Source organism: Bos javanicus, chromosome 10, assembly GCF_032452875.1.
Source record: "Bos javanicus breed banteng chromosome 10, ARS-OSU_banteng_1.0, whole genome shotgun sequence".
NCBI classification, from domain to species: Eukaryota; Metazoa; Chordata; class Mammalia; order Artiodactyla; family Bovidae; genus Bos; species Bos javanicus.
Window position 1 is genome coordinate 67,214,829 of NC_083877.1, and position 288,358 is coordinate 67,503,186.

General features: G+C 40.6%; 3 protein-coding genes and 2 non-coding genes across 6 annotated transcripts; 3 read left to right on the plus strand and 2 right to left on the minus strand.

Annotated features, from left to right (window-relative positions):
• Positions 1 to 56,401: 56,401 nt before the first annotated feature.
• Positions 56,402 to 146,374, plus strand: FBXO34 (F-box protein 34). Of its 2 annotated transcripts, none has more exons than XM_061428965.1 (2): positions 56,402 to 57,391; positions 136,052 to 146,374. In XM_061428965.1, exons 1-2 carry the CDS (start codon positions 57,243 to 57,245, stop codon positions 138,201 to 138,203), a joined length of 2,301 nt encoding a protein of 766 aa, XP_061284949.1. In that variant the 5' UTR covers positions 56,402 to 57,242; the 3' UTR covers positions 138,204 to 146,374. The 2 variants fall into 2 exon arrangements, with proteins under 2 accessions (XP_061284949.1, XP_061284950.1); XM_061428966.1 differs by lacking the exon at positions 56,402 to 57,391 and adding an exon at positions 104,316 to 104,402.
• Positions 146,308 to 183,214, minus strand: ATG14 (autophagy related 14). The gene is made up of 10 exons (XM_061428967.1): positions 182,956 to 183,214; positions 171,071 to 171,133; positions 169,691 to 169,733; positions 167,387 to 167,468; positions 162,146 to 162,383; positions 159,136 to 159,365; positions 157,547 to 157,664; positions 156,017 to 156,107; positions 155,849 to 155,934; positions 146,308 to 148,880 (listed from the first exon to the last, which is right to left on the minus strand). The coding sequence occupies exons 1-10, from the start codon at positions 183,174 to 183,176 to the stop codon at positions 148,574 to 148,576; spliced, it is 1,479 nt and encodes a 492-aa protein (XP_061284951.1). The 5' UTR covers positions 183,177 to 183,214; the 3' UTR covers positions 146,308 to 148,573.
• Positions 183,215 to 185,110: 1,896 nt separating this feature from the next.
• TBPL2 (TATA-box binding protein like 2) lies at positions 185,111 to 212,249 on the minus strand. Its single transcript, XM_061429766.1, has 7 exons — positions 211,920 to 212,249; positions 208,524 to 208,981; positions 207,582 to 207,669; positions 205,750 to 205,841; positions 203,422 to 203,589; positions 196,816 to 196,910; positions 185,111 to 185,187 (listed from the first exon to the last, which is right to left on the minus strand). The coding sequence occupies exons 1-7, from the start codon at positions 212,247 to 212,249 to the stop codon at positions 185,111 to 185,113; spliced, it is 1,308 nt and encodes a 435-aa protein (XP_061285750.1).
• Positions 197,584 to 197,656, plus strand: TRNAE-UUC (transfer RNA glutamic acid (anticodon UUC)). The gene has a single exon. It is a non-coding gene; the product is annotated as a tRNA-Glu (tRNA).
• TRNAS-GCU (transfer RNA serine (anticodon GCU)) lies at positions 210,328 to 210,409 on the plus strand. Its single transcript has one exon. It is a non-coding gene; the product is annotated as a tRNA-Ser (tRNA).
• Positions 212,250 to 288,358: the final 76,109 nt, after the last annotated feature.

A 288,358-nucleotide genomic window follows, 5' to 3' on the forward strand; every position in this document is an offset into this window, starting at 1 on the left:
AAGCATAAGAGATGTTTCCCAATCAGTCTTACTTGCTTAAGTGTGGGTACTATGCTGTTGTGTGTGACTCTTTGCAGCCCAATGGACTGGGACCTGGCAGGTTCCTCTGCCCATGGAATTTTCCAAGCAAGAATATTGGAGTGGGATGCCATTTCCTACTCCAGGGGATCTTCCCAAACCAGGGATCCAACTCACATCTCTTGTATCTCCTGCATTGGCAGGTAGATTCTTTACCACTGGCACCACCTGGGTAGCCTGTAAGGGTGGGTAACATTTCACTTTATTCTTTACACTGTAAGCCATTGCTTTAGATCAGTGTTTTCCGCCAGATGCCATTTTGAAATTAAAAACAAAAAAAACCCCATTCAAACTTTTCTTATTCTAGTTATTGCTGTTTTTTTCCCCCACAATCATTAAAATTTATTGATAATTCTTTACTCAGAAACTGTCTGAGAAAATATAACAGAAATGCACTTAATAGGTTGATTGAAAATTTTATCTGTAGATGCTTTATATAAACTGACAAATATTTCATTTTTATGGTGCTGTGAACTCATAAAATATGATTAAAAACACTTTTAAAATAAGCTCTGTAGAATTTAAGCACACATCTCCAAAATCATATCTGAAAATATGTAAATACAGAACTGACAGATTGCAAAGATTTCAAATTTCATTGACAAAGTCTGAAAGGAAATGCAAAATTGTGTGCACTTTTCTTGTATTTTAATTTCTAACTAGTGTTATAATAATAGCTTTTGTACAATAAATAATAGCTTTAAAATCCGTGCAAATAGCTGAATCTATGTCCCTGAGGATCTGATTAAATGTTCAATTTTTTAGTTATTTAAAATAACACATCTTTCTTAAAAAGAAAATGGTTTAATTAATTGCTGCATAACTTATTATGTTTTATACATTACAAATCATTCTATTCTTATTAGCTATTTAAGCTATTTTGTTTCCTGTTATAAATAATCCTTTAAAATTAGCACCTTTTAAAATGTCAATTTTTGGTCAAATTTTTTCATATCACAAAATTGTTTCTTTATTTCCTAGTTTTTATAATGCTAGAGGAGAGTGGTATAATTTTTTTAAAAGCCATTTTTTTAAAACTGAAAGAAGTAAAAATACCTGTCAAATAGTGCAAAATATATACATTTACCCCACCCCCACCCCACCTGTCACTCCCATCACTGCTATCTCCATCTACATGTGACCCTTTCAGTGTATTCAAATTCCTGATCACTTCTTAGGAGAGCATCTCAGATAGGGCATTACTGAGTAATAAAGGATCAAATAACATAGAAATGATAGGAACAGTGATAATATCACATGTTGAATCTTAAAAAATCAAACTAGTGAATATGGCAAAAAAGAAGCAGACTCGAGATACTGCTCTGTTAAAACTAGTGGTTACCTTTGTGAGGGAAGGGGAAACATAAGAGTCGGGGTGTGCGAGATACAAGCTATTGGGTGTAAGATAGATTCAAGCATAGAGCATGGGGAGTGTAGCCAGTATTTTGTAATAACTGTAAATGGAAAGTAATCCTTAAAATTGTCTAAAATTATTTTTAATTTTTAAAGAAATTCAAGAAACAGTAAAGGAAACAATTGGTGGCAAAACAGAAAATTCAAATACTACACATATACAATATATATTCATATATATATACATACATAATAAATAGTTGCACAAAAGGAAACAAATGAAATAGGGTGGTTGTTGTTTAGTCACTAAGTTGTGTCCTACTCTTTTGTGACCCCATGGACTATAGCCCACCAGACTCCTCTGTCCATGGAATTTTCCAGACAAGAACACTGGAATGGGTTGCCATTTCCTTCTCCAGGGGATCTGCCTGACCCAGGGATCGAACTCAAGACTCCTGCTTGGCAGGCAGATGCTTTACCACTGAGCCACCAGGGAAGCCCTGCAATGGGGAAACGCTTGCAATTAATATGTCAGATGAAAGTTTGGTATCTAAGAGAACTGATAATACATTCTTTGGACAGTAGCATTCAGTAGGTAAGAATTTTATAAAGAAGAAAAATGAGAGCTAGACATGAAGGAATTTGCCCTGTTCCTGAAGGAATTTGCCCTGTGACATCTATGCTGACTCTATGTGCTTAACAACTATTGTATCTTATACTTTCTTTTATTCAGGAATTATGTGTATTTGTTATATGAAGTTTAGATTTCGTGACTAAATATATCATGTGATTTATATTGATAGAGAATATATATACGAACTGTGATTTAACAGAGTGCTGGAAAATATTCTCTAAAATCGTTTTACTGGATCAAAGGATGTAATCATTTTTGTGACTTTGATCACGTAAATGAATGATTTGAATGGTTTCCTCCGTTGAAAGACTGCATGCTCCTTCACGTTGCTCTGTTAATAGTAACTCTTGTTATTTTGTGTTAGTGTTCCCTCTAATTGTTTTCCAAGTGTTTCTTTTGGGGTAAATTATTTGTTCATCTGTATAAGGCTAAGATTTATCTCTCAGTGTGGCTATTTTGGCCTGTGTTCATAATATGGGAAGGAATTTAATAGTAAATTTTTAGAGTAAAGTCCTAGTACCCAAGGTATATTTTAGTGTGTGAGTTCTTTATTAAATTTATCTCATAAATATTAGTCAGGTGGTAGTTTAACATAGTCTTATTTATTTATTGTTAGTGAATCTAATTTTTTAGAAAAGAATTACATTACATAAAATTAAAAGTTAAAAGTTAAAATGAAAATAAAGAAGTCTCCTTCCTCTTCCTGGCTATCACTTCTCCTCAGCCCCTAATTTGACTTTCAGAAATCACCTCTGTTAACAGTTTCTGCTTCATATTTCTTCAAATTTTACAGAATCTATTGATATTCTACTATGTAAGGTTAAGAATTTATCATGATCTAGCTACTTTTTCATCTCTGGATTTTATTGCTTATTTTTTATATTTTTATTTTCCAGTGGCTGCCTTATTTACTTTAAATTACATATTTAAATATTTAGGTCTTGATTTACCAAATTTAGTATGGCTTGGGTACCCTCAATGAAAAATGAGACTAATACCCTTGTTTCTACCTTTATCTACCTCTTAGTTTTTCTTAGTTGTATTCATATGTGTCTGAATAATTCTATTTTCCCTTTCCCATTTCTCCATTCAAACAAGTAACAGGCTCTGAATTTTATCACTTCAGGGGAGGTATAAGACAGGGAGAGAAGCAGAATTAGCCTGTAAAATTTGTCCTGGCTGTTGTTAATTCCACAGGCTTACGCTCACTGAAGAGCTTAGGATTTGAGGCAGGCAGCATGTTGACCTGGAAAAGCGGGAGATGGGAGAGGCTTCTCCCCCCTCCAAGAGGGTTGGGTGGTGGTGATAAGCTGTATGAGACTCAAACCTGTTCCATGGTGGAGTGTTGAGGAGCAGGCAAGGCTCAGACGAGGTAGCAGTGTCAGGTATCTGGGGAAGGGAGGACCCTAGCACAGGATCCCAACCTCCGCCAAGAATCCCATGCCACACATGCGACCTCAAAGGAGCAGAGACCGGCTGCATAGGAAACAATCACTTACTGAGGCTCTCAATCACCTGGACGTACAGATGACTAATGACTGGAAGGTCCCCCTTCTCTCTGCTGCTTTGGTAGCTGTGTGCTTTAATGGGACCCAGGAGGTCAGAGAAACCCTAAGAATGTCTGTGTTTACCTTTCCCATCAATCAGAGCTTATGGGGGAGGTGGGAAGAGAAAGGGAGTATTTTCAAGAGGTAACAATTAAAGTGTAGACAATAAAGTGATATTTCATACATACTTGAATGTGTTGCCTGAGATTTATCCCCTGCCACATAATTTTTAAATTGTCATGATTTATGACATGTATTTGTACCTCTGTAATATAATCATTAACTCTTCTGTACTTTGGGCGTTGTTTAATACCCCAAAACTAATAGATAGCACAAATGCTGATGAGCATTATTCATAGTGAACCAAATATTGGGCTTGGGCTGATTTAGAAAGAAACTGAGTCTTGTGACATTAAAAGTGTGCTGCTTAAATCTTTGCTTAATTTTTTCTGTTTCTGCTTAGTTGCCACCATGTTGTACAGCCTGATCCCTTGGATTTCTATTTTTGTGCTGAAGCGCTTCTTCAAGTAATTTTTTTTCATGTATAGAATGTGAATGGTAAATTTTGAATTCCCAGATATATTTATTTTGTCCTCATGCTTATTTAATAAAGTTAAACTTAATAAAATCTTCCCTTAGATCTTGGAAGGCATTATTTACATTTTGTCCAGCCAGAGAGTAAGAGAAGTGAATTAGATCCTCTATTTCTTGTGTGTTTTTATTTCTCCTTGTATCATCTATGATTTTTGCTTTATGAATATTGATACTATGATCTTTGGTGCATAGATTTTATATCTCCATTGTAAATTTCCCCTTTGATACAGTAAAGTATCTTGTTTAATGCTTTTTTGGCCCAAATTCTGAAGTTACTACAAATCCGACTTTGACTTTTCTCTGAGGTCCCAAAAATCTCACTAGAAAGCATCCTTCATGAATTGCCCTGAAGGTTGCTTCACAAACAGCTCCTCTCTTAGAATTCGCTGCTGCTGAGCCTCTTAGAAAGAACCTGGCTTGCTTTTGGTGTCCTAAGATACAATTAATTCCCTTTTGATTTCTTTCACAAAATTCAATACCATTTGCTTTCTATTTTCCAGGTAGTCCTTAAATTTTCTGGTACACTGATGATCCTCTAATCGTTTTTTACTGATATAGTTTTGTGTTTTAAAAAAGTATCTGTCATGGAAAAAAAAATCTGTCTTGAGGTTCCCATGGCAGGTGGATGGGTATGGGGTTAATCATGTGTCACAGTCTACACCTTGACCTGGAATCTTTCCTAGAGATTCTTAATAACCACCACATTTATAAGAATAAAACATTGTTCACTGTCTATCCACTTTCCTCTTCCCTTCTTTATTCTCCAACATGCATTACATATGTACACGAAATCATTTATCGTCTGTATACTTTTCCTTAGTATTCATTAAAATTCTCATTGTTTGAGTTCTTTTATTACCCCACAAATGTAAACTATTAGAAAATGTGAAATAGTGGAAAGAGCTATTTTAATGAGGTATCACTAGTGAGTTTTCAAAAATTTCAGCATGCATTTTAAGACATGTTTCTGTTATATAGCCATTATAGAATGCATAATTCCAAGGGGAATTATAGAATCTATAGTCAGAATATAGTATAGTAATTTTAAAAAGTGAATAAGTTCAAAGGTTTGAGTAAATTACTTGTATATAATTTTATTCTTATACTTTCTGTACATTACCAGTTCTAAGGAACTTTACAACTAGCAGCTGATAGTATTTGCAATAAGTCATTTTTTATTTATAGGCCAAATACACAAGGGCTTCCCAGGTGGCGCAGTGGTAAAGAATCTGCCTGCCAATGCAGAAGACATGGGTTTGATCCCTGGGTCAGGGAGATCCCCTGGAGTAGGAAATGGCAACCCACTCCAGTATTCTTACCTGGAAAACTCAATGGACAGTAGAGCCTGGCAAGCTTACAGACCATGGGGTCACAAAGAGTCGGACACAAATACACAAGCAGAAAGTTATATATTCAATTTAATTATAAATATGTGTGATGTCATTATCTACCTCATCTTAAATCCTCGTTTTGCAAGATAAATTCTTTTTCTTATTTAATAGGAGCATTAGTTCACCTTCTTTGTTAGCTGCATCAGAATCTGTATTATCATTTTTCATTTTGGAAACTAGTAGTTGGGAGTCCTTCTTCAAAGGATCAGTTGCAGTACAGCAGACTTACCATGTGGTGGCACCCCAAAGCCCAGAAATCAGCATCACACAGACATATCAGGCCTGTATCTAAAAATTTAGGCAGACAACTATCTTGTATGTAGCAACAAGAAACAGCTGTGAAACAGTCATATTAAAAGATGTTAAAAATGTTCTGTAGCTTTATCAGAATTGTGGTTACACAGGTATATACATATGTAAAAATTCATCAAGCTATATATCTAAGATTTGTGCATTTTACTATATGTATACTATACCCCGGAGAAGGCAATGGCACCCCACTCCAGTACTCCTGCCTGGAAAATCCCATGGATGGAGGAGCCTGGAAGGCTGCAGTCCATGGGGTCGCTGAGGGTCGGACACAACTGAGCGACTTCACTTTCACTTTTCACTTTCATGCATTGGAGAAGGAAATGGCAACCCACTCCAGTGTTCTTGCCTGAAGAATCGCAGGGACGGGGGAGCCTGGTGGGCTGCCATCTATGGGGTCACACAGAGTCGGACACGACTGAAGCGACTTAGCAGTAATAGCAGTATACTATACCCTGGACTTCCTAGGTGGCACTAGTGATAAAGATCCTGCCTGCCAATGCAAGAGATGTTAGAGACCCGGGTTCCATCCCTGGGTTGAGAAGATCCCCTGGAGGAGGGCATGGCAACCCACTTTAGTATTATTGCCTGGAGAATCCCATAGACAGAGGAGCCTGGCAGGCTACAGTCCATAGGGTTGCAAAGAGTTGGACATGACTGAAGCAATTTAGCTTGCATGAATACTACACCTTGATAAAAAGTTTTAAGTGATAATAAATGAAACACATTTTATATAAACCTTCTTAAAGTTTTCCCTATTACTGAACACAACAACTCATTGGAAAAGACTCTGATCCTGGGAGGGATTGGGGGCAAGGGGAGAAGGAGACGACAGAGGATGAGATGGTTGGATGGCATCACTGACTCGATAGACGTGAGTCTCAGTGAACTCCGGGAGTTGGTGATGGACAGGGAGGCTTGGCATGCTGGGATTCATGGGGTCGCAAAGAGTCGGACACGACTCAGCGACTGATCTGATCTGAACACAACAACAAAAAATTTCAGAGGAAATGCTATGTAATAACAATTTCCCTAAACAGTATGAAACTAATAATAGTTATATTTTAATTTATTGCAATAAATGTAAAACATTATGAAACTTAGAACATTCAGTTAAGTTCAGTTCAGTCACTCAGTCTTGTCCAACTCTTTGCGACCCCATGAACCATAGCACGCCAGGCCTCCCTGTCCATCACCAACTCCCAGAGCCTACCCAAACTCATGTCCATTGACTCGGTGATGCCATCTAACTATCTCATCCTCTGTCATCCCCTTCTCCTCATGCCTTCAATCTTTCCCAGCATCAGGGTCTTTTCAAATGAGTCAGCTCTTCGCATCAGGTGGCCAAAGTATTGGAATTTCGGCTTCAACATCAGACCTTCCAATAAACACCCAGGACTGATCTCCTTTAGAATGGACTGGTTGGATCTCCTTGCAGTCCAAGGGACTCTCAAGAGTCTTCTCCAACACCACAGTTCAAAAGCATCAATTCTTCGTCGCTCAGCTTTCTTTATAGTCCAACTCTCACATCCATACGTGACCACTGGAAAAACCATAGCCTTAACTAGACAGACTTTTGTTGGCAAAGTAATGTATCTGCTTTTTAATATGCTGTCTAGGTTGGTCATAACTTTCCTTCCAAGGAGTAAGTGTCTTTTAATTTCATGGCTGCAGTCACCATCTGCAGTGATTTTGGAGCCCCCCAAAATAAAGCCTACCACTGTTTCCACAGTTTCCCCATCTATTTGCCATGAAGTGATGAGACCAGATGCCATGATCTTTGTTTTCTGAATGTTGAGCTTTAAGCCAACTTTTTCACTCTCCTCTTTCACTTTCATCAAGAGGCTCGTTAGTTCTTCTTCATTTTCTGCCATAGGGTGGTGTCATCTGCATATCTGAGGTTGTTGATATTTCTCCCTGCAATCTTGATTCCAGCTTGTGCTTCTTCCAGCCCAGCATTTCTCATGATGTACTCTGCATATAAGTTAAATAAGCAGGGTGACAATATCCAGCCTTGATATACTCCTTTTCCTATTTGGAACCAGTCTGTTGTTCCATGTCCAGTTCTAACTGTTGCTTCTTGACCTGCATATAGGTTTCTCAAGAGGCAGGTCAGGTGGTCTGGTATTCCCATCTCTTTCAGAATTTTCCACAGTTTATTGTGATCCCCACAGTCAAAGGCTTTGGCATAGTCAATAAAGCAGAAATAGATGTTTTTCTGGAACTCTCTTGTTTTTTCCATGATCCAGCGGATGTTGGCAAGTTGATCTGTGGTTCCTCTGCCTTTTCTAAAATCAGCTGAACATCTGGAAGTTCATGGTTCATGTACTGTTGAAGACTGGCTTGGAGACTTTTGAGCATTACTTTACTAGCATGTGAGATGAGTGCAATTGTGCGGTAGTTTGAGCATTCTTTGGCATTGCCTTTCTTTGGGATTGGAATGAAAACTGACCTTTTCCAGTCTTGTGGCCACTGCTGAGTTTTCCAAATTTGTTGGCATATTGAGGCCAGCACTTTCACAGCATCATCTTATAGGATTTGAAATAGCTCAACTGGAATTCCATTACCTCCACTAGCTTTGTTTGTAGTGATGCTTCCTAAGGCCCACTGAACTTCACATTCCAGGATGTCTGGCTCTAGGTGAGTGATCACACCATCGTGATTAACTGGGTCATGAAGCTCTTTTTTGTACAGATCTTCTGTGTATTCTTGCCACCTCTTCTTAATATCTTCTGCTTCTGTCAGGTCCGTACCATTTCTGTTCTTTATTGAGCCCATCTTTGCATTAAAAACTGTCAGTTGTATTTAAAACTGGATCATCCACAGCCTAACAATACAGTGGATGGACAAATCATGGATATACTCAAATATTGGAACATTATTCAGAAAGGCGAATTAGGGAAGCACAGCTAAATGCATCAACATGGATAACTCACAACACAAAGTTAGGCGAACCAAACAAGTCACAAAGATCACTTAATATATAAACTTTTATATAAAGTTCAAAAATAGTCAAAATAAGCTATATTGTTTATGTATACATAAGTAGCTACATTGTTTATGTATACAAAAGTATACATGCATACTTACACATGCATAAGTAGGTAAACCTAAAGAAGTACCAGCATGATTATAAAATTCAGCATAGTGGTTACTCCTTGAGGGGTAAGAGGAGGATGCCATCTGCAGAGAACAACACAGACAGCTTCAAAGGTCTTGGCATCATTCTGCTAAGTTTCTTCACCTGGGTGGAGGTTCCACGGAGGTTTGCTTTACATTTTCTCTTAAAGTGTAAAAGAGGCAGATATAAAGTAAAAATCCCCAAACCAGGTATTCTATAGTTCAGAAAGCTCAGGGGTTTATCCTCTGGCAAACTGAAAGTATTCACAAACACGTGACATTACATGTAGGGTTGGCAGATTTAGCAAATAAAAATAAGAAACTATAGCAAATAGCTATAGGGAAGCTGGCTGGTGGCTCAGTGGTAAAGAAGCTACCTGCTGATGCAGAAATGCAGGAGACACAGGTTCAATCCCTGGGTCAGGAAGATCCCCTGGAGGAGGAAATGGCAACCCACTCCAGTATTCTTGCCTGGAGAATCCCACGGACAGAGGAGCCTGGTGGGCTACAGTCCATGGGGTCGCAAAGAGGTGGACACAGCTGAGTGACTGGGCATGCAGTATACATAGTAAATAACAATCCAGAAGCTCAAGGTGGATTTCTAGCTGTTGTATAATTGCTAAGTGGTGTCTGACTCTTTTGTGACCCAATGGCCTGTACCCTACCATGCTCCTCTGTCCATGGGACTTCCCAGGCAAGAATACAGGAGTGGGTTGCCATTTTCATCTCCAGGCATCAGACCCTCATCCCCTGCATTGGCAGGCAAATTCTTTACCGCTGAGCCACCTGGGAAGCCCTGAATTTCTAGTAAACATTGACTAATTTTTTAGGATCAGTATATCCCCATGTTGGAGAAGGAAATGGCAACCCACTCCAGTGTTCTTGCCTGGAGAATCCCAGGGACGGGGGAGCCTGGTGGGCTGCTGTCTATGGGGTTGCACAGAGTCAGACACGACTGAAGCTACTTAGCAGCATATCCCCATGTAATATTTGATCCCATGCAGTATTTGGAACACACTCATGTTTAAAGGCAGAAAGCAATGGCAACCCACTCTAGTACTCTTGCCTGGAAAATCCCATGGACGGAGGAGCCTGGTAGGTTGCAGTCCATGGGGTCTCGAAGTCAGACACGACTGAGTGACTTCATTTTCACTTTCATGCATTGGAGAAGGAAATGGCAACCCACTCCAGTGTTCTTGCGTGGAGAATCTCAGGGGCGGAGAAGCCTGGTGGGCTGCCATCTATCGGGTTGCACAGAGTCAGACACAACTGAAGTGACTTAGCAGCAGCAGCAGCATGTTTAAAAATAATTCATTGTTTATCTGAAATTCACATATTATTGAGCATCCTATACTTAATCTGGCAACACTAATTATGTGGTGGCAACACTAATTACATGGCAAGTTACACAGGCAGAAGCAGTTCTCAGTGGCTCACTGAGTGTACCCAGAGGAGGATCAAAGAAAAGGAAAGAGGAGGAAACAAAGTCTTAAAATAAATTAGCCTGATTCTAAACCCCTATGTGGAAAACAGAGTGATTCATTTGCTGAGTTTAACCATTATTGCAACAGTTCGGAAATAATGAAATGACATAAGCTATTGAATGATTTCTACCAAAGAAAAGCAATACCAGCAGCTATTTAAAAGAGCCATCAGTATTTCTGCTAAAACTTGCATATCTCTCACTGCATCATCATCTCTTCTGATGATTTTGGTTAAAGATATCATGGAAGATAATCTCATTGATGCTCATTCTGTGCCTAAAGTTTTTCTAATTCATAGACTATGACTAGTAAGAGTGTGAAATTGCAAGGGAAGTTGTTTTGTTTTTATTCTACAAATATTCTCTGACAGCTCATCATGTGCCAGGAACTCATCTGAGACCCAAAGGACAGGATAATGAATGGCACAGAAAGTGTCTTCCTGCAAAGCTCAGAGTCTAGGCCCTAAAGGACTGTAAGCTGATGATAGATAGACAGACAGACGGATGGATAGATAGATAATTATGTGCACTAGGGAAAACATTATCTAGCAATAGTAGATAATCTGCTGTTTTCTGGCCAGCATTCCTCTTTCTTTTGGGAAATCACCAAACCCAATTCCATGTATTTGAATTGACCCCAAGCCCATGACCACATGCTTTCAAATTGTAGTGCTGGAGAAGACTCTTAAGAGTCCCTTGGACTGCAAGATCAAGCCAGTCAATCCTAAAAGAAATCACCCTTGAATTGGCAGGACTGATACTGAAGCTGAAGCTCCAATACTTTGGTCACCTGATGCAAGGAGCCAACTCATTGGAGAAGACCCTGACACTGAGAAAGATTGTGGGCAGGAGAAATAGGGCACGATAGAGGAAGAGACGGTTAGATAGCATCACTGACTGAATTCTGGGAGACAGTGGAGGACAGAAGAGCTTGGCGTGCTGCAGTCCAGGGGGTTGCAAAGAGTTAGACATGACTTAGTGACTAAAAAACAACAACCATGACCAAAATTGATGATGACTGATTCAAGGATGGGAAAATAATCTAATCAGAATGAATGGATCCCTAAAAGACATTAGTTGAGGTTTCTCAGAAAACTAAGATCATGGCATTCGGTCCCATCACTTCATGGCAAATAGATGGGGAAATAGTGGAAACAGTGGCTGACTTTATTTTTGGGGCTCCAAAATCACTGCAGATGATGACTACAGCCATGAAATTAAAAGACGCTTACTCCTTGGAAGGAAAGTTATGACCAACCTAGATAGCATATTCAAAAGTAGAGACATTATTTTGTCAACAAAGGTCCGTCTAGTCAAGGCTATGGTTTTTCCAGTGGTCATGTATGGATGTGAGAGTTGGACTGTGAAGAAAGCTGAGCGCTGAAGAATTAATACTTTTGAATTGTGGTGTTGGAGAAAACTCTTGAGAGTCCCTTGGACTGCAAGGAGATCCAACCAGTCCATTCTAAAGGAGATCAGCCCTGGATGTTTACTGGAAGGTCTGATGTTGAAGCTGAAACTCCAATACTTTGGCCACCTCATGCGAAGAGTTGACTCATTGGAAAAGACTCTGATGCTGGGAGGGATTGGGGGCAGGAGGAGAAGGGGACGACAGAGGATGAGATGGCTGGGTGGCATCACTGACTCAATGGATATGGGTTTGGGTAGACTCTGGGAGTTGGTGATGGACAGGGAGGCCTGGCGTGCTGCGGTTCATGGGGTTGAAAAGAGCAGGACACAACTGAGCGACGGAACTGAACTGAGAGGCTTCCGGGAAAAGTGAAGCATTCCCTTTTGCCTTTGGTCCCCTCCACTATGTTGCTGGTTTGAGAGAAGCCGTCCGGACCATCAAGAGTATCAGGTATACGCCGCCAGATGGCATCAATTACATATCCAAAAGATGAAGTCAACTCCCAGAAAATCATCCTAGTGATACTGGAGCCGTGATTCAAAATGAACTGAAACTCCTCACAGACATTTTAGTTAAATTGAGCCAGTGTATTTCTTTCTTTTTTCTTTTTCTGCCTCTCCATGCAGCTGTGGGATCTTTGTTTCCTGAGTAGGAATAGAACCCAGGCCCATAGCATTGAAACCTTGAGGCTTAAGCACAAGACCACTGGGAATTCCCTCAATTCATTCATTTTTAAGGACAATTTGAGTTTTGGTTTTCTATCATTTGCAGCCATAGAGTCCTAACTGATACAATAAAAGTCTAAGAGGAAACAAAAGATTTCTCTCCTATTCCCCAACCTCATTTTATCCCCTGAAGATAATCACTGTTACATTTCTTTCAGACATTTGTTTACTTTTCATGTGAATAGGATTGTGTTCCACCATTTGCTTGTTTTAATCTTATGTTGTATTGGGGATATCTTCATTTGTTGATGCAGAATAACCTATAAATATATAATCATCAATTTAATGTCTTCCACTGATAGAAATAAATTTTTCCTCAATTTTTGCTTTGATAAATAATACCTTTATACTTATGTCTTTGTGCATTTATGCAACTATAAAAAATTCTAGAAATGGAAATCTTCTTTCAAAGGGAATGTACATTACAAAATGTATGATTACACTGATTCATAGTCTTCTCAAAAACAGAGTTTCTACTTACCATTGCTAACACTGTGTTTTGTGAAACTGCAGGAAATTTACCAAGATGACAATGAAAATCAGAATTGTTTTCTTGATATACATTTATTTAATACATGTATAACACATACAACACACATGGAGAGACCTACATATACTTAGGCTGTTTTATAAATTCACCATTTTCCTATAAATTTCCCATTCATGTCTTTGGCCAGTTTTTCTCTTGGGTCATGTGTCTTCCTCATTGGTTTGTCAACTAGACCCTTTTCTCACACATGGTTTGAATATATTTTTCCAAGTTTATTTGTCCTTCAGCATTCCTTCCTTCCTTTTTCTTTCTTCATTCTTAAGTATAACATTTCAAACATATAGAAAACATGAGAGAATTATATAATGAGCACTTATATGCTCACCATTTAGCTTTAAAATATTATCATTCTGCAGTTTTGCTTCACTTTTAAAAACAAAAAGAATAAAATGTCACAGATACATCAAAACTTCTTTTTATATTCTCACTGATCCTGTAACTCTCCACCCCTCCCCAGAGGTAATTGTCAGCTTGAAGGTGATGTCCACGTATTTTTGAAGACCCTTTATATACTTGAAAACCCTCTCTTGTGCACCAAAATTTTAAATATTTTCCTATGTCATTTAAATAAAAAAGGGCGGGGGGAAGGACAGCAATAACAAACTGTCAACAGTTGTTCTTAAGTTAGTCACATCAGGGATCTGCAGTATATTTTCTAAGATTAATTTCACAGTATTGCAACAGCAGGGCTTGCAAAGGGCTTCCCAGGTGGCTCAGTGGTAAAGAATCTGCCTGCCAATGCAGGAGACAAGGGTTCGATCCCTGGATCAGGAAGATCCCCTGGAGGAGGAAATGGCAACCCACTTCAGTTTTCTTGCCTGGAGGAGTCGTTGGACAGAGGAGCCTTGTGGACTACAGGCCATGGGGTCACAAAGAGTCGGACATGACTGAGTGACTAAGCAGCATGCAAGACTTGCAAAGTTCCCATGAGAAACCTTTTACAAATAAGCCAGGCTTCTGGTTAATGTTGCTGATAAAGAACAGCAAAGAATCTACCCATCAAACTTGCCTCAAATGAGGTTATGATTGCATATATTTATATAATTCTATTATTTATTTTAACCTCATGAGAGGTCACTTTTCAAATGGCCGTAGTACTCTTCTTGACCACTTTGAAGCATATGTTAATTGGGGTCAAAGCCTACTATATAAATGGTAATGGTTATGGAGGCTGGGGTGTTTAGACTCACTCGGATATATGAAAAGAAGGCATTTCATAAATAGAGTAATGAAACCAATGTATTCATGTCTGAACATTTTTGCAGAAAGAATTAAAAGACAGTTTTAAAAAAACCTGAATAATCTCTAGTCTTTTGAAAATATTCTGAAACTTCTATCTAATTGCTTATTTTTAAAACAACCTGTGGGGAGTTCCCTGGTGGTCCAGGGGTTGGATGCTGCACTTTCACTACCAGGACCAGTTTTGATTCCTGGTCTGGAAAATATGATCCCACAAGCACAGGCAAAAATAAACATATAAATAAGCCCAAATTATGCTTATCATAAACAAGGGAGACACCTGTTATTTTGACAAGCGTCTTAAACATCATACTTCTATACTTTTATTTTTTCACAGATCTCTTTTAAACATATATATATAATTTTATAAAATTGTGAAAAGTTCATATAAATTGCACATACTGTGCATATCCTTCTGCAGCTCATTGTGGTTTTCAGGATGACTTCAAAATTTGTCCGTGTTGATACGTGTATTAATAGATTGAGTTGATTCATTTTACCTATTCAATAGTATTATATTTGTGAGTTTTATTTTCTATCTTAAAATTAATAAACATTTAGATTCTTTTTTCTTCTAGTAAAAACAGTGCTGGATTGAATATATCTTCTTGTGCACATGTCTGGGAATTTCTCTAGTTCATCCGACTCCAAGTGAAACTGCTGCTTTGACTTCCACACCCCTGCAGAACTAGATACTGTCAAACTCTTCTTCCAAATGGTTGTATCATACAACTTCTATTTTCCCTGGCAGTAAATGAAGGTTCCTATTTACCCATATCCTTTCTGTCTCTGGTATTTTTATTTTGGAGTTGTATAATTTTAATAGAAGTATATTTTATCAAGCTACTGTCTTATAGCTGTCTTATAGCTTACTGACTTATAGCTTCTGTGTCTATGTATGAGTTGTCATGTTTAGAGGGTAGTTTTTGTCTTCTGGGCTTCCCTGGTGGCTTAAATGGTAAAGAATTCGCCTGCAATGCAGGACACCTGAGTTTGATCCCTGGGTCAGGAAGAACCCCTGGAGAAGGGAATGGGTAGGCTTTCTTTTTCAAATTAATTTATTTTTAATTGAAGGATAATTGCTTTACAATATTGTGTTGTTTTCCGCCATACATCAACATGAATCAGGCATAGGCATACATATGTCCTCTCCCTCTTGAACGTCCCTCGCACTTCCCACCACATCCCACCCCATCCCACCCCATTCTACTGGTCTAGGGTGTCACAGAGCACCTGATTTGAACTCCTTGCTTTATATAGCAAATTCACATTGGCTGTCTGTTTTACACATGGTAATACATATGTTTAAATGCTACTCTGTCTGTGCGTCTCACCCTCTCCTTCCCTCACTGTGTCCGCAAGTCTGTTCTCTATGTCTGCATCTCCTTCGCTGCCCTGCAAATAGATTTATCCATACCATCTTTCTAGATTCCATAAATATGTGTTAATGTACGATATTTTTCTCTTACTGACTTACTTCACTCCATATAATAGGCTCTAGGTTCATCCATCTCATTAGAATTGATTCAAATGCATTCCTTTTATGGTGAGTAATATTCCATCGTATACATGTACCACAGCTTCTTTTTCTGTTCATCTGTCGATGGCCATCTAGGTTGCTTCCATGTCCTAGCTATTGTAAATAGTGCTGCAGTGAGCTTTGGGATACATGTGTCTTTTTCAATTGTGGTTTCCTCTGGGTATATGCCCAGTAATGGGATTATTGGGTCATTTGGTAGTTTTGTTTCTAGTTTTTTAGGGAATCTCCACACTGTTCTCCATAGTGGCTGTAGCAATTCACATCCCCACCAACAGTGCAAGAGGGTTCCCTTCTCTCCACACCCTCTCCAGAATGTATTATTTCCAGATTTTTTGATGATGGCCATTCTGTGAGTGTGAGTTGATACTTCATTGTAGGTTTGGTTTACATTTCTCTAATAATGAGCAGTGTTGAGCATCTTTTCATATGCTTATTAGCCATCTGTATGTCTTCTTTGGAGAAATATCTACTTAGTTCTTCTGCCCATTTTTTGATTAGGTTGTTCTTTTTTCTGGTATTGAGCTGTATGAGCTGTTGAGTATTTTGGAGATTAATCCTTGCCAGTTGTTTCATTTGCTATTATTTTTTCCCATTCTAAGTGTTGCTTCTTCACCTTGTTTATAGTTTCCTTTTCTGTGCAAAAGCTTTTAAGTTTAATTAGGTCCCATTTGTTTATTTTTGTTCTTATTTCCATTACTCTAGGAGGTGGGTCATAGAGGATCTTGCTGTGATTTATGTCAAGGAATGTACTGCCTATGTCTTTCTCTAAGAGCTTTATAGTTTCTGGCCTAACATTTAAGTCTTTAATATATTTTGGGTTTAATTTTGTGTATGATGTTAGGTAGTATTCTAGTTTCATTCTTTTAGATGTAGCTGTTCAGCTTTCCCAGCAACACTTATTGAAGAGGCAGACTTTTGTCTATTATATATTCTTGCCTTCTTTGTCAAAGATAAGATGCTCATAGGTGCATGGGTTTATCTCTGAGCTTTCTATCTTGTTCCATTGGTCTATACTTCTGTTTTTGTGCCAGTACCATATGTCTTCTGGCTTTTTGTGGGTTTTTTAGTCATGTTTAGTTTTTGTAGCTATTGCAGCTAACTTTCAAATATACTTTTGCTGTTTTTCATTTTGTTTTATATGATGAAATTAAAAAAGAATAGCGCTAATGGTCCAGAAATTTGGTAACCCTGCATCATGATTCTTTCCAGACTGTACAATTCCTTGCCTGACAAATATTAAGGGGCTAACAGTAAAATTAAATTAAATTCAGAGAACTGTGATTTGAAAACTCTGCTAAACATGATATATAATAACGACATTTTTCATGGAAAGGTTTTTGCTCACTGCATAGAACCGGCTTATCTAATGCAATATTAATAACTGTACCAGGTCCATGGTGAATAGCTAATCTGTAGGGTTCCAGAACTGATGTTTCTTTCCCCTCTCTTCCTCATCTTAATTTTTTTGAGTAGTGTTCACTTTCTCTTCCTTTTCAGGTCAGTCATAATGTTTCAGGAAAGTTCTAGATGTCACAAAGTTCAGTTTAAAACTTTTTGCAGTGTAAGCTCATTCAAGGCACTAAACTTTCTTATACCATCCCAGCTAAAAATAAACTAAAACTACAAACCTGTGGGATAACCAGATGTGACATGTGCTGAGCTGTCCTGTATAAATAAGCGATAAATCACAGAGTGAACAAGGACTATATATCAGATGTAGTAAATCAGGAATGGCTTTTTGACACAAACTGATGACATTTTTACTTCTTCTGGAGTAATCAGAGGCATTTTCTTATTTTACACACTCAATCTTTTTTTGTGTGTGAAACATTGTTTCATAACAATATAAAATCTAACAACACTTTATCACATTATCACTAGGAACGGGGGACTGGGGAGGTTGCTTTCTTTCTCTATCTAAATATTCCTAAATGAAGTATTTTTGCCTCAAGATGTTCATTCCTCAAAATTATGCGTGAAGTTTTCTTTGAAGACAGTCTAACTACTTTATAAAAGTTGAAGTCTTGCACAAGGAAAATCCTTTTGCTTTTTACTATTTCATGGTTTTTAGGAGGTGGCAAGGTCTTTAAGCCCATCTGTCCAGACGTGGGTTTTTTCGTCTTTGTTTCTTTAGTGAGAGTTGAAAGAAAACAAATCTTCACTCAGAACACATGGAAAGACATCCCTAGTTTACAAAGTCTTCCCAGACCCTTTCAGTAAGACATTCAGAATCCTATCCTTTCTACAGCAAACTGGAGGGCGCTCTTGGTTACAAGTAGTATTTGTCGTGTCCAACTTTTTGCGTCCCCATGGACTGCAGCATGTTGGTCTTCCCTGTCCTTTACTATCTCCCAGAGTTTGCTCAAACTCATGTCCATTGAGTCAGTGATGCCATCCAACCATCTTGTCCTTTGTCACCCCCTTCTCCACCCGTCCTCAATCTTTCCCAACATCAGGGTCTTTTCCAATGAGTCAGCTCTTCCCATCAGGTGGCCAAAGTATTGGAGCATCAGTCCTTGCTATGTCAGGTCCTACATCAGGACTTATGTATTATCTTTTGAATATTTAAATCTTGGAACTCACTGTTTCATAAATCTATGCTTTTCATTTCATTTTCCTTCTGTCTGATTCCTGACCTTCCGTCGACTTCAGCTCTCAGGTGAAAAGGGGAAACTCATATGTATTAATGTATTTAAGATGTATTTAATGCTTTAAATTGCTTTTACTGTCATCTTCAATGATATATATAGAAAAAATTAATAGATCCTATCTTTCACATTGGGAACTTATAAATCAATCCTGCTTGGTTGCATGCATCTCTCTGTGCTCACTAATAAACTCACAGCAGCTGATGGTTGGTATTAATCTCTTTCTAATTAGAGAAGCACATGCTCACATATCATTCTGAATGAGAGCAGTAGCATTTAATTTGTTTCTCTGATCCTGCTCACTTTATCGTCCATAAATCAATGCATGATGATTATATATCTTGTCATAGAGAGTATGGGGTGGTAGAATAACATGGGGTTTGGAGGAGTTTGCTTGGAGTTGAGTCCAGGCCTCTGATTTAGCTGTGTGACCTCAGGCAAATTGTCTGACTCTCTCTGAGCCTGAGATTCTTCATCAGTTAAACAAAGGCATTTCAGTTATTTTATAATACAGTTATGATGGTTAGATGAGATAAAACATGGGAATAACTCAAAAACCTTAAAAAATTTTTTTGATTATTGAAAATTTCAAACATATTCTAAGACTGAGAGAAGAGGTTCATACCCTGATGTACCCATCACCCTGCTTCAGTACTCAGGCATTTGCTCAGTGATGTTCATCTATGCTCCATTCAGTGCCACCCTCTTTCCCCAATATTATAAAACAAATTCCAGATATTGTATTTCCATCCTTAAACATTTCTCTTTTTTAAAAAAGCATAACTATAAAACCATTATCATATTTTTAAATTTAACAAATATCCAGTCATTGTGCATTACCCCAATTATATCATTTTTCTACAATTATTTTGTTTGACTTAGGATCTAAATAAGGGCTACATAGCATTTGGATGGCCTGTCTTTAATCTACAATTGTTCTATAATCATTCTTTAATCTATAACTGTTCAATGTGGTAGCCCCTAGCCATATGTGACTGTTTAAATTTGAACATAAATTAATTAAAATTAAATAAAAGTAAAAATTCCATTCCTCAGTAGCAATCACCACATTTCAAGTGCCAAATAGCTATATGGATGTATGTGTGTGTGTTAGTCAGTCAAGTTTGACTCTTTGCGATCCCATGGACTATAGCCCACCAGGCTCCTCTGTCCATGGAATTCTCCAGGCAAGGATACTGAAATAGATTGCCATTTCCTTCTCCAGGGGATCTTCCCAACCCAGGGATGGAACCAGGTCTCAGAAATTGCAGGATATTCTTTACCATCTGAGCCACCAGTGCAGATATAGAACTTCTCCATCATTGCATAAGTATTATGGGACAGAGTTGATCTATAAGTCTCTCTTTCCTCTCTGTTCTATGACTGCAAGGAGATCAAACCAGTCCATCCTAAAGGAAATCAGTCCTGAATATGCATTGGAAGGACTGATGTTGAAGCTGAAGCTCTAATACTTTGGCCACCTGATGCGAAGAACTGACTCATTAGAAAAGACCCTGATGGGGGTGAAGATTGAGGGCAGGAGGAGAAGGGGACGACAGAGGATGAGATGGTTGGATGGCTCACTGACTCAATGGACGTGAGTTTGAACAAGCTCTGGGAGATGTTGATGGACGGGGAAGCCTGGCATGCTGCAGTCCACTGGGTCACAAAGAGTCAAACATGACTGAGCGACTGAACTGAACTGAACTGAATAAAATTATTGGAAGAAAACAAATCATTAGTCTTGTAGAATTTCCTATATTCTAGATTTTTCTGATTGAATTCCCTTGGTGTCCTTTAACACAGTCCTTTGTCTTTGGTTTATAATTGGCGATTAGAGGTAGAAAGGAAAACCTGTTCCCCTGTTTTGTAAGCTCATGTACCACCATGTGACCTTAAGCACACAACCTGACCTATGTAAATGTTAGTTTCCTCATTTATAAAATGAGAATAATAACAGTACATGCATGTGTGTGTGCTCAGTCACTTCAGTTATGCCTGGCTCTTTGTGACCCTGTGGACTGTAGCCTGTCTGGCTCTTTGTGGACTGTAGCCTGCCAGGCTCCTTTGTCCATGGGATTCTCCAAGCAAGAATACTGAAGTGGGTTGCCATACCCTCCTCCAGGGGATCTCCCTGACCTGGGGATGGAACCTGCCACTCCTGCGTCTCCTGCATTGCAGGCAGATTCTTTCCCCACTGAGCCACCTGGGAAGCCCTGTAAAGAGTATATGAGAGTATTAATAGAAAGTACTCAACCTGGTACATGGCGCACAGTATGCATTAAATATATGTTAGTTATTACTTGCAATATTATACTGATTATTAGGCAATGATTCACAAATCCCAGTCTATATGGATTGGTTGCATTGAAATCCTCTACACAGGACAAAAGTTTTCTAGAGATTCTCATTCAGTAGATTGGAACATGGTCCTCCCAAATCTGTATTTTGTAATAAGTCCTCGATGATACTGATGCAGTTATGGGTTTGGAAACTGATGACTCTATGATGTGTCAGCTTGACTACTCTGAACTATAATCTCCAGAATTTCTTTTCTAGTATGCTTCCCATTAAAGTGGATGACAGATTTCTTGCAAGTCAGAGGAGAAAAGGGAAGAAGCAGCTATTTTGCAGCATAAATACACCTTCTCCCAGTTATTCAATCAAATGTAACTTAGGTGCTATTGTGAAAAGATTTTGCAATTGTAATTAAAATCCCTAGTTAGTTGACTATAAATTAATGCAGAATGAGATTATCCTGAGTAGCCCTGACTTAATCAATTGTAATACTTTTAAAAGAGAACTTAATCCAGGCCCAGCTAGTTTCACTGGTGAATTTTATGAAACATTTAAAGAATTAATGCCAATGCTTTGCAAACACTTCTAAAATATAGAAGAGGAGGAAACACTTCCCAATTTACTCTATGAGATCAATATTACCATGTTAAAACCAAAAACATCACAAGAGAAGAAAATTAGAGAGCAATATCTCATAGGAATAGAGACATAAAAATCCCCAGCAAAATACTAGCAAACTGAATCCAGGAATATGTAAAAAGAAGTATATACCATAATCAAGAGATTTATTGTTCCAGAAATGCAAAGTTGGTTTAATACCTGAAGTGAATTAATGTAATATACTTTACCAGTAGAATAAAGGACAAAACCATATAATTATTTCACTAGATATAGAAAAAGCATTGGATAAAATCCAATGCCCCTTCATGTTAAAAGCATTCAATAGGGTGGGAGGTGGGAGAGAGGTTAAAGAGGGAGGGAACATTTGTATACCTATGGCTGGTTCATGTTGACCTATGGCAGAAACCAACACAATATTGTAAAGCAATTATCCTCCAATAAAAAACAAATAATTTTTTCTTTAAAAAAAGTAAACAAACCAGGAATAGAAAGGAACTTCCTCAACCTAGTAAAGAACATCTACAAAAAACTCTCTTGGGAGTCCACACCTTCTTTTGTTCTTCTATTCCAAAAATTTTACTCACACCTGATTTTGTGCAGCATCCAGGGATAATCCAATGTCTGGACCTGGGTGAGACTGTATTATAAGAGAGACTGTGAGATTCAGTTATAAGACATTTATTTACCTATGGATAGATGCCATATTATCCACCCTAGTCATTATTAATAATAAAAGTGATATTTAGACTCATCCCAGCCACTAATGCCTTGGACTCTATATTATTCCTCAATTGGCTCAGAATTAAGACAGGGAAGAGGGGGTGGTAGCCTTTAGTCATTTTAAAGACCCCAGCATGACACAGTAGAAGGGATAATTTACAGACAAGTTTTAGACATGCACAATAGTAATCCCCAAAGTAATGACTAGGATCTTAGACTGTTTTTCAGAAATTGGAAAGGATTCCAGAGATCATCTAGCAGCTAGATTCTCACCCACAGGGGTTAAGTAATGTGTACAAGACTACCCAGCCATCTAGTGACATATCACAACTAGAATTCAAAATTTTCGTCCAGCCCACTATAGTTTCCACCACACCCTGCTGCTTCCTTAGTATGCTGAGATAAAAAAATAGCACATTAGCTATTTGTTATCATCTTATCTGCTTCCCTGAAGATCAGAATTTTGTCATGAAGGAATAAATGCGCTTAAGTTAAATAACTTTCCGTTAGTAATAGGGCTTATCAGAGGTAGCACTGGAAATGAAAAATAGTACTCTAATTTTAGTTCAAGGCTGTACTCATGAGATCATTTTTTTTTTTTTCTGTCAAAATGCCAAACTGAAATAAATAGGAGAGTAGAACAGCATGGAAATACAGCAACTGCAGCAGAGTCTGTGGCTGATATGTTAATTCAACTGACGATCTTTGGTTCCTTTTCTAGTATGATGTCAGCGTATGTTGTGGTACTAAAATTTCCTCCTGTAAGAATAGAAGGAAATAAGTAGAATGGGGTGTCACAGCTTAACTCCAAAGCCTGTGATCTTAATTAACTATGATATGTACTGCCTTCTCAGAGGCATAAGGTGCAATGGCAAATGTTAAGACAATAAAATTAAAGTTTAGGTGAATATCTAGAAACAGTTAATTTAAATGTTATTCATAAAAAGACTTAGCATTTGATTATGACAGAGTTCTTTAAATAATCATCTCTGTGAATTTATTGGTGGAAGCAACAGTTATGGGAAAGAAGCACATTAGATCCCTGAGATGACACCAGATCTGTTCATCAGGCCAGAATTCTTAGATTTTCTACAAAATCTACCAATAAATTTGATTTTCTACAAAACAGATCTTTAATCCTATCTGTTTGCCATGTTGAAAAATTATTCATTCTTTCATATGTAGTTTTGAGCACCTATTGAGTGTCAGGCACTGTTTTAGGCACTGGGAAAAGTTATAAATAGAACCAAGTCCCTGATCTCATTGAGAACAGGGTACTATGAAGCAATAAATATAATAAAATTTTTATTTGCTGTTATTAGAGATAGGCATTAATCTATTTAATAAAGTTGCAATATTTGTGTCCTTAGAGAAGAAAAGAAAAGAAACTATGGTAAAATAAGTTTGGGAAATAATGCAACTATAGTTTCTTCTTAATGCTTCAAGTTACACACTGGTTTATTAAACCCCTAAGACATTAGACAATAAAAGAAACCCTTTAACTCCATTTTTCCGGACTTATTTGACCATTTAAGCTTTTTTATTTGGGGAGAGGAAGGATAGCACTTATTAACCTTCTGTGAAATGTACCTTCCAAGGAAGCCAGTTTTAGAAAATACTGAACCGTAAGAGCTCTGTGTATAGTTTTTGTTTTTAAATGTATGTTTTATGATTCTTTTTTAAAAATTATAGTTTATGTACAATATTGTATTAGTTTCAGATGCAGAGCAAAATCATGCAGTTATATATATATATATATATTTCCAGATTATTTTCCATTATAGGTTATTGTAAGATGTTGAATGTAGTTCCCTGTACAGTTCAGTTCAGTCACTCAGTCGTGTCCGACTCTTTGCAACCTCATGAATTGCAGCACGCCAGGCCTCCCTGTCCATCACCAGATCCAGGAGTTCACTCAAACTCACATCCATCGAGTCAGTGATGCCATCCAGCCATCTCATCCTCTGTCGTCCCCTTCTCCTCCTGCCCCCAATCCCTCCCAGAATCAGGGTCTTTTCCAATGAGTCAACTCTTTGCATGAGGTGGCCAAAGTATTGGAGTTTCAGCTTTAGCATCATTCCCTCCAAAGAAATCCCAGGGCTGATCTCCTTCAGGATGGACTGGTTGGATCTCCTTGCAGTCCAAGGGACTCTCAAGAGTCTTCTCCAACACCACAGTTCAAAAGCATCAATTCTTCAACGCTCAGCCTTCTTCACAGTCCAACTCTCACATCCATACATGATCACAGGAAAAACCATAGCCTTGACTAGATGGACCTTTGTTGGCAAAGTAATGTCTCTGCTTTTGAATATGCTATCTAGGTTGGTCCTAATTTTCCTTCCAAGGAGTAAGCATCTTTTAATTTCATGGCTGCAGTCACCATCTGCAGTGATTTTGGAGCCCCCAAAAATAAAGTCTGACACTGTTTCCACTGTTTCCCCATCTATTTCCCATGAAGTGATGGGACCGGATGCCATGATCTTTGTTTTCTGAATGTTGAGCTTTAACCCAACTTTTTCACTCTCCACTTTCACTTTCATCAAGAGGCTTTTTAGTTCCTCTTCACTTTCTGCCATAAGGGTGGTGTCATCTGCATATCTGAGGTTATTGATATTTCTCCCGCCAATCTTGATTCCAGCTTGTGCTTCTTCCATCCCAGTGTTTCTCATGATGTACTCTGCATAGAAGTTAAATAAGCAGGGTGACAATATACAGCCTTGATATACTTCTTTTCCTATTTGGAACCAGTCTGTTGTTCCATGTCCAGTTCTAACTGTTGCTTTCTGACCTGCATATAGGTTTCTCAAGAGGCAGGTCAGGTGGTCTGGTATTCCCATCTCTTTCAGAATTTTCCACAGTTTATTGTGATCCACACAGTCAAAGGCTTTGGCATAGTCAATAAAGCAGAAATAGATGTTTTTCTGGAACTCTCTTATTTTTTCCATGATCCAGCGGATGTTGGCAAGTTGATCTCTGGTTCCTCTGCCTTTTCTAAAACTAGCTTGAACATCAGGAAGTTCACGGTTCACATATTGCTGAAGCCTGGCTTGGAGACTTTTGAGCATTACTTTACTAGCGTGTGAGATGAGTGCAATTGTGCGATAGTTTGAGCATTCTTTGGCGTTGCCTTTCTTTGGGATTGGAATGAAAACTGACCTTTTCCAGTCCTGTGGCCACTGCTGAATTTCCCAAATTTACTGGCATATTGAGGTCAGTACTTTCACAGCATCATCTTTCAGGATTTGAAATAGCTCAAGTGGAATTCCATCACCTCCACTAGCTTTGTTCGTAGTGATGCTTTCTAAGGCCACTTGACTTCACATTCCAGGATGTCTGGCTCTGGGTGAGTGATCACAGCATCGTGATTACCTGGGTCATGAAGATCTTTTTTGTACAGTTCTTGAGTATTCTTCTGTGTAGTTCCCTGTGCTATACAGTAAATCCTTGTTGCTTGTCTATTTTATGTATAGTATTAGCTTGTAAGTTTTCTGATTCTATATCAGTCTTAGTTTTATTTTATATGGTTAAGTTTTGGAAGACAAAAATGGACCTGCACTAGCTCATATGCACAGTGATAATCAATTACATGACAACGAAATCTATTGTACTTACATTTTTTCTTACCTTTTCCAGGTTGGTTCAGCTCTGTAAATCACTATAACTTTTAAAAAGTAGAGCTTAGTGACTATACGATAAACACCTTGTACCCACCATCCAGGTCAAGAAATAGAACTTTTCTGGTCATCTCCTGTGCCACTTGCAATTCACAGTCCCTTCTCTTCCTCCAAAATAACCATTCTTCTGACTTTTATAGTGATCTCTCTCTTGCATTTCCAAAAAATATTTATTTATTTGGCTGTGCTGGGTCTTAGTTGCAGCACTTAGGATCTTCGAACTTCACTGGGGCATGCATGATCTTTCATTGCCCCCTGCATTGGGAGTGCGGACCACTGGACCGCCAGGGAAGTCCCTTTCTTGCATTCCTTTACACAATAGTCTAGTTTTTCTCATTTAAAAAGGGAAAAACCCCACCTTGTTATGTCTTTTTAATCTCTTTTAATCTGCGGGTTCTTCCTCTATCCTTTCTTTTCCTTAATATTTTGTCTGTTATAAACTCAGTCTGTTTGACATATAATGTATGCTCAATCACTAAGTCATGTCTGACTCTTTGTGACCCCATGGACTGTAGCCCACCAGGCTCCTCTGTCTGTGGGATTCTCCGGGCAAGAATACTGGAGCGGGTTGCCACTTCCTCCTCCAGGAGATCTTCCCAACCCAGGAACTGAACCAGCAACTCCGGTGTCTATTGCTTTGTCAGGCGAGTTCTTTACCACTAGCACCACCTGGGAAACCCCACTCAATGTTTAGATTTATTAATTTGTTGAGAGTTGCAAAAAAAAAAAAGATATATTTTTAAAATTTTTATTTATTTTTTAACTGGAATATAGTAGCTTTACAATGTTGTGTTAGTTTCTACTATATAACAAAGTGAATCAGTTATAGATATATACATATCCCCTCCCTCCCCATCCCATCCGATCCCACCCCTCTAGGTCATCACAGAGCACTGGGCTGTGCTCCCTGTGCTATCTAGCAGATTATCTAAAGGCTTGTCTTTCTTTAGTGCTTGGAAATACGCTTCTATTATTTATTTCATTCCATCTATTCTTCCTCTTTTTGGAATTCCGTAAGATGAATGTTGAACTCCTTGTATTAATCCTCCATGTAATCAAAAGGATGATATTCTATTTCTACAATGTTTCTTTCATATATTACTTTAGATACATGATTGTATCATAAGATGCTTTCCTTCATCTTTTGATACTATTTGGTTATCCAATGGAATGGATTTTCCAGAAAAAGGTAGGACAAATGTTTGAGTCTTCCCTTTTACTTCCCCAGTTTTGGGTACAATGAATTGATTCTCTATTATGGTTTTAAATTTTCAATGAGATTTTAAAAATAGTATAATGAACCTAAACCCATTTAAGAGATTTCAGTTTATTGCAACTCTTGCCCATTTAATTTTAAGGCCGCACAGTGTGGCACCTTAGTTCCCCACCAGGGATTCAACCCATGCCCCCTGCATTGGAAGTGTGGAGTCTTAACCACTAAACTACCAAACATTTCTCTCTCTCCTCTCTCTTTCTCTCTTTTTTTAATTTTGGCTGTGCTTCACAGTTTGTAGGATCCTAATTTCCCAGCCAGGGATCAAACCTGTGCCCCATTTAATGAAAGTACCGAGTCCTAACCACTGGATTGTCAGGGAAGTTCCCAACTCTTATCCTCTTTCCAGGGTTTCCCAGGTGGCGCTAGTGTTAAAGAACTCGCCTGCCAAAGCAACAGACACAGGAGTTGCCGGTTGGATCCCCGGGTCGGGAAGATCTCCTGGAGGAGGAAATGGCAACCCACTCCAGTATTCTTGCCTGGAGCATCCCGTAGACAGAGGAGCCTGGCAGGCTATAGTCCATAGGGTCACAAAAGTCGGAGGCGACTTAGCATGCCTCCTTTTTGAAGCTCCAATTGTCTAGTGTTTGACTGTGGAAATCTTCAAATTGGCTCCTTGAACAAGATCCTAATAGTTTTCATTAGTTTTTTTGCTGGCTAGTATGTCAAGATGTTCCATTTTCTGCCCTAGACCTCAAACCCTGGAATCAGCCTTTTTCCTATGGACTCTTAGTTTCTTGAATGGGAAATGTTTCAAGACCACAACGTAGTTGCTATTTCTAAGCCTCATTGGCAAAACATATATTACCTTACATATTTGCATTCATATTTCTATTTTAAATTCAGAACAACGTAGTTTTTGCTTGCTGCTGCTGCTGCTTCTAAGTCGCTTCAGTTGTGTCGGACTCTGTGCAACCCCATAGACGGTATCCAACCAGGCTCCCCCGTCCCTGGGATTCTCCAGGCAAGAACACTGGAGTAGGTTGCTATTTCCTTCTCCAAAGCGTGAAAGTGAAAAGTGAAAGTGAAGTCACTCAGTCGTGTCCGACTCTTAGCGACCCCATGAACTGCAAAACTCTTCTATATTACAACTGTGTCTTCTATCTTCCACACAAAGAACCCTGATTCTCAAGGTAACAGGGGATGATAGAGTTAGAATATTCCATAGTTTTCATTTACTTTTTCCCACCTTGGACTGCAAGGAGATCCAACCAGTCCATCCTAAAGGAAATCAGTCCTGAATATTTATTGGAAGGACTGATGTTGAAGCTGAAACTCCAAGACTTTGGCCACCTGATGCTGAGAACTGACTCATTGGAAAAGACCCTGGTGTTGGGAAAGATTGAAGGCAGGAGGAGAAGAGGATGACAGAGGATGAGATGGTTGGATGGCATAACCAACTCAATGGACAGGAGTTTGAGTAAACTCCAGGAGTTGGAGATGGACAGGGAGGCCTGGTATGCTGCAGTCCATGGTGTCACAAAGAGTTGGACATGACTGAGCAACTGAACTGAACTGAACATAATACCAACAACAGTCCCAGAATAACAATACTAGTTGTCTCAGAATACCAGTAGTAATACTGATTTTAATATTACTAATATTGTCATCAATTACTAAAAAAAAATAGAAAAGCTATTAATATCTAACCTGACAGTGGTGCTTCTTCCTGTGTTTATGTAATGTTTAAAAAATTTGACTGCTTTCTGGGATTTCCTGACCCTGTTCCCCTCAACCATTTTTATCTGGATCTTTTTACTTCATCATCATTGTCACTATCCTGATCAATTTTTATTCCAAAGCCAGAGGTTTCTCCTCAGAGCCACGTCCTGGAAGGGAGGTTTTGTTGGTCAGCACTGAGAATTCATATGGGTGAGACTGTTGCCACCCTTTCAGGTCTTGCCAGGACTTCGTTGCACTCGTCTGTTATTGGAATGGATAAAACCAGTTTCAGTTGCTATTCTCAGATTTCATTTTCCAGCAAAATGCCTGTTTCTTTGGGATTGTCCAGTTCTCTGGTCCATCAAATATCTGACTGATTCCCTTTATTCTCTTGCATAGACTCTAATATTGTGGTCTTGAGTTTTAGGTGATTTGGCCCCACCTGCGTATACTTTGTATTTTGTAGGAATATCTTATTATCTTGTTTTGTTGTAAACATTATCCATGGGTTTTTAATTTTGCTTTCCAATTTCTCTGTTTATATTAGGGTTTTAAGAAGATTCAAAAACTATGCTATTACTTCCTAGAAGCCCAATATAACTTTCCATGAACTGAAATTTAATTATTTTTATATTACACATTTTGTTTTTTCAAAATAACTACTCTAAAATCATTTCAACCTTACAGAAATTTGTTAAGACCAGAACAAAAAATTTTAGTTTGCCCTTTGCCCAGGTTCTCTAGTCAGCTGTTAATATTTTGCTGGTTTGTCTTATTCTCTTTTATCTCTTTCTCTCTCACTTATTTTGTATATATAGTAAATCCAGTAAAAATCAAGAAATTAAAACTGATACAAAACTACCATCCACTCCATGGCCTGCATTCAAAAGTAGTAATGTACCTACTGCTGCTAAGTCACTTCAGTTGTGTCCGACTCTGTGCGACCCCATGGATGGCAGCCCACCAGGCTCCTCTGTCCCTGGGATTCTCCAGGCAAGAACACTGGAGTGGGTTGCCATTTCCTTCTCCAATGCATGAAAGTGAAAAGTGAAACTGAAGTCGCTCAATCATGTCTGACTTTCAGAGACCCCATGGACTGCAGCCTACCAGGCTCCTCCATCCATGGGATTTTCCAGGCAAGAGTACTGGAGAGGGGTGCCATTGCCTTCTCCAAATGTACCTAAAGTGCCCTTCTAATCCCAGATCCCTTCTCATCCATCATCCTGTGTTGTACCCAGTTTTATATGCCTTTAGACTCCTTCTTGGAGGATTTCCTCAGTTTTTCCATGTCTTTCATGATATCAAGTTTTTAAAAGAGAATAGGCCAGTTATTTTGTAGAACATCTCTCAGTTTGAATTTGCCTTTTACTTATTATGATTGGATTCAGATTATTCATCTTTTTGGAGAAGTACCACAGGCATGATGCTACATTCTTCTCAATGCATTATCAGGAGGCAAATGAACACATGTTAATTTGTCCCATTTCTAATAGTGTTGGCTATTATCATTCATTAAGACAATGTCTGCCAAACTTCTTCATTGTAAAATTAACATCTTGTACTTGTTAATTAATGTGTTATTAAGCAGTATTTTATGAAGAGCTACTTTGATATTATGTAAGTATCCTGGTTTTAATGGCCATTGTTGGTTCTTCCCTAAACAAGTGATTACTATAATGACTGACAAATGGTGATATTCTAATTCCATCATTCCTTCTATAGTCATTATTTTGCACTGTTCTACTATAAAATAAAGCTTCTATTCATTCCCATTTATTTATTTATATATGTTTATATCAGGATAGACCCAGGATTCCTATTTTATCCAATGTCATAATCTGTTGCTACCATCATTCATTTTAAGTTTAAATCATCCCAGATTTAGTAACAGGAACTCTGCAGTTTGACTCTTTTCTAATAACTCATCATCATTTTTGAGTACTTCCTTATTTTTATGTTCCACAAGATGTTCCAGGAACATATTGTACTTTGCCTGTCCTAGCCCCGAATTCAACCATTTCTTCAAGGAGTTTTGGATCAATTTAGTGGAGAAAGATATTCAGAAGCTACACTTTGGCTGCTAGAAGTGCTCATTACTTCTAGGGGATCACTTCTTCCAGGCCTAGTTTTCTTCCTTTCCACATTGAGAAGTCTAGCTCCCACTAGTTTGGTCTACTTACGTAACCATCCTGTTTGCCATCAATCTCCTGACCTAATAGCAGACTGACACATCACCCTCCATTGAGGCCACTGTGTAGTAGAAATGAGCCTGTCCCAACGGGCCAGCCCCACTGCTCTTCCCACATAAGTTGTGAATTACATTAAACAAAGCAAATGAGATACTTTTTCTCAACTCATTCCTATTCTGTATGCAAAAGAGAGAATATGTGAAACTTGGGACTCTACTTATATAATTTATTATAATTTGAAAAATTCATTTTATGGTAGAAATCAATGTCATAAATACTGTGGCTCAAATTTTCTTATCTGAAGTTTTTCATTTTGGGCTTTTTATTACATGGTGAGAATATTTGCTCAACGGCTTTCTGGGTATACATCAAACAAGCTGATAGATGAGACTTGACCAGCAGGAAAGAAATACAGTGAAAAATTTTAAAAAATTCAATTAGTCACAAAACTCACTTCTCGAATTGAAAAACTGATCTTAAAAAAGCTAACACAGAGACTTACCCAGCAGTTCAGTGGTTAAGACTCTGCAGGGGGCATAGGTTCTATCTCTGATCAGGGAAACTAGGATCCTGCATGCCCTGTTTCATGGCCAAAAGGAAAAAAAAAAAAAAAGCAAATGCAAACTTAATTCATTCAATTCATTAAATACATTTAATTAATGTATTCCTAAATATAAACAATGCTATTGTAGGCTTTGTCATAAGTAATAGTTATTGTTTGCAGACAAAAACTTTTATCTGTATGAGCATTATTGCTTCAGTTCAGTTCAGTTCAGTCTCTCAGTCATGTCCAACTCTTGGCAACCCCATGAACCATAGCACGCCAGGCCTCCCTGTCCATCACCAACTCCCAGAGTCCATCCAAACCCATGTCCATCGAGTCAGTGATGCCATCCAGCCATCTCATCCTCTGTTGTCCCCTTCTCCTCCTGCCTTCAATCTTTTCCAGCATCAGGGTCTTTTCAAATGAGTCAGCTCTTAGCATCAGGTGGCCAAAGTATTGGAGTTTCAGCTTCAACATCAGTCCTTCCGATGAATATTCAGGACTGATCTCCTTTAGGATGGACTGGTTGGATCTCCTTGCAGTCCAAGGGACTCTCAAGAGTCTTCTCCAACACCACAGTTCAAAAGCATCAATTCTTTGGCTCAGCTTTCTTCACAGTCCAACTCTCACATCCATACATGACCACTGGAAAAACCATAGCCTTGACTAGACGGACCCTTGTGTTACAAAGCCCTTAAAAACTATTATCTCAATCTTTTCCTAGCTCTGTAGAGTAGATGATATTATCTCCATTTTACAGATATGATCACAGGCTTTTAGAGGTTATGCAACCTATTAAGGGTTGCCCAACTATTAGGTGGTAAAAATGGGATGTAAACTCCTTTTCACTATTTCATTCCTCTGACTTGGGAGGAATGACTGTTTCATCCCTCTGAACTGGGATTTTTCTCTCATCTCACTCCTGTCCTGTTTGCCAGATTACAAACAGATAACTAACTTTCCCAAGTAGTTTACTACTTAGCCTGAGATCATTGAGTCAACCCTAGCAGATCTCATTTTTTCAGAGTGGCAGAGGGTGTTTGTCCCCCACATTAATTTCCCCCTCATTCTACAGTACCAGAAAAATGGCTATCTAGAATAAAGTTCATTTCCTAGCCTAGTTGGCACATGGTAGTGGTAGTTTAGTCGCTAAGTTGTGTCTGACTCTTGCGACCCCTTGGACTGTAGCCTGACAGGCTCCTGGTCCTTGGGACAAGGCAAGAATACTGGAGTGGGTTGCCATTTTCTCCTTCAGGGGATCTTCCCCACCCACAGATGGAACCCATGTCTCCTGCACTGCAAGTAGATTCTTTACCACTGATCCACCAAGGGAGCCCAGCTGGCAGGTAGGTATAGTCATGTGATTAAGGTAGCCATGTGTGACAGCTTCTAGAAACCTTCCTTCAAATGTGCCCCTTTGCCCGTTTTTGTTTGTCACTTCCTCTATGCTGCTGCCTGCGGCAGAGATCTTCCCTAGGATAATGAGGATTAAGCCTATACCCTAGGAATGTTATTAGGGTGGTGAGCTCTTTAGCTTGAGACTTCTGGGTCCCAAGGAGATTATGGAGCAGAGCTGCTGACTAAGCTTGTGGTACAAAGTTCCAGACTTTTAGCAGGGAGAGAGAGAAATTCTACCTTGTTTAAGCCAATGATACTTGCCCAATCACATACAAATTCAGTATTCATCTGTGGAATCCTAGTTGTCTTCCTAACATTCATTTAAGCCTTCTGACCTTAGGAACCTGCTCAGCAGTTGAGCAAGATTGACCACACCCCTCATATCCAGAGGGCTCATGACTGATTACCTGTCAATCTGTGTTATTTCAATGTGCAGTGGTAAGTGTGATTGGTTCAGTGATGATCACCTAAGTCAATCAATTTAGGCCTTTCCCCTAGCCCCAGGGGCTGGTTCAGGCATGACACAAATACTGCGATTTTTGGGTGGTGGTGGTTTAGTTGCTAAATTGTGTCTGACTTTTGTGACCCCCTGGGCTGTAGCCTGCCAGGCTTCTCTGTCCATGGAATTTTTCAGAGGAGAATACTGTAGTGGGTTGCCATTTCCTTTTCCAGAGGATCTTCCCGATCCAAGGATGGCACCCCCATCTCCTGCATTGCAAGCCAAAGATTTTACTGCTGAGCCACCAGGAGAGAAGGATGTAATCTTAAATGTAAACACAGAAACAGGTAGATTTTGCTAAACCAGGGTGAGGATATAGCTGGCTTGTGGACTATAGAGTAAACCAAGAGAAATGAAGGAAAATGGTATTTTCCTTCAGTTTGCACCAACCTAAAGCCTGCCCAATTAGTGGTCTTTTCTGGAAACTAACCAACAAGATTTCAGTTATATTAGTTAAGCTAATTTGAATTGGATTTCCTGTTATCTGCTTCCAAAGACATCTTTACTAATATACCTTCCAATGGCTTCAGGATTATATCCTATCCAATTGTGTAAATCAACACTTTCAGGGAAGTATTTTTGACTGGAAGTCCTAATTTAACAAAATTTGTTCATATTGTTGACCTTGTTGTTCTATTTTCAAAACCTGGAAGGAAAAAAACAATCTTGAAGGATCCTTCTGCAAAGGCTGAGATGTCTGTGATACAGTTCAAATGTATCTTTTCTGGAATCATTCCTTGATTTTCTTCTTGTTGTTATTTTTGTTTTTGTGGGGTTTTGTTTGGCCACACCTTGCAGCAGGCAGGATCTTAGTTTCCCGACCAGGGATGGAACCTGTGCCCCCTGCAGTGGAAGAGTGGCGTCTTAACCACTGGACCACCTGGGAAGTTCCATCCATGTTTTTCTTATGCTATTTCATTTCTCCACCTTTTGCTCTGTCCACTTTTCATATTGTTTCTGTACTGACTCCTTTAGTTTATTTTCTCTTCTAACTCCCTAAAGATCAGCATGTCTTACTGTTTAGCCCTGAGGCCCTGATTTAATACGAAGCCTTTCTCAGAAGTGCTGCTTACTTTTATGATTTCAAGTCATCTCTTCAGTTGTCTCTTTTTGTTTCATGCCTCCATTTCCATCTCTACTGGGAGTCACGGCGATACTTAAATGCAATGTATCTAAAACTTAATTAAATTTTCATCTAAAACTAGCTCTCTCTTAGAAGGTTTTCTGTTTTTGCCTCTGCACCATCATACTCTATCTCTCAATTCCACAATTTGTCATCTTTATGTTCTACTTTCCCTTTCCTACCTCCTGTACCCTCTGAATAGGCTTCCCTGGTAGTTCAGCGGTAAAGAATCAATCTGCAATGCAGGAGACATAATTTCAATCCCTGGGCTGGGAAGATCCCCTGGAGAAGGAAATGGCAACCAACTGCAGTGTTTTGGCCTTGGAAATCCCAAGGACAGAGGGGCTTGGTGGGCTATAGTCCATGGGGTCCCAAGAGTAGGACACAACTTATTGACTAAACTACCACTACCTCATAGTCAAAGTGTAGTTTCTTCCTTTGTGATGTTTCAAGGACAACTACCTGGCACAGGCCTTTATAAGCTCACATCTGGATAACTACATTTATTTTCTAACTGGTCATCCTGTCTCTATACCTCCAATCTATTTTATATGTGACTTCTGAAATACTGTCTCTTGCTAAGAAGACTCCTTAAAGCCTTTATCCTGGCATTTGCTGCTGCTGCTGCTAAGTCGCTTCAGTAGTGTCCGGCTCTGTGTGACCCCATAGACGGCAGCCCACCAGGCTCCCCCGTCCCTGGGATTCTCCAGGCAAGAACACTGGAGTGGGTTGCCATTTCCTTCTCCAATGCATGAAAGTGAAAAGTGAAAGTGAAGTCGCTCAGTCGTGTCCTGGCATTTAAGGCCTCCCAAATTGGTACTTCTTTACATCAAACAACAATGTGTGGTGTACTAATTTCTTCCCAATTGCCACATTTATATCTTCTTTGCTCACATCCTTCTCCACTCTCTGAAATACCCTCTTTCTTATCAGTTGTTTAATGTTGTTTCTCCCTTAAAGGTAAGCTCAAGTTCTGCTTCCTCAAAGACATAGTTTTTAGGGTGGTAGGATAGAGATCTCTCTCCAGTTCTTCCCTTTCTCTCCCAGAGTTAGACATGTCAGGCTAACCTTATAGAAGACATCCAGCCCTTTAGTAAACCTTCTAGCAAGTGCAGGAAACACCTACAGGATTTTTAACCATATCCATGGATGATCTGATTATCTTATAGATACCACAACCTGAGTGCAGTCCACTAAGTTCTCTTTTTTCTTTTTCTGTCTTGAGTCTCCAGGGTTGGAAACCCCAAGGAACTTGACTAGGTCAAAAAACTGACATTTGGCACAGAAGCAATGGGTTCCTGAAGTCAGGGAAAGGGAGAATGAAAAACAAAAACTTTGTAGCTATAGGAGAGGAGGCTTCTCTGATAAGGAGGTTGGGGAGGGGAGAGGTTGAGGTCTGGGTCCCATGAAAGAATTTGGGGAGTGGAAACTGATATAAGAAAACAGAGGAGTCACTCTTGTATCTCCAGTACTTTTATTAAAGGCTATTTTGCACATTCTTTCTGTGTGAACTTGACCTGTCTCCAAACAGTAAGACTACTTGGGAACAAGTAGAGTACTATCTCCTCCTTTCTAGAATATGAATATAATGTTGCAGTCAGCATGCTGGCTGGAAAGAAATGGCACATTCAGCAGGTTTAGCCAAAGAGTTTAAGCAAGGACTATTGTCAGAGGCGTGAGCAGAGTAAGGGACACAACAAAATACTGGTGATGCTCCCAGGGATTAGCAACAGCTGAGATCTGTTACCACCATAGGTCTGGAAAGGCAAGGGAAGTGAGCAGTATCACTAGAGACCCAGGGAGGGAACCATGGAGAGAGACCACTTGGCAGTAGTTGCAGCCAGAACATAACATGACCTCTGCTAGAACCCTGCAGTGTTGTGGGCACTACGCTCCCATATCTTCTTCCCTCCCTCCCACTATCAGGAGCAGTGCTTCTCTTGGCAATTCCCAGGGGAAAGCCACAGGATAAGGGAGTACAGGGCATGAGGTCCTTGGAGGTCATCCTTCTAAGGCACAGAAAGTGGGGCAGAGAAGAGCAGATAATGAATCTCTGGTGAGAGGACCAACCCAGAGCACCTCGAACACTGGCCTTTGAAGGGCGATTGCTTTCTATTCTGAATCGTACAGCACTTACAGCTTACACCCTCAGTTCAATTTTCAACAAACATCTCCTGAGCACTTGCCATAAATAGTAGATGCTTTGGGATGAAATTAACCTGACATGGGTCCCTTAGGAGCTCAAATCTAATGGGCAACCATTGGGACACTTGGAATTTGCTCTACCTTGGGGAGGAGGGGTTCAGGAGACTGCACATTTCAGATTGCAGGAGCAGAGAGATGTGTTCAGAGATGTTTTCTCTTGGGATGTGATTATGTCAGGCTCCATTTAGAATTAGAACATTAGTTCAGATATTGTGGCAAATCAGGTAATACCACAATGGCTTCTGCAAAAATCACCTCTGATGCTGGTGGTATGGCTCTCTGTTCCCTGCTCTTCTCTCTCTCTGTTCTTGTAACCTCACTTTTCTCTGTTTGCTAACTGCTCATCTCTTTGTATGTCTTACACAGATTCCCTGAGACAGGGTTATGTTGTATCATGGTGTACCTATTAGAGTCCTATAAACCACTTCAAAGAGCAAATATTTCCCTTATGTTTAGTCTTTAGATGAACTGTTATGTCCTGAATAGCCAGGTCACATGACCCAATATGACAACTGTAATGGGCATCTGTAATTCATGGCTGCCCAAAACCTTCTGATCATTCTGTCTGCATAATCACAATTCTTCACAGTAGAAATCCTGCCTTCTCAGTGTGGAACCATTTTCCTTTCCCCGCTTTCCTCCTTGTTAGGGTGCAGACATGTGGTATAAATTCTGCTAGCCAGACTCAAAACTTTGTTTCTCAATGGAGTTCTATGTGCTAAGAGGAAGAGTTCAGGGTGTGCATTTTGCCGCTGCAGATCCTAGCAATGGTGGTTTTGGAGCTGGTGAAGGGAACTGTAGAAAAAAGAGGAGGTGGGCAACCACAGCTGCTCTTACTGTACATCCCAGTTCCAAACAGTTTCCCTGAGGATGAAGACTTTATGGAAAGAAAAGACCATCAAAACAGTTGTTGCTATCTCACAGCCAGAGGAAACTTCTTAAAATGCAAAGAGTTCTTCTGCCTCTGCTGTTGCCAAGGGAAGATGTGACTGGGCTTTTCTGCCATTCTAGGAGGAAGATGAGGAACAGTAAGAGTAGAGCCCAGTGCACGGCAGGGTCCAGTCTGCATCAGCTTATTCCCAGCTGACTCGGAGATACACTGAGTTAGTCTAGCCCAATGCACCCTCCCTCTGATGACCCCAAGGCACGTGAGCACATCTAGCCAAGGTCGGCAGCACTGCCCAGATCAGCACAGGTCAGCTCATCCCCAGGTAACCTTGAGACATATATCAAGGTCAGCTGGGGTTATCAGACCTATTCATCCCTGCCCAGTTAAAATTGGCCAGTTCCCAGCTGACCCAGAGATTCAACAAGACTGAACTACTCATTGAGCTGGACCATGCCTGTGTCCCCCAGGACTCAAGGAGTAGACTCTGCATTGAGGAGATGCTCATATGGCCCCATACTCCTGCCCCCGAGAGGAGCATCCAGCCAGCTCCCGAAAGCCCCTGAAATGCTCACTGTGAACCAGTAGCACCTGAGTGCCTTCTGTGTCGTCATTCATTTTACTACTCTGTGCAGGAATAGTTTGAAAATCATGCTGTTTTTGATCCCAGTTGGACTACACAGTTTCAAAATGTGAACACTTTGAAAACCCCTCTTGCTTCTTCCTTAGGTTTTTTTTTTTCTAAATATTTATGTATTTATTTGGCTGCATCAGGTCTTAGTTCCTACATGCAGGATCTTCGATCTTTGTTGATGAATCTTTAGTTGCGGCTGGAGAACTCTTAGTTACAGCTTGTGGGATCTAGTTCTCTGACCAGGGATCAAACCCAGGCCCCTGCACTGGGAGCACAGAATCTTAACCCCTGCATCACCAGGGAAGTCCTCCCCTAGTTTTTAAAGATAAAGTTAGTGAAGTAAGTTGAAATTCTGAAACTGCTTCAGCACTTCTTACTTTATTCAAAGGCCAGTCAGACACAAGCCAAAGAAGGGATCTGAGAATAGGGAGATTTCTGTGAGCTTTGTGGGCAGGATAAGGCCTCCAGGACCTCAGAATAAAATATTTACTTAAAAAAGGGAGAGCCATTGGCCAGTGTTTTACTGATTCTTCTTCCTCACCTCCATCAAGGTCTGTGCCTGTTTCTAATCACTAGTTTGGCTTTGGACCGAGTGATCTGGTGTGTTCTCTGCCATTTGAGTTAGCCAGCAGGGTCCTGGGAATGTGATGCTCTGTGTCACACGGGAGCCGTGTGACACTGTACCAGGTGATGGCAGCACAGGTAAGGGAATACAGACCTGGCCCAGATTATCCTGGATTTCTGTGGGAAATGATGTACTTATATCTATAGTCACAGTTTTACTTATTATATGCTACTCTATACGAGACAGAAAAAACTGGCCACTGGAGTCTGTGCCCTTCTAGAGAAAGACATCTAGTTTTTGACAAGTTTAACTTCATTCAGAAAGAATTTAGAAAAGGCTACATGCTGTATGATTCCAACCACATGACATTCGAGAAAAGGCAAAAGTACAGATACAATAAAAAGATCAGTGGTTGCCACGGGTTGTGAAGCTAAAACGGATGAATAGGTAGGAACACAGAGGAATTTTAGGTCTGTGAAACTATTCTCTATGAGACTATAATGAGGGATACCATCTGTCAAAGCCAAATGAAGAGTGAAATGTAAACTATGGACTCTCGGTGATAATAATGTGTCTGAGGAGGTTCATCAGTTGTAAAAAATGGACCACTTCTGTGCGGGATGGTGATAAAGGAGGGATATGTTGCCCATGTGTGAAAGAGAACAGGGGTATATGTGGTAACTTTCTGTACCTTCTGCTCAACATTGCTGTGAACCTACTCTAAAAAATAAAATTTATTAATTAAAAAAGTGATCTGAAATTTACAGGAAAACTAAAAGTACAGTGCAGACAATATTTTATCTTAAACCATTTGGGAGTATTGGAGTAGGAAACTCTAGTTTCTACTCCAGTACTCTTGCCTGAAAAATTCCACGGACAGAGGAGCCTGGTGGGCTACAGTCCATGGGGTTGCAAGAGTCGGACACGACTGAGTGACTTTCATTTTGGGAGTAAGTTGCTAACCTGATGCCCCATTGCCCCCAAATAGTTCAGAGGTTTGTATAGGACATTCTATTTCATAGTCACAATACAATAATCAAAATCAGGAAATTAACATTAATAATAGTAACTAATCCTGAGACCCCATTGAATTTTACCAAATGTCTCAGGAGTATCCTTTAATGCAAAATAAAGGATCCAATTTAGGGGGGGAGTGAAGAATTTAGAAGCCTTGAATCAACTTTAATGGATGCCACATTTGAGGAAAAATGATCAGAAATATAAAAGCTGGAAGTCATTAATAAAGAGCTGGAAATTTTCAACACATTTTATGAGCTTAAAGAAATTGAGAAAAGGACTCAAGGAGAGAAATGTAAACCCTTAAAAGAAGTTGAGCTGGTGATTGACGTTATAAGAGAGATTCAGTTTTTAGAATATGCATCAAAACATAAAATTTAAAGCAACTTCAACCAAAACAGCCTTCAATATACACAGCAAGGGTAAGAAACAATTCCAGAAGCACTAAAAGATGCTTTGATGAGAATTTTTATTTTTAAGGAAACATAAAGCTGTACTCACATGAAAGGGAAGAATAGAAAGGAAGAATGACAGACTGATCCAACAGAAGGAAAAAAAGATGAGGAAATGCTAAAGTGCACATGGAGCAAGGCTCTGGGGAGCATGTGCTAACGATGAGCCACCAGGCTTCTGTTCTTAAAGACAACGTATGTTGTGGGCACTTGGAACTGGATATGAGAAATGCTTTAGAAAATGTTCCGCTCCTAGAAGATGAATAAAAGAGGTTTTGAAGAAATGGATTGATGTGAGTTAAATACTTATTGAAAGCTTTTTGAAGAAAAAAGAAACCAAATGTGCACAAAATTAATGAAAGAAGGTAAGTTAATTGATGCACTTAAAGATCACATTAAAAGAGGACTTCCCTGGTGTTCCAATGGTAAAGAATCCACCTGCCAATGCAGGGGACACAGGTTCAATCCCCGGTCCAGGAAGATTCCACATGCCTTAGGGCAACTAAGCCCATGTGCCACAACTACTGAAGCTCGTGCCTAGAGCCTGTGCTCCGAATCAAGAGAAACCACCGCTATGAGAAGCCCTCACACGGCAACCAGAGAATGCCCTCAGGCATCAATGAAGACCCAGCGCAGCCATAAATAAATAAATACATACATTTTTTAAAGAGCACATTAAAAGTTGGTAAATGTATAAGTGCCTTAAAGTTAGGGGATAAAAAAAGGCAGGGAAACGGTGAGGCTGATGGTCTGACTGAAACTCCAAGTTCTTCCTGAGTTGCATCAAGAAAAAGAAATGAATTTTCACCAAACAAGCAATTTAAAGAGAATTTACCCTTTGAAGATAAAGGAGAATCTTTCCAAAGCAGATGTGAAGATGAACCATGCATGTGAAGGGCTGAACACCTACGAAATAGAAGCCAAAGTTCTTTCAGAAAAATTCAAAAGAGCTGCTCGCTATTATCAACGCTAGTTTATTTTCCACTTAAGAAAGGCTTGTGTAATGGGTTGAGAGCTCTGCTGGCTGAGAGAAACTTGGATAATTTAAGAAGAGAAAATGCATGCTGTAAGATGTTTGGGAAAAGTTCTTTATGTTCCCAATCTTCCAAATAGGATATTTGGCAGACTCAGGTGGATCCAGGTCCTTTATGGACCAAATACCACCCTCAAGGGGTTGTTACTGAACGTAAGTTCCTGTGCCTGATGAACAGTGAAGCCAAACAGAAACATTGGAGTTGGCAGCAGAGAAATGTTTATTGCAGGGCCAGTCAAGGAAAACAAGTGGCTTGTGCTCAAAAACCCTGAACTCCTTCATTGTTTTTGAGGAATTTTTAATAGGTGATATTTGGGGTGAGGGCTACAGGGCGTGTAGAGGGCTGCACTCTCTTCTGACTGGTTGGTGGTGAGGTAACAGGGTGGTGTTCCAGAAACCCAGCGCTCAGCCTTAAGTTACCACCCTCCTCCTGGGTGGGGGCCTTAGCTCCCCAGAAGAACTCAGAGATACTGCTCTGTATATTCCTGGTGGAGGAACCAGGACTCTGCCCCCAGGTTGCACTATTGTTTCCTGACTCCTCCTCCCTAGTTTCTGCGTTCCCTCCCTTTCCTGATTAGCAGATGTTTGAATCTGCCCTTTGGAACTCAGGGAAAGTCCAGGAGGCTGAAAGAAGCCTATTTCCTACAAAAAAGAAACAAATGAGGAGAGGGAGGGGAGGGAAGTGAACACAGAAAGGATTTTTAGTTGGGAGGGTTCCACAGGGTCGTGCTTCATTTCAGGTTCAGGATCCCAGAAAAAGGATCCAACCATCAGGCCAACTTCATCCTGCAATAGATCCTCTTCCAGAAGCAACACAGAGCTTTCCCTCTTTTCCTGGTGCTCCTTATGGTGACAGATGCTTAGGATTTTTTTGGTTACCTTACCACTGAACTGGAAGACACTGACCCAGGCAGTTCCTCTCTCATCCTCCTGTCAGGAGTTAAGATGTTGCAGAGGGGACAGAATGTAATTCCTGAAAATTAGGTCCCCCTCCCTCTTCTTCCCTTGGGGCTTCCCTGGTAGCTCAGCTAGTAAAAAATCTGCCTGCACTGCAGGAGACCCTGGTTCAATTCCTGGGTCGGGAATATCACCCAGAGAAGGGATAGGCTACCCACTCCAGTATTCTAGGGCTTCCCTGGTGGCTCAGACGGTAAAGAACCTGACTGCAATGCGGGAGACCTGGGTTCAATTCCTAGGTTGGGAAGGTCCCCTGGAGGAGGGCATGGCAACCCACTCCAGTATTCTTGCCTGGAGAATTCCCATGGAGAGAGGAGCCTGGTGGGCTACAGTCCATGGGGTCGCAGAGTAGGACATGACTTGAGTGACTAAGTACACACATTCAGGTCCTTCTTCCCTTACTCTGGAAAGTAAGGATGAAGCTCCCCAGGAATCCTTCCCACCCTCCTCTGGGGAAGGTCCCGACTCAGCACATTCTTCACTGGCAACAAGAAAGGACTGCACACCAAGGCTCAGTCTCTAACTACACAGCTGGAAAACAAAGTGTATCATTTTCCAAGGTGATCCCTTGTCAATGAGTCTACTTTTGAAGATCCAAGACCACAGCAGGTAACTTTTGTTCTCTCTGCTAAACTAAATTATATTTTTTCTTTTAGTTTTATTGCTATGAAGCATTTATATCTGCTACCCTGGTGGCTCAGATGGTCTGGGTTTGGATCCCTGGCTTGGGAAGATCCCCTGGGGGAGAGCATGGCAAGCCACTCCAGTATTCTTGCCTGGAGAATCCCATGGACATCAGAGCCTGGCGGGCTGTGGTCCATAGGGTTGCACAGAGTCAGACACAACTGAGCGACTAAGCACACAAGTGAATATACAGTGGTTCTAATGGAAGCTTGGTAATATTATAAATTCTTAGAATAATGTTTTCCAGTGGTTTGTCGTTCTTTGTTGTTCAGTCACTCAGTCATGTCCGTCTCTTTGTGACCCCATGGACTGCAGCACGCCAGGCTTCCCTGTCCTTCACCATCTCCTGGACTTCGTTCAAATTCATGTCCATAATGTTTTACGATGATAGATTTTTAAATTGCCAATCTTAAAAATTAATTGCTTTCATTTTATAATATTTTTGGGTAGAATAATTACAATATTTTTGTTTTTGTTAATAAGTTCATTAAAATAATTTGGAAACAAGTTTTTGTCTTTAAAATAATTTTATTTCTTTTTCTCTTCCTTTTTTTAGCTATGCTGGGTCTTTGAGATGTATATGGGCATCTCATTGTGACTTCTCTCATTACAGAGCACAGGCTCTAGGTGCTTGGGCTTCAATAGTTGCTGCAAGTGGGCTCTGTAGTTATGGCTCTCGGGCACCAGAGCACAGGATCAATAGTTGTGCACAGGTTATTTGCCCCATGACATGTGTAATCTTCTCGAACCAGGGCTCGAACCTGTGTCTCCTGCACTGGCAGGTGGATTTTTAACCATGGTACCACCAGGGAAGTCCTCTCCTGGTTTTACTATTTAACTGATTATACAATTACTGACGTAGAGAATTAATAGGACTATGATTCTTAGATTTTCTAAATGTATACTAAATGAATATGCATCTGATTAGCGAATTGTTTTTATTTTATTTGATTTCTAGATAGTTCATCACAATTTTGTATTATTTAACAAAGCTTTTTTTTTGTTTGTTTGTTTTTTGGTCTCTCTTATAAAGTGGTTTTGAATTTTCTTGCATTTAGTTTCTCTGCTATAGTTGTTATATATTTGCTCAGAAAGGAGCTTGATAGGATATAATTCACAGGATAGTGTTTTTAAATGTAATTTACTTAAAAATGACTTTCACAAGTAAATGGTTTCCTTTTCTTCTATTTCTGGATGGTATAAGGACAACATTTCACTTCTCTTTAACAAGTCTTCCTTCCATAACATGAATTGTTGTAGCAGTCTCATATGAGATATGAGACTTTGGTCTCATAACCAAAGACACTTGAAACTCATAGTTTATGTCCGTATACCGAAGACTAAATTTACTCTCGTTGTGAGACTGAATAATTATTGCAAAAACGACCTAATTTCAAATAATTATTAATAAAGTGGAAAAAGAGAATTCTCTTTATAAGACTGATATTTTAAAATAACTTTTGGTTTAGAAAAGAGTGGAATGAGAAAAAGCTGATGAAATGGTAGATGAGTCTTGGTTTAATATGTTAGTTTGTCCTCATATTCTTTAAATTGATGAAATAAACTCTGACTTGTCTCTGTGCTATTGCTTTCTCACCCTTGACTGTAACTTCATCATCAGAAGCCCCTAAAGGTCATTGCTAGAGCTAGCACTCAGGAGCTTGTGAGGGCCAATTATGCCCATCTGTTTCTAATTCCACTTTGTCTCTCTGAAACTATGTAACCCAGTTTAGGACTTGAACCCACGGTCTTTTAACTAAGATCACACACCTGGATTCAGGAATTAATTAAGCTCAAATTATTGATATCTCATCAGAGAAAGAATTCAGTGAGAAACAAAGTGATAGGTAAATAGTGGATGTATTTAGAAACACTTTCCATAGATAGAATGTGGGCCATTTCAGGTGAGAGGCCTGGAAATGTGGCACGATTAGTTTTTATGTGTTAGGTAATTTCATAGGCTGATGAGTGGGAGGATTATTCCAACTATTTTGGGGGAAGGGGTAGAGATTTCCAGGAATTGGGCCACTGCCCACCTTTTGATCTTTGATGGTGGGCCTTGGAACTGTTATGGCACTGGTGTGTGCGTATCACTTAGCTTGCTGATGTGTTAGAATGAGCGTATACTGAGGCTCAAGGTCTAGTGGAAATCAACTTGTCCATCATCTTGGACCTATTTGGTTCTAACCAGTATTCTATATTCTACGGCTATGTCATTCTTCTAAAGGCTATGCCCTACCCACTTCCCTCCTGTTTCATTCTCACATTAGTAGCTTGAAACTGGTCAAGGTGGGAGTATTTACACCAAGAAATAGGCTCACATTGTATGAATCAGAGCTCACTGGAATAACCCTCCCCCACCCCCAAGAACCAGTTTACCAGCGAATCCCTGGCACTATGGCAGCAATTCTTAACCTTACTGTGCATCAGAATCACAAACGCCACAGCTCCCCCTCCCAGAGATTCTGATTCAGTTGGTCTGGATGGCGCCTTGGCATCCTACTCTTCAGAAACTCCCTGGGTGATTCTAATGAGTACCCAAGGTTCAAAACAACTGCCTATAAATACTTTCAACCAGCCTTTGATCTGTTTATTGTGCAAGAGACCTTTGGATGTTTCCTTAATACTTCTTTACGGAAAAATAAATCTACTTTATCAAGTTCTGAGTTCTCATCTCCTGGGACCTCTCTCTCCTGAGTCAAGTAGACGCAGTACATGAGAAGATTGTAGAATGCCTTGCACAGAGTTACTGGCTTTTCTCTGCTGGAAATTCTTCCTGAGGATGCTTGGGTGTTACTAGCTCTCCTTCCCATCAGCTCTCTAACACCAGAGTGTGGTTGCTTTATGTAGCATGTTACTTTTGATGTAAGTCCTTGGAACTAAGTCATTTTCAGTAAACAGGACCTTTTTCTTTTTTCATAAGAATTTTAAATCTTTCAGATTTAAAGTAAAAGTCTTTAATGATGAATCAGGTTTTTTGTTGTTGTTGTTATTTAGAGCTTATTGAGGCCTCATTAGCCCTAACAATATGTTTGAAATTTATTTTGCATGAAGAATAGAGGTCAAGGGTTTGGGCAGTTGGTGGGGTGACCGTAGACAGTGCCTTTGCCACAGCTCCATAAAGGCTCGTAACAGAATTCTGTGGGTGTCTCCTTACTTGTGTCTCATCCCTCTGCCCTCCATGGTGTTTAGTCATTGAATGATGCTGCTTCGTCATAGGTTAGTCATATATTTGTGTGCTTTGTTTGTGTACAGTTCTGGGGGTTATGGAACCAACCAGAAAAGAAGCTGAGAGGACGACGATATAGGGATGAGAAGAGAACTTTGATACTCTGTCTCACTGTCAATTCTTTGTGTGCTTTTTTTTTCACTTAAAAATTTTTTTTAAATTGCAAGATAATTGCTTTACAATGTTATGTTGGTTTCTGCCATACGTCAACAAGAATCAGCTGCAAATATGCATATGTCCCCTCCCTCCTGAACCTCCCCCTACCACCGAGGTTTTTTTTTTTTTAAAAAAAAAAAAAAACAGCATTACGGAGGCATTTGCTCCTAGAGTTCAAATTCCAGGTGGCTTATAAATGCCTGAGTTTTGTCATTGCCTTCTCACTGGAAAAATAGAGCAGTAATGCCAGGGTAAGTAAAGACAGAAATCTTAACTTCACTTTCTCCACTTAACAAAGAAGTATCATTTTTATACATTAAGACTTCTGCATGTTTCACAGTGTCATAAATACTTTGGTATAAGAGGAGAAAAGAAGAATGAACTGAAGCTTTTTTGCTTTCATCTCTATTACCTATGGGCAGTAAGTTAAATGGTTTTTTTCTCAAGGATATTCTATGCATCACAACCTCTTCTAAAATTTTCAAGTGAAAAGTTTCCATTTACTTGTTACATTTATGAAATACATCTAAGATGCCCAAAAAATCTGAATAATTTTACAAATACTTCTGTAGTCACCATTTTTATTTATTTTATTTTATTGGCTGCACTGCAGGGCATGTGAGATTTTAGTTCCCCTACCAGGGATGGAAACCATGCCCCTAGCACTGGAAATGCAGAGTGTTAACCATTGGACCACCAGAGAAGTCCCTCACCATTTTGATTTTTAAAAAGATTAGCTGTGAACCCAGAGAAGGCAATGGCACCCCACTCCAGTACTCTTGCCTGGAAAATCCCATGAACGGAGGAGCCTCCTAGGCTGCAGTCCATGGGGTCACTAAGAGTCGGACACGACTGAGCGACTTCACTTTCACTTTTCACTTTCATGCATTGGAGAAGGAAATGGCAACCCACTCCAGTGTTCTTGCCTGGAGAATCCCAGGGAGGAGGGAGCTTGGTGGGCTGCCGTCTATGGGTTCGCACAGAGTCGAACATGACTGAAGCGACTTAGCAGCAGCAGCAGCAGCAACAGCAGCTGTGAACCACCCATATTTGGTTCAGATATTTTTTCTTAAATAAATAGAATATTCTATTATGATTGAAGTCCTTCTTTGTGCCTCTTTTAACATTTTCTTCTCTCCTCCTCAGAAATACTTATGATTCTGAAGTTGTTTTGGGCCCTTCTCATCTATATCTTTATACTTTTATTGCAATTATAGCTGTCCACAAACAATAGTTAGCATTGCTGTGTGTTTCATTTGCATGTTTTTAACATTTGTGTAAATGGTAATATATAATGTGTACCATTTGCAACTTGCTTTTATCACTGATATAGTCTATGGGGTCACAGTCAGACATGACTGAACCAATTTCACACTTTCACTTTTTATCATTGAACCCAGTGTTTTCTGAGAATCACCACATTGATACACATAGATCTAAATGATTGAATTCTAATACTGTTTCTTATTCCATTATATGAAGATACTCCCATGTAGTAGTTATCTATCCCCTATTTGTGATCTTTTTTTCTTCATACCTATGAATAGGGACAAATTATATATGCATAAAAATAGTTTACTTTTTCTTAAGTATTTGAAAACAGCTTTCTTCTTCTTCGTCCTCCCATTTCTCCTCTTCCTTTTTCATTAGGTACTAGGTAGTCCTGCTCTGGTTTTAAAGTTGACGGGCAGTTTTGTAAGAATGGTAGGGGATAGAAGGGAAGGGAGAGCTTGATTGGAATAAGATTTAAAATTGGCAGGCTCAGTTACTGCCTAAATGAATATTAAATTGAAAACAAGAAAACACTTATCACAAACTCATTAAAATTTTTAATAATTTTATTATTTAATATGAATAAGTTAGAAGATTCAAATAATTCATCTTTGACAATACAGAATAAAGCTCAACGTTAATTTAATGCATCAGGCTCTCTGAAGGGAACATGTGAATCATTTTACCTTTGAGAAGACACTGGGGGAAAATGTGAGCCTTTTCAAAAGACAACAAGCAGCACTGATCATAAAGACAAGCTGACCACTTAGGAAAGGATCACAAAGCTATGACCATTGGAGAGGGTCATGCTGTTTAATTTTGGGGAGCTTCCCTGGTGGATCAGCAGTAAAAGAATAATCCTGCAATGCAGGAGACATGAGTTTGATCCCTGGGTCAGGAAGATCCCCTGGAGAAGGAAATGGCAACCCACTCCAGTATTCTTGCCTGGGAAATCCCATGGACAGAGGGGCCTGAGGGGCTCCAGTCCGTGGGGTCACAGAGTCCAACATGACTCAGTGACTAAAAACAACAAAAACAACAACAACATGCTCTTTAATTTAGTTCCATTTATGTAAAATCGACAAGTTTGGCAGTTTAAATATCATTGCATTTAATGGAAGGATATTTTTACCTCTGAATATTTATGAATATCTTGATATAGTCAATAAAATTGTTCTCTTAGCTCTTTAATTCATTCACTGATTCAACAGATCAGTTTATGTCTTTAAAGAGCTCACAGAGGAGAAGGGAAGCTCTATACATAATAAAGCACATTGAAATGTTTTCAGTGGAGCAGCACAAGTGGAACAAAGTACCATGAGATCATAGATCGGGAGAATGACTAATGTTGTTTAGGGATTCAGGGAATGAGTCACAGGAGTCGTGATACTGCAGTAGGTGAATAACATGCTTGTATGAGCCACAGTACTTGCATCTTCTCTGGGCACCTGGATTGTAAGAGCAGTCGCAAAAAGGTAAAAAATGAACACCAATTTTATTCATTTTATGCCTCTTAAAGGAAGAGTGGCTTAACCGATTATTTTGGAGCTTGAAAAACAATTTTTTTTTTTCCTGTAATGTTCCAACAGGGCTTTTATCATCAGAGCACAACTTCCTCTGCAAAGCAGGAAATTAAGAATCAGATGTGCCAACGTATAGAATAACACATATGTGGAAATATATTTAGGACATTTTGGAGAAGTAGTTAATGAACTTAAGAACAAGATTCTTACCACAACTATTAAGCACACATTGGTTTATTCAGAGAGTAGAGCCCTAGAGTTTTGCCAATACTGGAAATACAAGAAAGATAATGCCTGCAGTCATGCACAAGTAGGCCCTGAGTAGCAGGAACGAAGGAAATCACTGAGAAAGAGAGAGGATTCAAACCTACACTCAATATGTAGAGACTCGCATGGTATCATGTAGGAGCTAACAGGAATTGTCTTCTCAACTAGTGATTATAAAAGTCAGGTCATTAGGTAAGAAAATCAGGAAATATAGGAGCTATAGTGGGGGCAGAGGCTGGAGAAGTGCAGCAGTGGTCAGAGGAACAGATGGCAAAGCCACAGGAGCAAAGAATGGGGCCTTAAGGAGAATATTATCTGAGTGTGAGAATAGGGGCTCTGAGATAAGAAAACCAGAGTGGTTCTGAATAAAAGGGAGCAGTCAGGTGCCCCCACTCTTTCACAAGGCCATTATGCCACTCTGAAGGCACACTTTGGCTTTGTTGAGAGGAGGGGCATCTAAAGAACCCAGGGATTGAACCTGGGTCTCCTGCATTGCAGGCAGATTCTTTACCGTCTGAGCTACCACGGTAGTTCAAAGAAAGGACAAAACAAGCTCTAATACATATATGTGTTGTTGGCCACATGTGCCTTACTGAATGGAGAAGGCAATGGCACCCTACTCCAGTACTCTTGCCTGGAAAAATCCCACAGACAGAGGAGCCTGGTAGGCTGCAGTCCATGGGGTCGCTGGGAGTCGGACACGACTGAGCGACTTCACTTTCACTTTTCACTTTCATGCATTGGAGAAGGAAATGGCAACCCACTCCAGTGTTCTTGCCTGGAGAATCCCAGGGACTGGGGAGCCTGTTGGGCTGCAGTCTGTGGGGTCGCACAGAGCTGGACATGACTGAAGCGACTTAGCAGCAGCAGCAGCAGCCTTACTAAAGGTATATAAAACATTACACATAGCCCAGCAGTTTTAAGAAGCGGTGAGGATTGAGGTGTGAAAAAATGATGGGATTCTCTATTAGAGTAACAGTAAATTCTAATACAGTAGAGGGATGGGTCCACCCCTTCTGAATGGGTGTGTTCAGAAGAAGCCAACCACCATATACTTTTCCAAGGAAAATATCTAGTTCATTAATGTAATATTAGTATATTACTCCTTGATAAAACAAATGATTTAGCAAGGAAATGCTGGTAATTGAGCTCTGTACCGGAGAAGGCAATGGCACCCCACTCCAGTACTCTTGCCTGGAAAATCCCATGAACGGAGGAGCCTCGTAGGCTGCAGTCCATGGGGTCGCTAAGAGTCGGACACGACTGAGCGACTTCACTTTCACTTTTCACTTTCATGCATTGGAGAAGGAAATGGCAACCCACTCCAGTGTTCTTGCCTGGAGAATCCCAGGGACAGGGGAGTCTGGTGGGCTGCCGTCTCTGGGGTTGCACAGTCAGACACGACTGAAGTGACTTAGCAGCAGCAGCAGCAGCAGAGCTCTGTACTTTTTGCAAAGTATCTTTGGTATTTCAAAGTAAGACTTGGCACTAAGAGCATAGTTATGCCTGGTGGAAAATGTCAGCAAATCCTAAAATTGCAGAATATGTTGGTGGCATTTTTTTTAAAGAGCTCACTTTTGAGCAAAATCAATGCCCTGGACCATTTTAGCAAGCTGATGTAACTAGGTTACCTTAGCCAGGCAGCCTTTCCTTTGCTACAGCAGGTGCCTGTGAATTTGGTGTGCTAAAGCTGAGGAAGAAGAAGGACAGGCTGGCTAGTTTTGTGCTAATGCCGCAGGCTCCCCCATAGTAAATGTCAATGATTTGAAAATATCGTTTTCTTAAAGATTTCAAAGTGTCACGAGTTCCTACTCATTTATTTAAAGAACACAAACACGCATTCACAGATTCTTTTCCCACAGGTTTTATCAACTTCTAGCATCATTAGTTTAGGATTGTTCCAGAAGCATAGCAGAACAAAATTATTTTATTTATTACACTATAGCAGCGCTTGCCCCCAAAGAAGTAGGTTAGTGTCCCCACCCCCCACCAGTTTATTTCCTATCCAACAATCTCCCATCCATGAATATAAGTGTGTGTGTGTGCGTGCATGCTAAGTTGCTTCAGTAATGTCTGACTCTTTGTGACACTATGGACTGTAGCCCACCAGGCTCCCCTGTGCATGGAATTCTCTGGGCAAAAATACTGGAGTGGGCTGCTATGCCCTCCTCCAGGGGCTCTTCCCAACCCAGGGATCAAACCCAGGTCACTGGCATTGCAGGAGGATTCTTTACCATCTGAGCCACCAGGGAAGCTCCCATATGTGTGTGTATGTGTGTGTGTGTATACATATGCACACACATATATGGGTGAAGGCAATGGCAACCCACTCCAGTATTCTTGCCTGGAGAATCCCATGGACAAAGGAGCCTGGCGGACTACAGTCCATGGGGTTGCAAAGAGTTGGACATGACTGAGCGACTAACACACACACACACACACACACACACACACAACGCTAGTGGTAAAGCACGTGACTGCTAGTGCAGGAGATGTAAGAGACGCGGGTTCTGTCCCTGGGTTGGGAATATCCCCTGGAGGAGGGCAGGGCAACCCACCCCAGTATTCTTGCCCAGAGAAGCCCATGGACAGAGGAGCTTGGTGGGCCATAGTCCATAGGATCGCAAAAGATTCGGACATGACTGAAGTGACAGTATGGCACAGCATACACATATATGTACTAGGATGTTTTTAGCTATTTTCAAAATTTTTAGGAAGTCCTATAATGTCTTAAATAGTAATACAATTTATTGTTTTATATAAAAAGAAGTCTCAAGGATTATTTTAATCAGAAGTTCAATTATGGCATCAAGGATGCAAGATACTTCCCTCTTTCTGCTTTGCCCTCCTCTCATGTTGTCTGCAGCTAACGTCACTCATGATTCCAGGATGGCAGTTGCACTGCCAGGCACCACGCACAGGCACAGTTCTAGCAGCAGAGGACAAACTTTTTCTTCTTGTGTGTTTTTCTCTCTCTTTTCTTGTTCTTAAGTACACTTTTATTTATGAGAGTAATGCATTTCAGCAGAAAATAATGTCTTTTTACTAAAGGTAAGAAAAACCTTTTCTGGATATATCTCGGGCTTCCCAGGTGTGCCAGTGGTAAAGAACCCAACTGCCAATGCAGGAGACATAGAGGCTCGGGTTCAATTCCTGGGTTGGGAGGATCCCCTGAAGGAGGGCATGGCAACCCACTCCAGTATTCTTGCCTGGAGAATCTCATGGCCAGATGGAGCCTGGCAGGAAAAACCTTTTTCAGGTATATCTCAGTAAACTTCCCTTTGCATTTTATTAGGTAGATTTGCATCACATACCCAGGCCTCAACCAATCCCCGACAAAGAGTTTGGGACCACTCAAGTGATGACTTTGCTGCAGTGTTTCTCACCTTTGGCTTTTGGTGGGGTAATTATCCTTTTGGAGGGATAATTTCAGTGGCAGTGCTGAACTGCTGTAAGCCGCTGAGTAGCATCCCTGGCCTCTCCTGTTAGATGCCAACAGCAATTCTCTCCAAGCTGTGGCAATCAGAAGTATCTTCAGACGTTGTTGAATGTCCCCTGGGGGACAAAATCTATCCCCCCACTGACAACCACTGGCTTAGGTCAGTCATTGTTCATCCCATGGATCTGGGCCCATCTCCCCTGAAACACACAGAGAGTGCCTAAGCCCAGGATTCTGTTAGCAAGGAAATGGGAAATTGCTATTTTATAGACAGTCAATGGACAGTGACTCCTCCCTTCCTCTATCATTTTTTTTTCTTGCCATTTTTCAACAAACAGATCAGAGCCTTATCAAAAATATGAAAGATATAAGAATGAGTTACCTGGTATTACCCGATGAATGCTAGTTCCTGTCTAAATGCCAGGTGGATAGTATTAATATAAATATCCTTATGTTTATATTATTATAAGGCTAATATATTAATTATATATAATGATTAATATATTAATAATACATTATATATTATATGATATATTAATATATCTGATTAATTGGTGAATCAGAAAATTTGGTCAAAGGTAATTTGTATGGAAGCACCAAAATCATGACTGGTTGGTTGGGTTTTACAAGATGTTCCTACTTTTGGTCATTTTCTGGTACTAAGACCTTAGGTTTTGATTTTATTCAGGTTCTACTTCTACTGTACAAGACCTTTTACTCTTGTTATTTTTATTGATCATCCATTGATGATGAATTTATGCATCCTGGATTAACTTGTTTAGTGTGAGTAGGTATGAATATTTCGGAGAAGGCAATGGCACCCCACGCCAGTACTCTTGCCTGGAAAATCCCATGGATGGAGGAGCTTGGTGGGCTGCAGTCCATGGGGTCGATAGGAGTCGGACACGACTGAGCGACTTCACTTTCACTTTTCACTTTCATGCATTGGAGAAGGAAATGGCAACCCACTCCAGTGTTCTTGCCTGGAGAATCCCAGGGACAGGGCAGCCTGGTGGGCTGCCGTCTATGGGGTCGCACAGAGTCGGACACAACTGAAGTGACTTAGCAGCAGCAGCAGCAGGTATGAATATTTTAAATAATTCGACAGATATGTATTGGGTGCCCATTATTGTCAGGCATGGATTCTGTGAAGGAAAGTGACAAGGCTGAAATACTGCACAGAGAGAGAAAGCTCTGAGGAGGTAACATTTCAGCCAAGACAGGGTCAGAATGGAGAGAAATTGAGTAAAGGGAAATTGCTATGAATCTGTGTTGGTGTTGTGGAAGCTGTCATCTGAATGTTGCTGAAAGGTCAAAGGGCACTTAACAACAATGGGCTTGATTAAGGACGATACCTTGGAGGGAGGAAGACCTGAGACCTTGATTCGATTTTGCCTTGGCATTTCCCTAGAAGAGGTTGTTGTCTTACTTCCCTTTTTAAGTGTGCAGGTTACCATAAAGTTAGTTGATCTAAGGGACTTTTTTTTTGAGAAGTTAAATTTATTTTCAAAATTATTTTCAAAATTTTCCCAGTGATGCTGGGAAAGATTGAAAGCAGGAGGAGAGGGGGAAGACAGAGGACAAGATGGTTGGACGGCATCATTGACTAGATGGACATGAGTTTGAGCAAGTTCCCGGAGATGGTGAAGGACAGGGAAGCCTGGCGTGCTACAGTTCATGGGGTCGCAAAGAACTGAACATGACTTAGCAGCTGAACAACAACAATAAATTATAAGATATACTCATCTTTCTTGGCAGTTTGCTGCCCTGGTCCTTCTGCTTCCCTTTAGTTGCTCTTCTGTTTATCATGAATGAGGTTCTTTCTCCTGGCTGAGTAGCCTCTGCTGTTTCCCATCACCATCACCACGCTTCATCCGTGCATACCCTGGGCATAAGCTCAGTGCTTCGTACATGCTCCAATGATTTCATTCAAGGAGAGGTTAACTGCATGCCTTAACCTGTGTAAACTTTAAATTTTGGAAAGCACTTTCATTTTTCTCACTTGTTTGAGCTTCATGGTAATACAGTGAACTAGGAAGGGAAAATCATAATCACACCTAGGAAGCTAGTTTTGCAGTAAAGAGGGGCCTAGAGACAAAGTCCAGTGATCCTGCCTTTTGGTATCCTTTGTCCTAAATGGAAGAAGTAGGTTGGGTTAAGAGTTCAGGGTTGTAGACGACTATCACAACATGTTTTTCTTTTGAGGTAGGAGTGAGCTATTGAGGAGCCGTGATAGGTTTAGTTTTTATCTGAGTGGAGAGTACAAATCCATTGAACTGGGTCTTAATGTAATGTGATGTTTGCTTGCTGGTTTGAGATGACTAAGTTCTAATCATTGATAAAATAACCAAAGTAATATATCAATGCTTTATAATATTTAGACCTTCTCTAAATACACAGACCTTCAGCTGCTGTGCCCCTTTAGTCCCTTAATCTGTTCTTCTGTCAGCACTGCTTCAATCCCACAACCCCACTGTGTCACACTGCTACCCAAGCAGGCCAGAGAACTCCCTCCCAGGTGTGAGGCATTGCACTGGTTTTACTAGCTTTTTTCAAAGTTTATTCCCATTGTACAGATGGAGAAACAATCAAAGAACTACTTGTCTCAAGTGGTTTCACTGCCTGCTACTCTGATTGTTTTCTTAGACTAGTGTTATTCAAAGTGTGGCCCACGAGGCAGCTGTAGAGTCAGTCCATGGTAAGGGCAGAAATGAGAGGAAGAGTTTCAGAAACTTTACTAGCAATTTGACAGAGTAACTTTATGTGTGCTGAGTTTAGTAATCAAGAATTTTGGCTGTTTAAAACAACAATTTCACATTCTAGAAGTTTTAGTCAGTTATATTACATTTTACAAAATAGTTCACAATGCATTAAATATAAAAAAAATCCCTGCACGCCTGGTTCTCAATCAGACACAGTTTGAAAAACACTGCATTAGACCAGTCTTTAATCAGACTCTAACAGTGAAGATATACTGGCCACATGGAAACCAGTGTCATTTTGATATTTGTGTTTTTTGCAGTTTCAGTGTCTTTAATCCATCTGCAATTTCCAGGAACGGTACAATGAGTGATATGGTAAGAGTTCTGGGGTCTTTCACCTAGAAATTCCATTTCTGGGTATTTATCTTAAAAAATTTACATTCATGAAAATATCCTATGGTTTCCTTATAATGTCATAAAGGAAATAAGTCTGAGAATGAAGAACTTGGTAAATTTTGTATGTTCACTTAATATAATTTTACACAGTTTCTGAAGTGTTTATGAAGCTTATGTAGAACTAGGAAAAAACAGTTATAAACGCAAAAACAAAAAAGCACTCCAAACCAACAAGGATCCAAAATTGTGTGTACACTGTGAGCACAACATTGTAAAATAAATATGCATGAGAAAATGTCTATAGGAAAATAGGCTGAATGCTGAGTGCCTGTGTCAGGGTGAAGGAGTTTTTTTCTTTTATTGTCCTCATGGTCTATGATGTGGTCAAAATTATTTTTACAGTGAATACAATTATCAGTTTAAAGGGTGAGTATAAAATAGCCTTCACTGGCACTCTCATTTGAAAGTATTAAAGTACCAAAAACCTCTTTTGTAGTCATCATTTACAATCCCTTACTCTTCTAAAGATCACATTTTGAGACTGTCAACCTCAAAGTTTATCAAATTGCTGGTAGGTATTACTGCCATTGAGGAGGGCATGACAACCCACGCCAGTATTCTTTCCTGGGACTCCCATGGATAGAGGAGCCTGGCGGGCTACAGTCCATCGGGTCCCAATAGTCAGACACGACTGAAGCGACTTAGCATGCACGCACGCATTCCTGCATTTGTATAGAAAAGAACGTAACGGACATTGCCAATCCCTTCATTTTACAAATAAGAACTCTGAAGCCCAGCTTCCCCACGTAGTAGCAGAACCGAAATCTGAACCCAGATCTACCAGGTAACTACCAGTAATTTAACACCATTTAGATAGTTCCACCGACATCCACCCACGAGTATTAACAGACTTGCCATTGCTGCTGACTGTTGAACCCTGGCTTACTACCATTCTGGCTAGCTTGAGGGGTTGAGTCCTTTCTCTACAGGTCGTGCTCGAGCTTTCACTCTTCACCACTTGGGGGCCCGAAGAAGCCTCACCAGGTTTTCTCCCAGTTTAAGTGCCCCCACTCTGAAACCCCAAGCGCCCGAAGTGCCGCAGAAGCCCGGCAGGGGGCGTTGTGACCCTGACTCCGCGGCCCCTCCCCTGGCCAACCGTCGATTGGGCCGGCGCGTGACGTCACGCCGTTTTAGCCAAACAAATGGGTTTCGGGGCGAGCGTTGGGCTCCGCCGCGCCGCGCTGGGCGCTCGGTCTGTCTCAGCGGTGGGGAGCGAGCCAGGCCTCCGGCTGCCACCGCTGTATAGGGGTGTGCAGCCCCTGGCCAGGCCCCGGCCGGGGCAGGAGCGCAGGTGGGTCCGGGCTGGGGTGGGGCGTGGCGCGAGAGCAGCGCGGTCGGGGTCCGGCGGCGGCCACGGTGGCCGCTCCCCGCCCCCTCCCGCCGCCCGCCTGCGCTCTTGGGGCGCCGGGCGGGTGGGGGCGGGGGTGCCGCCCGCCGGTCCGAGGCTCGGTCTGGGGCAGGGACTCGGTGGCCTGCACCTTGTCCTGGGACGGCCTCCGCCTGCACACGGGCCAGGCGCTGAGCGCCCCCGCGGGGCTCGGAGGGTCAGGCGGGCCGGCGGGCGGGAACGGGGTCCCGGGTCTGGGTTGAAGCCGAGGAGATCCGGGATAGGCCCTGAGGAGTTTCAGGATCGTCTCTCCCATCCCCGGTACTGGCGGCCGGTGAGGAAGTCGGGCCCTGGGTGGGGGTTGTTTTGCCCGGTGGCTCCCGCCAGGGCTCGGCCGCTCCGTCCTTCCCTGTCCCAACGCAGGTGAGCTGGCGCCTGTCCTTAACCTTCTTTGGGGACCGGGCAGGACGGAGGCTCGGAGGCTTCTCTGGCCTCTGGGCTGGTGCAGGTCGACTGCGGTTCCGCCCCAGTCCGCGATGAAGTCACAGTGCTGTGGGTCCGCGTGTCTGTGACGTCAGGGGTTACGAGGATATGAGCTGTGATGTCACTGCAGGCCCTGGTGGGAACCCTGGCTCACAGAAGGGCCGGGAGGACCGGGACGGGGAAAGAAAGGAAGTTCAAGCTGCTGTCAACGCCTGGGGTCCCAGGGAATTTGAATCGAAAGTTGTTCGATATCAGCATTTTACAGTTTTAATGTAGTAGTTGTCAAGTTCTTTAACTTCATTTCGAACAAGCATTGTTACACAGTTCAATATAATATCCATTTGATTTAGGAAAATCTCAATCAGGAGGATTTTTTTTTTTTTGGTGGGGGTGGATGGTGGGTGTTTGATCTAAATGCTTTTCAGAGAGCTTAACTCGTAGTTTGATGGCTTGTGATCGGAATTGCTGAAAAAGAACCAATTTGAGTGCTGATGATTTCCTTACTCTTTCTTGCTATACAATTTTGAAATAATTTATCTGCCCATTTGCTTTTTTGTTGTTAAGAGAGTGGCTTGGAAGAGAGCAGCTTTTAAGTCAACTTTTTCTTTTGTAAAAAGGAAAGGAGGAGGTCTGAATTAATCCAATATTATTGTTAAATAATAATTACCTGGGGATTTAATTTATCCCAGGTTGTCCCTAGTCATGGATAATTGAGGGTTTCCTGCGGTTATAGCTCACCAAAAAGGCTTTTTCTTGTTTTCCTACTAAGACTGGGTGTAACAGTAAAATAACATATACCAGGAACTGCTTGCCTGGACAAGTAACTAAAATTTTGTCTGTAGTGCTTGCAAATATGAAACTACAGAATTTTTAAAAATGCCTTGTTTGTGAATACCGCTTTTCTTCCGAAGCTTTCCAAAGAGATCAGGCTAGAAGAGGAGCTAGACCTGCCGTTACTAGCTTCAAGTATTGCAGCATATCAGTACTTGGGCTCATCATTTCTTCCTCTCTATAAAACCATTTAAATAGAATCTAGTTTGAGAGGTAGATGGCTAAAACTTAAGCATAATTGCAATTTAGTGTCTTCAGCAGGAAACTAGGATGGGAGTCCTCAGTCCCTCCCTATTGACCTTGACTTATTAGGGGTTTTCTGTTGTTAATACTTCTTCTCTGATTTGCTCTTTAAAGGTGATTGAAAAGGTATTGCATCTCTAGATTTTGCATCAACATGTTGGTGGAAGTTATGCTGTGTTTCTTTGTTTACTCAGAAAATGAAAGCAGAAATTTACCCTTGTTAATTACTGTTAGATTTGACTGGAAGTTTACAAAACAAGATGTTCTTGTAAATCTCATTTTAATACTCACCATACTTTGGACATTCTACAGCATTGTGTGTACTATTTGAAAATTACAATATACATATTTTAAAACATTAGGAATTGTGTGGTGACAGTGTTAAGGCTCTGAAGACATAATTTGGTTTTTTGGATCCTCAAGGCTGATAAGTACCAAATTAACAATGAAATTGCTAATTTGAGGGTGTTAACCAAGCTACTCTTTAAAATTAAATGATCATGACAAGATATTATGTAATGGAGTTGAAGGAGGTACAAAAAGAACACTTTAATGTATCTATTCCAATGAGCCTTTTTGGGGGAGGCTAGATGGTGCTGCTCCGTCACTTCAGTCGTGTCCGACTCTGTGTGACCCCACAGACGGCAGCCCACCAGGCTCCCCGTCCCTGGGATTCTCACATGGATGCGTGTAAATTAAATGTAGTAGTGTACATCGGAAGGGGTGAAAGTCAAACTGTGTGTAAGTGGAAAGACACATAAATGATGATGATAAAATAGCTTCTCCTTGGCAGTGCATCTCCCCCACCCCCACCCATTGTGTTTAGCAGTTTAATGATTTTTTTTTTTTTAATGGAAAATGAGTTGATAGGTGGTGAATAAAGGTCTTCATGTATTCTAATATGACTGAGAGACAATGAAAACTATAAAAAAAACAGCTTTGAATAGTTGTAAAACTAAACCAGCCATAACACGTAAACATTTTTACAGTTTGTTTCTACTTTGAGCAGGTTATTTTTCACCCAGGCCTTGCAGTTTTGGGACTAGGAAGCAGCTTTTACTTTTTATAAATGGAAATTTATTTGAGATCAGTATTATTTTGTTATTTTATCCAGTTGCTGTATTTAGGGGACTAAGTTAGCCAGTCATTAGTGATACAGCATCTTTCTAACAGATAAAAGCAAATATAAACAATAAAAGTACTAGAAATTCTTTAGGATATGTTTATTGGCTCAATTATTCTATTAATACATAGAATTAAAATTCTTATACACATTTTTTACTTCCTTTTCTAATAAATTTATGCTCAGCCAGTTTAATTTGTGCAATTTTGATACTCTAGTAGCCCTGAATCTTATTTTCATATTTATTGGGGAGAGAACATACTAATGGTTAGAGACATCATTTAGTGTTATCTTCCAAAATTTGCAGCTGTTTAGAACCAGACACTTGAGAGAAGCTACTATGGTAGAATGAATGCCTTCCTTGTTAGGTCATGTGTGACAAAGGCAAAATTCAGCAAGTGCATAATCTGTAGTCCTTTGGAAGCAACAATAACAAAAAAAGAGCAAATGAACTCCAAATGCATCTAGGTCATTGGGAATTGAATTCCTGTCAATTCTTACCCATGCATAATTTATCTTCCCCCCTTTAGTTCATGTTTATGGTACTTTGAAGCTGATGAACATACTGTATTATCTGGGGAAAGCATTAATGATTTAAATGTAGGTGTTTCTTAAAGTCAGTTGAGAGTTTGTCAGCCTTTTGTTTCTAGGTCCATCTTCTAGTTTGCTTTCCACAGAAGAGGCTCCAGGTCTTCCCTTTTTAAATGTTCAGCTCTGGAAACTTAGCACAAACATTTGTCAACCCTCAACACAGTGTAGATTTAAATGTGAAACTAAGCTCTGTTTGTGTATCATGTTATTATCAAGCATGGGTTTTACTCATACAGCAGGCATTTTTGGGTACTCTCTGCCAGGTCCTCAGCCAGGGACTGTGTGACCTTTGTTTTAACATTCTGTTGGTGTGGAAGGCCATGAGTCTGAAGGGCAAGAATTGGACCAAGAGGATGAACCATTTACGTTAACGCAGATTGGTCACAGGTTTAGTCTAACTGTGAGTCAAGGAGGTATTAGAAACTCAGGTAAAAAGAATGAGAAACAGATTATTTTATCCCAAGACAGACAAAGGGGTTAGTCTCCACAGATTTGGATTGTTCTAGAATGAAGGGAGCTTAGTATGCATTTTCTTTCAGGCAACAAGTACTCAAGACCAGAACTAGCCTGTGTAGTCAGTCTGAGACTAGAGATAGAGCTAGAGAGAAGAGGAATAATCCAGATACCCTCTAGAGGAATGTATATACCTTCTTTTTCTTCTTAAGATCAGTCCTTTAATTGACTAACTTCTGAAACAATGTGAGCCTCTCACAGCTTCATTTCCACTCTGCTTTTTTCCCCCCTATCATTTTATCACGAAAATTTCAATCATAGAAAAGTTGCAAGAATTGTTTATACATTGAATACCTAAATATCGACAACTTAGATTTTGTAATTCTTATTTTGCTACATTTACTTTATCTGTCCACGCATTCTGACTTCTCTGTCAATGTGTTTTATCAACCCATCTTATGTTTTGGTTGTATTTCAGAGTAAATATACTTTACTCTTGAGCATTCCTATCATGAACTATTATTTTGTAAATAAATAGTTTAACTTGTCCCTTAGTTTGAACAAGTTCATACATCTCTTTAACCCATAACCCTGTCAAGATATAGAACATCACCATCCCTACAGAAAGTTTCTTTGTGCACCTTCCAAGTCAATTTAGTTAAAATTTTAATCTCCTGCAATCTTAACTCCACCCTTCTGAAACTACCTGTTGAAAGGGCCTATTTGTTAGCACTGAATGTGGCATTATACTGGGGGTTCAGAATATAAAGAAGAACATAGCCCCTGCTCTATTTAAGCTTATAATTTAGTTTGGATTTTAGTTTGGTGTCTGATGAATAAATGTTCCATGAATTCAGAGGAGGCAACTTCGACTGCTGTGAAAGCTTTTTAGATGTGGGTCTTGGATTGGACTTTTATTTTAGGACCTAAAAAAGAGATTTTTTTTTTTTTTTAAAGAAGACTGAATAAAAGTTGTGATATTAAAAAAGAAGAAAGAAGGACTTCCTTGGTGGTCCGGTGGTTAAGAATCTGCCTACTAATGCACGGGTTCAGTTGCTGGTCCAAGAAGATTCCATGCGCGGCAACTAAGCCCCATCTCCCGAAGCCTGTGCACCTAGAACCTGTGCTCTGTAACGAGAGAAGTCACTGCAATGAGAAGCCTGCTCGCCACAACTAGGGAAAGCCCACATGCAGCAGCGAAGACCCAGGACAGCCATAAAGAAAGAAAAAGAAAAACATATGGTATAAAGGAACTGTAGCACACAAGGGGCCCAATTTTGGAGAGAGTTTGAGCATTATTTTTTTATATAGGATAATCTTTGAGAAAGGAAGCAATATGAAGAATGGATCTTAACCCAGTTTGTCATCTTTGGTATTTAGTTGAATGGAAGACATCTTCACATTTTTTGAATTCTCTCCTTTCTTGGTTCTCGTCTCTTATTTCTCCTGATTTATCAGCTTTGCTGGCAATTCTTTCTCTTCCAGATCCAAACTATCTAAACCTCTTTTTTTTTAAATTGAAGTATAGTTGCTGTACAATATTATGTAAGTTATAATGTGTACAGTTGTATGCAATAGTGTACCATATAACGATTGAATAACAGTTTTTTTGGATGGGGGGCCATGCTGCACAATATGTGAGGTCTTAGTTCCCTGGCCAGGGAGTGAACTCGTTCCTCTTGCATTGGGAGTGTGGTGTCTTAACCACTGGACTGGGGAAGTCCTACAATTTTTAAAGGTTATACACCACTTATAGTTATTATAAAATATTGGCTATACTCGCTGTGTTATATAATATATCCTTGTAGCTTGTTTTTTACCTAATAGTTTGTACCTCATACTTCTCTACCCCTGTGTATCCTCCTCACCCTCCACAACTGTGGACCACTAGTTTGTTCTCTAGATCTGTGAGGCTGTCTAAAGCGCTGTTGTTAACTCTATATTGTGCTCCTTGTAATCTGGCCGGTAGCCTTTTAGGCTTTTCAATTATAATGCTTTCCAGGTCTGCTGCTGCTAAGTCACTTCAGTCGTGTCCAACTCTGTGCGACCCCATGGACTGCAGCCTACCAGGCTCCCCCGTCCCTGGGATTCTCCAGGCAAGAACACTGGAGTGGGGTGCCATTACCTTCTCCAATGCATGAAAGTGGAAAGTGAAAGTGAAGTCGCTCAGTCGTGTCTGACTCTTAGCAACCCCATGGACTGCAGCCTACCAGGCTCCTCCATCCATGGGATTTTCCAGGCAACAGTACTGGAGTGGGGTGCCATTGCCTTCTCCCTTCCAGGTCAAGCCTATATCTTTATCCATAAGCTGTTAACTCTTGATAGGTTTCTAACTGCTAATAGGATGAGGCTTTTTTTTTTTTTATTTAATATTTATTTGTCTGTGTTGGATCTTAGTTGTACATGCAGGGTCTTTGTTGTGGCACATGGGCTTAGTTGTTCCATGCCATGCAGGATCTTAGTTCCCTGACGGGGACTCAGACCCATATCCCTTGCATTGCAAGGTGGATTCTTAACCACCGGAACGCCAGGGAAGTCCCAGGATGGTGCCTTTTTTTTTTTTTTTTAACATCCCTGTTTACTTTGTACTTATTTTACAAGAATCTGTAGCAAGAGCATCTGCTGTAAGTAGTTGTAGCAAATGGGATTTATTAAGAAAGAGGTAAACATTGAGTAGAGTGAGTGAACAAACTAGACTGTTTCTTGGAACAGACCCCACAAGGACATTATAGAACTTGCCTGAGAAGGGGCTACTGCCATTATGGGCTGTGTTGTTGAATCAGAAAGCTGATTTATACATGGCGGAAGTTTTCACTTCTTTGGGTAAAAATATCACTACATGTTACTTTTCACTCTCTATATCTTAAGTGATCTTCTTGGCCACACTTTGGTCTTACGTGAAACCTTTGCTTCAAGGGCATCTGAAAAATGTAGTTTTTAGCTGTCCAGCCTCTGTAAATCAGGACGTCCATGTGAGAATAGATCGAAGTGAGTATTGAATGAGTCTACATCAGGAAGCTTCCACAAGCCTCTTATCCTTATCCATCAGAGGGCAGACAGAATGAAAACCACAATCACAGAAAACTAACCAAACTGATCACATGAATCACAGCCTTGTCTAGCTCAATGAAACTATGATCCATGCCATGTAGGGCCACCCAAGACAGACAGGTCATGGTGGAGAGTTCTGACAAAACGTGGTCCACTGGAGAAGGGAATGGCAAACTACTTCAGTATTCTTTCCTTGAGAACCCCATGAACAATATGAAAAGGCAAAAAGATATGACACTGAGAGATGAACTCTCCAGGTTGGTAGGTGCCCAGTATGCTGCAGGAGAAGAATGGAGAAATAACTCCAGAAAGAATGAAGAGACGGAGCCAAAGTGAAAACAGCGCCCAGTTGTGGATGTGACTGGTGATGGAAGTAAAGTCCAATGTTGTAAAGAACAATATTGCATAGGAAACTGGAATGTTAGGTCCGTGAATCAAGGTAAATTGGAGGTGGTCAAACAGGAGATGACAAGAGTGAACATTGACATTTTAGGAATCAGTGAACTAAAATGGACCGGAATGGGTGAATTTAATTCAGATGACCATTATATCTACTACTGTGGGCAAGAATCCCTTAGAAGAAATGAAGTAGCCCTCATAGTCAACAGAGTCCAAAATGCAGTATTTGGGTGCAAGCTCAAAAACGACAGAATGATCTCTGTTTCCAAAGCAAACCATTCAATATCATGGTAATCCAAGTGTATGTCCCAACCACTAATGCTGAAGAAGCTGAAGGTAAATGGTCTGTGATGACCTATAAGACCTTCTAGAACTAACACGAAAAAATGTCCTTTTCATCATAGGGGGCTGAAATGTAAAAGTAGGAAGTCAAGAGATACCTGGAGTAACCTAGGCAAATTTGGCCTTGGAGTACACAATGAAGCAAGGCAAAGGCTAATAGAGTTTTGCCAAGAGAATGCACTGGTCATAGCAAACACCCTCTTCCAACATCATTAGAGAAGACTCTACACATGGATATCACCAGATGGCCAACACCGAAATCAGATTGATTATATTCATTGCAGCCAATGACAAGCTCTATACAGTCAGCAAAAACAAGACCGGGAGCTGACTGTGGCTCAGATCATGAACTCCTTATTGCCAAATTCAGACTTAAATTGAAGAAAGTAGGGAAAAACCACTAGACCATTCAGGTATGACCTAAATCAAATCCCTTATGATTATACAGTGGAAGTGAGAAATAGATTTAAGGGACTAGATCTGATAGAGTGCTTGGTGAACTATGGATGGAGGTTCGTGACATTGTACAGGAGGCAGTGATCAAGACCATCCCCAAGAAAAGGAAATGCAAAAAAGCAAAATGGCTGTTGGAGGAGGCCTTACAAATAGCTGTGAAAAGAAGAGAAGCGAAAAGCAAAGGAGAAAAGGATAGATATACCTTTTTGAATGCAGAGTTCCAAAGAATAGCCTTCCTCAGCGATCAATGCAAAGAAATAGGGGAAAACAACAGAATGGGAAAGACTAGAGATCTCTTCAAGAAAATTAGAGATACCAAGGGAACATTTCATGCAAAGATGGGCTCAGTAAAGGATGGAAATGGTATGGACCTAACAGAAGCAGAAGATATTAAGAAGAGGTGGCAAGAATACACTGAAGAACTGTACAAAAAAGATTATCACGACCCAGATAATCACGATGTACCAGTCTTAAATTTAAGAATTTATCCTTTTGTCTTTTTTTTTTAAATCTAGATCACTCACCTAGCGCCAGACATCCTGGAATGTGAAGTCAAATGGGCTTTAGGAAGTATCACTGTGAACAAAGCTAGTGGAGGTGATGGAATTCCAGTTGAGCTATTTCACATCCTGAAAGATGATGCTGTGAAAGTGCTGCACTGAATTTGTCAGCAAATTTGGAAAACTGAGCAGTGGCCACAGGACTGGAAAAAGTCAGTTTTCATTCCAATCCCAAAGAAAGGCAATGCCAAAGAATGCTCAGACTACCACACAATTGCATTCATCTCATATGCTAGTAAAGTAATACTCAAAATTCTCCAAGCCAGGCTTCAGCAACATGTGAACCGTGAACCTCCAGATGTTCAAGCTGGTTTTAGAAAAGGCAGAGGAACCAGAGATCAAATTGCTAACATCCACTGGATCATTAAAAAAAAAATGTATATTAAATAATTAATAACATAAAATTGCCTATCTGAAGCTCTGAAATCACTCTTGGAACTGCCATAGAAAATTGATTAGCTGGAGTTTCTGAAGATGATTTTGAGTTTGGTAAGGAAGTCTCAAAGGACACATTTGCTCTATTGTTCAGGAACCAGGAGAGACAAACTTGTTTCCTAAGTAGAGCAAGAGATTTTATTTCAAGTTCAGTTATCAGAATTATTCTCTGGAGGTTCTTGGTACTTTCTACGTACCACTTCAGCCCTTGGGGATAAGTTTCCGTGGTTCAGGCTGTCTTCTAGTTGAAGATCTGTACTATCATCACAGTAGTCCAGCTTATTTGGGATGCTATGAAGACTGTGAAAATGGATCCTGAAAATAAATGCATAGAAAGTCTATAGATTTATACTTTAGGAATCATATCTTTCATTTGACATTTTTCTTTGCCCATGTTTTATGAAACGTTCCATGGTTATCTTGATAAAATAGTTAAATATCACCATTTTTAACTTGTGGAATTTCAAGTCCTATGTATTTATTCATTTACTTAAAAAAAGGGAGCATGTTTTATATGCCAGGCATTATGTACAGTGCATTAGTTAACTTCTGTCACTTTTTCTCTCAGCACAGTTTACAGACCTATATATTCTTTGGCATGTACCAGTCTTAAATTTAAGAATTTATCCTTTTGTCTTTTTTTTTTTTTAATATTTCTTTTTATTTATTTATTTGGCTGTACCAGGTCTTAGTTTCAGCATGCGGGATCTTTGATCTTCATTTCGGAATGTGGGATCTTTAGTTGCAGCATGTGAACTCTTAGCTGAGGCATGTAGGATCTAGTTCTCTGACTAGGGATCAAACTGGGGTCCCCTGCATTGGGAGCATGGAGTCTTAACCACTGGACCACCAGGGAAGTCCAATCCTTATGTCTTTTTATTGTTTATCTTAACATCTTGTGGATTTTCCCCTTTATGGCAAATATCATTAATAAAATTGATTATTAAAAGTCCAAGTAAATACTAACTTTTCTGGGAAATTCACATTTTTGTTGTATAAGTAGGAGGTTGTGTGTGCACGTGCCCTCAGTCGTGTCCGACTTTTTGCGACCCTGTGGACTGTAGCCCGCCGGGCTCCTTTGTCCATGGAATTTTCCAGGCAAGAATACTGTAGTAGATTGCTGTTTCTTACTCCAGGGGATCTTCCTGACCCAGGGATTGAACGCACATCTCTTGCATTGGCAGGCAGATTCTTTACCCCTGAGCCACCAGGGAATCCCATTTAATAATTAGTAATTTAGTAATTTAAATAAATTACTTTTGGCTGCACTGGGTCTTCATTGCTATGTTCTGGCTTTTTCTGTGGTGAGTGGGAGCTACTCTTCCCTGTGTTTTGCAGGCTTTTCATTATGGTGGCTTCTCTTGTTGCAAAACACAGGCTCTAGGCTCTTGGGCTTCAGTAGTTAGAGCACTTGGGCTCGGTAGTTGTGGCGCACCAGCTTAGTTCCTCTTTTGCGTGGGAAATCTTCCTGAACCAGGACCAGAGATCAAACTCTTGTTTCCTGCATTGGCAAGCAGATGCTAATCCACTGCACCACCAGGAAAGTCCAGGATTTGCCCTCTTAATTAAAAAAAGTAGATTAGGGCATAAGGTTCAAGTGTGCTACTTTTTTTTTTTTTTCTTGGTCTTCTGTTTTTTCTTGTGTACATTTCTTAATATGTAGAAGTGTATTTCAACTAATTTTAAAATGTCCTTTAATGTAATTGGGGAAAATAATCAATAAATACATTTCTTTTGCTTCCTTTTATATATTTCTTGTGGGTCTTTTAACTTTCTAACCTTTTACTCTCCAGTTGTTAAGTGGGCTTAGATGAGTTATATAAAGTATGTTCTGAAAAAAAAATTCTGCAAAAGTAATTTTTTGTAGTGTTTGTAAAATGTGTTTTCAACTCTTATAAATACAAGCTTTTGGTTGTGACTTGAAGGAAATAAAATTCATAGTATTTTTCTTTTCAACCAAATGGTAGTATGTGCTGTTCTTTCTTTCAAAGTAGTAAATCCAATAGCATAAAACCTACCTAAGGCATGTTTGGAGAAGGAAATGGCAACCCACTCTAGTGTTCTTGCCTGGAGAATCCCAGGGACGGGGGTTCTGTCTATGGGGTCGCACAGAGTCGGACACGACTGAAGCGACGCAGCAGCAGCAGCAAATCATGTTTTCCCATGCCACTTGATGAGGTCTTGGAGGTCAGAGACCTCTTACGTAGCTAGTGCATGGCATATTGCACCTTGTACTTGGTAGATCATGGTGTTTCTGTAATAGCAGTGGATCTTGAGAAAGTGTTAGAAAAATTATTAGACTACCAGTAGCAATATTTTGGCCTGCTGCAGTCAGGGAGAGATTGTAATATCATTGTTCTTACTTTTGAAAATTTTCACTCTTCGGGTGAAGAAACTGAAGGGGCCAATATTTGTGCTTTAAAGAATAGAGACCGAGGTACTTTTCATTGTAGGTAGTATCATCCCACTTTATCTGGAGGACAAATTTCTGTAGATCTCTGCTTTCTTTCTTTCTTCCCCTTCCTTTCCTTTCTGAAAGCAGTGAAGACCCAATAAGCTAAAATAACAGAGGAAAAAAGTGTATCTTAACACTTAAAAGGTAGTCAACCTTAGGCCCTTTGCTGAGGTCTTCATAGTTTAGGATAGAAAGTGGTGCATATCATGTTCTTTCCTGTGTCCTTAGCTAAACATTTGTTGAATGAATTTATGTATGCTTAGTTGCTCAATCGTGTCTGACCCTTTGTGACCCTTTGAACTGTAGCCCGCCAGACTTGTCTTTTCAGGGGGTTTTCCTGGCAAGAATACTGAAATAGGTTGGCTTTTGGACCTCCAGGGGGTCTTCCCACATCTCGTGAGTGTCCTGCGTTGCAGGCGGATTCTTTACCACGGAGTCATATATGTATTTTGCTAGCATAGATGTCTTTTTTGGAGAAGGTGATAAGAGACAACATTTTTATTTATCTGTTAGGTGGTGGTGGGGCAGGCAGGTGCTTGTCTTAGCCTGTCCCATGCGCCTAGATCAATTTTCATTTCTTATTCCCTCACCTCTTTCAAATCTCTTCTTAAACAGCACCTTCTCAAGGAAGCCTACTCTGATCACTGTCTAAAATGGCAATTGCCACTCTCTTCCTGCACTTCCAAGTTCCCTTACGCTAGTCAATTTTCTCCCATAATCGTTACCTCCTTGAAACATATACTGTGAACACTACTTACTGTGATTATTGTTTTTCTTACCACCAAAATGTAAATTCCTTGAGGGCTTTGATAATTTGTTCACTTTATCCCAAGAGCTTCATAGATGCTTATTTAACAAATGCTAGTTGAATGAATGAAGGTTGGAAAGAATGTAACATGATAAAGTTAGCTATAAAATAATTTACATTAAAATTTATATTTAAAAGTACCTCCATTGTTTAAGAAGTTTTGCTTTTGTTGACTTTTGTGTTCTATAATGATGTGTGCGTGTGTCCTCAGTTGTATCAGACTCTTTACAACCCCGTGGACTGTAGCCCGCCAGGTTCCTGTGTCTATGGAATTTTCCAGGCAAGAATACTGGAATGGGCAGCCATTTCCATCTCCAAGGGATCTTCCTGACCCAGGGATTGAACCTGCGTCTCCTGTGTTGGCAGGCAGATGCTTTAGACTAGCACCACCTGGGAAGCCCAAGGCAAACAAGCATGCGAAAATTGAAGGATTCTTCTCTTGCTGGAAAAGGGACTGAGTTTGGCATGCTGAAATGCGTTGTCTGCTTCACGCCTGTAGCATCTTTTTGGTGAAGTTGCTTTTCATTACCTCACTGGTCGTTTAATTAACAAGAAAGAATCTCAGAGTGTGTTCCACTGTGTGCAGATGGAGCATCTCTTTCCTACTGGATGTGGCTTTCCATGAAATAAGGCATGACAATATTAATAACTATCTTCTTTCTTCCTTTTTTCTTTCGACTTGGTCTTATGCTAAAGCTTTTATGTGTATTTAAAAAAAAAATCTTTCTAACAATTCCATGAAGAAAGTATTCCTGTCCCTTTTTGCTTGCAGAAAACTGAGTCTTAGAGGTTTAGCAACTTGCCTCAGTAGAGTGTAGGAGCTGTGTTTCAAACCCATCCAGTCTGACTGTAGAGGAACATCACTACATAGTAAGCCTTCTTAGTGAAGAGCAGCTAGATATGAAAAAGAAGTTAGTAACGCTGTAGTGAAACTAACTTCACAGAGCTCTTTTATTTGCCCCAGCTTCTCAAAAGTTAAGTAGTTTGAATGGAACAGTGTGATTGAAGCACCTGTATGTTGTTGCAGAGTCAGACTCAATGTAGCGACTAAACAACAATTTAAAGTGCATTTTAAATGAAACCAGAGCTGGCTCCTAATCAGATCCTCTATTACTTATAGTTTAGCCCAATAACAACTTAGCTTATCTCGGGAGCAGAATTTGTATATGCCCTTTCTTCATCGTCACTAAAAATTAGGTTCAGTGGGAGCTGTATAAGAAGTATAATTTGGTGGAGAAGTAGAGGAGTAGACAGTGAGTAGGCTTTGCTATTCTGGATTCTTAAGAAAAAAAGTTATACTAAATGGAACTAGTCATTCCCTACCAACTATACAAAATAATTCCAAATTATTTTTAATTGTTTTAATTTCAAATTTTGATTAGAAAATTCTGATTCTTTAATATGAATTACTTTTTGACCATTAATTAGCTGTTTGTCTATGTTTTTCCTTGTAAGATGACATATTTTATTCCCTTCACTATAGAAGTATTTCTTCTCATAATTTTAATTTCACTTTTAAAACACTGATGATTTAAGGGGTAACCTAGAATCTTATTCGGAGATGGCGATGGCACCCCACTCCAGTACTCTCGCCTGGAGTCTGGTGGGCCGAAGTCCATGGGGTCGCTGAGAGTCGGACACAACTAAGCGACTTCACTTTCACTTTTCACTTTCCTGCATTGGAGAAGGAAATGGCAACCCACTCCAGTGTTCTTGCCTGGAGAATCCCAGGGATGGGGGAAGCCTGGTGGGCTGCCGTCTATGGGGTCACACAGAGTTGGACACGACTGAAGTGACTCAGCAGCAGCAGCAGCAGCAGCAGCAGAATCTTATTATTGCAGGAAATCATGTTTAAGGATACATTTATATGCTGAAGCCAGTAATATGCTTTCCATAGAAGTTGTAGGACACTATTGTGTACATCGCTAGTAGACTCATAAAAAAAAATTCTCCAAAGCAAGACATGACATACTTATTTTTGGAGATACATTGAGACTGTTTTCTGGCTTGAGATGATCAGTGGTGAGAGACTTTCCCTTTTAGATTTCTAGAACTGTGAGGAGAACGTCATGCTTAATTAGTACTTTTCTTGATGCTCCCATCCAGTTTTAGTGGAATGAATACTAAAAAGAGGGTTTTCTTTTAATTAATTTTTACCGAAATATAGTTGCTTTACAGTGTTGTGTTAGTTTCTGCTGTGCAGCAAAGTGAATCAGTCGTACGTATCCATATGTCCTCTCTTTTAGATTTCCTTCCCATTTAGGTGACCATGGATCACTGAGTAGAGTTCCCTGTGCTGTACAGTAGGTTCTTATTACCTGTTTTATACATACTTGTGTATATATGTCAACTCCAGTCTCCCAGTTCATCCCTTCCTCTTGAAAAGAGTTTTTTCCTGTACACTTCGTTATTCCCCCCTTTAAAGGAGCCCAGAAAGGCTGCTTGTTTGAATGCATGTTCATGGTGGGTGGAAAAAGTAATAGTTCAGAGTTTATGTTGAAAGCAGTAAAATCCCTTAGTCCTCTGCCTTCCCAATCCCCTCCCACCCCCCAGGGACTCACTTCAGTTCCTTCTTTATTTGATTCTTCTAGTGATAATCCCCATATTAATGTTCTTATGCTTCCATTTCTAGATTTGTCAATTTTAAGCGTTGTCTGTAGTGATAGTCAAGATTTAGCTCTCATTTACGACCTGTCCAGAATTACAAAGGATCTGAGGGTTTACTCTACTTGAAGCTAACAAATTAGCCTGTCACAGTTTCATGGATGCTGGTGGAAATACAGACTGCTATGGTTGGAGGCAGAGTCAGAGATGCAGTACAGTGTATTACTTAGAGCCTTAGCAGTAGCTAGGGCATCAGCATTCATTTGTGCCTGTATCCCAAGCTGCACTTCGCACAGGACACTGCAGAGAGGGCCAACACTTCGCATAATGGATTTTGTTACTGGAGAAAACTCTGCTTTTAAGGATTTCAGATATTTTGTAATGGGCAGTTAGCACGCTTGCTCTTTGCTTCAGAGGGAGACAGTAGTATACTGAAGACAGAGCTTCTGTCTTCTAAGGTTGCTCACTGTATGAACGTCCTTGAGAATATAGTCCAAAACGAAGAGCAGACAGTGCCTTGCTTGTAAGACACAGAAAACCATGAAGGATTATTTTCCAACACCACTACCCTGTTCCCCACCTTCTTTCTGATATAATTACATGTCATTATTTTTAGCTTTCTGCTCACCTTAGTAAATACTGTATATTTTTATTTTACTAACAGTAGGTGGTGTCTTTTGACTTCCTGCTTTGAAAGGAGTATTTTGGTTAGAGATCCTTATTAGTGTTAGAAAACTAGTTCAGTTAGAGCCTAAGAAAGGAAATAGAGAGTTCAGGGGGATAGAATAGGATTGGCTCCAGGTGCTTGAATGTTACTTAGAAGAATTAGTCTCTCCCTATATCCCTTTGCTTTCCTCCTTTGGCTTTATTTTTGGTGCCCTCCTTCGCCTCTCTCTCTCACCAGTACTGATTCTTGGCTCTGTGTTTATTTCTGAACAAGTTGCTATGGCAAGGTGGAGAGACTAGATTAGAGTAGCTGGAGCCTGGTCCCATGCCCAGATGGAGATGTATGCTGGGGGTGGGGAGAAGGTAGTTCTGCAGAGATAAAACGGATGCCATAACCTCTCCATATCAGAGTTCTCAGTTTACTTTTTTTTTTTTTTTGACGAGGGTTTTGTTAGTTTTTATAACTGACCTTAATATTTTTCATTTTCTTAAAGATAGAATGAATTTATGATATTTCCCTTTTTCATAGTTATCCATCTCTTGATGTCCTGTATCCTTCTGCTCCAGTTTTATATAGTCCTCTTTTTTGGTGTATTGTCTTGTTTTGCTGGGTTGCATACTAAGATAAGATGTATGGGAGGTAAATTTTGAGTACTTCCTTGTCTGAAAGTGTTTTTATTTTATTCTTAAAATGGAATGTTAGTGTGGCTAAGAGTAGAATTGTAGGTTGAACATAATTTTCTGTCAGCGCTTCAAAGGCATTGATTCATTCTTTGCTAGTATTCTTCATTATTGAAAAGAAGTCTTAGGCCCGTTTTATTATTATTTGTTTTTAATTGAAGTATAGTTGATTTACATTGTTGGGTTAATTTCTGCTGTACAGCAAAGTGACTCACTTATCCTGTATGTACATTCTTTTTCATATTTGTCTCCACTGTGGTTTGAGTATAGTTCGCAGTGCATACAGTCGGGCCTTGTTGTTTGTCCATTCTATAAATAATAGTTTGCATCTGCCGATCCCAGATTCCCAGCCGGTCCCCTTCCCCTGCCCTTGGCAGCCACAAGTGTGTTCTCTGTATCTGTGAGTTGGTGTTTGTTTCATAGATAAGTTCATTTGTTTCATAGTTTAGATTCCATATATAATGATATCATATGGCATTTGTCTTTCTCTTTTAAATTTAATTTTACTTTTTTATTGGAATATAGTAGATTTACAGTGTGGTATTAGTTCAGGTGTACAGCAAAGTGACTACTTACACATATACATACGTGCATTCTTTTTCAGATTCTTCTCCTACAAAGGTTATTTTCCTATTAGTTTATTATTATATTATATTATTAATATAATTTATTATTATTTCCTATATAGGTTATTCTAAATATATAGAATATTTAGTAAAGTTCCCTGTCATATAGAGGGAAGTCCTTGTTGATTATCTGTCTTATATATAGTAGTGTGTATATGTTAATCCCAAGCTCCTAATTTATCTCTCTCCTAGCCTTTCCTCTTTGGTAACCCTAAGTTATTTTTTTATGTCTGTGAGTCTGTTCCTATTGTGTAAGTAAGTTGATTTGTATTATTTTTAGGTTCCACATATCGGTGATATTAGATGGTATTTATCTTTCTATTTCTGACTTCACTTACTGTGATAATCTCAGGTCCATCCATGTTGCTGTAAATGACAGTATTTCATTCTTTTTAGTGGCTGAGTCGTATTTCAGTGTAGGTACCGCGTCTTCTTTATCCATTCCTCTGTCAGTGGACATTTAGGCTGTTTCAGTGTCTTGACTATTAGTGCTGCTGACATTGGGAAGTATAGTTTTGTCTGGGTATGCCCAGGAGTGGAATTGCTGGCTCATATGGCACTTCTATTTTTAGTTTTTTTGAGGAACCTCCATACTGTTTTTCACAGTGGCTGGACCAGTTTACATTATCACCAACAGTGTATGGGGGTTTCCTTTTCTCCACACCTTCTCCAGCATGTGACTTGTAGACTTTTTAATGATGGCCATTCTAACCCATGTGAGGTGGTGCCTCATTGTAGTTCTGATTTGCATTTCTCTAATAATTAGTTGTGATGAGCATCTGTTCATGTGCTTGTTGGCCATCTGTAAGTTTTCTTTGGAGAAATGTCTGTTTAGGTCTTCTATTTTTTTGATTGGATTGTTTGTTTTTTTGTTATTGTTTGTGTATTTTGGAAGTTAAGACTTTGTCAGTTGCATTATTTGCAGATATTTTCTCTGCAAATATGGTAGGTTGTCTTTTTGTTTTATTTATGGTTTCCTTTGCTGTACAAAAGTTTCACTAGGCCTCATTTGTTTATTTTTGGTTTTATTTATATTGCTGTGGGAGGCCAGTTTGATTCTTGTTCCTTTGCATATGAGCTACCTTTTCTCTGAAAGCGTTTATTGTCTTTTTTGGTCATTGTTGCCTGAAATTTTCCGAAGATTTTGATGGCGTGGGTCTTTATTCATTTGAGCACTGAGTGGGCCTTATTAATTGGAAGACTTTATAAATCTTTTAGTTAATTAAATCTTTTAGTTGTAGAACATTTATATTTCTCTGAAAATGTCCTCTCTTCAATTTTTTTTTTCCTATTTTCCTTCTGTAATTTCTGTTACTTAAATGCTGACCTCCTGGACTGATGCTGGGTATCCTTTCGTTATTTCTTGTCTGTTTCCTGTTTCTGTCTACTTTCTAGGTTTTGCCTCCACAGTATAAAACCTTACACTACCTTTTAAAAATTTTGTTTTCAAGAGTCTTTTCTTGTACTTTTTTGCCTTTTCACAGCTTTCTTTCTTGATTTATGAATGCACCATCTTTCTGAGGATCTCAGAGAGCTTTTAACAAGTTCTGTTTTATGAATTGTTTATTCCTTTGTCACATTTCTTTAACTTTTTGTTTCCTTATCTCTTTCATGTTACAGATGTTTGATTCTGATTTAACCAGTCAAATGAAAGAATGAAGTGATATGAAACTGATTGGCATCTCTCTACCTAGACAGATCTGTTGACTAGTGAGCTTTGCAGTAGAGTGGACGGATAAGGGGCCTTATTAGCTTTGGTCAGTGGTGCTACTGCCTATAATGCTGCTGCTGCTGCTGCTGCTAAGTCGCTTCAGTCGTGTCTGACTCTTCGACCAGACGGCAGCCCATCAGGCTCCTCTGTCCCTGGGATTCTCCAGGCAAGAACACTGGAGTGGGTTGCCATTTCCTTCTCCAGTGCCTATAATAGCTGCTGTTAATTCTTTCCACACTATTTAAAGGATCTGCCCGGATGTTTTAGTTTTGTTATTTTCCTTTGTTTATTTTGTTTTTTAAAATGTAAAATCTCAAAGGTAACTGGAATCGTGAAGAGGGTCAGTGATCTAGTGTCTGGAAATGTTCATGTAGTCATCTTTCTTGTGTTTCAGAGTGAGAAGTTTTAGGGTATGGATTCTGTAGCAGAGAGTAGCCCAGATACTGGAGCCAGACTGGATTCAAGTCTGGTTCTGCCATTTACTTAACAAGTTACTTAGCCTTTCAGTGCCCCACTTTTCTCATCTGAAAGTTTTGGACATTGATAGTCCATGGGGTCGCTGGGAGTCAGACACGACTGAGCAACTTCACTTTCACTTTTCACTTTCATGCATTGAAGAAGGAAATGGCAACCCACTCCAGTGTTCTTGCCTGGAAAATCCAGTGGACGGAGGAGCCTGGTAGGCTGCAGTGCATGGGGTGGCTGAGGGTTGGAAACGACTGAGCAACTTCACTTTCACTTTTCACTTTCATGCATTGGAGAAGGAAATGGCAACCCACTCCAGTGTTCTTGCCTGGAGAATCCCAGGGACGGGGAGCATGGTGAGCTGCTGTCTATGGGGTCGCACAGAGTCAGACACGACTGAAGCGACTTAGCAGCAGCAGCAGCAGCAGCAGCACCTACCTAATAAGGTTGTACTTAGAGGACTTAGTTTAAAATGGTATTAAATAGTGGCGTTTAGTAAAATATCAAAGTATTCATTTTCCTTTTCTCCCTACCCATAGTAACAATTATGTGATTTAAATATGGTGGTGATTGCCTGCAGCAGAAATTTTGGTGGAATTACGTAATTTTAGAATTTGCCCTTTAGAACCTTGAAGAACACTTGGTATCATTACTTCAAGGACCGGAATGTGTATGTGCAAATGTTTCCATAAAAGTCTTTCAAAGTTTCTCCTGTTCCCCCTAAAAAAGGATCTCACTCAAGATAACTTGATAAAAGTGGTCTTGGAGCAGAGCCAGAGAACTAGGAATGAAAGAATACCATTTTCACGCCCAGAAACTCTTATGTCCTGTCAGAATTGTATGTGCTCAGGGTATTAGGGAAGCTTTATGTCTATACAAAATACTCACTGACAATCCTAACTCTTGAACTTGAGAAATTTTTGAAAGTTCTTTATAAATGGATTTCTTGGGCAAAAACTGGCAGGAGGAAATAATTCTTGAAAAAATTTTTTTTTTTTTGCTTTGGCTGATGCGTCCAATATGGTGAAACACTGGGACTTTCTTTACCATACTCTGCTGTGTGTAGAATTGAGGTGAGCTGAGTGAGTAAAACCCTTGTGTAGTGGTTCTTGCTCCCTCCCCCCAAATCTTGACCCTTATCTGAATTAGGGTTTTAGTTTGGATTATTTATCTTTTTTTTCCCCTTCTCTCACATAGTGGAGGAAGTTCTTAGAGTCTGTTATTTTTACTGTTGATATTATTATAATGTTGTTTACATCTTAAGATGGAAATACACACGACCATGTACTCCATGAGCCCCTATATATGTACCAGTCAGTTTTTACATTTTGCCATGCTTGTTTATTCTTGTCCTTGTCCCAACTAAAAAAAATTTTAAAGCAAATTCTAGACATACCATTTTTTAGCTGTAAATACATCAATATTTTGTCTTTTAAATAGGCAATTTCCCCATAACCACAATACCATTATATAATCTAACAAAATTAATTATTGATCTGACCCCTAGCTTCTGAGTTTTAATCTCCATCTTCAGTTCAGTTCAGTCACTCAATCGTGTCCGACTCTTTGAGACCCCATGAATCACAGCACGCCAGGCCTCCCTGTCCATCACCAACTCCCGGAGTTCACCCAAACTCATGTGCATTGAGTCGGTGATGCCATCCAGCCATTTCATCCTCTGTCGTCCCCTTCTCCTCCTGCCTCCAATCCCTCCCAGCATCAGAGTCTTTCCCAGTGAGTCAACTCTTCGCATGAGGTGGCCAAAGTACTGGAGTTTCAGCTTTAGCATCATTCCTTCCAAAGAAATCCCAGGGCTGATCTCCTTCAGGATGGACTGGTTGGATCTCCTTGCAGTTCAAGGGACTCTCAAGAGTCTTCTCCAACACCACAGTTCAAAAGCATCAATTCTTCGGCGCTCAGCCTTCTTCACAGTCCAACTCTCACATCCATACATGACCACAGGAAAAACCACAGCCTTGACTAGACGGACCTTTGTTGGCAAAGTAACGTCCCTGCTTTTGAATATGCTATCTAGGTTGGTCATAACTTTTCTTCCAAGGTGTAAGCGTCTTTCAATTTCATGGCTGCAATCACCATCTGCAGTGATTTTGGAGCCCCAAAAATAAAGTCTGACACTGTTTCCACTGTTTCCCCATCTATTTGCCATGAAGTGATGGGACCAGATGCCATGATCTTCGTTTTCTGAATGTTTAGCTTTAAGCCAACTTTTTCACTCTCCTCTCTCACTTTCATCAAGAGGCTTTTTAGTTCCTCTTCACTTTCTGCCATAAGGGTGCAGATCTGCATCTGCATATCTGAAGTTATTGATATTTCTCCTGGCAATCTTGATTCCAGTTTGTGTTTCTTCCAGCCCAGCATTTCTCATGATGTACTCTGCGTATAAGTTAAATAAGCAGGGTGACAAGATACAGCCTTGACGAACTCCTTTTCCTATTTGGAACCAGTCTGTTGTTCCATGTCCAGTTCTAACTGTTGCTTCCTGACCTGCATACAGATTTCTCAAGAGGCAGGTCAGGTGGTCTGGTATTCACATCTCTTTCATAATTTTCCACAGTTTATTGTGATCCCCACAGTCAAAGGCTTTGGCATACTCAATAAAGCAGAAATAGATGTTTTTTTGGAACTCTCTTGCTTTTTCCATGATCCAGCGGATGTTGGCAATTTGATCTCTGGTTCCTCGGCCTTTTCTAAAACCAGCTTGAACATCAGGAAGTTCACAGTTCACGTATTGCTGAAGCCTGGCTTGGAGAATTTTGAGCATTATCATCAAATTCCTTCATGTCATCTAAAACCCACATATATTCAAGTTGTATGTAGTATCATTTTTAAATGATTTGGTTTTCTTCATTTATATAAAAATATTTATATCTTGCAAATATTTGCCTTTCTAACTTGTTATGGAAGATTTTAATCACATAAAAGTAGATGCAATGCATGAATAAACTCCCATGTACCCGTCACAGCTTTGTATTCGTGCTCAGTCACTAAGTTGTGACTGACTCTTTGGGATCCCATGGAGTGTATAGCCCACCAGGCTCCTCTCTGTCTATGGCATTTCTCAGGCAGGAATACTGGAGTGGGTTGCGATTTTCTACTCTGGGGATCTTCTTGACCCAGAGATGGAATTCGAGACTCTGTGTGTCCTGGACTGGCAGGTGGATTCTTTACCACTGTGTCAAATCATGCCCGGTTTTGTTTCATTTATTACCTCTTGCTTCATCCTCCTGGATTATTTTTAAGCAAATCCCAAGTATTAATTGGAGTCCAGGGTATCTTTAAAAGATAAGGACTCAAAAAACATATATATATATCACCCCCTTAAATTCCTTAATGTCATCAGATGTCCATGTTCAAAGGTTCACCTGTCTCAGATGTCATAGTTTGAATCAGTATCCATATAAAGTTCCTAATTTGCAGTTGGTTGGTAATGACCTTTAAGTCCCTTTTAATCCACTGCTCTCATTTTCTCTCTCCCTTGTGAATCTGTTTATTAAAGAAATCAGATTTTATTTTATGGCTTTTAGGGTTTCTCAGTCTGGGTTTTAATGACTGTATCCCTGTGGCTTAGCTTAATTAACATGTTCTTATGTCCTCTGTATCTCCTGTAAATTGGCGATTGACTCTGGAGGCATACTTATACGATATATAATTCATGCACAGAGTAAAGGTTTTAAATGATACAAAAGGGTGTATATTGGAAGGTCAGTCATTTCTTCACACTCTACCTTGCAGTGTCTTCCCCAGAAGCAGTTATTGTGTCTAGAATGAAATGTTTTTATTAAGCTCTTGTATATCACCAGTAAACATTCTAAATATCCTAGTAATTCTGAAGATACAAAGATTACTAATTTGTACATTTTAGAATTTTATTAAAATTAAAATTTTGTATTGTAGTTGATTTACAATGTTGTATTTCTGGTATACAGCAAAGTGATTCAGTTACATATTTGTATTTCTTTTTCATATTCTTTCCATTATAGGTTATTACAAGGTATTGAATATAGTCCATTGTGTTATACAGTAGTACCTCATTGTTTCTCTCTTTTGTATATAGTGGTTTGTATCTGCAAATTCCTAACTCCTAATTTATCCTTCTCGCCTCCTTTTTCTCTTTGGTAACCGTAAGTTTGTTTTCTGTGTCTGAATCTGTTTCTGTTTTGTGAATAGTTCATTTGTATCATATTGTAAAGTTCACATTGAAGTGTTAGCACATGGTATTTGTCTCTCTCTGTCTGACTGACTTCATCTAGTATGGTAATCTTGGGTCTATCCATGCTGCTACAAATGGCGTTATTCCATTTGTAATGGCTGAGTAGTATTCCATTTGTGATTGTATGGGTACCACATCTTTATCCACCTATTGATGGACATTTAGGTTGCTTCCATGTCTTTGCTGTTGTATATAGTGCTGCTTTGAACATTGGGGTGTATTTATCCTTTTGAATTATAATTTTCTCCAGAAACACGTCAAGCAGTAGGATTGGTAACTTTTTTTAAGCAACCTCCATAGTGTTCTCCATATTGGCTATACCAATTTACATTCCCACTAACAGCGTCGAAGGGTTCCCTTTTCGCCACACCCTCACCAACATTTATTGTTTGTGGACTTTTTACTGTTGGCTCTTCTGATTGATGTGAGGTGCTACTCTGTTGTAGTTTTGATTTGCATTTCTCTAGTAAATAGTGATGTTGAGCATCTTTCATGTGCTTGTTGGCCATCTGTAAATCTTCTTTGGATAAATGTCTGGGTCTTCTGCCCCCCTTTTTTTTAAAGCTACCTTTTTTGTTTGTTTTTTTAAAAAATGCACTTGTTTCTGGCTGCGCTGGGTCTTTGTTACTGTGCAAAGTCTTTGTCTAGTTGCGGCAAACAGAGGCTGCTCTCTACTTGCAGCGTCTGGACTTCTCATTTTGGTGGCTTCTTTTGTTGTGGAGCTCGGGCTCTAATGTGCAAGGGCTCAGTAGTTGTGGAGCATGGGCCTGTTTGCTCCGTGGCATGTGGAATCCTCCTGGACCATGGATGGAACCTGTGTCCCCTGAATTGGCAGGTGGATTAATACCCACTGGACCACAAGGGAAGTCCTCTGTCCATATTTTGATTGTTTTTTTTTTTTTTTTTTACTGAGTTGTATGAGCTGTTTATATATTTTGGAAATTAAGCACTTTTTGGTCACATCATTTTCAGATATTTTCTTGAAATCTTTAAGTTGCCTTTTTGTTTTGTTTATGGTTTTCTTTGATGTGCAAAAGCTTGTAAGTTTTTTGTTTTTGTTTTTTTAAGGATTTTTGTGTGTGTGTGTATTTATATACTCTGGTGGCATTTGCATGCACATTTTATTTTTTAAATATGTAGCTTTCTTCTGATCCATTTGTAACACAAATGTACTATGCATTTGTTCAGCTAAAGCAAACAACAATTAAAAATAACCTGCACTCTTTATTCCAGTCAAAAGTTTTGGTAACTTTTATTCTTTGGTTTCCTGTCACATTCCAGGCTATTTGTGAACTATCCTGTTAATTCTAAAGTTATAAGAAACTGACCGTCTTAGGTGAAAGCAGAATTTGCAGCCTTAAATGAACTTACTGACTTAACCATTTGCCCATTCCTGCACATCTTTTCAAGAAAAAGTAGATTTGCTAAACTAACATCGTTGGGCAAGGGACACAAAGCATTATACTTTGAAAGATAGCGGCTGTGTTAAATCTTCATTATTCTTTTTTGAAAATACTCAAAATACAAAGTAACACCAAAGAGGAGCTTTGCTATCACTATGGAGTTGAATGTCTTATTTGTAAACTCTTTTAAGTAACGTATATAATGGGCTTCTCCTGTTAGCTTGTTTGACTATATTGGTGCAGCCCTCCCCCATTCCCCACCCCGGTTTATGGCTCATCAGTGAATTTGAACGTTTTTAAAGTTTACCTTAGAGGGTCTTATAAACAAATTTTTCTTCTGTTTGTCTTTTTGTTAGTGAAATAGTTTAAACAAATGTTGATTCTAATCAGAAACTTAAGACTTCAGAAGAGCTGAATTTAAAATGTTTATGAAGATAGCTCCATTTTCCTGGGTGCTCACAAGCATTTTTGCTAAGTACTTTACGAGCATGTGTGTAAGAGACATAGAACAGGATAATTAACAGGATTATTGTTACCATATTATTACTAGACTGATGAGTGAGTTTCTTTTTTTTTAAGCTCCTGGGAGTTCTAATACCCAGATAAGGTTGAGAACAGTTGCTCTAGGAAGAGTCACAGATTTCTGGCTTGGTCCTCTGGGTGGATAGTTGTGTTTTTTGAAGAGAGAATATAGAAAGAAAGGGGTGTAGTTTGTATTAATAAATATATGGTTGGTTGGCAGTGGGAAATAGGATCTGAAGCCCAGAAGCAAAGTCAATTCTAAAGGTGAGGTGTGGGAGAATTATTGGCAGTTAGATGGTACTCAGAGGATTAGGTGAAATTGCCCTGGGAGAGCTTGCATGAAGAGAAGACTCAGAATTCTGGGGAAATCTTGAAATGTTTTGAGTGGATGGAAAGAGAGAAACAAGATAACACGTGTTCAAAAGAAGTAACAACACGGGAGTGAGTGATATTTCAGAAGCCAAGGGAGAAGATAGGGTCAAGTTACAGGCAACAGATTTGCCTGGCATATGGTAGGTGCTCCATACATTTTGTTTCAAGTAGAATTTAGTTTGAAGTTTTAAAGAGTCATATGTTTCCACTGGATTATTAGTTATGTTGCTGGTGACCTTGGTGAAAAATATTTAATTGGAGTAGTATATCTCCTACTTTGCTCTGGGCTCCTTTTGGTCTCCTTTTAAGTTCCTTATCTGAGAATTATCAGAGTTCTGTAGGGCTTTGCTCTGGGCAGCTGCTGCTGCTGCTAAGTCACTTCATTTGTGTCTGACTCTGTGCGACCCCATAGACGGCAGCTCACCAGGCTCCCCCGTCCCTGGGATTCTCCAGGCAAGAACACTGGAGTGGGTTGCCATTTCCTTCTCCAATGCATGAAAGTGAAAAGTGAAAGTGAAGTTGCTCAGTTGTGTCCGACCCTTAGCGACCCCATGGACTGCAGTCCCCCAGGCTCCTCCGTCCATGGGATTCTCCAGGCAAGCCTTCTCCAGTGCTTTCTCCTTAGGCATTTATAATCTGTTATTAAGTTGGTGCAAAAGTAATTTCAGTTTTCCCTTGTTGAACTTTGCCATTTGATATTGGAATACATTTTAAATAAATGTGGTTATGTCATACATATTTTAATGTACATTTCTTTATGTTTTTTGCTAATGAATTATTACTTGCTATTTATTTTACATGTATTTTAGACTATGGAAATTATGTTAGGCAAAAAGCAAATTTGAGTGGTTTCTTATTTGAGTTCAAAATGGGTCATAAAGCTGTGGAGACAGTTTGGAACATTAACAACACATTTGGCCCAGGAACTGCTAATGAATGGACAGTGCAGTGGTCATTCAAGAAGTTTTGCAAAGGAGACAAGAGCCTTAAAGATGAGGAAACCAGTGGCCAGCCATTGGAAGTTGACAGTGACCAACTGAGAGCATCATGGAAGCTGATCCACTTATAACTACACAAGAAGTTGCCCAAGAATTCAGTGTGGTCATTAGGCATTTGAGGCAAATTGGAAAGGTGAAAAAGTTTGAAAAGTTGGTGCCTCCTGAGCTGACTGCAAATCAAAAAAATCATCATTTTGGAGTGTTGTCTTCTCTTACTCTGCACAACATCAGTGAACCATTTCTTGACTGGATTGTGATCTGCAGCAAAAAGTGGATTTTATATTACAACCAGCAACGATCAGCTCGTGGTCATGTACCAAAAAAAAGGTCATGGTCACTGTTTGGTGGTCTGCTGTCAGTCTGATCCACTACAACTTTCTGAATCCCAGCGAAACCATTACATCTGAGAAGTATGCTCAGCAAATCAGTGAGATGCACCGAAAACTGCAGTGCCTGCAGCTGGCGTTGGTCAACAGAAAGGGCCCAGTTCTCTGTGACAATGTCTGACTGTAGGTTGCACAACCAGTGCTTCAAAAGTTGAATGGATTGGTTTACAAGGTTTTGTCTCATCTGCCATATTCACTGAACCTCCCACCAACTGACTACCACTTCTGTAAGCATCTTGACAACTTTTTGCAGGGAAAATGCTTCCACAACCAGCCGGATGCAGAAAATGCATTCCAAGAGTTCACTGAATTTCGAAGGATGGATTTTTTTTTTTTTTGCTATGGGAATAAACAAATATTTCTCATTGGCAAAAATGTGTTGGTTGTAATGGTTCCTATTTTGATTACTAAGGATGTGTTTGAGCCTAGTTATAATGAATTAAAATTCAGGATCTGAAACTGCTATTACTTTTGCATTAACCTAATATCATGGCTTTGAGCTCCAATGCTGTATGCCTAAACTTCCAAGTTTACCTCCTTGGTCCAGTTCTTCTGAGGACCAGGTCCACATATCCAGCTATTATTTATTTTGACTTTGATGTCTCATAGACATAGGGACTATCATCCATGCAGATACTCATGCTAGAAACCCAAGCCTGATCTGCTTTCTTACACAAATACTAAAACATTTCTTTACCACAAGTTCTAACCACATTCTACTTACTGGTTTATACACATAAATGATATGGTGATAATATAGTGAGTAAATACCTCAGTTGTGTGAAACAGATGTCTTTCAGGAAGTCTTAATTCTCAGAGCCACTAATAATCAATAAACCTGTCTTGCTGAGTGTGATTCCAGAGCTTAAAGATTAACAGTATTACAAAACATGGTCTCTAAACCCAAGTTAAATACTTCACCTAGTGCTCAACCAAAGAAACTTGTGTATAAATGTATAATGTATCTGCTTACTGTACAGGATTGAATATACAAAACTATGTTGTAATTAACTGATAGGCAATTTCCAGGAGAGGGTGGGTAGTGAAGTATTAGAGTATGGGGACTTTGGGGCCAGAATGCTTTTATTCAAGTCATAATAGCACCACTTGCTGTGACCTTGGGCAGATTATTTTTCTTCACCATGTCTCAGTTTCCTTATCTGTAAAATGATGATAATAACTGCCCATACTTCAAAGGGTTATTAGGATTAAATATAATAATTAAGGGTTTGGGGACTTCCCTGGTGATCCAGTGGCTAAGACTCCACACTCCCAAAGCAGGGAGCTCAGGTTTGATCCTTGGTCAGAGAACTGGATCCCATGTGCTGAAACTAAAACCCAGCATCCAGGTCTTCACTAAACTCTCCTGATTCTCCATATTAGATGAAGGTTCCTTTTATATGTTTCTTAATACCCATTTTTTAAAAATAACAACTTTATTGAAACATAATTCACATACCATGCAATTACCCTAACCCTAACCCAAAACCTAACCCTAACCCTAATAAAGTGTACAGTTCCGTGCTATTCATGGAATTGTGTGATCACAACCAAAATCAATTACAGAACACTTGATTCAAGTCATGAGAATTCTACCTGCTGTCATAAAGATACCAAAAAGAATCCCTATACTCATTAACAGTCACACACATTTCCCCCATCCCTCCAGTGACTATTAATAACAACCACTAAATCTACCTTCTGTCTTCCTAGATTTGCTTATTCTGGATATTTCATATAAATGAAACCATACTTTATGTGATCTTTGTCTGACTTCTTTCACTTAGCATAATGTTTTCAAGGTTTATCCATGTAACACATACCAGCACTTCATTCCTTTTTATGGCTGAATAGTATTTCAGCGTATGGATATACACTGTTCATCAATTGATGGACATTAAGGTTGTTTTAATTTTTGGCTATTATGAATAATGCTGTTACAAACATCCATGTACAGGTTTTGTGTAGAGTATGTTTTCATTTCTCTAGAGACCATAAGTAGGAGTGGAATTGCTGAATCATATGGCAACTCTAGGTTTAGTCTTTTGAAGAATTGCCAAACTGTTCTCCATAGCTGCCACATATTTTACATTTCCAACACCAGTGTATTACAGTTCCAGCTTAGCCATATTCTTTCCAACAAGAATTGCCTCTTTTTGATTTTAATCATCCTGAGTGTGTGTGAAGTCGATCTCATTGTGGGTTTGATTTGAGTTTTTCTGGAGCTAATGGTGTTGAGCATGTTTTCATGTCTTTATTGCCATTAGTGTATCTTCTTTGGGGAATTTTCTATGAATATCCTTTCCTCTTTTTTTAGAAAAAATATTTATTTATTTATTTGGCTGCTGCTGCTGCTGCTAAGTCACTTCAGTCATGTCCGACTCTGTGCGACCCCATAGACGGCAGCCCACCAGGCTCCCCCGTCCCTGGGATTCTCCAGGCAAGAACACTGGAGTGGGTTGCCATTTCCTTCTCCAATGCATGAAAGTGAAAAGTGAAAGTGAAGTCGTTCAGTCGTATTTCGAGTCTTAGTGACCCCATGAACTGCAGCCTACCAGGCTCCTCTGTCCATGGGATTTTCCAGGCAAGAGTACTGGAGTGGGGTGCCATTATTTGGCTGCACTGGGTCTTAATTGTGGCATGCAGAATCTTTAGGGGCAGTAGGTGGCATCTAGTTCTCTGACCAGGGATCAAACCTGGGTTCCCTGCATTGGGAGTGCAGTCTTAGCCACTGGAGCTCCAGGCAAGTCTCCCTTCCTTATTTTTAATTGAGCTATCTCTTTGTATTGTTTGTATTACTTCGTATTATTGAGTTACAAGAGTTCATTATATTCTATATACAAATCCTTTATCAGAAATATTAATTGCACATATTTTATCCCGTTCTGGGAGGCTGTGTTTTTCACTTTCTTGGTAGTTAAAAAAGTTTAAAATTTTGCTGGAGTCTGTCTTTTCTTCTGTTGTTTGTTGTTTGTAACTTTGGTATCATACGTAAGAAACTATTGCTTAATCCCAGGTCATGAAGATTTAAGAGTTTTCTAGTTTAGCTCTTGTATGTTTGTTTTATAACTGTTTTTCTGCCTTCCCTGTTAGAATGTCAGCAACATAGGAGGGCTTAGATGATACTTATCCAATTTATTTGTTGTTTGGGCTTCATTTAAGTCTTAGAAAATACTAAGTGTTCAATAATGGTTGTTAGTTATTTTGGAAAGACTAAGGAGCTGTTATCAAAATGTATTAAAACACCTAACTTGAAATACTTTAAAAAAAAAATAGGAACTGAAACATCATATATATATTTTTTTGGTGCACCAGGAGTTGTATTTATACTTCAGAGGTTTAGGAGACCTTAAATGATTGCCTTCCTTAGTTCTCAGAAATTGTCTCTCTTTAGCTTACAAAATTGGGCAAGTTACATTTAATTTTGGACTTGGAGAGTTTTATTACTCTGGTCTCCATCAGTGATTCTAGAATAAACCAATGAGCAAGTCCCATGTTCCTAAACTTCTGGGTTTCCTTGTGGTAAACAAAAAATCTCATGTCACTTTGCAGAGGTCTGACACCACCACTGGTATATGGTGAAAGACAGATAATCTCTTTACTGATTATTTCTACCAGTAAAGAGGATTTTGTGGGGCTTTACTACCATAATTTGTTATTCACTCTGTAATACTAGATGTGGAGTTAAGGTAGCATCTGAAATGAGGGCTTTGGCATATATTAAATTCAACTGCTGTGACTTCCTCTCAAGATTAGTTGTGTACTTTGTCATTATAAAACTGTGTACTTAGTTAATCTTTTGAGAAGGGTGAATTGATACTTTGATAATGAGTGGTTTTACATCTTAGACTATAAAATCTGTTTTTAGGGGTTTTTTTTTGTTTTAGTGGATTGATGTTATAAAATTTTAATATGAAAAGTATCATGAACTAGTGCATTAACCTAATGTAGGTATATTGCTATACTTCGGACAGAATCCTGGAGGAATATTAGAATTAAGCTAAATCATGGAGGGAAATACCATCTCATCTAACTTTTTTTTTTGGTGGGTTTAAGGCCTCAGTAATGGATGTTTGTAAAAAGCGTGTATATGTTTGCATACATTAAACAAATTTAGGATCTTATATCAGAAAATAAATCAATCTGTTACCTTTTAAGAATGCACAAGGGAAAGAATAGTATTTGAATTTATTGCTTAGTTACAATGATATGTCTGCTGGTAAAAGGATGAAATTGTTTAATATGAGTTAGTATATGTCTCAATTCTAATGAGATTGGCTCTAGGTTTATGTTTATGCTTGTGACTTTAGCTTTTACTATGATAACCTCCATTCTATCATATAAAAATTTAAAAAGACTCTAGAATTGAGTACTATACTTTTCATGTTGGGAATTGCCGCTGCTGCTGCTGCTAAGTCACTTCAGTCGTGTCCGACTCTGTGCAACCCCATAGACGGCAGCCCACCAGGCTCCCCCGTTTCTGGGATTCTCCAGACAAGAACACTGGAGTGGGTTGCCATTTCCTTCTCCAGTGCATGAAAGTGAAAAGTGAAAGTGAAGTCTCTCAGTCGTGTCTGACTCTTAGCGACCCCATGGACTGCAGCCCACCAGGCTCCTCCGTCCGTGGGATTTGCCAGGCAAGAGTACTGGAGTGCCATTGCCTTCTCCTCAGATCATCTCAAATTCTTGAAACACCAACCCTGAATTTCCTTAATACTATCACTGTCATTCTCATTCATGAAAAAAATCTTTTAAAATATTTAAGTTTGGATACTAATTAGATACAATTTTAAGTCATTTTTGAGCAGAGTGGAATCTTTCAGTGATTTCTATATAGCAGTCTCCTTTTCCTCTTCCACCACTTGATTTTATTGTAAACTTGAATAATTCTATGTTTTCATATCATCTTTCTTTGATCCAAAGCAGTCATTTAATTGCAGAGCAAAAGCACAAAACAAAATACCCCAAACTGAAGCTTCCACAGATGTTAAGGGATTAGCAGAGTTCCTGTACTTCAAAGTAGTGAGGATGAGATGGGGGTTCGATTAAAATGAAATATTTATTAGTTTTCTATGTTCTGTTCAATTAGGCTGTTTTTTCTTTTGACCTTTAATAGGTTTCAAATACTGGGTCAGCCAAAAAGATCATTTGGCTTTTTCTATAAGATGTTACAGAAGAACCCAAACGAACTTATTGGCCAGCCAACCCAGTACATAAAACAGATTGAAATTTTTATTTCCTTATTTTGCCTTAAAAATAATTTATTATTTATAATAAGTAATTTAGAAAAGATTTGCAGCATTATACTTGCTTTAGGCAGTTTTTTGGAATGCCCATAGATGTGAAATGTATCTTTGTTTTGCCTTTTGCGGTACTTTGGGTAAGTGCTAAACTTTTGCATCATTCTCATCAAGTTTACAGATAAATTTCAAAGTATGGCCTCAGTCTTAATATACCAGCAAATCTGGAAAACTCAGCAGTGCCCACAGGACTGAAAAAGGTCAGTTTTTATTCCAATCCCAAAGAAAGGTAATGCCAAAGAATGTTCAAACTACTGAACAGTTGCACTCATTTCACATGCAAGCAAGGTAATGCTCAAAATCCTTCAAGCTAAGCTTAATAGTACGTGAACTGAGAACTTCCAGATGTACCAGCTGGATTTAGGAAAGGCAGAGGAACCAGAGATCAAATTGCCAATTCTTGTTGACTCATAGAAAAAGCAAGGAAATTCCAGAAAAACATCTACTTGTGCTTCATTGACTATGCTAAAGCCTTTGTGTGGATCAACACAAACTGTGGAAAATTCTTAAAGAGATGGGAATACCAGACCACCTTATCTGTCTTACCTGTATGCAGGACAAGAAGCAACAGTTAGAACCGGACATGGAACAACTGGACCAGTCCAAGGACTAGAAAAGGAGTACGTCAAGGCTGTATATTGTCATCCTCCTTTTTTAACTTATATGCAGAGTGCATCATGTGAAATGCTGGGCTGGATGACTCACAAGCTGGAATCAAGATTGCAGGGAAAAATAGCAACAACCTCAGATACGCAGATGACACCACCCTTATGGCAGAAAGCTAAGAAGAATTAAAGAGCCTGTTGATGAAAGGCAAAGAGGAGAGTGAAAAAGTTGACTTAAAGCTCAACATTCAAAAAACAAGATCATGGCATCTGGTCCCATCACTTCATGGCAAATAAATGGGGAAACAGTGGAAAGAGTTAGAAACTTTATTTTCTTGGCCTTCAAAATCACTGCAGACGGTGACCGCAACCATGAAATTAAAAGATGCTTGCTCCTTGGAAGAAAAGCTATGACAAACCTAGACAGCGTATTAAAAAGTAGAAACATCACTTTGCTGACAAAGGTCCGTCTAGTCAAAGCTTTGGTTTTTGCAGTAGTCATGTGTGGATGTGAGAGTTGGACCAGAAAGAAGGCTGAGCACCGAAGAATTGATGCTTTTGAACTGTGGTGTTGGAGAAGACTCTTGAGAGTCCCTTGGACTGCAGGGAGATTCATCCAGTCCATCCTAAAGGAAATCAGTCCTGAATATTCATTAGAAGGACTGATGCTGAAGCTGAAGCTCCAGTACTTTGGCCACCTGATGCAAAGAGCTAACTCAACAGAAAAATCCCTGGTGCTGGGAAGGATCGAGGGCAGGAAGAGAAGGGGGCGACAGAGGATGAGATGGTTGGATTTCATCACCAATTTAATGGACATCAGTTTGAGCAAAGTCTGGGAGATAGTGAAGGACAGGGAAGGCTGGTGTGCTGCAGTCCATGGGGTCTCAAAGAATTGGACATGACTTAGTGACTCAGCAACAGCAAGCAGCCTTAATGATAAATGATTTTGCCCAAAGTCACTGTAAATAGCCTATAATTTATGTGGTCAACCTATTTTTTATTTTTATTTATTTTCTTTTTTGACCATGCAGTGTGGCATGTGGAATCTTAGTTTCCTGACCTGAACCACTGGAAGTTTCCAACATATTTTTAATTGATTTATTTTTGGCCGTGCTGGATCTTCTTTCCTGCGTGAAATTTCCTCTAGTTGCAGCGAGCGGGGCTCCTGGCTAGTTGCAGTGCATAGTCATTGAGGTGACTTCTCTTGTGGAGTACAGGCTCTAGGGCACAGGGCTTCAGTACTTGCGGTTCCTGGCCTCTAGCAGGCTCAGTAGTTGTGCGTGGGCTCAGTTGCTTTGCAGCGTGTGGGATCCTCCTTAATCAGAGGTTGAATTTGGGTCTCCAGCATTGACAGATGGACTCCCCACCACTGAGCCACCAGGGAAGCACCTCCAGCCTATTTTTATTTTAATCATTTTTCTAGGTTTGGAGCTCTGTGTAAACCTGGTTTTCAAAATGAATATTTTAAAAAGATTTATTAAAATTTTGAATTTTATCTACCTTGGAATTTTTGGCAGAAATTTTCATAAACGGTTCCTTTTCTTAGAGCAAAATAGGGCAGTAGATACTATACCTTCTGAGAAGCTGCCCAGGAAGAGCTTAAATTCTTGTGGGGTTCTTTTAAAAACAGCGTATCTGAGAAGACACTCTTCTTTCCGTTTGGTTTGAGCAATAGATTTCTGTTGTATTAGCTGTTGACCTAACGTATAAGTGCTAATTAATGCATTAAAATTATATCTAAAAACATCTTTCATAAATACGAATCTTAAATGCAAGCTATTAAATTGCTGTATAAAAGTTTTCACTGAATCAGTTTGGTAGTGAAATTTCTCCTAAGACTTGAATTTTGTCTCTCATGTTTCTGTTTTACTACTAATAGTACTATATCTGTGTATAAGGTTATGTTCATGTAATTATAGTCCTATCATTGTTTAAGCTCTTTCTTTGTTCCTTTTCTGATTTTTGCCTTGAATCCAGTTAACAGAGCATTAACTAACGTAATTTAGACTGAATTCAATTGATTAAAATATTGACATGCCACAGTGACGAATAAAGTGCATTTTAAATCTGTGTAGTCTAGTAGTAAAGAATAGTTGTTTTATCAAATAAACTTTACATTCTTGCTGAAAGGCCTGCTTAAATGTTTTCATGTATATAATGCACAGTCCTCCTCTTCCTAGTTGTTTAAGAAGCAATTCGTTTATTCTCTGAAAGTAAGCCATACAATTATGCGATTACTGAACTTCCAGAAACAATTGCTTAGGGATTTCCCTGGTGGTCCAGTGGTTAAGAACCTGCCTACCAATGTAGGGGATGAGGGTTTGGTCCCTGGTCAGGGAACCACGTTCCCACGTGCCACGGGACAACTAAGTCCATGTGCAGAAACTTCTGAGCCTGTGCGCCACTAGAGAAGCCTGACTAAACAATTGCTTCATGTTTTAAACTTCATTATGATTAGGAAAACAGAGCCAGGAAACCCAGTGGGAGAATAATTTGTTTCCTGAGGAATAGAGCAGTAGAATAACTGCAACAAACAAAGCATTAGGTTTTACTGTTACTTGTTGTCTTCGTTCAGTTTTCACTTTCATTGCTGCTAAGTCGCTTCAGTCGTGTCCGACTCTGTGCGACCCCATAGACGGCAGCCCACCAGGCTCCCCCGTCCCTGGGATTCTCCAGGCAAGAACACTGAAGTGCGTTTCCATTTCTTTCTCCAGTGCATGAAAGTGAAAAGTGAAAGTGAAGTCGCTCAGTCGTGTCCGACTCTTAGCGACCTCATGGACTGCAGCCCACCAGGCTCCTCCGTCCATGGGATTTTCTAGGCAAGAGTACTGGAGTGGGGTGCCATTGCCTTCTCTTCACTTTCATTAAATGTTTATAAAACCCCTGATTTTCTTTGGCGTTATTAGTGTCTATATTTAAAGGTTTCCACATATATATATATGTATATAAAGTTTTTGGCTGTTCTGGGTCTTTGTTGGTACGCAGGCTTTTTCTCTAGTTGTGATGAGTGGGGCTACTCTGTAGTTGCGGTATATGGGCTGCTCAGTGCGGTGGCTTCTCTTGTTGCAGAGCACAGGCTCTAGTCACACTGGCTTCATTAGTTGGGGCAAGTGGACTCAGTAGTTGCAATCCCGGGACTCTAGAGCACAGGCTCAGTAGTTGTGGTGCATGGGCTTAGTTGCTTCATGGTATGTGGAATCTTCCCAGATCAGAGTTCAAACCCATATCTCCTGCATTGACAGGCAGATTCTTTACCACTGAGCCACCAGGGAAACCCCTGTGCTTATATTTTAAGTTTATATCTTATACAAGGGAATAATAAGCATCTTTGTGCTTAAAAACAGGCTGTGTTTAGGTCTTAGTAAATGAAATCTTTCTTGACTAGTGCTTTTCAAATAGTAAAAATTTTTTTGTGTGTAAAGAAGGAAGGGAATTTACCATCGGCATTAGGATCATTTTTTCCCATATCCTATTAGCTAATTCCAAGATTGTTTAATATGGTATCCACCCATTTCATTTGGCTGCAACCTTTGCTTTTATGAAAGTAAGACTGATTGTTCTGAATTGCTCTGTATATGTGCTTTGGCACAGCATGAAGGTACCCTTAATAACATTGCCATTGTCTTTAAAACAGCTTGCAGTTATGACTACAAATAAGAGGGTGTGACAGGAGGGCATGACAGATAATGATTCTTTTTTCCGTCCTTAGTTTAACAAATCTACTTTAGACTATGATCCTTTTGTGTTCCCAGGACTACCTACTGTATTTTCTGTATATTGTTCCTAGTCAACTAAAATGTCTGCGTATAACTTTGACGTGTCTACAGTCGGCCACTGAATTCTTTTGTGGAGGCAGGCAGGACAGAATATGTGGGGAGAACTTGAGTAGCCTTGCCTTTATTGGCATTTTTACCCCCACTTGCATCCTTAAATATGTGCTTAAATTATTTTGTGTGACTATTGTCTTCCAAATGTTTGTTTGCTTTTGTCTGGTTTAGAAGTTTGGGGATAGCGTTTAGTTTTAATTCCCTTCCTTTTTCAATGCACAGTAATACTGTCTTTAATATGTAATTAATTTTTTTTGACAAGGAGTTTCAATGGGAAAAAACTTGCTGGCTATTTGATTGGCTTTGTTTTAGATTACTGAGATGCTGTACTGAAGTAAGGATATTACTTGTACTATGCTGCTGCTGCTGCTGCTAACTCGCTTCAGTTGTGTCTGACTCTGTGCGACCCCATGGACGGCCTCCTACCAGGCTCCTCTGTCTCTGAGATTCTCCAGGCAAGAACACTGGAGTGGGTTGCCATTTCCTTCTCCAATGCATGAAAGTGAAAAGTGAAAGTGGAGTCGCTCAGTCGTGTCCGACTCTTAGCGACCTCATGGACTGCAGCCCACCAGGCTCTTCCATCCATGGGATTTTCCAGGCAAGAGTACTGGAGTGGGGTGCCATTGCCTTCTCTGTACTTGTGCTATACTTTATCCTATTTTAAATAATCTTATCAAGTAATGTGGAAGAGAAAGTGAATATCCATAATGCAGAAATCAGAAAAGTTTCCTTACTGTGTTATGAGGTTATCTTTGAATCTTATATTCTTCATGGACTGACATTTAATTATGGTAGTCTTATATGTATGGTTGTTAACATTTATTCTTACTACTAATTGAGAATTGGAGGATCAGATAAAAACAAGTATTTCGCATAGAATTACAGGCACATAGCTTGTAATAGTCTTACTCCAAAGCCAGTACTTTTTGTTCTAAACATATTTTCTGCTTGAAGTGTCTTAGTTTTAGGGTCAGTTTGTCCTTTGGGCGATCCATTTGATAGCATATTTAATGTAGTAAATAAATTAGAATTTGAGGATATTTAAGGTATACTAAAGAATAAGAGATGGGAATACCAGACCACCTGACCAGCCTCTTGAGAAACCTATATGCAGGTCAGGAAGCAACAGTTAGAAGTGGACATGGAACAACAGAGTGGTTCCAAATAGGAAAAGGAGTACGTCAAGGCTGTATATTGTCACCCTGCTTATTTAACTTCTATGCAGAGTACATCATGAGAAACGCTGGGCTGGAAGAAGCACAAGATGGAATCAAGATTACCGGGAAAAATATCAATAACCTCAGTTAGGCAGATGATACCACCCTTACAGCAGAAAGTGAAGAGGACCTAAAAAGCCTCTTGATGAAAGTGAAAGTGGAGAGTGAAAAAGTTGGCTTAAAGCTAAACATTCAGAAAACGAAGATCATGGCATCTGGTCCCATCACTTCATGGCAAATAGATGGGGAAACAGTGGAAACAGTGTCAGACTTTATTTTCTGGGGCTCCAAAATCACTGCAGATGGTGACTGCAGCCATGAAATTGAAAGACGCTTACTCCTTGGAAGGAAAGTTATGACCAACCTAGATAGCATATTCAAAAGCAGAGACATTACTTTGCCAGCAAAGGTCCATCTAGTCAAGGCTATGGTTTTTCCAGTAGTCATGTATGGATGTGAGGAGTTGGACTGTGAAGAAGGCTGAGCGCCAAAAAATTGATGCTTTTGAACTGTGGTGTTGGAGAAGACTCTTGAGAGTCCCTACGTCCCTTGGACTGCAAGGAGATCCAACCAGTCCATCCATCCTAAAGGAGATCAGTCCTGGGTGTTCTTTGGAAGGACTGATGCTAAAGCTGAAACTCCAGTACTTTGGCCACCTCATGCGAAGAGTTGACTCATTGGAAAAGACTCTGATGCTGGGAGGGATTGGGGGCAAGAGGAGAAGGGGACGACAGAGGATGAGATGGCTGGATGGCATCACTGACTCGATGGACATGAGTTTGGGTGAACTCCGGGAGTTGGTGACGGACAGGGAGGCCTGGCGTGATTCATGGGGTCGCAAAGAGTCAGACACGACTGAGCGACTGAACTGAACTGAAGGAATAAGAATAATTTGCCTTTGATTTCTCATGGAATTAATTGATAATTAGCCTTACCCTTAAAGGTACTGCTGTAGTATTTTAACATGGATTATTAAATTTGGTTTTCACATTAAAGTTCCTCCGAAGTTGGATTATTATTTTTATTTTACAGACAATGTAACTGAGGTGCAAGTTTGAAGCAAGTTCTAAGTAGGCCTAGATGTGAGATTCAGGTTTTCAGAAGAAAACAGTGGTTTACTTTTAAATAGAACTCAGTGATTTGGAATGAATGTACTTCAGGCAATCAGTGTCATCAGTTCCTCCTTAATTCCCTTACCTTTAAAATGAAGAGGTTGAACCAAGTAATCTCTAAATACCTCTTTAAATGCTCCAGATGAGTATACTTTAAAAGCTTCAAGGGTCTGTGAGCTTGAATGAGAAAAATGTTAGTTACTTGTTTTCACTAATCTCTGACTGAAATGTACCTACAAACCACAGCAAGTTAGCAATCCCTGTGACTGTCATCAATTGACATCATATTTTTATATCACATTGTAGTTGTTATAGATACCTTGAAAATATCATTTATGTTGGTCATAATTTGGAAATTATGGTAGTTAATAGACTTGTTAGTGCTTGTTATATGTTAAAAAAATTTATTGAATATTATATGAATTTTAAATATTTTGATAACCATATAATAGATTTTCTCAGTATACGTATTTTTGCTTTAAAAAATATTCCAGTTTATAGTCTTAGCATACTGCCAAAGGAGTTTATACCACAAAATCGTTACATACCCCTGAGTTACATGTTCTCTGCCTTCACTGCAAAATGGCCCACGTTGATTTTGGTTTTGAAAGAGCGTTTGGACATTGCTTTTTTTAGGGGGTTGTGTATGGATGGGGGAATCATCTCTGCATTGCTCTTACACGTTTCCAGAATAATGAACTATGCTTATGTAACTTTCCACAAATACTAAGTAAGCTAGATAGAAGCAGAATGATGATGATGGAAGTAAATTCATGATCATCTCTAGTTTGTAAATCTTTTTTGGAAGAATTAGGTTTCTAAGTAGTTGTTCCATTTGAAGGATATAGGAAAAGACCTCTTACTTTAGGTTATCTGCTGTTGATTTTCCAAGCCAGGAGCACTAGCTTGCCAAGAACAGAAGTTACCCACACAACACATGTACTGCACAAAATATTTCTGAAACAGGAGATCAGTTGGAAGGCAGTATTACCTTAAAAACATAAGGGCATTTGCTGCTGAGTTTTTGTGTTGAGTGTGGGTTGTGATTTTTTTTTTTCCCTTTTTTCTTTTGTGCTTGCTTGACTCTTAGTAATTTACATATTAATAGGTTATGAGAAAGGTAATGGTAAATTCTTCATATTAGTCAGAATTAGGATTACACAAAACTCAATAGCTTAAATGGAACACAAAGACTGCTTGAGTTCTGTCCTGTGAGGAGTCTGTTATTCCATTTGTAATACATTTATCTTTAGATTGGATAGGGTGGGATTTGCATTCCCAAAGTTACAACTAGTTTCCAGATTCTTATCAGTCAGTATTAGGAGTGACTGTTTTTAATAGTGATAATGAGGCAGCTATTCCCAGGAGGAGATTTAGTCACTGGCAGAATTGTCAGAACCCTGAAATATTTTGGGAAAACCTAGGGTGGAAAAAACAAGCTGTTTCAAAAACAAAACATGACGGAAAAAGCTGCTTTGGAGGGGAAGATTAGATGGGGATGGATAAAGGTGGCAAGAAACCAAATGAACTTTACTAAGGCTGTAAGCTACCTAGAAGCCGGAAGAGATTAGTATTATTTACCTAAAGCACTCTAGTGTGAACATGAAGTTTTGAGTGTTCTAAGATTAAGTTGGTTGACAGCCACTCATCTGAAAGTATGTTCTTTGTGTGTACTGGCAAAGTTTAATTTGACTTTGACAAAGAGATTCTTCTGGCAGCAACCTGTTTTTGTTGACAGTTTGAGAAAATTTTGGGTTTTTTTTTTTTTAATGTCAAAGACATATTTTACTGGCTTTAGAGGTATGTGTGTGAGGAGTGTTCATAATCCTACAAATCCATGATTAGGCAAAACAGAGATGAGAAATGTAAATTAACTATGACTTCAGGTATGTCTATCCCACCTCAATTTTAAGTGCAAAAGGAATCTTTTTTGATTAGGATTTCTTCACAGCCACTTGCCTACCAATATTTTGTTGTTCAGTCGCTCAGTTATGTCCGACTCTCTGTGACCCCATGAACTACAGAATGCCAGGCTTCCCTATCCTTCACCACCTCTCGGAGCTTGCTCAAACTCATGTGCATTGAGTCGGTGATGCCAACTAATCATCTCGTCCTCTGTTGTCCCCTTCTGCTAACATAACATCAGTCAGTTCAGTTCAGTTCAGTCGCTCAGTTGTGTCCGACTCTTTGCGACCCTATGAATTGCAGCACGCCAGGCCTCCCTGTCTATCACCAACTCCTGGAGTTCACTCAGACTCATGTCCATCGAGTCAGTGATGCCATCCAGCCATCTCATCCTCTGTCGTCCCCTTCTCCTCTTGCCCCCAATCCCTCCCAGCATCAGAGTCTTTTCCAATGAGTCAACTCTTCGCATGAGGTGGCCAAAGTACTGGAGTTTCAGCTTTAGCATCAGTCCTTCCAAAGAACACCCAGGACTGATCTCCTTTAGGATGGATGGACTGGTTGGATCTCCTTGCAGTCCAAGGGACGTAGGGACTCTCAAGAGTCTTCTCCAACACCACAGTTCAAAAGCATCAATTTTTTGGCGCTCAGCCTTCTTCACAGTCCAACTCCTCACATCCATACATGACTACTGGAAAAACCATAGCCTTGACTAGATGGACCTTTGCTGGCAAAGTAATGTCTCTGCTTTTGAATATGCTATCTAGGTTGGTCATAACTTTCCTTCCAAGGAGTAAGCGTCTTTCAATTTCATGGCTGCAGTCACCATCTGCAGTGATTTTGGAGCCCCAAAAATAAAGTCTGACACTGTTTCCACTGTTTCCCCATCTATTTGCCATGAAGTGATGGGACCAGATGCCATGATCTTCGTTTTCTGAATGTTTAGCTTTAAGCCAACTTTTTCACTCTCCACTTTCACTTTCATCAAGAGGCTTTTTAGGTCCTCTTCACTTTCTGCCATAAGGGTGGTGTCATCTGCCTAACTGAGGTTATTGATATTTCTCCCGGCAATCTTGATTCCAGCTTGTGCTTCTTCCAGCCCAGCGTTTCTCATGATGTACTCTGCATAGAAGTTAAATAAGCAGGGTGACCATATACAGCCTTGACGTACTCCTTTTCCTATTTGGAACCACTCTGTTGTTCCATGTCCACTTCTAACTGTTGCTTCCTGACCTGCATATAGGTTTCTCAAGAGGCCGGTCAGGTGGTCTGGTATTCCCATCTCTTTCAGAATTTTCCAGTTTATTGTGATCCACACAAAGGCTTTGGCATAATCAATAAAGCAGAAATAGATGTTTTTTTGGAACTCTCTTGCTTTTTTCATGATCCAGCAGATGTTGGCAATTTGATCTCTGGTTCCTCTGCCTTTTCTAAAACTAGCTTGAACATCAGGAAGTTCACGGTTCATGTATTGCTGAAGCCTGGCTTGGAGAATTTTGAGCATTACTTTACTAGCGTGTGAGATGAGTGCAATTGTGCAGTAGTTTGAGCATTCTTTGGCATTGCCTTTCTTTGGGATCAGAATGAAAACTGACCTTTTCCAGTCCTGTGGCCACTGCTGAGTTTTCCAAATTTGCTGACATATTGAGTGCAGCACTCATAACAAGCTCATAACATAACATAGCAAGCTGTAAAACCTTGTTTCATTTTCCTTAAATCCTGAAGTGATTCTATACCAAATCCAAACAAATCAAATCACTCTTAAAGGAATAAGTGAAAACGTGTAGCTGCTTTGACTGGAGTATATCTGTCTACAGATTGTCTCAGTTCTCTGTGGTAAGCAGATTCCTCCTTAAATATCCTGTGCTGACCATGACTACCCTCATCTGGAGGTGCACAAGAGGATGTGACAGCATTTACTTATCTGAACTGTGTTTTGTAAACTGACTGTATAATAACTTTACTAGCTAGTTAAGGTCTACCTGACAGCCATATAAAGAAAGATTAAAAATAAATACTAAATGCTATCAGTTGTATTTAATATGTTGTGTATTATAATTTGGACTTCCCTGGTGGCTCAGACGGTAAAGCGCCTGTCTACAATGCGGGAGACCTGGGTTCGATCCCTGGGTCGGGAAGATCCCCTGGAGAAGGAAATCGCAATCCACTCCAGTACTATTGCCTGGAAAATCCCATGGACAGAGGAGCCTGGTAGGCTACAGTCCATGGGGTTACAAAGAGTTGGACACGACTGAGTGACTTCACTTTTTGTAATTTATATGTACTGAAATCTTTTAGTGTCTAGGGTAATAAAGATATGAAAAAAATTGAATTTGTTGCCCCTTAAATGCTCATTCTCGAGTTTGTTGTGTTTTTTATTTGAATTTCTTACAGGGTTAAGTTTAGTCTTTTTGTAGCGTTTTGACAGAATTGTAGGCTTGCAGAGGGAAACCCTTTGTGCGATAGGAAGTCATTTGGTATAAATTGCTGTGGTAACTCCGTGAAGGACAACTGCTACCTTTTCCTGAGTTGGGCCAGGTTGGGTATCATATGATGTAGGAATATCCCAAAATAATAATTGGAGTTGCAGATGACTTAGAATATCAGACAGTAGGAAGATGATTATTAACTTTTTATTGTATGAGTAATCAACTGTAGAAAAATGGGAAATACAACAAATGAAAGGAGAACAGTTTCTTATTGGGAAAACTTGTAATCTGAAAAAAAAGAATCATGAACTAAATCAAGCTGAACTTGGTGCTAGTTTTTCTCATGTTTTTGTTTTGTATTTTTTCTATCAGTGTGTTAAATGCATAGTTTAATGATTCAATAGCTCTATAAGACTTGTTTCGAAAAGCAGCAGTTCTCCCGCTTGATCCCCCACTTCTTCCCTAGAGGCAAACGCTTTAATTTCTTATAGCTGATTCTTACCTCTGTGTTCTTGGAGGGGAGTAAAAATTCTTTCTCCTACTGTCCTCCTGGGTTCTGTAGCTAGGATCCTGTAAATGGACTGACAAGAGACAAACAAACAAAGGAAAAGCATACACATTTATTTATTGATAATATAGATTTTGTGTGATGAGTCTACATAAGGAAATGAAAACCTGAAGAAGTGGTTAGGCCTGAGCATTTTTTTTTTTTTAATGTGTATATGTAGTTATTTGGAGAAGGCAATGGCACCCCACTCCAGTACTCTTGCCTGGAAAATCCCATGGACAGAGGAGCCTGGTAGGCTGCAGTCCATGGGGTCACTAAGTCAGACACGACTGAGCGACTTCCCTTTCACTTTTCACTTTCATGCATTGGAGAAGGAAATGGCAACCCACTCCAGTGTTCTTGCCTGGAGAATCCCAAGGACTGGGGTGCCTGGTGGGCTTCTGTCTATGGGGTCGCACAGAGTTGGACATGACTGAAGTGACTTAGCAGCAGTAGCAGCAGCATGTAGTTATTTGTGGACTTCCCTGGTAGTTCAGACAATAAAGAACCTGCCTGCAATGCGGGAGACCCAGGTTTGAGCCCTAGGTCTGGCAGATTCCCTAGACAAGGAAATGATAACTCACTCCAGTATTCTTGTCTGGAGAATTCCATGGATATAGGAGCCTGGCGGGCTACAGCCTGTGGGGTTGCAAAGAGTAGGACTGAGCGACTAACACACACATGTATGTATGTATTTAGTTATGGCTGCACTGGGTCTCCGTTGCCGTGCATGGACTTTGTCTTTTTACAGTGAGTGGGGCTTCTCTCTAGTTGTGGTACATCGTCTTCTCATTGCAGTGGCTTCTCTTGTAAAGTCATGCGAGTTCTAGAGCGTGGGCTCAGTAGTTGTGGCACAGGGGCCTTGTTGCCCCTTGGCATGTGGGATCTTCCCACAACAGGGATCAACCCTTGTCCCCCACATTGGCAGTGTGTTCTTAGCCACTGGACTCCCAGGGAAATCCAGGCCTGAGCATTTTGATACTGAGTTTGAAAGAGTAGAAAGTCATGGAAGAATGTGATAGGACAAAATAATATGAGCTATGGTTAATAAATGGGAAGCTTAACAAGGCCAGTTACTTTGAATTTCTCTTTGTCTGTTCATCTTCAGAAATAAGGATCCTCCCTTCCTCCAGATATAGGGAAGGCCTTTCTCACACCAGGGTCTTAGGACCTGCTTCAGAGTCCAAAGAGGTCAGTTAGTCCTTCCTGCACCTGTCATTTCTCAAATTTCTTCAGCTTAAAATAATCACTATGCCAAGGCACTGTATTTTGGGATAGCAAGTTCTGAACCTTGTCATTCTTAATAGCATTCTTGTATTCTGATTTCTTGATTTCTCAGCTTCCGGTATTATCTTTATTTCCTATTATGGCAGATGAAGATATAGTTCTTTTTCCACATCTCCAGGTACCTTTTTTCTTTTCCCATCTTGGTATAGGTGTTCATAACTGCTTAGATCAGTGTTCAGTGTTTACACAGTTAAGAGTGAATGTGCTATTCACAGTTAAGCCATTTAACAAGCTGTGAACACTTTTACTTTTCTATACAATTTTGGTTTTCTGTGAAATTTCTGTTTTTCTTTGTTGTTGCTTACTTTTATATTAATGCCTTTTACAGTTCAGATTGCAACTTGCCCAAATTTCCTTTCAGGAAATCCCAACACTTAAGGTATTCTATTAGCTTCTCAAATTCCTGAGTATATGGTCCCACATTGACTGGTTGCCCATTGTTTTTATGTGTACCTCTTATTTGGGTCTTCCCTTCACCAGCATCTTAGGGTTACTCTTCCTTTTTGTGTTGAGTTCTAGTTTTTTAGATCTCATATCTTCTTGTGTCTTACTTTGTCAGAACGTATTCTCCAATAGCTGCCTGAGAAAGGGAAGGTTTGATTTTTAATCAGGTTGGAGACTTTGAATGACTGAAGCCATCTTACTCTGTCCTTACTTTTAATTGATAGTTTGGCTGGGTATAGAATTCTAGCTTGTAAATTTTCAAGGCATGACTTAATTGTTTTATAGTTTCCTCCAAGTTTACTGCATTGTTCTTGAAGCCGAAGTCATTAAGTTCCTAATTATTTATGTGATCAGTTCTTTTGTTTCTCAGTGTTTAAAATTGCACAATAATATACCTTAGTGTGAGTTTGGTTCCATCCATTGTGCTGAGCATTTGATGAATCCTTTCTGTCACGAAACTGTTTTGTTGATGTGTGTTAGTTGCTCAGTTGTGTCTGACTCTTTGTGACTCCCATGGACTGAAGCCTGCCAGGTGCCTCTGTCCATGAAATTCTCCAGGCAAGAATACTGGAGTGGGTTGCTATTCCCTTCTCCAGGAGATCTTCCTGACCCAGGGATTGAACCCAGGTCTCCTGCATCACAGACACATTCTTGATGACTTCTCCCTTTTTTCTTTTTATCTCCTTTTGAACTCTTATTATTCAGATATTGGACCTCCTGGACTCATGTTCCAGAATTCTTATGCTATTCTATTGAGTTTTTCATTTCAGCTCTTACAGTTTAAATTAGCAAGGAAGCATGCTTGTGATCACTTTCTGATTCTCTCTTTGTTGTCCTTTTTTTTTTTTAACATACTGTTCTTGCTTCATGTTTATATTATTTTGTGCTATATTTCTGAAAATATTAACGGTGTCTTTCTCTCCAGAATTTTCTTTTGCCTGTATAGTCTCTGTCAGGACTAGCTACATAATTTGCAGGGCTGAGTACAGCGTGAAAATGTGGGGCCCCTTGTTTAACATTATTAAAGAATTATAAGACAGCAACAGCAGAGCATCAAACCTAATGTGGAGCTCTTCAAAGTGCAGAGTGCTGTATGACTGCCCAGGTCTCTCAGCTTTCTTTTCCTATTTCCATTTCTATTTTTTTATACTAGAATGTCTAATGCTTGGCTGTTTCCTGATATTTAAGAGTTGGATCCTAAGAAGCTGACTGGAAGCTCTGAACGTGCAAGTAGGACTTACCAATTGTGAGCTTTGAAGTAGGATGATCTGGCTGGTCAAATATAGTTTGAGAACTTGTCAATATTTTTATATTTTTCCTTGTAGACTAATCGCTGGGCAAATTCCCCAGAGACGTCTCTTCTAATCACTGCCTGGAAGTGAAGGCCTGGCTGTCAGTCTTTTGAGAAAGGTATTGACAAAGGGGTCTGGGCTTAGTGGGTAGTACTAGCACATCAGAGACAGTTGTTTTCAGGAACTTTGTGAGTGAGTTGCTACATACAACAATTATTAAAGATTGTATACAGACTTATTAAATGTTCTATTAAAATTAATAAATATAAAAGCTCACCACTCTCTGTTTATTGTATTACATTTTTAATTGTGGATGCTCTTGAGAGTATGTACATCTGTCTGTAGAGTGGGAATACCATGTTGTCACAGGCATCTCTTCTGAATTCTGCATTTAGTGACATTGGTTGCTTGAAGCAGCTATGGTAAGCAGCAAATATTACAAATAACTACCCTTGTTTCCCCCACTTCCTCTGCTCGCCAGACCCCAGCCAGTTGTTAGACGTTTGTTTATCAACACACTGGGGACTGGAATCTAGTACATATGTTAGCTTACACCGTCTTCACCTTACCTAGTGGTCTCCAGTCCATGTAAACCTCTGTTTATTTATAAACCTTCTTAGATTACCTTCAGTGTTGCATGGGTGAAGGAAAGGCATTTATCTGCCTGCCTGAGAGAGTGGAGGGGTACCTGAGAATTGCATTTCAGAAAGATTTTCTGTTAATTCTTCCCATTTATCCCCACTGAGCCTTTTGGAGGCCTATTCCTTGATGCTTACTTAGGATTCAGTTTTCTTGGGTCTTTGGGTCCTTTACCCCTTAACCATTTATTTTCCAGCTTTCAAAAATTTGTGGCTGTAATCTTCAGTTCTCTTCATCTCTGTGGGTTTTTATTAAAATAAAAGAAAGAAAAGGAATCCCTTGGTGTTCTGGGAAGGATCAGTGAATAGCTATGTGTTTAGTCCATCATCTTTACCCAGAAGTCTGGCGTCTAATTCTTGGGGGAAAAAAAAGATTAGGTAAAAGTAGACTCAACAATTTAAGGGAGTTCTCAGTAGGCTTAGTCAGCCTCCTGATTTGCAGGTCATGCATAAATGCAGTCAGGAAAAGATTCTGCTGATTCTAGAATATTTTTCATTTCCAAAAAGAAGTAACCATCTGTAAGTAGATGTTGTTAGCTTTTCATATGGATGTGTGGGACATACAGAAATACAGGGCAGTTTTAGGTCATATAGTTTGGTATTACAGAGAATTGGAACCATAGTACCTAATTGTCCTAGATTCTGTAGCCATTCCAGTTGCCCAACAAGTGGCTGGATCTGGCGACCTGGTCACCTCATCTGCTCTTGTGGCAAACGTCTATTGCTCCCTCATGCAGTGAGTCTTCCAATTTTAAGACTTTGTCTCCACTCCTAACTTCTGCTCAGATTCAGTGCGCTCATCTCCCCATTAGATTTGATGTGTTTGGGTGGTTAGACTCTCACTGCTGTTAATTTTACACCAGGCCGCCTCTTGGTCCACTAGCTTTCCTTTGTCTGTTTGCTGATGGTTGCCTTTTGGGTAAGGCAAGAGTTGAAAGGTGTTCGGATACCAGTGTAGCAACTAAAGTGAAAGAAACTGTTTGTAATGTCTCAGAAGGGAGTTGTGGGCCTCTCAGACACTTTCTCTTGGATTCAAGGAATGCAGCTATTTACATATATTAAATTTTTTTTTTTGTGGCTCAGGGCAGTGACAGTTGTGGCTAAAAGGAACAGATATCTGACAGGATGTAAAAGGAATAAATATTTGATGCTCTGCATGTGAAATTAGATTAGATGTCTAGGCGAACCTTCTTTTTCAAAGCTGTGAAAATGGTTATAGCAATATCCAGTTGTTAAAAATTTCTGTTGAAAGGGCTCTGATAAGTGCTGCTTATTGCCCCCTTTTTCAGTCTTCAGTTTTTCCTCCTTCCCTCATCATCTTTTGTGTTTTTAACTAGAGGATTTCCCCCCTCTGTTTATGAGATAGAGGCCAATCACTTTGCATGTGCTGTGGACTGGGGTTTTTTGTTGTTGTTATTATCTGTTGTTGTTCAGGCACCAGGTCTGACTCTGTGACCCCATGAGCTGCAGCACACCAAGCTTCTGTGTCCTTCACTGTCTCCATGAATTGGTTCAGACTCATGTCCATCCAGTCAGTAATGCCATCCAACCATCTCATCCTCTGTTGTCCCCTTCTTCTCTTGGCAAAGGAGTTTTTGTGTTTTAAAATCCGTTGTAATTTCTGGTGATCTCTCTGGGAAGAAATGCTGCTCTTTCTCAGGATGGCTTGGGGATTAGGCCAGGTTTTTTCCATATGATTATATGTTCTTTACAGAGAGTCTGAGGCTACTCTGATGGTTCAGCATTAAAGACTCTGCCCATGCAGGAGACTCAGGTTGGATCCCTGGATTGGAAAGATCCCTGGGAGAAGGAAATGGCAACACAGTCCGGTATTCTTGCCTGAAAAATCCCATGGACAGAGGAGCCTGGCAGGCTACAGTCCAAAGGGTTGCAAAGAGTTGGACACAACTGAGTATGCACCACCAAGAGTCTGGAAAGAATTTTTTCTGGGGTTTGAACTTTATTCGTACTAAAAAGTCTTTCACAAGTATAACTTACATCATCTTGAGGGACTTCCCTGGTCCAGTGGGTAAGAATCCACCTTCTAATGCAGGGATGCAGGTTCAATTCCTGGTTGGGAAACTACTATTCCACATGTAGCGGAGTGACTAAGACCACGTGACGCAGTTAGAAAGCCCGAGCAGTGCAGTGAGGACCCGGCGTGGCCAAAGTGAGACAATAAATAAAATAAAGCTAGGGTAAAAACCATCTTGACTAACATATTTAAACAGGCATCTTATGTGAAAACAATAAAATACTGTGAAATTGGAACTGCCTTGGGGTATCTAGGTCTTAACTGTCATGCTTGCCATAATCACTTCCTCAGAAACTGACGTGCATTTTGCTTGGCATTTCCCACAGCATGCATTTGAGATAGGAATTATAAAAATGGGGGACCTTGTTGGCATGGTTTGGGGAGAATTGTGGTAGCGTTATGGTACCTTTAAGAAAAGCTGGTTCAGGCACTTGACTTTGTCAAGGTGATGGTGATTGCCTGCTTAACCAGCAGCCTCGGAGGAGTTTGTTTCCTCAGCCCCACATGATTAAGCAGTTAGCTCTCAGGTAGTGGTGTAACTTGGAGCTGCTGCCACACCTCTCATGTTTTTGACATCAGATCAGATCAGATCAGATCAGTCGCTCAGTCGTGTCCGACTCTTTGCGACCCCATGAATCCCAGCATGCCAGGCCTCCCTGTCCATCACCAACTCCTGGAGTTCACTCAGACTCACATCCATCGAGTCAGTGATGCCATCCAGCCATCTCATCCTCTGTCATCCCCTTCTCCTCCTGCCCCCAATCCCTCCCAGAATCAGGGTCTTTTCCAATGAGTCAACTCTTCACATGAGGTGACCAAAGTACTGGAGTTTCAGCTTTAGCATCATTCCTTTCAAAGGAATCCCAGGGCTGATCTCCTTCAGAATGGACTGGTTGGATCTCCTTGCAGTCTAAGGGACTCTTCAAGAGTCTTCTCCAACACCACAGTTCAAAAGCATCAATTCTTCAGCGCTCAGCCTTCTTCACAGTCCAACTCTCACATCCATACATGACCACAGGAAAAACCATAGCCTTGACTAGACGGACCTTTGTTGGCAAAGTAATGTCTCTGCTTTTCAATATGCTATCTAGGTTGGTCATAACTTTTCTTCCAAGGAGTAAGTGTCTTTTAATTTCATGGCTGCAGTCACCATCTGTAGTGATTTTGGAGCCCAAAAAAATAAAGTCTGACACTTTTTCCACTGTTTCCCCATCTATTTCCCATGAAGTGGTGGGACCAGATGCCATGATCTTTGTTTTCTGAATGTTGAGCTTTAAGCCAACTTTTTCACTCTCCACTTTCACTTTCATCAAGAGGCTTTTGAGTTCCTCTTCACTTTCTGCCATAAGGGTGGTGTCATCTGCATATCTGAGGTTATTGATATTTCTCCCGGCAATCTTGATTCCAGTTTGTGTTTCTTCCACTCCAGCGTTTCTCATGATGTACTCTGCATAGAAGTTAAATAAACAGGGTGACAATATACAGCCTTGATGAACTCCTTTTCCTATTTGGAACCAGTCTGTTGTTCCATGTCCAGTTCTAACTGTTGCTTCCTGACCTGCATACAAATTTCTCAAGAGGCAGATCAGGTGGTCTGATATTCCCATCTCTTTCATAATTTTCCACAGTTTATTGTGATCCACACAGTCAAAGGTTTTGACATACCCTAAGCAAAATGGTGGGACTTTTCCAATGGCTCAGCAATAAAGAAGCTGCCAGTGCAGGAGATGCTGGTTCCATCCCTGAGTTGGGAAGATGCCCTGGAGGAGGAAAAGGCTATCCACTCCAATATTCTCACGTGAAAAATCCCGTGGACAGAAGAGCCTGGCGGGCTATAGTCCAAAGGGCCACAGAGCGACTGAGCATGCAAGATAAATGGTAGGATTAATTGTTTGTCAGTTATCAGCAAGGGTTTTGTTTTTTTCGTGCCTCCCTTCATTTGGTGGACACTTTTTAAAAATGTATTTTAAGATGAGAAAGTTTAAAACATTTTTTATGTATAGTCATGGTCTTTTGTTAAAACTGGCTTGCTGTTGCAATAGCAGATGGGTGTGATAAAATGGGAACATGTCAACTGTAAAAAGAAACCAATGCAGATTAAATCACAATTAAAAATATCTCTAATATGAGTCACTAAAATGTTTTTCCTTTGGGTTGACTCTTAATATTGTGTCCTTTTTTTTTTAAGTCATCTTTTGACAAAACCAAGGAATGAAAAAAAAAAGAAAAAAGATACAGAGAAAATGACCAGGGGTGCCTTTGAAATTTCTTTATTCAAAGATTTTTAGAACATGGACTTTATCAAGTCAGAGAATCTTGAAAACAAGACAGTTACTTGTAAAAACAGGCTTATACGGGCTTTTTGCTTTTTCGAGTTGTCAAAAGTGGATTATATTATCAGGAATATCTGATCCTCTTGTAATATAAGGAGTATCAGAAGAATATTATCCACAGATGCCTTTCAAATGGTGCCTTACATCCCTTATACCAGTGCCCAAAGTATAATATACCTAGCATACTTGATCTTTTGCTGAGACAACTTGCAACATTTCTAACTGGTCCCAATGCTTAGCTCAGTGCTGAGCCCCAATAGGTGCTCAGCATTTGTTGAATAGAGAAATGAATCATTACGTGTCATATTTCCAAACTGGTGCTTTTCATAGCCATTCTTTGTAAAGCTGCTCCAGGGATTTGTCAGAAAAACTAATCTAACCATGTTATATTTCCCTTTAAAAAAAATCTTCAGTGGCCCTCATCTACTTAAAGTTTTGCCTTTCAGACTTTCCTCTAAAATTATTTTGCCATTATAAAATTAGCATTCTGTGGTCAGAAATTCAAACAACATTGAAAATAGATATGAAAAAAATACATGTCCCTAACTCAGCTTCAAAACATCCAGTTTGCTGGGCATTATATACCTTTCTATCTATTTTGCAGACTATAGTCTTTTCATTTTTGTTTTACACCATTGTGCTAAAATATTATGCTAAAATAGTGACACTTCATCCCTCCCCCATTGGCCCGGGTGAACTATTTAATGTCATGGAAATTAACCTTTTGTATATATTGCACATAATTAACCTTTTGTGTGTATGTTCTCCCAGTCTTTTGCTTGTCTTTAACTTTATGGTGTCTTTGCCCCAAGTAGATACTTAAAATTTGTATTTAGTCAGGTATTTCAGTGTTTTGTGTTTTTTGCTTCAGTTCAGTTCAGTCGCTCAGTCATGTCCGACTCTTTGCGACCCCATGAATCACAGCACACCAGGCCTCCCTGTCCATCACCAACTCCCGGAGTTCACTCAGACTCACGTCCATTGAGTCAGTGATGCCATCCAGCCATCTCATCCTCTGTCGTCCCCTTCTCCTCCTGCCCTCAATCCCTCCCAGCATCAGAGTCTTTTCCAATGAGTCAACTCTTCGCATGAGGTGGCCAAAGTACTGGAGTTTCAGCTTTAGCATCAGTCCTTCCAAAGAACACCCAGGACTGATCTCCTTTAGGATGGATGGACTGGTTGGATCTCCTTGCAGTCCAAGGGACTCTCAAGAGTCTTCTCCAACACCACAGTTCAAAAGCATCAATTTTTTGGCGCTCAGCCTTCTTCACAGTCCAGCTCCTCACATCCATACATGACTACTGGAAAAACCATAGCCTTGACTAGACGGACCTTTGCTGGCAAAGTAATGTCTCTGCTTTTGAATATGCTATCTAGGTTGGTCATAACTTTCCTTCCAAGGAGTAAGCGTTTTTTAATTTCATGGCTGCAGTCCCATCTGCAGTGATTTTGGAGCCCCCAAAAATAAAGTCTGATACCGTTAAGGAGTTACTTCCCACTAAGACTTTAAAATCATTTCTCATAACTGACAGTATTAAATTTTGCAGTTTATTCAGTCTGGCACTTTTATGTTTTTATGGTGTAGTAGGCATCTACGTTTTTACTCAGATATTTGGTTTTCTCAGTTTATTCAGACATTCTGCTTTTCCACTCACTGTGCGTCTAATCATTTAGATTGCTGTTTTCTTGAACTCCTTACATGTTTCTGCTCTGCTTCATACTGTTTTGGTTACTATAGTCTTAGCATAATTTTTTTTAAGAGTTTTATGTTTTTCCCACTTCAGATCTTATTCTTTTTCATCTACTTTTAAAATGTAGAAAAGAATCACATACCATAAGATTCACCTTTTTAAACAAATAATTTTTATTTTGGCCTTACCATTTGGCATGCAGGATCTTAGTTCTCCAACCAGGAATGGAACCTGCACTCCCTTGAGTGGAAGCAGAAATTCTTAACCACTGGCCCACCAAGGAAGTCCCAGGCTTTTCTTTATTGTGGTGAGTGGGGAGTACTCTCTGGTTGTGGTGTGCTGGCTTCTCATTGCAGTGGCTCATCTTGTTACGGAGCACAGGCTCTGGGGTGTGTGGGCTCAGTGGCTGTGGAACACAGGCTCTGTAGTGGCTGCACGCAGGCTCAGTAGTTGCAGCTCCCAGACTCTGGGGCACAGGCTCAACAGTTGTGGTGCACAGGCTTAGTTGGGGCTCCCCTGGTGGCTCAGATGGTAAAGAATCTGCCTGCAATGCAGGAGACCTGGGTTTGACCCCTGAATCAGGGAGATCCCTTGGAGGAGGGCATGGCAGCCCACTCTAATGTTCTTACCTGGAGAATCCCATGGACAGAGGAACCTGGTGGGCTACAAGTTCATAGGGTCGCAAAGAGTCAAGACATGGCTGAAGCGATTTGGCATTCCCGCACACACAGGCTCTGCAGCTTGTGGGATCTTTCCAGATCAGGGATTGAACCCGTGTCAATTAATAAATAATAATCCATTTTTTCTTTATATTATGATTTATATGTTCATCCACTGGTGGAAATCTGGGTTGTTTTCCCCTTTGGCTATTCAAGTGTAGTGCTGCTATAAACTTGTGCACAGTATTTTTTTAAGTACCTCTTTTGGGTACATACTTAGGAGTTGGAATGCTGGGTCATGTGGTAATTCTTTTTAAAATGTTTTGTTTTTGTTTTTAATTTTGATCTTTTATATAATAAGTTTTTGTACTATTAAACCAAATAGTTTTTAATGTGATTGTTTAATTTGAAAGCACCGTAACATGTAGTGTGCAAATAATTACAGATTTTCTTTCAATGTTTCAATCTTTTTTTTTTTGGTAATATGATGGCTGGCATCTTCATTCTTGATTCTGAGAGGGAGTATTTTTAATGTTTTGCTAGTGTGTATGCTATTTTCTGTAAATTTCTGGTAGAATCCTTTTGTTAAGATAAACTTTTACTCTATCTCTAGTTTGCTAAGAACTATTTTTTAGAATTAGGAATAGGTGCTGGAATATTATTTTCTTTTAAGAATTTATTAAGATGTGGCATCTCTCCTTTAAACTGTTAATGTTTTGGAAGATTGGGCTTGGTACTATAATAATGGTGCTTTGGTTGATTCTTGGTTACTTCAGTGGATTTTTCTTCCCATTCAGACCAGTCAGAAAACCAATCTGAGAACCTCTGTTCTGGACATTTCTATAGTGCCAAGTTCAGTGATGGTGTAGAGCTGTGCATGTTAACATACACTCTAGCATGCTGGGAAGGATTGAAGGCAGGAGGCGAAGGGGGCAACAGAGGAAAAGATGGTTGAATGGCATCATCAACTCAACAGATATGAGTTTAGGGAAGCCTGTCATGCTGCAGTCTGTGGGGTCGCAAAGAGTCAGACACTACTTAGCGACAACAACAACAGACGTTTACTTTCTTCAGTCCTCTTAGTCCCTTCATTTGTTCCTGTAAATTAAGCAATTTAAAATCTTGTTATTCAGAGTTAAGAAGCATACTCCTTTACATGTTTATAAATATACTCCATAACTGCCTCTGCTGGTCCTCCTACCTCATTCCTGATTAAAAAAACAAAGCTACAGAATGCTTTGAATTTTCATTTGGAAATTATATCTGTTTCTAGGGCTCTCATCACCCTAGTAACAAGGAACCAACTCCATTACTTTTCAAAAGGACCTAAAAACAATCCAAATACCTCTTCATAGGTGAGACTGCAGGCCGGCTCAAGGTGTGTCTAAACATTCTCAGCGTGCACAAAATAGAACTGAGGTAGTTTGCAAAGGAGAAGAAGTAAAATCTAAAATCTGGAGTTGAGAGGCTCCATCACATTACAGAGACTTCCAAACAAATCTTGGTGGGCTCTACTTGCTGCTTGAGGATGATCAAGTAGCTTCCTATTAATAAGGCTCATTAATATGATTACCACACTCCACCCTCTAGTCCACATTGAAGATGACTGGTAGAGAAGGTCTAGGGGACTAGAGAATCAAAGAAGGTGAAGGTTAGAAGTGATACTTACTTATTTACTTGATGCACCACATAGCATGGAGGATCTTAGTTCCTTGACTAGGGATCAGATTTGCTACCCCTTTAGTGGGAGCTGAGTCTTAACCACTCGGCCACCAGGGTTAATCTCCAAAAAGTAATTTTTAGATTTGGGCCAAATTGTGTAGGTGGGGGCCACAGGTAATCTTTGGTATAAACATGTTGTGGTTAGATTTTGAAGTGCCTTGTCTTAGATCTTTCTATGGGACAACGTTGTTTGGGGCCTGTGTCTTTAGAGATTTTCCTTAACAGTTGGTTTAAAGCTAAGATCTGAGAAGAACGTTGGTGGGAAGAAAAAAAGAGAGATTGTGATTTGAGATTTGTCACCTGAAACATCTACCCTGATTTTATCTAATCTTTTAGCTTATGAGTAGAATTAAAGAGCTTAGGAAAATCAAAGTATAATTGATTTTAGACTAGCCAAATCATTTTCTGTATGGATAATGATGAACCCCCTAAAAGCATAAGTTTAATTGTTATATCAGGAAAAAAGGAAAGTTTGAGATGCTTATTAGATATCCAAGCAGAGATTTCAGATAGTCAGTTTACAAATCTGAAAGGCTGGGGGCTAGCCACTTTGCGCAGTGTGTTGGTTAATTTATTAACCGTTACCCCTGGGGGTGTGGGGAGCCTAGACTGTTAGTTCCCAAACTGTTTGAGGAGCCCTGAGGCATCATAGCTAACTTGGGCAGAATATTTCAAATTTCCAGGAAAAGAGTACAGATGGTGCATCTGTTTTTTAAAAGTTTTAAAAAAGATGTTTGAGTTCTGTGCGTGTGTGTGTGCCCTATGCTGCTGGCATCAACCGAGAGCAGTTTTTGTATGTGCACCTATTGTTTCTTGGAGAAGGAAATGGCAACCCACTCCAGTATTCTTGCTTAGAGAATCCTGTGGACAGAGGAGCCTGGTGGGCTGCCCGTCTATGGGGTCGCACAGAGTCGGACACGACTGAAGCGACTTACCATGCATGCATGCATTGGAGAAGGAAATGGCAACCCACTCCAGTATTCTCACCTGGAGAATCCCAGGGACAGAGGAGCCTTTAGGGCTGCTATCTATGGGGTTGCACAGAATCGGACATGACTCAAGCGACTTAGCAGCAGCAGCAGCTATTGTTTCTTACAGAAGAAATCCTACATAAGCAAACATGAAATTTATATCTTACTCAAATCATTCCCCAGTGTATCAGTATACCACACAGCAGAACTTATTGTATTTAGAAGTTCCTGGAGAATGGGGTAGAGCATCTACCCTGAAAGACAGAAAACCACTGCCTGGAAGGCCAGGAAAGGACTGGTGGAGAATTGCACAAAATGTCTTTAAAAAGCAATTTATTTCTAAAATTCTTGCATATTTTGCATTCTTTCTCCAATTATATTATCCCATTCTTAAACCTTAAAAATGATTCAGGTTAATTCCATGGAATAATAACATTTGTGGCAAGAATGAATGGTTAAGTACACTCTTCTCTTTCAAGTGAGTATATTCTTCAACTTTGAGGTATGATGATTCAGAAAATTAGGGAGAGTTGAGAACTCTTGGATGCCATCAGACATCTTTAGAAGAACCATAATCTAGCAAATGAGCACTTAGATTTAGAACTGTCAATGGAATTAGTTGAAACTCAGAAGAGTAGGAACACCTAGTAAGTTAAAATCCATTTAGGTAATCGGGTGAAGAAAGTATGTAATAAGTGGAAGTTGATTAGGCCTTAAGGAGGAGCTTAAAAACAAAATTTTAAGCCATGTTTGTTCTGCCTTTAGGAGAGAGAATGGTGGGGGATGAGGCTGAATCTTCCTATATTGAATGAGTTCTTGGGAGGGAGAAATACTGACTGTTGCTTAATCAGCTTAAACTGAATTCTTCCTTAGATTCTTCTTCTTTCTTCACTTTTTCATACATAACTCAAACCTCCTGGTTTAATACTAGAGAGGGGACAGTATAAATGGAGGACTCAGGTATTCCAGTTTCTGAAATCTTATGCCTGAATAGGGCTTCCCTGGTGGCTCAGAGGTTAAAGCGTTTGCCTGAAATGTGGGAGACCCCGGTTTGATCCCTGGGTCGGGTAGATCCCCTGGAGAAGGAAATGGCAACCCACTCCAGTATTCTTGCCTGGAGAATCCCATGGAGGGAGAATCCCATGGAGGGAGGAGCCTGATAGGTTACAGTCCACGGGGTCGCAAAGAGTTGGACACGACTGAGCGACTTCACTTTTTTTATGCCTGAATATATCATTAGTGCAAGATGCACATACCTCTCACTTCCATTGCGCTCCATATTTACCTTTATGTATCATATGTGTTTTATTCATGTCACCCACCTAGAACCCAGGTTTGATGAGAATGAGGATTTTTGTACTTGGCAAATGTTATACCTGCAACTTCTGAAAGATTTCCTGGTACATGCTCAATATATGCTCGATAATAGTGAATTATTGAAAGATCTGTTCTGTAAGATTTGAATAGAAGGAGAAATAATTACCCTTTAAAAAATGATTGTATTTCTTTTTGGCTGTGCTGGGTCTTTGTTGCTTTGCACGGGCTTTCTCTAATTGCGGCCAGCGGTGCTTCTCTTCCTTGAGGTGCATGGGCTGCTTATGGCGGTGGCTTCTTCTGGTGCAGAGCACAGGCTGTAGGGTTCTCTAGCTTCAGTCGTTTCAGCTCCTGGGCTCTAGAGCGAGGCTTTGTCGTTGTGACACATGGGCTTAGTTGCTCCTTGGCATGGGAATCTTCCCGGATCAGGGATCAAACCTGTGTCCCCTGCATTGGTAGGTGGATTCTTACCCACTGGGTTACCAGGGAAGCCCAGAAATAATTACTTGAACATTCAAATTAGAGACTGGAAATGGTTCTATACTTGTGAAATGGAAGAAAATTCACCAAAGGTGAATTTTTTAGGTTTAGGATTGGTGAAAATCCTCAAAGTTAAGGGGCCTTCTCTCTCTATGCCCGTCTAGAAAGTAGCAGTTTGAGTGCATCACCAGCGTTGCCTGTCTGGATGATAGGCCAGCCTTTTCTGTAGTTTTAATCAAATCACTGTGGTATGTACTTACAAATACATTAATAGTTTTTCCTATGCTGCTGTCATCCTCTTTTTCACTGTACAACTTCTGGTCTTGGGAGCAGTATCTTGTAAATTTGAAGAATGTATGAATACCATCCAAAGGAAGAAATTTATTGAGGCCCTTCAGTATGAGTAGAATTGAAAATTTTTTTACATTATAATGTAATTAAATATATATGAACAAAACTAGTAAACTTTGTATGCTCCTCGATTTACACAACTATCAAGAGAAAATAGGTACATGATGTATACAATACTTCAGTATTTTTTGATGTTACTTTGAATAAAGTTTGGAAGCTAAATTGACACATGCAGTACAAATGCTGACATTCAGTCTGCAGATTCTTTTGTGTTTGTCAGCTTTTAAAGATGCGGTGGTTACTCACAGTACTTTTTCTCCATTTGAACTGCTGCTGAAACCTTTGTTAACATTATTTGGCTTTCATTTTGAATTAGAGTTTCAAACATTGGAGCATATCTGTAGGTATTAAATAATTATTTTCCAAGCAAATTCAGGAACTGAAGAATATTCTATTTAATCATGCATTAGTGTTTTAATATTTTTCTCACATAAACATTCCGCTCAGTAAAAGTAAGAATTAGAGTGAATATTACCCTCCATGACGACATTCAGTGTTGTGTGCAACCCTGAATAGAGGGGTTTTTTTTTTAAAGAGAACGAAGTGTTGACTTTTTATTTATTTATTTCCGGCTGCGCTAGGTGTTTGTTGCTGCACGCAGGCTTTCTCTAGCGGCCACTCTTGGTTGTGGTATGAGGTCTTCTCACTGCGGTGGCTTCTCTTGCTGCAGAGCATGGGCTCTAGGTGTGTGGGCTTAGTTGCCTCTCGGTACGTGGAATCTTCCCACACCAGGAATCAAACCCGTGTCCCCTGCATTGGCAGGCCGATTCCTAAGCACTGGACCACCAGGGAAGTCCTGAATAGGCTGATGTTAAAGTGTCTACTCTCTTCCCTTGTAGCTCAGTCGGTAAAGAGTCTGCTTGCAATGCAGGAGACCCTGGTTTGATCCCTGGGTCGAGAAGATCCCCCTGGAGAAGGAAATGGCAACTCACTCTGGTTGTTGCCTAGAGAATCCCATGGACAGAGGAGCTTGGCAGACTACAGTCCATGGGGCTGCAAGAGTTGCACACAACTTAGCGGCTAAGCCACCACCACCAAAGTGTCTGCTTACATTTGAACCTGGTCTTAGCACTGTCACCTCTCAGGTGATGCATGTTAGCTTTTGGTTGCTCCCGGGACATTTTTAGTTCTTTGCTAATCACAGTAGAAGATGTTTTGGATACAGAGCTTTTTTAGATTGTCTTAAAACTGGGAGGGAAGTTTAATACAAGATGTTTAATACAAGATGGGACTGAGTGTCAGTTCCTGAAGTAAAACATATTGAAGAATGTTTTCAAAAAAGAGAACTTGGTGAGCCTCTTTATTTATTTAAATCTTTTATAACTTAAAATACGATGTTTTAAATTTTTAGCGTATCAGAAGATGTTGACCTCTGAAATAATGACTACATCACTACTGTGATCTTGAGCAGGTTTCAGTTTCTGGGCTTTTATCTCCTTTTTCGCACAGTGGTTGCGGGCTGTGAACTACAAAAACACAGAGGAATATGAAGTTTGTGGTGACATGAGGACCTCAAGGGGATAGGTAGGCATGCAGAGACTGGGGAGAAAGGAGCAGCTGGCACAAAGGCCCCAACCTGCAAATAAGCTGAAGAACAGAAAGAGGGCTAAGTGAGATCTTTATGAAAGTGCTTTGTAGATACAAAACATTCCTTGCAGCTCAGGTGCAGTTACGTTTAGGAAAGATGTTTGTTTTCTTTTTCCAATGGACTGGTTTGTTAACTACAGGGCCATCTTGCCTAGCGAGTAGGATCCTGCTTTGAGGATCCTGCTTTGAGGATGGAAAGCAAGAATTATACCCATGAGTCACAAATTCTAGCAGTTTGTGAATTAGGATTACTGTTATGTTATTGTACTAATAATCTTGTATATAAGATTGGGCAATAGGACAGAGGAATAAGCTTGTTAATAAAAATTTAGGGGAGAGAGTTTTGTTTGGCTTTGCTGTTTGGTATCTGTAGTTTTGCATCTATTTAACCCAGCACTGAAATCTGATCAGGTTTTCCTTTGTGGTTGCTTTGTTAATAATTGAAGTACCTCACAGTTCTGGGTGTGAATTCTGCATACTTTATATAACTAATTTAGAACCAGGGAAGTTAGGGCTTTCTATTGAAGTAATTAAATCATTATGGTGTTTTTTTAGTGTAAGTTACATATATTTCTGTGTAAGTTACGTATATATGTACGTAATATATATATATTATATACTTTGTGTAAGTTATGTATATAATATATATACTTATATTTCTATGTAAGTTATGTGTATAATATATATACATAGAAATAACCAAAACATTATAATAGGACATAGTTTATGCTTTTATATACCTTAAAGATGGAAGTTTAAAAATTTTCTTTGTGTCCTCTTTCTAGTTTGGATGTGCAGGAGCCTGTTTATCATCAGTTTTGTTAACACTGATATTGTTTTTTTTTTTAATCTATAAGTAAACATGTCCTTAGACAGCTGTGTTTAATATCCTAAAGAATCATGTGGAGACTTCACAGTGTTTCTTACCAAAACTTAGAATCTATATATTTTAGTATTTAAAGGATGCGGCTGGGGCTTTGAAAATGAGACACAGGTTGCCTAACTCATAGCTGAATGCCTGCATATCTAGATTGTTCTGTTCTGGAGGTTCTTAGTAACATGGAAGTTTTTATTGTAGCTAAAGTGACAGTACGTGGAAATGTGTGTGCATGGCTGGTGAGCAGGATTTTCTTTAAAAGCTGATACTGCATAGGAATGTCTTAGGTAACTAGAGCGCTGGAAAAATGCTGCTGCTCAAGCCCAAGTACTTTTTGTTTTACAGAAAACTGACCATGGGCTGGAGAGCCTCTGCGTCTCCACCTCACACACCTCCCATCTCTGAGAGAGCAGGGCACTAGATCAGGAAATGATGGGTGGAGCTGCTTAGTTGCATCAACTTCCTGGGCTGCCCAAGCATTGATTAGTCAGACACTCCTAATGTTCCAGGATCGGCTGGCTTCTTTTAAGTCCTCAGGCTTGACATTCATGCTCATGAAAACGCTTGCCATGTGCAGGGCACTTTGCTGCATGCTCTATAAGAGATACAGAAAGGAGTAAGATTATTCTTACCTTTCAGGAGCTTTACAGTGTAGTAGGGGAGATGAAGACAAGGTAGACACGGTAAGGGACCCAGGAGAGTATTCTGAGAATTCAGACAAGGCTTATAGTAACGTTGATGGGTAGGGCTGGCGCTGAGGATGAGACCTAGGCAGGGAGGGACCCAGTTCCGTTTCAGTAGTTCCTATGGTTAAAGAGTGATAAAGTGGGGAAGAAAGGTCAGATGGCTACTGTGAAGGTGAAGGCAAAGGAGGAGGAGGAACCAAAGCAGCAGCTATTTAATCATAAGCCCTGAGATTTCCCCAAAATTCTGTCCAAAATTGTTTTTGTGGATATTCTGGCACTTTTCTGGGGCAGAGAACTCAGACCTTTTCTCAGATTCTGAAAAGGATCCAGGTTCCAAGAAATTTGAGAATCAGTGTGCTGAGTTTTCAACCTTAGATGACTGAGAAGATGTTGAGGCTTTGTAGAGAAAAAGGAGATCATGTGGCACAACTTTTCTTGTGGGAGGTAAGGTGGAATTTGGGGCTTATTTCTGAGATTATGAAATAGTCCCCTGAGTGGGGAGGTTGCCTTGTCAAACTGGGTGTCCCACCTAGCAAGTTAGATGGATCCATTAATGATCTGGTACAACCCCTAAGGGCAGGTGTTTTCTTTCAAAGGAGTTCCTTAACATATTTCCCCCTGTATTTGGAGTCTGGATTGATGAAGATGTGGGAGACGAGGATACTACTGTAGAATAATTCTGGCATTTTTCTTGGAATTCCTTTGTGTAAAGTGATCTGTACTTGACCCAATGAGGGATTTATAAAATTTCAGACAGGGATATACTCCTAAGGAGTTGATGGTATGTAGCTTTTTCTTTGGCTTTTTGTTCAGCTTGGATCTGTGTATGTTCAGTTATCTTTGGGTCTTTGATTATTTCCTGGGCAAGAGAAACATTTCTATTAAAATGAACTTAAAGTGACTGTTGTCTGTGACAGTTGTAAATATACTGTACTTGTAAATAGGAACCTCTGTACAGACCATTTAGTGACTTGTAGACAAATCATTTGATTGTTTTACTAATTGTTATATAAATATATGTGTATATACACATACATGGCCTCATATAAAATATTATGAAGCACATTTTAAAAATGACCCAGCAGGAATTCCCTGGTAGCCCAGAGGTTAGGGCTTTGTGTTTCCACTGCAGAGGGCACAGGTTTGATCCCTGGTCAGAGAACTAAGATCCTCACGTGCCACGTGGCAAAGCGCCCCCCCAAAGAAATGACCTAGCATTTAGTATTTGTTATACTTAGTTGGTCAGCTTCCACATGGTTAGCTTCCACATTTGTGAAATGGGAATAATAAATAATAATAGTAATTTTATGTATCTCATACAATTGTCCTGAAGATGAAATTAATACATATACATACAAAATCAAACTCCATAGTTTACAGCTTAAGTACTCAGTAAATATCAATGGTTACATTATTAATAATATTAATATTTTAATATTAATAATATAATTTCCCCCTTCCCCATGAGTGAATGTGGGGGGTGACTGTTGTTAGAAGAGAATTTGCAATAAGATATCTTTAAATAGCAAAATTTCACATGTATTTATTTAAATGTTTATATTTTTTTTTGAAGTTGTGAAAGTTAAGAGCATTTTTTGCAAGGCAGATTCAGGCATTAAGCTGCACATTTAGGTTACAGAATGAGGGCCTGGAAGTCATATTCGTTTGAGAAATGAGTTGCTTGGTCTTGACCACTGTTGTCTTTCAGTTCTTTTTTGACTGCCTGTGTGTTCGTCTCTCTTTTCTTATCTTTTTTGTGCCTTCTGGTTTATTTCCTGTTCAGTTTTCAGTAAAGGGCGTGAAGAACTTCTGTTGGTTGGTGCCCTGGGTCTGAACCAGGAAGGAGTACTGCATCAAACAGCCTGGGGCTTATCTGGGACGGACTTAACAATAATCCCTGCAGAGCTCCCTAACCAGGGAACCTGTGAATTCCAGTTTTCTCCCTCTAAATCAGAGGGTATGCAGTTCAACTGTGTGTGCATAATGGACATTTCTGGACTCATCCATCTATCGTTTTCAGATGCTTCCATTTATTTATTTCTCCTTTTAAAAAACCAGTAATTCTGAGAATATTTAGTTAGGTAACAAATACAGAGATGGTTGGATGGCATCACCGACTCAACGGACATGAGTTTGAGTAAGCTCCGGGAGTTAGTGATGGACAGGGAAGCCTGGCATACTGCAGTCCACGGGGTTGCAAAGAGTCAGATATGACTGAGTGACTGAACTGAACAAATACAGAAATAATAGAATGATAAACCCCACTTTGCTATTGCTCAATAGCAATAATTTCAATAATTTGTCATCTAATTGCCAATCTTGCTTGATCTGTACTCTGAACCACTTCTCCACCTTTTTTTTTTAATGTGGACCATTTTAAAAGTCTTTATTGAATTTGTTATAATATTGCTTCTGTGTTTGTGTTTTTTTTTTGGCTCCGCACCCCCTGCATTGGAAGTCAAAGTCTTAACCACCAGACCACCAGGGAATTCCTTCTCCCATGTTGTTTTGAAAACGTAACATTTAAGCTTAAAAGTTTTTAGGATGTATATCTAAGGGATGAGGACTTAAAATCACATACATACATGCACACATATATATTAACTTTTTCTGTCTCCTGTATTTCCTCTGAGACTAGTGCTAAAGAATAGAACTGAATTTTTTTAAGTGTCTTTTTTCCCCCCATCAGGAGTATGTAATGTCTGGTTGTGTTTCAGTTTCGTGATGTTAGCAGCTACTGATAATCATTGCCTAGATCCATTAATTCAGTAAAATTTGGAAAATGGTGATATCTATCATTCCTTCTGTTTATTTTGAATCAAAACCTGTCAGGAAATAAAATTTTACTTAATGCATTTAATGAATTAAATATTTTATTTTGAATTAATATTCTCTTTCTCTGACTTTGTAGTAGTGATTAAATATAGTACATGATTTGGTGTTGAGGTGTTCTATATGCTGTGTAGGGTAGCTGATTACTTCAGGATGACTTCAGACCCACCTAGTTCATCAGCTTATGAAATTGTCTTAGATTGCTTACTGGTGGTTATTTCCTAGCAAGAAATAATTATTAGGGATAAATATGCCTTGTAATTAGTGTGTACTTGCCTACTTGTATATTATTAATTGCTGTTTTAAAGTCTTATTTGCTTATATAAGTCATTTCTTTTAATGAACTTATACAATTAATTCAAAAAGTCATTTCTGGGCAAAAAAATATGATTGATTAAAAATCATTTCTGGGTCAAAACTGTGTCTGCTTAGTGTAGTTAACTGTGGGATTACTTACTGAAGAGCTTAGTTTCAAAATTGTGCTTTTTTTTTTTTTTGGTAAACTTGTAGAAGGGAGGCTTGGAAGGTGATCTGATATTGTTGAGTTTTGTAGTTTATAGTAAGTCCTATTTCTTAACCTGCATTTTTACATTTGAGTATTATTCACTGGGTTGTGGTGCCCACTTGATATCTTTGATGACCTTCCAGATATTCCTGTTAATATGTATTATATGAGTATTTTTGTTTGTTTATGGAAAGAATTAATTTGTTTAGAAAAACCCCGTCATGTCTTTGGTATTTCATTTAAAGCAAGAAGCTGAAACTGGTGAACTGGAGAGTGATAGATCAATCTCAGGCCTAGTGGTCGGAGCAGCTCACAGAGAAGTTAATGACAGTATCTGTGGTGGGGTTAATAGGAGAGACTTTATTCAGTGAGTCTAAAAGTGACCAGATAACTAATACATTAGAGAACTAATACATTCTTACTATCTTCTTTACTCTCTTCACATCTTGTCAGGCTCAGTGCTCCTCAGGTGAGCTGAATTTGAATTCCCTTTCTAATCATAGCTGATAAGTGTAATTGAATTTATTCTTCATATATATCTGCAGTGGGGAAAAAAACCTGATTTTTTCAATAGTATTCCAGATGGATCTTTAGTAACTTAATTTTTAGGTAATGCTTTAGAAAATAATAGTATAATAAATCGTTTTAACAAATAGCAGTTCTGTTTTCTGAGACACTTGCCACACATTCTTCTTGCCGCTAGTGCCGTGTTGAATCCAGCAGGCTATGGCCAGCCAGTTGCGGTGCTTGTGCAGTAGGGACGGATGTTGATCCTCTCTCTGGTTTCCAGATTCAGGCTGTATAATGTAGAACACATCATTCAAATCCAACGAACGTTTTTTCAGTAAAATTCTAGGGCAGTAGTGGTATACCAGGTAGACAAGGGTCCCTGTCCTTGGGGGCTTACATCTTAGTGAAATTATATCCACAGAGTTCCCTAGGTCGAATTCTATATAAACTCGTCCTTTGCCCAGTTGTGTGAACAGGTCCAAAGCTGCTTTTTGAGGAAGGTCAAAGAAAGTACTTTTGCATAGAGAGTAGCCAGGTTTAAAAATTTCACAGCACAATGTTATTTTTGCTGGCTGCCTTTGGTATTTAGAAAATAATGGAGCTTCTTTCACTAAACAAGATCTGCTAGTGATTTCTGCCTATCGCTGCTGCTGCTGCTGCTGCTGCTAGGTCGCTTCAGTCGTGTCCGACTCTGTGTGACCCCATAGGCGACAGCCCACCAGGCTCCCCGTCCCTGGGATTCTCCAGGCAAGAACACTGGAGTGGGTTGCCATTGCCTTCTCCAATGCATGAAAGTGAAAAGTGAAAGTGAAGTCACTCAGTTGTGTCCGACTCTTCGCGACCCCATGGACTGCAGCCTACCAGGCTCCTCCATCCATAGGATTTTCCAGGCAAGAGTACTGGAGTTTCTTAGTTTAGATTTTCTGTAATAATATATTTTTTTCTCTTCTCCCCTCTGCCCACCTTTAGTGTTGGCTAGTAGGATTAAAAGTTACTCTGATACTGTTTGGTTGATCATTAGCTACTTCCAGGCCTTTGGAAGGTAGCTAAATGTAAACATGATTACTTTGTGTACTCAAAGAAAAGTTTTATATGAGATGTGTTATCAGATCAGATCAGTCCCTCAGTTGTGTCCGACTCTTTGTGACCCCATGAATCGCAGCACGCCAGGCCTCCCTGTCCATCACCAACTCCCGGAGTTCACTGAGACCCATGTCCATCGAGTCAGTGATGCCATCCAGCCATCTCATCCTCTGTCATCCCCTTCTCCTCCTGCCCCCAATCCCTCCCAGCATCAGAGTCTTTTCCAATGAGTCAACTCTTCACATGAGGTGGCCAAAGTACTGGAGTTTCAGCTTTAGCATCATTCCTTTTAAAGAAATCCCAGGGCTGATCTCCTTCACAGTGGATTGGTTGGATCTCCTTGCAGTCCAAGGGACTCTCAAGAGTCTTCTCCAACACCACAGTTCAAAAGCACAACTACATAAAACCCAGTATGTGATTTTTGTCGTAACATAACAATTTGGTCTCCTCAGTGCCTAACGATTGGCTTTCTGTAGTGTAGATTTCTCACATTTCCCATTGGAAAAATACTCATTTTTCACTTCAGTATTTAAACCGGCTGTGATAAGCTCCAATAACAGCCACAAAGCAACTTTCTCTGTTTTCTATTGATCATAAACTTCATTTCTTTACACGTGGTAATTCTTAAACCTTGACCACCCAGTGAAGACTGCTACTGCAGTCTTGATTCAACAAAGTATACAGGGATGTGGTAGAAGAATTACTAAACAGCTGGGCAGGACTGAGATTTAGGCGGCTTTCTTTGATAAACACTGGAGGTCAAGTCATCCCCTCCCTGCTTTCACCTCCACCCAGGATTGCTGACAAGAATCTTACATTTGTCTTCATCGATAATGGAAGCAAACTATTTTGCTTGATGCTTTAGTATTTGTTATCCTGAATTTTTACCTTTTCCCTCCTTCCTGAGGGATAAACCATTTTTAAATTTAGTGGTTTAGTATATAGCAATAGATATTTAATAAGGACCTACTATATAACACAGGAACCTCTTCTTAATACTCTGTAATGACCAATATGGGAAAAGAACCTAAAAAAGAGTAGATACATGTATATGTCTAACTGGTATACTTTGCTGTACAGTAGAACTAAAGCAACATTGTAGATCAGCTGTACTTTAATAAAATTAAAAATAAAATTTAGTTGTTTATAACAGTGTTATCGGGCCAACTTGTGCCCAGTGGGCTGTTAGGTTGCTTGGCTCAAGATTGAGGCTCAGGATGGAGTGGTATGAGTACACTGGCAGACAGGCACAGTGTGGGTGCTGCATTTACACTTGAGAATTAGTTGCTGTTCTGATTTATTTTCCTATGAAATGTTATTTGGCAACTAATGGGTTTTTAAACTGTGTTCATGACTGGCCTTAGACTCTCTAACATTTATTCCCTAAAGAAGATGACATCCTTATGTCCAAGTTACATTTTAATCAAAATAGGACACATGTTAAAGTTCTGATTATTTCTTTGAATATACTGCATATGCAAATGATGTAAAAAATTGCTATTGCCTTAAAAATATAAATTCACATAAAATATGTATGGGAGAATGATTGGTTTCAAAGTTGTAAAAAAGCACTAGCACATTCAAAGAAGTAACAATTTTCTATGTAAAAAAATAGAAGTCTTCCTTTGTTTTCTGTAAGAAATATTGGAATTAGGAAAAATAAGTATAATATTAAAAGACAAAGATTTTTCCATTAAATTATACACTAGTAACCATCCAGTCCTTCCAAGAGAAGTTCAAAGTTCCCATGAAATGACTCTAGACAGTATTACTTTTAAAAAAAGGAGTGAACACCCTCCTGAAAAAAAGCCAGTCCCAAATATTTTGGAGCTCAGTTTGAGAAATATGGTCTTTTCTGTGTTAGAGTTTGTTCTGTTTTGTTGTTAAAATACACTGAGAGTTGGATGCATTCAGTCAATGCTTAGAGGTTAGTGGGAGTCTTTTTTTATGTCTCTGCCTGTATTCACACCCTCCTGATCTTGGCATTTTTTTCTGCTTTAATAGCCATAGAAGCAGTTCTACATACTTGTAGGTTAGTGTGGCTTCTTATGACACATTTGCTTAAATCATCACAGTTCTGAGTAGAAGTTTTATGTGGCACTTAAGAAAAACTGATCCCAATTTGAAAGATAGAAGCTTTTTGAATAGATGCTGTCAGATTATTTAATTTTGTGTCATAATTGAACCTAGGATTTTAATTTTTAATTTTTGTAGCAAAAAAATATATAGATCCAAGAGACTTATCTAATTCTGATCTTAATTCTACTACTATCTACCTGTGGGCTTCAAAAGCCATTTTAGTACTTTGCTGAAGCAGCTATTCCTTTCTGTAATGGTTCAGTGAAGAAGGCCATCATAATAAGATGTTCTCTGGAAGCATTTACATTTTTAAAGAACAGTGATTTATTTACTGTCTACTTTTTTTCATCCTCTAAAGGAAAACATACTTTTCTATTTCTCTAGTCTTTTGTAAATAAAGAGTAGCTCCTATTATACTGATAAATGACTCCTCTTTGGAATTGGCATTCCTGAAACTTTAATAAAGTAGAAAGAAACAGGAAACACCTTATCTTCCAACCAGATTAGGTAGGCAAGGCCAAAGTTAGAAAACAGGCCTTTGATGTCAGGCTTCCTTTTAGCACTAAGCCTCTTAGCACTAAGAGAAATCTCGTTCTTTTCCTCACTCTACTCCAGTATTGCCATTTGATTTCCTCAGTGATCAAGTTCGTTTCTCTGTAGACAAGTTAGTGTGATTCTTTAGACTCTAACACTTGTCTAGGCATTCCTCCCTCCGCCCCCCTCCAAGCAAAGTTAAATTCTCTTCCATGGCTTCATTTTCAGATTGTACAGTATGTTTGGGTTAGAGTTTTTTCCAGCTTTTTTGAGCTGAAATCAGAAATTGAATTGATAAAGAATACTGGAATTACTTGAAAGAAAGATTTTGGCCTTTACTGGAGGAGGAAAGTTGTTCAAGTTTTAATTGATTCATTGTTATATCTCACTTTATTCCTGGAAAGGACTTAAGGTAACAGTTGTGTACAAAGATCATTTATAGCCAGACTTCATGAGAGAGTTGCAAACATTCACTTTCACCTGCCATTCACTCCATGAATTTCTGACTCTCTTCTGTTCATCTGCTGCAGTTCCTCACAGCAGAGCACCTGGGGATCTCCATCACTAACTGGACTCATTTTTTTTTTTTTTTTTTTCTGCTGCACAGCGTGGCTTGTTGGATCTTAGTTCCCTGACCATGGATTGAACCCCAGCCCCCAGAAGTGAAAACACAGAGTCCTAGCCATTGGACAGCCAGGGAAGTCCCCTGGAAAAAATTCTTTATATGGCCTTGGGTAAAGTGTGTGATTGCTCTTTACTTTTATGTGCATCTTTTCTGATTATAATAGTAAGATATGCAGTATATACTCGTGAAAATTCTGGAAAAAGACATCATAATCTCTGTCCAGAAAACTTTATCCTCGTTGAATTTCTATTGCAACTGTCTTGTTCCTTTCCTCTTTGTCTTGGCCAGACTTGGATGCGGCATTTCTTAAAACTGAACTTACCTTTTCCCCTGCTCCATACTAACAGCTCACCTGCTGTTGTCGCCGTCTCACTAAAAGGTGCCACTCTTTATCAGGTTGCTGTAGCCATGAGGAGCCATCCTTGACTCCCTCCCTCAACCTCCATTTATAATCAGTCGCTACATAAAATCGTGCCTGTTTTTTGTTTCTAATCCATTTACTTCTGTCTCTTAGCTGGAATGCTGATTATTTCTTACCTGCCTCAGTTTCCCAAAAAGCATCATCTAACTTTTGAACTCCTAGGACTTTTATCTTCCTTCATGGCTTTTCTGGCCCATTTTCTGTGCCCTTGAGACTAAACTTGGTGCTGGTGGTCCCTCTCCTCCTTTCACACACTCCTTCCTTCTCTGTCCTCTCCCTCCACCTTCTTCCCTCATGGACTCTCACAGCACCTGTACTGTCCCTTTTAACACATATCACACTGTATATTGTAATTGCCTATTTGATTTTACTGTCTCCTTAAACCCAGGTTCGCTCCCTGGGTTAGGAAGATCCCCTGGAGAAGGAAATGGCAACCCACTCCAGTATTCTTGCCTGGAGAATCCCATGGGCAGAGGAGCCTGGCAGGCCCCAGTCCATGGGGTTGCAAGAGCTGGACATGACTTAGTGACTAAACCAACCAAGGGCAGTAACTGTGTCTTACTCATAATTGCACCACTAAAGTCCAGCCCAGAGTGTTTATTAGTAAATTTTTGATGATAAATGGATAGAAAGAAATGGGTGGCAGTTAGTATGAAAAAAGTTTGAAGCTGTTTTCTTAGTTTTATGGCTCTGCCTAACTTAAAATTTGTATCTTAGGTGATAATTTTGGCTTTAATCTACCTGGTCCTGTGTTAATGGTCTGTGAACAAGCTTCCAAAGTTTGAATTATGAAAGGGCAAGGCAGGAGTGGGCTCCATGACCTTGCCTCTCATTGATGCAAGGGGTTACGCTTTGTAGAGAGAAAATATGGCAGCTAAAACTAGGCAGTTGTGTAAGAGACGAACAAGAAGAGGAAGCCGTTTTTAGTGACTTGGTGATTGGATGGGAGGAGGAATCGAAGTGATTTCAACTTTTCTGGCGTGGTTGACTAGGTACTTGGTGCTGTCACTAGGTAGTCACTTTGATTTTTGAGATTCTTTTTGACATCCAGGTGAGTATGTCTGTTAGGCATGTCACAGCATATGAAGCTTGGGAGAGCATACCACTGGAGCGTCATGAGCCTGTGGTCATTAAAACTGTGAGGTCACTTAAATATATAGCTTAAGAGTAATAATGATCTAGGGAAAGAACTCTGAGGAATACATCAGTGTTTAAAGACTGGAGAAGAAAAGCAGAGAGCTGGAAGAGCAGTGCCAAGAAACTGAGGAGTTGGAGTTAGACAGAAATTTGGCAATAAAATGGCTATTGACTTGTGTGTGTGTGTGTTTTAAAGAGAATAAAAAGTAAGAAGATGGGTCTGTCCTGAAGAGTAGATGCTTCAGTGTAGACTGAATGGTGTTGGGCAGTTCCACCTCACGCCTGTCAGTAGCCTAGCGCCCCCAGCCCAAACCAGAACCCCGCTGACACTCTTAGATCTAACACATGACTGACCTTTAAATTCTCTTTCAAATTAAATCTAAGGTTAAAAACAGATTCTTGGCCCAGTCCCAGAAATTCTGATTCAACAGGCACAGAGATCTTAATTTTTTTCAAGGACATTTCTGAGCATCTAACACTCATGTGTGGGTAGGTGCTACAACCCACATTTTACTTAATTGCAAGGAATCAGGAGTTTATTGTGGTGAACTTTTAAAATACAGTTGTGTGAAGGGATTGGCAACCATGGAGATCTGACTGGAGCTTTCTGCAGCGCCTGTCTGTATTTAAGAGCCTGAGACGGGGTGGGGGTGGGCAAAGTGCGGCTGTCTGATGTAATCTCTCAGAGATGTAAAATTTTTATTTTACGGATTCTTGCAGTAGATGCCCTTATCATCCTCATGCTTCAAAACTGATTTCAACCCAACCTCTCAATTTTTGCAAGTTTCTCTGAGTCTTGCCAGCATTTTACTGTCTCGGGGCCTTCAAGCCCAGCAAAGGAAGGGCAAGCGGTTAATACCTCAGCCATCCTTCAACCAGTGGAGGACTTCAGCCTGTGCCTAAAGGTTCTGCTTCCTTCGGGGGTCCCACAGAATCACCATTTACTCTCCAGCAGTCACCCTGGTTGCATCAAATGACCTTACTGGCTTTTTTCCTTCACTGTTGGACCTTTCGTCACTCCTGTTCGGTGGGATCATCTACTTTAATCCTACTAAAACCTTGTCTACTAGTAATGTGTTAGTTGAGCTGACTTTGCAGGTTAGTGTACACAAACAAAAGCCTTCTATAATCACATTAGTTTCTTCCAAATGTCGCTGTCTATCAATAATAGCACCTAAAATACTGTGTGGGGGAGGAAGGCGAAGAGAACACAGCGTGCAGTGCAGAACGGCACACACATTGCGGAAGTTTAAATTTATTCACAGGCATTCTGTAATGAGATCATTATGTGCGAACTAATTGGATTTTTCAACACCTCAATTTCTTACATTTTACATGGAAGGTATTGAAGAGAGATGAAAAACCAGAAAATTGTTGACACAGAGGGCACTAGGAATATGAGAGAGGCCTCTTACATTCATTTATTTTACTAATATATATATCTTCTTCTTGAGGAATACTGGGTAACTCCTTGTAAAACTGACTTATAGAATATAATGATTCTGTATTCTATGAAATATACAGCTGTTAAAACGCTTCAGTGCACACAAGGAGGTGATCTCAACAGATGTAGGCTGTAATTGCCAAAGATCAGAAACAAATAAGTCTGATCTGTTTCAGTTCAGTTCAGTCGCTCAGTCATGTCCGACTCTTTGAGACCCCATGAATTGCAGCACGCCAGGCCTCCCTGTCCATCACCAACTCCTGGAGTTCACTCAGACTCACGTCCATCGAGTCAGTGATGCCATCCAGCCATCTCATCCTCTGTCATCCCCTTCTCCTCCTGCCCCCAATCCCTCCCAGCATCAGAGTCTTTTCCAATGAGTCAACTCTTCGCGTGAGGTGGCCAAAGTACTGGAGTTTCAGCTTTAGCATCATTCCTTCCAAAGAAATCCCAGGGCTGATCTCCTTCAGAATGGACTGGTTGGATCTCCTTGCAGTCCAAGGGACTCTCAAGAGTCTTCTCCAACACCACAGTTCAAAGGCATCAGTTCTTCGGTGCTCAGCCTTCTTCACAGTCCAACTCTCACATCCATACATGACCACAGGAAAAACCATAGCCTTGACTAGATGGACCTTTGTTGGCAAAGTAATGTCTCTGCTTTTGAATATGCTATCTAGGTTGGTCATAACTTTCCTTCCAAGGAGTAAGCGTCTTTTAATTTCATGGCTGCAGTCACCATCTGCAGTGATTTTAGAGCCCCCAAAAATAAAGTCTGACACTGTTTCCACTGTTTCCCCATCTGTTTCCCATGAAGTGATGGGACCAGATGCCATGATCTTCGTTTTCTGAATGTTTAGCTTTAAGCCAACTTTTTCACTCTCCACTTTCACTTTCATCAAGAGGCTTTTGAGTTCCTCTTCACTTTCTGCCATAAGGGTGGTGTCATCTGCATATCTGAGGTTACTGATATTTCTCCCGGCAATCTTGATTCCAGCTTGTGTTTCTTCCAGTCCAGCGTTTCTCATGATGTACTCTGCATAGAAGTTAAATAAACAGGGTGACAATATACAGCCTTGACGTACTCCTTTTCCTATTTGGAACCAGTCTGTTGTTCTATGTCCAGTTCTAACTTTTGCTTCCTGACCTGCAAACAGATTTCTCAAGAGGCCGGTCAGGTGGTCTGGTATTCCCATCTCTTTCAGAATTTTCCAGTTTATTGTGATCCTCACACTCAAAGGCTTTGGCATAGTCAATAAAGCAGAAATAGATGTTTTTCTGGAACTCTCTTGCTTTTTCCATGATCCAGCGGATGTTGGCAATTTGATCTCTGGTTCCTCTGCCTTTTCTAAAACCAGCTTGAACATCAGGAAGTTCAGTGATCACACCATCGTGATTATCTGGGTCGTGAAGATCTTTTTTGTACAGTTCTTGTGTGTATTCTTGCCACCTCTTCTTAATATCTTCTGCTTCTGTTAGGTCCATACCATTTCTGTCCTTTATCGAGCCCATCTTTGCATTGAGATGTTCCCTTGGTATCTCGAATTTTCTTGAAGAGATCTTTAGTGTTTCCCATTCTGTTGTTTTCCTCTATTTCTTTGCATTGATCGCTGAGGAAGGCTTTCTTATCTCTTCTTGCTATTCTTTGGAACTCTGCATTCAGATGCGTATATCTTTCCTTTTCTCTTGTAAGGCCTCCCCAGACAGCCATTTTGCTTTTTTGCATTTCTTTTCCATGGGGATGGTCTTGATCCCTGTCTCCTGTACAATGTCACGAACCTCATTCCATAGTTCATCAGGCACTCTGTCTATCAGATCTAGGCCCTTAAATCTATTTCTCACTTCCACTGTATAATCATAAGGTATTTGATTTAGGTCATACCTGAATGGTGTAGTGGTTTTCCCTACTTTCTTCAATTTAAGTCTGAATTTGGCAATAAGGAGTTCATGATCTGAGCCACAATCAGCTCCTGGTCTTGTTTTTGTTGACTGTATAGAGCTTCTCCATCTTTGGCTGCAAAGAATATAATCAGTCTGATTTTGGTGTTGACCATCTGATGATGTCCATGTATAGAGTCTTCTCTTGTGTTGTTGGAAGAGGGTGTTTGCTATGACCAGTGCATTTTCTTGGCAAGACTCTATTAGTCTTTGCCCTGCTTCATTCTGTATTCCAAGGCCAAATTTGCCTGTTACTCCAGGTGTTTCTTGACTTCCTACTTTTGCATTCCAGTTCCCTATAATGAAAAGGACTCTCTTTTGGGTGTTAGTTCTAAAAGGTCTTGTAGGTCTTCATAGAACCGTTCAACTTCAGTTTCTTCAGCGTTACTGGTTGAGGCATAGACTTGGATTACTGTGATATTGAATGGTTTGCCTTGGAAATGAACAAAGATCATTCTGTCGTTTTTGAGATTGCATCCAAGTACTGCATTTTGGACTCTTTTGTTGACCATGATGGCTACTCCATTTCTTCTGAGGGATTCCTGCCCGCAGTAGTAGATATAATGGTCATCTGAGTTAAATTCACCCATTCCAGTCCATTTCAGTTTGCTGATTCCTAGAATGTCGACATTCACTCTTGCCATCTCCTGTTTGACCACTTCCAATTTGCCTTGATTCATGGACCTGACATTCCAGGTTCCTATGCAATATTGCTCTTTACAGCATTAGACCTTGCTTCTATCACCAGTCACATCCACAGTTGGATATTGTTTTTGCTTTGGCTCCATCCCTTCATTCTTTCTGGAGTTATTTCTCCACTGATCTGCAGTAGCATATTGGGCACCTACTGACCTGGGGAGTTTCTCTTTCAGTATCCTATCATTTTGCCTTTTCATACTGTTCATGGGGTTCTCAAGGCAAGAATACTGAAGTGGTTTGCCATTCCCTTCTCCAGTGGACCACATTCTGTCAGATCTCTCCACCATGACCTGACCGTCTTGGGTTGCCCCACGGGCATGGCTTAGTTTTACTGAGTTAGACAAGGCTGTGGTCCTAGTGTGATTAGATTGACTAGTTTTCTGTGAGTATGGTTTCAGTGTGTTTGCCCTCTGATGCCCTCTTGCAACACCTACCATCTTACTTGGGTTTCTCTTACCTTGGGCGTGGGGTATCTCTTCACAGCTGTTTCAGCAAAGCGCAGCCATTGCTCCTTACCTTGGACGAGGGTTATCTCCTCACCACCGTCCTTCCTGACCTTCAATGTGGGATAGCTCCTCTAGGCCCTCCTGCGCCCGCGCAGCCACGGCTCCTTGGATGTGGGGTTGGTCCTCCCGGCAGCTGCCCCTGGTCTCTGGCGTGGGGTTGCTCCTCCCAGCCGCCGCCCCTGACCTCGGACTTGGGTAGCGCCTCTTGGCCATTCCTGCGCCGTCGCAGCCTGACACTCTCGGCCGCTACCCCTGACCTCGGACGTGGGGCAGCTTCTCTCGGCCGCACTCTGTTTCAGGGGTATCTTTACTTTGTGTGCCTTAAACGTAAGGTTTCTCTTTACTTAGCTGGAAGATATTCATATCCATATTTCTTCTTTTAGCTGAGACTGGACTCTAGGAATTAAATTTGAAATGAAAGATAAATCTGTTCTGGATAATCACTTTGATTCTTGATGGATAAAACTGCTATCTGAAAGCAATCACTTTGAAGGCTGCCACAGTGCAGGCCTGGGTAACTGTTACGGAGTGAATGAGAAAGGGATGTGCCCGACTGCCCCATGTGTGTGTCTTAGACTGTATCCCGAGGAACAAGAGTGGGTTGAGAGCCTGCATGCTTAGACCCGTGAAAGCCCTTGCCTCACTCCCACCAATCTGTGACTGTGGGTGTTCATTCTGGGCTATAGGTCTATTTTGTGGGAGACCAGGCATCCCAACAAGACTTGTTTTTCTCAATCCAAGGTGTTCTGTGTAGCAGTGGGATATCTTGACATACAAACTAACAAAAATCATTAAATAATCTAGTATCCCAGTTCAGCTCAGTCATGTCCAACTCTTTGCGACCCCATGGACTGCAGCATACCAGGCTTCCCTGTCCATCACCAACTCCTGGAGCTTACTCAAACGCATGTCCATTGAGTTGGTGATGCCATCCAACCATCTCATCCTCTGTAGTCCCTTTGTCCTCCCACCTTCAACCTTTCCCAGCATCAGGGTCTTTTCAAATGAGTCAGTTCTTCGCATCAGGTGGCCAAAGTATTGGAGTTTCAGCTTCACCATCAGTCCTTCCAATGAATATTCAGGACTGATTTCCTTTAGGATGGAGTGGTTGGATCTCCTTGCAGTTGAAGGGACTCTCAAGAGTCTTCTCCAACACCACAGTTCAAAAGCATCAATTCTTCAGCACTCAGCTTGCTTTAGAGTCCAATTCTCACATCCATACGTGACTACTGGAGAAATCATAGCTTTGACTAGACTAGTATCCCAATCCCTCAGTTAACATTTCAACTCAGACCTGGAAAGGAAGTGACTTACCCAAGGTAAAATCACCCTGTCTAGCTAATTAGTGATATGAGAAGGACTAGAACATGTACCTCTGAATGTAATTATCTTTGTAATTTATAAAATGGTTCCCATCTCCACCCCTGCTCAGGGAATGAAACAGGAACTTTTTTCCTGAATCAGTGAATTAATGAAGATTGTGGACTTTGTATTTTATCTGCAGAAAATCTGACAGTTAAGAGGTTATACAGATAGATTGTTAGTTATAGATGTCTAAAATATTCAACAGTAAGAATAGCTTAGAAAGCAATATAACAATTCTAATAGACTGTTTTGCAGTCAATAAAATGCTAGTTATGGTGACTTAGAAAAGCATTAATATACCAGGGATTGTGGATGGGCTTCTTTTATCCTATTGTTTCTTCTATACTGTGTCTTATACTTAAGTGTCTTTAGTAAGTTCAAATTTCTTTACATTTAAAGTACTAATTTTATGTATAGAATTAAATAATGCCGGTCTGAAATTCCTTTAGTCACTCAGTCTGAAATTTATTTTCCAGCATGTAAACCATGGAAAGTAGTTGTTTTTGCTTTTGTTATTCTTGATTTGTATATGAAAAACTAGTGGAAATGAGAATTGGTAGAGGTTTAGTGAACTGAAAGATAATGTTTCTTTTACTTGCTAGAACCATGTGAGTATAAGTTTTTTTAAAAAAAGCTTTTCTAAAAATAAAATCAGACTGTTAATCAAATGTGTATTTCCTTCTTGTAGAACCTCTGTTATGCACCTTAAGCCATACTGGAAACTCCAGAAGAAAGGGCAACCTCTGGAAATCGGCACGGGAACTCTGAGAACTCCTATGAGCCACCAACAGGCTATCAGTGATGAAGAATGCAAAGCTAGGTGTATGAAATCAAGTGTCTTTCCTTCAGCCTCTCTTGGTAAAGCATCATCTCGAAAGCCTTTTGGAATCCTTTCTCCAAATGTTCTGTGCAGTATGAGTGGGAAGAGTCCTGAAGAGAGCAGCTTGAATGTTAAAACCAAGAAGAATGCACCATCTGCAACAATCCACCAGGGTGAAGAAGGGGAAGGGCCGCTCGATATCTGGGCTGTTGTGAAACCGGGAAATACCAAGGAAAAGATAGCATTCTTTGCAGCCCACCAGTGCAGTAATAGAATAGGATCTATGAAAATAAAAAGCTCCTGGGATATTGATGGGAGAGCTACTAAAAGAAGGAAAAAATCAGGGGATCTTAAAAAAGCCAAGATACAGTTAGAAAGGATGAAGGAGGTCAACAGCAGATGCTACCAGCCTGAGCCTTTTGCATGTGGCATCGAGCACTGTTCTGTGCATTACGTGAGTGACGGCGGGGACGGCGTGTATGCCGGGAGGCCTCTATCGGTCATACAGATGGTGGCCTTCCTCGAGCAAAGAGCCAGCGCTCTGCTAGCCAGTTGTGCAAAAACCTGCACTAACTCACCTGCTGTGGTGCGGTTTTCCGGGCAATCCAGAGGTGCACCCCCAAACCCCGAGCCTTTGTCCGCCCCAGGAGCATGTGAAGAACCTGCAGAAAGGAGAAATCCTGAGGTTGGTGAAACACAGAGCGAGCCTGTCCGTGTCCTCGACATGGTAGCCAGGCTGGAGTCCGAGTGCCTGAAGCGGCAGAGCCAGCGGGAGCCCGGGAGCCTCTCGAGGAATAACAGCTTTCGCCGCAATGTGGGCCGCGTGCTGCTTGTGAATGGCACCCAGGCTGAGGAAAGCAAAGCAGACAAAGGCGCCTTGGAGGTTCCTGACACTCAGGTGAAAACTGTGGGGTCTGTATCTGTGGGCTGCAGCCCCTTAAGAGCTGACCATTGTTCTCCTCAGGGAGACCAGGCCTGGGACGGCGCGCCTCGAGGCTGCCCCTCGGTGCCGGCAGGCATGAGTTTGCACACAGACAGTGCAGAGTTCGAGCCAGATCAGCAGACTGCCATGAAAAGCAGCAACAGGCACGATGTGGAAATGACAGAGGAACTTGTTGGGCCACCTCTTCCTCCTCTCACCTGTCCCCAAGCCATTGAACTGCCCACAGATGCTGTTGATGGCATTAGTGAAGAGCTTGTGCCGCTTGCTAACCGAAATCCCGATCAGCGCAAAAGAGAATCTCTGTGCATTAGTATCACTGTGTCCAAGGTAGAGAGAGACCAGTCTTCCAGTTCGGAGTCCTGTGAAGACCCACTTCCAGGGATGTTGTTTTTTTTGCCATCTGGTCAGCACTCGTCAGGCCACTCCCAGTCAGATGAAAGCACAACAGAAGAGTCTTCCGAGGCCAGTCAGCTTGAAGAGGCTGCTGAAGGTGACAGTGCACCTGAGGAAAAAAGCGTCTCGGTTGATTCGTTTGTCCCACTGGCCTCTCCTGTGGAAAGTACATTACCAATGCTTGAGGCATCCAGCTGGAAGAAGCAGGTGTCACATGACTTTCTAGAGACCAGGTTTAAAATCCAACAGCTTTTAGAGCCTCAGCAGTATATGGCTTTTCTGCCCCACCACATCATGGTGAAAATCTTCAGGTTACTTCCTACTAAGAGTTTAGTGGCTCTTAAATGTACCTGCTGCTATTTCAAGTTTATCATTGAATATTACAATATCAGGCCAGCAGATTCTCGCTGGGTTCGGGATCCACGCTACAGAGAGGATCCGTGCAAGCAGTGCAAGAAAAAATATGTGAAAGGGGATGTGTCCCTGTGCCGGTGGCACCCCAAGCCCTACTGCCAGGCGCTGCCCTACGGGCCGGGGTACTGGATGTGCTGCCACCGGTCCCAGAAGGGCTTCCCTGGCTGTAAGCTGGGGCTCCATGACAATCACTGGGTCCCTGCTTGCCATAGCTTTAATCGGGCAATCCATAAGAAAGCAAAAGGGACTGAAACTGAAGAGGAGTATTAAAATGTATGTGCGAGGCAGCAGACCGATTTCAAAAACTGCAAACCACCACCTAGATACACCGTTTCAGTGAGTGTTGCCTCTCAGAGTCATCACTCCAGGAGAATCTCTGCTACTCTGTCAGGACCGCCATTGCTCAGGCATCTTAAATCTCTGAATTTATGATCCATGTAAGAAAACTGGTCTCATCATTTTATAGTGGTGCCTCACGTTTGATTCAGGGTTGTATCCCACGGTTTGATTCCCTGGCTGTGAATAACTATGCCTGTTTTCCCAAATCAAATCCTTGAGGACGAAGACTTGCCACCATCAAAAGAACGTTCAGCAGAGTTCATCACAGACTATGCAGGCAGTCCCCAAAAAGGGGTTCCGAGAATGTTTGGAGCACTGGCCCCGTATTTGAAATAAGTGAATAGTGTCCTATGAAAAGAATGGCAGTACTCTTGGATGAAAAGTATGCTTACAAAGGAGAAGTCAGGCACCTTACTTAGACCTTGTATGCTTGATCTGTGAGGTTGATGTTGTGATTGGAGGTGGATTTCATGCCCTGTGGCGTTTACAGTGTATATAATGGTTGTGTTTTCCTAGGGCTATGAAAGTGCACATTAAACCCGAGCGCCTTTACTTTAGATGAGTGCTTTTGGCCCCTCTGTAAATAACAACATTAAAATCCAGTTGTAAATAGTGGATGCAGACTGAACATAATCACCACAATGCAGCTAGGATAGTGTTGCAGCTACAATCGTGTGGGTTGGTTTTTTTTTTTTTTGGGCTGGGGGGGGTCTCATCTCAAATTTGTACATCCTGTATAAAATATGAATGTTTCCCAAATAAACTATGAATGTTTTCTGTATAATATATGAATGTTTCTGAGAAGAAACTCTAAATAGTTAAGAGGTTAACCTGTTGAAAGGATACCAAATAATGGTTTAACTGGACAACCTTAAAAATTAGCATAGAGAACAATCTTTTGTTATATTTTAGTGATTCACCAAGAATGAGAGAATATTATATAGTCAGATTATAACATTTTTGTCTATTCTCTTTCTGTCTGGTTACAAATTTTTTTTAACTTCAATAAAAACATGCATCTTAAGTGGAACCTGAGTTTTGCAGATTTGTTTTCTTTTTTGAGGTAATATTAGAGATATTGTAAACTCAGTCCCAAGACTTTTTTTTAAACACTGAGTTGTTGGGAGGGGGAGAGAGAATTCTCTTCTACCACTGGAAAGAGGCCTTCACTTAACAGTATGGGCTGACATTTTTACAAACCTTTAACACTTCTTTGCATTCGTCTGCCCAGGACTGTCTATTTCCTATTGGATGAGGCATTCTTATCTATGCATGATGAGTTAATTGTTTAGAAGTCAGTGAGGATATATTCAGACCTGTGTTCATGTAATGCTTGGTGGGGCTGGAAAGTATCTGGCCCCAGAAAGCTTCTGTGGAGGACCCGCAAGCTAGGTTGGCTTGAATTGAGTAGTCACCAACAAAGCCTTGCAGCTGCATCAGCTCCTGGCTGTCAGGAAGCACTGGTGAGCGTTCCGGGGGCAGGGCCGATGGCAGTGATGAATGAAGACTGCGCTGGTCCCACAGGAGAAGGATGTGAAGGTGGAGTAAAGCTTTGGCCAGGACTGCCAAGCAGAGTGGGGCAAGGCTGGAGTCGAGGAGGCCAGGTTCACCTGTGGTGGAGGTGGTGTGGCCACAGAGCGGCTTTCTGCCTTGGGCAGTAGCTGCACCTCCCTGAAAAGGGGAAACTAAAACTAGGAAGTCTCTGGACCCTGAGCAAGCAGGCATGTTGTGATACCTCCGACACGCTCGGCTGGAGCCCTTCTGTGACAGGACCGACGAGGCCGTGGAGGCGGACTTCCCCCTCAGGGTGGTGGTGTCCTTCCCGTGACACCCGGGCCGACGTAAGGGCGAGTGCTTTCCACCCCCAGGGCTGAAGTTCCAGTACTTGTCCTCCCTGTGGTGTGCTCTGAAGCGGCCATCTCAGTGTACCTTCCCTATGTGATAGGTTTGTTTTACTCCTGATTCAGGAGTAAAGCAGATGTGCTCTCGCAGGACTTCATACAGTTTGGTGTGCGGAAAGGGCCTAGTGTGTGTCAGCTTTCACTGTTACTGGCGCTGGTTCTGCATGTGCCCAGGGTGCTTCTCCCAGGTCAGTCATCCTGAATCTCGTTTTCATGTGGGATACAAAGCTGTGAGTGTGAGGGCCTGGAGTGACAAAGAGCAGAAGACAAGAAGAAGGCCCAACGCCATCTTGGCATGCAGTTCTTCAGGTCCTCAGAAATCACTGATGACCCTTTTTGAACCCGATGCAAGACCCAGTTCCCAGGGTTGTCTGTGTGAATAAGAGAACTTTGGCAGGTGGCGTCAGAGGGCGCCTCCTCCCTGGTCTTCGCTTCTGGACAAGTGTAGCTTTTCCCCTTAGGAGAGATGCTGTGCTTCAGAGCCCCCTAGTGCCAAGCTGGGGAAACCGGTTCACTTCTCACTTCTCCAGCACTGCAGTGCTCCCTGCCTGACTGTAGAATCTTAGACTCATAAGAAAGGAAATAATGTGGGCATGAGGACCCTAGGCTCACCCCAACTGCGCCCCCGTGGGGACCCAAATGAAGAAAACTTACCCCTTCAGCTTTTGCTCACAGGGAGGGCCTGAAATACTTGGCCTAGCAGCTCTCTCCCACCCGTCACTTCACCGTTTGAGAGAAAATCCAGAAAGCAAAGGGCAAGATGGCCAAGGTTAAACATTTTTTTCAGGCCTTGTCAAGGTGACTCTGGCATTAATATGGCCACGTAGAAGGCTCATTCACAGCTGAGCACGTCCCCTGCCCTAGCACTGACAACTCTGTGCAGCACCAGGGGGCATCTCTTTGGCAGCCCCACCCTGTCCTGCCCAGCTGGTTCGCCTGGTAGTACCTCTCTACTGCCTCTTCTGTGTCTGGACCTTGCTCTGCAACTCCACTCGGGGCTCGTGGAGGGCAGCTTGGCCGTGCCCTCCCTCAAGGCCTCACACCCAGTACACACAAATGTCATAAAAATGTTTATACCTCTTTAGTCATCATGTTGATGTAAGGGGTGCTGGCCAGCTCTGACTGTGCTCTACTGTAACTCCTAGTATGAGAAACATCAAGAGGGATGAAGGGACCTGGGAGGATCTTTTCCTTTGGCCACAGCTGGTCCCAGGGAACTTTCTTGGTGAGGGTCACTTCTGTAGCAGCCCTTGCAGTCTTGCTGGGTGACTGTCAGCTGTGTTTGGCATGATCTGGGCTTTGTCATATTTTCCCTGGCAGCAAGTTCCTTTGGGCTTCCCGACTGCAGAAGGCTGTGAGTTGAGAGTTAAGCTTGATCTCGGAGTTCCCCTTCCTGGACTCTCTCCAACCACCCTTCTAACTCGGACTTGTCAGGGCCTCCCTGCTAACCTTTATGAACTGGCCTCAATTTTTTTATTATGTGGGTCTTCCTGGGCATTTTTCTTTTTTCCTACTGCTTTAATATCCTCTATTCCTTCTTTACTCAGCAGACTGGCTATTCTTCCTCTCCTACCTCCCACAGCCTACCTCAAAATGACTGAAGCCTGTCTGTGCCAAAATCCTGCTGTACCATAGACTGCACCAGTAGCCAGAGCTGGTGTTACCGAGCCCTTACTGTCAGGTACCATGTTGTGTTTACATAAAGGCGTTCTCTGCCATGTACAGCAACTGGCACTCAGGGAATCTGACAGTTTCTATCCCAGGTGTTGCTTTGGGTTCAGACAAGCTAGTGCTGCAATCTCCGTGACTGGCAAAAGGACCTTCACGGGAAATATGCAGTCCCTTCTATGACATGCACCAAAGTGTGTGGCCATAGTTGGTGTCTGCGTAACCTCATGGGAAGAGCAAACATCACTGTGGTTATGAACCCTTGGGGGATTTCCGGTGTATATACCTCTAACTGGTTTAAGCAAAACCCAGTTAGGCAGTAACACCTATTCTAGGTGGTTTGCTTGACCTGGTATTATTCAGTATCTCAGATGGTAAAGAATCTGCCTGCAATGTGGGAGACCTGGGTTTGATCCCTGGGGTGAGAAGATCCCCTGGAGAAAGGAATGGCAACCCACTCCAGTCTTGCCTGGAGAATTCCATGGTCAGAAAAGCCCGGCAGGCTGTAGTCCCTGGGGTCACAAAAAGTCGCACACGACTGAGTGACTGACACATACATACATAATTTTAAAGGAGCAGAGCCACTAAAATTGGCAGTTGGGAAGGCAGTGGGAGCAGAGAGATGCCATCTTCTCTGCTGCAACCACCCTGGTTGAGACATGGCGCTCCTCTGACTGAGGTGCAAAGTGAAACCTTACCCTCTTAAAGGCCCCTCATCTCTTCACTTAGTAGAGAACAGACCTCAGAACAAACTAGTTTTGGGACCCGTTGTCTCAAATTCTTTTTGGATTAAGATTCTTTGGAAGCTATAAAAGTTTAAAATTAGAAACCTCTACTTAAATGTTTTGCTTTTCTTTTTGGAATGACAAAACCCAGGATGGATTAGGTTCAGAAGTCAGCATTTACGGAGAAAATGGCATACAGCTGAAATGAAGTCCTGCACGTCCATCTCCCACCAGTAGAGAAGGATACATACCAGGCACAGTGGTGGGAAACGTGCAAGTCCTCTAAGAGGGCTTGTGCTTGCTGAGTGATGAGCAGATCACGTCCCCTAATTAACTTGGGCAGAATCACTTGTGCTATTTTAATTATTTCCCTCCTTTACATCCACCTTCCCTACCACCCCCATCAGAGAATAAAACTGCTTTACTAACTGGTATTTTTAGATGTCTGTTAAGTAGCATGAAGAGGTTGATAGAAGATTCAAAACCAGCTTCAAAATTGATTACTTGCCAATCAGTAAAATGCAGAGCAAAGCTGTATCTCTTAGTGCCCTATCCATTAGGAGGGGAAACGGCCCATCTGTAACTGCATACTTGCAGCCCAATGGGAAGGCAGGGATGGACAGGACCCTTCTGGGACAGAGCCACTGACGACCTCTGCTCTTCCTCACCAAGCCTCCTGTATGAGTAGCCAGGCACGGTTCTGGTGCAGGGTGTGGGGCCTACCACGAACAATTCTCCTTCCACCCCAGCCTGAACTGATTCTTCTAAGCAGAGACAGTGCTCTGGCTGCCCTGGCATCTAAGCTGGGACCTCTCACACCATCTTTTCCCAGGTCAGTAGTCACTCTTCAGGCTTCCAATGTGTGCTCTGCTGAGGCTCTTTATTGCATACCTTCTCAACAGGACTGTGGACACACCCCAGAAAAGAGTGAATTCAAGGAGGGTTTAAGTGTAAATAAAGGGGTAAGCCCTCCCCAGTTTTTGTGGCCCAGGGCGAGAATATAAATGAACCCTCCTACAGCCTCCCACCCACTGCTGTTTAATATTTTTCATGCTAATTAGATGAAATAGTATTTGGGGGTATCCTGAATTAAGCTGTATTATACATTTTACCTATGTCTTCTTACCTTTTTAATGAGACTACCAGAAAATTTAGAATCACATATGTGGGCTACAATAAATATTACACTGGACAGCGCTGCTATAGGTGAGTGCTTCTAAAAGATTAATGCACATATGTTTTGGGCATTAAAGGTCTTGGTCAAGAGCTTACCAGGCCTCAGCAGACTTTTTCTCCAAGGCCATCAATGCAGCAGAACTTCCAACGTAAGCCAGTACCGGTATCCCTAAGCCAGAAAATAGGTGCACCATTAGGGTGCGAGTCCAGGGTGCTAGGCATGGTCCTTCCTACTCTGACAGCAACTATTATTGAATACATTACCGATGCAGAAGATATGCCGTTTCTATCATTATTAATCATCCTTTGGTTGGGAGATGTTTCTCTCCCATCTACTACCTTCCAAACCACTTGCCCCTCTGTTATTAAAATCAAGAGCCATCTACTATGCTCTACATGTCTTCCTGATAATGTTTTAAATTTAGGGAAATAAGTTGCTGGGTAGGGCAGGAGAGCCCCTTCCTCAAAATCTAGGTGTCTCCTGAAGTCATAAAGTAAATGCTAAAAAGCCATGCCCCAGGGGGCAGATGGTGAACAAGCTGATATGGACCTGGAGGTATTAATGTGCCCTCACGACCGAGCGGCTTCCACTCTACTGACTCCCACCCACTTTTCAGCTTCCCTAGTGCTGTCAGATCGGAGAAGGCGATGGCACCCCACTCCAGTGCTCTTGCCTGGAGAACCCCAGGGGCGGGGGAGCCTGGTGGGCTGCCGTCTATGGGGTCGCACAGAGTCGGACACGACTGAAGTGACTTAGCAGCAGCAGCGGTGCTGTCAGATACCTCCTGCCTATTTCTCACTTTTTAAAGGGACCACTTGAATTCTCCATCAGGTTTTCTCCCCACAAGACTATTACCTCATTCCTTCCTGTAAAAACACAATAAAAAAGTCACTGACGCAGCTTTTGCTGTTTTACCATCCCTTTTCTTCTAGAAAAGATGGTCCCACTGGTCCTTTTTGGTTAAAAAAACAAAAACTTCATCTTTGAAACTAAGCAGACGGTGAACCCTTTTTCTGGGGTACTTTCTCACCAGATCCTTGGAACGGGGTGCTACTGGTGGCCTTCTCTAGAGTATTTCATAGCTGGGGTTCAGATAACTTGCCCAAAAGTTGGTTTCAAATTTCCTAGTGCATGCTGTTGAAGCAATTTTCAAATGACCTCCCAACCACTAAGGACAAATTTATCCTTAGTTCTTTCTATCTGCTTCTACCCAATTCCTGCATCATTCATGATCTGAGGACTGGGAATCTGTGTGTACCCATTAGAGGAGCATGTTTTTAACTGTTATCCGGGGAGGTGGAAGGACTGACATGGAAGCACATGCCCTATTCAGGACTCCTTCCATTTCCCTGCCTGTTCTGCTGCTGCTGGCTGGCCTCTTCCTGCAGGTAAAAAAGAGTAGGATGCCCACGGCAACATGCCTCAGCATTTGTCTGAGCTGCTCTTGCTGTTTCCATCATCACTCTCGGTATCCCCATCCACCTTGCACATGGCCCCTCTCCACAGTAATCTAACCCGAAAGGCACAGATTACCCACCTGGGAGAGACTACATAGTTTCTAAAGCAGAAGAAAACACAGAGGGGAAGGAGTCTTCTGTTCTCACTGCTTGACAGATTGCCTCTAACATCACCTTTCTCTTGTTCTGAAGAAATCTTTGGCAGATTCCATATGGGCAACCCAGAGGCCCCATCCTTCCCTCCCTCCCTCCCTCCTTAAAGGGCTGTTGCAAGACACCAAAAGTCACTGTTGGTGATCCGCATCAAATGATAGCTACCCAAACAAATCACTGACTCAATGAATGTGAGTCTGAGTGAACTCCGGGAGTTGGTGATGGACAGGGAGGCCTGGCGTGCTGCGATTCATGGGGTCGCGAAGACTTGGACACGACTGAGCGACTGAACTGAACTGACCCAAACAAAAATGCATCTTCAGAGCAAGTATGCAACCAATTTTCAAGATGGGCCATTACTGTAATACCAATAATACTTTTTCAAAAAGTATTAACAGGCATTTTTCATCACATAGCAAAAAATTCTTAAAAAAAAAAAAAATCCTAGTTTGTATAAAATACTCCAGAGTTAGATCTCATTTTTGCTACCCTCAATTTATTATCAGTAGAAATGAGTAATCAGAGCTTGAAGAAGACATACATATTTGCAAAGTACTGTTAAAAGATTTATTGCAATAATACAACAAAAGTTTAGAAAACATTTATTTGTATGACTCAAACTGGTTTGGAAGTCGCAGAGCAGTGGGGAATCCCTGCAATGTGACGCCTTGAGGAGATTCTTTTAACAGCATGCCACCAGACGTTCTTCCCCATATTATCAATGCACGACTCCTTACATGAATTCTGTCCACTTCCCGATGTTGACATTGTTCCCCCCCAAACTTACAGATGTGCAAAACTTTTCTTTGTTACACCCCATTCCAAAAACAGTCTTTAACAGACCATTTAAAGCAGCCTATGTGGTGCCTGTGAGTTTTTCTAGTATTACCTTGTTTCAACAAATCATTTTACTATGGAAAACATGACCAGGTTCTATGGCTTTTTTTTATTTGGGGAAAAAAAAAAAAATACCAGCTTCAATTCTTTAAAAAGCTGTTTACATATGGTTCTGGCACCTCCATGAGAGATTTTAATGAGCAGCAAAGAGAGTAGAAAAAACAAACAGTGGTTGAAATGTATATTTAAGAATATTTACAGGGTGGATCCAGTGCAAAATAATGAAAACCAAAATATCTCAGCAGTGTTAAGTCAGTATGTTGGTGTTCAAAACCATTAAAGGTTTGATCATTTAACCCTAAGTAAAGTGCCTCTATTTGATATTAACAACAACAAAACATACCCTATCAATCCCTACATTTCCCATATCCATGTAAGCTTTGTTGAATTACTCTAGTTTGTGATATCTTCTTCGTAAGATTACTTGAGAAGAACCGTGACTGCTGTGCATTTTTTCAGCTAAAGTTGTTTTCTACCCCCAAGCCCCAAATGCCAGTGTTCCAAGACTAAGCTCTTTGAGGGTTTGAATGCCTAAACAACTCTCATCTCGTGGGATTTTAAGTGCATTTGGTATTTGTTCAAGTCTACCACAGCCACCCTCTATGAACTACTCCACAGACATGGATGGGGCGATGCAACCCAGCAATCATGAAGGCCAGTACTTAAAACCCGTACTGGCTGTAATAAGAACCCACAAGGGGAAAAGCCTGTTTCCTCCCTCAGTGGAAAATTCATAAAGTCAGGGAACTCAGAATTCCTGGGTAGGAATAAACATTCTTCTCTGCAATTCTACCCCAAACTCTACCAAACACTAAGTATACCAAATAGCAAGAGCTATATATAGCACCTCAGATTTGGAGGCAAAGTGTCAACTGTAATAATTACAACGAGAAAAGAAGCTAGGGCGGGACAAACCTCCAAGTGATTTATGAGGTACTATCATGCCAGTCACACTAACAAGATATGGTGATAATGCCTGCTAGGAATTTTTCATAGGATTTCATTTGTAGTTGTTACATAGGATTTTTCTTTGTAGTTATTAAAAATAAAAAACTACTTACATATTTGTACATAATGCCTCTCCACGGTTTTCTTATGAGATTGTCACTAAGAGAAGGACAAGACACATTAGCTGAAAATGATCTCTTGGTGAGAGAAAATTCTTTCCATCAGAGCTTTCCCAGGATAGAGAAGAGCAGTATTAGCTATAATGATGTGCTCTGCATTTCAGAGCAAAGGTAGTGTCCTTAGAGCAACAAAGACCTAGGAAACAAACGAGCAGGGTGGTTTTCCCTGGAGAAACCTGCTACTTACTGAAGCCCTTAGAAAGAAACTAGACAGCAGAAGAACGGCCCGAGGCCACGCCAGTGGCTTTTAACCTGTGTCCAGGCAGGCATTTGGCTTCCATAAGGGAACACCCTTAATGACTGACTTTTTACCCACAGAAAATAGTTCCATTTCAAAATGCACACGGAGTGGGTGGTAGGAATTCAGTCTAGGTAAGAATGAACTTAATTTCCCTCAAAACACAAGAAAACAGTTCTTAAATCTCTATGACAGTATTGCAGCCAGCATCTCTTCTCTTCGTGGATATGGGTCCTAAAGAAAAAAAGACCTTGGTTTCTTTGGCGTGTGGGGAGAAAGAAAACAGGAATGTCCAACGGGCCACAGTGGAGCAGCGCGAGCGAATCGTTTTTCAACTACCTCTCTCCTCCAAAAACAAAAACAAGACTAAAAACCCACCCTTTTAAAACGAAACAAACAGCCTTGACCTAAAAACCAAACGCGACCAAATTATAAAGAAACCACGTGTTTCAAATTGCCTGCCGATTCTCTGTACAAAAAACTAATGTCATAAAAACGAACTCATATTAAAGTTTTCATCTTTCAAGTCCTAATCATGAAGAATCACTTCCTTGTGATTCAATCTCCGAAACAAAGTGTTCAGCAACAGTCTTAGCATCACAAGGGACCAACACGTCAGCCGTGTCTGAGGGGTCCACGGCCTGTCCCACAGGGAGCTCCCTGCGCTTCTGCCTCAACAGAACTGACCAAACAGGGCCTTCCTCCACCAGCACTGGTCTGGGAGAAGGACCTGTGACCCCTCTGTTCTGTTAATTATCATAAGCATGTCGGTCACCACTGCCCAGTTGACCAAGAGAAATGCTAGACTCCCTGCTTTAAAAAAAAAAAAAACAACAAACCCCAACAGCTTAACCTCTTTTTGTTCCAGGCACTATCTTAGCTAAACACGTTAACGTTTACTGGAGAGTGGAAGAAGCGCTTTCTCCAGGCTGTAGTGGCACCTCTTGGTCACTGCCTGTTAACGGTGTCCAGTGTAAGCTTTAAACCAGGAGGTGACTGAGGCTGCAGCTGACGAGATCATCCCACCAGCACTGCTGCTCGCGATGGGCGGGGACGCCTGGCTGCTCTGGCTCTGGGAGACTTCCACCGGCTGGGAAGGGATGTCACAGAACCGGGGACTTGGCAGGTTCTCCCAGTCCGTGCCCAGGTCAGTTTCCTCGTCACTTACGTGCTCATCTCCACTCTCATCTGATTCTCCAGCAACTCCGGGATCCACAAATTCCATGGACTCCTCCAGGTCAGCTCGCACTTCAAAGGGTCCTGATCTGTGGGCAGACAATGAGACAAGCGCCACTCTCGAGACAGAAGGCCTAATGGGACGTGGGGGACCAGAGCCATTGCTGCACATTCTGCTGGCCTAGAATTGAGTGTTTCTTTACCTAAATAAGGGGCTTCCCAGGTGGCTCAGCGGTAAGGACTGTGCCTGCAGACTTGGATTCAATCCCTGGATCAGGAAGATCCCCTGGAGTAGGAAATGGCAACCCACTCCAGTATTCTTGCTTGGAGAATTCCATGGACAGAGAAGTCTGGCAGGCTACAGTCCACGGCAGTCGCAAAGAGTTGGACATGACTGAGCACACATCCAGTTACCTAAATAACGATGGCCATCCAAGTAGTGAATAAAACCACCACATGACACCTTCCCTCAACTCGACCTACTTGTGCAGACCCTGAATGGAAAAAGCCCATCCACTGAGACAAGGCGTGCATGTCCAACGTGTGAGTTCCTGTTTCAAACAACTGCTGTATCTACGCGTTCCAGTGAGAGAATTCTAACAGTCAGCTGAGGTATACGCTGGTGGGTTAGTGGAACAACACAACTGTACAGGTGTTCTCTGCCTTATGTAAGCCCCCAGTTACTAAACTCCCAACACTCACAGGGGCTAAATGATAGAGCTGTATGCATGTTAACAACCCTTCCTTGGATTTATGTCAACAGCAAGCTCTTGCACACATTTTAAGATATCATTACATAATTTTCTAGCGATACATTTATAGCACTGAACGAGATATAACTCTTCAGAATATATTCATCTGGAATAGTGTGTATTTCTGTACTATATTTCAAGAGAAAGCTATTTTTATTTCCCAAAGGTCCCCAATGACATCATCACCTCCAAATCAGGCCTCATCACCCGTGGTGGCCCCTCAGCACCACTGTGGGACCCGTGTCAACAGGCTCCGCACAGTCCCTGCCCCTTCTCCTTGGCCTCTTCCCAGCTGCCTCAGGGGAGCTGGGCTGCATTTCCTTCAGGTGGGCAGTCACCCTGCCCACTGCCCTTCTGGGGGAGCTCCCTGCAGCCACGTACAGGATGGGACCAGTCATGCCAGCAGCCCTTTTCTGTCCCCTGTGGTCCCCAAGATAAGGATCAAGGCCTTGTTCACTGAGGAATTTCATTGATGGCGATTTAGGGGAAAATGACAGACAGACATTAGCAAAAGTAATGGAGACATGAGAAAAAAGAATTGTAGAGCCCGTCATTTTACTTTATGGTCCAAAATTCTTTGCGCCCTTCTGAATGCTAAAAGCCTAGCACTAGCCTCAGCGCACCTCATCAGACCTGGACCTTCTGACTCACTTTCTTCAGGGTCAGGCAATCTTCATTCTTTCAAGACAACCATGGTTCCCGGCTAGAACACAGCAACAGTAATAGCTAACGTTTCTGTTCAGGTCTGGGGGCTTTACAAGTATTAATTAAATTGGAAGAGGCACTGCAAGGCTCCCCTTCAGTCTGCGGTGAGCAATTTACTTTTCAAAGAGCCACTCAGACCAGGGGCTCCCAAGTTGACCAGGCCTCCATCCCCAGAAGCCCTCACTGTACAAGAGGTAAAGGGAAGAAGAACGGGGGAATGTCTCTCCCCAGCAGTCTTTCAAACTCCTAACCACTGCACCAGCCTCTTAACTCTCAGGATCTCTTTTCTGGTTCCTGAAAAGGTTCTCCTTACAGTCCAGTCTTGCCCCCCTTCTTTCTTTCTTTTCTTGGACACGTCTACCCCAAAGATGTTTTTTCAGATTCTTCTCCTCCCGGCTCCTCTCACAAATACCCTCCACACTGCCAGAGCTCTCTGACTGAGGGCTGCTAAACTCTCACACTCATCTTCTCTGATGTCTGAGCCCACCAGTCTCAAAATACAAGCCAGCAGGAACTCTCCCCCTCCTCCCTCATTCTCCTGCCTGCTATAACCAAATAAGACCCCCTTTCCACCCTCACTGCACCCCCCCCCCCAACTCTGGTCCTCTCTACACCCCACCCCACTTCCTGGTCAGGGTCCCATCTCCGCTCAACCTCCCTTCACCCACCTCACTTACTGAGAGCCACTAGCCCCGCTCCTCTCCTCATGGCAGCTGCCCACCAAGAACACAATTTAAGTGCCTCTGCCACTAAGAGGGACATAGCCTTAGTCCCTGTTTTCCTGAACACAAAAGTCTTGGATTCTGTTCTGTCCAGGGCCCTCAGCATCTACTGCCAGGTTTCATCTCCCAGCGCCCCCCAGGACCCCTCACAGACCCTGGCCAGTTCTCCACAGCAGTCGCTTCCTCCCAGCCAGCCCAAGAGGCACAACCTGTTTTCTATTCCTTTCTGATGCTGCCAGATCTACTCTTGGGGTCCTTCTCGGCATGAGACTGCCATCATCCACGGGCCTTCTCTTTAAGGGTTTTCCCACGGAAACAGGCAGGAGCGATGCAAGGTGGGGAAAATGACACTTCCTCCAGGCAGAGAGCTCCCTGCTGGACGCCACCTGGACTCCAGTTTTCTGCTCAGAATTGCACAGAGCAGAGTCCAGCTGGCCTGAAGAAGGTGACGAATTAAGTACTTCTAATGAAAAATAAGCCAGTAAGATGATTCCCAAAGTGACAAGTCAGAACAATTTTAGTTCCGACAAGTAACCTACATCTCTAAGAACCTGTAAGAGCAGACGACATTTCTCCACTCAACTGCTCTCCCACCACTTCTAGCTGAGAGATGATCTGCCCAGCACACCCCAAGCCACACACACACCAACACAGAATTAACTAGCAGAATTAAGTCTTTTCACTTAATGTCTTTGGGAATAAAGATTATAAAATCATTCCTTTAATTTTCAGTTTAGCTGAATAACTGACATCCTTTTACTTAAGACTCTGAAGTTAAGAGTACTCATTTTTTATGATCCTGTAGGGAGTTAACTCTTTATAGACTAAGAAAACAATCTTTTAGCTTTTAGGAAGCCGTCTTTTTTGGGTTTTAGGAAGTCTCTTTTGCAAAATATTTCAAAATTATTACCTGATAAAATATACAACCTCAAGAGTGAACTCTAAAGTAAGCTATAAACTTTGGATAAAAATGATGTGTTAAATATGGTACAGGCTGGATCAGATAGGAAAAAAACACAACAACAGATAACAAAATCCAGGGGGAAATTCTGATGAGGATAACTGCATGGTCTCAAAATGTCTCCTAAATGTCTGCTTATTAGTTCCAAGGAAGGAAAAATACGGGAAGTGTACAGAGGAGAAGCTGGAGAGCATCTTGACTAGGTGATCAAATTAACATCACCAGTGAGGGACAGATGGCCACAGTGGGCCTTGGATGTGACAGCCAGCAGAGATTCACCTAGAAGGCATTCCAGCCTGCAATGTACACCTGATCCATGTTTCAAGGAAACAGCAAACTCAGAATAAAAGCTCTATTTAAAAACAAACAAATGGTAATGTCATGAAAAACAAAGTAGACTGTGGTAACTGTTCCAGATTTAAAGGGTAAAGAGATAACAGCAACTGAACAAAACATCCAACTCAAGACTCAGGGGCGGTGCTTTCAAGGACATTATCTAGTCCAGACAAAACGCGCATCTGGGCACTAGAGTACTGTATCAATTAGATTTGTTGATATTGATAACTGTACTGTGGTTAAAAGCAAGAAAATGGCCCTATTTTAAAGAAATACATATTGAAGTACTTAAGGGGTAACAGCCATGATGCATGTAACTTATCCTCATAGAGTTCAGGGAAAAAAAGTTTTTGTGTATGTATGTATTTATGAAGATAAGAGACACAAAGAAACGGCACAGATGATAAAGCAAACATGGTAAAATACAAACAAAGGTGAATCTGGGTAAAGGGCCTAAGTACTTTTGTCCTATTTTTATTTTATTGCTATTTTTCTGTAAATTTATTTCAAAGAAGTTTATTTTGGGCTCAGGATGGGATCCTCAGTTCAGCTAGTCAACAACCTCTCTAAAGCCTTAATTCCAACTGCGGCAGGCGGGAAGGAGGCCCTGACTCGTGAAGCTTGCTTCCCGCCCTCTGGCTCACAGGCGCGCATGTGTACTCTTGGCAGACCGAGCCCTCAAGACGGAGGGCAGCCCAAAGAAAACGTCATACCCACCAAGGACATCTGCCCTAAAAGAAAGGTGTTCGTTTTCCAGCAACACTGGGTATCATCAAGCCTTTCCATTTTTGCCACACTTGTGACTGAAAACTACTGACAGAAAGCTATTTAGAATAGTAATTCTTTACTCTTGATTGAGGCGGAAGATTTTTTCATTTGAATATTACTTGCACTTCTGTGTAAAATTCCCACCTAAATCCGTTGTCTGTTTTTCCTCTAGGTCTGTCTGTCTTTTACTGATTTGAAAGATTTCTTTAGTCTAGATTTTAATCTGCTGCCTATTATAAAGGTTACAAAACACACCTGTTGCTTGTCTTTTCACTTTGTTTATGGTGTCTTTTACCAGAGACATTTAGTTTTGACACAGTAAAATGTGTACTCCTTTCCTTTATGGTTTTTGAGTCTTGTGGGTTGCTTGGGAATTCCCTCCCCACACTGTCTTTCCTCCTAGTTCCTTTATAGGTTGTTTTGTTTTTTAAAATAAAGTAATAAGGTCTTCTATATCATCTGGAATTTATTTTTACATATGGAATGCAGTATGATTCCAACTTTTCCCCCACAGAAATACCCACCTGGCCCACCACCATTGAGCTGCTATTGTTATCTGATTCAACATGCCACCCTATCATCTATGATGTTCCTACACACAAACACACACACACACAAACGCGCGCGCGCCTGTTTCTGGACTCTCTGTTCTCTTCCTCTAAGTACTCCACCTATCTGCATGCTGAGAGCAGGGAATAAAGGTTTTAATTACCTTCATACTATGTTTTAAAGGAGCCAAGCCCATCCCTTGTTCTTTTTTCAAAATTTCTTTTCAGATTGAGCTTGTAGCTGAGCTTTGGAAATCAACTTAAGTTACATGAAATATCTGTTGAAATTTCCAATCAGGTTTCCTTTGGGGCAGAAATGGCATTCTTACCATACTGAGCCTTCCCACCCTAGAAAATGCTAAGGGCCTTCACAGCCTCGGGCTTACTTTCATTCAGTCCAATACCTCATACAGTGCCTGGCAGACATTCGGGAAATATATGTTGAATCATTTTTTAAGTTTCATATTTTCTTTATATAGGTTTGCAAGTATTTGGTAAGGATTATTCTTAGATAATTTATATTTTTTGTTGCCACAACAGAAAGGACCTTTTATCCATTACATTTTCTGATTAGTTGCTGTTGGCATATAAGAAAGCAATTGCTCTTTGTACAGTGAACTTGTATCTAGCCACCGCTGAACAATGAATTCCAACAGTTTCTTAGTTCTCCTGGATAACCAGTTTGATAATCATACTATCTACATTGTCACCTTCTTCCCAATATAAGCACATCTTCTTTGTAAAAATGTTTTGCCTTGGCCAGGCCTCCAGAGCAGTAACACAGCAGTGATAGTAGGCATTCTTGGCCTTTTCTGACTATAAAGGGAAGACTCTATTAAATATTTACCAAAGTAACATGTCAATAAGTATACTAGTTTTTGATGTAGTAAATATCCTTTATTAATAACCTATTTTAAAATTTTTAATAGTTTTCCTTTAATTATTAATGAGAACTGAATTTTATTCATTGCCTTTTTCTCACCTATCACGTCAGTCTTACACAGGTCAAGCAGTGGCCCACTGTCCATATATGTTGGCTCAATAAATATCAGCTGTTATTATCGAAGCTAAGTTCCTCATGTGGAATCCTTTACAAATGATGTACAGAGAAGACAGCAGTGAACTCACAAAAATAGGCATCAACCACTAAAAACGGGATGGCTACCTTAACAGGTTCCTGTGGCCTGTGAACTAATGTATGGGATTTGGGGTGAGGCAAATGACTTCCCTATAAAATGACGTAGAATTCTAGGTGTAGGTGCAGTTCTCTGGAGAGATTTCACAGCTTTCTCCAGAAGGCTCTATGTCCCAGAAAAGTTAAGCACTGTTTTAGGTGGGGGGAGAGTTGAGAAGACACACAAGACAAGGCTAAGAGCAGATGACCAAGATTTGGCTCGCTGCAGTTGGAGGGAGCCAGGCACCCTGGTCAGTGGAGGGGTCTCCCCTAGAGCCGTGGTTCCAGTATCGAAGAAAATGAATTATGGGGGAGGGAGTCCCAAAGAACTTTCCCACCTTTTATTTTCTTTTGCTCTCTTTCAAAAATTCAAATACATTAACCAAGTCATATCTGCAGAAATATACAGACCAACTCCTCAGAGCAAGGGAAAAAGATAAGCACCCAGAGAATGGGTGCATGGATGGTCCCAAAGATAAGTCTCATCTATCTTGTGCTTCTGTGGGCTTAGAGACTAGAAATATCCCACAGACCAGTCCTGATTGGTCATTTTGGTGAACTTACTCCTCTTTTTAGGATAGTGGGGTTTCAAACTAGTTCATTTCATAAACTTTCTAATACCCTTTATCTCCAGCAAATGGCAGCCAGATGGACTCAGCGACAAAAAGGAAACAGGGAAGGATTATCATGATGGGAAAGAATGAACAGGCACAACAGAAAATGCGTAAGAATCGGGGGAGACACGAGGCCGAGCTAAGGAAGAAACAGATGTGGATTCAAAGAATCAGCCTCTGGTCTTCAGAGACAGAACAAGAAGTCCCCACTCCAGGAACACATGGCTTCTATTCTGCTGTAGGTGTTAAAAATGGTTGCCATTTATTTCCTCTAAGAAAAGATTATGTAAGGACCACAAGGGATCAAACCCGACTAACCCTTGTTTCCTTCTGTACAGGACTGTGTTATCTTTGTCCCATCTACAGAGTTTGGGGCTAGGGATCAGGCCCCTGCACCCTGCTCACAGGTATAGCAACTCTACTTACAAGTCATCACAGTAACACCACTTAGAGAAAAGCAACAAACACCCTTCTTACCTGCCTAAGTGTTCAGAGTTCGGACTGACCAGGTACATTAGATTCCTGAGTGTATGCAGTGGCTGTAATTGATCTAAATTTACATGCTAGAAAAAGCGGAAAAAAAAAGATTAATATTTTCAACCATGTAACAAATTAAAATTGAGCTCACAGCGTATTTTTCCATACCTGGGAAAAGCACAGGTAAAGAATATTTGCATTCAGTTTCTTCACTGCTCGAGTAAATTTCTGTCTGCTGAGGTTTTCTCCACAAAATTCACTGCAAAACAAATGGACAATCTATAAAGTCGTGATTCCTGAAGAAATTATGTTAAAATGTTCATTTTAAAGAGTATGCTTTACACTACAGTTAGCACAAGACACACCCCAAGTCCTTTGCCTCATAATAAACTGCACTTATCAGAAACTTTCCAGGAATGAGCTGCTGCTCTCCCAGAGAGCAACTTCACTGCATCCAGAAATTACACATGCGTGTACCCTGTGACCAAGCAGCCCCTACTTCTGAAAACTTGCTCTGCACAAGTATCTGCACACTAATGAAACAACGAATGGACAGGATTATTCTCTGAGGTATGAGCAGGGGAGACAGCGGATTGGTAAGATTTTGGCACATTTGTACAAAGGAAAACTTTCAACTATCCACATCAGGCGGAGTGACTGCTAAAGCCAACAGTGGCTCTACAAGGTCCCCACGGGATCCGCAGACTTGGGTCCCCACTGCCTCATTCTCTCACTCTCCCCAGGCTCTGCACCTGCCCTTCTCGCCCTTCTTGCCCAGGGATTCCCATGGCCTGCTCCCAGCCTCCTCCAGGCTCCCACAGGATCCATACCCACCCTCTTGGATGTGGTAAATAAACCCTTCCTTGCCCCACGTTCCCGCTCTTTCGCCTGCTCTAATGTTCTCCCCAACCCTCATGACCAACTGACACGACGTTCATTTACTACGTGTCTCCCTGTTCAAATTAAGTACCGAATGGGCAGAGATTATATTCTCATCACCAGTGTACCCCTGCAGTGCCTGGAACAGTGCCGAGCACACAGCAGGTGCTCAAAAAAATCTTCATAAATAAAAACAAATTTAAAAAGCAAGGCGTAAACACCTTAGTTTAGCACAATACCTTTTGTGTTTAAAGGGAGGTGGTGGTGGTGGTAATAACATACATTAACATTTACTTGAAATGCAAGGATAACTGCTGGGAGGTAGGAAGATCTTAGTAGGAACTGGGTGGACTATAAACCTTTACAATTAAATAAAAAAGTGTTACAATTTACTCAGTTCTTACACAGAAGCATGTCCTCTGCATATCCTGGTCTTCCCTTAAACTACCTTTTCCTATGAGAGAATTCTGTGGTCTTTTCAAACATGTCACGTGCAATTGTAAGATAATGACACAAATTTGCATGTTGGGCTTATCAAGTATTTCATGGTCAGGTCTTTTCTCTCAAGAAAATCCTTCGATTCTTTTTTTTCCTTTCCTGGCCATACATGAGGCATGTGGGATCTGATCAGGGATCTAACCCATGCCCCCTGCAGTGGAAGTGCACAATCTTAACCACTGGACCACCTGGAAAGTCCCAATAATACTTAAATTCTTGTCCTTCCCAAACTCCCCTCCCATTATTTAATTAGAATAAAGAATACAACAGGAACATGAGAGAGCCATGATAAAGATGACATCACTGCTTTCAGTTACTTGCCTGTTGCACAGCTTTTTGGGAAGATTTATGTCGAGTATATGAGACAAAATGTTGACCAGCTGAGTCGCGTAGCACAATGCAGCGCTGATCGTGTAAGCAGGGTTATTATGCTCCATGTCTAAAAAGTAGATAAACAACAGCCATTCACAAAAAACTTCAATTTCAACAAAAACATTAAAGAACCTAGATTGCTGGGATGTGTGGTTTTATCAATACATTACTGGCAGCTAAGCTTTACTCTTTACTAATAAAAAGTCCATGGCCAGATATTAATATTTCATTATTTATAATTTTTGATGAGTGGAATATAACTTAAGCAAATGGGTCTAACCAGACCCAGCATAAATGAAATTGAAATCTGAACTGCTTGGATAACACATTATTTATGCAATTAATGACCAACTTAAAAGTCACCTCCTCAGAGAAGCCTCCCCTGACTACCCTACAGAGAAATAGTTCCTTCCTCTGTAGCCCCACCCCATGAAGTCGCTGGTTCTGCTTACAGCCCACACTCAGTTGTAATGCCTTTGACCATTAGTTGCTTCCTTTCCTCTCCACAGAGAGGTAAAGGGCTGGTCAGGGATCTAACCCATGCCTTGGTGACATCGCCTTGTATCACCAGCAGCGTGCATAACAGAAAGCACTCATTAAATACTGGCTGGATAACTAAATGCATCATCTTTCTCCACCAAAGAGAAGCTACTGGCATTTTAAAGGGTTTTTCTACTGGGGTATTTCAATCTCCACTTAGGACTGGTAAAAAAAAAAAAAAAGTTATTTACAAAGTTAGAAGCTATAAAAATGGGACCCAACAGGCTAAATACACTTCTTTCAATAGTGAGATCTTTTTATATAAGTTACTACTACTACTACTACTAAGTCACTTCAGTTGTGTCCGACTCTGTGTGACCCCATAGACAGCAGTTCACCAGGCTCCCCCGTCCCTGGGATTCTCCAGGCAAGAACACTGGAGTGGGTTGCCATTTCCTTCTCCAATGCATGAAAGTGAAGTCGCTCAGTCGTGTCCAACCCTTAGCAACCCCATGGACTGCAGCCTACCAGGCTCCTCCACCCATGGATTTTCCAGGCAAGAGTACTGGAGTGGGGTGCCATTGCCTTCTCCGATGTAAGTAACATTTGACCCCAAAAGGTGAAATATATAAAAAAATACCGAAAAAAAAAATGTTTTCAGTCCATTCATCGATTAACAAAATGTGGCATAGCCACACAAAGGAGTATTATTCAGTCATAAAAGGAATGAAATGTATATGCCACAATGTAGATGAACTTTGAAAACCATACACTACGTGAAAAAAGCCTGACACAAAAGGCCACATGTTGTATGATCCCATTTCTATGAAACAAACAGAAAGCATCCATAGAGACAGAAAGCAGGAGTGACTGATTCGAGCCCCAGAGTTTTTGTCTGGGATGAAAAATGTGCTTTTGATCTTGACAAAGGTGATGGCTGCACAACACTGTGAATGTACTAGTCCCGCTCACTGACTCTGTAACTGTTCATTTTGTTACATCAGTTTCACCTCAATTAAAAATTTATAAAAGTTTTCGAACACTATCTTGCTTCTCACCAGGCCCCTGCGTGGTTTTCTTCTCTTCCACCCAGTTGTAGTAGGCCGAGTAGTCCCCGTTGTTGGGAAGGCTGATCCAAGGCCCCGTGATGCTAATGCTGGTATCCCCATTGTGATCATCACAGACCCATCGCCCTGAGAGGTAAGTCGTCCTCCGCGCTTCCGCGAGTTTGCTCACGGTGCTGGAGGTCATGGCGCTGTCACTCTCTGAAGACACGTCAGCAGGATCTCTAAAAGCCGAAGATCACACGGATGTAAAGGCACTGGGTTTTAAACTGTGCAGTTACTTGGCAGGTACATGGAACACTGGCATGATGCATGAAAGGACAGGGATTTAACTGGAAAATACAGAGATCAGCAAGTCCTTCCAGAGGTGAAGGACAAAGCAGCCATGGCAGAGCAGCTCACAGAATGTGGGCACGATGGCACCATGAACAAGGCCGTCAAGTGTTAGGTTCTCAAACTATGTGATTTCAAGACCCCCTCATGTGCTTAAAAAATTCTGAGGGCTCTAAAGAGCTTTTGTGTATGATGTTAGATCTATTAATACTTACTGTATTAAAAATCTGAGAAATTTTTAAATTATTAACTCACTCAAAAATAATAAACCCCTTTACATATAAGTAGCATGTTTTTAAGAATGAAAAACTATATTTTTCAAAACAGGAAAATTCACGAAGAGTGACATTATTTGCTGACTAGCTGAGCTGCAAAGCACAGCATAGCACTGATGATGACTTTTGAAAATCTCTTTAAAACCCAAGTCTTTCTTCTGTTCTTTCAAGGGGAGAAAGTGTCCCACGGAAAAAAAAACTAGTTTCACCAGCAACTCACTCAAGGGCCTTTCCTTCAGCCCCTGGAAGCTTTCAGCATGCAGCAAACATGCTTTCTACAGATTTCCCACCACACTGCACAGCAGTCGAAGGATGGGCATGCAGCGGTCAAGACTTAATTAAAATAAAGTGAATAATTTCTACTGCTTCATCAATAGTGTTCTTGATGTGTAACTGGCTGGTCTTTTGCACTGCAAAGCAATCCAATGACTATTACCACAGTTTGGTGTCACTGCCTTGAAAGCTGTCAAGGCAACAGAGGTTTTCCCACCACGGCATTTGAGCCACCAGTACAAATGTCAACAGAGTGAAAAGGGAAAATACAGTGTTAGTATTATTATGAAAATAGTTTTGACTGCACAGATGCCCTGAAAAGGCCTCAGTGACCCAGAGAGGTTCACAGACTACACTTGAGCGCTGCTGGCCTAGAGTGTGGCAGTGGAATGAGAAGGCCCGGCAGGTACCGTGCAGGTGGCGAGAGGACACAGGGTGTCTGGGGAGCAGAGAGGTCAGCGTAGGTGCATGCAGGAGGCCCGAGGGAAGTGCCAGAAAATGGTGCTGAAAGAGGTGGGAGATGCCCAGACGAGGCAGGGCCTGCTGTGCTGCTCTGGGTCTAGAATGCATCCCCGGGGCCACCGGCTCTCAATTCCTCTTCCTCTGCACCAGATGCACGTAAACCCACTCCTCCTGGCGGCCCTGCGCAGGGCAGGACAGCACAGGACTCCGTGGCCACTTCTAAGCTGGCCCTCTCCTTCCTCCACTCAAGGAAGATTGAGAAGAAATGTGAAGGAACAAGGTAGCTTATCATAGGGATAACTTCAACACTACTAGCTTAAAAAAAAACACGAATGATATACAGCAATTCACACTAACATAAAAGATTTAAACAGCATAAGTACGGAAGAGAAAGTTTTTCTCTTTGAGTCTTAGTATCCTAAAATCTGGAACAGTATCCTAGTCTTATTGACCATGTGTTCTAACACGGGTATTTTGGCTCATATGTAATTAAAAAAATCTAGACTGTAATTTGGCATGATGCTGCTGTTTGTCAGCTTTTTCCCCCTCAAAGGCCTGGCCAGCTATCTTTACGCCAATTTTTGGAAAAATCCGACTTCTCCCCACTGATTCAAAATACCACCTCAGGGTCTATTTCTGAGCCCTAAATTCTTCTCTATTTTGAATCTGCCTTTTTATCTCTGTATTTGCTAACCATCCCTAGTGAAAAATGAGTGGTTAAGTGTCAGAGTAGGCTGTCAAGTCAGAAGCACAATCAGACCTTCGGGCTTTGCGGAAGCTCCCTCTGGCAACAGGTGAAAGGCCAGACTGAAGTGGAGGCAGTGAATTTTAAGTCCTGGGGAGCAAGACTCCAGCGCCAGGAAAAGGTGCCAGAAAGTGGAGACAACTGGAAGAGAAGGAAACCCCTCAAGGGCAAGAGCCCGATGGTTCGTCAGAAAACAAACGGAACTCCTCAGTGGAAGTTTCCACATCTGTGTGATCAGCAGCATCATCTGGGGAAGTTTAAGAAACAAAGCATTCCAAGATGGACAGGAAGGCTGGAGCCCAGTCCTCTGGGACCTGTTTTCTCCTGAAGTTCCTGAGTGACTCTGATGTTCAGCCGCTGGGAATCCCCATCCTGTTTGTCCCACTGGCTCCTGAGGGTGTCTGAGCACTATGGCCTGAGACTCAACCTAGCTGATCCCGAGCTAGACGGGAGGGTTACCAGGACAAGGTGGAGTCAGCATGTCTCGCCCACCAAGTAAGAGACCCAGGGGCTTTTTCTTCCATCTTAGCTCATGATTTCTCTGTGAAGTAGGCGTTTGTTATCCCCATCTCACAGACAAGGAAATAAGACTTGAAGACGCAAAAACTTGCCTAACAGCGTGTGACTAATGAGCAGCCTGACTGGCCCTGCAGCCACATCAGACGGTTCCAGATGAAGCGTGTGAGCCCGGCCCTCCTCCGGAAGCTCTGAGTCCATAAGCCTGGGCTTCACCTCTCCCAGGGCACCACCCTCCCCTGGCTGCCTCCCCAACTTCGTGCAGTGTTTGCTGTTTGCTGAAGCAGATAAGACTTAAGCTTCATCACCAGGGAAACCCAGAATAAGGCTGACGTGCTTGAAAGACACTTGATCTTTGGAAATTGGGTTTCCCTAGAGTTGAAGGACTCGCTTACTGTACCTCGCACCAGTCTTTACTTCCTCGATGGGAAAAATGACAGACGTGAGCTCTAATATGTGAGACCGCCGAAGATCTGCCAGACGCTCGTAATGACTTCTTAAGTCCGTGTTTTTTTTCTCTACCAGGTCACCAAGTTTGCGATTATGCCTCTGGATCTTCTCCTTCTTTTCCTGGTGCCGTTGTGCTCGAGTATAAAGTTTCTGATTCTTTTCCTTGGTTTTCAGGAGGCCTTCAGCATCTAAAATAAACAAGTCACACCCAACAATAAGCTCTGGAAACAGTTCCTGGCTACTGCATACTACCACTCCCCCACCACGGCTCCAAAGCATTATAAGTGTCTTCCTGAATTATGTCTAAATTGAGAGCAAAACCTCAACATTAATGAGATGATGTTCACCAAGTATGGAGACCAAGAGTTTAGTTCAAGGAGGTATTACACACAGAGCAAAGGGGACCATCACTAAAATGATTCTGAGTCTCCATTTGTAATCAACATTAGTAAGCATCACTCAAGACTATCAAGTTCGGCAAGCTGGGTTGTGTTTGAAGTTTAGCACACAAAGCACCTGACTTTTTTTTTTTTTCCTCATGTGGGCCTGCAGTGCCAGACTGCGCACCTTACTTTCTTAAAGTAAACACTGAAGAATAGGCATATTGGGCAGACAAAATATCTAAGTTTGAAAAACTCACTGGAGACCTGATTTTCCTTAGGAAACTACTGAGTGTGCCTTGGGCTCCATTCAGAGAACCCGAGGACAACCTCACGGCCGGTGGTCACGCAACAAAGAAACAGACCACCACTCTGAAAAGTCACAGCAGGGAGCAGCACCCCCAGCACGGTGGGAGTACCCACCACACACTAGCATTTTAACCACTGCAAGGGCCACCAGAGCCTGGCCACACAACCGAGAAATCAGACACTCATCCTGCCCAATATGTGTCCTTTTCATGAAGGTCCTAGGGCTTCCCAGGTGACACAGTGGTAAAAGTATCCCTGCCAATGCAGGAGATGCAGGAGACGCGGGTTCGATCCCAAGGTTGGGAAGATCCCCTGGAGGAGGAAATGTCAACCCACTACAGTATTCTTGTCTGGAGAATCCCATGGACAGAGGGGCCTGGCAGGCTACAGTCCATGGGGTCACAAAGAGTCAGACAAGACTGAGGACACATGAAACTGAACCTAGGTTATTTCACTGCAGGCATAAAGTTTCTTTTACACACACACACACACACACACATATTTTTTTTCTTCTCTGATTCACCTCTTCACCATTCCTGATCAATATGAATGTCCCGAAGTTTAAGTCTATGGTCTTTTCACACACTTTCCAGTAAGTTCAATCATTTTCATGATCTCTACTGAGTTCTTTACAAGTACTCAAATATATCTATCAATATCTAGCCATGGCCTGAGCCGTATGGTGATTAGATTTTTTAAATGACATTTTCCAATGTAATACAGGACCCCTTGAAGGTGACAGGAAATCATCACAGACACCCAACCTGCACTAGTGCACTCAGGTTAAGTCACTCTTCTCTCCACGTCATCTTCCCTGTCTGTAATCTACTCTTGCTATTTTGCCAAATAACAGATCAACTCAACTCTGAAATTCCAAATGCAATCATAACATGTTAAATCAAAAGATTCTGGAGAAATATTCATCAGGAGCTACAGTTTAATTGGTATTTTAACAATAAGATTCTGTTTTTTTAAAACACACACACAACAGGCTATTTCTTGAGTAGCAAACTCTTAATCTAATCTATAAACTTGAGCTTCTGGAATCCATTAACTGCCTTGAAATTGTTTGCAAAATTTTCTGAGTCTAGTGTAGATGGTGGCAAACAGCTTATGAACCTGGCAGGTCATCAGAGTAGAGCTACTACTCAAAGTGTGAACCATGGATCTGGCCCAAACCTTTACCAAACAAAACAAGTACAGAACTAGAGAGCAAATTTAGAAAAAAAACATATTTTGACATGGCCATGTGATATCACCCTGGCATCCAAATGTGCAATCACTTTTCTAGTAACTAATTTTATTGTATTTTACAGAAGTATTGATGTTGGTTTATGACACATTAGAAATGAAAGACAAAAAAAAATGGTCTTTTACTACAGACAGGTTATGAACCATTGACCCCAGTCCCCATGAATGAGATTTTCATTTTGTAAGTTCAAGGCAGGGCCCAGATTCTCTCTAGATTTTAAAAATGGTTATCAGGTAACACCAATCATCTGCTAGGGATGGAAATCACAGCTATAGAGTCCACTAGTGGAGAACCATATCCCTTGTTAATATTTTCCATGGTTGTTGCTTTCAGTATTTTGGGGCTTTGTTGTTGTTCAGTCACTAAGTTGTGTCCAATTCTTTTCCACCCTATGACCTGCAGCATGCCAGGCTCCTCGGTCCTCCACTATCTCCCGGAGTTTGTTTAAATTCATGTCCATCAAATCAGTGATGCTACCTAACCATCTCATCCTCTGCTGCTTCCTTATCCTTTTTCCTTCAATCTTTCCCAGCATTAGGGTCTTTTCCAATGAGCCAGCTCTTTGCATCGAGTGGTCAAAGTATTGGAGTTTCAGCTTCAGCATCAGTCCTTCTAATGAATATTCAGGGTTGATTTCCTTTAGGATTAACTGGTTTGATCTCCTTGCAGTCCAAGAGACTCTCAAGAGTCTTTCTTCTCCAGCACCACAATTTAAAAGCATCAATTCTTTGGTGCTCAGCTTTCTTTATGACCCAACTCTCACATCTGTATATTACTACTGGGAAACCCATAGCTTTGACCAGATGGACCTTTAGCAACAAAGTGATATCTCTGCTCTTTAATATGCTGTCTAGGTTTGTCACAGCCTTTCTTCCAAGAAGCAAGCATCTTCTAATTTCATGGCTGCAAACACCATCTGCAGTGATTTTGGAGCCAAAAAAAATTAAGTCTGACACCGTTCTACTTTTTCCTTATCTATTTGCCATGAAGTGATGGGACCAGATGCCACGATGTTAGTTTTTTGAATGTTGAGTCTTAAGCCAGCTTTTTCACTTTCCTCTTTCACCCTCATCAAGAGGCTCTTTAGTTTCTCTTCACTTTCTGCCATAAGGGTGGTATCATCTGCAAAGGCAATGGCACCCCACTCCAGTACTCTTGCTTGGAAAATCCCATGGATGGAGGAGCCTGGTAGGCTGCAATCCATGGGGTCACTAAGAATCGGACACAACTGAGTGACTTCACTTTCACTTTTCACCTTCATGCATTGGAGAAGGAAATGGCAGCCCACTCCAGTGTTCTTGCCTGGAGAATCCCAGGGACGGGGGAGCCTGGTGGGCTGCCGTCTATGGGGTTGCACAGAGTCGGACATGACTGAAGTGACTTAGCATAGCATAGCATCTGCATATCTGAGATTGTTGGTATTTTTCCTGGCAATCTTGATTCCAGCTTGTGATTCATCCAGCCTGGCATTTAGCATGATATACTCTACATAGAACTTAAATAAGCAGAGTGACAATATATAGCCTTGTCATATTCATTCCACAATTCTGAATCAGTCAGTTGTTCCACGTCCAGTTCTAACTGTTGCTTCTTGTCCCGCATACAAGTTTCTCAGGAGACAGACAAGGTGGTCTGGTATTCCCATCTCTTTAAGAATTTCCCACAGTTTGTTGTGATCCACACAGTCAAAGGTTTAACATAGTCAACGAAGGAGAAGTAGATGTTTTTCCATAGACAGAGGAGCCTGGCGAGCTACAGTCCACGGGGTCACAAAGAGACAACTTAGTGACTAAACTAAAAGGATACTTGGGATAGGAGCCTATTAAAAGGAGCTGATCAAAGTTTTAATCTTATTCATCAGAGAAACGCACAAACTCAGTCAATTCAGCAATTTCAGGAGGTTCACAGAGGCCTGGTGGCAAACTCCTACTGTGAACATCCAGGGAGGAGGGGAAAGTGGGTGAATCCATGGTAAGTAATGAGTTCCCTACACTGCTGCTGACCCAGAGCCTTTGGAGGGTGCAAGCCAAACTCGGCACAGGAGGGGCGGGCTGTAGTTCTGAGACCTCTTCACCAGGCTGCCCTGTTTCTGTAGCTTATTAATCCTGTGAAACTCCACACAAGCACTTTAATAGGACAAGTTTTCAAAGGCAGCTTTTATACTACTGCCTACCACTATAAAATACTTGCTTCTGAAAGCAATGAGTAGACAAGAAAGGGACTTACAAAGGTATGACAGCAATCCATTTTAAACTTTAAACAATCATCTTCAGAAATACATGAACTACTTATTTCTTTTTCTTTTTTCTAAAATTTATCTTTGGCTTTGCCACATGACATGTGGGATCTTAGTGCCCGGACCAGGGACTGAACCCCCACCCCCTACACTGGAAGCTCAGTGTCTAAACCACTGGACCACTAGGGATGTCCCAGCATGCACTATGTCTAAGGACACAGGATTTCTAAGAGGATGCTCTTAAAATCTGGCAACTACCTGTGATAAAATATGAAGTACACAAACGTAATGCAAAATTAATACAAATTAAAATATGTATAAGACTCACTGATGGAGAAAAAGTCAGTATTTGCTTCTGGTGTGAACTAATAATTATACTTGATTACCAAGACTGACTCTGAGCTTCCTATCGGCTAAGGGAAATGGGACACATACAGTGCTCAACTTTTTAAGCTAAGTAGTTTATAAATGGCACCCACTCCAGTACTCTTGCCTGGACAATCCCATGGGCAGAGGAGCCTGGTGGGCTGCAGTCATGGGGTTGTTAAGAGTCGAACACGGCTGAGCGACTTCACTTTCACTCTTGACTTTCATACATTGGAGAAGGAAATGGCACCCCACTCCAGTACTCTTGCCTAGAGAATCCCAGGGATGGGGGAGCCTGGTGGGCTGCCATCTATGGGATCGCACAGAGTCGGACACGACTAAAGCGACTTAGCAGCAGCAGCAGTTTATAAGGGTTATTACATTTGCACATGTGCTTATGTATATATGTACACATTTGGAAATATACATAACACAGATACATGTTTTATATACATATATTTGAAATATATATATATATGTAAATTCCTTATACAAATGCTTTACAAAGAGTAAAAGGCAACCAGTTAACTTTTCCAGGTTGCTACTGCCTCTACCACCCCTCCCCTTTACTTTCCCTGGTTGATCAATCCCATGAAGTTACACATGAGTTCTTTATCAGGGCTGGAGAGAGGTGGGAAAATTACTTACTCTTCTTCATCTCTTCATTTCCTTTACATATAGTTTGTTTCAGCTGTTCAATCCTCATCTTGCAGGACATTATTTTCCATCTCTTAAAAAAGGTATGAAACAAATATCACAAATATTGGTCTCTTACAATTAATATGATTATCTACTAGGGACACTACTTATCCTGAGGTGTATCTTAGAAAATGCAATGAACAAAAGTCCAGTATAATTATATTTATTACAGCTTTTGTAACTAGTGGTTTAGGACAGAAGCTGCTAGGCAATTAAGAGAGAATGAGAAATAGTTCTTTTCTGTGTTAGTAAGTACAGAGAAAAAGGTTGACACGTATTATCTTAACTTGTCCTATCCAATACAGAGCTACTGCATGTGGGTCCTATGTGGCTATCTGAAAGTCAATGAGATTACACAAAATTTAAAAAGAAAATCTGGTTTTTACTCCCACTACCCAAATGTCAGGTGGTACATGTCAACACCACCTATGGCTAATGCCTACCATACTGGGCAGTGTAGACAGAACATTTGTATCATCAGAGAGTTCTGTGGATGCACTGCTCTAAATTCTCAGTGCTGGTTACTGAGGAGACTATCAGCTGTACTATCTCACTGATACAATAAGCAAATATTACTTACAGAGTAATAAAATACTGCAACAGAGCAGAATTCCTTTTTTTTTTTTTAAGTGTACAACTCATGTAAGATTTCTGGAAAAGCCCTGAAAAAATTTTATGAAACATGAAACTGCCTTTTTCCATTACCAAGATTTAGGTACGGCTTCCCCAAAGAGAATAAAGGATAAGTAAAAATCTGACATACTAGTTGGTTTTTAGAAAGTATGATTTATCTATTCTATGATGTCTCCATAAACGGGGACATCCGGAAGCTTACAACAACATTCAAATGTTTATAATGTTTAACACTTGTCTAAGCAGTGTGATGGTACAAGATACAGAATACATTACAGGACTGTTCAGTGGGGAAAATGCTCCCCTCTCCAAAGCAGTGTGAGAGACATCTGAGAACAGATTCACAGGAACCGCGATCAATTTAGGAATAAACTGGCAATGAGATGCTTTCACTTTTAAAAGATATTAGTCTTTAAAAACCAAGATTTTAAGTTTTTGATAGAAAAACTAGAAAACTTAGATAGAAACTTAGAAAAACTGGGATGAGATTCTTTATAGTCTTTTATAACTTTTTTCCATACAACATAATTTAATAATAGAACATTTAGAACATAAGCAAAATTCACTTATATCACATCTCTAAGTATTTAAAAATTATGAATGATGCTTATGATAAAAAAGCAGGCATCACAAAAGAGAAGAACGAGACTGTTAGCCTGACTCCTTCCCACTATTCAGGGGTAACTGTGTATCTTTTCAGACTTTGAAGAGCATATATATTTAAAACACATACACAAATGGAATCATACTTTACCAGAGCCTACTATTTGAGTTTTTTTTTTCATTAAAAAAATATACCTTGGATATCATTCCATACCAGTGCATACAGACTGACCACATACTTTTTAACAGCTACGCAGTATCATAATTAGCTCATTCTGTTTGATGAATATTTAATTATATATTAATTTTACTAAGAACAATGCAGACAATCAGAATCTTTACCCGTAAATCTCTATATTCATGTGCACTTTCTTAGGAGGAAAACTGCTGGATGTATTTATACCACATATGCATTACGAAAGCAACAAACTACCACCAAGCTGTCCCTCAAATATGCCAATATGCACTTCCACCAACAGTGAATAAAAGTGTAATCAATCAAACTCCTTATTTTCATATGTTATCATCATTTTGTCCCAGTTTATATTCATTTTGCCAGGGTCTTCAACAGACATAATTTTTAAACATTTATGTAGTGTATCAAATGTTTTACTTTATGGATTATAAAGGTCTGCTCACCTTCAGATTATATAAACACTCTCCCATATTTTCTTTTAATATTTTAGCTTATTTTTCAATTAACCCATCTAGAAAATGTATGTTCATGAGTAATTTTTTTTTAAAAAGAGCATCTAACTGTTCTTGTATATTTCTGTCAGCATCAGACCTCATAATTATTCATTATTATGAGGTGGTTCCATAATTAACTGCCAATACCCTGTTTTTGGTATCTAAGTGAAATATGTGAGAAGCCTGCACTAGAAATACATTCACAGAGAACTACCAAAAAATGATCACAAATAAATTTAAGTTCAAAATCATTTTTTAAGTTCTGCCAATTTAAAAACATCTAACCTCAAGTTTAAAGAATATTATTTAAATACGTCTTATTCTTACCAATTGATCTGTCATCCATTTTCCTTCCATAGCTTTTAATACTCTGTTTGGAGAAGAGATAAAGGAAATAAGCTCTTAAAATAATAAAATTGGTAAAGCTCAAAAATGCAAAATCAACAACTTTTTAAAATAAGGTCTTAGAAAACTCTGGATATACCAAAGTGGGGTATAAGTATTTAAAAATGTTTTCCAAATCCCCTGCTTTCTGCAATTCTTTCCTCACCTGCTTCCTTCTGCACTTTTAGTATGGCACTTTTGTATTTGTGTAAATTCAAGAAACTTCCATAACAGCCATCGCCTTTGCTCTCCATCATAATCAATAATTTCCATCAGTCGTAAGTAATAATAACGAGACCCTGATGTTGGAAAAGATTGAAGGCAAAAGGAGAAGGGGGTGACAGAGGATGAAATGGTCGGGTGGCATCACCGACTCAATGCACATGAGTCTGAGCAAACTCTGGGAGATAATTAGGGCAGAGAAGCCTGGTGAGCTGCAGTCTATGGGGTCACAAACAGTTGAACACAACGTAGCAATCCAACAACAACATAAGATAATTCATGATCCAAAATGCTATCATCAGTTCCCCCACTTTAAAATGGCACAAGTCAGTGTAGGCTAAAATTTGTGCTATAGAATGAAGTGTTCTATAGGAAAAAAGTTAAGTTTCTATGTTAGAGGAAGTCAGAGAAATGACCAAGTAAAATAAATCCAAGCAGGTTTCTCTAATGCAGGGCATCTCTGAAGAGTTCATCTGCTCATAAATGTATTAATCACGTCTGGGGTCTGGATGGAGAACAGTGACTGGACCAATTTGGGACAAAATGTTCTACAGGATAATTTCCAAATCCAGAGGATGAGAGATTTGTCAGAGGTGCTTGTTAATACTCAGATTTCTGGGCCTCCCCTCAGACCTACTGAATCAGAATATCTGAGGATAGACTCCGAGAATCTACATTTTTAACCAGAACACCAAGTTAATTTAATCTTATGTAGATGATCTAGAGACCACACTTGGCAAAACCCTCATACAGAAGAACAAAGACAAAGAGAAGCAATAACGTCCTACACGAGCCACCACCACCAGTGCAATACGCTTTCTCTACTGGACCCATTTACAGGGTCACTCTCCGATTCACCCATTCAGTCACTGTGCCTGCTGTTAACCAGGCACCATGTTTGAGCCCACTGTTTTCCAGAAACCCGATTTTTCCAAAATCTCTTATTTTGGTTTCTCCCAGATACAGTGCTCTTCACATGTTGAGATCTGTATCCTAAATTCAATAAATTAGCAACCCACATATCTGCGTACCACAGCATTGAAATAAACCATGTGGTGACCAGATAACCCCCACAAATTAGAAAGCAAAATGAAAACTCACTCTTTTTGAAATTCTTCTTGCTTGCTCTTAAGCTGGCTTAACCTTTCCTTCTTGTCTATAAACCTGTAAGAAAAAAATGCAGTATTTTATTTAAATGTTCATTTTTTTTCCAGTCAAATGAGATTATGTAAATTCCTGAGAGCCAATCATTTCTGCAGACTCATCCAGAAATGTCACTGTCCAAACATATCTTCTCGATGGGATGCACGCGGCTGCCTACCATTTTACTTAAAACTAGGTTACTTAAAACTAGGTTCATATTCTCAGCTTTAAAACTCTTTCATGGATTTATAAATATATGTCTATAGGTTTCTTCATGCCTAGGTTAAATTATATTCCAAAACAGGCAAATCAGAGCACTAAAGTGAGTTTGAATCCAAGGAAACTGAGGCCCCCATTATAAATAATCATCATTATTAAACTTAACTGAACCCTGCTCTCATCTATAAATTGGTGCCTCAGTTCAGTTCAGTCGCTCAGTCGTCTCCAACTCTGCGACCCCATGGACTGCAGCACGTCAGGCCTCCCTGTCCATCACTAACTCCTGGAGTTTGCTCAAACTCATGTTCACTGAGTCCGTGATGCCATCCAACCATCTTATTCTCTGTCATTCCCTTGTCCTTCCACCTTCAATCTTTCCCAGCATCAGGGTCTTTTCACATGAGTCAGTTCTTCACATCAGGTGGCCAGACTACTGGAGTTTCAGCTTCAGCATCAGTCCTTCCAATGAATATTTAGGGATGATTTCCTTTAGGATTGACTGGTTGGATCTCCCTGCTGTTCAAGGGATTCTCAAGAGTCTTCTCCAACACCATAGTTCAAAAGCCATCAATTCTTTGGTGCTCAGCTTTTTTTATAGTCCAACTCTCACATTCATACATGACTACTGGAAAAACCAGAGCTTCGACTAGATGGACCTTTGTTAGCAAAGTAATGTCCAATTTTTTCTCACTAAATTTATTGCTAGGCATTACGGCTAGCAAGTCACTATTATTAATAAAGTTAAAAGGAAAGAATATCACATCACAGATCATTTTTTATATTTGTCAGTGTTCTACCCTTATTTTTATTTTCTTCCTGCTACGTTATTGGGGATTTAGTTTGCTTTTTTTTATTTTTTGGAGTGTAAGGTAAAAATTTCAATCATCAAAATTTAAGCCTCTCCTTAAGTTACAAATTTCCACCAGAGTATTGCTTAAGCTAAACCCTTAACATTTTTGAACTGCTGTATTTTATCATTTAGTTTGAAATTTCTAATTTTCTGTAAAATTCCCTCTGATCAAGAATTTATTCATAAGTGTATCACTCAACTTCCAGATATACCAGCTTTTTAGGTAACTTACTGTTATTTTTCTACTTTAACTCTGACGTGGTCCCAGAATACATTAGATTTCAATCTTGTAATTTGAGACTGTCTTATGGCCTTCCATATGATGTGCTCGCCTCGGTGAAAGTTCCATGTGCACTTGAAAGAATGTATATTTTATAGTTCCTGGGTACAGAGTTCTATAAACATTAACCACCTGAAGGTGGCAAGCAGTGATAGTCAAATCTTCTAGATCTGTGCTGTTCAACACAGCAGCCATCAGGTATATGTGGCTACTGAGTACCTAACATGTGACCATAATGGCCCTAAAAGTCTCTTCCTTAAAATAATAGTAAAATAATCTCTTCCTCAAAATAAGAAAAATTTTTAAAAAATGCATGAGTAATAACATGCAACAGACTGGTTCAAATTGGGAAAGGAGTACATCAAAGCTGTATATAGTCACCCTGCTTATTTAACCTATGTGCAGAGTACATCATGCGAAATGCCAGACTGGATGAAGCACAAGCTGAAATCAAGGTTGGTGGGAGAAATATCAATAACCTCAGATATGCAGATGATACCACCCTTATGTTAGAAAATGAAGAAGAATTAAAGATCAAAGTGAAAGAGGAGTGAAAAAGTTGGCTTAAAACTCAACATTCAAAAAACTAAGATCATGGCATCTGGTCCCATCACTTCATGGCAAATAGATGGGGAAACAATGAAAACAGTGACAGACTATCTTTTTGGGGGGCTCCAAAATCACTGCAGACGGTGACTGCAGTCATGAAATTAAAAGACGCTTGCTCCTTGGATGGAAAGCTATTACCAACCTGGACAGCATATTAAAAAGCAGAGAGATTATTACTATGCCGACAAAGGTCCATCTAGTCAAAGCTATGGTTTCTCTAGTAGTCATGTACGAATGTGAGAACTGGATCATAAAGAAAGCTGAGTGCCAAAGAATTGATGCTTTTGACCTGTGGTGTTAGAGAAGACTCTTGAGAGTCCCTTGGACTGCAAGGAGATCAAACCAGTTCTAAAAGAAAGCAGTCCTGAATATTTACTGGAAGAACTGATTTTGAAGCTGAAGCTCCAATACTTTGGCCACAGGATACGAAGAACTGACTCATTAGAAAAGACCCTGATGCTGGGAAAGACTGAAGGCAGGAGGAGAAGGGGACGATAGAGGATGAGATGGCTGGATGGCATTACCGACTTGATGGACATCAGTTTGAGCAAGCTCCAGGAGTTGGTGATGGACAGGGAAGCCAGGCGTGCTACAGTCCATGGGTCACAAAGAGTAAGACATGACTGAGCGACTGAACTGAACTGAATATCATGCAATGATTTTGAATTGAGCTAACAGTGGCTTATTAACTGCTTTCAAAGAAATAAAGGTAATGTTACCCACCATGGTAACATGGTATGGAGTCCAGAATTAGGCTTTTGGCTATCTCCTGATTTCCCAGTCTAAATGAAAACAATTCAACAGAATCGTAACATAAAACCAGAACCATAACAGCCCTAAAAATCTCTTCCTTGAAATAATCCAGACACAGAAGTCTAACACACTATTTTTATAATCCCACATCTGAAATATCCCCAGATATCTACTTCTAAATGGAAGGGATAAAATGCCCTAATTATGACTCTGCCATTTCATAGTCACTGAAAATGTACCACATATATTAAACAAGAAAGGAAATCAGACAATATTATATGTGACAGAATTATATACATAAGTGGCTAAATTAAAATTAAATTAAAAATTCACTTTCTCAGTGACACTCTCACATTTCAACAGCTACATATGGCTGGAGGCCACTTTACTGGATGCACAGATATGCAGCATCATTGCACAGAGTACTGGGTAGTACTGCAAAGGCCAGTGAGGTGGTGACTACAGGAACCATTAGAAAACTCAGAAACCAATGTAGAATGTGGACAAATTCATAGGTTCACCAAATAATTTATCAGGCTTTTACTATGTGCCTGCAGCTTACTACAGAGCACTTTACAGAACGTTAAGAAATCTAATCATTCATTTTCTGCAACTGGCTGTGTGCCAGACGTGGCACTTGTGATATGCTTCCATTCCTTATACTGAAAATGAGAAACAAATGTGGTATTTACTTCTCCCTTACTGAGGTAACGCGTGATTCATGCTCTTGATCACCTGAAAGGAGATGACAAACTCACAAGATTCATCAACCTGTGTCAACAAAGGGCTGACATGAAGGAGAAAATCCTGCTTTCAAAGGCTATCAAAGTGCTCCTTTCAGGTCTGTTGTAAAGATTCCACTTTGCACTAACACAAATTGGGATGATGACACTGTCCAGCTTTGTATCAGGCTGGTTAGTTCTCCTGGGTTGTTAGAAAGAAACCCAAACTTAAAACACAAAAATACAGATGGCAGCAGGAATAACAAACAGGAGATGGCAATTCCTCCTGTACGGAACGCATCAGGAGTCATGTCACTCTTCATGAAGGAAATGAGAAAACAGGTAGTGTGAGCAGAGCAAAAGAGCAGATGGTATCAAGGAATGTGCCTGGTCAGCAAGCCAACTGCTCACCAGCACCTCGTCCATTCTCTGCATTTTCCAGTCCAGGACTCGTGGAGATAGGTTAGGGAAGGAAAAGAAAAAAGGAGAAGGGGGAAACGCATATTTTATTTTATACACTGTCTTTCAAGCTGGGTTATTACATAAAATGTTTTCTATCTTTTTCCACGTCAGAACATAAAGACGTGTCTCATTATAGAATTTCACTGAATGGACATCATGTAACTTATTCACAGAAACTCCTGCTGAGGAACACTGCCATTGCTTCCAAATTTACACTACTATCAATAATGTTAGAAATGAATATCCTGGTGCACAAATCTTTTAAGCTTTTAGGTTTCTCTACAGGAAATTCTTGCAAATAAACTGCTAGGTCAGATATTCATATGCAAACATCTGGCAGTTATCTTTAAATTTCTTCTGAAATCATTTCATACAATATTTCCAATCCCACCAGCCTGTTCTCATGCTCTCAGCTCTGCACTTTTTATTCTTTACTAACATGCCTGGCTTCCCACTCCCTTCCTTCAAAGATAGTTTACAATTCATTTACTTGCCTTTCTTCATTATTTCTTATTGGCTACTTTTCATTTGTTATTCTATGTCCTTTGTTCACTTTTCTATAGTTTTTTTAAAGGGTTATTAGGAAAATTAGTGATTTTCCTTTCATACATCTTGAAATTCTTTCTCAATTTTCTTAGTGACTATTATGGTTCTGCTCTGCAAAAATTCCAAAATTTTGTGCAGATACATTTATTCATTTTCTTGTTGCTGGATGGCTCTATAGTTTTGCATTGTTTTCTGAAAGGAATCTGCCAGTGAACCTGTACCATGCATGCATCAGGGCTTTTAAACACTTTTTTAATATTTTCTTTCCCAATTTAAAAATGTCTTTTGTGTTATTTACCAAATTCCTCCAGACTTGTATTAGCTTTTCTCCCCCCTAAAAAAGGATTCCCTTAAGTCGACTTTAAACCATGCCCCTGTGATAGAGACTGGTGAGAACCAGGAGCAGGCGGTCACATACAGTCTGGTGCTATCAATCCAAGAGACGGTACACAACCCAACTCAGGTTCTGGAGTCACGTCTGCCTGAGCTGCCACTTGAGGATGGGTTAGAGGTGGCCCTACTAAGGGAAGGAAGGCATTACAGGCAGAGGAGACTCTGCTGTTTCACAAGCTAAGAACTTAATCTGTCCTGCCCCAGAGAACTTCACCAGACCAGGGGGACAGCAGGGTGACGAGGATCAGTTACAAGTGTGAGCCGCCATCGCTCCACGCTGCGCCATGGCCACAGATCGTCCTGGGTGACTGAGTGGATCTGGCCACAAGCAGGACTGGTCACCTAAGTCTGTCCCATGAGAGCGGGAAAGCAGCACCCAGGCACGCACCCTATCAGGAGTCCTATTAATTCTGTGCGAGATGATCAGTAACACCGTTAGACCATCGACTACATCTTGCTGAGCACTGACTAGGTGCCTTTCATAAAATAAGTCTCACCTTCCATCGCCGCCCAGTCCTTCCCCTCATCCTAGCGCTTCACATTCACTTGTGCCTAGGGTTACAGCAACAGAGAAGTCCAAGAAACACTATTCCTGTATTTTAAGAAAGGCAAACAGAACAACCCCACAAAACTTTCAAATATGCAATTGAGGGCCTTAAGAATTAGTCAACCCTTATATTCCTTGGGTTTCTTAAATCTGAAAGGAGAAAATAAGCACTGACAGCTTTCAAATCAGTGGGGGGGAATTTCCCCCAGCTCCGATTTGGACACAGGTTTGGTGAAGAGTTGATGATTCTGGCTCTAGAAATAAGGCAGTGAGACTTATCAGGTAAGAAAGAGCACAAATTTTCTTGGAAAAGAGCATAGCAATCTCTATTATACAAGCAGAAAGGGTTAAAGAACGGAGTATTTCTTGAACTAGGATACTATCAATAACACAGCAAAAATTACTAGCATTCACATTTTTCTCCCTTAAGTTCTTTTAGGCATTCAAGGGTATGACGTTTATGGACAAATGCAATATGAAAAAACACAGTCCTTATCCTATGTTAGAGTATTTAAAGTATGAGAAAATACACAACTTCGACAATGTGGGTTTCATCAATTGTAAATACTACAGTACCACACAGTCTGAAGTTGATTCAATCTGTGGGTGCAGAGCAACCACAGATAAAAAGAGGGCTGACTATAAATTATAGATGAATTAACCCCTGTTGTTCAAGGCTTAACTGTAGCAAAAACATACTCCACTGGCAGGAATGAAGGTTAAGTCATTAGTAGAAAATACAGACAGAGCACTGTTTAGTTCCTCACTTGTAAAATGAAAATAATGATTATCCTACTTGATTATAGGGATTAAATAAGATAAATGTGAAAGCATCAGGTACAGGCACTTAACAGGCAATACAGGCTAGTTTCCCTTTTCTTCGTTGCAATCAGTGATTTTGCACTTAATCCTCCCAATGTATTAAATGTATGTATGTATTTCAGATCTGGAGGTCAATGTAAGAATTAACATAGCCCAGCAGTAAGTAAGGCACAACTACTCTGAGCTTCCTCATCTTAAAAACAGGTTAATAACTCATGGTTTTGTTACCAGGGAACAAATGAGACAATACTTGTGAAATCCTTTTACAAATTCTGAAGGGTACACATAATGGTTAAGAGTAGCCAGTGATACTGATTGAAACAAGAATTATACTTTCTTAGGAGATCCACATGTATTGTTGTAAATACAATTAATAAGCTACATGGGATGGGAGCTGTGACCTTTCCTGAAAGAGATAACCGAAGTGAGCAGGTTGATTAAACTCTTGTCTCAAGATGGGAGTCCAGGTACCTATGGAGCTTTTATTCTGCTGAGTGGGGTACACAGATGTGGGTCCAGAACCGAATCCTCGTGAAAACAAACTTTTATAAGCTAAGGACTGACAACCAAAAAGATACTGGAGGGGAAGAGAAATGTCTCAAGAGTAGTTTTTAGGATACATCTTCCTCTCAAAATCTTCAGTAACGTCTAAAATTTCTTGCTTGTCCTCTATCCCACTTCTCAATTTGTCCGGGGCCCATATTTCTGTTTTGTGGTAAAAATGTAGTCCTCAATGCCTAAAACTCATCAGTGAAAGGAGTGCTGTATCACTCCTAATGCTGTGTACTTATGAAAGCAATATCCATCTACTCACAAAATGCCTTTTTTTTTTGATCCACACTTTAAAATAACTGGTTTCTAAACCAGCATGTAGAGGTTCCTGGGTATCCTCAGATTATCCCCCCTGTCTCATTCTTACCCCCTATCATAAACTGGTAAGCAATTTTTTCAAGTTTTGAGTGGAAAGATTATTTCAACTTGTCAGTTATCTGTTGGGTAACAGTGTTATTTCTAGTACCAGATAAAGGTTTAATCCAGAAAACTACTTTCCTGTTAAAAGACCTGCAATTTTAAAATGTTCTCTGGTACAAGATTCAAAGAAGATGGTGTTGAGAGTATTGCTTAAAATCATTCCTCTTCATCTCTGAAGGACGCAAACAAGTCAAAAGACAGACGCAAAAGCAGAGATGTGGGCAGTGTCTCAGGACTGGGCCGAGGTGGGAGGTGAAGAAAGGATAGTGCTGATGAGGGTACCAAGGCTATTAGGAAGTATCCCACTGAATAATAACCAAAAATAAAAACCAAAACTAGCAAGTTCAAGTATTTTTCAATCAATCTAACTGCCAAACTCATACTGTCCACAAAACTACATAAAGATGCATGTTCCCTTTTTAGAAGTCAAAAGAATTATTAGGAGACACATTTATTCTTTAATATTGAATTTTCCTTGAACTGCTAAACCATTAGAACCTGTATATTCAGCTAGTCTATTAATGAAACCTGAAAAAAAATCTACATTTATAGGAACTTTGATATGTACATCACATTCAAGATCCTTGCAGGCACAGCTAATCTAGGTGACTTACTGAAAAGAACCAGGGGTTAAACAAGGGTATTTAAATCATGCTGAAGCTTCCATATTTTATTTCCAAGTGGTTTCCCAGTCAGTGAGTTTTCTCATAAAGTAAGAGGGGGAAAAAGGGTCTGAAAGTAAAGCACAGAATACAAAATTTTTCATAAATACTGAAGACCAGAGAATATCTCACAACCAACCTTTGGCCCAAGATATCTAAGGCTTATTAGTAGTCAGTGCAAATCCTCGAGAGCAGAAATCTGCCTTTCTCTTATCTGCTGGAATATTTCACGCCAATAACTGTACCCAATGAGCTCATTAAAACTGATCTGGCCATCAGGACAGGGTCCTGGGTCTCAAGAGATTCTTGCATCCTACTACATGCTGGACACAGCAAACTCCTCTTCTTTAGAAATACACACTTCAGAAAAGGGGATGATTGAAGGTGAAGTGAAGCTCTCTTATCCCCAAACCTTAACTTTCTTTTTCATTTCTAAATTCTGAACGATCCTGGTATTTATTTTTCATCTTTCTGCTTCGTCATAAAAAGAAATCCACTGTAACACATCCCTGTCCTGAAAATAATTCATATTTCCGTTTCTAAAATGGTCCCGCCTTTACCATTTCCTTCAACAATCTGCTTATTATGTTCCTGCCCAGCGCTGCACTAACCACCAGGATGGGATGGAACAAAAGCAGAATTCACTCCTGTGTGGAACTACTGATACATTCTGGATGCAGTTACCTTCCGCAGATAAGTGACACCACTTATCATGCTCAATACCATGAAAGAATTGAGTACTGTGACAGAAATGGGAGGACAGATGGAAGTGGGGACCTACCTTAGTGAAGGTCAGGCAAAGTCTCGCTGAGGAAGTGCATTTAAGTTGAGACATGAAAGGCAAAATGCCAATCAGGAGGAACAGTGTTCCAGGCAGAGGGAATAGTAAAGAAAAAGGCCCCTGGATGGAAGAGTTCCATGTGTTTGAGGATGTGAGAGAAAGCCCAATTACTGAGCTGTGAACATGAGGGAATGTGGTGAGAGTTTACTTTTTGAGTGCTTAATACATGCTAGACATTATGTTAAGTAATTCAGTGCATGCTCTTATGTAAGTACTACCAGAAACCTATGAAACTTCAAAATCACATAACAAGTGGTGGAGCTTGGATTCAATTCAATGCAGCTTGAATCCAAAGATCACATTTTAAACTCAACCTTACAGCCAAAATTAGAAGGTAGGCAGTAGCCAGATCACATAGGGCTTAATAAGCACAGTAAAAAGTTTGAATTTTATTTTCTATAAAGTGAAAAAACACTGAAAGGTTTAAGCAAAACAGTGAGATTATCTGATTTACATCTCTACTGTGGCTGTTGTGTGAGGGCCAGAGGATGGCTAGGGAGGAGCTGTACATGTAAAAGAAAGAAAACAAAGTAGTGGCCAGGAAAGAAATGACAGCAGTCTGGACTAGAAGTAGACAGATGCAAGATCTACTCTGAAGCAGATCAAATTATACCTGTCAATGATTTGGATATGTGGAATAAGAAAAAAAGGAAAAAGCTAGGACAACGCCCAGGTTTCTGGTTTAAGTAACAAACGGGTCATGATGTATAATAATGAAGTGGTTCAGGATCAGACTAAATTTGGGAAGGAAGGGTAGATTGATTCAGTCATTCAACGAATCTTTATTAAGCTTCTACTATGAGGATATAGCAGAGTACAAAATTGTCTTGTTTTCACAGAGCTAACATCACTGGAGTGAGAGGCAGTTACAAATTAATATGCAAACCATAAGATGGTGATAGGTACTATGGAAAACAAGAAATCACATTGTGTGGGGAAGAAAGTTACTATTTTAATTGAATGAATGCTCAGAGTTTCTCTGTAAGGAACAGAGGCCTACGGATTCAAAGAAAGTAGCCTGGAAGCCTAGGAGAAAGGAGTTCCTGGCAGGCTGAATAAGACCGAGGCAGGAGTGTTCTCAGTATGCCTGAGTACTGGCAAGGAGGCCATGATGTTTTGCAGAGTAGCTAAGAGAAAAGCAATAGGAGAACAACTGGGGGACAAACGACATAGAACTTCGGATAAAGACTTTGGCTTTTTTTTTTTTTTTTAAACTTTGGGTAAAAGAGGACACCCCTGGAAGATGTGAACAGAGGAATGGAAGGATGGTATTAATCTGTATGCAATATGAGAAATTACACTATGAAGGAGAAAAGGCAGAAGCAGAGACTCAAGAAGCAATAATCCTCCGGTGGACCAGACCAGGAAGTAGTGAAAGGGCTGGGATTAGGTTTTGAATGGCAGATGGGATTTGTTGATGGGATAAGATACGGTAGCATTAAGAGAGGAGTCAAGGAAGATTGGAAGACTTTTTTTGCCTGTTCCAAAGAATCAGGTCATCATTTACCAGGTTGGGATGAGCATGAGAAAAATAGATTTATTATGGATAATCATGAATTCAGTTTGCCATATGAAGATGGAGATTCTCACTACAAATTTAAATACAAATAGAGCAAACAACTGTTTTCTCAATTTAATAAAGGCCTAGGTTGGAGAAACAAGTCTGGCAGTCTTCAACCTATAGATGATATTTATTTTTTTTATATAGATGATATTTAAATTATAGGAATGGATCTAGGAAAAAGTATATAGAGAAAAGGATCCAGAACTGATCCTCGAAAGACATTGCCATCTCATACCTAGTATTTTTATAATAAAACTGTTTTAATTCTTAAAGCTATTACTTATTACATCAGCAGTTTCTAAATTCATCAACTACATCAATGACTAAAACAATGATGAACTAAAAGATTATATCATAAAAATCTTCTCAAAAGAAAAAGTAATGAACTCCATTCATGATCAGAAGACTATCAGAAACTCAAAAACACTTTCAAATACAGATGTTATATAATCCAGTGGTTAAGTGCATGGCATACGGGTTCAGGCTGCCTGGAATTTAATTCTGGTCCCTACCCTTATTATTTGTGTGACCCAGGGCAAGAAACTGCAGCTTCCTTAGCAGTAAATTAGGGATAATAACTTACTGGGTTGTTGTTAAGGCATTATTATCTGAACTTTTGCACTAAAAAATATTAGCTGGCTTACTGTCACTAAGTTATTGAAACAAAAGTTGGGACTGAGAAAACTTTCAGCTAACCACACTAATTCTACAATTATTTAACCAAGGGCTTGTTTTAGTCACTAGGTCGGTCCAACTCTTTTGTGACCCCATGGACTGTACCCCACCAGGCTCCTCTGTCCATGGATTTCCCAGGCAAGAATACTGGAGTGAGTTGCCATTTCCTTCTCCAGGGCATCTTCCCCACCCAGGGACTGAACCCGGGGCTCCTGCAATGGCAGGTGTATTCTTTACCACTGAGCCACCTGGAAAGCCCAGGACTTGTAGGCCTCTGTTTAAATGTCAAAACAAGGCCAAAACGTGTTCTTAAATTCAATTCTCTTAATAAGGGCTTGCAGCTCCCACTGTGCATTTTTAAAACAGAGGAAACACATCTTCAAACTCCTTAACACTCAAAACAATCTTTGCAAAGGGGAGAAACTAGCTAGATTAGTTTACACATTAGAGTAAGGATGTCTGATAACAAGATCAATCTGTGACACAAACTACCAGGGCCCGAATCCCTCTTAACCAGTTATTTGATTCTCTTCTGGCCTCTTCTCTAGAAAATGAATGTTCTTTTGAAAATAATGATTAAACCAAGCTTTTGCTTGAGCGAGTAACAAAGTACCGAGAATCCAACTCTATGGCAATAATAGGAGAAGACCTTTCCACAGGTACCACCTATTCCTTTTCCCTAGTACCAGAAGCACCGTGAGGTCAGGCTCCTCTCGAGTGGGTTAGGAGGAAACTGCGACCTCTCCTCTTCGGGCCTCCATCCCCGTCCCCGTCCCTTGGGAGCAAAGTACCGGCGCAAAGGAGCTACCCTCGCTACCTCCTCCTCTTTTCGCTGGGCTCCGCGGCCCAGACTCGGCTCCAGGCTCCAGCCTCCGAGCCGGTGGAGACACCCAGAGAAGACAATAGCGCAGGGGCGGCTGCCGTACCTTTCGCGGTCGCGGCCGTCGAAGTAGACGAAATCGCCGCTCTGGACGCACTTGGCGCAGGTCAGCCGCCGGCGGGTGGTGTTGCAGAGAGGGCAGCGCTCGACCGCCACGTACAGCCCCTCCGCGTCGTCCACAGAGTCTACCAGGTCCCGGGCGAGCGGCTGGGGCCCGCAGCCAGGAGCCTCCTGCGCCTGGGCTCCCTTCCCACTGGGAGACGCCATGATAGCATGAGAGCAGAGCCAGTCACGTGGGATTTTGTTTTCAACCAAGTGCATCTTGGGTGAGGAGGAGGGGCCTGGGAGGGGCCTAGCTCGGCGGGAATCCCGCGAGCACCTCTCCAGACCTCGCCTACCCCCAGCTACCGCTGGGTAGGAATTAGGTTAGAGCGGGGAGAGGCAGCGCAACAGAGTGTCATCAGCGGCTCCTTCACGTCCAGGCTACAAATTAACGTCAGAAACTTGTGCAAGACATAGTAATACAGTGCCCTCAGGATTTGGGGAAGACAGATTGCGAACGCATAAGGGAATTTCTGTCATTAGCTGTGGATACTTACTAAATTTGGCTAAAACTACCGCAGAGTTGGATAAGGGAAGTGGGTCTTGGAGCGAGGTGGAATTATGGCTCATGTGATTTCGGGGCAAATTCCTCACCTCTCCTGTGTTCACGTGGAGAAAACTTCAGTGCCCACCCAACGTCGTGAGGATTAACAAGTCAATCCGTTTAATAGTAATCTGATAGTATTTTGCCAATAATAACTAACCAGTGGAAACTACTGAACGTGTAAATCACAGTTGGATCTTTATGAAAAATTTTAATGTCCAGCACTCCGCTTCTATTCTCGGCCATATTCCAAGAATTTCAACTAGGTAGTATTTTAACATGGCTTGATTACTCCAAATTTCTTTCTGTAAGGATAAATAAGGTGGGCCAGAGGATTATATCAGAGTAATTGGTGTTTGAATATGCCTGTAAACTACAGAAGAAAAAAAAATTGGGCTCATAGGTCAAATGATCCAGACCAGTGACTCAAAAGGATTATTTTGACAGGCTATAAATTAATGACTGCCTTAATTTCTCTCTTCAACTAGGGCTTCTCTCCCAAGTTCATACCCCCAAATTCATAACTGCCTACACTAGGCTTAAAGTAATGTACGGTGACCAATTCACTGTACAGAATTGGTCTGAAGCAATTCAGAAACAAAACTGAACTCTCCCTCCCTACAAACGTTTCCTCATTTTGTTGTATTCAGTCGCCCAGTCGTGTCCAACTCTTTGCGACCCCATGGACTGCAGGCCAGGCCTCCCTGTCCTCATTTTAGTGAAAGACAATCCCCGCCCACGTGGGAACAAGGTCCAAGACTCCTATTAGCCCATCCCCCTCCCTGTTAATCTCCACTTCTCCATCAAATGCGCATGATTCCCACAAGCTAATTGGGTTTTGAAGCTGAGCTCTTTGCTCCAGCCTCTTAAGTCTTATTTGATCTATTTTAATACAATTACACAGGGTTATGAAGGTACAAAAAAAGCACAAAATCCCTAAACTGTTTTCAAAATAGACTTTATACTAAACCTGAATGGTTCCTGAAAGTTTAAGTTTTAGGGAGAGAAATACTTTTCTCTGATTATTTCAAACAAAAGGATATGTAATTATTTAATCTTTCTTAAAGTTTTCAGACTTTAAAGTTTCATTTGTATTCTGACAGGATCCATCACAGGCCTGTACCTACTGGCCGGGATCATCTACTCAATATTTAAAAAGGCAAAAAAAAAAAAAAAGACAATAGACAATTTCTATCCTGTTTTATACAGATATTTTAAATTTTTATATATTGTTATACATTTTTAGAGAACACATGTTCATGTACTACATCTTTAACAAGAACAAAGCATTAAATTTTAATGATGTTAGAATATCATTCTAGCAAGGCCTTAACTCTTCAAATTCTGAAATCAGGTTACTTTTTCCATTTTAAAAATAACATACAATAGTCATTTCGAAAAAAAGTGTTATTTCTTAGGCATGGTTACTTATACAGAATCACACTTTAATAATTAAAGTCAAAATGTGCATGGAACATCTATAGTCTAGCTGTTTCTGTTGCTGGGCTTATGCATATATTCAAACCAATATACTGTGAGATGTTGAATGATATATTCAGGCTTTTTTAAAACCCTTTAGAATAGGATAGATGTTTTCAAATGCTTCATAGATGTCAGAACGTTTTTTGGCACCTATAAAGAAATCCAAGTTTACATAATCTTTAATATAAAAGCAATGCTAAAATTTTAAGACTAAAATTTCATTGTCACTTCCAATTACTTTTAATACTTTAGGTGTACCTGAGAAGTACTTTATTCCTGGTAAAGACAAGAGAATTTGGTGACTACAGTCATATTCCCACAAAAACATACCCTAGAGCAGATTTTTCTAGTATTTCTGTAATGTGGGCACATCAGTATGTCTTTAGCCCCCTAGGGCACAGTATGAAATATGGAATGTTATCTCTTGGTGTGCCATGGACATGACCACAGAACATGACCTTCGTCAGCAGCTGTGGGCCCTTAGCTACCAGCGAAAGGGACTTCCTTTGATCTACTCAGCCTTAGTTAACATCCTTATTCCCTAATATTGACTAACAGAGTGAGACAAATTGGAACTGTTCTAAAGTTTTAAATTTCAATTTGGGAAGGGATTATTAGAGGGAAAGACTCTACCATTGTTACCCTTAGAGTTAAATTTCAGGAGGTCTTTAATTACAACTGCTCTAGGGGTTAAAATGGATAAAAATATGATTTAGACACACCACCCACCCTTGAGCGAGATTATCAGTCAGCCCTACTAACTACCTTTCGCTTTCAATGCTACGCAGGCATGTTATGTTAAGGGTTAAGGACAGGTAGTACTTATGTGGAACTGTCAGTCCATCAGGGAACTATTATCTGATACTGGGCAGGAGACAAGGAGATTAATGAAAAGCATATTAAAAACTGTTAACATGAAGAAAAATGGAAAATAGTTTTTAAGTTGATAAAGACTTGTTCTTGGGAGCTATAAACTTAGCTGGGAGAAAGGCTAAGACAGCAGAAATAACGTGTGAGACGTAGTTATCTGGTTTAAGGATGGGACGAATGAGAGGGAATTCCCAAAAGGAGAATCAAGAGATTTGAGAAGTAGGTAGAAATCAGGATTCAGAACCTAGGATGAGCTAGAACAATTTAAAAAGTGGAAAATGGCAAGTGTTGGCAAAGAGACTGAGAAACTGGAAGCCTCATACGTTGCTGGTAGAAACATAAAATGGTTCAGCTACTATGGAAAATAGTTTAGCAGTTCCTCAAAGCTGCTAAAAGAAGAATTACCACATGACACAGCAATTTCACTCCTGGGTACCTGGGAATATACTCCCCAAATTGAAAATAAGTACTCAGACAAATAATATGCATGTAGCTGCATATTCATTGCTGACCACGGAGTATTATTCCACCACAAAAAGGAATAAAGTGCTGATACATAGTACAAGGAGGACGAACCTCAAAAACATTATGTTAAAAGAAGTCAGACATGAAAGGTCACATATTATATGATTCCATTTATATGAAATCTCCAGAATAAGTAAATTCAGAGACTGGAGACTGGCGGTTGCCAGGGTTAGGGTAGGGAAGAAAGGGGAGAAAACCGCCTATGACATAGGACTTTATTTTGGAATAGTGGAAATCTTTTGGCCCTAGAGTTGGTGGTTGCACAACATTTTGAATGAACTAATTGTCCCTCAATTTTTCATTTAAATGGTTATATTTGCGCTATTTGCATTTTATCTCAATAAATTAAAAAAAGTTTAAGAATCAAAAATGAAGTACTTATTAGCTTAATATGGTGGTGGGGCGGGGAGCAGTATGCAAGGGCAAAAGTTACTCATTCACTGCCAAAGAGCCTCTACCCTCAAAGATGTCTGGTAGAGAGGTGGGAGGGTCAATCATTGAATGGTCAACAGAAACTCGGTACGTTTGAGGTAGCGAAAGTCCCTTAAGTCTCAGCAAATTTTAATTATAGTGCTAAAATTTTAGTTTCTAAAGAGACTGGTTTTGTAGAAGCCAAACTGTTAGTTTGGGAAAAAGTAAGACATCACTATAAAAAGACTCTGCGTCTCGTTTGATGGACTTTTTCAGGTTCTGGATACATTTGAATAGAACAGCCTTAATTGGGAGACAGTGAAGTAGGAAGATCCCCTCGAGGAGGGCATGGCAACCCACTCCAGTATTCTTGCCTGGAGAATCCCCATGGACGGAAGAGCCTGGCGGGCTATGGTCCACGGGGTCACAAAAAGTGGGACGTGACTGAGTGGCTAAACACAGCACACCACAGAAGCACAGTAGGTATAGCAGGCACAGATACACCTTCACCCAATGCCCCCTCCCCAAAACTAAAGTTCTTTTTTTTGGCAACTAAGTTTCTTTTTATATCTGAGTAACAGATATCCAGGTCCAGCATTTTGGGTAACCATGCACTTCAGTTTTTTCGTAACACTTAAAAATAATACCTAGGGACTTCCCTGCTGGCCCAGTGGTTAAGACTCCAAGCTCCCAATGCAGGGGGCACAGGTTCAATCCCTGGTAAGGGAACTAGGATCCCACATGCTTCATGGGGCAGCCAAAAATTTTTTTTAGAAATAGCAAGAGCTTTACATTCAAGCCCAAAATAGTATAGCGTTCTGGTATCCCCTAGAGAGTACAAAACACCCATTGCCCAAGAGGGAACAGACACTGAGAGTGATCATTTTTTTATATCATAGAAAAACAACTTTGGACACAAAAAGGCTTTAGGAAAATTGTCTAGTGCAATTTTAAAAATTTATTGTGTGGGAAAGCAAGGCCCACGAAGTTGAAGATGCCCTGAATCGTGAGTATCAACTTTGAGAGAAGACTTCATGTATCTGCGTTCCTTCCTTTCCATGGAAGGTGAGCAAACAAACATCTCCAGGAATTGTAAATCCCAATGAGGGAACCTGGTCAATTCAGTGAAATATTTCCTCACTGAAATATTACCATAAAAATTTTGAGGAAACCTAAATTGGCCCCACAGTCCTATTAATAATCAATCTATAATCAAACCTCTCAATTTGGAGCACCAGACTTCGATTATATGACCCTTCTCTTTTAAACGAAATCTACCAGATCTTTCCTTCAAATTTATGATGATCACCAATTTCCCTGGTAGCTCAACTAGTAAATAATCTGCCTGCAATGCAGGAATTCAGTTCAGTTCAGTTGCTCAGTTGTGTCTGACTCTTTGCAACTGCAGGATGCCAGGCTTCCCTGTCCATCACCGACTCCTGAAGCTTGCTCAAACTCATGTCCATTGAGTCAGTGATGCCTTCCAACCACTCATCCTCTGTTGTCCCCTTCTCCTCCTGCCTTCAATCTTTTCCAGCATCAGAGTCTTTTCCAATGAGTCAGTTCTTTGCATCAGGTGGCCAAAGTATTTGGAGCTTCAGCTTCAGCATCAGTCCTTCAATGAATATTCAGGACTGATTTCCTTTAGGATGGACTAGTTTGATCTCCTTGCAGTCCAAGGGACTCTCAAGAGTCTTCTCCAACGCCGCAGTTCAAAAGCATCAATTCTTCAGTGCTCAGCTTTCTTTATAGTCCAACTCTCACATCCATACATGACTACTGGAAAAACCATAGCTTTGACCAGACAGACCTTTGTTGGCAAAATAATGTCTCTGCTTTTTAATATGTTGGTCATAGCTTTTCTTTCAAAGAACAAGTGTCATTTAATTTCATGACTGCAGTCTCCGTCTGCAGTGATTTTGGAGCCCCCCTAAAATAGTCTTCACTGTTTCCATTGTTTCCCCATCTATTTGCCATGAAGTGATGGGACCAGATGCCAAGGTTTTAGTTTTCTGAATGTTGAGTTTTAAGCCAACTTTTTCACTCTTCTCTTTTACTTTCATCTTCAACTCTTCTTCTTTTTCTGTCACAAGTGTTGTGTCACCTGATTATCTGAGGTTATTGATATTTCTCCTGGAAGTCTTGATTCCAGCTTGTGCTTCATCCAGCCCAGCATTTCGCATGGTGTACTCTGCATATAAGTTAAATAAGCAGGGTGACAAGATACAACATTGATGTGCTCCTTTCCCAATTTGGAACCAGTCTGTTGTTGCATGTCCAGTTCTGTTTCTTCTTGACCGAATACAGATTTCTCAGGAGGCAGGCAAGGTGGTCTGGTATTCCCATCTCTTGAAGAATTTTCCATAGTTGTTGTGATCCACACAGTCAAAGGTTTTGGTGTAGTCAAAAAGCAGAGGTAGATGTTTTTCTGGAACTCTCTTGCTTTCTTGATGATCCAGTGGATGTTGGCAATTTGATCTCTCATTCCTCTTTCTAAATCCAGCTTGAACATCTGGAAGTTTATGGTTCACATACTGTTGAAGCCTGGGTTGGAGAATTTTGAGTATTACTTTGCTAGTGTGTGAGATGAGTGCAATTGTGTGGTAGTTCGAACATTTTTGGCATTGCCTTTCTTTGGGATTGGAATGAAAACTGACCTTTTCCAGTCCCATGGCCACTGCTGAATTTTCCAAATTTGCTGACATATTCAGTGCAGCACTTTCACAGCATCTTTTAGGGTTTGAGATAGCTCAACTGGAATTCCATCACCTCCACTAGCTTTGTTTATAGTGATGCTTCCTAAGGCCCACTGGACTTCGCATTCCAGGATGTCTGGCTCTAGGTGGGTGATCCCACTATTGTGGTTATCTGGGTCATGAAGATCTTTTTTGTATAGTTCTTCTGTGTATTCTTGCCCCCTCTTCTTAATATCTTCTGCTTCTGTTAGATCCATACCATTTCTGTCCTTTATTGTGCTCATCTTTGCATGAAATGTTCCCTTGGTATCCCTAATTTTCTTGAAGAGATCTCTAGTCTTTCCCATTCTGTTGTTTTCCTCTATTTCTTTGCACTGATCACTGAGGAAGGCTTTCTTATCTCTCCTTGCTATTCTTTGGAACTCTGCATTCAAATGGGTGTATCTTTCCTTTTCTCCTTGTCTTTCACTTCTCTTCTTTTTTCAGCTATTTCTAAAGACTTGTCAGACAACAATTTTGCCTTTTTGTATTTCTTTTTCTTGAGGATGGTCTTGATCACTGCCTCCTGTACAATGTCATGAACCTCTGTCCATAGTTCTTTAGGCACTCTGTCTATCAGATATAATCCCTTGAATCTATTTGTCACTTCCATTGTATAATCATAAGGGATTTCATTTAGGTCATACTTGAATGGTCTAGTGGTTTTCCCTACTTTCTTCAATTTCAGTCTGAATTTGGCAATAAGGAGTTCATGATCTGAGTCAGCTCCTCCTCTTGTTTTTGCCAACTGTGTAGAGCTTCTCCATCTTTGGCTGCAAAGAATATAATCAGTCTGATTTCAGTGTTGACCATCTGGTGATGTCCATGTGTAGAATCTTCTCTTGTGTTGTTGGAAGAGGGTGTTTGCTATGACCAGTGTGTTCTCTTGGCAAAACTCTGTTAGCCTTTGCCCTGCTTCATTTTGTATTTCAAGGCCAAACTTGCCTGTTACTACAGGTATCTCTTGACTTCCTACTTTTGCATTCCAGTCCCCTATGATGAAAAGGACATCTCTTTTGGGTATTAGTTCTAGAAGGTCTTGTAGGTCTTCATAGAACCATTCAACTTCAGCTTCTTCAGCGTTACTGATTGGGGCATAGACTTGGATTACTGTGATATTGAATGGTTTGCCTTGGAAACAAACAGAGATCATTCTATCGTTTTTGAGCTTGCACCCAAGAACTGCATTTCGGACTCTTTTGTTGACTATGAGGGCTACTTCATTTCTTCTAAGGGATTCTTGCCCACAGTAGTAGATATAATGGTCATCTGAGTTAAATTTTCCCATTCCAGTCCATTTTAGTTCACTGATTCCTAAAATGTTGATGTTCACTCTTGCCATCTTCTGTTTGACCACTTCCAATTTACCTTGATTCATGGACCTAACATTCCAGGTTCCTATGCAATATTGTTTTTTACAGCATTGGACTTTACTTCCATCTCCTGCAATGAAGGAGACCCTGCTTTTATTCCTGGGTCGGGAAGATCCCCTGGAGAAGGAACGGCTACCCACTCCAGTATTCCTGGACTTCCCTGGTGGCTCACGACAGTAAAGAATTCACCTGCAATGTGGGATACCTGGGTTTGATCCCTGGGTTGGGAAGATCCCCTAGAGAAGGGAACAGATACCTACTCCAGTGTTCTTGCCTAGAGAATTCTATGGACAGAGGAGCCTGGCAGGCTACAGTCCATGGGGTTGGAAAGAGTCAGACACAACTGAGCAACTTTCACTTTTGCCAGATCATTCCTTCAAGTTATGATGACACCAATTTGGGGGATAAACACCTTTGCTAACTGTGGTAAATGAGGTAGAAATTCTGTGGCTAGTGCACTGAAGAAAGCACTAGCTACTGGCTTGAGATCAAACCACATGGGCTCAAATGCAAGCCCTCCCACTAAGTTTGAAATCACAGGCATATTGTTTAACTTCTGAGCTTCTATTTCCTCACCTATAAACAAGGACAACAGTCTTCTCATAAGGTGACTATAAGGATTGCATGAACAAGTTTTTGCAAAAAGTCCTTTTCAAATGGTAACATTTGACAAGAGCTTAGCCATTTTTACTGTCCTAAAAGAATGTACTTCAGGATTAGGGATGCTGGGATGGCTGGTTCATGCATTCATGGCTTATCATTTGGTTCTGTGAGAATCGGTATCATGTAATTTGTCTGTCTCCTTCACCAGGGCTGGATTTTTGCTGGATAAAGAGTGTGTTGTATTTGCTTTCGCATCCTGAGCACCTAAAACAGTATATGTACCTCGTAGGCATCCAAAGTTTATTAAATATCTATCATCTAACAATAGAATTTGCAAACTCATCCATACCCCTTGCATACATGCATGCGTACTAATTTGCTTCAGTCATGTCTGACTCTTTGTGACCCTATGAATTGTAGCCCACCAGGCTCCTCTGTCCAAGAAATTTCCAAGCAAGAACACTCGAGTGGGTTGTCATGTCCTCCACTAGGGGAATCTTTCCCACCCAGGGATGGAACCCACATCTCTTATGTTTCCTGCATTGGCAGGTGGATTCTTTACCACTAGCACCACCTGGGAAGCTCTCCCTACCTCTTAGCCAGCCCCAATATCTCTTCCCAGGACTACTTGGATTTTCTAACTCTATTCTTACACCAAGTCACAAGTACACATCTTATTTTCCCAAGGGATACCTTATGTGTATACACATAAATGAAAGTCTTACAAATTGGGGAAAAAATAAACAGACTTTAACCTCTCAAGGTATACATTTTGCAGTATATACTGAGTCGCTCTTAGTGGTAAATTACCAGCAGTGATCAACGGGGATATCCTGTTCTCTGTCTGGATCACTCACTATTAAATCTTGCCATTTTTATGGTGTCCTCCAACCCACTCATTTCCAAGAACCACTGACACCCAGCTGATTGAGAATGACCCTCCCTAACAAAGACCCAGCTTCTGCATCCTTTATGCCAGAAGGAAATAAGTATAAAAAGCATTTTACTAAAGCCTCTTTAAACTTCATATTCCTATCATCTGGGCAAGGCACGAGAGCAACAATTCATCTTTTTCAGTGCTGGGGAAAACTCAAGAAGAGCGGGCTTTCACAGAGGTAATAACAGCTAACATCTATACTGTGTTTACAGCAGGTAGTTTCTATGGGCCCCTGCCTTTTACATATGTAGAAATCAAGGTGGAGCACAAACTCACCCAAGGTCAACATAGCCAAGAGATGGTAAAGCTTGGATTAAAACTAGATGACTGGCTTCCACAGCTTAGCCTCTTAGCTATCACACCTGCTGCCTCTCACCACTAAGAGTATTTGCCATTCCTTAGGTGACAAGGAGTATTAGGAGGAAGGTGTCCAAAAGACCACACAGGTGTTTTCATAGACATCTAAAGAGCTGGGGGATAGTGTACGTACATGAAATTGGTGATCTGAAGCCAGGCATGTGCAGCATGAACAGCTGTTCGACATTGTTAATGTTACTTAAGCTCTCCATTGTCCTCATTTTACAGGTGAGGAGACTGAGATATTAAGCACAACCTCACAGAATTAACTGTTGTTGTCTGGTCATTAAATCACGTCTGACTCTCTTGCAGCCGCATGGACTGTAGCCCGCCAGGCATCTCTGTTCATGGGACTTACCAGGCAAGAATATGGAGTGGGTTGCCATTTCCTTCTCCTGGGTATCTTCCCAACCCTGGGATCGAACTTCCATCCCCTGCATTGCAGGCGAATTCTTTACCACTGAGCCTCCAGGGAAACCAAGAGAGTTAACTAGAACCCACATAAAAGCCCTTACTTATCATAATGCCTGGTATATGAGTACCTAACATGTCTTTATTATGTCTCATCTTGGAAGTGAAAACTGACATATATACTGTCACTGTATATTGTTCCAGCAGATCCTAGCTAGACTATTCATTTTACCATGGTCTGAGAAAAAGCATGGGTCCTAAATGTCATATTAGCTGTAGAAAAGCAGCATAGACCAGAAAAAGTTGTGTTAAGGTCCCTTTGCCATTTGCTCTCTGGGACCATGATGAAAGACAAAGTAGGAAAGTAGGTCCTCTTTGTTCTCAGTTCATTTAACCATTCATTCAGTTGTAGCTTTGGACGTGCTGACTGCAGCTTTGGCACCTCAAGGGAGTAAGACAATTTTACAATTAGCTATGCCTGTTCTTTGAGCTGAACACATTGACAAATTTTCAGGGAAGGGTATTGTATGGTCTTCAGTACCCTGAGTTGACATTCCTTTACTTTTGTAACTTGAAACTCCTAGCAAATGTGCACATGAAAGTATATCTTTTTCCTTTTTATTTGGGATAACTAAGAAAGTTGGCCTGAATTATGGATATTTAAAGAAACTTGTTCTTGCATACCTATAATAGGAACTTAGCCTGTACTTGGCAATTTGTACTTGTAAATAAGACAGTTTCCTAATGATACATAACACATAGATGAAAGCATCCATCCAAAGATCTTAAAATTTTTTTTCCCCTGGAGGAGGGCATATATTTGCCTGCAGTATCTACACTATTCAATGTACTTGGCAGGCTTTTTCCCCTTTCTCCAGGACATATAGAGGGAAACTGGATCTTCCCAACCCAGGGATCAAACCCAGGTCTCCTGCATTGCGGGCAGATGCTTTAACCTCTGAGCCACCAGGGAAGCCTGTTAATTACTAGGAGGTCTTAATTATTCTAGACACTAAACTGGTTGCATCTGAACAATTGTTGCATTGTTGTATTCAAAAGGTTCTTGAATTCTAAACAAGCTCTCCCCATTTTAAAGACACATTATTTCTGAAAGGAAAACTGTAACACTTACTGGGCGTTCTCAAGATTTAATAACAGACACTCCATGTTTTTGGATGCTGAGTGATAACTTTATCGATGTTTCTAAAATTAATTCAGCTAATGCAGAAATCTCAATTGGCTTTAGATGGGGCAAGATATTATTAAATTTTAAAGTTTATTTGGAAGAATAAATATTTGAGGGGAGCTAATACAAAGAGAAGCAATGACGGGAAACTGGCCTATCAGATATAGAGCTCACTAGGATTAACACTGGAGAAGGCAATGGCACCCCACTCCAGTACTTTTGCCTAGAAAATCCCATGGACAGAAGAGCCTGGTAGGCTGCAGTCCATGGGGTCGCTAGAGTCAGACACGACTGAGCGACTTCACTTTGACTTTTCACTTTCATGCATTGGAGAAGGAAATGGCAACCCACTCCAGTGTTCTTGCCTGGAGAATCCCAGGGACGGGGAGCCTGATGGGCTGCTGTCTATGGGGTCGCACAGAGTCGGACACGACTGAAGTGACTTAGCAGCAGCAGCAGGATTAACACACATTCATAACCACAATATAGTAAAAATACAGTAGGATTATCATAGTATAATTCAGGAGCAAAGGTGGAACTGGAGACCAGACCCATATTTTAAAATAAAGGCCAAAAAGAAGTCATCAGATATTAATAATGAAGGATATGTAGTTTTAGGTTGGCTGGCCAGCTATTTGGGGGTGGGGAATAGTCAATTTGGCTCGTGCCATAAAAACTGGGTATTTATCCTGGTCCCAGAGAGTAAAATGTGTAAAAAGTCAGACAAAATAAGGCAAAACCAGCAAACTTCAGTAGAATGGTGTGGAAAAGAGCCTCAACCATTTACCTCAAGAATTAAAAAAACTTTTACGTAAAAATAAGTGAAACTGGAAAAAATCACAAATAAAATGAAGAGTAATTATTTTCAATACTACGGTGAACTCACACAAACCCTTAGAGGGGAAAAAGTAGACAAAAAGCAGTAAGTTATATACATGCTATTTTAAAAAGATGAAGTGCTATTTACTATGTGGAAAAGCGATCAATTTCTATTTCTGATTACCAGTGAGATCCCTTTCACTTACACAGTTAGAGTCTTTTTCTGTAAATTATTGTTTTGAATGTTGCTGAGAGTTTGTAAAAGATACTCAGATACATTCCTGGCAGCAATGTATGATATAGAAAAACTGCATTGTATAAACCTTTTCAAAACAATTTCATTAAATAATTTGTACTAGGAAGCTTTAAAATGGTCTGTCTTTAGACAAATATTCCCCTTCTGAGCATAGGTCTTCCCTAGTGGCTCAGACGGTAAAGCATCTGTCTGCAAAGCAGGAGACTCGGGTTCGATCCCTGAGTTGGGAAGATCCCAGATCCCCTGGAGAAGGAAATGGCAGCCCACTCTAGTATTCTTGCCTGGAAAATCCCATGGACCCAGAGCCTGGTAGGCTACAGTCCATGGGGTCACGAAGAGTCGGACACGACTGAGCGACTTCACTTCTGAGCATTTACACTAATAAATGACTCTCTACACATAAAAATAGCCAAACTTTTGTCCCATTAATAAGCAGCAAACAAAGAAAAAGCATAACCTGACAATGGGAGAACCAGTGTGATGCAGTAACATGTTAGAACAGAGGTTGGGAAACTTAGGTCTGCTGGTCAAACCTAGTCTGCTACCTGATTCTGTATAGCCTGTGAGCTAAGAATGATTTTTATACTGAAATGTTCGGGGTGGGGGGGAAGAAGAAAATTACTTGATATGTGTAAATTAAATGAATTACATTAAATTCACACTTCAGAGCCTTTTTCTTTATGTGGTGTTCACAGCTACTTTCACAATAAAACAAGGCTCAGTTGTGACAGAGACTCTGCTGCCCACAAAACCTAAAACATTTAGTATTTAGCTCTTTGCAGAAAAAGATTTGTTGACCCCTTTGTAGGAACATTATTCAGACATTGAAAGCCTTCATTAAGAATTTGTAACAGTGAGTTAAGCTACATATGTTATAATGGTTATTAAAAAGATAGAATGTAAAGATGAGTATCCCTGGAGTAGGAAATAGCTATAAACTTCAGTATTCTTGCCTGGAGAATTCCATGGACACAGAAGCCTGGTGGGCTACAGTTCATGGGGTCACAAAGAGTTGGACACAACTGAGCGACTGAACAGACACATAAACACATAACATATTCATTTTATATATATCAAAGTGACATAAAAACATGGAAAAAGTTAAATTGTTTAACTTTAGGGACCAATGTATGATGTTATCTTTCATTTTGCTTTTCATTTTTTTCCTGGGTATTCTATAATACCAAGAATTGCTGTATGACAGTGAATAAAGTTATTTAAAAGGTAAAACAGAGCATAAGCAAAGCATACGCAAAGCTGTTGAATTTTAAGAAAGTCAGAATCTTAGGACTTACCTGTCAGCACAACTTTTCCAGATACAAAGATAAGCAACACAATTCGTGGTTTCACCATTCTATAAATAAGGCCAGGAAACAGTTCAGGTTCGTAACTGTTAAGATATAAAAGAAAGAAGTTAAAAAATGGCACTATTCAACTACTTTCTTATAATATTTGAGATCCAGCGCACAAAAGCAGTTTTCAAAAGCCGTTTCACCAAAAACCTTTTGGCCATCTTGACAAAAGTAGTCTTGAGTGTCTTAGGTAATTTCTGTGGCAGTCAGTGACAGAATTCATTTTTAGTCATAATATTTTTCCAAGTGCAGACATCCTAAGCTTTTAGAAATTAAGGAAATTTAGAGCATCAGATTTAATATATTAAGATCTTCTTAGTTGAATGTTCTCTATTTTTCATAAAAAGTCTATCAATAGCAATACATAAACACATTTTCAAAAATTTCCAAGTTCCACAATAATGAGCACATTGTGGATATATTTATAAAGTGCTACAGTTAACATTTTTAGCAGATAGAACCTAAAAACATTACTAGAATACTTTGGACAGATACTGTATACTAAATCATACCAAGTTTTACAAATTCAGAATTTGCTCCTATAAATAGTATCTCACTCCTTCCTAGAAAGGCTTGAGGAGCCTACAAAAAAGATGTCAGTAGTTAAGAGGATGTTGATGAAATAAAACTATTCTCAAAACAATGGCTAATGGGGATAGAAAAGAAAGAAAAAAATCTAGGAAATTGAACACTATAATATACATGGGGAATTCCCTAGTGGTCCAGTGGTTAGGACTCTGCACTTTCACTACTGAGGGCACAGGTTCAATTCCTGGTTGGGGAAATAAGATCCCTCAAGCCGTGTGGTGCAGCAAAAAAAAAAAAAAAAAAAGTTTTTGCTCTTAAGGAGTGGATCCAGATCACACAGAAAAACTCCATTCCATTCTGAAATGGCTCTGACCTCTTACTGGCACCAGAAAGATGCATGACGGTGGTGAGTGTACCCATCTGAAGTATATGGAGGTCGTTATGTGTAGACATGTCTTCCTGGGACATCACTCTATTTTCCGGCAGAAAGCCTGTCAGGACTTCTGCCCACAAGCCACTTCCGGACACTGGGGAGACAATGATACTAGCTGGAGCCCTGAAAAACTTCTATAGGAACTATGAAGTTCGAGCCAAGAAAGTAAAGACTAAGGGCAGAGAAGAAATGTTTTCATTTGATTTTCCAACCAAATTTGAAGACACTAAAAGGGAAAAGAGCAAATAAAAGTCTTTGGTATGTAAATACCTGGAAATGTCCCTAACCTGGGAAAGGAAACACACATCCAGGTCCAGGAAGCACAGAGAGTTCCAAACAGCATCCACCCAAGGAGGACCACACCAGAACACATTGTAATTAAGATGGAAAAAATTAAAGATAAAGACAGACTATCAAAGGCAGCAAGGGAAAATCAACAAGTTACGTACAAGGGAACTATCGTAAGGCTATCACAGCCGACTTTTCAGCAGAAACCCTGAAGGCCAGAAGGGATTTGCACAATGTATTCAAAATGATGAAAGGGAAAAACCTACAACCAAGAATACACTACCAAGCAAGGCTGTCATTCAGATTTGATGGACAGAGCAAAAATTTTACAGACAAGCAAAAGCTGAGAAAGCAAAACCACCAAACCAATGTTAAAGGGACCCCTCTACGTGAAAAAGAAAAAGCCACAACTAGAAATGTGAAAATTAGAGAAGGGAAAAGCTCAGGTAAAGGCCAACAACGCACAGGAAAGGTTGTAAATAACAAAGCTAGCAGGAAAACTAAAAGACAAAAGTAGTATTTTCCAGGCAAGAGTACTGGAGTGGGGTGCCACTGCCTTCTCCACAATAAGCAATTAGGGAATCCAAAAAAGAAAAAGAATGATATCAAAAACAGTAATCATGGAGGGGGGAGTAAATATTCAGGGTTCTTAAAATGGCTTTGAACTTAAGAGATCAACAACTTAATTATGTGTATACACACACACACACAGACAGATTGCTATATATAAACTTCATTTATGGTAACCACAGACCAACAATCTAATAATACATACACACACAGAGAAAGGACTTTCCTGGTGGTCCAGTGGCTGGGAATCTGCCTGCTAATGCAAGGAACACGGGTTTGATCCCTGGTCTGGGACGTTCCCACATGCCTCGAGCAACTAAGCCCGTGTACCATGACTACTGAACTCGTGCCCTAGAACCCCTGCTCTGCAACAACAGAAGCCACGGCAATGAGAAAGCATGCACACTGCAACTAGAGAATAGCTTCTAGATCGCCACAACTACATAAAGCCTGCACATAGTAACGAAGACCCAGCACAGCTAGAAATAAAATTTAAAAAAAAGAGAGAAAGAAATCCAAACAGAACATTAAGGATAGTCATCAAATCAGAAGGGAGAGAACAAAAGGAAGAAAGGAACAGAAAAGACCTACAAAAATAACCCCCAAGCAATTAACAAAATGGCAGTTAAGAACATGAAAGGGAAAGTGAAGTTGCTCAGTTGTGTCCGACCCTTTGCAACCCCATGGACTGTAACCTATCAGGCTCCTCCAACCATGGGATTTTCTAGGCAAGAATACTGGAGTGAGTTTCCAGTTCCTTCTCCAGGGGATTACCCTAATCCAGGGATCGAACCTGGATCTCCTGCATTGCAGGCAGATGCTTTACCATCTGAGCCACCAGGGAAGCTCCAGTAAGAACATACGTATCAATCGTTACCTTAAATCATAAATTGACTAGGGACTTTCTTGGTGGTTCAGTGGTTAAATATCTGTCTTGCAATGCAGGGGAAGAGGGTTCGATCTCCAGTCAGGGAACTAAGATCCTATATGCTGCAGAGCAATTAAACCAGTGAGCAGCAACTACTGAGGCCACATGGTACAACTAGACAGTCCATGGGCTGCAGGAAAGATCCCAAGTGATGCAGAGAAGAGCCTGTGTGCCGCAACCAAGACCTGATGCAGTCAAATACATAAATACATTCTAAAAAATTAAGAATAAAACTACCATATGATTCAGCAGTTCCACTCCTGGGTATATAGCCAAAGAAAATAAAAACATTCAGAAAGATACATACACCCCAAAGTTCACAGCAGCATTATTTACAATAGGCAAGATATGGCAACAATGTAAGTGTCCATCAACAGATGAATGGATAAAGATGATGTGATATATATACACAGTGGAATACTGCTGCTGCTGCTGCTGCTGCTAAATCGCTTCAGTCGTGTCCGACTCTGTGCGACCCCAGAGACGGCAGCCCACTAGGCTCCTCTGTCCCTGGGATTCTCCAGGCAAGAATACTGGAGTGGGTTGCCATTTCCTTCTCCAATGCATGAAAGTGCAAACTGAAAGTGAAGTCTCTCAGTCGTGCCCGACTATTAGCAACCCCATGGACTGCAGCCTACCAGGCTCCTCTGTCCATGGGATTTTCCAGGCAAGAGTACTGGAGTGGGGTGCCATCGCCTTCTCCACTGTGGAATACCACCCAGTCACAAAAATGAATAAAATTTTGTTATTTGCAACAACATGTATGGACTTGGAGGGTATTATGCCAAGCGAAATAAGTCAAAGACAAATACTGTATGATGTCATTTATATGTGGAATCTAAAAAATACATCAAACTAGTGAATGTAACAAAAAAGAATGTAACAAAAAAGAAGGGAGAAGAAGGGATTGAGAGGTGCAAATTGCTATAATGTAAAAAGAAATAAGCTACATAGATATATTATACAGTACAGGGAATATAGCCAGTATTTTATAATAATAGTAGATTTATAATCTATAAAAATTTGAATCACTATGTTGTACATCTGAAACTAATATTGTAAATCAACTGTACCTCAATAAAAAACAGATACATACATATATATATACAAAAAAAAGTCTTTGGTATGTAAATCATGGTGAACTGTTTTTGGCTTCAGAACCATGATTTTAAGGTACTAGCATGATGAACTCCCAACTAGAGATTTACTTCATTTTATTTACTCTCTACTTCATTTCAAAAGAAGGCTGAGACAGAAAGAAAAGAGGTTTTGGTTAGAGATGGAGAATATTTCATGAAGATTGAAAACAGCAAATAGCTGCCAATCTCTTGGACCAAACCAGCTCATTCAAATCTCAGTTTAAATGTCATTCCCTTAAGAAGTCTTCCTTATCTTCAGCCCTTCCCCAGTTACATTAAATATCCTAATTGATGGTACCAAAACACGCCAAGAGGTATTCACCTTCACCATTATACCTTCATAGTTACATTTCATTATTGTCTTTGGTTTCTCTGTTTTCCCTTTTAAATAGTGGTTCCATAACGGCAGGGGCCCATGGCCGCATTGATTGCCACTAGCATCACAGCATCTACTACACAGTAGCCACCTAGATTCTACTCATCTAAGAAATATTTAAGATAACTTTGATTTATTGGATTGGCCAAAAATTTCATTTGGATTTTTCCATGAGATGGAACACACTTTTGGGCCAACCCAATAAAAACTGAATGGAAGGGGAAAAAATTGCTCAGGGAAAATGGAAACAATTATGGCATAGAAAAACTGATGGAGAAGCTGCCCAGTAACAAGTGAGATACGTATTATCAGATGCTGATATACATATTTGTAGAATCAGGGGAATTAAATGAACTTGAGGTTTTAACATAAAGCAAACTTGACTTGACAATTATAAGTGGTATGTTGCCATGGTTCCCCACAGGGCTATAGGCAATTAAAGGAAGTCTTCATTTTAAAGGCATAAATCTGCTGAGAAAGAGGTTTTAATGCCCCAATGTCACAAATACACACACTGAAGTTGTAATCCATAAGATAAGGATGGAGGGCATTTTGGGGGAGGCAAAAATGAGACTAAAAAGAGGTATCGGTGAGAGTATCTGGCCAAATTTTTTAAAAAAGATGAATGAGATCATAAAACTGGCTTATGAGGAGGGGAAAACAGTGATGGACCCACTCCAAGTGACTAAAAGCAGTGCATCAGGTGAATTCTCATCTTGCCCTTCTGCAATTTCATTTTTCAGAGGTAGAAGTACTGACAAGGGGGCACTCCCACTCCAGATTTAAATCTGACCTACAAAGAAGACAATCTTGGTGAAAAAGAAATGAAATTTAGGGGGAACTGCACACATCATTTCAGAGCCCTAAAGGGCCAGAAAGGGGAATGCCAAGACTAATACAGACATGTACCTCAAAATTGGGCAGACATCTTTCACATGTTCATTAAAAACTGCCTCAGAGAAAGATAGACAGGAGGTCCAAGGTTGAGGATCTGGAAGATAGAGTATGTGTTCAGAGACTCTTAAAAATGAAGGTTTTACTATGAGTCTATGAGTCATTCCAAGATTGAAGGAAGAAAAGGACACATAAAGAGGCAATACATCTTGCATGGGGTGCTTCTCAGTGAACTCAAGGGGTACCTCATAGGCACTTAATAAACATATGCTGAAAAAATTGAGGCAGAGGAAAAAATGAAAATACAATCAAGAGCAAGATATTGCTTAAAGAGTATCATAAAAGCTAAATCTCAGAATGAACAAAATTTTTTTGAAAGGGGAAAACAAGGCACTTTTTAACTTCTGTTTAGGTCATTTCTCAATGGAGAGTTAACAAACATTAAAGAAAACACAGCTCTATGATCCCTGTCTATTATTAAGCCGAATGATTGCTTAAAGGCAAAGGGAAGGAAAAGCAGAGTGAAAGGACTTCAGTTCAAGTTAGATCACAAGAATTTAAGAGCATCTGTGATTCTAAGCCAGTTTAAGTGCCCTGGCCTAAGGGGTGGTGGGATTTAGTGTTAGTCAGTCACCCTCCATCACCATTCTCTGAGGGCCTGAACAGGCTGTGAGAAGCACAGAAGCAGCTGGAGGAGGAGCATTTGCTGTTGAGATGGGAAGTTTCGTTTTAAGAAGCCAAGCAGGCTAGAGATACTCCCCAAGAAATATGCATCCATGAAAGAAGCTGTGGTGGGGGCTACAGCCACACACAGCAAAAGAAAACCCTTGAACAAACTCCATAGGACAAAAACTAGGTAGGATTGCCTTCATAAAGTATGCTATGGCCATTCTTTATCATTATAATATTATTTTAAAATCTTCTCTCCAGCCCTTTCTCCCCTCACTGGCTGTCAGCCCTTCCTACTTACCTAGTCTGTATCATACCCTTTCTCTTCCTGCCATTGCCACCACCCCCAGCCAGGTGTGACGTTTTTTTTAGAAATCTATACATTAGTGAGTCTCAATGTGTGGGCCTCTGGCCAGCTGCAATGGCATCACCTGTGAGCTTGTTAGAAAGGCAGAGTAAAGCAGAATCTCTGGGGACTGCAGCCCAGGCAGGAATGTGTGTTGATAAGCTGTCCAGGTGATCGCTATGCAATTTAGTTTTGAGAACCACCGTTTCAGAAGATTAGACACATATGGTAACCAATGAGGACTTAGGTATAGCAATTTAACCCTTTCACTTATTGTGGCTTAAAAAAATGTACACTTTCTCTGAAAGATAATATATAAGCAATCCAAATAGAATTTTAATATTTTGGTAAACTCAAAGTGAAGTTATACAATCATACCTACTGAACTGCTGATGGGTTAGCACCAAACCTTCCAGACTGATAGGAAATCTCACATCACAGCTTGCAACCATGTTCTGAATTGTAAAATCGAGGAATCTGGCAGGAAAGCCAAGCTTCTGCACCACACGGGCGTACTTCCTCGCTGCAAGTCGAGACTGCTCTTCGCTGGGGAGGGGCAAGACATTAAAGATGTCTTAATCACTGCGACTGCTGACAAGTTGGGCTATATTCAGACACTTCTCTGATTTATTTTTTAGCATTTGTATCATGTATACCCTTCACTGTATACAAGGAAGCTGCAGACTTTGAAGAGAAGGACCCACCTCCCCTACTACTGTCCCTAGCACCTAGAAAAGGCTTTGGTACAATGGACAGTTTTGGAATCATAAACAGATTTGTGTCTTCCTAGCCATCTTTTCGGAGAAGGCAATGGCACCCCACTCCAGTACTCTTGCCTGGAAAATCCCATGGACGGAGGAGCCTGGTAGGCTGCAGTCCATGGGGTCTCGAAGAGTTGTACACGACTGTGCGACTTCACTTTCACTTTTCATTTTCATGCATTGGAGAAGGAAATGGCAACCCACTCCAGTGTTCTTGCCTGGAGAATCCCAGGGACGGGGGAGCCTGGTGGGCTGCCGTCTATGGGGTCATACAGAGTCGGACACGACTGAAGTGACTTAGCAGTAGCAGCAGCTGCTCCCATTTTAAACAATGCTGAAATGTACATCTTTGCAGAGTTGTCCAAAAATGACTTCAAAATGGAGATTTCTAGATCAGAGGATACACAGATCAACAGAAGAGAAAGTCTGGAAACTTACCTGGACACAGGTAAAGAGCATGCAAAACAGGTGGGGGAGGAACAGATAAAATGGATTCTCTGATAAATGTATCAGGACACTGACTGGCCATTTGAAAATACTGAAATGAAATTCTAGACTTGCTGTGCCCAATATGGTGGCCACCAGTTACATTGGCTATTTAAATTTATATTAATTTTAAAACAAAATAAAAAGTTCAATTTCTCTGTGGTATTAGCCATATTTCAAGTTCTCAGAAGCCACATGTGACAAGAGGCTACCACACTGGGCAGCACAGGTACAGAACATTTCCTTCATCCAGAGAAGGCTCTGCTGCTGCTGCTGCTGCTAAGTCGCTTTAGTCATGTCCAACTCTGTGCGACCCCATAGACAGCAGCCCACCAGGCTCCCCCGTCCCTGGGATTCTCCAGGCAAGAACACTGGAGTGGGTTGCCATTGCCTTCTCCAATGCATGAAAGTGAAAAGTGAAAGTGAAGTCACTCAGTCATGTCCGATGAATCAAAACATTAATTTCTTCTCTTCAATACAAAGCAAGACTTAAAAGAAACAAGAAAAACATATGGAGGTCAATACTTACACATGGGGAATGCCTTTCTAAGCGTGAAGCCAAACACTGAAGCCATAAAGAGAAAGATTGGATAGACTAACCATACACACACAAAATTAAACTGTGTATAAAAAAAAAAACAAAAAAATATTACTAACATTAATATGGGAGAAATACTTATAGTCCAAAATGGCAAAAATACTTAAATACAAAAGATAAATATCTCCATAGAATATTGGGCAAAAGATACAGTAGACAGTTTATATCCTTATGAAAAGTTAGTCTCACTAGTAAATAAAAAGAAATGTAATTAAAACAATGTAACTTTTGCCAATAAATTTGGCAAATATAAAGAAGAATATTAACACTCAGTGTATATTGAAGAAAATTGGTACACCCTTTCAGGAGGACAATTTACTACTCATCTACTAACACCTAGAGGGAAGAGCAGCTCTCCTACTAGTTTTATGGCGAACAGACCTCCATCAGCACCTCGGCTACCTCGTGGTAGGGCTACCTCGGCATGAGATCCAGGAAAGAGAAGCCTTTTAAGAGATCCCTCCTGAGTGAATGCTCAAGCTAATGCTCAAGAAATGTCTAATTCCCCTCCTTTGAAAAGTTCTATCCATGTATCTGCCTGCAATGAGGAAAATACACAAGAACTACTTCCCCAGATTTATAACAGGCTTTACTACTATAGCTTTTCTTTTTTTCATTTTAAATATACCTTAGAAACAAGTTGTAATAGCCTAGTGAAGCCCCCTTCACTATGGGAGACTGTAAAGTGGGATATGTCAGTATTACGAGGCTGAATGTTTTTAACCCCTAACTTCGCATTTCATGAATTTAACTCTTCAGCAAAGTATTTTGCATCTACTATGTGTTTTAGAATATTAATGCCATCCTTCCTTGTTTCACATACTGAATTGTTTGGTTTTGGAGGAGGGTGGCTCCTCTTACCTTTTGGCTCCTGTGCAGACCATTTTCCCAGAGCTAAATATGAGGGCTGTAGTCCTGGGCTCTCGGATCCTCATTATGACAGCGGCAAATCTCTAAAGACAGAAGCCAAAAGAACAATTAACCTTCACTAGGGGTTAACACCTGCTGAAGCTGAAACTCCAATACTTTGGCCACCTGATGCGAAGAACTGACTCATTGGAAAAAACTCTGATACTGGGAAAGATTGAAGAGAGGAGGAGAAGGGGTGACAGAGGATGAGATGGTTGGAAGGCATCACTGACTCGATGGACATGAGTTTGAATAAGCTCTGGGAGCTGGTGATGGACAGGGAAGCCTGGCATGCTGCAATCCATGGGGTTGCAAAGAGTCAGACATGACTGAGCAACTGAACTGAACTGAAGGGTTAGCACTATTCCAGTTGCAAGGGTGAGCTAGACATGAAAAGGATAAATAAATCGAAATTTAGTAGGAAACTAAAAAATGTCTGGGTCTATTCTCCTACCTTAAGGTTAACAAAATGATTGTGATTCTAAAATGTACATGATTCTAAAAGGTAAGAAGAATAATAGTAAAGCTAAAATTTGAGTATCTGTTAATGTTTCAGACCCTATGCTAAAAGCTTAACAGGTCTTATTGCATTTGAAGTGCCGACAGTAAAAAGAACCCCAAGTCAGAGCTACACACAACTGATCAAGGCCTATTAATGTTTTCCAGATGTTTACTAAAAAGGTGGCACTCTCACCTGATATTCCTTTTGTTAAATTCTTAAGACATCTGAAATGCCAAACCAGAATTTTTCCAGCTGTCAAGTCTAAGTATGGACAAATCCTATGCACCAAATTGAGAGGAGAGCTGAGGACGGTAGAGAATAAAATAGGCTCAAGATGTTGATTGCTCACTTGTGTAGTCAATCATAGCTACATCCTTAAAAATCCTGGCCCGTCACTGGGCTTCTGTCCTCATCATAGCTAGCAACACAAAAGATAAACAGGCAAGCTTTGTTTCACTAGGTAATATTCAGGTAATATTTAAATTCGGATGTCAACAGCACCACTACCACAACAGGAAAAACAAAGACTTTATCCATAAATAGTTGATGTTGGCAAGGTCCTCTGGGTTCTGACTAATATGGCCTTTCTCATCTAACTCCTTAAATCTCCACTACCCAAGACAGTGAACTTTTCCCCAGTAGGCACCAGGCCTTACTCGTCTTTGTACTAAGTAATTTAACTAATCATTAAATGTTGATTGAATGAACAAATCCTAGGTAAACAGACCACTGAAAATGGGATACCTGGCCTTGGAAAGACACAAAAAAGAATAGATTTTATTAAACTTTGATTTTAATAGATAAGATAGAATTTAATAAAATAGATTTTATTGAAGCTGGAATCATACACTTCAGTTTTGCACTTTATACAATTGAGATTTCCCAGGTAAGAGAAACTATAAGTGAAAAAATACATGTGTCAGCTAAATGGGAAAACAATTAGAAAAAATTATTTCCAAGAGTATGATGACATTGTAAGAAAGTTAGCATTTCCATAATCAGGCTGAAAATAGCCACACTGAAAGGTTTTTCTGATTAACAAGAGAAACATCTTAATGTTTAGAACCGCTTAATAAGTATTCAACACAGAAAATGAAATTATTTTTATAAGTTCAAAACAGAGAATGAGGCAATTAAACTTTCAAATTGCCAGAAGTCTTCCACCCAACATTTTTTCTTTTTAAAAAATATTAACAAAGGAATGAGTCAATATCACGATCCTATGAAGGAAAGAACATCTAAATAGAACCTAATTATTGAAAAAATTACTGAGAAATCTTACCTTTGGGTTATATTCTGCGTTTTTTGCATGCAAAGCTATTTTCTTCAGATCCAATTTACAGGCCAGGTTTACAGTGGAAACTATGTTCCTAAAGAAATAAGTCAACCTAAGTTATACCAGATTTAAAAAGTAAAAAATAATTAAAACATATTTACTTCTTCATTTTATAGGTTTAGGTGCCTTCCTAGGGGGAGAATTATTCTAAATGTGAAATATATAGTTACACAGTCCTTAGTATATTGTAAAACTCCTAAAGGACTAAAATAGCTTTTTCTAAAATTTCATGACTGACTAAAATTAAGTTTTAGATCTTTTTCAAAATGCCTCAAAATAGAAAGCACAACATCAAATCAACTTGCAAATCAAATTCAGTTTTACATTTTTTTTATCCTTTGTGTTATTCCAACTCCAACCACAATTTATAACAACTAAAGTGCTTTAGTGTAAACAATCAGAGAAGGCAATGGCACACCAGCACTCCTGCCTGGAAAATCCCATAGATGGAGGAGCCTGGTGGGCTGCAGTCCATGAGGTCTCAAAGAGTCGGACACGACTGAGTGACTTCACTTTCATGCATAGGAGAAGGAAATGGCAACCCACTCCAGTGTTCTTGCCTGGAGAATCCCAGGGACGGGGGAGCCTGGTGGGCTGCCATGTATGGGGTTGCACAGAGTCAGACATGACTGAAGGATTTAGCAGTAGCAGCAGTGTAAACAATATAATCCTTCAGGAATATGTAGGCTAACCCTCAACTCCTGCTTAGGAGATCAAGAGTTGGTGCTTCATTTTTCAGGTAAATAGTCTAAAACCAAGTCCACTAAGAGCTGATAAAACAAAGGATACTGAGATCTGAAATTTTCTTCCCTACACTATTATGATCCCATTCAAGAATACAAAATCTATACTCAGAAGCATTACTCATCTAAAACAACAGCAACTTACTGTAGTTGAGGCACAATTCCAGAACATTCTGAAATAGGGGCCATTGGTGTCATAGGAGTTATGGACGCCAGAGGCATGGAGTGTGGTTTCTCAGGAGAGGGCTGGGCTGAGTTACCATCAGCAGGGTGCAGATGTGAATGGGAACCTGACCCACTGCTGCTGTTTAAGGCCAGGCCAGCGTCCAGTTGGCTGGGTAAGGGCAACCTAATTTGCCGACTTTGAGTTTTACAGTTTTCTTCAACTTCATGCTTGCTCCTAATGACAGTCTGGTCTTTATTTTCTTGGGAGAGCTCATCTGGTAAGAAGCTAAGATCCACAGCTGAGAAACTGCCAGATGCTTCTGTGACTTCTTCAAGCTGGGGATTAAATGCAGTCTCTGGATTGGATGACGTAAGCATGTCCACATCATAAGGCACAGCTGGGCTCAGCAGGGGTGATCTGGATGGCGTAAGGGCATCCTAGGCCATTCCCAAAACAGACAAAACACAACAGACAGAACATCATGTCACACCCAAAGGATGCCAACCTTGGCTGACAGGCAGTGTGTTCAGGAGGAGGCCGTTCAGATAGCTTATATTCACACCCTGCTCTTTCCAGAAAGGCTCCTTAAAGTTCTACTCTAGGGTTACAACACACTTCATGAAAACAGGAAAATGTATCTTAAAATACAGAAAAAGCATGTTTCATAAAATGTTTTTCTTTGGTTAGATTTGTAGTAAGTTGCTACTCTAAACCCACTTCTGTAATTCAGGTAAGTTGGCAATCACGCTGTAAATCTGTACTTTGAAAAGTACAGATTTTTCTGTACTCCCTAAGTTGATTATAAACTTTAGTTGACTTAAAGGTTTTTGGGTTTTTTTTTTTGAGTTTTAAAATCATATTTTTAAAAAAAGAGTAGTAAGTGAAGGAAGCTGTGGATACAGCCTTGAGTGCTAATCAAGCCTCCACAAAGGACTCATCTTTATTCCTTCTAGTCAAAGGAGAGATAAGAAATCATTCCATTTATGTGCATAGGGGGAAAGTTATTGAAATTTAAATGGAAAGACTAGTTTAAATCAATGTATTGTATTTCCAGCACAGGGACGGCTAATCAACTTCCATTATCATCAACCGAGGGAATGAGGTGTGCAACTGAGGGAAACAGCTAATATAAAACTCATGGCCTTTGTTATGGAAAAAAATTGTTGGTACATATTACCACCCACATCACCCAAGTTGCATGCCTGGATTCTATATTTGACCACTAGCTGGCAGGATAACCTCACCCATCAGAAGATCTTGCTTCTAATAATTGAACAGTCACGAATGCCTTGTGCTATGTCTTCTCCATGACAAACTTATCTCAGCTAATACGTCTGGCTAAAAGTGTGTGCTCAGTCGTGTCTGACTCTTTGCAACCCTATGGACTGTAGCCCGCCAGGCTCTTCTGTCCATAGAATTTTCCAGGCAAGAGTACTAGAGTGGGTTGCCATTTCCTACTCCACAGGATCTTCCTGACCCGGAGATGGAACTCATATTCTTTACCACTGTGCCACATGGGAAGTGTGTATATATATATATATATATATATATCTGTGTGTGCTGTGTACTAAGTCACTTTAGTCGTGTCCGGCTCTGTGAGAACCACCAGACTCCTCTGTCCATGGGATTCTCCAGGCAAGGATACTGGAGTGGATTGACATGCCCTCCTCCAGGGGATCTTCTCAACCCAGTGATGGAACCTGGGGCTCCTGCATTACAGTCAGATTCTTTACCATCTGAGCCACCAGGGAAGCCCGTAATAAGTCTGGCTAGATCCTATTGGGACGAGGTGGCCGAGTGGTTAAGGCGATGGACTGCTAATCCATTGTGCTCTGCACACGTGGGTTCGAATCCCATCCTCGTCGGCCTGTGGCTTCTGTGGCCCGCTTTGCATTTTATGGGGCTTCCCTGATAGCTCAGTTGTAAAGAATCCTCCTGCAAAGCAGGAAACCCTGGTTCAATTCCTGGGTGAAGATCCGCCGGAGAAGGGATAGGCTACCCACTCCAGTATTCTTGGGCTTCCCTTGTGGTTCAGCTGGTAAAGAATCTGCCTGCAATGTGGGAGACCTGGGTTCGATCCCTGGGCTGGGAAGATCCTCTGGAGAAGGGAAAGGCTACCCACTCCAGTATCCTGGCCTGGAGAATTCCATGGCCTGTATAGGCCATGGGGTCGCAAAGAGTCAGCAGGACTGAGCGACTTTCACTTTTACTCTTTCACTTTCGGATCCAACTGATGGTGCTGTTACCACAAGTCCAGCAGATGGCAGCGGTGACTAAATGTTAGACAAAAACACTTAGAAGAACGCAGTTATTCTCTTAAAATAAGATTTGACCTTATTTCATTTTGCATTATATTTTGCCCCTATCTCCCTCCACCCCTACCCCACAGGTGGGCCCTAGGGAAAGTGAGGTGGGGACAGCGGCCCAGACCCCTCTCCACTGTTTCCATGGCCTCTTCTGTTCTAGCCGGAAAAGACTCCATCAGCCAATTTACACTAAAGAACTAAAGTCTGCAACATCGGTGACTCCCCTCCTTTTTCCAATTATGGCATTTTAGCAGAAGGCAAAACTCCCACCCAAAGAACTGAACTTCAACAAGGAATTTGAGGCAATGGCAACAAGATAAAAAGAGGGATGTTTTATGTCAGTGGAACCCTGAAAGCCTCCTGTCTGAGTTTATTTATAGGAACACACCTTAGAGAACAAGCTTACAGAGTATTCCCTAAGTATACAGAATATAGCCTTAAACTTGAAGAAACTTTTTTGTTAAACTGTCTTTACAGAGCCATTAACTCATCTTTCACAGAATCTTCCCAGCTTGGGCTCTCCTTTGCAATGTTAAATACTGTGGGACTTCACTATTTCTACTTCACTGCTAATCACTGGTCTATTTAAGCACCCCCCAACCACCACCACCCCCTCTGTAAGTTGCTCTCTTGCTTTTTCACTTGTTCTTGACTCCGCCACATGCATGATCTTAATTTCCTTAGCACTGATGGAAACCCAGGCCCCTAAAATGGAAACTCAGAGTCTTAACCACTGGACCAACAGGGAAGTCCCTTGTTTTTCTTTTTGAGGACTCTTTCCTCTGTTTTCTACAGTTCTTAGATTAAAAAGCAAAACCTCAAAATGTAAGAATCAACAAACTGAAAGAAGCCTCAGGTGTCTCCAATTTGTATTCACACTGGACCAGCAACCTTTAGTAAGTTAATTCATCTTTCGAACCTTCTAGTTTTTCAACTGAAAGATGGGGATAATGAAGCCCACCTCCTACAGTCGCTAGAAGTTTTACTAGAGATAAAAGGAAGGCAGACTCCTGGGTACGCAGGACGTGGGCCCTGACTCTGGGACAGTGGCGGCGGCTTCCAGGCTCACCTGGGCGGAGCACTGGTCCAAGTAGAGCTCCAGGTATGTCTCCTCCATGGGTGGAGGGCTCACTGTTGGGAGTTGAGAGGTTGGGAATGGGGGGAAGAGCCAGAGCGAATGGAGCTGTGGCTGAGTTGGCCAGGCGTGTGGGGCGCAGAAGCCATTTATTGGCCCGCGGCTGCTCGTGGCAAGGCGGGGCCTGGGCCAGGGCTGGGAGCAGGGGACCAGGGGCCGGGCAGGGGGCCTCGCTTGGTCCCCCACGTCTACGCTCCCACAGATGGCTGGAGGGAACAGATGATGAACCAGGGAGGGGGTTGCAGAACTCCGCACCCAGCCCATGAGTCCCTTACCTTGCTGGGGAAAGAGGGCTGGGGCAGGAAGACTGTTCTCGCCTGAGTGCAATCACTGCACTCGGCCCACAGCTGAGAGGCAACGCGGCCTGCCAATCTGGAGAGTTCCTTCCACCTGCAAATGCTGCCTTTGCCTTTTGCAGGAGAAAAGGTCTCAGTGTTGTTGTTCAGTCACTAAGCCATGTCCGACCCTTTGGGAGCCCATGGACTACAGCACGCCAGGCTTCTCTGTCCTTCGCAATCTCCCAGAGTTTACTCAAACGCATGTCCATTGAGTCGGTGATGCCATCCAACCATCTCATCCTCTGTCTCCCCCACTTCTTTTCCAACCCTCAATCTTTCCTAGCATCAGGGTCTTTTCCAATGAGTCAGTTCTTTGCATCAGGTGGCCAAAGTATTGGAGCTTCAGCATCAGTCTTTCCATGGAATATTCAGAGTTGATTTCCTTTAGGATTAACTGATTTGATCTTCTTGCAGTCCAAGGGACTCTTAGAAAATCTCCTCCAGCACCACAATTCGAAAGCATCAATTCTTTGGTGCTCAGCCTTCTTTATGGTCCAACTCTCACATCTGTACGTGACTACTGGAAAAACCATAGCTTTGACTATAAGAACATTTGTCAGCAAAGTGATGTCTCTGCTTTTTACTACACTGTCTAGATTTGTCATAGCTTTTCTTCCAAGAAGCAAGCGTCTTTTAATTTCATGGTGGTCACCATCTGCAGTGATTTTTGGACTTCAGTGTTAGCATCATGAAATGGGTTGGGCAGTGAGAAAAAAAATTTTTTAATAGAATTTTTTTTCCTTGAGTAAAGTGAGTGGAATTTTAGGCACTTTACCCAGTCAGGTGTTGGACTTTTATGTTATAATCACTTCTCACTTTCAAATCCTAGCTGGCTTTTTTCCAATTTCAGAGAATTCAGTCTAAAGCCACATATAAAAGAATGTGTTGCTGCACTTAGGGTTGTGCTGTGCTAAATCTCTGCAGTCATGTCTGACTCTTTACAACCCCATGGACTGTAGCCCACCAGGCTCCTCTGTCCATGGAATTCTCCAGGCAAGAATACTGGAGTGGGTTGCCATTTCCTTCTCCAGGGTATCTTCCCCACCCAGGGATTGAACTCATGTCTCTTATATCTCCTGCATTGGCAGGCTGTTTCTTTACCATTAGTGTCACCTGAGAAGTCCACAGTTGGGTTGATGCAGTTCAGGAAGGTAATGTAAAACCAAATAACCAGAAGATTTTCCTCTTTCTTGAAATGTAACTTTTAGTGCCTCAGCTTTCATAAGAACTTACATGTGCAGAATGGTTCTATAAATACAATTGATACTCTTAATATGAGATATTTCAAAATGGAGACATGCATGTCCCCATTCTAGCCTATGCTCTCTGAGAGGAGAATTGTTACTCATCTTTGTGCCTTTGAACCGAGCTCATGGATAATCAGTAAAATTTGATCAGTGAATGAAAAATTGTCCTCAGAATGGAGCATAGTAGAGACAGAGAACTCAAAGAATCAGGTTAGGCCAAAAAAGAATTAGGATTTGTCATTGTACCAATCAGTGCAAAAATCAGATACAATTTCTAATCAAGAATATAGGATATATTTTGACAAAGTTGGGATTTTATATAATAGTTATACTGATGCATTATTTAATCTAATGATTTACATATGTAATAAGATAGCTCATCAAAAATGTTTAGCATAATACCTGTTTAGTAGCTCAAATAACTCAAATATTAGCTCTTAGTTTTGTTATTAGACACATAAGGACCAAATTGTGTCTCGCCCTGCCCCCCCGGCCCCCCCCCCGCACCCCCCACCCGCACTCCCCCACCCCCCGCCGCCAATTCATATGCTAGAAACCTAATCTGTGTAACTTGTGTCCTTATAAGAAGAAAGAGACATCAGACTGTGAGGACACAGTAAGAAGGTGGCCATCTTTAAGCCAAGGAGAAGGGCCTCAGGAGAAACCAGACCTTCTGACTCCTTGATCTGGGACTTTCAGCCTCCAGAACCGTAAAAAAATAAATTTTTGTTGTTTAAGCCATTCTGTCTGTGATATTTTGCTGTGACAGCCCTAGCAGGCTAAAATACATGCTTATAAAGTATCTCATCATATGTGGTAGGTGGAATCCTGAGATGGTCCCCCAAATTTCCACCTTCTCCCAGTTATTCAAACAATAATCTAGGTGCTGCTGTAAAGGTATTTTGCAGGTTTAATTAAGGTCCCAAACCAGTTAACTTTAAGAAAGAGAGACACATTACTCACATTACTCACAAGAGACACACATCACTCACATTCCTGAGTGAGCCTGACCTAATCAACTTATCAGGCGAGGCCTTACAAGGAACCGGGCCCTTTCTTGGGAGAAAGATTCAAAACTTGAGAAAGAATTGCCATAAGGGAGATTCTCCATTGCTGCTTTGGAGATGGATGGGGTCATGTTGCAGAGAGGGTGGGTGACTTGGAGGAGCTGAAAGTGACCCACACTTGACACCAGCAAAGAAATGGAGACCTCAGTCCTACAGCTGCAAGGATCTAAATTTGGCTGGCAACAGAGAAAGGAGTCCCTGAAAGAAACTCAGCCTAGCCACGACCTTCGTTTCAGTCACGTAAGCTCTGAGCAGAGAGTCCAGTCATGCTGTGCTCAGATTTCTGACCTGTACAACTGTGATCTTATAAAAAGGTGTGGTTTTGAACCACCAAACTTGTGGTGTGATTTGTTATGCAGAAATAGAAAACACATACATCATAAGTTATGAATAAGAAGTAGGGACACAGATTTGCAGTGATCTGGTGGGCAAATGATAAGTTGAATGAATAAAATGTTAATAATTCTGAGTTTGAAGTTATTTTCAAATAAAGAGTTTCAAAATAAAAGATGAATGACTGTTTTTGTAGATGTTTTCAGCTTTGGTAAGAGTTTATTCAAAATCTTAAATTGTTTTATTTCTGAGAATCAAAGATTGGTATGGTTTTGCTAAATAATAACTGATTGCTGGCATTTGTTCACCTCTTACGATGGGCCAAGCTATATTCTAAGTATTTCCTATTATGAATTCACTTAAACATCACAATAACTCTGTGAGGTAAAGTGAACGTGTTCGCTCATGTCAGACTCTGTGACTCCATGGACTGTAGCCCGCCAGGCTCCTCTGTCCATGGAGTTCTCCAGGGAAGAATACTGGAGTGGGTAGCCATTCCCTTCTCCAGGGGATCTTCCTGACCTAGGGAATAAACCCAGGTCTCATGCATTGCAGATGATTCTTTACCTAATACTCTTTAATCATTTTACAGTTGCAGATACTAAGGCACAGAGAGGTTAAGTAACTTGTCCCACGTCACTCAGCTCCTGTTCAGAATATCTAACTCCGAAGCCACATGCTATGTATTGTTCCCCCATCAAAGTCTACATATGCCACTTCAGATTAGTAGTTTGCTTTCATTTGCACTGCGCTTGTTAATCTGTTTTGATTCTGAAGATTTTTTGTCTGTTTTGTAGTTCAGAATTTGTAATATTTTGTACTTTGACAAAAAAGTGGGGGGTACAAAAAACCCACTGTGTCCAAGCATTTTAATTCATTATTTCATAATTTACTATTGCAAAGATGAAATGAGTTGAATGGGCGTATGTGTAAACTTTTACCAAGCACTTTGCACGAAGTATTGTTTCTAATGTCTTTAAGAGAGTAATGCCAAACCTTAAACATTGTAAATCAACTATACTTCGATAAAATATATATAGTAAGGAAAAAAAAGGAGACTTAGATGGACCATGTCAATGATCAGGAAGACTCTTTAAGAGAGGTCAACTCTGAAAAATAACTTTTACTTTAAGAGGTTGTCCCTCATCATAGAAAATATTAAAAAGAACCCACATCTCACATTAAAAGTAATTTATATGTAACTGTTTAATAGCTGAGTTGCTGTGATTAGTTGATATGTCACATTTTGTAAACACTTAATCTAATGTTTCAATTTTGAAACTAGATTCAGTTTTGAATTTAAAAGACTTTGGAGCCAATGGATTTTTCTCAGCTCTCAAACAATTTTATTGGCCCTTGAAAAGCTTGTAGGACATAGGTGCTGGGCCTTAGCTGCTAAAAGGCAATCACACTGCTTGCTGCAGAATGGAGGTGGAATTTCACTGTTGAAACTTTAGGAAACACTGTTTCTAGGTGTTTCCTAGAGGGCGCTCTTTCCTCTCCAGAAAGGAATGAGGTCCTCCTTAGGGAGCAAACAGCTTTTGGAGACAGAATACAAAGGAGTCCTTGCACCCCTAGATATTAAAATAAAAAGTGAATATTACTCTGTGCTCAGAAGACCAGAGGGTACTTCCAAAAATACTGATAACTAGAATTAGGGAGTTCCGTGGCCATCCAGTGGTTAGGACTTCAAGCTTTCACTGCCAGCGGCAAGGGTGCAGGTTCAGCTACCGGTCAGGGAACTATGATCCTGCAAACTGCAGGGTATGGCCAGAAAAGAATTAGGACTTGTCATTGTACCAATCAGTGCAAATATATTTTTACAGAATTATACAAGGGGATTCAATTTTTTTAGTGGCTAAAGCAACTGTAAGTGCTTTAGAGTAATCTACGTTCATACCACTTTGATAGGTGCATAGTTCAGTTCAGTTCAGTTCAGTCACTCAGTCGTGTCCGACTCTTTGCAACCCCATGAATCGCAGCACGCCAGGCCTCCCTGTCCATCACCAACTCCCGGAGTTCACTCAGACTCACGTCCATCGAGTCAGTGATGCCGTCCAGCCATCTCATCCTCTGTCGTCCCCTTCTCCTCCTGCCCCCAATCCCTCCCAGCATCAGAGTCTTTTCCAATGAGTCAACTCTTCGCATGAGGTGGCCAAAGTACTGGAGGTTCAGCTTTAGCATCATTCCTTCCAAAGAACACCCAGGGCTGATCTCCTTCAGAATGGACTGGTTGGATCTCCTTGCAGTCCAAGGGACTCTCAAGAGTCTTCTCCAACACCACAGTTCAAAAGCATCAATTCTTTGGTGCTCAGCCTTCTTCACAGTCCAACTCTCACATCCATACATGACCACTGGAAAAACCATAGCCTTGACTATACGAACCTTTGTTGGCAAAGTAATGTCTCTGCTTTTGAATATGCTATCTAGGTTGGTCATAACTTTCCTTCCAAGGAGTGTCTTTTAATTTCATGGCTGCAGTCACCATCTGCAGTGAGGGGCAATTTTGCTGCCTAGGAATAATCTGAGAAATGAGAGTTTGAGAGGTCATTAGACCTAACACGGTCTTGAGGCCATGTTAGGAGAGAATGTTTTTCAATCTGGTGCCGGTTTTGCTAGGTGCAGCCTTCTCTTCCTTTTGGGAGCCCTGGACGTTCATTGTGATGAATCTCCGCGTTGAACTGTCATTTTTCCTGACAGGGATTTTATACACAAGAATAGGTAGGTGGATTTGAGCACTGCTTGAAGGTCTTGTATAGATCAAAATTTGATGAATTCTCTTCCTTTCAGTAATTATTTGAAATAAAAATATCCTGCAATAACTCATCCTTTCCCTTTTCAGTGGATTTGGAGCATAAAATCAGCGTTTGGGAAGGAGCCTGGGTTAGGACTTAATCGAGGAGGCTCTGAAGCACAGTCACAGATAACCTTCTTAGTAACCACAGCCTTGGCTCCCCACTCTCAGTCCATGGCAAATTTTGCCTGGTAACTGCTCCACAGTGCCTCCCTGATAATGCCACTGCCTTCCTTCTCAGGTGGGCACTGTGCTCCCCATGAAAAGAAGACTTGCTGTGTTTTAATTTTCGCAGGAAAATGACTCAATTTCTTGTAAAATGAAAAAGCTAAAAAGTCACAAGTTCTCTTCTCTTTTTGATTCATCCTCATTATTTTCTTCTCTATGTACCATTAGAGAGTTTCTATGATAAAGAATACATTACTTTCTAAAGCCTATAGATAGCAAGTGTTATATATGAGCATAGTTTTGGCAGTTGTTACATGGAAACAGAATGGCATCAATCAGCACTGATTCTGGGCAGGATGGAGTTGCTTTATCATTTCCCAAACTGAATACATCCAGGGAAACCTGATCCCAGAAGTCTTCTGCTCTACCTGCCCTACCAGGCACGGCAGATCATGTTTTCCGGCATCTGCTTGGGAAAATATGTATAAGGGTTTCCACTTCTGTCTTCTCTTTCAACTACGCTTTGTACACACCTTGCTAAAATATGAATCTTTGCACATGCCTGTGCTTGTATACTGTATAATTAGAGGCAAGTTGGGAATGACTCTCCAACTCTATCTTTCCTGCCTCCAGAATTAACATTTAAAATTTTAATTCTGATACGCATTCTCAGGAAACTTAAAATGTGTTTATATTTCTTATGTGAAATCAGGTAAACTTCTGAGATTGCAGCTGTTTACCCATCTGTGAAGGGTCTGCCTCAGTATTTCTAACCTGGGAAATGCAAGAAGAAGATTGTTTTTGTTCTCTGCTTGGAAGAGAGGATGCATATTAGGAGGTAGTAGTGTTTGGTGGTTAAGAGTCTGAACTTGGCAGTTAGATCCAGTTGGAATCTTAGTTTCATCGTGCACAAGGATTGTGATTGCAGGTGTTATTTACTATCTATAAGCCTGAAGTTTCTCCCCTGTGAAATGGAGCTAATCACAGGTTTCTCTTAGATTTGTGGTGAGGACTACACGCAATAATCAGTAGAACACAGTGCCTGGCTCTTTCTAAGTGCCCAGTCAGTGATGGTAGGGTTACCAGGAATATTATCTGCAGCCAAGTGGTAGTGACTGCCAGCCTTCACATCAAATGGTGAACATCTTTTAGAAAACTTCAGAGTATTCTAAAACAAAAGAAAAGAACCATTTCTTAAGAGCCTTGACCCTTGAGAAATAGCCCATGGGATCACGTGGGGGAGAGTATAGTGTGTAGACAGAACTAACAGGGCAGTGAAGGTTTCCACATTCCTGAGAGGCCCTTGAGGGGAGCAGCCTTTGGGAGGTGAGTCAGCACACCTACCCAGCTCTGAAGAGGCTGCTTAGGGCTACTGAGTCACTTTTCCCTTAAACCAGGAGCCAGCCCCTCCCCATCCCCTTTTTTCCCTTCTATTTCAGAGTCACATCAATGCTCAGAGGTACAATGAGAATGATAAAATATAATTACCATGATGACAAATCCACAGATGATGTTCTTTATGAAAATGAATTCTCCTTGGATATGCTGGCTTACTCAGAAGGGCCACTGAGCGACAAATCTCCCAGTTGTGCTTCTTGTAAGTCAAAGGGAGTAGCTGTTGGCAGAAAGGTCCTAGGAGTGGCCAAGAAGAGACTCCCCACCTTTGGGGAAGACTTGACCACTTTACTGCTGATGGGGGGCTGGATAGAGCACTCACCCCTCATAACATTTCCAAATATGTCTATTTCAAGGCAACTTATCTGTCATTTTCCCCCAATATTCTTTATTTTGTGCAAGACACTTCTTAGATGCCATGGAGGATACAGAGATGTCTGTCTTTAAGGAACTTACAATATTAGGGAAAATGATAAAATCCACCACAACAAAGATAATAATAATAACACTTACTGATATTTTACTGTTTCCAGGCTCTGCTTTAAGGCCCCTTCAGTGTCTTTTTATTTGGACTTCCCTGGTGGTCCAGTGATTAAGATTCCATGCTTTCACTGCAAGGGGCCTGGGTTCCATCCCCGGTGGGGAACTAAGATCCTGCATGCCATGTGACTACAAAAAGTTGTTTTTTTTTTTTTTTTTAATCAAAACAGTGCTATAAGAAAATGTAATTATCATCTCAGTTTCAAAGATGAGGAAACTGAGGTCTGTGAAAGTAAGGGGCTTCCTTGGTGTCTAAGATGATAAAGAATCTGCCTGTAATGCAGGACACCTGGATTCGATCCATGAGTTGGGAACATCCCCTGGAGAAGAGAATGGCAACACACTACAGTATTCTTGGGCTTCCCTGGTGGCTCAGACGGTAAAGAATCTGCCTGCAACTTAACTAAATCCTCCTTGGTGTTATTGCATGCTTGTATTCAGGACTCAGTGTGAGTTACTTGGAAGTTATGTTTTGTGAAGTAACTCACACAAAGATGAAACCTGCATACAAGCATGCAATAACACCAAGGAGGATTTAGTTAAGTGTCCTGATAGTTTGTAACAGGGAAGGATTACTTCCTGTGTATTGCCATCAGGGCATTCTTCACAGAGGAAGCAGCGTTAAAGCGAAGTATTGAAGAAGAGAGCGGGGTTGAATGGGCTTCCCAGGTGGTGCTAGTGGTAAAGAACCCACTGCTGGTTCGATCCCTGTGTTGGAAAGCTCCCCTGGAGGAAGGCGTGGCAACCCACTCTAGTTCTCTTGCCTGGAAAATCCCCATGGACAGAGGACCTTGGTGGGCTGCAGTCCATAGGGTCATGGAGTCGGACACGACTGAAGCAACTTAGCCCACAGTGGGTTGAATTGTGGCCCCCAAAAAGACACATCCTCTTCCAAACTGGGAATGTGACTATTTGGAAAAAGAGTTACTGTAGGTGTAATCCAGATAAGGAGCTCGAGATGAGATTATCCTGGATTTTGGGGGGCCCTAAATCCTGTGACAAGTGCCCTTTTAAGAGAAAGGCAGGGAGAGATTGGAGACACTGACACAGAGAGAAGGCCATGAGGAGATGAAGACAAAGATTGGCAGCCCTAATTCAGGGGTGCTGGCAGCCACCAATCACAGGAGAGAGGATGAAACAGATTGTCCCTGAGAGAACCAATCCTGCCAGCACCTTGATTTTGGACTCATGGCTTCCAGGATTGTGAGAGAATAAATTTCTCTTGTTTAAAGCCACCCAGTTTGTGATAATTTATTGTGGCAGCCCTGGGAAATGAATACAAAGGGTATGTGAGAATCGCTGGGAAACAACAGCTCAAGCTAAGACACTAAAGTGGAAAAATACAGAGATGTGAGTATGTGTCTCTTTCAGTTTGGTTGAATCATAAAGATCCTGAAAGGGAACAGGGTGTTGAAGATGGAGGTCATATCATATGATGGAGGGCGGTGAATTTCAGGTTAGGAAATCTAGATTTTATTTGCTGAGCAATGAGGAAAATTAATTAGAAAATGAAGGCATCCCTGAGCTGGCAAGTTGTGTGTGTGTACTCAATCGTGTCTGACTTTTTGCGACCCATGCAGGATAGCCCTCCAGGCTCCTCTGTTCATGGAATTTTCCAGGCAAGAATACTGGAATGGGTCGCCATTTCCTTTTCCAGGGGATCTTTCCAACTCAGGGATCGAACCCACATCTCTTTGCATCTTCTCATTGGTAGACGAATTCTTTATCACCACCACCGAAAAGCAAGAGATAATAGGTATGTGTTCAGTTACTTCAGTCATGTCCAACTTTTGCAACCCCATGGACCGTAGCCCTCCAGGCTCCTCTGTCCATGGAAATTTCCAGGTAAGAATACTGGAGTGAATTGCCATAGCCTGCAAGGGATCTTCCTGACCCAGGGATGGAACCCACATATCTGCATTGGCAGGTAAGTTCTTTACTGCTGAACCACTGGGGAACCCCAAGAGGTAATAGGGGCCTGAAACAAGACAAAGGGATTGGAAGGAAGAAAAGGGACAAAGGTATCTTGTAGGAATCCAAGAGACTTGGCAACGGGTACATCTCACTCTGACTTGCTAAATAGCTTGATTCATATTTTACCTGCTATTGTTTATGCGCTTTTGTCTTCTGACCTGCATCACACCCACATGTTAAATGAGCTACCTCAAGTCTTTTGGCTGCCTGTCAAGGCGGATTATTAACTTTTTCTGATCTTTTGGCAGTCAAGCTGCACTCTAGATTGGGGACTTTTTCTGAATCTTGGGACTGTTTCTTTGACTAGATCTACCCCTGCCCCTCCTATGTGAGCTGGACCTCTGGAAGCTTCGGAAGCTGTTTCAACACCCTTGGTCACCTCTTCTTGGCTCCCATCCTGCCTGAACTGGGAGCAGAGCCTTATTCCTGCTATGCTGACCTTATTCCAGCATTCTATAATAGATCTTGTCTTAACATTTGATGCGGAGTGTGATGGAGAGACGGCATTGATCAAACCATGACATCTGGAATAGATGCAAATCCCAGAGCCTTTTCAGAAGTTGGACATTGGCCATGCCTCGGAGACCTTTAATGTGGTCTGAGTCTTCAAGCCTTATTAACATCATATTCCTTTGGTTAGTTTTCCCCAATCATGCTGACCCTCTTGATCTGGTTTTATAAATAGTGTGAGACCAATGGGAGAAAAAGAAGGGGAACCAGAGTTTACCCAGGGCTGACTCAACGCCAATTATCTTGTGAGGTGCTTTGCAAATGTTATCTCACTTCATCTTTGTGTCAGAAGTACAAGGCAAGTGCTATTATCATTTTACAGATGAGGAAATAGACACTCAAAGCACTTAGGTCATACGGTGAGTGGTGCTGCCAGGATTCAACTTTGGGACTTGCCCAGAGACCACACCGCCTCCTACGTAAGAGATCATTTGTGGTCAATGCTACTAAAGTGGTAGAATTCAGTTTTGGGCATATGTGCAGGATTTGCCTGGTATGTGCTGGTTTTTTAAATTTTGTGCCATGATTTTGTAAGATCATTTCTCCCATGGTACCTCCTAGAGCTTAGGCACTGACCTAGCATTTCCTGGACAGCAGCTTCCAGAAGGTTTGAGGACTTTCTAGGCTGATGAATTTGTGCTGTTTAACAAAAGAACAGAAGTGTTTCAGCTTCGGGTTGCAGTTTTCAGTTTTCTGGTTGCATTGCTAGGTTTGGTTGTATTGATACTGGAAAGAGTGAATACAAAGTGTTCTTTGATGTAGCCTGCGTCTCTGCATTGGTGTGGGGAAAGGAATGGTTTTGGTAGTGTCACAGCAGTACTGCTTGCAAAACCTGTGATGCCAGGGCCTCTGTTCATGGTTTCCAAACCCAAGCAAATATCCCCAAGTCCACTATACTAACAGCCTTTGTATAAACTGTTTTGTCCCACCTTCCTCTTGCTCAATCCCAGAAAGTGCTTCTCCCTTCTTTTTGCAATTCCAATCCTACACTTTGTTCTTGGCTCAGTCCCAGCTCACTCCCTCCATTAAGCACTATCTGATCAGCTTTACCTTTCTGGATTCCTGCCACCAGTTTGCTTCCATGGTGCTCCTCCCCAGCTCTCTTTCTAACTCTGGATCTGTGCATTATGTCTTAAATTGATTGTAGCCTCTGAGAGTGGAGAAGGCAATGGCAACCCACTCCAGTACTCTTGCCCGGCAAATCCCATGGACGGAGGAGCCTGGTAGGCTGCAGTCCATGGGGTCACTAGGAGTTGGACATGACTGAACGACTTCACTTTCACTTTTCACTTTCAGGCATTGGAGAAGGAAATGGCAACCCACTCCAGTGTTCTTGCCCGGAGAATCCCAGGGACAGGGGAGCCTGGTGGGCTGCTGTCTATGGGGTCGCACAGAGTCGGACATGACTGAAGAGACTTAGCAGCAGCAGCAGCCTCTGAGAGTAAGGAGTGTGGTCTTCCTTATGGCACCATGGTGCCTGGAAGAATGAAGGGCATATAACCAGGGCATTCATTATTGATTAAGCCCATAAGTTGCACATACATTTCTAGAACATAGACTACCTTGTGCAATCTGCATTGCTTTCTCCACCACGTAGAGAATACAGTGCAAATTCCTGAGCATGGAATTTTTGTTTTAGGGAAAAATAAAAAACTATACTTCTAGCCTCTAAAAACGCATTATCATCGCTCCTATGATTCTCTCAGCCAAGAATACCGTTTCTGGATTGTCTGTCCCTGGAAATTTTTCCTAGACTTCAGCTGTCACCTTCTGTGTGGAGCTCTTCTTGATCTCCCAGGACACACAGCTAAGACAGTTTTTCTTCAGAGCATCTGTACCATGTTGCTTTAGCTCCACCCGGCCTGTGTTTCATTTGACCCTGTCCTCTATTTCACTGTGTACACTGATTCTGGATTGGACACTGCTTAAGGAGCAGAAGGGTGTTGATTCGCTTCTACACCCAGTTAATGCCCAACATAGGATAAGCAGCCTTTCATTAAGCCTGCTTCCGGTTGGCGTAGCTCCTACTTGGTAGGAAACAGCAGTAGCTCTAACTCTTTGGCGGCAGCTTGCTTGTAGAGGAGCTGAAAGGGGAGGGCTAGGAGGAAATGTACCTGACCTTTCCTTCTTTTCACTGTCTTCCCTGGTGGCAGAGACAGGGTTCTTGGGTCTCGTTTCTGAATGCATAACTGGCTGTCCTTAGCAACCTCTGTTTCCTGGAGAGGAAATAGAAATCAGTGCGGATTCAGGTACACACATCACATCAGAGGCAGGCCAGGGCCTCTGTGTCTTACGAGTCAGCAGGCATTAGACCAAGCTCATCTCTTCCCTTACCTCTAAAAGCCACAAAGCAGCAAACTCATTAGCTCTGCACAGGGAATCAGGAGCATTAGGCCAAGGTCAGAGCAACCTGGATTGTTGCAAGGATTGCTTTTTTTTTCAGGGTTGGCGCGGTGAGCCAGTTTCCTTCAATTGCTCACTGCCAGTGAACCAGAGATTTCCTCTTGACATCATTAGTTGGGTGAGCCAGATGTCAGCCACTAGCTGTTTCTAACTTCCCCAGCTTGCTGAGCTCATTTGGTCATTTATGATTTAGTAAAAAATGTCTCAAATCTTCATCCGTATGCAGTAAGTAGCTCAGATACTTTCCCAGTAGCTCTGAAAATTCTTTCCAGCAGCACAAACAGAAGGAGCCTGTGTTCCCTCTGCCCCTTCTCTCTGTTTCCTCTGCTTTCTTGGTCTCCACTCTGCTTTCTGCCTTCTGTATGCCCTGTTCATTTTGCATATACTGCCTACTTACTGGACTCCTTATAAACCCTCAGTGCCCAGAGTGCCACTCTTCCTGGCTGTGGGTGCTGCAGACTTTACCAAAGATTTGGGCAATGGAGTGCATGCCTGTGTGTGTGTGTGTGTTTCCTAGGGCTGTGGTTACAAAGTAATATAAACTGAGTGGCTTAAACAACAAAAATTTATTGTCCCACGGTTCTAAAAGCTAAAACTCTGAAATCCAGATGGCAGTGGGGCTATGTGTCGGGCTCAGAAGATACTAGGGAAGGATAACTGCGGGCCCCTCTCCCAGTTTCCAATGCTTCCTTAGGCTGTAGCAGTGTAACTCCGGTCTTCACGTGGTGTTTTCCCTGTATCTGGATTTTCTCTTTCTATAAAGACACTAGTCCCACTGGATCAGGGGCCCACCCTTCTCCAGTATGACCTCATCTTAATTACATCTGCAAGTCCTCTTTCCAAACAAGGTCACATTCTGAGGTACGGGGTGTGGGGGTGTTAGGACTCCAACATTTACATTTTGGGAGGATATAATTTAACCCATAACAGAGAGGAGTTTGTGTGTACATGTGTATTATGCATATTAGGGTTAGGAGTATTACCTTACAGAATATAAGGGCAAAACACTTGCAAATGAATACTTGACCTCCTTAGTTTTTTAAAGTCCCTAAGCCATCGTGTACTTTGGGGAAATTCCTGTGGTCCTCTCTTTCCCTTAGCCTCCTGCCATGTTGCTGGACCCCATCTTACCCTCTTCTTGAACTTCTCTTTGCTTCAACAACAACTCCAAAAATGTGTGTTTCTGATGTAAAACAGTTTAACTATTTTCCTCTCTCTGCAAACCATATAGATGTGATCAAGAGGGCCATCCTAATAACCAAAAAATCCATTTTAAGATGTTTTTAACAAAGATAGTTCTCTACCTAAGGAGAAATTCTGTAATAAACTCTGACAGAAACCTCTTTTTCCCCTTCCATCAGTAGATAAAATAAAATTATTTGTTGTTCTAAGTATTTTAGCAAATTAGCTTTTTAAAATTTATTTTATTTCTGGGTGCATTGAAAAAATAATGCCTCTTGCACAAAAAGAGAAGGAAAAAAAACCCAGAAATGATAGTGAGAATAGGTTGTGTATCTTAGGCCGGGGAGGGCAGCTCATTACCCCTTCTACTGAGAGACATCCTGATAAACATGGCACTCTTTTCTGCTGAGCGAGGACATGGCTTCGGAGTCCTCTACAGAGTTGACTCAGACTGCCGTTATTAAGTCCATTAGAGTAGTTGGGAGTGATGAAACCAGTTTGCCACCACTGGGAGGCAATATGAAGAGAGTTGTATTTTCTGGTGATTACTTCTATTTCTGTTCACTAACAGTTGCTGGTTTGGGGAAATGAGTAGAGTGTGGAGAACGTGATTTCTGTAAGAGTCAATATAGACTGTGGTAATAAATGACCCCCCAAACTTGGTATTTCTTGCTCATGTGACTCATTTTTTCAGAATTAGTTGAGGATCTGCTCTGTGTTTCCTTTATCTAGGAAGTCAGGCTGACAGAGCAGCCTCTATCTGGAACATTGCTAGTCTTGTGGCAGTAGAAAACAGACCATGGTGAATCATTCACTGACTCTTAAAACTTCTGCTTATAAGGAACTCACGTCACTTCTATTCACACTTCATTGGCCAAGCCTAATATCAGAGAAGTGGGCAAGTGTACCCTCCCTTAGGGCTGGGCAGCAAACACATTAATTTAGTTTACATCAGATACTTACAGTTTATTCTTAAATAAAGGTAGTGAAAGAAAAGAGACTTTTCTATTTATCAATTTCAATGGCTGCTCCTTATTTTTCTTACTGTATATAGTAGAAACCTTATTTTGAGATTTAAAGGCTAGAAATACACATTTGATGTGATTAACCTCAGGACTTTTTATTATTCAGTGTCCTTTCTTCAGCTGGGATATAATTAGTTTTAACAGATGGCGGTTTAATGGTCAAAATGAGGTGTAGTATTTATGCAGACTAAGATAATCTTAGTGGTTAAATTTGACTCTAATTATCTGACACAATAGTGCTGTCTTTTAATCACCTTCATAGCAGAATAAAGTTAAACTGAACAGTATTAACCTCATGAACCATACCCTGCTCAACTTTCTGAAAATATACTGTACTCTTATACATACTTTTACTAGGAAAATAATCTTTTCATATTGAAATACATTAAAACAGATAAAACTATGGTCATATGTTGTGATAATATTCACTTCATCCCATTGAATGTAAAAGTTTCAGCATGTGACATACAAAGCAGAATTGCTAACACGTTTGGAAGAACACTGGTTTAGAAAGTGTTAGTAGATGTTACATTCAAAGAAGTTTAGTAATTCAAGGGTTCAGGAGTGCTTGGTTAAACAGTAAATCTGTTATGCAAGATGTCTGAGAATCTTAATGATGCATTATTAGTGCATCAGCCACTTACATGGTAATATTCTTCAGAACACACTTTAGAAAATGCTGACTCACAGCTTTCAACCAGTCCATTACAACCATTTTTCAACCTCTCTGGAAAGTCAGTCCTTCAAGCCTTCTGTTTGTTTCTAATTAATCAGCCCTCTGCTTTCTTTGCTTCCCTGTTTATCCATCTTAGACTGAATGATTCATCATTTTAGTAACACGCTTGGCCAATTATCTAAGCTCCCTCATTTCTTGTTTGTACCAATCTGGCAAAACCCCACTGTGGATGGAGCCAACTTTCTGCTTCCATTGAGCCCTGCGGGAGAAAGCCAGATGATCATTTAGTGTCAATTAGGCCCTTAGTATCTGACAATCCTATTAGGCTTCCCGTTCAGCTTACATCCTACTCTCCCACTCCCTGTAACACTATTGAAATCCTTTCCACTTTCTGGATTCTACAACTACCTCTCTCTTCTCCCCAGCTGCATATCCTACCCACCTAGCTCCTTTACACAGCACAGTTGTGCCTGGTGTCCCTCATCCTACAAAATTCCTGTCACTGCCCCCATTCCAGCCTCCTTTTCCCCTATTGAAATAATAGAAATGTTCCTCCTCCATCTAAGGACAATCCCTGTACTTGTCCTTGGATTTGCATACCCTCCCAACTTTCCATAGATCTTACACTGTGGATTATACTTTCTTTTTCTTATACAGAGTCAATTTCAATTTTTAACTAGTGTTTCTCATCAGCCATCAGCTTTTACACATGTGTAAATCTTTCCCATTACACAAAGGAAGGGAAGAAGAAAGGAATGAAAAAAGGAGGAAGAGAAAAATTCTCCCTTGACAGGACAATCTGTTTTAGCTAAGTGCTTCTCTGTGGCCCCAAGTCTCTTTCCATTTCCTCTTCTCTACTCTTTACTCAGTTTGCTACCATTTAATGTTTTAAATTGAGATTTAGGATACATATGGTCATGTGCCCCAATCTTAAATGCACAGCTCAGTGAAGTTTTACATTTTTATGCATCCCGTGTAGCTACCACCCAGAACATTACCAGGTAAGAGAACATTACCAGGTAAGAGAACATTACCAGGTAAGAGAACATTACCAGGAACAAAAAGTAGCAGTATCCTCAATGTTTACTAACTTGTTATCTTCACTTAACAATACATCCTAATGATTACTCCATAGCAGTGTACCGAGAACTTCTTAATTTTTTCACTCAACTGAGTAGCGCTTCACTACTCAGCTGTACCAACACTTATCAGTATTCTACAGATGGACCTTTAGATTGATTCCAGCCTTTTGCTATTACCAACAGTGCTTCAACGAAGAGTTACATACGGACATCCTTCAGTATTTCTGCCAACGTTTGTTTGATTCTAAGAAATGACTTACTGGGCCAAAGGTTAAGTACATTTGTAATTTGCCTAGATATTGTCAAGTCTTCCGTGTAGAGGTTGTACCATTTTCATTCCCAACTGCAATGTGTTAGGGTATGCAAAAATACCCTGTTTCCCCACAGACTTGCTAATAATATAAATTAATAAATGTTTGAAGTTTATATGCATATCTTTTTTCCCTCTTCTTATTTTCTTGTAGCTTCAGTTCAGTTCAGTCACTCAGTCGTGTCCGACTCTTTGCAACCCCATGAATCGCAGCACACCAGGCCTCCCTGTCCATCACCATCTCCCGGAGTTCACTCAAACTCAGTGTCTATCAAGTCGGTGATGCCATCCAGCCATCTCATCCTCAGTCGTCCCCTTTTCCTCCTGCCCCCAATCCCTCCCAGCATCAGAGTCTTTTCCAATGAGTCAACTCTTCGCATGAGGTGGCCAAAGTACTGGAGTTTCAACTTTAGCATCATTCCTTCCAAAGAACACCCAGGGCTGATCTCCTTTAGAATGGACTGGTTGGATCTCCTTGCAGTCCAAGGGACTCTCAAGAGTCTTCTCCAACACCACAGCTCAAAAGCATCAATTCTTTGCCACTCAGCTCTCTTCACAGTCCAACTTTCGCATCTGTACATGACCACTGGAAAAACCATAGCTTGAACTAAATGGATCTTTGTTGGCAGCGTAATGTCTCTGCTTTTCAATATGCTATCTAGGTTGGTCATGACTTTTCTTCCAAGGAGTAAGCGTCTTTTAATTTCATGGCTGCAGTCACCATCTGCAGTGATTTTGGAGCCCCAAAAATTAAGTCTGACACTGTTTCCACTGTTTCCCCATCTATTTCCCATGAAGTGATGGGATCGGATGCCATGATCTTCATTTTCTGAATGTTGAGCTTTAAGCCAACTTTTTCACTCTCCACTTTCACTTTCATCAAGAGGCTTTTGAGTTCCTCTTCACTTTCTGCCATAAGGGTGGTGTCATCTGCATATCTGAGGTTATTGATATTTCTCCCGGCAATCTTGATTCCATCTTGTGCTTCACCCAGCCCAGTGTTTCTCATGATGTACTCTGCATATAAGTTAAATAAGTAGGGTGACAATATACAGCCTTGACATACTCCTTTTCCTATTTGGAACCAGTCTGTTGTTCCATGTCCAGTTCTAACTGTTGCTTCCTGACCTGCATACAGATTTCTCAAGAGGCAGGTCAGGTGGTCTGGTATTCCCATCACTTTCAGAATCTTTCACAGTTTATTGTGATCCACACAGTCAAAGGCTTTGGCATAGTCAATAAAGCAGAAATAGATGTTTTTCTGGAACTCTCTTCTTTTTTGATGATCCAGAGGATGTTGGCAATTTGACCTCTGGTTCCTCAGCCTTTTCTAAAACCAGTTTGAATATCTGGAAGTTCAAGGTTCATGTATTATAACTGACATGCAGTATACTACACACAATTTGATGAGTTTTCTCATATGGATGCTATGAATCATACTACAGTCAAAATAATGGATACAGCCAGCTCATCCCAAAGTGTCTTCAGGTTCCTTGCTAATCTATCTTTTCCTCCCCAGTCCCCTCTCCTAATATTTTACTTCTCATACACTCTTTCTCAAGGTGTCAAGAAGTGTGTCCTCCAACATGAGGGAGTAAATTAAGAGAGGGAGAAAGGGCTGTCCTTTCTCAGCATGAGGGTGAAGAAGTCCATGTCTGTGGGTTGCTGCAGGGCAGGCCGACGGCGCCAGCATGGAGGGCAACCACTGTGGATGTGGTGCAGGCCTTAGGACTCTAGAATAGATGAAGATGAAACCAATGCAAGTTGTTTTGGAGTAGAGATGTAGAGATCTAAACAGAATGTTTTGTGACTGGAAAACCAAGCAAGTGAAAAAAATAATTGATAAGGAAAAAAAAAGGAAAAGTTATTGGGATATGCCAAACGGCTCAACTATGGATGGATCTGCATTGTACCTTTAATGTAAATATTGAGGTTAATCTAACCAGAATTCTGATATGAGTCTTGCAGGGGAGTGGCAGAATGGGAGTGCATTCGGTAGGGGTGAAAGAAGGCTGGCTCCTTATCTTCCCATGGGCAAACTGAAGGAGCATTCTTACAACTGAAAGATCAAGAAGGAGCAAAAGAAGCGCGGTCTCAGCTCCTTCCTACATCGCCTTACATCTTGGCTTGAGTGATATGACCAGGTGCCACTTTTCCTGACTGCCCTTGCTGGCTCTCTTTCAGGCAGTCTTGTGCATACCTTTATTAAGGCACCACCATAACTTTTTATTTACTTTTCTGCATACCCATGAGATTGTGAGCTCCTTGGGAGGAAGGACAGTATTTTATATCCTCTTGGGCTGACAGACAGAAAGTGTGAGTTAATAAACAATACTACAGAACACTGCAAAAGCAAAACTATAAAGTCTTGGTAAAATTAAGAGAAATTTAAAGCATCTATTAAGAACCACAGCATACTGAAATTAAAATAAAATCATAAAGATTTAAAAATATTTACTTATCTGACTTCTGAAACTTAGAAACATTCTACCTTCCATGGTGATGAGCAGTAGTCATGCCCCAAATCTCCCCTTAACTCTTTAGGCTATTGAGCAGTTTTCTTAATGAAACTAAGTGCTTAGTACCCTTCCATAGGGGCATTTATTTAACTTTCTCATTCACTAACAAAAAGGTTTTATATTTATTTTTCCATTACCTCCTACTGGGGTAATTTCATAAGCCCTAGGTGTCCTGTCAGGAACAAGAAACCAGTATTGCCAGGAAACTATGGGATATTAAATTGTAGTTAACAGTACAGGTGTGTATTACTTTTGAAACTCAATGTCAAACATGTTAATTGATAAAATATTTTAATTTGATGGAGATGGATAACAAGTGGGAAAAGTGAGTTAGAGGATGAAAGAGTGACTATTTGATTAATAAAAATAATTTTGCTGAGCTATTTCCTTTACGCTGTGAGTTCCTCATGGAGAAGGCAATGGCACCCCACTCCAGTACTCTTGCCTGGAAAATCCCATGGACGGAGGAGCCTGGTGGGCTGCAGTCCATGGGGTCGCTAGAGTCGGACACAACTGATCGATTTCACTTTCACTTTCATGCATTGGAGAAGGAAATGGCAACCCACTCCAGTGTTCTTGCCTGGAGAATCCCAGGGATGGAGGAGCCTAGTGGGCTGCCATCTCTGGGGTCGCACAGAGTTGGACACGACTGAAGCGACTTAGCAGCAGCAGTGAGTTCCTCAAATGCATTTAAATTCAATTCAGTTGGCCACAATTTGACTTACATTTAGATTTTTTTTTAGAAGCCCATTTCTAACATAAACAGGTCAATCTGTTTTCCTAAAATTACAATATTTTCAGTTCTATGCTGCAAATGACAAAGGAGGTGGAGGAGGCACCTCTGAGCATTCCACTCAGTGACCTAGTTGCAAAATTTTCGTTGTCCATCTTCAAAGTTCTGTGCTTTGTCATGCCCAGGGGGAGGAATGCTTCCACAAGCAGATGCAATTATGGTTCTAATGGATCAGAAGTAAGGTTTCCACATGCAATTGGCTGAAGAGGCATAATAAGAGGGGTTCATGATGTTGATGGGGTGATTGTGCCTGGCTCCTAAGAAGAAATGAAGTTGCTTCCTGTGAAAAAGAGATAAGCCCTGTAGATCCCTTTGAAGGAAGGACTTTTGGCCCAGCTACAGACAATATGGTCTGCAGTCAGCTTCCAGATATCAGACCTTTAGCTGCCAAGAGCCACCTTGCACATGCCACACCTTTCCTGGGATAGCTGGTGACTGAGTGACTGGCAACACTTCCTTCAGAGCTCCCTCCCCACCAGGCTGGCTGAGGCTTTGCCAGGTTTATACTGCAGTTTTGCTCCTCTGGTCAATTCTGCTTCTGCCTCCTTAACATCACTGGTGTTGATCCCTAACAAGCACCTTGCACCCCAAACTCCCATCTCAGTATCTACTTTCAGAGAACCCAACTGGCAACATGGCACACAGGGAGGAGAAGAAGGAATATGGATGGGACTCAAGGGAATCACTGGACTGCCTCCGCCACTGCCAGTAGCAGGAGTAAGTGGAAAACTACAGTAACTCGATAGCAACTGGACCGCAAAAGGCTCAGCTCCCACAGGAATTAACGTTTGGTTCACTTCTTCAGGCAAAAAATCCAAACCAGCTGAGATGCTGATGGAAAACCAAGGGAACACAGGATAGATGGTGGGAAAACAAGCCATAAATATTAACTGTAGTATTTATACAACATTGTGGAAGTACGAACAATCTCGGCAATTCATGTTTTCTTCTCTGCTATTGTGTATGTATTTACACACTTTAATTTCCCCTCTCCTTTCTTCTCCCTTCACTGGGCTTCCCTGGTGGCTCAGATGGTAAATAATCTGCCTGCAATGCAGGAGACCCAGGTTCCATCCCTGGGTCAAGAAGATCACCTGGAGAAGGAAATGGCAACCCACTCCAGTATTCTTGCTTGGAGAATCCTATGGACAGAGGGACCTGGTGGGCTACAGTTCATGGGGTCACACAGAGTCCAACACACTGAATTGACTTAACACTCATGAAGGAGTGGAGAGAAAGAAGGAAAAGGAGGAGGAGGAAGGAGCAGAGGAAGAAGAGGGGAAGGAGAAGAAGAAGATGAAGAAGAATCACTTTAATATATCTAACATTTACTGAGCACTTGAATTAACTTATTTAATGTTGCTGTTCAGTCGCTAAGTCATTTAATCTTTAGGACAGCACTTCGAGAATGGTACTATTATTATCTCCATTTACAGATGAAATGAAGGCTCCTACACTTTAATTAACTTGGCCACAGTTACAGAGCGTTTGCCCCTAGGCATTCTGTGTATAGAACTCGTGCCCTATCCTGACTTAGTTTACTGCGGAGGAGATAGGTCATTCTTTAAGGCTGCCCAGCCTCTGAGTCCTGTGTTATGCTTGGGAAGTCCTTTTTCACATGAGTCTGGGTAGTAGACAGAGCCCACCTGGGCCTACAAAGCTCAAAATGCCGCTACTCACTTCCCAATTTCCCTTGCACCTTGGATATGGCATGTGATCAAGACTCACCCATCACGTGCACTCTCCGGTGGCCACTGCAGCAAGATCAAATTTCAGGAGTTCCAGGGTCAGTACTGCTAGTAATAGACTCGTGTCCAGTGGTGCCAGGGCTGTTGGGGGTCACAAACTGCCCCTTCCAGTTCTTGGCAGCTTGGCAGTGGCAATAGGCCTGTCCTCGCTAGACCAGTCCCTTTTTTTTTTTGGCCACATTCTTTGGCTTGTAGGATTTTATATCCCTGACCAGGGATCGAATGCAGGCCTTTGGCAGTGAGAGCACTGAGTCCTAACCACTGGCCAGCTGGGGAGTTCCCTAGATCCATCTTTTTTTTTTTTTTTTAATTTTATTTTATTTTTAAACTTTACATAATTGTATTAGTTTTGCCAAACATCAAAATGAATCCACCACAGGTATACATGTGTAGATCCATCTTAAAACATTATTTTGGAAGTTCTTAGCTATGAAGTTTACTAGGCAGTCTTCTTGGCAATTCTGTGAGGTTCCTCATATTCTAATTTGTAGTAACAGCCCTCATAGCTGTTTAGCCTTATTTTCTAAAATGAAATACTAGCTTCACATATACAGCTAACAGCATTTTCTTTACCAGGCCCTATTCTAATTTCATTTCGTATATAAGCCAAATGAAGTCTTAGAAAATCTTAAGACTTCAGTTCATCTCTTGTCTACATTTTACAATGAGGAGACTTAGGTACAGAGAGCTTAAATGACTTGTCCAAGGTCACAGAGAGATGTGATTCCAGCCCAGGTGGTCTGTCACCATAGTAGATACTCACCAGGGCTCTTTCTTTTCTAAAATGTTTTGTTTTGATTCTACCCATTCTTGCATGGCTGCATTTTGTTATCAGAGAATTTTGTATTGTCTTCTTTTTCAAGAAGAACTCATAGTTATTTCATTTGAGCTCTTTCATGCTGGAGAATATTTGTCCTCTGCTTTATTTTATGAAGAGAAAATTTATGAATATAAATTCTTTTTTTAATATAAAATTTTAGGTCACCCTTTCTTATAGAACTCTCCAAACATGGTTCCGCTGTCCTCCAGAACAGAAAATATCAGTAAAGATAGATAAATTTTGAATAATACAATTAACAAACTTGATCTAATGAACATATATAGGATCCCATAAAACAACTAGAGAATGTACATTTTTTTAATGCCGTACAGAATGTTATGAAAATTGACTACTTAATAGTCCAAAGTTTGTGTCAATACATTTTGAAAAATTGGAACCACAATTTCTGACTACAGTGCAGTTAAATCAGTTTGTAAAAAATGACCGTGAAAATCTTATATGCCAGCAAATCTTAAAATAAACTGCTAAATTATTCACAGGTTAAAAAGGAACTCAGAAAATTCAAAATACATAGAACTGAAAAATAAAAACAAACGTAACAAATAAAAAATTTGAAGATTTAGCTATAGCAATGCATATAGGGAAACATTATCTTAAATGGATCATTTAGAAAAGCCAAAGACTGAAAATTAATGAACTAGGTGGCTAACTTAAAAGTTATTAAAGTAACAACAGAATAAACCCAAGGAGTAGTAGAAGTATGGAACTAATAAAGTAGAAATTAATGAAATGGAAAAAAAGGTAAAAAAGAATCAAAAAGCAAAAAATTGGTTCTTTGAAATGAGTAATAAAATTAATATATCTCTGGAGACTTAGTTTAAAAAAGAGAAAGGGCACAAAAGCACTATACTGGGAATAACTGGGACATAACACAAGGGACAGCAGATTAGAAAGAAATTATGAGAAAAACTCATTTTTAAATAAATATAAGTGAACAAATACCTAGTTTAAAAAAAAGTAATTAATAAGATTAACTTAAAAAGTTCAAACCCAACCCTGAGTACTCCTTTAAACACATGGAATTGGTGATTTCAAGGGGGATTCTCCTGAAGAAAACAACTGCTCCAGATAGTTTTGAGGACAAGTTCTAATAAACAGTTGATGCAAACCTTCTAGAGAATTGAATAAACAAGAACATTTATTCATCCTATGGGATTTATTAAATTGTTAATTTCAGAAGGTTGCAGTAACTACTAGAAAAATCAGCAAAGTATTTTGTTAACTCTTCTGTTAAATATTTCAGCAGTTCAAAGTAACTCGGGTTAATTGTAAGCTCTATCTGATTCAGTTTACATAATTGAACTTACCTCAGTAAATTAGAGTCCAACAGAATCCTGTTTTAAGTCTTCTTATTCATCTATATTAATAAAGGGGCTTTCTAGGTGGTTCAGTGGTAAAGAATCCACCTGTCAATGCAGGAGACACAGGTTCAGTCCCTCAGTTGGGAAGATCTCCTGGAGAAGGAAATGGCAACCCACTTCAGTATTCTCACCTGGGAAATCCCATGGAGAGAGGACCCTGGCGGGCTACAGTGCATGGTGTTGCAAAGAGTCGGACATGACTGAGCGACTAATAGAAGTGATCATCCTTTGTGAGAGGTGAGAACTTGCCAGTAATCTCTGAGAGCATGATGTTGCAATATCTATAAGCAAAGAGTTTGCAAAGTCCACAAACTCTTCCACGGGAATCACAGATGGGAGAACTTCTTGTATTACCTATATCAGTTCAAATTTGCCCCATTTTTTCCACTCAAATAATCTTATATAAGGAATTCCCTGACAGTCCAGTGGTTAGACTCTGTGCCCTCACTGCTGAGGCTCAGGTTCGATCCCTGGTAAGGAAACTAAAATCCCTACAAGCCATGTGAGTGGCCAAAAAAACAACTTATATAATATGCCTGAGTTGGTGTAATCCCTTTTCTCCTCAAATTCCAAAAAATCTGAAATATGGAGCTCCACCTTTACCACTGAATTTAAGAGGAATATATTTAATTGACATAAAGTATAATTCAGTCCTTTTTTCTCTCCTTATACTGCATGCTGCTGAAGTTTACAGGTTATGAAAATCTGCCTATTTATGATGCCTGAAAAATCCTCTTATTAATCCTAGCTGTGCCCTCTGGTGCTCTTGTTGGGGTCCCAAGGGCTGTCTTTTTCTTTCATGACCAAATAAATGATCTCTGTCCTACATGTGTATCAGTCACAATTGCAGAATTCTTGTTGACTTGCCTATTTTCTCCATTCCCTGGGGTTATCTTTTATTTCTAGTGGACGCATGACTCCCAGCCTCTTCTAGAGGCTCTTGATTTCCAGCAGTCCACAGAATCTTTCCTGTTCAGCATTATGCTAAAGGTATGGGTTCGGCGTAAGGCACACTCTATTTGGACCTATAAAACTAACAAGTCCAGGGGTAATTTGTTCAACATTTCTTCTGCTCAGTTTTCTCATCTGTTAACTGGGAACAGTGATTCCTACCTTGCAGGACTGAATGTTTGTGTCCCTCTAATAGTCATATGTTGAAACGCTCCCCTACCCTTATACCCCAGCATGAGAGGTATAAGCATTGAGAGGTAGTAAGGATTACATGAGGTCATGAGGATGGAGTCCCCATGAATAGGATTAGTGTGCTTCCACAAGTCATGAGAGAGGTTGCGTCTTCTCTCTGCAGTTAGGGATGTAACTAGAGGTCCAGAACCAGACAGAGGGCTTTCACCAAAACTCAGCCATGCTGGCCCCCTTATCCCAGACTTCCAGCCTTCAGAACTGTGAGAACTGAATTTTCATTGTTTATAAGCTACCCATTCTATGGTTTTTCTGTTTAAGCAGTACAAACAGACTAAGTCTGAAATAGTAATAATAAGGTTAGAATGAAAGTGAGTGCTTAGCATAAAGCTTAGAACTCAGTAAACACTCACTGCATGCTGCTTATCATTATTATCATCATCTCCATTCCCAAAGCCAATTTTCTGTGTGTTATAGGGGTAAAGAGATCTTCAAACTGTTTATTCTAGGGCTTCCCTGGTGGCTCAGATGATAAAGAATCTGCCTGCCAATGCAGGAGACCCAGGTTCAATCCCTGGGTTGGGAAAATCCCCTGGAGAAGGAAATGGCAACCCACCCCAGTATTCTTGCCTGGAGAATTCCATTGACAGAGGAACCTGACGGGCTACAGAACACTTAATCTAACCACAAAAACAAGTACAAGATACAAACTGTTTATTCTAATCTCCATTGATTATCTATTGACGTTATTCCTTTGGGGGAAGGGCAAGTTTTTATTTTTATCTTTATTTTTATTTTTGGCCACATCATATGGCATACAGGATTTTTGCCATGCAGACCAGGAATCAAACCTGTGTCCCCTTCAATGGAAGTGTGATTCTTCTTCTTTTTCATTTTTTTGATGTGGACCATTTTTAAAGACTTTTTTGGACTTATTACAATATTGCCTCTGTTTTATGCTTTGGTATTTTGGCCATGAGGCATGTGGGATCTTAGCTCTCCAACCAGGGATTGAACCTGTACTCCCTGCATTGGAAGATGAAGTCTTAACCACTGGACCTCCAGAAAAGTCATGGAAGTATGGATTTTTACCACTGGACTGCCAGAGAAGTCCCAAGAGCATGTTTTTAGATTTTAATATTTAAATACCCTGTTGAGATCTGATTTCTGGGAGCAGCAACTGGGAACATAATGGTGATGATAGCTTGTATCTCTAATTGCCTTTAATGTACTCGTAGCCTTTCTGGGAGCCACTGTCAAGGCATTATGAAATATCTGAGCTATTAGTATAGCAATGTCTCTTGCTTTTAGGATCCTCAACAGTGAGTTAATATTTAAATGTTATAACTCAGAAGGGCAGTTGATACAAGTTTCTGTGTGATTTTTTCACAGATATGAAGAAGGTAGTTTTTGTCATACTTTCAGCTTCATTGGGCTTCCTTGGTGGCTCAGATGGTAAAGAATTCACCTGCAAGGTGGGAGATCTGGATTTAACCCTGGGTTGGGAAGGACCTCTGGAGGAGGGAATGGCTCCAGTATTCTTGCTTGGAGAATTCCATGGACAGAGGAGCCTGGTGGGCTACAATCCATGGAGTTGCAAAGAGTTGGACACGACTGAGTGACTTTCACATTCAGCCTCACTGGACCCCTTATCAGTGTTTGGCATACTTGTGAACTGAAATTTTAGTGAAAATTTTAAAAGATTGCTCACTAGTAAAAAGTGATATTCAAAATTTAGGATGATCATTTCATATTTTTAAAGATTGTATGCAATTTTTGTCAAGCCAGTGTCATAATGGGTAACTTGATTCATCCTTGAGACTTGCCCAGGGGCTGTACTGTTGCAGTTTTTGAATGTGATTTAAAATAAGCTGAATAATACATCATTGATTTATCTCCTAGATATCTGAAGAATCATCTGGAGTTAGGGAAAATTTAAGGTGCTAGTGACTGAGTCAGTTGTACACAATGCAGTTTTCTGAAGATATCCTGACGTTTTACCTTCAACATTAAAAGTCTAGATAATAGGTTCTTGAAGTCAACTTCAGGTCAACTTCAGATACAGTTTATGCTCCTTAGATGTCTTTGGATTCCACATCCTGAACCTGTAGCTGCTTATTCTATCCTAGCCACAATCAAAGCCACCCAGCTCCACTGGGGCCCACGTGGCTCTGCTCCCTGGGTCTGACCAGCCTTTCACTCGGAGGGCTGGGTCACTCCCCTTGCTGTGATCCTGCATCCAGGCCAGCCACCCTATACCTGAGTGTTCCGGGACCTGGGGTCACTTCTGGACCTCGACAAACACCATACACTGGGCATGGGAGTCTACTTTCCCAGAAATCAGAAAGGTGCTTGTGTTAATCAAGGTTCAGAGAAACAGAACCAACTGGGTGTTTGTGTAACAGCCTACTATTCTTTTTTATTTTGTCAATTGTTTATTTTTTATTTAAAAAATATTTATTTGGCTGTGTCAGCTCTTAGCTGTGGCACGCAGGATCTTCATTGCAGCATGCAGAATCCTTCACTGTGGCACGGGCTTCTCTGTAGTTGTTTGTGGCAAGCAGGCAGGCTTAATTGCCCCAAGGCATGTGCAATCTTAGCTCCCCTGGGGATTGAACCCAGGTCACCCGTATTGGAAGGTGGATTTTTTTTCATCCAAATGTTGTTTATTAATTTAAAAATTAACATGTTTATTAATTATAATAAATTAGTAATAATAAAATATATTAATTTAAATTTTATATTAATTATGTAGTATATAATTTGATTTATTAGATTTTATAATAAAATTTATTTATTTTAATATTTTAATTTATTATATTAGTTATATAATAAATGATTCAATTTATTATATTAGTTACATAATAAATGATTCAATTTATTGATTTTATTTATAATAAAATAAATTGATTTAATTTATTAATTAAAAATTAATGACAATTAATTTCCATTTAAATAATGAAAATTATGATCTTCAAGATCTTGGAAGGTCATGTACACACTGCTACATTTAATGTGGATAACCAACAAAGTCCTATTGTATAGCACATGAAACTCTGTTCAATTTTATGTGCCAGCCTGGAAGGGAGAGGGGTTTGGGGGAGAATGGATACATTTATATGTGTGGCTGAGTCCCTTGTTGTTCATCTGAAACTACCACAACATTGTTAATTGGCTGTACCCCAATATAAAATGTTTGTCGTGTTATAAAAAAAAAAGTAAGAATATGAAAATTACAGGTTTGAGTCTGCACATTAAGTTGCTATGATTTGTAACAATAAAAAGTTCCACTAGCATAAGACCTGGGTTCGAGCTGTGGGCCAGGGAGACCCCCTGGAGTATGAAATGGCAACCCGCTCCAGTATTCTCGCCTGGAAAATTCATAGACAGAGGAGCTCAGCGGGCTACAGTAGTTCATGGGGTCGCATAGAGTTGAACGCGACTGAGCGACTAACACTTCAGGGATAAGGAGAACAAAAAACTCATCTAGAACTTCTCACCCACTTGTTACATCATGATGTGCCAACGTCTGATTTCTACCCTGACTCTCATCGGTGACTTCCTGCTAGCATGAGGTACTAGTATGCACAAAGCATAGGAACCACTCTGCCACCATGTGTGCCTTGGTTATTAGCTTCTACAATAGAGTCATTCATTAAGGGATTTGCCAATAGCTTTTTCTGTCTTCTCTCTGAATATGATTCTTATCATTTGCTTTGCAGCTATTGTTCAGCAATGCCATGACATGCACTTTACTTGCAAAGTATTATTACTTTTAATAAGGTTCATAAGAATGAATGATGGGCATTGTTTTGATCCAGCAGCAAATTTCACTGTTTTCATATTGGAGAATATTATTTGTTTTCTGTTTGTTTTGAAATAGAACAGATGATTGGTTCATCAGAGCGGTCATGATGCTTTGTTAGAACATTACACAAAGGGTTCGTGCTACTAGTTGGCAACATTTTGAAGCAGAAAACATTGCTGAGAACTAGAGAATAAATTAAGTAATGACTGTCATTCACCTTCAAAGATTAATCATATTTCTTGTCTGTATTTTTCATCTTTTGTTACTTATAAGAAATCAGTATACATTGTATATTTGTTCTAGATTTCTAGTCACTTTTTATGTGGTTGTTCTCAAGTATAGTGTTTACATTATTATTTTCATTACTATATTTATACTTTGATGAACTATTTTATTTATTTATTTGGCTGCACTGAGTGGTTAGCAGGATCTTAGTTCCCCGACCAGGGATTGAACCAGGTCCATGGCAGTGAAAGCACAGAGCCCTAGCCGCTAGGCCACCAAGGTACTCCCTCAATGACCCATATTTAAATTATTGCTGCATTGGACATAAAATATAACAAAGGGTAATTTCAAAAGTGCAAATTCAACAAATACAAACTTTATTAAATGATATTCAAATATGTTCTCTAAGATAAATTAGGACATATTAATTGAATGTAAGCTGAAGCAAAGCAATTGAAGTAGTCCTTGTAAGATTTTTACAGCTTTAAGAATGTAATGATTACTATACATGAGATGAGATTCATGGGAAAATCCTATTTAGTTATATTAATGCATCTCACATTTTTAAATGTATGTGGAACAGTTTATTAGGCTTTGCTTGAGGCTTTAAGGTATGGTGTTTCAGATACCAAAAGTTCAGAACACTATGCAAAGACTTTAAAGTAGATGTTCAAAAATCAAAGAATCAATAGTACCTTCTACAATGATGGAAATGTTCTATATCTGTGTTTCCTGTGTGAGCCTCTAGCCACATATGACTATTGAGCCCTTGACTTATAAGTACCATGACTGAATTTTTAATTTTTTGTAATTTTGATTAATTTGTAAATTTGATTAACTTATCTCTTTATTTTTACTTTTTTGACTGTGCCATTTAGTTTGTGAGATATTAGTTCTCTGACCAGAGATCAAACCCACACCCTTTGCAGTGTAACCATGGAGTCCTAACCACTGGACCATCAGGGAATTCTCAATTTTGATTCATTTAAATTTAAATGATAGAAAAGCTGGCTTAAAACTCAACATTCAAAAAATGAAGATCATGGCATCTGGTCCCATCACTTCATGGCAAATAGATGAGGAAATAATGGAAATAGTGACAGACTTTATTTTCCTGGACTCCAAAATCACTGCAGATGGTGACTGCACCCATGAAATTAAAAGACGCTTGCTCCTTGGAGGAAAAACTATGACCAACTTAGACAGCATATTAAAAAGCAGAGACATTATTTTGTGGACAAAGGTCCATGTAGTCAAAGCTATGGTTTTTCCAGTAGTCGTGTATGGATGTGAGTGTTGAACCATAAAGAAAGCTGAGTGTCCAAGAATTGATGCTTTTGAACTGTGGTGTTAGAGAAGACTCTTGAGAGTCCCTTGGACTGCAAGGCGATCAAACCAGTCAATTCTTAAAGGAAATCAGTCATGAATATTCAATGGAAGGACTGATGCTGAAACTAAAGCTCCAATAGTTTGGCCACCTGATGCAAAGAGCTGAATCCTTGGAAAAGACCCTGTTGCTGGGAAAGATAGAAGGCAGGAGAAGAAGGGGATGACAGAGGATAATGGCATCACCGACTGGATGAACATGAATTTGAGCAAGCTCTGGGAGTTGGTGATGGACAGGGAGGCCTGGTGTGCTGCAGTCCATGGGGTTGCAAAGAGCCGGACACAACTGTGCAACTGAACTGAACTGAACTGCACAGAGTTAAGTGCAAGTGAAAGTCACTCAGTGTTAATTGGCTCTTAAATCCTTCACCCACACCGAGAGCATAGATGGGATGAGGGAGAAAGGATTGGCGAGAGCTGTTACATGGATTCCCCAACTGCCATCAAAGAGTAGAGCTGGTGGGTGGATGCTCCTCACTCAAGCCTCGTGAAACAGGCTCGGTTCCAGGAATTTAAAGGATGAAAGTGGGCTGGCTAGCTGCTGACAGGCAAATAAAATTGAATGGGGCCAAGATTTCCTAAATGTTTCCTAAGACCCAGGTTTGAGAGAGAGAGTGGTGAGAATACCTACCCATACATACAGTCTGATAGGGTTTCCTGAAGGGTGATGATGGCCTAACAGAAACTCTGAAGAAATTATTATGGGCCATAGAAGGAGTAAGACAGACAGACCAGACAGATTTAAGATATGATTGCTTAGATCAAGGAAGCTATAAGTAAAAGATTTCTGATTGGGATGTTTCTGAAGCAACCACAGAGCCAAGCTCTAAACATTTGCTAGGACCAAGTCTTCAAGGCCATTTTAAGTTAGCCATTTCCTGCCTTCCTCACCTCTTCCTTTTGCTCACTCCTCTCTCTGCCTAAGGGGTCAGGAACCATGGTTAGCAAGAGGATAAGAGTGGGGTATAGCAGCCTAGACAGTCTACTTCAACTAAAGTTGGTTTGCTTATGTCAAGTCATGGTAAGGATTTTTGTTTCCTAAAAGGGATCAGAAGAGTCATGAGACTGCTTGAGTTCATTCAGAGGTAAAGGATGAACCAGTTCCATCTAATAAATTTGAAGGGATAGTGAAAGACAAAATTCAGTTGCTTTATGATTATAGCTCATGAGTCCAGCCTATTTTGTATACCATGTATTTACGTGAACAAAACTGTTTTTTCACTTTTTCCTCTGAAATATATAACCAGAAAACTACTCGATGGAAGGGTATATTTTAGACATTGATGGAATCCCACCCAAATCCCATTACTTGGCTGTCCAATCCATCCCTCAGGGCCTGTGCATGTTGGTGGCAAACCATTCATAGCTGCACCTTTCCCCAGAGAATTGCTCTAGTCCAGAGAGAACTAGCTAGTCAAGAGTTGGCTGGGAGGTTGTTAGCCACTTCCCCTCAGCCAACCAGTAACTGACAGATGTGTGGAACACAGCTCCTTGTTTTTTTGAGGAGGCAGTAACTCTGTGATGCAAGACACATTCCAAAGCTCCCCATGGGATCAATGTGAAACTAGACTCCAGCTGAAACTATGGCTTTGCTTAGCTTTTACTCCTGTTCTATCTTACTACCCTTCTCTCCTGCAGGTTTCTCCAGAGAGCACTGTTCAATAAATAACGCAGTCTAAGTAAGTCAAACCCAAGTCATTAAAAGTTATTAATTATGTTCATTCTCTTCATTGATCTGCCTGCAAGTTCCCAGCTTTTTAAATTTCATGATCCAGTAAAGTTTTCGTTTTTAAACAGGGGACCCAATAGGGGGTCACCAACTTTTACTTTTGCAAGTACAATTAAGGGAGAAAAATCCTTTCTGAGAAGACACCATTGGTAGCATATTAAAATCTCACACTCTTCTTCCTTGTTTTCAGAATCCCAATTTTGTTCATGTATGTAGTAGCCAGGGAATTCCGGGTAATTGAACTCCTCTTCTGCAGCAAGGAGTGAATCTTGATTAGGATAAGCCAATTATGCAGTCCCATCACTTTGCCAATGATTTCTTTAGGAGTGAGCCTTGACTTAGTTTTAGTCAATGAGATATATATAATGCAGGAGTTCTGGAAAAAGTTTTTCTTATTCTTAAAAAGAGAGATACATGAAGAAAAAGTGCTCTTCAGGGTAAGATCCAGGTTATGGAGCTTGAACCTTATACAGTTTGGGGGCCCTTTTTAAGGAAAAAGGTATAAAATTATCTTGCTTTTTCAGTTTACAAAAATACATGACCAGGTGAATGATTGCTAGGGTCCTCTTCAGGACCTTGGAAGAAACCTGTAAAAGTGAAGGGTTCTAAAGCTTAAGCTTCCTTAGTGTCATGGTAAATCACCACTGGCAGCCTTGCTTTTTTGGACATTGCTGTCTTTATGGGACAACCGGAACTACTGCAGCCATCTTGGGACCATGAAGAAAGCCAGCTTAAGGGGACAAGCCAACATTCACCAGATGGCACAGTGCAAGGATGAAAGAAGTCTTGCTGGAATCACAGCACTTGACTTTCCTTGGAATTCCTTTAAGTACAGGATTTTTGTATGAAAAATGATAAGTATCTTTATTGTTTCCACCACTGTTCAATAATTTGTAGGCAAAAGCATCCAAACAAAGACAGCTACTATCTACTCTCTCCATTGTTTCACACACCCACACGAACACACATACCCCTAAATATGTAGAAAGGAGATAATTTCAGAATATAGAATGGTCCTTTATATCAAATTACATTGATGGTGCTTTATATCAGATTAAATTAGCTTTATGGAAAATTCAATTCATTATCCTTTTTTTCTTATTGGTTGTGTACCCAGTGAAAACTTCACCATGGTATTTGGGAAGCACTGGCCTAGACCAGTGCTACTGAAATTGTGGTTCATGGGCTAGTGCCAGTCCATGAACTATTTATTATCAGCCTATAATGAGATATGTTCTGAAACCAAGAGTAAGAATTTAGAAACCTTCTATAGCATTTAGAGATTTGAGAGTAATTTTTGTTATAATAATGAACCAACATTGAGGCATTATTATTATTATTAAAGTCTATACTTTATTCAGATTTCCTTAGTTTTTTCTTAGTGTCCTTTTCTATTCTAGAATCTTACCCAGAACACTACATTACATTTAGTTGTCACCATACCTTAGGCCCCTCTTGGCTTCTTTCTGATGGCCTTGACAATTTTGAGGAGAAATGGTCAGTTATATTGTAGAATGCCCCTTAATTAAGATTTGTCTAATGTTTCTCTCATGATTAGTATGTCTTTTTTAAAAAATTCATTTTCCTAGTACAGTCATTCATTTTTACTGTGTTTTACAAAAGCATTGGTCCAGGAAAATTCCCTGGTGCTCTATTGGTTAGGATTACTGTGATCCAGCAGATGTTGGCAATTTGATCTCTGGTTCCTCTGCCTTTTCTAAAACCAGCTTGAACATCAGGAAGTTCACGGTTCACGTATTGCTGAAGCCTGGCTTGGAGAATTTTGAGAATTACTTTACTAGCGTGTGAGATGAGTGCAATTGTGCGGTAGTTTGAGCATTCTTTGGCATTGCCTTTCTTTGGGATTGGAATGAAAACTGACCTTTTCCAGTCCTGTGGCCACTGCTGAGTTTTCTAGATTTGCTGGCATATTGAGGTCAGCACTTTCACAGCATCATCTTTCAGGATTTGAAATAGCTCAACTGGAATTCCATAACCTCCACTAGCTTTGTTCGTAGTGATGCTTTCTAAGGCCCACTTGACTTCACATTCCAGGATGTCTGGCTCTAGGTCAGTCATCACACCATCGTGATTATCTTGGGTCATGAAGATCTTTTTTGTACAGTTCTTCTGTGTATTCTTGCCCCCTCTTCTTAATATCTTCTGCTTCTGTTAGGTCCATACCATTTCTGTCCTTTATTGAGCCCATCTTTGCATGAAATGTCCCCTTGGTATCTCTAATTTTCTTGAAGAGATCTCTGTTGTTTTCCTCTATTTCTTTGCATTGATGGCTGAGGAAGTCTTTCTTATCTCTTCTTGCTGTTCTTTGGAACTCTGCATTCAGATGCTTATATCTTTCCTTTTCTCCTTTGCTTTTCGTTTTTCTTCCTTTTGCCAACATCTGCTGGATCATGGAAAAAGCAAGAGAGTTCCAGAAAAACATCTATTTCTGCTTTATTGACTATGCCAAAGCCTTTGACTATGTGGATCACAATAAACTGTGGAAAATTATGAAAGAGATGGGAATACCAGACCACCTGACCTGCCTCTTGAGAAATTTGTATGCGGGTCAGGAAGCAATAGTTAGAACCGGACATGGAACAACAGACTGGTTCCAAATAGGAAAAGGAGCACGTCAAGGCTGTATATTGTCACCCTGCTTATTTAACTCATGATGCAGAGTACATCATGAGAAACGCAGGACTGGAAGAAGCACAAGCTGGAATCAAGATTGCCGGGAGAAATATCAATAACCTCAGATATGCAGATGACACCACCCTTAAGGCAGAAAGTGAAGAGGAACTCAAAAGCCTCTTGATGAAACTGAAAGTGGAGAGTGAAAAAGTTGGCTTAAAGCTCAACATTCAGAAAACAAAGATCATGGCATCCGGTCCCATCACTTCATGGGAAATAGATGGGGAAACAGTGGAAACAGTGTCAGACTTAATTTTTCTGGGCTCCAAAATCACTGCAGATGGTGACTGCAGCCATGAAATTAAAAGACGCTTACTCCTTGGAAGGAAAGTTATGACCAACCTAGATAGCATATTCAAAAGCAGAGACATTACTTTGCCAACAAAGGTCTGTCTAGTCCAGGCTATGGTTTTTCCTGCGGTCATGTACGGATGTGAGAGTTGGACTGTGAAGAAGGCTGAGCGCCGAAGAACTGATGCTTTTGAACTGTGGTGTTGGAGAAGACTCTTGAGAGTCCCTTGGACTGCAAGGAGATCCAACCAGTCCATTCTGAAGGAGATCAGCCCTGGGATTTCTTTGGGAGGAATGATGCTAAAGCTGAACCTCCAGTACTTTGGCCACCTCATGCGAAGAGTTGACTCATTGGAAAAGACTCTGATGCTGGGAGGAATTGGGGGCAGGAGGAGAAGGGGACGACAGAGGATGAGATGGCTGGATGGCATCACTGACTCGATGGACGTGAGTCTGGGTGAACTCCAGGAGTTGGTGATGGACAGGGAGGCCTGGCGTGCTGCGATTCATGGGGTCGCAGAGAGTCGGACACGACTGAGTGACTGAACTGAACTGAACTGTGCTTTTGCTGCCATGACCTGGGTTGAATCCTTGGCCAGGGAGCTGAGGTCCTACAAGCTGCTCACAGCATGGCCAAACAAAACAAAACAACCAAAAGAATGGGTCTGCAGTAGATTGGAAAAAACCTGGTCCTTCATCACAGGTAGTTTGAGCAGCACTGGTCTAAAGAGCTACTATTCTAGTCTTAGCATTTAAAATTCTCAAACAAATTCTCCTAATGAAACTATTGGTTTGCCTTTGGATACCATTCTGTTTTCTGAATCAAAGTGTTACGAGTGGGGCTTTTCAATTTAAATTTTAAGAAAAGTTAAATTACCTTTTTAAAAGATTATCTTTTGGGCTATCTATAGTATGTCAACAAATGCTTGCTGGCTTACAGAACATTTGAAAGAATGTTCATAAACTCTCAACTATGATGAAAATAGAATGTGTCTGAATCAAGATTGTAGTAGGGAAGAACATCTGACTCCATTTTTGATCTGTTTTTCTTTAACCTTTGTATCCTATTGCTTTTACAAGTTAAGAATGTTGCCTATAGCCTGAAGTATTCAGGATAGCCCATTCTCAAGGCTCTGACCTTTAAAGATGTAACACTTTTCCATTCAGTTGCAGATCAGAGAATAACATTTGTCTTGTTGGAGGTTTACAAGAATATCATGATCTGACCTATGTGGACAGCAGAGAGAACAAAGGATTCTGACCCCAAGAAGTTTGCAACAACCAACCACATTCTGTCCCTTTTTAGTATAAAAGCTAGAATTCTAACCCAGGAAAGATGGTTCTTTGGGACACCAGTCCATCATCTTGTCAGTCTGCTGGCTTTCCAAATAAAGTTGCTATTCTTTGCCCCAACAACTCATCTCGATTTATTGGCCTATCATGTGATGAACAGTTCTGGACGATGCAGCGAGGTTGGCCTCGGTAAAAAGAGCTTTATTCGAGAGGTTTTGTACAATTTAAGCTAGAAGCCCTAGAGGTAGCAGACAAAGCAGAATATAGTCATATGTTCATCTGCATTCTGCTTGGTTTAGCTTTGCCATTAGATGTTTTGGTTTTCTTTCTTTTCTCTGTCAATTTCACTATAACAAATACTTGGAGCATTGACAGCCAAATTTTCTCCATTATGTCACATTCCTCGGCGGGTTACCACTGTCATGTTCATCCTTTTTTCCCATGTTTCCTCTGATATATTCATGTTGATGATATAAAGAGTTCCCTGAACCTTGCTTCTTTGTGGATTCTTTCTTTGATCCTTGTGTCTAGAAACATTATTATAATGAGCCTTCTTTGGGCTTTGATGATAAAAGCTTCACTTGGTATGTGTTTCCTCTCTGGAACTTGATTTTTCTAGTTGTAAGATGTGTGTTAAACAGTGTATGTAAACCATTGTATGCCACTTCCTTTATTTATTTTTGTAATTCACAAAAGTATAGCCAAGTATTTTTAATGTAACAGCCTTTAACTTTAGGTTTAGATCTCCTTTCTGCTTTTGAAGCTCTTGACTTCATTTTGAAAATCTGGTTCTTATTTCTTGCCTCACTTATTATGATGGATACAAGCATCAGCTCAAGTTCATTTTTGTTGGTTGTCCAATAAGTCAACTGAGGAGCTATGGCGGTTTTTCAAGAACAGTTTGCAGTAAGGCTTTTGACTCTGATTTTAAAATTGTGGTAAGACTGTCCTTGCCCCTCATCTTGATGTTTCCATAACAGTTGCCAGTGCAGAAGGATAAAGAAAAGCACATGTAAGACTATCTTTCCATTCATTCAGTGATGTTCACATGTCAGATACTACTCTTGCCCCAGCGTTGCTGGGCTTGCTTCAAAGGTAAAGTGCTCCTGTTTACTGTGGGCAATGTGGGTATATTTATAAATATTCTGTCAGAGCCATTTTTTCCTAAATATATTTCCTTAGAACCATTTTATTTTCTTGATACAATTTTGTCTGTATTTGCCTCTGATCTGGAACTCTGATTTTCAAATGTCTGTTATGAGTGGTTTTTTATTTCCTTTTCTTTCATTTTAAACAGTTCAAGGAAAGACAAATTATATATTCTTCTGTAGGTTTGTCTAGTCAAATGTGATTTTGCCACAGGCTTGTTTGTTTATTTACTCAGTTATTTACCCACAAGGTCAGCGCATGTTTAGAAAGTACTTGTTAGGGGGAAATGCTGTTGTTGTTGTTTATTGCTAAATTGTGTCCAACTCTTTCCAACCCCATGGATTGCAGCACACCAGGCTTCCCTGTCCTTCACTATCTCCCAGAGTTTGCTCAAATTCATGTCCATTGAGTCAGTGATATTATCTAACCATCGAATCCTCTGTCACCTTCTTCTCCTCCTGCTGTCTATCTTTCCCAGCATTAGGGTCTTTTCCAAAGTGTCGGCTTTTTTCATCAGGTGGCCAAGGTACTGGAGCTTCAGCTTCAGCATCAGTCCTTCCAATAAATATTCAGGGTTCACTTCCTCTAGGATTGACTAAAGGGCAGTGAATACTATTGCAAGGTATCAGAGAAACAGTGGTGAAGACAGACAAAAACTCTGACAAGAAACTTTTGATTTAGTGGGAAAGAGACACATGATACACATATACATACGTAATTAAAGATGAAATTCTGATCAAGGTTGTGCAGAATAAGTACAACTGCAATTACCCTAGTTTTGTGATTAGAGATGGGAGGGGGCTGTACAGGCATTCCTTTCTTAGAGAAGTGTTATTTAGACTGAGACTTGAGGCATAAGGGGAGCAGATCAGGTGAGGTGGAATGAAAGACCCTTCTACAATGAACCTACATGCTGGGCAAATCTGATTCTTCTTGCCCCCCCCCAACCTTTTTAACCCTGGAAGAATTAATTCTTTCAAGTAATACTGAGCACCTACTATGTGCCAGAGGTAAACACTTGTGTGTGGAAATAATGTATTAAATACCCTTTAATAGGAAAGAGAAATTCATTTATGATTCTGAGATTGGTTTGGCCTCTGGAGTTCATTTCTCCTCTTTTTTATTTCGGCAGTTGATAAGAAAATACTTCAGAGACTTCCCTAGTGGCCCAGTGGTTAAGACTCCACACTTCCAATGCAGAGGGTCCTGGTTTGATCCCTAGTCAGGGATCTAGATCCCACACGTTACAACTAAAGATTTCACATGCCACAGCTGGAAGACATCATGTGCCATAACTAAGACCTGGGGAAGACAAAGAAATACATAAGTAAATTAATAGATAAATAAAAGAAAATATTTAAAGGTAGGAAGGAGAGATCAGATCAGATCAGTCACTCAGTTGTGTCTGACTCTTTGCGACCCCATGAATCGCAGCACACCAGGCCTCCCTGTCCATCACCAACTCCTGGAGTTCACTCAGACTCACATCCATTGAGTCGGTGAGGCCATCCAGCCATCTCATCCTCTGTTGTCCCCTTCTCCTCCTGCCCCCAATCCCTCCCAGCATCAGAGTCTTTTCCAATGAGTCAACTCTTTGCATGAGGTGGCCAAAGTACTGGAGTTTCAGCTTTAGCATCATTCCTCCCACAGAAATCCCAGGGCTGATCTCCTTTAGAATGGACTGGTTGGATCTCCTTGCAGTCCAAGGGACTCTCAAGAGTCTTCTCCAACACCACAGTTCAAAAGCATCAATTCTTTGGCACTCAGCCTTCTTCACAGTCCAACTCTCACATCCATACATGACCACAGGAAAAACCATAGCCTTGACTAGACGGACCTTTGTTGGCAAAGTAATGTCTCTGCTTTTGAATATGCTATCTAGGTTGGTCATAACTTTCCTTCCAAGGAGTAAGTGTCTTTTAATTTCATGGCTGCAGTCACCATCTGCAGTGATTTTGGAGCCCAGAAAAATTAAGTCTGACACTGTTTCCACTGTTTCCCCATCTATTTCCCATGAAGTGATGGGACCGGATGCCATGATCTTTGTTTTCTGAATGTTGAGCTTTAAGCCAACTTTTTCACTCTCCACTTTCACTTTCATCAAGAGGCTTTTGAGTTCCTCTTCACTTTCTGCCATAAGGGTGGTGTCATCTGCATATCTGAGGTGATTGATATTTCTCCCGGCAATCTTGATTCCAGCTTGTGCTTCTTCCAGCCCAGCGTTTCTCATGATGTACTCTGCATAGAAGTTAAACAAGCAGGGTAACAATATACAGCCTTGACGTACTCCTTTTCCTATTTGGAACCAGTCTATTGTTCTATGTCCAGTTCTAACTGTTGCTTTCTGACCTGCATATAAATTTCTCAAGATCAGGTGGTCTGGTATTCCCATCTCTTTCAGAATTTTCCACAGTTTATTGTGATCCACACAGTCAAAGGCTTTGGCATAGTCAATAAAGCAGAAATAGATGTTTTTCTGGAACTCTCTTGCTTTTTCCACAGTCCAGCATATGTTGGCAATTTGATCTCTGGTTCCTCTGCCTTTTCTAAAACCAGCTTGAACATCTGGAAGTTCTTGGTTCAAGGAGTGGGTTATAATAATAATAATAAAATAATAACAAAATTTGATTAATAATAATGAAATAGTGATTGTGAACTCATTGAGAATCCTTTCTGGGTTTCAGTTGCTTTATCTTTAATATGATTAGCTGAACTAGATATTGTGCAAGGCTTTTTTTCAGCTTCAAGTTTTGGTTAAGAGCCACTAACTTTCTGTATTTGCATATGAGAAATAATCCTGACAGCATTATTACTTGGCGTGTTTTGCATGTATACACAAAACAATTAATTCTATGACTATAGTTTTGAATTATATGAAGATGTTTTCAAAATCTTATTTTAATTTAGCTGTCAGTAAATTTCATATCATTATTTATTTCTGTTTCAATTCACCAAATATACTATTGCTTGGAAACATGTACAGAAGGAACACTAAACTAATCAAGTGTATATTCAGGCAAGTGTAATCAGTTATATAGTTAATTATGTATATAAATTCTTTTTGAATCTGTTGCTATTTAAGCCCTGAGATTTAAAATGGTTATTTGGAACTGGAAAGCAAAATTTAATGCCAGGCATTAGACATTTTCTCCCTCCTGCTTAGTTGCAGAAAACTACAAGGTACTAAATCTTGGCCTGATAGTACAGGTAGAAGATGCTGTATTTTCCATATAATCCTTTGTGTACAGGCACACATACATACCACATATTGCTTGAAGGAATATGCAAATACTGTTAAATATACTACAGTTCTGGCCAGAAACAAAGCCTCTGGCGAACAACAGAGTGCTGCAGCATTTTGCCAATTTTAGACCTGCTTCTATTTCTCTTCTGATTTCTGGCTGAAACATGAACCACCTTTATCATTCTGCATAGATGGCACCAACCCAGCTGTTCTCTCACTAAATTAATTAATAAAGATTCCAAATGAGTTATAATTTCATCTAAGTAGTAATTTTGGCAAGAAGATGACTTGGGTGAACTCTCTTGCTTCTCTTTATCCAAAGAGAATATTAGTCTTGGAGTCCTGGTCGCCTTTCTGTGATGTATCCCTATGGACTACTACCTGTCATTGAATAGAATGGGAAGTTTCTCTACCCACTCTGAAGATGAGAACAGAGAGAAGAAAATCTCTTCTACATTCACAAGGGGGAAATGAACCTAATAACTGCCTAGGTGGGAAATGGGTTGGGGGTCTGATAAATTAGGATTGGAATACTGTTTTCATCAGTTATTTGTTATCTAAATTCAGTGTCCCCATCTGAAAAATGAGGTAATGATACTGTAATCCACATACCAGTAGTCCTTGCAGATTGCCCCATGCTTTCTTAAGAGCTAGTTCAGTATATTGACACTTCTGGGAAAAAATAAATAAAATCCAGTGATGAGTGATGAAGACCTATGAGGTTGCTCAAGGAAAAAAAAAAGGGGATTACATTGCACAACTCCCAGCAAGGCTTATTAAAACTCCTCTTTAACAGTTTTACTTTCCCCCAGCTTCCAGTTCCTCTATCAATTTTCATATGCATTAGTTAGGGTAATAATAAGTTACCATAACAAACAGTCCCAAAATGGAGAATCCCAGGGACGGCGGGGAGAGGGGGGGGTGGCGGGGAGCCTGGTGGGCTGCTGTCTATGGGGTCGTCGCACAGAACAGAGTCGGACATGACTGAAGTGACTCAGCAGCAAAAAAAAAAAAAAAAAAGGTTTTTTTCTCTCTCTTGTACAGTTAGGATGTAAATGTTCCTGGTCAGCAGGGCAGCTCTGCTCCCTGGTTCCTCAAGAACCTAGGTTCTTTCTAAAGCTCCTCACTGATAACATTTGCATAATAAAATTGGATGGATTCCATATGAAGGGAACAGAGAAGGAGTGGAGGAGGCACAACTCTGTGTCTGAAGATCCAGGCTCATAAATGCGTATTTCACTTCTGCTAGTATTTGATCATTCAGTTGTTAACAAACTTAATTACTTGACCACACCTACTGTAGCAGTTTGCAAATTGGCCCCAATTCTTCACCCTGCCCTGTACCCAACCCTTTGCATTGTGACTTTACAGCTCCTCTGATCAAAAGGTAGAGTTTGTTTCTCCTCTTGAACCTGGCCTGGACTTGTGATTTATTTCTGCTAGTAGATGATGGCAGAAACCATGCTGTGGCAGTTCAGAGTCTAGATTTTAAGGGCATTCTGCTTTCTGTCTTGGAGTTCTTTCTATCTGCCATGTGAAAAAGTGAAGAAGTCCATGTGAACAAGTCCACCTAGCCTGATGATGAGAAACTGGAGCAGAGACGGACCACCTCAGCTGAGCCCAGCCCAGATCAATGACCCACAGAATTATGAACTAAGTTAGTGGTTAATTTGTTGAAAGTTGGGTTCTCTGGGAAGCAGATGCTCAGATGGAGTTAGGAATACAAAATACTTGTGAAAGGAAAATGGAAGGAAGCAGGGTTTGGCAGGATTTACAGACAATATTTACCCTTTATTAACTATCTTATGTGTTGTATGTAGTTGTAAAAATTGGAGCTAATATATACAAAGTATCTTGGAGAAGGAAATGGCAACCTACTCCAGTATTCCTGCCTGGAGAATTCCACGGACAGAGGCACTTTGCAGGCTACCATGCATGGGGTTGCAGTTTGCTGCAACGGAGCACATGCCGAGCATCTAGCAAAGAGCTCAGAGGTGCATCCTGGTTTTGTGGGGCCTAAATGTTATGTAACCTGCAGGTCCCTTTTTAAAGAAAAAGGATACAAAGTGACAAAAACAAAATTAAGTGCATGACCTTGGATAGGTCCCTTGTGAAAGAGAAGCTTTTCCTTCATTAACTTTATAGTAAACCTGCTCCTGATGATGCTTGACAGATGATAAATGTTAGAAAGTGCATGTTATTATTTGTCCAGTAAAAAAAAAATCACACAGTCATTAATTTATTGGTAGTCAGCATTGCACAAACAAGGTGCCATCAAGTTCACTTAGGTGCAAAATCCATACCAACTTCAATTTCCTCCTGAGGGGAATGGAGGGTCCTTATCACAGACAGAGGTCACCTATCCTTCTGTCTTTCCATCATATAAACCTGTGACAGGGGAACTCCCGTAGCTTTGTGAGGCAGAGTCAGACTTCCACTCTACAAGCTGAAAAATAGCAAAAATGTACTTCCTGAGCCTTTTCTGCAGCTAAGACAGTGCGGATCAATCAGGGCGCATGACCTAGATCTTGAAATGAAAATAACTGTGTGAGGAAGGAGCCCAGCAGAATGTTCTCTGGTAGCTGTTTGGAGACGCAGATGCAGTACCTCTGGCAACAGCGCCCAGTGTCTGACATCCAATATCGGTGGGGTGAGGGGGAAGTTGCAGTGGCTGCACCCAGGGATAGCACTAGCGAGTTTGGATCCCACATCGATGTGAGTACAGACCTGTATACACAGTCTCCCAAAGATTCCATGAGATGCCCAGTATCTTTTCAATAGATTTCCTTTCCTGCTTAAATTAGCCAGAGCAGCTTTCTCCTGCTTGTGGCCAAAATCCCAACAGACATACTATACATGGGTTTTTAACTTCAGCGCTCACAGCTGAAGAGCAGGAAATGTTCCCTTTCCACTTTGGGTGAATTCTTACACCTGGAGATGCTATGGAAAGAAGGATGCACTTACGTGAGAATCCGATGAAAAGCATGTTCCTCCTTAAGAGTCAGATTACTCATTTGATGTCTTCAGTTGTTTACTTGCTGTATGACCTTGGGCCATATGAGAAATTCAGTTTCTAAAAGTCTCGAATGCACGCACCTGGAGTTGGTGTAAGGCTTAAATGTGATAGTATATGTGAAAGTGATCTTTAAATTGTTAAGGAGTTAACAAATCTGAGTTATTTTTAAATATATATTAAAAAAATCTACCCAATTCTTACTCTAAAACTGATACACTAATTCCTGCTTTGGAAAATTTGGATAGTAATTAAAGTCCGTTTGTGAGCTTGAACACATTCCTCACATAATTCGAGCTTGTTCCATCTTGTTTGTATAGTTAGTTGGTGGCTTTACTATGGGAAATGTACCTTTGTAACTTTCTTCTTGCTGTATAGGTTACAGCAATCATTTATCTCAATAACTCTCAAGTAGTTTTCAAAATTTGTGAAGGAATAAATTTTATCATTTGAGTTCTTAAAAGAAAATAAATGTAATGTGGGAGAAATAATTTCACAATCATTTATGCAATCCACACATTGGCCTTGGCTCTTTTCCATTCTTAGACTGGAGTTTCAGTTTCTCTTTGGAGTTTCCTTTTAGAGTTTCTGAACTTGTTTAAAGAAACTGGATAAGCAGGAAATCAATCCTGGAGAGAGCAGACTTAAGTATTTTTGTTTCCGATCCAAGTACTAACCAGGCCGGACCCTGCTTAGCTTCTGAAATCAGACAAGATTGGGCGTGTTCAAGGTGATATGACCATAGACTAAAGCATTTTTTAAATTGTTCTTTGCAAAATATTGTTTGGCTTGTATGTAATATATACTCATTACAGAGAAATTGGAACTATAAATAAGAAAGATATTCTAAACCCAATACTACTACTTTGGCATTTAGTTATCTATTATTAGTTATTTATTTTGTGTATTATTATCTATTGCTGCATAACACACAGCCCCAAACTTAGTGGCCTGAGACATTCTATGAAGCACACAGAGTGTCAGGAATTCAGACAGGGGACCAAGGAGTGGCTTGTCTCTGCTCTGTGATACTGGGGACTCACTTGGGAAGAGAAGTGCTGGTGACTCGCAAGCCATGTCTGGAATCATCTGGTGGCTTCTCTATTTACAGGTGTGCTTGTTACCCTGGAATGACACAGAGGCCAAACTCAGCTGCAATTCTTGACTGGAGTCTGGAGCATCTAGGTTTGGTCTCCCTGTGTGGTTTGGACTTTTCACACATGGCGGCTGGGTTCTAAGAGGAATATCCAGAGGAAACTTTAGGAGAGTAGTCATTCCAAGAGAACCAGGCAGAAGCTCCCTGACATTTTATGAATTGACTTCAGAATCCACACTATATCAGTTCTGTTACGCTCTTTTGTTCAAAACAGCCACAAGATTGTCCAGATTCAACAGGAAGGAGCCATATACTCCGCCATTCAGTGGAAGAAATATCAAAGAACTTGAGGGCCAAGTTAAAAATGTGTATCTTGCAAGACTTTTCTATATGGCTTATATGATATATTCACACACACACACACACACACACACACACACACACATACATATCTAAATTTTTGTGTGTGACTATACCATGTGGCTTGGAGGATCTTAGTTCCCTGACCAAAGATCAATCCCAGGCTCTTAGCAGTGGAAGTAGAGTCCTAACAACTTGTCCACCAAAGAATTTTCTAAGTAATTTTTAAAACAAAAATGAAACCAGATCATGCATTCTATGTTAAACATGATTTTATGTAACAAGAAAATAAAAGTTAATGAGATGATTGTTAACTTCCAAGAACATTTAAATTCTGGGAGGTTTTATATAGTGATCTTAAAATTACATCTGGAGTATTTTATATTTAAGTATTTTATATATAAAAATAACTCAGATTTGTTAACTTCTTTACAATTTAAAGATCACTTTCACATATACCATCACATTTAAGCCTTACACCAACCCCAGGTGCATGCATTATAAGTGACATTTTAGAAACTTTTAGAAACTGAGTTTCTTGTGGAGCCCAAGGTCATATAACAAGTAAATAGCTAAAGGCATCAAACAAGCAATCTGACTCTAAGGTGGAAAGTACATTTTATAGTTTCCTGAAGATTAATTTAGTGAGAAAAATAAAATTTGGAAAGATGATATCCATTGAGAGTTTAAAAAAGTAAAGGTCTATACAGCAACAATGTTTCTATTTCAAAGCTATTCTTTGAATTCAACTTTTAATCTGAAGATAGAGCTCTAAACCAGTGCTAGTGTTAAAAAGAGAACCAAAAGACATTATTTCATCTCAAATATTTTAAAAGATAATGTCAATGTCATGTAGTAAAATCATGATTTGACTTTTTTATGGTCCTAGGTATGGCTCTTCAAACATGGCCATGTATCAAATCACCTGTGTACATAGCATTCTAGTTATGCTAGCCAGGAATTCAGATACTGTCTTCTTCTTCTTGTTATTTAGTTAATAAGCTTTATTTTTGGCCTTGAGGTGTATGGGACCTTAGTGCCCTGAACCAGGGAGTGAACCTGCACTCTTTGCGTTGGAAGCTTGGAGTCTTAACCACTAGACCGCCAGGGAAGTAACTCCATTTTTCAGAAAAACTTTAGGTTCACAACAGAACTGAGTAGAGAGTACAGAGAGTTCCCATATACCCCCGGTCCCCACACACATACAACCTCCTCACTATCATCATCCCACGTGAGAGTCGTACATTTGTTGCAGTCAGTATTTCTACACTGGCACATCGTCGTCAGGCAGAGCCCATAGTTTACATTAGGATTCAGTTTTGGTGTTGTACATTCTATGGGCATTAACAAATGTATAATGACCTGCATCTACCATTGTAGTAGAATGGTTTCACTTCCTTCAACAGGCTCTGTGCTCTGCCTTTTCATCCCTCCCTCCCCTCTAAACTCTGGCAGCCACTAATCTTTTATTCTCCATAGTTTTGCCTTTTCTGGAATGCCATATTGTTGGAGTCAAACAGTATGTAGCCTTAGGTTGGTTTCTTTCAGTCAGTGGTATGTATTTGTTGTCTTTTCATGGCTGATCATTTTTTATTGGCTTCTGCATTATCTGTATGTACCAGTTCATTCATCCATCTTGATTGCTCCCAAGTTTTGGCAATTATGAGTAAAGTTGCTGTAAATACCCATGTGCATATTTTGTGTAGACGTAAGTTTTCAATTCATCTGGGTAAATACCAAGGGGATGCTATTGTTGAACAGTGTGATAATAGTATCTTTAGCTTTGTTAGAAACTGCCAAACGGTCTCCCAAAGTGGCTGTACTATTCTTGAATTCCCACTAGCAGTGAATGAGAGTTGCTGTTGCTCTACATCTTTGCCAGCATTTGGTGTTGTCAGTACTCTGGACTTTGCCCAGTCTAATAGGTGTGTTGTGAGATAATAACACATACATGTATTGGTCTCTGCCCCTGGTTCCTGGCACAGAGCTCCTAAAACCTGTGTAATTTCTTAAGAAATAGAAGCCCTAGGATTTGTTCTACTATTTGGTCTTTGACCTTAGTTCCTGACACAGAGTTCCTAAATCCCCTGGAATTTCCTGGGTGATAGCAGTTGTCTTTTGTTCTAACAAGGTGACACTTTGGAGGTTCCTGGATGGGGTCTGGTCATCAGAAATACCAAGCCATGATTAGAAGCTTGAAATTTTTAGTCCCACCTCCCATTCTCAAGAGAGAGGAGAGGGTTGGAAATGGAGTTAATGATGAATCACGCCTAGATGATAAAGCCTCCATAAAAATCCCAAAGGTATGGAATTCAGAGAGTTTACAAGCTGGAGAACATAGAGGTGACATGACTCCTTCCCACATCCCTAGCCCTTTGGATTTCTTTATGGATATTCATCTATATTCTGTATCATATCCTTTTATAATAAACTGGTAAATAGTAAATAAACTGCATTCCTAAATCCTGCAATCCACTTTAACAAAGTACTCAATCACAAAGAGGGGTTGGTGGGAATCTTTCATTTATAGAGAATTGGTCAGAAGCACAGATGACAACCTGGACTTGGTGACTGGCATCTGAGGTGGTGACAGTCTTGTAGGACTAAGCCCTTAACCTGTGGGGTCTGATGCTATCTCCAGGTAGTGTCAGAATTGGGTAAAATTGTCAATGCTCAGCTGGTATTGCAGAGGATTTTTGGTGGGGGAAAACCCTCACATATCTGGTGATAGAAGTGTTGTGAGTGTGGTGGTAGCATGAGAGTAAAAGATAAAAGAGATTCACAGAAGAACTGAGTTTTTCCTACACAGTAGTGGTATCTCATTGTTGTTTTAATCTTTTAAATGTCATTTAATCTTTTAATGTCATTTCTTTGACGACATGATGTGGAGCATTTTTTCAGATAGTTACTTGCCATGTGTGTATCTTCTTTGGTGACATGTCTGTTTAGGTCTTTGGACCATCATTTAATCAAGCTCTTAGCTTTCTTATATGTTAAGAGCTCATTGTATATTTTGGCTAATAGTCTCTTGTCAAACTGGCACTTGCCATGGCTGCTAGCCACTTACCGCTACAAGGATTAGGTCATGTGTTGCTGCAGCTGCTGATTTTCAACATCCTCTGAAAGGAGTTCGGGGTGGAGAGCAAAAATGAGGCATTCTGTACTCTGGGAAAAACTGGCAGAATAGGTCTTCAGATAGATATTTTCGGGAGCCGATTTTATGAGCCCAATAGTTGTATCTCCTCATATCTAGAAAAGTACCAAAAGTCTTCATAGTGACAACTGCTCCTCGTGACTAACAGAAATCTTCTGCAAAAAATATGATCTTGATTGCATGTATTGAAGTGAAGTGAAGTGAAGTCACTCAGTCGTGTCCGACTCTTTGCGGCCGCATGGACTGTAGCCTACCAAGCTCCTCTGTCCATGGGATTTTCCAGGCAATAGTACTGGAGTGGATTGACATTTTGCATGTATTGGCCCTTACCAAAATCACATTTATACTGACCTTCCCCCACTACCTCTTTGGAGCAGTTTTTCAGAGCTATCTGAGATGCTACCTCCAGGGCTATAGTCCTCATTTTGCCCCCAAATAAAACTTAATTCACAACTCTCACATTGTGAATTTTTTTTAAGTTAACAGTGTTTTGCCAATATTTTCATCCAACTATACATCCAAATATTTTCAAGGAAATATCTGTTGCTTGTCATCTCATGATCTTGATTCTTCTGTTTTCAAGCTGTTCATTTTGCACTTAACAGTACATCTTCTACTCAATTGTTTTTCACACTGGGCTCCATTCTAAGAGGATTGCTTTCTTGGCACACATACTCTGGGCACAGGGTGGTGCTTTCAGGTTCAGATAACTCTCTTTAATAATACTTGTAGATATATTTTACATAGGGTTTGAAAGACAAGGGAAAGATTACTTGAGATAATTGAATCCATATTATGGAATAAATTATGTACACACATAGCTTATATACAACTGTACACTATGTATAGCATTATAATAATTATATTGATGACTCAGATGGTAAAGAACCTGCCTGTAATGCGGAAGACCCAGGTTCGAGCCCCTGAAGAAGGAAATGGCAACTCACTCCCATATTCTTGCCTGAAGAATTCCATGGACAGAGGAGCCTGATGGGTACAGTTCATGGGATTGCAAACAGTCGGACACAACTGAGTGACTAATGCTTACTTACTTTAGTGGAGTCAGAAGGCATCCAAACCAGGGCATCTGCTAGTCAGCTCTTTGCCTTTGGTAACTCACACCAATTCCTCTGCCTTAGTTTCACTTTCTATAAAATTAAAGGATCAGATTAGATCAACTCTCAGTATACTTCTAAGGCTGGAGTTGAACATGACTGAACAACTAACACTTTACTTTCATAGATGAAATTGACTAATTTTTGAATTTTCTACATAGTGCTTATCTCCAGCTCAAACATTTTGTTTTTGATCATTTATTTTCTACCTCTTAGAATATAAGTGTTAAGATTATGCTGTATTCATCTCTGTAAGCCTAAAACAGCATCTGGTACACAGTAGTAGAGGTGACAGGATTCCAGCTGAGCTATTTCAAATCTTAAAAAGATGATGCTGTTAAAGTGCTGCACTCAATATGCCAACAAATTTGGAAAACTTAGCAGTGGCCACAGGACTGGAAAAGGTCAGTTTTCATTAAAGTACCAAAGAAGGGGAATGCCAAAGAATGTTCAAACTACTGCACAATTGCACTCATTTCACATGCTAGCAAGGTCAAGCTCAAAATCCTCCAAGCTAGGCTTTAAAAGTACGTGAACCGAGAACTTCTAGATGTTCAAGCTGGATTTAGAAAAGGCAGAGGAACCAGAGATCAAATTGCTAACATCCACTGGATCATAGATAAAGCAAGAAAATTCCAGAAAAACATCTACTTCTGCTTCATTGACTACATAAAAGACTTTGACTGTCTGGATCACAACTAACTGTAGAAAATTCTTAAAGAGATGGGAATACTAGACCACCTTATCTGCCTCCAGAGAAATGTATGCAAGTCAAGAAGCAACAGGTAGAACCAAACATGGAAAAACAGACTGGCTCAAAATTGGAAAAGGAGTGCATCGAGGCTGTATATTGTCACCTTGTTTATTTAACTTATATGCAGAGTACATCATGTGAAATGCTGGGCTGAAAGAAGCACAAGCTGGAATTAAGACTGAGGGGAGAAATATCAATAACCTCAGACATGAAGAGGATACCACTCTTATGACAGAAAGCGAAGAGGAACTAAAGAGCCTTTTGATAAAGGTGAAAGAGAGTGAAAAGTATGGCCTAAAACTCAATATTCAAAAAACTAAGATCATGGCATCCAGTCCCATCACTTCATGGCAAATAGATGAGGAAACAATGGATACAGTGAGAGACTTTATTTTGGGGGGCTCCAAAATCAATGCAGATGGTGACTGCAGCCATGAAATTAAAAGATGTTGCTCCTTGGAAGAAAAACTTTGACAACCCTAGACAGTGTATTGTAAAGCAGAGACACTACTCTGCCGACAAAGGTCTGTCTAGTCAAAGCTATGGTTTTTTCAGTAGTCATGTATGGGTGTGAGCGTTGGACCATAAAGAAGGCTGAGTGCCAAAAATTTGATGCTTTCAAACTGTGGTGTTGGAGAAGATTCTTGACAGTCCACTGGACTGCAAGGAGATCAAATCAGTCAGTCCTAAAGGAAATCAGTCCTGAATATTCATTGGAAGTACTGATGCTGAAGCTGAAACTCCAATACTTTGGCCACCTGATGCGAAGAACTGACTCATTTGAAAAGACCCTGACGCTGGGAAAGATTGAGGGCAGGAGGAGAAAGGGATGACAGAGGATGAAATGGTTGGATGGCATCACCGACTCAATGAACATGAGTTTGAGTAAACTCTGGGAGTTAGTGATAGACAGGGAGGCCTGGCATGCTGCAGTCCACAGGCTTGTAAAGAGTTGGACACAACTGAGTGACTGAACAACAAGCCTGTGTTTACATTTGGTGAATAAATTTATGATTAAATGACTCTGGGGTTGTGTATTCTTCAGATATTGGTGAGACCTTAAGGCAGTTCTGTGCCAGACTCTTGTCTTGTCATCTTCAGAGCTGCTTACACTTGTCTTTAGATCTATCTTGTATCAAGTGATGACCACATTTCTTTAAACTGTCAGAGCAGAAACCTTCATTGCAAGGAATCCTTTGTTTCCCATCTGAAATTGCTCAGAGTATAGATTTAAAGTATAGAGTATCCAATAAATGTGTTTATATGGCTCTATTTAAAATGTATGTGTCTCTAATTCTATAAAATACTTGTTACAGCTGCCAGGAAATGCCCCTGAATGCTGGCCATTAACGGCCTTCTGCAAGTGCTATGGCAGCTGGAGGAGTCTCAGGAGGATGACAACAACTTTCAGTCCCTGTCTGGAAAATCCTCCATCCTACTCTCTCTGCTCAGGAGACTCCCTGTGCATTGTCACCTCAGCTAGGTTATCCTAACTGGCTGGTGTAAAAATAAAACATATTACTTTGCAAAGGCTCCTATTTATCTATACACATGTGGTGCCTACTGTGTATTAGGTGAAGTAGAAGAAACTCATTACATACTAATAGATGGGTTGTTATTATCATTATTGATTGTATCACTGTTATTATTTAGGGTTAATAATTAGAAAATATGTATCTAAAAAGTTACATTACACCAAAGAAGATATATGAATGGCAATAATCACACAAAAAGATATCAACATCACTAATCGTTCAGTTCAGTTCAGTTCAGTTCAATCACTCAGTCGTGTCCGACTCTTTGCAACCCCATGAATCGCAGCACGCCAGGCCTCCCTGTCCATCACCATCTCCCGGAGTTCACTCAAACTCACATCCATCGAGTCAGTGATGCCATCCAGCCATCTCATCCTCTGTCGTCCCCTTCTCCTCCTGCCCCCAATCCCTCCCAGCATCAGGGTCTTTTCCAATGAGTCAACACTTGGCACGAGGTGGCCAAAGTACTGGAGTTTCAGCTTCAGCATCATTCCCTCCAAAGAAATCCCAGGGCTGATCTCCTTCAGAATGGACTGGTTGGATCTCCTTGCAGTCCAAGGGACTCTCAAGAGTCTTCTCCAACACCACAGTTCAAAAGCATCAATTCTTCGGCGCTCAGCTTTCTTCACAGTCCAACTCTCACATCCGTACATGACCACAGGAAAAACCATAGCCTTGACTAGACGGACCATTGTTGTCTCTGCTTTTGAATATGCTATCTAGGTTGGTCATAACTTTCCTTCCAAGGAGTAAGCGTCTTTTAATTTCATGGCTGCAGTCACCATCTGCAGTGATTTTGGCCCAAAAAAATAAAGTTTGACACAGTTTCCACTGTTTCCCCATCTATTTCCCATGAAGTGATGGGACCGGGTGCCATGATCTTTGTTTTCTGAATGATGAGCTTTAAACCAACTTTTTCACTCTCCACTTTCACTTTCATCAAGAGGCTTTTGAGTTCCTCTTCACTTTCTGCCTTAAGGGTGGTGTCATCTGCATATCGGAGGTTATTGATATTTCTCCTGGCAATCTTTATTCCAGCTTGTGCTTCTTCCAGCCCAGCGTTTCTCGTGATGTACTCTGCATAGAAGTTAAATAAGCAGGGTGACAATATACAGCCTTGACATACTCCTTTTCCTATTTGGAACCAGTCTGTTGTTCCATGTCCAGTTCTAACCGTTGCTTCCTGACCTGCATACAGATTTCTCAAGAGGCAGGTCAGGTGGTCTGGTATTCCCATCACTTTCAGAATTTTCCACAGTTTATTGTGATCCACACAGTCAAAGGCTTTGGCATAGTCAATAAAGCAGAAATAGATGTTTTTCTGGAACTCTCTTGCTTTTTCGATGATCCAGCGGATGTTGGTAATTTGATCTCTGGTTCCTCTGCCTTTTCTAAAACCAGCTTAGTTAGGTAAATGCAAATCAAAATTACAATGATATACAACTTCGCACCCATTAAGATGGCTTTATAAAAGTTTTTAAAAAGAAGAAAATAGGTATGGAATGGATGTAGAGAAATTGAAACTGCTATGTACTGGTGAAGGGAATGTAAAATTGTATGTCCAGTGTGGAAAGTGGTATGCCAGGCGGTCCTCAAAAATAAACATAGAATTTGGTTCAGAAATTGCACTTTTGGATATATTCCCTCCAAAACTGAAAGCAGGCACTCTATCAGATATTTGGATGCCAGTGTTCATATCCACATTTGCAATAACTGAAAGGTAGAATGCTAGCAAACATTCATTGACAGATGGATGGGCTACAGTCCATGGGGTCAACAAAGAGTCGGACTTGACTGAGCACACAGAGATAGTTTACCACAGAAACCCCTCCTAAATCACTTTGTCACCACCAAAGCCCACTGAGAAATATAAGCTCGAGGAAAATATAAGCCCAAGAAAAATAAGGTGGGATCTAGGTGACAGGTGATAAGGTCTAACCTCTTCCTTTGTCCTTCACCTCGTTTTCCTTAATCCTCTGGGTGTGGTATTCATGGGGTGCCGCACCCAGAGGCCTCGTACCCAGCCCTTCAGACCAGAGTCCCTGGTGCAAAAACGGCTGCGCCGCTCATCTGGCCTCGTGCAGGAAAGCTGTGGTGTTGTTCAGTCCCTAAGTTGTATCCGATGCTTGGTGACGTCATGGACTATATAGCTCTCCAGGCTCCTCTGTCCATGGGATTTTTCAGGCAAGAATACTGAAGTGGGTTGCTATTTCCTTCTCCAGGGGACCTTCCAGACCCAGGGATCAAACCTGAGTCTCGTGCACTGGCAGGTGGATTCTTTACCACTGAGCCACCTGGGAAGCCCAGAAGCTCGAGTGCTGTGAAAGTGAAAGTGAAGTTGCTCTGTGTCATGTCCGATTCTCTGTGACCCCATGGACTGTAGCATACCAGGCTCCTCTGACCATGGATTTTCCAGGCAAGGGTACTGGAGTGGGTTTCCATTTCCTTCTCTAGAGGATCTTCCTAACCCAGGGATTGAACCTGGGTCTCCCACATTGCAGGCAGATATTTTACCATCTGAGCCACCAGGGAAGCCATTGAGTGCTGTGACTAGCACTCAATTCAAGATGGTGGTGGTAGGCCATGAGCAGACACTGGATGCTGGGCACAGTGATCTGAAGCCTGAGCAGCACAGCTGTACCTGATCATGTGAGAACTACCCTCCTACTCCCCACCCCAGAAGATCCATATAAAGCGGTTCCACCCACAACTTTTTGGGGAGAGCATGTGCTCTAGAGTGGGAGCTCCCACCTCTCCATTCTTTGATCAAACAATAAAGCTTCTTGGGCTTCGAAACCAAACTCTATCTTGTTCTGTGGGCTGAAGAAACACCTGACAGGAGGACTCGTGTTGGGGACCAACTTGAAAAGGTCAGTAACAGCACTACATACAGCTGCCTCTATTTCCACATTAAAAATGTGATGAAAATGAACAGTAGTGCAGTTCAGTTCAGTTCAGTTACTCAGTCGTGTCCTACTCTTTGCGACCCCATGGACTGCACCACACCAGGCATCCCTGTCTATCACCAGCTCTTGGAATTTACCCAAACTCATGTCCATCAAGTCAGTGATGCCATCCAACAATCTCAACCTCTGTCGTCCCCTTCTCATTCCACCTTCAATCTTTCCCAGCATCAGGGTCTTTTCCAATGAGTCAGTTCTTCGAATCACGTGGCCAAAGTATTGGAGTTTCAGCTTCAGCATCAGTCTTTCCAATGAAAATTTAGGACTGATTTCCTTTAGTATGCACTAGTTGGATCTCCTTGCAGTCCAGGGAACTTTCAAGAGTCTTCCCCAACACCACAGTTCAAAAGCATCAGTTCTTTGGCACTCAACTTTCTTTATAGTCCAACTCTGACATCCATACATGACTACGGGAAAAACCATAGCTTTGACTAGGTGGACTTTTGTTGGCAAAGTAATGTCTCTGCTTTTTAATATGCTGTCTAGGTTGGTCATAGCTTTTTCTTCAAGGAGCAAGCGTCTCTTAATTTCATGGCTACAATCACCATCTGCAGTGATTTTGGAGCCACCAAAAATAAAGTCTGTCACTGTTTCCATTATTTCCCAGTCTATTTGCCATGAAGTGATGGGACTGCATGGCATGATCTTATTCTGAATGTTGAGTTTTAAGCCAACTTTATCACTCTCCTCTTTCACTTTCATCTTTAGTTCTTCTTTGCTTTGTGCCATAAGGGTGGTGTCATCTGCATATCTGAGGTTATTGATACTTCTCCCAGCAATCTTGATTCCAGCTTGTGTTCCATTCAGCCTGGCATTTCGCATGATGTACTCTGCATATAAGTTAAATAAGCAGGGGGACAATATACAGCCTTGACATACTCCTTTTCCTATTTGGAACCAGTCTGTTGTTCCATGTCCAGTTCTACCTGTTGCTTCTTGACCTCCATACAGATTTCTCAGGAGGCAGGCAAGGTGGTCTGGTGTTCCCATCTCTTGAAGAATTTTCCATAGTTTGTTGTGATCCACACATGGTTTGTCTGTGACCACGTCAAAGGCTTTGGCGTAGTCAATAAAGCAGAAGTAGATGTTTTTCTGGAACTCTCTTGCTTTCTCAATGATCCAACGGATGTTGGAAATTTGATCTCTGGCTCCTCTGCCTTTCTAAATCCAGCTTGAACATCTGGAAGTTCACAGTTCACATACTGTTGAAATCTGGCTTGGAGAATTTTGAGCATCACTTTGCTAGCGTGTGAGATGTGTGCAATTGTGCACTAGTTTGAACATTTTGGGCATTGTCTTTCTTTGGATTTGGAATAAAAACTGACCATTTCCAGTCCTGTGGCCATTGCTGAGTTTTCCAAATTTGCTGATATATTGAGTGCAGCACTTTTGCAGCAGCATCTTTTAGAATTTAAAATAGCTCAACTGGAGTTCCATCACCTCTACTAGCTTTGTTCGTAGTGGTGCTTCCTAAGGCCCACTTGACTTCACACACCAGGATATCTGGCTCTAGGTGAGTGATCATGCCATCGTGATTATCTGGGTCATGAAGATCTTTTTTTGTATAGTTCTTCTGTGTATTCTTGCTCCCTCTTCTTAATATCTTCTGCTTCAGTTAGGTCCCTACCATTTCTGTCCATAATTGTGCCCTTCTTTGCATGAAATGATCCCTTGGTGTCTTGAATTTTCTTGAAGAGATCTCTAGTCTCCCATTCTATTGTTTTCCTCTATTTCTTTGCATTGATCACTGAAGAAGGCTTTCTTATCTCGCCTTGCTATTCTTTGGAACTCTGCATTCCAATGGGTATATCTTTCCTTTTCTCCTTCGGGTAATAACAGTAGTATACCCTTATAATATGTTTACTGGTTGTCAGACACTTTTCTAAGTGCTTTTTATGAATTCATTTAATCCAACAGCCAGTAATGAATGACATAGTTTCCATTATCATCTTCAATTTACAGTAAGGAAATAGAGACACTGAAAAGTTAAATAACTTGTGAAGGGTTGCAGACCTAGCATGTGGTGAATGAAGCCAAATCAAATCCGGGCCCCCCAAAGAAACTCTCCCCTGCTTCGCTGTGGCACGCTGCCTCTCTAATCCCATAACAGGCTAGTATGAGTGCCAAGTTAACACATAAAGGCTCAAGGAGAGGATGCAGCCCTGCCCCGTAACACAAATGAAACAGCTAACTGAATGCCATCCCCTGCTGCTTCCCTGCTTCTTTCATTCCATTTGACAAGCTCTGATTTTTGAGAAGACTCAAGGCCTTTGGGCCGTGAGGAATAGGCTATTCTAAACTGTTCCTGCGATTGAACTCACAGATTGTTAGGCAAACACTGATGTATGCCCTGCATGGGGATCCTCTGGGATAGTCTTAATTTTTAAATTACGACATGAGCATTTCATCTTGTGTAGGCTGGTACAGTAAATGGAGCAAGCAGAAACCAGCTGATTTCCGGAGAGGCAGAAAGCTCAAAAATCCCAACCGAGAGTCATTTAGTCCTCACATTCTGCGGCATTCTCTCATAGAAGTATACAAAATCAGCACTGACAGGCCATTTCCACTCTCCCATCTCTGATGGACATGCAGTCCAGAAAGGAGAGCAGTAGACACTGGGCTATGCCAGGGAGATCAGCCATGAGTATTGTGGTTTTTGCTGGGCTTTGATATGATTTGAAGGCTCAGTGATAAAGAATCCACCTGTCAATGCAGGAGACGCCAAAGACACAGGTTCAATCCCTGGGTCGTTAGATCCCCTGGAGAAGGGAATGGCTACTCACTCCAGTATTCTTGCCTAGGAAATCACATGGACAGATGAACCTGGTGGGCTATAATCTGTAGGGCTACAAGGAGTTGGACATGACTGAGCACAAATACACCATTAAGACTAGTGGAATTGAATCTAACCATCATATTTACAATTAGCATACTTTACAGAGGCTTCCTGGTGGCTCAGATGGTAAAGAATCTGCCTGCAATGCAGAAGACCTGGGTTCGATCCCTGGGTTAGGAATATCCCCTGGAGAAGGCCATGGCAACCCACTCCAGTATTTTTGCCTGGAGAATCCCGTGGACAGAGAAACCTGGCAGGCTACAATCCATAGTGTCTCAGAGTCAGACACAATTGAGCGACTAAACTTTTACTTTTCACTTTCTTTACTTTCTAGAAGTGATTATCTGTGAAAATTACAATTTTTTGTTGTGATAATAAACTTGATAATTAATCGAGAACTTACTAAGTGCCCAACACTGTACTAAGCACTTTATGCATCTTATCTCTTTTCCACCTCACGATAGCTCTCTGAGAGGTATTCTTACCTGCATTTTACAGGTGAGAAGACCTGGAAAGTTTAAGAAAATGCCAAAATCCACACATCTACAAAGAAGCAGAGCCAGGATTCAATTAAAAGTCTTTTTTAACCTGGTGCTTGTGCTCTTAACCACTTATTTATATGTTTTGTATTAAAAGAAGAATGCATTTACATTAATTTTCTGATAGATGAAAAATAGGTAGGATTTCATTAGGTTGAATGATGCGAAAGGGCTGTTTCTGTAGGCCAAAGCAATAAAATATTGGCAATTTCATAGAAGTCAAACAGTTCATAACTGAGCAACTAATAAATTTTTATTTTCATATCCTTAGCATCCTAATAGGCTAATGTGCACAAAATTATGGATCACTGGTAAGTTTTGGCATCATCCTGAAAATATAGATGTCCCTTAATAGCTCTATTGAAACCATGGGGCCACTTTCTTCCATATAAATTTTATAGAAAAGAAAGGTCCTGGGGAGAGCAGGGCTACTGAACAGCCTTCATTTTTTTTTTGGGTCACATATGGGCAGAGAAAGTGCTCTCTAAATTGCTCTTTAAAAAAATTATTTATTTACTTCTTTTTGGCTGTGCTGGGTCTTCGTTACTGTGCAGCTTTTCTCTAGTTGCAGTGAGTCAGGGCTACTCTTCATTGTAGCATGCAACTTCTCACTGTGGTGGCTTCTCTTGGCCCACTCTAGGCCTGCCAGCTTCAATAGTTGTGGCTCCCGGGCTCTAGAGCACAGGCTCAGTGGTTGTGGTATATGGGCCTAGCTGCTCCGTGGTACATGGCATTCTCCCAGACTAGGGATTGAACCTGTGTTTCCTGTGTTGCAAGCAGATTCTTTATTCCTGAGCCACCAGGTAAGCCCTATATTGCTCTTTTAGGGAGATGATGAGACATGTCTGTGATGGGATATTTCAGGTTTTAAGTTTCTCTCTTCTCAGAAAGTAAATTCTTGCATTATTTGGAGTGTAAAAGGGTAACTGAATATTTCTTCATGTCATACCTGTATAGGCAATTATAATGTTAATACACACATGCTCTGTGTGTATACATGTACATGCTGCTGCTAAGTCGCTTCAGTCGTGTCCGACTCTGTGCGACCCCATAGACGGCAGCCCACCAGGCTCTCCTGTCCCTGGGATTCTCCAGGCAAGAACACTGGAGTGGGTTGCTATTTCCTTCTCCAATGCATGAAAGTGAAAGTGGAGTCGCTCAGTTGTGTCCGACTCTTAGCGACCCCATGGACTGCAGCCTACCAGGCTCCTCCGTCCCTGGGATTTTCCAGGCAGGAGTACTGGAGTGGGGTGCCATTGCCTTCTCCAATGCATATACATAGTTAATGTTAATTAAGAAAAACTCTCTTCCTATCAAAATAGTGCATTTCCCTCTTCCTTCTCATTTATATCAAAACAGCCTAGAATAGGTCTTTACAATAATGCAATAAAATATTGAAGTTTTTAAAATGGAAGGAAATTCTGACACACTCTGGTCAGGACAATGGGTAAACCTTGAGGACGTAATGTTAAGTGATATAAGCCAATCACAAAACAATAAATAATATATGATTACACATATATGTAGTATCTAGAGTAGTCAAATTCATAGAAAGCAGAATGGTGGTTTCCAGGAGCTTGGGGGAAGAGGAAAATGGGGAATTATTGTTGAATGTTGAGTATGGAGTTTCAGTTTTGCAAAATTAAAAAGTTCTGGAGATTGATTTCACAACAATATGAATGTACTTAACACTACTGAACTGTCCACTTAAAATGGTTATGATGATAAGTTTTATGTTATGTGTATTTTACTACAATTTAAAAAAAGATTGGAGTTTTTAGAGACCAGGTTTTCCCAAGGTTTCTTATTAGTATATGGGAGGATGTGTGAGTGGTCTGTGAAGATAATTTTAGAATGCAAAAGTAAAGACAGCAGTTGATTTATCTTTTTAAACCAGTCCTTGAAAGCTCTTCGAATAGAAAAAGCTAGTTGACAGCTTTTCATTTAATGCCAAATTCACTACATTTTACCTGCAAGCATTTACAGGCGTTAAAGACAGTAGTTGTATGCTCTTTCCTCGACAAACGTGGAGTTTTAAAAATATATTGAGTGGGTTCTCTCATCAATTTAATGGCCTAAGGCAGAATTTCATACTGTTACACACTTTTTAAGAGCATAGCAACTCCAAATACACTACTTTTTATCCTTTCTCCCTGCCCAAATATCCTAATTGGTAATTTCATGAAAATCAGGACCAGATTTATATCTTATTTAAGATTTAATAGAACTTCCCTAGTGGCTCAAATGGTAAAGAATCTGCTTGCAATGCAGGAGACCTGGGTTCATTCCCTGAGTTGGGACGATCCCCTGGAGAAGGAAATGGCAACCCATTTCAGCATTCTTGCCTGGAGAATCCCATGGACAGAGGAGCCTGGTGGGCTACAGTCCATGAGGTTGCAAAGTGACTGAGTGACTAACACAGCGCTTTAATACTGCTAACTGAAAGTGCACCAAATATTTTTGCTTTTTTCCCTTTTTTCTTGTTGAGGTGACAGGAAGCTATATCTTTGTTCTTAAAATGTGGGAGGGTTGGCACTTCCCTGCTGACCCCCAGTGGTTAAGACTTTGTGCTTTCAGTGCAAAGGGGGAGGGTTCAAACACTGGTTAGGGAAATAAGATCCCACATGCCCTGCAGCACAGCCCCAAAAGTATAAAAATAAAACAAAAACAAAAACACGAGAGGATTAAGAAGTTTTACATAACTGTTTAGGGTAACACTTGAGCTTCATTGCTAATTGTGTGTGAATGTATGCTCAGTGAACAAAGGTGCAGGTGTAAAGATTAGGAGCTTAAAAGAAGTCACAGGTATTTTACAAGAGTAAGCTAATTATGATGTGTCAGAAACAAAGAGGCCAGAAAATCAAATGCAATGGAAAAAAAGAGCACAAAGATACAATCTGGAAGCAATCTAAATGTCCATTGACAGAGGAATGGATAAAGAAGCTAATGATACATATACCCAGTGAAATATTACTCAGCCATAAAAAATAAGGACATGATGCCATTTGCAGCAACATGGATGAACCGAGAGACTGTCATACTGAGTGAAGTAAGACAGAGAAAGACAAAGGTATGATAGTGCTTATTTGTGGAACCTGAAAAAATGGTACAAATGAATTTATTTACAAAACAGAAATAGAGTCACAGATATAGAAAACCAACTTATGGTTACCAGGGGGAGGGATAAATTAGGAGATTGAAATTGACATATGCACGACTATGTATAAGACAGATAATAAGGACCTACTGTGTAGCACAGGGAACTCTACTCATTATTCTGTAATAACATATATGGGAAAAGAATCTGAAAAAAGTGGATATGTGTATATGCATAACAGATTCACTTTGTTGTACACTTGAAACTAGCCCAATATTATACATCAACTATACTCCAATAAAAGTCTTTAAAAATACATCATTTGATGTACAGCTCTCTGTCTCAAAAAACTTCTGTAACTGCGCCTTGATTTCTAACCAGCAGAACAGTTCTCAGAGATTTCTGAGATGCTTTTCTTGGATTGTAATCCTCAAATTTGGCTCAAATAAAATTTCCAATTCTTTTTTAAAAAAATGTTATTATCCATAAATAAGAAGCTTCAAGATCAAAGACTCTAAATAGGATCATAAAAGTTTCCAAGGTAAACTCCTTAGGTTGGGACTATAGAATACATGTTTTGTTTTTAATTATTTTGTATTTAATATCATGTATTTAACATAAGTACTGAATATTTATTTTGGAGATACCTCTCCAGAGCTAGAGAGACTACCAGTGAAAGTCAAGAGGCAAATTTTCCAAAGTTACCCTTTTGTGTCTTGAAAAGATTTCTGTTTGTTCTGTCCTTTCTGTAAATCAGATTTCACATGACTTTGTCATTTTATTACTTCAATTTATTACTGCTCAACAACCTTGAGTGATTAAAGCTATCGTTTCAATTGACCAATTTGAAATAATGCCTCATCAATGACTACTCACTGTTGAGTTAGCTCATAACTCATTTTAGATTGTTATGAGCTGCCAGTAACAGAAGATCTTATTAGAGGAATCAAAAAACAGGGGTTCATGTTTCTCATTATAAGAAGTCCAGAGGCTTGTGGCTCCTGGCATTGGTTGAGTAGATTAAGTTGTCAGGATCATTGTCTGAGTCAGTGGATGTCAGGCTGTGGGTCTTAAAGTCTTAAAAATTATTAAGGACTCCCAAAGAGCTTTTGTTTATGTGGATTATGCCTATTGATATATTAAAAAAAATTTTTTTAATTGAAGGATAATTGCTTTACAGAATTTTGTGGGTTTTCTGTCATACATCAATAAGAATCAGCCATGGTGGTTTATATGTATTGATGTTTATTGTGTTAGTTATAGCTTCCCTGGTGGCTCTGACAGCAAAGTGTCTGCCTGCAATGTGGGAGACCCAGGTTCGATCCCTGGGTCGGAAAGATCCTCTGGAGAAGGAAATGGCAACTCACTCCAGTACCCTTGCCTGGAAAATCCCATGGATTGAGGAGCCTGGTAAGCTACAGTCCATGGGGTCTCTAAGAGATGGACACGACTGAGCAACTTCACTTTCACTTTCCTTACTGTGTTAGAGAACTTATACTTTTCAAAAATTATTTGTTAATTCATTTGAAAATAATAAGCCAATTACAAAGTAACATTTTGTGAAAAATACTTTCAAAACAAAAAGAAAAAAATTGGTGAGAAGATTGGGATTGTTTGAAATCTTTTGAATGTCCGACTTAACAAAGAATAAGTAGATTCTCATATTGCCTGCGGTCAATTTGTTGGGCCATGGTCGTTCGGTTGAAGTGTGATCTTACATAGGTATACAGTTAGGAAAATGGTGACCTTGAGAATGCCCTCAAAGGACTAAGGGACTCCCAGGGATCCTTAGGCCACCATTTGAAAACTGCTGGACTGGATGGTTCTTCTCATGTTTGCTGCATCCTAGTGAAAAGATGACTATTGTACCTCTGAGTTTTGTTTTCAAAGCAGGAAGAAGAGGGGAAAGTACAGGGTTTTCTTACAAGGCTTCTCTTCTCTGTAAGATTTCCTCTTCATCTCATTAATCATAACTGGATTAAAACCCATCATCAGATTAATCATTAACCAAGGAGAATAAGAAGATCACGACTGATTTAGAACTGGGACGAGCCTGGGGCTGAGGTAGGATTTACCATCCCTGGAATTAAGAACTCTCCCTCAGATTCAGCAAAAAATACAGATGTTGTTAAATTTGAATTTCAGAGGTCAGAGTCGCAATCTGCTTCAGGAGAACTGTCTCTTGGAGGCAGAATGGCTGCTGGAGGTGGGTTTAGGGGATGTGGAGAAGAGAAACCAGCCTGAGGAAGGCAGTGAGCAGGAGTTTTTTACTGGGCTTCTCCCCCACCTCCGGTGGAGTACAGAGAAGGTTGCTCTACCGCAGGAGACAGCAGCCTGGCCAGCTCAGTGTAATCAAGCAGAAACAAAGAGAAGCCTGTTTGCTTGGCAGTACAGAATGTCAGAGGAGCCCTGCAGGACCCAGTCCTGAGATTTGGTCCCTGGTTTCCAAGTGTTGAGGAAGACAGACAGGCTATAAGAACGCAGTCTCACTGTTCCCACCCCTGCTTTCCAATCGCTCTTCCTTCCAGGTCAGAAGCAGCTATATTTACATTTTCTACTGGTGAACTTACATTTATTAATCTTCAGATTTCAGAAATTGTCACTGCCTTTTCATTGAACTTCTCAGTACTAACTCTGCCTCAGTAAGTTTATAAGGAAGTGGCAAAACCAATGGAAACAGGGTGTTTTTTTTTTTTTTTTTTAAAGCAAACCCTTTCCCTGGGCAACAACCAAGTGGCAAAATAAATTCTTTCAATACTCATTACTGCTTGGCTTGCATACATCATTACCAACTTAAAGAAATGAGGCAGGAAGCTATTGTAAGAAAATATTATGGTAAAGGGAAACAAAAGTAATGTCACCAAAGATTGTATTTTTTTTCCTATAGAAATAAGATACCATCTAAACATGTTAGTCACTCTATCATTTCTGACTCTTTGCAATCCATGGACTGTAGCCTGTCAAGCTCCTCTGTCCATGGAATTCTACAGGTAAGAATACTGGAGTGGGTAGCCATTCCCTTCTTCAGGGGATCTTTCCAACCCAGGGTTCGAACTTGGGTCTCTTGCATTGCAGGCAGATTCTTTACTTTCTGAGCCACCAGGGAAGCCCATCTATGCCAAAGTATTAAATCTTTTTTTTTATAACTAGCAGGTCTGAGAGCCCAAAAAATCAATCATTTATTCACTTAACAGTTATTATAGGCCTTTTCTATACCAGTCTGTGCTGGCCATACAAAGGATGAATTAGACATGGTCCCATACAGTTAGTATAGGGAGGGAGAAATGTAAAGAAGAAACTAACAGCAACACACACAATAATAATGTTAATAAAATCTTTAGTAGATAAATGAATGAGAGATAGTATTAATTGTTAGGCATTGAATGAAATGCTCTATATTAAGGAAATACATCAGATCCAATAATCAATATCAATAATCAAATTTAACCCTCCTGATAGGCATATGTTGTAGGCATTATTATTTTCATCTGGTTAGCAAATAAAAAAATGTCCCTGAGCTCAGAGATGTTTAAAGATTTGCCCATGTTAGTAAGTAGTAGGGGTGGGATTCAAACTGGTGACCTCTGGCAGGTGAGGAAAGGTTTCAGTTAGTAGGTGACCCTTGAAAAACAATTAGGTATTTCCTAGTAGGAAGGATGGGGGGAGTGGATTGAGGAAGGGTAGTCCAGGAAAGAGAAGAGAATGTAGAAATGGGTGGGAGACAGGACATACCCAGACTGTGGAGAAGCAGGGGGCAATTCTGAGAAAGCTGGGCCTGGGCATGATTTGGTGTGGGAAGTGAGGGGAAAGGCTGGCAAAGAAGACAGGGCAGAGCACAGGGGCCTTGAATCTTCTGAGGAATGAAAGGTACTTAAGCAGGGGAGTCACGAGATTGGATTTGCATTTGAAAAAAATTATTCCAAATCAGCAGTGTAGAGAAAGGGAGGCAGGAAACTGTTTGTCTCCCTGGCTCAGGAGACCAGCAAAGTAATGCCACTCCTGAGAATACAACTTAGAGAAACTCTCAAACATCTGTTCAAATAGAGCAGCGCTGAACTGTTTGCATTTGTGAGAAATCCTAAATGCCTTTGACAGAGGATAAATAAACAAATCGTGGTATAGTCACATGGCAAAATACCATATGGTAGTTAATGTGACTGAATTAGGGCAATGAGTGTCAACAGGAAGAAAAAATAAAATTGAGTGAGGCAAGCAAGCTGCAGAAGGCATGTATAGTAGACATCATTTAAGTAAAGCAATGCTTTAAATTGTTAGTCAATTCTTAAATATCTAAAGAAAGCATAAAACGTATCTGCAATTGATAATAGCAATTTCATGAGAATGTGCTGGGGAAAGAGGCACTTGGGGATGGGGGACAGGCTAGTCAAGTGGGCTTAAATATCTATATTTACAACTATATCTATATCTTCATTTCTTTAAGTAAAATGGCAGGTATGACAATGTTAAGATTTTGATAAAACTTGTAGTCAGAACACAGTTTGTTATATTATTCTCTATGAAAGTGTTAGTCGCTCAGTTGTGTCTGACTCTTTTCAACCCTATGGACTGTAACCCTCCAGGCCCCTCTGTCCATGGAATTCTCCAGGCAAGAATACTGGAGTTGGTAGCAATTCCCTTCTCCAGGGGATCTCCCCGACCTAGGATCAAACCCGGGTCTTTTGCATTGCAGGCAGATTCTTTACCATCTGAGCCACCAGGGAAACACCTATTATTCTCTATAATCAGCTGTGTATTTCACATATAAAGTTAAAAATGTTAAGGACTTCCCTGGTGTTCCAATGGTGAAGACTTCACACTTCTAATGCAGGAGGCCTGGATTTGATCCCTGGTCAGGAAACTAGATCCCACACGCTGCAATTAAGATGTGGTGCAGCCAAAAAAAAAAAGGTTTAACTTGGATTCAAAAGTGTCTGCTTTCTCCAACAAAAAGAAAGTAAAGAAAGAGAAAACAGCACTCAAGCAGCAGTACAGCCCAGTGATAGGGGGCGGGGAGAACTGCAATGTCCAGGCAAGAGGTGGTGGGGACATGGACTGCTGTGGTGGCAGGGGGAATGGAGACGACACAAGAGATGGGAAGCGGGTGACTGTGGACTCATGGCAAATGGGGGGAGAGTAGAGTCTAGATGTCCTCCAGCCTCTAGGTTGTACTACTGAGTGGGTGGTGGGGCTAAACACCAAGAAAGGGAAAGTAGGAGAAGCAACAGGTATGGTTGGGGTGTGGTGCATGGAGATGGCTTTCAGACATATTCAATGAGAGGATCTTCCAGGCAGAAGCACTGGACACATCATTTGATATTCAGACCAGGAGTTCAAAGTCTGGGGTAGAAATATAAATATGGTTATCACCAGCAGTTGGGGGAAAATGTGAGAGTAAATAGAGAAAATAATAAGTCTTACTGTAGGAATAAATGTAAATGTATAATATGGATAAGGATTAAAATAAATTTTAATGGAAGGTGAGGTCAGGTATGAGAAGGATGGTATGTAAGTAAAATATGAATCTTGATTTTTGCTCATTGTACTTGAAACTTTTAAGAGAAGTAGTAACCTGACTAATTACATGTTGAAGACCTGAAATATGTGTTGTCTTAACCCCTCATCACCATGTAGAAGAACTTACTAAGGATCCTTAGGAAAGTCTGATCTCTCTACAGGATACGTTGGAACCAGCAAAAAGGCATTTCTAAATCATCAGTGGAAACCAACCTGATGTTGGTAAACCAGTCAATGCTAAGAATCACCTGGGGAACCTGCGCCAGACTCAGTGGTGCAATGGTAAAGAATCTACCTGCCAAAGCAGGAGACACAGGAAGATCTGGGTTCGATCCCTGGGTTGAGAAGATCCCCTGGAGTAGAAAATGACAATCCACTCCAATGTTCTTGCCTGGAAAATCCCAAGGACAGAAGAGCCTGCTAGGCTATGCCCATGCAGTCGCAAAGAGTTAGATATAACTGAGCACATATACACACCTGTGTTGTGTTAGTTGCTCAGCTATGTCTGACTCTTTGTGACCCCATGCACTGTAGCCCGCCAGGCTCCTCTCTCTATGGAATTCTCCAGGTAAGAATACTGGAGGGACTTGCCATTCCCTTCTCCAGGGGATCTTCCCAACCCAGGGACTGAACCCAGGTCTCCTGCATTGGAGGCAGATTCTTTAACATCTGAGTTACCTAGAAAGCAATGCAGATTCTAGAATGATCAACTGGAAGCCTGGAGCTGGGGCCTGGGAATCATAATTTCAAAAATCTCTACAGGTCAAGCTGATCATCAGGATATCAGTTGGTCATCAGCCACAGTATCAACTTGTGGACAGCCCCTGTCAGCTGACATGGAGTCTGTCTAGCTCCATTTGACTTCTTCTCCTCCACTGGGACCTTGAGCTCATATCTTTATGTCTTTGTTTCCTTAGCCTTACAATAGGAATAAAAGTAGTACCTACTCTTGGGGTAGTTGTAAGGACTGAATGCATTAATTTACTTAAATTAATTAATACTATTTACTTAAAATAGTATCTGGCATAATATTGTAAACATGCAATAAAAGATAGTTACTATAACTATTATTTTTACTAATATATGTGAGAAAGGTACTGGCATACAATTCTGCTACTGTTTTTGCTAACTAAAATATTCTAATGATTTTTAAGAAAGAATAAAATTCTACACTTGAGTCCTTGGTACTAAGATCTTCACTTCCCCTGTCTTCCAAGCCTCCTGAAGTAGTTGCCTTATCTCTTTTACGTCTTTGGCACAGGGAATTTATCCTGAAGCTGTTGGAAGCTTGAAAGCATATTTTATGCATGAACTAGTCTATGAGAGTTTTGGCATTCGAAAGAAGATAGATTTGTATTCAAATGGCTCTTATTACGATCCAGGTGCCTCAGCAGAACCTGGTGAGATTTGGAGTTTCTGGCAGTTTCACAGGAAGTATTTCCATGGTTAAGAAACTTTCTTGTAACCAAATGAATCTGTTAGACTTCACGTCTATGCATGCCCTGCAGATCTAATTATATGGACTTCCTGAGGTAGATGTATCACATTACATCCACATTTTTGAAAGGAAAACTCCTTGAATTATTACAGTTCATATAGATTCTTAATTCAAATTGGTTCATAAAGGTGAGAAAGAAGACATGTTTATTATAGACATACTCTTTACCAATCTAACTAATCTTATACTAACCATACACCTTGGGTGTATTTTATGAATATTGTGTTGAGTCATTTTGATAGTTAGAATTCCACTACACTGAAAGTTACTCAGTAGTTTTAATTTCATGAGAAGGTAATACTTCTAAGATTTTTGCCTATTAAGTAGTTAATTATCTCTAAATAATTACTAAAGCACACTTAAGAGCTAAGTAAAATGTAGCCAACTGAGAGAGGTCATCACGTTAAAAAATGCTCCGCATCACTGTCAATAGGGAAAGACAAGTTAAAACTGCAAGGAAATACTACTGTACATCTACTAAATGGCTAAAACTAGAAACACTGACAGTACCAAGTGTAGCCAAGGCTATGGAGGAGTTAGAACACACACATTGCTGGTGGGAATGCAAAATGGTACAGCCACTTTGGAAACAGCTGGACAGTTTCTCTTGAAACTGCATAAACTAATATTACTATTTGACCCAGCAATCCCACTCTTAGGTATTTACATAACCAAGAGAAATGAAAATTATGTTCCCTTAACCTCTGGTAACTAGGGGGCAATGAGTGGGGGAAGGGATAGTTAAGGGGTTAGAAAAAAAGAAGACATATTCCCATAAAAACCTTCATGCAAATATTTATAGCACCTCTGTTCATAACTGCCCCAAACTGGGAGTGATCCAATTGTCCTTCAGTGGGTGAATGGATAAATTATCTGTGGCATACCCATATGTGGAAGGCCAAATAATGACACCCTGGAAGATGTCCATGTCCTAGAACCTGGGAATGTTGCCTTATGTGGAAGAAAAGGATTACAGGTGTGATTAAGAACCTTGGGGGGGGAGATTCACCTAAGTCTGTGTAAGAGGAAAGCAAGGGAGATTTGACTTCAGAAAAACATGATAGGAGGTACTGTGACCACAAAGGTAGAGATCAGAGTGATGTGGCCACTAGTTAAATATTGCTGGCAGCAACACTTCCAGTATTGCTGGAAAAGACAAGGGAAGAATTCTCTGCTAAAGACTCCAGAAGCCTCGCCAACACTTGGTTTTGGCCCAGTGATACTGATTTCAACTTCTGGACTCCAGAACTGTGAGAGAATACATATGTGTTGCTTTAAGCCACCAAGTCTGTAGTAATTTGTTATAGCAGCCATAGGAAACTAATACCCCATACAATGGAGTACTACTCAGTGATAAAATGTTATGAACCACAGTCCATGGGGTCCCAAAGCATCAAACACAACTGAACGACTAAGCACATATGTAATAACATAGATAAATCTCAAAAAATCTCATATGCTTAGTGAAAGAAACCAAACTCAAAAGTCTATATGCCATCCAATTCCATTTACATGACATTCTTTAAAAGAGACAGAGAACACATCAGTGGTTCCCGGGTCATGCGAGGTTGATTACAAATGGGCAGACAAAAGGAGTTCTTTGGAATGATGGAACTGTTTTGAATCTTGATTGTGACAGTGGTTATACACTTTATTTATCAAAACTCATAGACCTGTATACCAAAGAAGATAAATTTTGTCATGTGTAAATTTTAAAATTAAATTTAGAAAATAAATCAATCTTTAGCAGCCAGGAAAAATGTTGAAGTGTTAAACTTTCAAAGGGAAATTGAAATTCCTTGCTATTTATTTTTAAAATTTTTATTTATTTATTTGGCTGCACTGGGTCTTCACTGAGGCACTCAGGATCTTCAGTCTTTGTTGTAGCATGTGGGATCTGTAGCTGGGATATAAGAACTCTTAACTGCGGCATGTGGCAGCTAGTTCCCTGACCAGAGATTAAACCTGGGCCCCCTGCATTGGAACCTTGGAGTCTTAGCCACTGGACCACCAGGGATATCTCTGAAGTTCCCTTTTAGGTATTGTTGCCATACAGGTTTGTTAATAAGAAGCAAGAAAATGTTGGAGAATGTTTACCCAAAATGTTAATTTAACTTTAAAAATATTGTAAACATCCCTTCTCTGACTTTCAGGTTCCAAAAACTTGAGCTGTACATAATTGCACAATCTTGTTACAACGTGGTTAATGAAATGATCCAGGGCAAGCAATACGGAACAAGGAAACTGAAAGTTCTCGGAATACAGTTGGGCAATCTCAGACTATCCTGGTCCCTGCTGAAGTCTGTTATCACCTCAGTCAGTCAGTCAGTTCAGTTGCTCAGTCGTGTCTGACTCTTTGTGACCCCATGAACTGCAGCACGCTAGGTGTCCTGGAGTTTACCCAAACCCGTGTCCGTTGAGTCAGTGATGCCATCCAACCATCTCATTCTCTGTCGTCCCCTTCTCCTCCTGCCCTCAATCTTTCCCAGCATCAGGGTCTTTTCAAATGAGTCAGCTCTCCGCATCAGGTGGCCAAAATATTGCAGTTTCAGCTTCAACATCAGTCCTTTCAATGAACACCCAGGACTGATTTCCATTAGGATGGACTGGTTGGATCTCCTTTCAGTCCAAGGGACTCTCAAGAGTCTTCTCCAATACCACAGTTAAGAAGCATCAATTCTTTGGCACTCAGCTTTCTTTATAGTCCAACTCTCACATCCATACATGACCACTGGAAAAACCATAGCCTTGACAAGACAGACCTTTGTTGACAAAGTAATGTCTCTGCTTTTTAATATGCTGTCTAGGTTGATCATAATTTTCTTTCCAAGAAGTAAGCATCTTTTAATTTCATGGCTACAATCACCATCTGCAGTGATTTTGGAGCCCAGAAAAATAAAGTCAGCCACTGTTTCCCCATCTATTTGCCATGAAGTGATGGGACTGAATGCCATGATTTTAGTTTTCTGAATGTTGAGCTTTAAGCCAACTTTTTTCACTCTCCTCTTTCACCTTCATCAAGAGGCTGTTTAGTTCTTCCTCACTTTCTGCCATAAGGGTGGTGTCATCTGCATATCTGAGGCTATTAGAGGCAGCTTATTAACACAGATATTCCTGGAGACAATGCTGGGTCCTGTGATGGGCTGAGCCTTCTGGGATAGCAGCAAAGATTCCAGGAACCTCTGGGTTAGTTGGCACTTATCTTGATGGGACATTGAATCAAGAACACACTATACACAAAAGGACTCCCTTTCAACCTCTGTACTTCTCAAGACTCTAATTGTCTCCGGTTTCACTGTCTAATCTAGACCTCATCTCCATGTTTCTCTGCAGAAGATAGAAATTTTAACTGGCCTGCGTTTGAGAAACAGAGTTGGAAGGATAATGGAAATCAATTGACAATTGCTTTATATTTGAATTAATCTCATAGTGTGTTATCACTGATGGTTTTATTTTGTTTTTATGGCAAATGGGCCTAATTCATTATTTTTGACAGCAATTAGATAACTGTCCAATTATGTTAGGTCAGTCCTAGTTTGAGAAGAAAAAGTGTTATCTTAAAACATGATGATCTTAAGCCTGTTTGCTTTCAGATGTAGTCCTCATTTTTCTGCTTTGTAGGCCTATTTCCTAGGCCCTCATATCATATTCTAGCTGAGTTTAGCCAGTGAGAGGCAGAATAATGGCCCCCAAAGATGCCCATGCTCCAGTTGCCAGAACATGTAGAAGTATTAAATGTTACACAGACATAAAGAATAGGCCTGTTGTTGCTAAGAGGGAAGAGCAGTGGGAAAGAGATAGAACAGGAGTTTGGAATTTGGAGATGCAAACTATTATATATAGAATGGATAAACAACAACATCCTACTGTATAGCCCAGGGAACTATATTCAATATCCTGAGATAAACCATAATGGAAAAGAATATGAAAAAGAATGCACATATACATACAACTGAATCCTTTTGCTGTACAGAAGAAATGAACACAACATTGTAAGTCAACTAGAGTTGAATGAAATACATTTTTTAAAAAACATCAAATGTTACACAGCAAAAGGGCTTTGTAGACATAATTAAGATTATGGACCTGAGATGGGGAGATTATCCTGGATTATCAAAGTGGACTCACTCTAATTACATGAGCCCTTAAAAACAGAATTATCTCTTACTGGGACGAGGACAGAAGAATCAGAAGGGGCATGAGAGTTTGGAAGTGTGAGGAAGACTCGATCTGCTACTGTGAGCTTTGAAGATGGAAGAAGAAAGCCATGAGACAAGGAATGTGGGGAGCCTCTAGAAGTTGAGAATCACTCTTGTTTGATACCCAGTGAGAAAACAGTAACCTGGGTTCTACACCTGTATGGAGCTGAATTCTACCAACAAACTGAATGACTGTGGAAGTAAATTCATTTCCAGAGTCTGCACAAACAAATGTAGCCCTGCCAACCCCTTGATTTAGGCTTTAAGAGACTCTAAACAGCTCAGCTTGGTCCACTGTTTGCTGCTGCTAAGTAGCTTCAGTCATGTCCGACTCTGTGCAACCCCAGAGACGGCAGCCCAGCAGGCTCCCCCGTCCCTGGGATTCTCCAGTGTTCTTGCCCCATCCCAAGGATGGGGGAGCCTGCTGGGCTGCCGTCTCTGGGGTTGCACAGAGTCGGACACGACTGAAGCTACTTAGCAGCAGCAAACAGTGGACCCAGCTGAGCTGTACCATACTTGGACTTCAGGCCCACATAACTGGGCCCCCTGGGTTCTGTAATGTCAGTTTTTCCTCTTGTTCCTCCAGCCTGAGTGTCTAAGGGCTTCCTGCTGTTGCTATTATCTCAGATATTTTCCTGTCACTGAAAAAAAAAGCATAGTGTAGAAGTTGAGAATTATGTTTTATTCAGTGGGCTTGCTGAGGACTTAAGCATGGAAGATGGCTTCTGACAAAGTTCTTAGGGACTACTCTGAAGAGGTAAGGAAAGAGCCAGGTTATATAGGAGTTTTGCAACAACAACCCAAAACCAGGAACATCAAAAGATTACTGTTAACTAAAGAAAACTGGAAATCTCAAGTTAATGAATTTACAGCCTTTCTTTGTATAGGCGCTTGTCTGGTGGAGAGGGGAATGGCAACCCGCTCCAGTATTCTTGCCTGGAGAATTCCATGGATGAGTCTGATGGACTGCAGTCTGTGGGGTTGCAGAGTCGGACGTGACTGAGTGACTAACACTTGCGTAGGAAGATGGAAGAGTCTGGGATCGTTGAAATCATTCCTTTGATATTCACCTGAATGACTGAGGGTCAGTATCCTGAATCCCTTCTCAGAGTGCTAAGTTGGGGGTAGCTGCAGTGGGTGATGGCTTGAGGGCAACCACATCCTTTGTTTAGTGATATGGCAGATGGCAATGTTTGTCTACATCCCATTCCCTGGTATTCTCAGCCATTTCCAACTCCTGTGTTACCAATTCACGATAGCAGATTCCTTCTGCTTCAAATACTCCATGTGATTTCAGTTTCCTGATTTGATTCTGAGTGATAGATACAGGATAATTCAGATATTGTTTTTGTTGTTTGTAATGGTGATTGGAATGGAGGTTGTTCATTTGTTTAACAAACCTTCATTGAGAGTCTATGCTATATATCAGTGTCAAACAGGGCAGACAAGGTCTTTAACCTCAATGAACTTTACACTGTTGTCAGGCAGACACGACTGAAGCGACTTAGCAGCAGCAGCAGCAGGCAGACAGAATTTTAATTAATAAAGTAAAGCATTAGTATTATGATAAGAATAAGGATCTGTAAGAACATAAAGCAAGGGGTTCTTAAACTGATCTAGGGGCTAGGGAAGGAGTCTATAAAGAGGAGGTATTTAATGAGATTTGAAGATTGAGTAGGGTTATCCAGATGATCTCTTTGCTGGAGAATAGGAGTAAAACAACACTATTTTATTCTGCTGGAAAAGTTAAGCAAGAAAAAAAAAATCCTGGATCTAATAAGCAATTATGGCAAAGAGGCAGGATCCAAGATTAATATATATAATCAATCACTTTCCTATATATGAGTAATGAGTATAATTAAAAGTTAAAACACAGTATGATTTTCCTGAGCACCCGTCAAAATAAAGAACTTGGGTGTAAATATAACAAAATATGTGCAACATCTTTATGAGAAAAATTGCTAAACTGTGTATAATGTCAAAGAAGAACAAAATAAATGAAGATAGTTTATATTCATGGATAGGAAGACTCAAATTGTCAAGAGGTCAGTTCTTCCCAACTTAATCTATAGATTCAATGCAATTCCAAACAAAATCCCAGCAAGTTATTTGTGGATATAGACAAGCTGATTCTACAACTTCTATGAAGAGGAAAAAGACTCAGAGTAGCCAACATAATATTGAAAATGAAAAGCAAAGTTGGAGGATTGACAGTATCCTATTCAAGATTTATGATAAAGCTATGCTAATCAAGATAGTGCATATTGGTAAGAAAAAAAATAGACAAATAGGTCCATGGACCAGGACAGAGTCAAGAAGTACACTAACATGACTAAAACAAACTGTTCTTAGACAAAGGAGCAAAGACAATAGAGCAAAAACAGAGTCTTTTCAACAAATGGTGCTGGAACAACGAGACATCTGCATGCAAATAATAATAATAATAATCTAGATACAGACCTTACACTCTTTACAAATATTAACAAAAAATGGATCAGACCTTAATGTGAAACACAAAACTCTGAAATTCCTAGAAGACAACATAGGAGGAAACCTAGGTGATTTTGGGTGATGATAACTTTTTAGATACAACACCAAAAGGATAATCCATGAAAGAAACAACTCAGAAGCTGAATTTCATTAAAAATAAAAAATTTTGCTCCATGAAAGACACAGTCAAGAGAATAGGAAGACAAACCACAGACTACAAGGAAATATTAGCCAAAGATACATCTATGAAGGACTATTGAACAAAATGTATAAGAAAGTCTTAAAGCTCAACAATAAGAAAACAAAAGACCTGATTTAAAAAGGGGCAAAAGCTTTTAGCAGATGTTTTACCAAGAAGATATACAGATGGTAACTAGCACATGAAAAGAAATTCAATATTATTAGAGAATTAAAACAGCAATGAGATGCCATTACACACTTGTTAGAGTGGCCAAAATCCAAAACATTGACAACACCAAATGCTGGTAAGAATGTAGAGCAACAAGAACTTTAACTCATAGCTGGTGGAATGGCAAAATGATTCAGGCACTTTGGGAGACAGCTTGGTAGTTTCTGATGGAACAAAATACACTTAGCATACGATCCAACAACTGCTCTCCTTGGTATTTACCCAAATTAATCAAAAACTTATGTCCACAAAAAAACCTGCTCATGGGTGTTTCATAGCAGCTTTACTCATAAGTGCCAAAACTTGGAAGCACGAAGATGGATAAATAAATTGGTACAACCAGACAACAAAATATTAAAAAGAAAGGAGCTATCAAGCCATGCAAAGATAAGGAGAAAACTTAAATGCATACTAGCAAGTAAAATAAACCTTATGTCAAAACTCACAGATGTACAACACTAAGAGTGAGCTTTGAGTGATAATGACTTGTCCACTGGGGGCTTCCCAGGAGGCAGGAGTGATAGAGAACCCACTTG

What these genes read in the sequence shown, in the direction of transcription:
- FBXO34 (XM_061428965.1), top strand. Translation starts at nt 57,243, where the DNA reads ATGGGTTTCGGGGCGAGCGTTGGGCTCCGCCGCGCCGCGCTGGGCGCT. An exon ending in CGGCCGGGGCAGGAGCGCAG is followed by an intron (nt 57,392 to 136,051) that starts GTGGGTCCGGGC and finishes TCCTTCTTGTAG; the next exon opens with AACCTCTGTTATGCACCTTA.
- ATG14 (XM_061428967.1), bottom strand. Translation starts at nt 183,176, where the DNA reads ATGGCGTCTCCCAGTGGGAAGGGAGCCCAGGCGCAGGAGGCTCCTGGC. An exon ending in CAAGAAGAATTTCAAAAAGA is followed by an intron (nt 169,734 to 171,070) that starts GTGAGTTTTCAT and finishes TTCTCCAAACAG; the next exon opens with AGTATTAAAAGCTATGGAAG. An exon ending in AATGGATGACAGATCAATTG is followed by an intron (nt 167,469 to 169,690) that starts GTAAGAATAAGA and finishes ACCTTTTTTAAG; the next exon opens with AGATGGAAAATAATGTCCTG.
- TBPL2 (XM_061429766.1), bottom strand. Translation starts at nt 212,249, where the DNA reads ATGGGCTGGGTGCGGAGTTCTGCAACCCCCTCCCTGGTTCATCATCTG. An exon ending in TGGACCAGTGCTCCGCCCAG is followed by an intron (nt 208,982 to 211,919) that starts GTGAGCCTGGAA and finishes GGAATGGCCTAG; the next exon opens with GATGCCCTTACGCCATCCAG. An exon ending in ACCCATCAGCAGTTCAGTAG is followed by an intron (nt 196,911 to 203,421) that starts GTATGATTGTAT and finishes ATATCTTAACAG; the next exon opens with TTACGAACCTGAACTGTTTC.